This window comes from Salvelinus alpinus, chromosome 21, assembly GCF_045679555.1.
Source record: "Salvelinus alpinus chromosome 21, SLU_Salpinus.1, whole genome shotgun sequence".
NCBI lineage: Eukaryota > Metazoa > Chordata > Actinopteri > Salmoniformes > Salmonidae > Salvelinus > Salvelinus alpinus.
The window spans coordinates 42,698,558-42,986,915 of NC_092106.1; the positions used below are offsets into that span (position 1 = coordinate 42,698,558).

General features: G+C 44.1%; 1 protein-coding gene across 1 annotated transcript; it reads left to right on the forward strand.

Annotated features, from left to right (window-relative positions):
• The first annotated feature begins 71,476 nt into the window (after positions 1-71,476).
• On the forward strand, positions 71,477-208,529 carry nectin1b (nectin cell adhesion molecule 1b). The gene is made up of 6 exons (XM_071357951.1): positions 71,477-72,384; positions 143,925-144,296; positions 157,485-157,784; positions 166,583-166,700; positions 173,192-173,343; positions 203,290-208,529. The coding sequence occupies exons 1-6, from the start codon at positions 72,339-72,341 to the stop codon at positions 203,793-203,795; spliced, it is 1,494 nt and encodes a 497-aa protein (XP_071214052.1). The 5' UTR covers positions 71,477-72,338; the 3' UTR covers positions 203,796-208,529.
• The last annotated feature ends 79,829 nt before the right edge of the window (positions 208,530-288,358 follow it).

Consider the following 288,358-nt stretch of genomic DNA (forward strand, 5'->3'; position numbering starts at 1 on the left):
ACCGGTATCCCCTGTATATAGCCTGCACATTGACTCTGTACTGGTACCCCCTGTATATAGCCTCCACATTGACTCGGTACCGGTACCCCCTGTATATAGCCTCCACATTGACTCGGTACCGGTACCCCCTGTATATAGCCTCCACATTGACTCGGTACCGGTACCCCCTGTATATAGCCTCCTATTGTTATTTACTGGTGCTCTTTAATTATTTGTTATTTTTATCTCTTACTTTTTGGGGGGTATCTTCTAAAAACTGCATTGATGGTTAAGGGCTATATATACAATTTGATTTGATTTGAGAAACATACAGAGACGATTTACTGAAGCTGGAGGTGCTTTCAAATTAACTGCAGACAATAAAAACTTCAGAGGACCTTAGTTAGTCCAAGTCTGTTTCTGTTTTTCCGTTGCATTAAAATACTCCTAATGGTTTTGTTCAGAACAAGCAATGCCTTGACTAGAATAAATGACTTTACCAAACACAATCACATGTTCAGGGGTTGCTGTCTGTTTTGGAGACAGCATACATTCCCAACTACTGCTGATTGCAGACAGATGTGTAGCGGAGTTAAGGTGACTAGTTTACCATCATGTTCTTCATACATATTCATATAAACCTGTCGTTGAGGATAATCAGGAGTAATGTAGGTAGGTCACTGTTAAAATATTCATATGTTGAGCACAAAGACTAAACTGAAGGGCAATGAGGCCAGATGAAAACGTTTTAGTGAGAAGTGAACAAGTTTGTGTTGTTGAAGTGAATAGGATGTGTTGTTGCTGTATGTGTTGCTGTTTACTGTCTCTGTCTGTCTACTTATTGACTCAGCATATGGTTGTAGTCTGTCTGTTTATTGACTCAGCAGATGGTTGTAGTCTGTCTGTTAGATGACTCAGCAGATAGTTGTAGTCTGTCTGTTTAATGACTCAGCAGATAGTTGTAGTCTGTCTGTTTATTGACTCAGCAGATCGTTGTAGTCTGTCTGTTTAATGACTCAGCAGATAGTTGTAGTCTGTCTGTTTAATGACTCAGCAGATAGTTGTAGTCTGTTTGTTTAATGACTCAGCAGATAGTTGTAGTCTGTCTGTTTAATGACTCAGCAGATAGTTGTAATCTGTCTGTTTATTGACTCAGCAGATAGTTGTAGTCTGTCTGTTTATTGACTCAGCAGATAGTTGTAGTCTGTCTGTTTAATGACTCAGCAGATAGTTGTAGTCTGTCTGTTTAATGACTCAGCAGATAGACAGACTAAAACTGTTTATTGACTCAGCAGATAGTTGTAGTCTGTCTGTTTATTGACTCAGCAGATAGTTGTAGTCTGTCTGTTTAATGACTCAGCAGATAGACAGACTAAAACTGTTTATTGACTCAGCAGATAGTTTTAGTCTGTCTGTTTAATGACTCAGCAGATAGTTACAGTCCGTGTAGTGAGCTGTTTACTACCTCTACGGATAGTTACAGTCCGTGTAGTGATGATGATGCAGTGGTAGCCCACAGAACCCAAGCAGCATGTCAATATGATACAGTGGTAGCCCACAGAACCCAAGCAGCATGTCAATATGATACAGTGGTAGCCCACAGAACCCAAGCAGCATGTCAATATGATACAGTGGTAGCCCACAGAACCCAAGCAGCATGTCAATATGATACAGTAGTAGCCCACAGAACCCAAGCAGCATGTCAATATGATACAGTAGTAGCCCACAGAACCCAAGCAGCATGTCAATATGATACAGTGGTAGCCCACAGAACCCAAGCAGCATGTCAATATGATGCAGTGGTAGCCCACAGAAAGAATGCACGTAAGGTAACAAACATAATAGCATGGTAGGCTATTTATACAGCATATAGACAGCGATGATATGTAGGTAGGTCTATATGTATTTTAATCTATAGCTATACCTAGCATATTATAGACCTATAATAAACTCCTCTATGAAGATGTGCTTATTATCACAAATAGCCCTGTATTGTGTAGCCTATTTGAAGGTCAGTGGGCAATGTAATAAACTATAACACGTTGTTCCCTGTTACAAAATGGTACCAGGAGCCCTGCACGGCCTAAATAGTGTAACACTGTATCAGCCCCTTCAAAACACCCTAATTCTTCATGACACCCCTCACACAGGTCCACTGATGTCCGAATATGCCTACATATTCAATCTATGTATTTGCTTTTGTCCGTCGAGTAAAAAACTCGACGGACACTATGAAAGCTTAACCTAGTTTCAGTCATCGCAGAGAATCAATATAGCTGCATTAGACAAAACATGTTTCCACCACCACAAGTATATACAGTGGGGAGAAAAAGTATTTGACACACTGCCGATTTTGCAGGTTTTCCTACTTACATAACATGTAGAGGTCTGTAACTTTTATCATAGGTACACTTCAACTGTGAGAGATGGAATCTAAAACAAAAATCCAGAAAATCACATTGTATGATTTTTAAGTAATTAATTTGCCAGTCTCTATCACCCCTCAGATACTATAGTAATACTGATGTAACAACCAGTCTCTATCACCCCTCAGATACTATAGTATTACTGATGTAACAACCAGTCTCTATCACCCCTCAGATACTATAGTATTACTGATGTAACAACCAGTCTCTATCACCCCTCAGATACTATAGTATTACTGATGTAACAACCAGTCTCTATCACCCCTCAGATACTATAGTAATACTGATGTAACAACCAGTCTCTATCACCCCTCAGATACTATAGTAATACTGATGTAACAACCAGTCTCTATCACCCCTCAGATACTATAGTAATACTGATGTAACAACCAGTCTCTATCACCCCTCAGATACTATAGTATTACTGATGTAACAACCAGTCTCTATCACCCCTCAGATACTATAGTAATACTGATGTAACAACCAGTCTCTATCACCCCTCAGATACTATAGTAATACTGATGTAACAACCAGTCTCTATCACCCCTCAGATACTATAGTAATACTGATGTAACAATCAGTCTCTATCACCCCTCAGATACTATAGTAATACTGATGTAACAACCAGTCTCTATCACCCCTCAGATACTATAGTAATACTGATGTAACAACCAGTCTCTATCACCCCTCAGATACTATAGTAATACTGATGTAACAACCAGTCTCTATCACCCCTCAGATACTATAGTAATACTGATGTAACAACCAGTCTCTATCACCCCTCAGATACTATAGTAATACTGATGTAACAACCAGTCTCTATCACCCCTCAGATACTATAGTAATACTGATGTAACAACCAGTCTCTATCACCCCTCAGATACTATAGTAATACTGATGTAACAACCAGTCTCCATCACCCCTCAGATACTATAGTATTACTGATGTAACAACCAGTCTCTATCACCCCTCAGATACTATAGTATTACTGATGTAACAACCAGTCTCTATCACCCCTCAGATACTATAGTAATACTGATGTAACAACCAGTCTCTATCACTCCTCAGATACTATAGTAATACTGATGTAACAACCAGTCTCTATCCCCCCTCAGATACTATAGTAATACTGATGTAACAACCAGTCTCTATCACCCCTCAGATACTATAGTAATACTGATGTAACAACCAGTCTCTATCACCCCTCAGATACTATAGTAATACTGATGTAACAACCAGTCTCTATCACCCCTCAGATACTATAGTATTACTGATGTAACAACCAGTCTCTATCACCCCTCAGATACTATAGTAATACTGATGTAACAACCAGTCTCTATCACCCCTCAGATACTATAGTATTACTGATGTAACAACCAGTCTCTATCCCCCCTCAGATACTATAGTAATACTGATGTAACAACCAGTCTCTATCCCCCCTCAGATACTATAGTAATACTGATGTAACAACCAGTCTCCATCACCCCTCAGATACTATAGTAATACTGATGTAACAACCAGTCTCTATCACTCCTCAGATACTATAGTAATACTGATGTAACAACCAGTCTCTATCACCCCTCAGATACTATAGTAATACTGATGTAACAACCAGTCTCTATCACTCCTCAGATACTATAGTATTACTGATGTAACAACCAGTCTCTATCACCCCTCAGATACTATAGTAATACTGATGTAACAACCAGTCTCTATCACCCCTCAGATACTATAGTAATACTGATGTAACAACCAGTCTCTATCACCCCTCAGATACTATAGTAATACTGATGTAACAACCAGTCTCTATCACCCCTCAGATACTATAGTATTACTGATGTAACAACCAGTCTCTATCACCCCTTAGATACTATAGTAATACTGATGTAACAACCAGTCTCTATCCCCCCTCAGATACTATAGTAATACTGATGTAACAACCAGTCTCCATCACCCCTCAGATACTATAGTAATACTGATGTAACAACCAGTCTCTATCACTCCTCAGATACTATAGTAATACTGATGTAACAACCAGTCTCTATCACCCCTCAGATACTATAGTAATACTGATGTAACAACCAGTCTCTATCACCCCTCAGATACTATAGTAATACTGATGTAACAACCAGTCTCCATCACCCCTCAGATACTATAGTAATACTGATGTAACAACCAGTCTCTATCACTCCTCAGATACTATAGTAATACTGATGTAACAACCAGTCTCTATCACCCCTCAGATACTATAGTATTACTGATGTAACAACCAGTCTCTATCCCCCCTCAGATACTATAGTAATACTGATGTAACAACCAGTCTCTATCCCCCCTCAGATACTATAGTAATACTGATGTAACAACCAGTCTCCATCACCCCTCAGATACTATAGTAATACTGATGTAACAACCAGTCTCTATCACTCCTCAGATACTATAGTAATACTGATGTAACAACCAGTCTCTATCACCCCTCAGATACTATAGTAATACTGATGTAACAACCAGTCTCTATCACCTCTCAGATACTATAGTATTACTGATGTAACAACCAGTCTCTATCACTCCTCAGATACTATAGTAATACTGATGTAACAACCAGTCTCTATCACTCCTCAGATACTATAGTAATACTGATGTAACAACCAGTCTCTATCACCCCTCAGATACTATAGTAATACTGATGTAACAACCAGTCTCCATCACCCCTCAGATACTATAGTATTACTGATGTAACAACCAGTCTCTATCACCCCTCAGATACTATAGTATTACTGATGTAACAACCAGTCTCTATCACCCCTCAGATACTATAGTAATACTGATGTAACAACCAGTCTCTATCACCCCTCAGATACTATAGTATTACTGATGTAACAACCAGTCTCCATCACCCCTCAGATACTATAGTAATACTGATGTAACAACCAGTCTCTATCCCCCCTCAGATACTATAGTAATACTGATGTAACAACCAGTCTCTATCACCCCTCAGATACTATAGTAATACTGATGTAACAACCAGTCTCTATCACCCCTCAGATACTATAGTAATACTGATGTAACAACCAGTCTCTATCACCCCTCAGATACTATAGTAATACTGATGTAACAACCAGTCTCTATCACCCCTCAGATACTATAGTAATACTGATGTAACAACCAGTCTCTATCCCCCCTCAGATACTATAGTAATACTGATGTAACAACCAGTCTCTATCACCCCTCAGATACTATAGTAATACTGATGTAACAACCAGTCTCTATCACCCCTCAGATACTATAGTAATACTGATGTAACAACCAGTCTCTATCACACCTCAGATACTATAGTAATACTGATGTAACAACCAGTCTCTATCACCCCTCAGATACTATAGTATTACTGATGTAACAACCAGTCTCTATCCCCCCTCAGATACTATAGTAATACTGATGTAACAACCAGTCTCTATCACCCCTCAGATACTATAGTAATACTGATGTAACAACCAGTCTCTATCACCCCTCAGATACTATAGTAATACTGATGTAACAACCAGTCTCTATCACCCCTCAGATACTATAGTAATACTGATGTAACAACCAGTCTCTATCACTCCTCAGATACTATAGTAATACTGATGTAACAACCAGTCTCTATCACCCCTCAGATACTATAGTAATACTGATGTAACAACCAGTCTCCATCACCCCTCAGATACTATAGTATTACTGATGTAACAACCAGTCTCTATCACCCCTCAGATACTATAGTATTACTGATGTAACAACCAGTCTCTATCCCCCCTCAGATACTATAGTAATACTGATGTAACAACCAGTCTCTATCACCCCTCAGATACTATAGTAATACTGATGTAACAACCAGTCTCTATCACCCCTCAGATACTATAGTAATACTGATGTAACAACCAGTCTCTATCACCCCTCAGATACTATAGTAATACTGATGTAACAACCAGTCTCTATCACCCCTCAGATACTATAGTAATACTGATGTAACAACCAGTCTCTATCCCCCCTCAGATACTATAGTAATACTGATGTAACAACCAGTCTCTATCACCCCTCAGATACTATAGTAATACTGATGTAACAACCAGTCTCTATCACCCCTCAGATACTATAGTAATACTGATGTAACAACCAGTCTCTATCACTCCTCAGATACTATAGTAATACTGATGTAACAACCAGTCTCTATCACCCCTCAGATACTATAGTATTACTGATGTAACAACCAGTCTCTATCCCCCCTCAGATACTATAGTAATACTGATGTAACAACCAGTCTCTATCCCCCCTCAGATACTATAGTAATACTGATGTAACAACCAGTCTCTATCACCCCTCAGATACTATAGTAATACTGATGTAACAACCAGTCTCTATCACCCCTCAGATACTATAGTATTACTGATGTAACAACCAGTCTCTATCACCCCTCAGATACTATAGTAATACTGATGTAACAACCAGTCTCTATCACCCCTCAGATACTATAGTATTACTGATGTAACAACCAGTCTCTATCACCCCTCAGATACTATAGTAATACTGATGTAACAACCAGTCTCTATCACCCCTCAGATACTATAGTATTACTGATGTAACAACCAGTCTCTATCCCCCCTCAGATACTATAGTAATACTGATGTAACAACCAGTCTCTATCACCCCTCAGATACTATAGTAATACTGATGTAACAACCAGTCTCTATCACTCCTCAGATACTTTACTGCTGAGTATAACAATGTTACAAGTTTAACCCAGAATCCAACAGTCACAATAATATCACTAGGCCTACTATAGTAGTCCCTCAGACCAATCCACTGTTCATAACCTATATCAATCAACATTGTGTCAGTAGTAGGCTATAGTATCATGTACAATTCTATATTTTTTTATACCATGAATATATCAATTGACATCCATTAATTTTGGTAAAACAACTATTAAACAATGTGCTGCTGTAAGTAGGCATGCTATGTTATTGTCCTTCATCAGCCAGTTATCTTTAACAGGACACATGTCCTACCATTAGAAATGATGGTGTAGGGTACAATGCCCTGCTGAAATATATGAGTTGGGAAACATTCCACTCAATATCAGACTAGAAAGATGATCTGTACTTACAGTCCAATGTTGCAAGGGGCAGAAATTTTTGTTTTTGTTTTCTATGTTTTATATTTCTATGTTTTGGCCGGGTATGGTTCTCAATCAGGGCATGCTGCACCAACACTTGATTACATCAAAATATTTAATTCATACTATGTAATTGATTGAAACACACACTCAGAGCTGTTAGTGCTTAATGCATTTATTTATTAACATCTTTATTTATTTATTTTAGCAGTCCCATTGAGACCAAGGATTATTTTGCAACTCGTTGTCTCTGATTGGGAACCATACTTAGGTAGCCCTTTTCCCTCCTTTCAGGGTGGGAAGTTAACTTTGTTTGTGGCACATAGCCCTTAAGCTTCACGGTTGTTTTGTATTGGTTATTGTTTTTTTTCGGCGTCATTTCTAAATAAAAGGAATATGTACTCTCGCCACGCTGCACTTTTGTCCAGTTCATTCGACGGCCGTGACACATTCCTTAGTAAAGAGGTCCGCAACCAACTGTCTGAGTTTCTGATGATGTCGCCATAGGCTAGGACCGGAAGAAACAGAGGAGAGGAAACATGGGAACAAATGCGCTCAAATGACACATTCCTTCTCCGCTAGCGTGTCATCAGGCAAATTACATTGACCTGGATGGGTTCATAAGGTGAGGGGTTAGGGGTCAACGTCAGGAGACCAGGCTTCTCCCAATGGAGGTGGTGGTGGCCTTCTCCCTCTCCTGCTGGAGAGATCGAGAGAAAGAGGCAGGGGTGGTGACCTTCTCCCTCTTCTGCTGGAGAGAGCGAGAGAAAGAGGCAGAGGTGGAGACCTTCTCCCTCTCCTGCGGGAGAGATCGAGAGAAAGAGGCAGGGTTGGGGGCCTTCTCCCTCTCCTGCGGGAGAGAGCGAGAGAAAGAGGCAGGGGTGGTGACCTTCTCCCTCTCCTGCAGGAGAGATCGAGAGAAAGAGGCAGGGTTGGGGGCCTTCTCCCTCTCCTGCGGGAGAGATCGAGAGAAAGAGGCAGGGTTGGGGGCCTTCTCCCTCTCCTGCGGGAGAGAGCGAGAGAAAGAGGCAGGGGTGGTGACCTTCTCCCTCTCCTGCAGGAGAGATCGAGAGAAAGAGGCAGGGTTGGGGGCCTTCTCCCTCTCCTGCCGGAGAGATCGAGAGAAAGAGGCAGGGTTGGGGGCCTTCTCCCTTTCCTGCTGGAGAGATCGAGAGAAAGAGGCAGGGTTGGGGGCCTTCTCCCTTTCCTGCTGGAGAGATCGAGAGAAAGAGGCAGGGGTGGTGACCTTCTCCCTCTCCTGCAGGAGAGATCGAGAGAAAGAGGCAGGGTTGGGGGCCTTCTCCCTCTCCTGCGGGAGAGATCGAGAGAAAGAGGCAGGGTTGGGGGCCTTCTCCCTCTCCTGCGGGAGAGAGCGAGAGAAAGAGGCAGGGGTGGTGACCTTCTCCCTCTCCTGCTGGAGAGATCGAGAGAAAGAGGCAGGGTTGGGGGCCTTCTCCCTTTCCTGCTGGAGAGATCGAGAGAAAGAGGCAGGGGTGGTGACCTTCTCCCTCTCCTGCTGGAGAGATCGAGAGAAAGAGGCAGGGGTGGTGACCTTCTCCCTCTCCTGCGGGAGAGATCGAGAGAAAGAGGCAGGGTTGGGGGCCTTCTCCCTCTCCTGCTGGAGAGATCGAGAGAAAGAGGCAGGGGTGGTGACCTTCTCCCTCTTCTGCTGGAGAGAGCGAGAGAAAGAGGCAGAGGTGGTGACCTTCTCCCTCTCCTGCGGGAGAGATCGAGAGAAAGAGGCAGGGTTGGGGGCCTTCTCCCTCTCCTGCGGGAGAGAGCGAGAGAAAGAGGCAGGGGTGGTGACCTTCTCCCTCTCCTGCAGGAGAGATCGAGAGAAAGAGGCAGGGTTGGGGGCCTTCTCCCTCTCCTGCGGGAGAGATCGAGAGAAAGAGGCAGGGTTGGGGGCCTTCTCCCTCTCCTGCGGGAGAGAGCGAGAGAAAGAGGCAGGGGTGGTGACCTTCTCCCTCTCCTGCAGGAGAGATCGAGAGAAAGAGGCAGGGTTGGGGGCCTTCTCCCTCTCCTGCGGGAGAGATCGAGAGAAAGAGGCAGGGTTGGGGGCCTTCTCCCTTTCCTGCTGGAGAGATCGAGAGAAAGAGGCAGGGTTGGGGGCCTTCTCCCTTTCCTGCTGGAGAGATCGAGAGAAAGAGGCAGGGGTGGTGACCTTCTCCCTCTCCTGCAGGAGAGATCGAGAGAAAGAGGCAGGGTTGGGGGCCTTCTCCCTCTCCTGCGGGAGAGATCGAGAGAAAGAGGCAGGGTTGGGGGCCTTCTCCCTCTCCTGCGGGAGAGAGCGAGAGAAAGAGGCAGGGGTGGTGACCTTCTCCCTTTCCTGCTGGAGAGATCGAGAGAAAGAGGCAGGGGTGGTGACCTTCTCCCTCTCCTGCAGGAGAGATCGAGAGAAAGAGGCAGGGTTGGGGGCCTTCTCCCTCTCCTGCGGGAGAGATCGAGAGAAAGAGGCAGGGTTGGGGGCCTTCTCCCTCTCCTGCAGGAGAGATCGAGAGAAAGAGGCAGGGGTGGTGACCTTCTCCCTCTCCTGCAGGAGAGATCGAGACCGAGAGAAAGAGGCAGGGGTGGTGACCTTCTCCCTCTCCTGCGGGAGAGATCGAGAGAAAGAGGCAGGGTTGGGGGCCTTCTCCCTCTCCTGCGGGAGAGATCGAGACCGAGAGAAAGAGGCAGGGGTGGTGACCTTCTCCCTCTCCTGCGGGAGAGATCGAGAGAAAGAGGCAGGGTTGGGGGCCTTCTCCCTCTCCTGCGGGAGAGATCGAGAGAAAGAGGCAGGGGTGGTGACCTTCTCCCTCTCCTGCAGGAGAGATCGAGACCGAGAGAAAGAGGCAGGGGTGGTGACCTTCTCCCTCTCCTGCGGGAGAGATCGAGAGAAAGAGGCAGGGTTGGGGGCCTTCTCCCTCTCCTGCGGGAGAGATCGAGACCGAGAGAAAGAGGCAGGGTTGGGGGCCTTCTCCCTCTCCTGCTGGAGAGACCGAGAGAAAGAGGCAGGGTTGGGGGCCTTCTCCCTCTCCTGCTGGAGAGACCGAGAGAAAGAGGCAGGGGTGGTGACCTTCTCCCTCTCCTGCGGGAGAGATCGAGAGAAAGAGGCAGGGTTGGGGGCCTTCTCCCTCTCCTGCGGGAGAGATCGAGAGAAAGAGGCAGGGGTGGTGACCTTCTCCCTCTCCTGCAGGAGAGATCGAGACCGAGAGAAAGAGGCAGGGGTGGTGACCTTCTCCCTCTCCTGCGGGAGAGATCGAGAGAAAGAGGCAGGGTTGGGGGCCTTCTCCCTCTCCTGCGGGAGAGATCGAGACCGAGAGAAAGAGGCAGGGTTGGGGGCCTTCTCCCTCTCCTGCTGGAGAGACCGAGAGAAAGAGGCAGGGTTGGGGGCCTTCTCCCTCTCCTGCTGGAGAGACCGAGAGAAAGAGGCAGGGGTGGTGACCTTCTCCCTCTCCTGCAGGAGAGAGCGAGAGAAAGAGGCAGGGGTGGTGACCTTCTCCCTCTCCTGCAGGAGAGACCGAGAGAAAGAGGCAGGGGTGGTGACCTTCTCCCTCTCCTGCAGGAGAGAGCGAGAGAAAGAGGCAGGGGTGGTGACCTTCTCCCTCTCCTGCAGGAGAGAGCGAGAGAAAGAGGCAGGGGTGGTGACCTTCTCCCTCTCCTGCAGGAGAGAGCGAGAGAAAGAGGCAGGGGTGGTGACCTTCTCCCTCTCCTGCAGGAGAGAGCGAGAGAAAGAGGCAGGGGTGGTGACCTTCTCCCTCTCCTGCAGGAGAGACCGAGAGAAAGAGGCAGGGGTGGTGACCTTCTCCCTCTCCTGCAGGAGAGAGCGAGAGAAAGAGGCAGGGGTGGTGACCTTCTCCCTCTCCTGCAGGAGAGACCGAGAGAAAGAGGCAGGGTTGGTGACCTTCTCCCTCTCCTGCAGGAGAGATCGAGACCGAGAGAAAGAGGCAGGGGTGGTGACCTTCTCCCTCTCCTGCAGGAGAGATCGAGAGAAAGAGGCAGGGTTGGGGGCCTTCTCCCTCTCCTGCGGGAGAGATCGAGAGAAAGAGGCAGGGTTGGGGGCCTTCTCCCTCTCCTGCTGGAGAGACCGAGAGAAAGAGGCAGGGTTGGGGGCCTTCTCCCTCTCCTGCTGGAGAGACCGAGAGAAAGAGGCAGGGGTGGTGACCTTCTCCCTCTCCTGCAGGAGAGAGCGAGAGAAAGAGGCAGGGGTGGTGACCTTCTCCCTCTCCTGCAGGAGAGACCGAGAGAAAGAGGCAGGGGTGGTGACCTTCTCCCTCTCCTGCAGGAGAGAGCGAGAGAAAGAGGCAGGGGTGGTGACCTTCTCCCTCTCCTGCAGGAGAGACCGAGAGAAAGAGGCAGGGTTGGTGACCTTCTCCCTCTCCTGCAGGAGAGATCGAGACCGAGAGAAAGAGGCAGGGGTGGTGACCTTCTCCCTCTCCTGCAGGAGAGACCGAGAGAAAGAGGCAGGGTTGGTGACCTTCTCCCTCTCCTGCAGGAGAGAGCGAGAGAAAGAGGCAGGGGTGGTGACCTTCTCCCTCTCCTGCAGGAGAGATCGAGACCGAGAGAAAGAGGCAGGGGTGGTGACCTTCTCCCTCTCCTGCAGGAGAGATCGAGAGAAAGAGGCAGGGTTGGGGGCCTTCTCCCTCTCCTGCTGGAGAGACCGAGAGAAAGAGGCAGGGTTGGGGGCCTTCTCCCTCTCCTGCTGGAGAGACCGAGAGAAAGAGGCAGGGGTGGTGACCTTCTCCCTCTCCTGCGGGAGAGATCGAGAGAAAGAGGCAGGGTTGGGGGCCTTCTCCCTCTCCTGCGGGAGAGATCGAGACCGAGAGAAAGAGGCAGGGTTGGGGGCCTTCTCCCTCTCCTGCTGGAGAGACCGAGAGAAAGAGGCAGGGTTGGGGGCCTTCTCCCTCTCCTGCTGGAGAGACCGAGAGAAAGAGGCAGGGGTGGTGACGTTCTCCCTCTCCTGCAGGAGAGAGCGAGAGAAAGAGGCAGGGGTGGTGACCTTCTCCCTCTCCTGCAGGAGAGATCGAGAGAAAGAGGCAGGGGTGGTGACCTTCTCCCTCTCCTGCAGGAGAGAGCGAGAGAAAGAGGCAGGGGTGGTGACCTTCTCCCTCTCCTGCAGGAGAGAGCGAGAGAAAGAGGCAGGGGTGGTGACCTTCTCCCTCTCCTGCAGGAGAGATCGAGAGAAAGAGGCAGGGGTGGTGACCTTCTCCCTCTCCTGCAGGAGAGAGCGAGAGAAAGAGGCAGGGGTGGTGTCCTTCTCCCTCTCCTGCAGGAGAGATCGAGAGAAAGAGGCAGGGGTGGTGACCTTCTCCCTCTCCTGCAGGAGAGACCGAGAGAAAGAGGCATGGTTGGTGACCTTCTCCCTCTCCTGCAGGAGAGAGTGAGAGAAAGAGGCAGGGGTGGTGACCTTCTCCCTCTCCTGCAGGAGAGATCGAGACCGAGAGAAAGAGGCAGGGGTGGTGACCTTCTCCCTCTCCTGCAGGAGAGACCGAGAGAAAGAGGCAGGGTTGGTGACCTTCTCCCTCTCCTGCAGGAGAGATCGAGACCGAGAGAAAGAGGCAGGGGTGGTGACCTTCTCCCTCTCCTGCAGGAGAGACCGAGAGAAAGAGGCAGGGTTGGTGACCTTCTCCCTCTCCTGCAGGAGAGAGCGAGAGAAAGAGGCAGGGGTGGTGACCTTCTCCCTCTCCTGCAGGAGAGATCGAGACCGAGAGAAAGAGGCAGGGGTGGTGGCCTTCTCCCTCTCCTGCAGGAGAGATCGAGAGAAAGAGGCAGGGTTGGGGGCCTTCTCCCTCTCCTGCTGGAGAGACCGAGAGAAAGAGGCAGGGTTGGGGGCCTTCTCCCTCTCCTGCTGGAGAGACCGAGAGAAAGAGGCAGGGGTGGTGACCTTCTCCCTCTCCTGCGGGAGAGATCGAGAGAAAGAGGCAGGGTTGGGGGCCTTCTCCCTCTCCTGCGGGAGAGATCGAGACCGAGAGAAAGAGGCAGGGTTGAGGGCCTTCTCCCTCTCCTGCTGGAGAGACCGAGAGAAAGAGGCAGGGTTGGGGGCCTTCTCCCTCTCCTGCTGGAGAGACCGAGAGAAAGAGGCAGGGGTGGTGACGTTCTCCCTCTCCTGCAGGAGAGAGCGAGAGAAAGAGGCAGGGGTGGTGACCTTCTCCCTCTCCTGCAGGAGAGACCGAGAGAAAGAGGCAGGGGTGGTGACCTTCTCCCTCTCCTGCAGGAGAGAGCGAGAGAAAGAGGCAGGGGTGGTGACCTTCTCCCTCTCCTGCAGGAGAGAGCGAGAGAAAGAGGCAGGGGTGGTGACCTTCTCCCTCTCCTGCAGGAGAGATCGAGAGAAAGAGGCAGGGGTGGTGACCTTCTCCCTCTCCTGCAGGAGAGATCGAGAGAAAGAGGCAGGGTTGGGGGCCTTCTCCCTCTCCTGCGGGAGAGATCGAGAGAAAGAGGCAGGGTTGGGGGCCTTCTCCCTCTCCTGCGGGAGAGAGCGAGAGAAAGAGGCAGGGGTGGTGACCTTCTCCCTCTCCTGCTGGAGAGATCGAGAGAAAGAGGCAGGGGTGGTGACCTTCTCCCTCTCCTGCTGGAGAGATCGAGAGAAAGAGGCAGGGGTGGTGACCTTCTCCCTCTCCTGCAGGAGAGATCGAGAGAAAGAGGCAGGGTTGGGGGCCTTCTCCCTCTCCTGCGGGAGAGATCGAGAGAAAGAGGCAGGGTTGGGGGCCTTCTCCCTCTCCTGCAGGAGAGATCGAGAGAAAGAGGCAGGGGTGGTGACCTTCTCCCTCTCCTGCAGGAGAGATCGAGACCGAGAGAAAGAGGCAGGGGTGGTGACCTTCTCCCTCTCCTGCGGGAGAGATCGAGAGAAAGAGGCAGGGTTGGGGGCCTTCTCCCTCTCCTGCGGGAGAGATCGAGACCGAGAGAAAGAGGCAGGGGTGGTGACCTTCTCCCTCTCCTGCGGGAGAGATCGAGAGAAAGAGGCAGGGTTGGGGGCCTTCTCCCTCTCCTGCGGGAGAGATCGAGAGAAAGAGGCAGGGGTGGTGACCTTCTCCCTCTCCTGCAGGAGAGATCGAGACCGAGAGAAAGAGGCAGGGGTGGTGACCTTCTCCCTCTCCTGCGGGAGAGATCGAGAGAAAGAGGCAGGGTTGGGGGCCTTCTCCCTCTCCTGCGGGAGAGATCGAGACCGAGAGAAAGAGGCAGGGTTGGGGGCCTTCTCCCTCTCCTGCTGGAGAGACCGAGAGAAAGAGGCAGGGTTGGGGGCCTTCTCCCTCTCCTGCTGGAGAGACCGAGAGAAAGAGGCAGGGGTGGTGACCTTCTCCCTCTCCTGCGGGAGAGATCGAGAGAAAGAGGCAGGGTTGGGGGCCTTCTCCCTCTCCTGCGGGAGAGATCGAGAGAAAGAGGCAGGGGTGGTGACCTTCTCCCTCTCCTGCGGGAGAGATCGAGAGAAAGAGGCAGGGTTGGGGGCCTTCTCCCTCTCCTGCGGGAGAGATCGAGACCGAGAGAAAGAGGCAGGGTTGGGGGCCTTCTCCCTCTCCTGCTGGAGAGACCGAGAGAAAGAGGCAGGGTTGGGGGCCTTCTCCCTCTCCTGCTGGAGAGACCGAGAGAAAGAGGCAGGGGTGGTGACCTTCTCCCTCTCCTGCGGGAGAGATCGAGAGAAAGAGGCAGGGTTGGGGGCCTTCTCCCTCTCCTGCGGGAGAGATCGAGAGAAAGAGGCAGGGGTGGTGACCTTCTCCCTCTCCTGCAGGAGAGATCGAGACCGAGAGAAAGAGGCAGGGGTGGTGACCTTCTCCCTCTCCTGCGGGAGAGATCGAGAGAAAGAGGCAGGGTTGGGGGCCTTCTCCCTCTCCTGCGGGAGAGATCGAGACCGAGAGAAAGAGGCAGGGTTGGGGGCCTTCTCCCTCTCCTGCTGGAGAGACCGAGAGAAAGAGGCATGGTTGGTGACCTTCTCCCTCTCCTGCAGGAGAGAGTGAGAGAAAGAGGCAGGGGTGGTGACCTTCTCCCTCTCCTGCAGGAGAGATCGAGACCGAGAGAAAGAGGCAGGGGTGGTGACCTTCTCCCTCTCCTGCAGGAGAGACCGAGAGAAAGAGGCATGGTTGGTGACCTTCTCCCTCTCCTGCAGGAGAGAGTGAGAGAAAGAGGCAGGGGTGGTGACCTTCTCCCTCTCCTGCAGGAGAGATCGAGACCGAGAGAAAGAGGCAGGGGTGGTGACCTTCTCCCTCTCCTGCAGGAGAGACCGAGAGAAAGAGGCAGGGGTGGTGACCTTCTCCCTCTCCTGCAGGAGAGAGCGAGAGAAAGAGGCAGGGGTGGTGACCTTCCCCCTTTCCTGCGGGAGAGATCGAGAGAAAGAGGCAGGGTTGGTGACCTTCTCCCTCTCCTGCAGGAGAGAGCGAGAGAAAGAGGCAGGGGTGGTGACCTTTTCCCTCTCCTGCGGGAGAGATCGAGAGAAAGAGGCAGGGTTGGGGGCCTTCTCCCTCTCCTACTGGAGAGATCGAGAGAAAGAGGCAGGGGTGGTGACCTTCTCCCTCTTCTGCTGGAGAGAGCGAGAGAAAGAGGCAGAGGTGGTGACCTTCTCCCTCTCCTGCGGGAGAGATCGAGAGAAAGAGGCAGGGTTGGGGGCCTTCTCCCTCTCCTGCGGGAGAGAGCGAGAGAAAGAGGCAGGGGTGGTGACCTTCTCCCTCTCCTGCAGGAGAGATCGAGAGAAAGAGGCAGGGTTGGGGGCCTTCTCCCTCTCCTGCGGGAGAGACCGAGAGAAAGAGGCAGGGGTGGTGACCTTCTCCCTCTCCTGCAGGAGAGATCGAGAGCGAGAGAAAGAGGCAGGGGTGGTGACCTTCTCCCTCTCCTGCAGGAGAGATCGAGAGCGAGAGAAAGAGGCAGGGGTGGTGACCTTCTCCCTCTCCTGCTGGAGAGATCGAGAGCGAGAGAAAGAGGCAGGGTGGTGACCTTCTCCCTCTCCTGCGGGAGAGATCGAGAGAAAGAGGCAGGGTTGGGGGCCTTCTCCCTCTCCTGCGGGAGAGATCGAGACCGAGAGAAAGAGGCAGGGGTGGTGACCTTCTCCCTCTCCTGCGGGAGAGATCGAGAGAAAGAGGCAGGGTTGGGGGCCTTCTCCCTCTCCTGCGGGAGAGATCGAGACCGAGAGAAAGAGGCAGGGGTGGTGACCTTCTCCCTCTCCTGCAGGAGAGAGCGAGAGAAAGAGGCAGGGGTGGTGACCTTTTCCCTCTCCTGCGGGAGAGATCGAGAGAAAGAGGCAGGGTTGGTGACCTTCTCCCTCTCCTGCAGGAGAGATCGAGACCGAGAGAAAGAGGCAGGGGTGGTGACCTTCTCCCTCTCCTGCGGGAGAGATCGAGAGAAAGAGGCAGGGTTGGTGACCTTCTCCCTCTCCTGCGGGAGAGATCGAGACCGAGAGAAAGAGGCAGGGTTGGGGGCCTTCTCCCTCTCCTGCTGGAGAGACCGAGAGAAAGAGGCAGGGTTGGGGGCCTTCTCCCTCTCCTGCTGGAGAGACCGAGAGAAAGAGGCAGGGGTGGTGACCTTCTCCCTCTCCTGCGGGAGAGATCGAGAGAAAGAGGCAGGGTTGGGGGCCTTCTCCCTCTCCTGCGGGAGAGATCGAGAGAAAGAGGCAGGGGTGGTGACCTTCTCCCTCTCCTGCAGGAGAGATCGAGACCGAGAGAAAGAGGCAGGGGTGGTGACCTTCTCCCTCTCCTGCGGGAGAGATCGAGAGAAAGAGGCAGGGTTGGGGGCCTTCTCCCTCTCCTGCGGGAGAGATCGAGACCGAGAGAAAGAGGCAGGGTTGGGGGCCTTCTCCCTCTCCTGCTGGAGAGACCGAGAGAAAGAGGCATGGTTGGTGACCTTCTCCCTCTCCTGCAGGAGAGAGTGAGAGAAAGAGGCAGGGGTGGTGACCTTCTCCCTCTCCTGCAGGAGAGATCGAGACCGAGAGAAAGAGGCAGGGGTGGTGACCTTCTCCCTCTCCTGCAGGAGAGACCGAGAGAAAGAGGCATGGTTGGTGACCTTCTCCCTCTCCTGCAGGAGAGAGTGAGAGAAAGAGGCAGGGGTGGTGACCTTCTCCCTCTCCTGCAGGAGAGATCGAGACCGAGAGAAAGAGGCAGGGGTGGTGACCTTCTCCCTCTCCTGCAGGAGAGACCGAGAGAAAGAGGCAGGGGTGGTGACCTTCTCCCTCTCCTGCAGGAGAGAGCGAGAGAAAGAGGCAGGGGTGGTGACCTTCCCCCTTTCCTGCGGGAGAGATCGAGAGAAAGAGGCAGGGTTGGTGACCTTCTCCCTCTCCTGCAGGAGAGAGCGAGAGAAAGAGGCAGGGGTGGTGACCTTTTCCCTCTCCTGCGGGAGAGATCGAGAGAAAGAGGCAGGGTTGGGGGCCTTCTCCCTCTCCTACTGGAGAGATCGAGAGAAAGAGGCAGGGGTGGTGACCTTCTCCCTCTTCTGCTGGAGAGAGCGAGAGAAAGAGGCAGAGGTGGTGACCTTCTCCCTCTCCTGCGGGAGAGATCGAGAGAAAGAGGCAGGGTTGGGGGCCTTCTCCCTCTCCTGCGGGAGAGAGCGAGAGAAAGAGGCAGGGGTGGTGACCTTCTCCCTCTCCTGCAGGAGAGATCGAGAGAAAGAGGCAGGGTTGGGGGCCTTCTCCCTCTCCTGCGGGAGAGACCGAGAGAAAGAGGCAGGGGTGGTGACCTTCTCCCTCTCCTGCAGGAGAGATCGAGAGCGAGAGAAAGAGGCAGGGGTGGTGACCTTCTCCCTCTCCTGCAGGAGAGATCGAGAGCGAGAGAAAGAGGCAGGGGTGGTGACCTTCTCCCTCTCCTGCTGGAGAGATCGAGAGCGAGAGAAAGAGGCAGGGTGGTGACCTTCTCCCTCTCCTGCGGGAGAGATCGAGAGAAAGAGGCAGGGTTGGGGGCCTTCTCCCTCTCCTGCGGGAGAGATCGAGACCGAGAGAAAGAGGCAGGGGTGGTGACCTTCTCCCTCTCCTGCGGGAGAGATCGAGAGAAAGAGGCAGGGTTGGGGGCCTTCTCCCTCTCCTGCGGGAGAGATCGAGACCGAGAGAAAGAGGCAGGGGTGGTGACCTTCTCCCTCTCCTGCAGGAGAGAGCGAGAGAAAGAGGCAGGGGTGGTGACCTTTTCCCTCTCCTGCGGGAGAGATCGAGAGAAAGAGGCAGGGTTGGTGACCTTCTCCCTCTCCTGCAGGAGAGATCGAGACCGAGAGAAAGAGGCAGGGGTGGTGACCTTCTCCCTCTCCTGCGGGAGAGATCGAGAGAAAGAGGCAGGGTTGGTGACCTTCTCCCTCTCCTGCAGGAGAGATCGAGAGAAAGAGGCAGGGGTGGTGACCTTCTCCCTCTTCTGCTGGAGAGAGCGAGAGAAAGAGGCAGAGGTGGTGACCTTCTCCCTCTCCTGCGGGAGAGATCGAGAGAAAGAGGCAGGGTTGGGGGCCTTCTCCCTCTCCTGCGGGAGAGAGCGAGAGAAAGAGGCAGGGGTGGTGACCTTCTCCCTCTCCTGCAGGAGAGATCGAGAGAAAGAGGCAGGGTTGGGGGCCTTCTCCCTCTCCTGCGGGAGAGATCGAGACCGAGAGAAAGAGGCAGGGGTGGTGACCTTCTCCCTCTCCTGAGAGAAAGAGGCAGGGGTGGTGACCTTCTCCCTCTCCTGCAGGAGAGATCGAGAGCGAGAGAAAGAGGCAGGGGTGGTGACCTTCTCCCTCTCCTGCAGGAGAGATCGAGAGCGAGAGAAAGAGGCAGGGGTGGTGACCTTCTCCCTCTCCTGCTGGAGAGATCGAGAGCGAGAGAAAGAGGCAGGGTGGTGACCTTCTCCCTCTCCTGAGAGAAAGAGGCAGGGTGGTGACCTTCTCCCTCTCCTGAGAGAAAGAGGCAGGGTGGTGACCTTCTCCCTCTCCTGAGAGAAAGAGGCAGGGTGGTGACCTTCTCCCTCTCCTGAGAGAAAGAGGCAGGGGTGGTGACCTTCTCCCTCTCCTGAGAGAAAGAGGCAGGGTGGTGACCTTCTCCCTCTCCTGAGAGAAAGAGGCAGGGTGGTGACCTTCTCCCTCAGGGGTGGTGTATGATTTCAGAAAACATAGCAGTCGTCGTCTGAGCTCTCAGCAATAGGACATCGATCTTCATCTGAGTTCTCATCTTCATCAAAAATATCCCCTTCTCCCCCAGAATCAGCTTGTGGTAGCTGTTCCTGCTGTTGACTTGGTTTTGTGCCCACTGCATTGCCTAAAAGTCACATATAAAGCAGTAAATTATTTACAATTCCATTACACAAAATAGTGTGGAGGGTATTTGTAAAGCAAGACAAAATGTTCAGTCCAAAAATAGTATAAACCTCAACTTCCTCTGAAATTGCAGCTGTAGGGACAGTGCCTCCAGAGATCCTACTGATCTTTGTAGGCTCCCCCAGTGCCTCTTCACCTCCTGCACCAGGATCCTCTCTTCCTCCTGCACCAGGATCCTCTCTTCCTCCTGCACCAGGATCCCCTCTTCCTCCTGCACCAGGATCCCCTCTTCCTCCTGCACCAGGATCCCCTCTTCCTCCTGCACCAGGATCCTCTCTTCCTCCTGCACCAGGATCCCCTCTTCACCTCATGCACCAGGATCCCCTCTTCACCTCCTGCACCAGGATCCCCTCTTCACCTCCTGCACCAGGATCCCCTCTTCCTCCTGCACCAGGATCTTCTCTTCCTCCTGCACCAGGATCCTCTCTTCCTCCTGCACCAGGATCCCCTCTTCACCTCCTGCACCAGGATCCCCTCTTCACCTCCTGCACCAGGATCCCGTCTTCCTCCTGCACCAGGATCCTCTCTTCCTCCTGCACCAGGATCCTCTCTTCCTCCTGCACCAGGATCCCCTCTTCACCTCCTGCACCAGGATTCCCTCTTCACCTCCTGCACCAGGATCCCCTCTGTCGAAGATTGACTTTTTGATTTACAAAAAAAAATCAAATGTATCCTTTATTTTACTAGGCAACTAAGTAAAGAACACATTCATATTAACAATAACAGCCTACACCGGCAACGCTGGGCCAACTGTGCACCACCCTATGGGACTGCCAATCATGGCCAGTTGTGATACAACTGGATTTGAACCAGGGTCTGTAGTGACACGTCTAGCACTGAGATGCAGTGCCTTCGACCGCTGCGCCACTCGGGAGCCCTGATGGCTGTTGCCTGTGAGATGTAAACTCACAGAGGTATATAACAGAACAACAGCCATGATTGTATCCCATGCTGAAGGTAAACATTCAATCACAATAGATACCTTCTGTAATCATGTACATACTGGTGCCAAGTCTCTCTCATGGCCACAAAAAGTTGTCAGTATTGAGCAGCTCCTCCACTGTCTGCTGCTCGTGAAGTTGAACGATGGCAGCTGTCAAGGCTGCTTTGTCCTCAACCAGTTTTCTCGTAATCTGATGCCTCCTCTTCTTGCCATCTGAATAAAAAGGGGGAATAGACGGACTGTATATTCAGATACTATATTACATGACTATAAGTTATAGAGCTACTATAGAGGCACAAACAAAGAGGGTACAAAGCAATCAACTGATTTCTAAAGCATGTGTTGCCATGCGGTTATAACATTATACAAGGCATACAGAGGTGTGGCTCACAAGATACTGTGCTGTTTATGGTCACGTCATTTCTCATTTAATGAAATGTTTTGCATTAGATCAATTAAAAACATAGGTCATGGATACATTTGATTATAAACATGGTCTGACGTGTATGAATAATGCATTCAGTTTTACTGCTCGATGAATATTGGGCATGTTGTTGTTGGGGCTCTACCTGTCTACTGGTAGAGGAAGTGTTTCCTCCGACACGGAGGTAAAGACCTGTCTGACCTGTCTGACTATCCTGTCTAATGGTAGAGGAAGTGTTTCCTCCGACACTGAGGTAAAAACCTGTCTGACTATCCTGTCTAATGGTAGAGGAAGTGTTTCCTCCTACACTGAGGTAAAGACCTGTCTGACTATCCTGTCTACTGGTAGAGGAAGTGTTTCCTCCTACACGGAGGTAAAGACCTGTCTGACTATCCTGTCTAATGGTAGAGGAAGTGTTTCCTCCTACACTGAGGTAAAGACCTGTCTGACTATCCTGTCTACTGGTAGAGGAATTGTTTCCTCCTACACGGAGGTAAAGACCTGTCTGACTATCCTGTCTAATGGTAGAGGAAGTGTTTCCTCCTACACTGAGGTAAAGACCTGTCTGACTATCCTGTCTAATGGTAGAGGAAGTGTTTCCTCCTACACTGAGGTAAAGACCTGTCTGACTATCCTGTCTAATGGTAGAGGAAGTGTTTCCTCCTACACTGAGGTAAAGACCTGTCTGACTATCCTGTCTAATGGTAGAGGAAGTGTTTCCTCCTACACTGAGGTAAAAACCTGTCTGACTATCCTGTCTAATGGTAGAGGAAGTGTTTCCTCCTACACTGAGGTAAAGACCTGTCTGACTATCCTGTCTAATGGTAGAGGAAGTGTTCCCTCCTACACGGAGGTAAAGACCTGTCTGACTATCCTGTCTAATGGTAGAGAAAGTGTTCCCTTCTACACGGAGGTAAAGACCTGTCTGACTATCCTGTCTACTGGTAGAGGAAGTGTTCCCTCCTACACTGAGGTAAAGACCTGTCTGACTATCCTGTCTACTGGTAGAGGAAGTGTTCCCTCCTACACGGAGGTAAAGACCTGTCTGACTATCCTGTCTACTGGTAGAGGAAGTGTTCCCTCCGACACTGAGGTAAAGACCTGTCTGACTATCCTGTCTAATGGTAGAGGAAGTGTTTCCTCCGACACGGAGGTAAAGACCTGTCTGTCCTGTCTGAATATCCTGTCTAATGGTAGAGGAAGTGTTTCCTCCTACACGGAGGTAAAGACCTGTCTGACTATCCTGTCTAATGGTAGAGGAAGTGTTTCCTCCTACACGGAGGTAAAGACCTGTCTGACTATCCTGTCTAATGGTAGAGGAAGTGTTCCCTCCGACACTGAGGTAAAGACCTGTCTGTCCTGTCTGAATATCCTGTCTAATGGTAGAGGAAGTGTTTCCTCCTACACGGAGGTAAAGACCTGTCTGTCCTGTCTGAATATCCTGTCATATCCTGTTACTTCCTCCCAGTCTCCTGATCTGAGTCTGCTCTTGGGTTCCCCTGTTCCACTCCGCGTAACAGAAAGTTAGTTTTCTGTTGAATCATGTTGCTGAATATGAGTATTTCTAAGGAAGGAGACAAAGGGCAGTTTCAGTTCCTTATAAGGAAGTGGAACCAGGACAATGAGGGATGTGGAACTCAACTCCAGATGAGGTCAGCAGTTGAAGACAGAAGACACTGCTGGGAGGGGGGCCATAGGGGCCCACCCTGATAACCCTCTGACTACAGTCCTATCCCATACACACACTGCTGGGAGGGGGGCCATAGGGGCCCACCCTGAAAACCCACTGACTACAGTCCTATCCCATACACACACTGCTGGGAGGGGGGCCATAGGGGCCCACCCTGAAAACCATCTGTCATTTTTTACTTTACACTTATTTTTCTTAAAATTGCATTGTTGTTTAAGAGCTTGTTAGTAAGCATTTCTACACCTGTTGTATTCTACACCTGTTGTATTCTACACCTGTTGTATTCTACACCTGTTGTATTCTACAGCTGTTGTATTCGGCGCATGTGACATAACATTTGATTGGATTTGACTACAGTCCTATCTCATACACACACTCTTCCACACCCACGAGGGCCCTAGATTTAGGCAGGCCAAGACAATACCAGTGAGAGGAACTTATTGTGCTTCTGCCTAGCAACAGAGACGGAGTGTTTATCTTAGACATGCAAGGTGTCATCTCCTCCTAGTCAGAAGGTATAAATATATGCCTGTGGTAGAATAAACTTTTTTTGGTTGTCCGTTTGAGTTTTAGCTCTATTTGTTCAGAACCTAACATAATGTACCTTCAGGACACTGCTGCACCTCAGCAACCCACTCCTGAAGCACAGCGTCATTGACGTCCACCTCTGCTTTTCTTCAAGGAGGCTGGTCTCCTCCTTCAGTCTTCTGACGTTCTGAAAAGATACAATTTCAGCTAAGGAATAGCATAGGTGAAGGTTCAAATTTTTTACTTTAATGGATACAGTCATCTTCATGTTTTCCTACATCAAAATGACTAATAAAGTAAGAAAAACCTGAGCCAGGATTACAGACAGAAGATCAGACATGTAGAAATAGATAAACAAGAATAAAAAAGCAAATACAGGTAAAAAAAAAAAAAAAAGATTATGAAAGCCCCACTCCAAAAAATACCTTCACATATCTCTTTGTCAACATGCGATCCATGTTGGTGAACTTCCTCTTATTCCAGCCCACTGCCAGTGGTGTGATAATGTCTGTCCCGTACTGTTGGAAAAACATCTTCGGTCAGCTATTCTAATAATGTACTACTGTGTGCCTGACCAATCAACATAAAGACTGCAATCACAGTCATGTGAGATTTAAAAAAATATATAATTAAATCATTGACTTTACATAACATTATTGTAGTATCATCAGTTAAGCCCAAAGAGTAAACGTCCTTCACTGTGAGCTTATTGAATTATGTTGTAATCCTCAACCAGGATTAGTTATGTTATCATAATGCACAGCCTTGGACATGTACTTTGTCGTGACAGCAGCTCTGGATATAAAACTATTCACCTGATCAGTGTAACCGATGTGAAATGGCTAGCTAGTTAGCGGTGGTGCGCGCTAATAGCGTTTCAAATCGGTGACGTCACTCGCTTTGAGACCTTGAAGTAGTGGTTTCCCTTTGCTCTGCAAGGGCCGCGGCTTTTGTGGAGCGATGGGTAACGATGCTTCGTGGGTGACTGTTGTTGATACGTGCAGAGGGTCCCTGGTTCGCGCCCGGGTCGGAGCGAGGGGACGGACTAAAGTTAAACTGTTACATCGACATCTGGTCCGGTTGTGTTGCAGGCACCAGGCTGATTGCTGTCATCATGACAAAATGAACAAATTCAACAAAAAATTATGTTTTACTTCTATTATTAAAAAGAGCATGACAATATCCTTTCTGCATAAAGTCAAGAAGGAAAACAATTGCCTCACAAGACCTTGGCATGCATAGGCACACATGTCTCCTCTGTACATGTTGAGGGCCTTGAGGAGTCCATTACATTAAGCATTACATCTCTCCTCTGTACATGTTGAGGGCCTTGAGGGGTCCATTACATTAGGCATCACATCTCTCCTCTGTACATGTTGAGGGCCTTGAGAAACACGCCGTGTGGGCGAACTGCTATCTCAAGACCCTCCTCATCTACTTTGGTAGATGATTTTCCTGACGTCTCTTTGGTCGCTGTCCACTCTGACATGCCACACACACTCGTTGGCCTGGCTTCTACAAACATGAAAATCACAGTGAAGTGCAGAGATTCACTTTTTGTTAAGAAACAAGTTCTTAACCTGGGTTACATTAATCTATATAATAAAAACGGTGAGAATAATTACATGATTGGTCTATGTATGGACATGTTTGACGAAGGATGACATCGTCTTTCGCCGGGAAGACACCGTCATAGAAGCACGTCTCAACACCACACAGAGTCAGACCGCAAGATTATACATAAAACCAAACTGCCAAGGTGTGGCAAGTAGCCTAGAGAGGTGGGTTGTTGGTTCAAATCCCATACATCTGACAATGTTGCTCCAACCTCTCTGTGTCTGAGTGTCGGAGGGATTTGGATAAAAAACGCAAATCAATGTCCCACAATTTTTCTTCATGGAAAATCACCTTCTAGTTGACAATTAATCTTCTTCTGAGAAGGAGCCCATCTGTAATATAACATCACAGACTTCATAACAAAAAGACCAGCATGCACTTTAAGAAGGTATAATTATACCCTGAACAAAACATCAACACATAAGAAGGTAGTACAAACCCTGAGGCTTTCTGGAAGCGGTGTTGCTTGCGATTCCCATCCAACTGATATGGCATCTCCTGTGAGCAGGCAGGACAATGGAGGAGATCTCTTCCACAAAGCCTGTCTATTTCACACCGCCCGTACGTCCACTCGCGGAATGCCTTCTGGAATGTGTCGCCACATATCTTTCCACTCTAATAACATGCTAAACATACAGAGGTAAAAGTAAGGGACAATTATTATACTAGGGACAAATATTAACCACTAATTAATTCAAATTATAATTTAATTAGTATACACACACTTACTCTGCCAAAGTGCTTTGTTCTTCCGTCAAGCATTCCCACAAAGGCTTGACGGGAGCATCCTGGGGCCAACACCTTCATTTCTTCAAAGGACTTGAAGAGGTCCACTGTGATGATGGTCTGGTGAGTCATGGTGGCTGGCCAGAAGAGGTCCCCTGTGTGGACATGGCTGTGTGGACCCAGAAGAGGTCCCCTGTGTGGACATGGCTGTGTGGACCCAGAAGAGGTCCCCTGTGTGGACATGGCTGTGTGGACCCAGAAGAGGTCCACACAGCCATGGACAAAAGACAAGAACTAGAAACCAACATGTGATACCAAAGAATCACAAATAAATTGTTCTACATATTTGGACTGTAAATACTGATGCATTTTAAATTGTGCAGCATGACTAAAAAAATTGTATTGCAGGAGGTGCTATCAGATTTAATTTGAAACACCAAATAAGGGATCCGTCATCATCCTGATGAATTACGCTGGTTGGGGACAACCTTGGTGCTATGGGTGGCTATGTCACATGATGCACAGAGAAGATGCATAGGAGCATGGGGACTGCAGGAGGATGGGTACTGCAGGAGGATGGGTACTGCAGGAGGATGGGTACTGCAGGAGGATGGGTACTGCAGGAGGATGGGTACTGCAGGAGGATGGGTACTGCAGGAGGATGGGTAATGCAGGAAGATGGGGACTGCAGGAGGATGGGTACTGCAGGAGGATGGGTACTGCAGGAGGATGGGTACTGCAGGAGGATGGGTACTGCAGGAGGATGGGTACTGCAGGAATATGGGGACTGCAGGAGGATGGGTACTGCAGGAGGATGGGTACTGCAGGAGCATGGGTACTGCAGGAGGATGGGGACTGCAGGAGCATGGGTACTGCAGGAGGATGGGTACTGCAGGAGGATGGGTACTGCAGGAGGATGGGTACTGCAGGAGGATGGGGACTGCAGGAGGATGGGTACTGCAGGAGCATGGGTACTGCAGGAGCATGGGTACTGCAGGAGCATGGGTACTGCAGGAGGATGGGTACTGCAGGAGGATGGGTACTGCAGGAGGATGGGTACTGCAGGAGGATGGGTACTGCAGGAGGATGGGTACTGCAGGAATATGGGGACTGCAGGAGGATGGGTACTGCAGGAGGATGGGTACTGCAGGAGCATGGGTACTGCAGGAGGATGGGGACTGCAGGAGCATGGGTACTGCAGGAGGATGGGTACTGCAGGAGGATGGGTACTGCAGGAGGATGGGTACTGCAGGAGGATGGGGACTGCAGGAGGATGGGTACTGCAGGAGGATGGGTACTGCAGGAGCATGGGTACTGCAGGAGCATGGGTACTGCAGGAGGATGGGTACTGCAGGAGGATGGGTACTGCAGGAGGATGGGTACTGCAGGAGCATGGATACTGCAGGAGGATGGGTACTGCAGGAGGATGGGTACTGCAGGAGCAGGGATACTGCAGGAGGAAGGGGACTGCAGGAGGATGGGGACTGCAGGAGGATGGGTACTGCAGGAGGATGGGTACTGCAGGAGGATGGGTACTGCAGGAGCATGGATACTGCAGGAGGATGGGTACTGCAGGAGGATGGGTACTGCAGAAGTATGGATACTGCAGGAGGAAGGGGACTGCAGGAGCATGGGTACTGCAGGAGGATGGGTACTGCAGGAGGATGGGTACTGCAGGAGGATGGGGACTGCAGGAGGATGGGTACTGCAGGAGGATGGGTACTGCAGGAGGATGGGTACTGCAGGAGGATGGGTACTGCAGGAGGATGGGGACTGCAGGAGGATGGGTACTGCAGGAGGATGGGTACTGCAGGAGGATGGGTACTGCAGGACGATGGGTACTGCAGGAGCATGGGTACTGCAGGAGGATGGGTACTGCAGGAGGATGGGTACTGCAGGAGGATGGGGACTGCAGGAGGATGGGTACTGCAGGAGCATGGGTACTGCAGGAGGATGGGTACTGCAGGAGGATGGGGACTGCAGGAGGATGGGTACTGCAGGAGGATGGGTACTGCAGGAGGATGGGTACTGCAGGAGGATGGGTACTGCAGAAGTATGGATACTGCAGGAGGAAGGGGACTGCAGGAGCATGGGTACTGCAGGAGGATGGGTACTGCAGGAGGATGGGTACTGCAGGAGGATGGGGACTGCAGGAGGATGGGTACTGCAGGAGGATGGGTACTGCAGGAGGATGGGTACTGCAGGAGGATGGGGACTGCAGGAGGATGGGTACTGCAGGAGGATGGGTACTGCAGGAGGATGGGTACTGCAGGACGATGGGTACTGCAGGAGCATGGGTACTGCAGGAGGATGGGTACTGCAGGAGGATGGGTACTGCAGGAGGATGGGGACTGCAGGAGGATGGGTACTGCAGGAGGATGGGTACTGCAGGAGCATGGGTACTGCAGGAGGATGGGTACTGCAGGAGGATGGGGACTGCAGGAGGATGGGTACTGCAGGAGGATGGGTACTGCAGGAGGATGGGGACTGCAGGAGGATGGGTACTGCAGGAGGATGGGTACTGCAGGAGCATGGGTACTGCAGGAGGATGGGTACTGCAGGAGGATGGGGACTGCAGGAGCCTGGGTACTGCAGGAGGATGGGTACTGCAGGAGGATGGGTACTGCAGGAGGATGGGTACTGCAGGAGGATGGGTACTGCAGGAGGATGGGTACTGCAGGAGGATGGGTACTGCAGGAGCATGGGTACTGCAGGAGGATGGGTACTGCAGGAGGATGGGGACTACAGGAGCATGGGTACTGCAGGAGGATGGGTACTGCAGGAGGATGGGTACTGCAGGAGGATTGGTACTGCAGGAGCATGGGTACTGCAGGAGGGTGGGTACTGCAGGAGGATGGGTACTGCAGGAGCATGGATACTGCAGGAGGACGGGTACTGCAGGAGCAGGGATACTGCAGGAGGAGGGGGACTGCAGGAGGATGGGGACTGCAGGAGGATGGGTACTGCAGGAGGATGGGTACTGCAGGAGGATGGGTACTGTAGGAGCATGGATACTGCAGGAGGATGGGTACTGCAGGAGGATGGGTACTGCAGGAGTATGGATACTGCAGGAGGAAGGGGACTGCAGGAGGATGGGTACTGCAGGAGGATGGGTACTGCAGGAGGATGGGTACTGCAGGAGGATGGGGACTGCAGGAGGATGGGTACTGCAGGAGCATGGATACTGCAGGAGGATGGGTACTGCAGGAGGATAGGTACTGCAGGAGCATGGATACTGCAGGAGGATGGGGACTGCAGGAGGATGGGTACTGCAGGAGGATGGGTATTGCAGGATGATGGAGACTGCAGGAGGAAGGGGACTGCAGGAGCATGGGTACTGCAGGAGGATGGGTACTGCAGGAGGATGGGTACTGCTGGAGGATGGGTACTGCAAGAGGATGGGTACTGCAGGAGGATGGGTACTGCAGGAGGATGTAGACTGCAGGAGGATGGGTACTGCAGGAGGATGGAGACTGCAGGAGGATGGAGACTGCAGGAGGATGGGTACTGCAGGAGGATGGGTACTGCAGGAGCATGGGTACTGCAGGAGGATGGGTACTGCAGGAGGATGGAGACTGCAGGAGGATGGGTACTGCAGGAGGATGGAGACTGCAGCAGGATGGGTACTGCAGGAGGATGGAGACTGCAGGAGGATGGGTACTGCAGGAGGATGGGTACTGCAGGAGGATGGGTACTGCAGGAGGGTGGAGACTGCAGGAGGATGGGTACTGCAGGAGGATGGAGACTGCAGGAGGATGGGTACTGCAGGAGGATGGAGACTGCAGGAGGATGGGTACTGCAGGAGGATGGGTACTGCAGGAGGATGGGTACTGCAGGAGGATGGGGACTGCAGGAAGATGGGTACTGCAGGAGCATGGGTACTGCAGGAGGATGGGTACTGCAGGAGGATGGGGACTGCAGGAGGATGGGTACTGCAGGAGGATGGGTACTGCAGGAGCATGGGTACTGCAGGAGCATGGGTACTGCAGGAGGATGGGTACTGCAGGAGGATGGGTACTGCAGGAGGATGGGTACTGCAGGAGCATGGATACTGCAGGAGGATGGGTACTGCAGGAGGATGGGTACTGCAGGAGCAGGGATACTGCAGGAGGAAGGGGACTGCAGGAGGATGGGGACTGCAGGAGGATGGGTACTGCAGGAGGATGGGTACTGCAGGAGGATGGGTACTGCAGGAGCATGGATACTGCAGGAGGATGGGTACTGCAGGAGGATGGGTACTGCAGGAGGATGGGGACTGCAGGAGGATGGGTACTGCAGGAGGATGGGTACTGCAGGAGGATGGGTACTGCAGGAGCATGGATACTGCAGGAGGATGGGTACTGCAGGAGGATGGGTACTGCAGAAGTATGGATACTGCAGGAGGAAGGGGACTGCAGGAGCATGGGTACTGCAGGAGGATGGGTACTGCAGGAGGATGGGTACTGCAGGAGGATGGGGACTGCAGGAGGATGGGTACTGCAGGAGGATGGGTACTGCAGGAGGATGGGTACTGCAGGAGGATGGGGACTGCAGGAGGATGGGTACTGCAGGAGGATGGGTACTGCAGGAGGATGGGTACTGCAGGACGATGGGTACTGCAGGAGCATGGGTACTGCAGGAGGATGGGTACTGCAGGAGGATGGGTACTGCAGGAGGATGGGGACTGCAGGAGGATGGGTACTGCAGGAGGATGGGTACTGCAGGAGCATGGGTACTGCAGGAGGATGGGTACTGCAGGAGGATGGGGACTGCAGGAGGATGAGTACTGCAGGAGGATGGGTACTGCAGGAGGATGGGTACTGCAGGAGGATGGGGACTGCAGGAGGATGGGTACTGCAGGAGCAGGGATACTGCAGGAGGAAGGGGACTGCAGGAGGATGGGGACTGCAGGAGGATGGGTACTGCAGGAGGATGGGTACTGCATGAGGATGGGTACTGCAGGAGCATGGATACTGCAGGAGGATGGGTACTGCAGGAGGATGGGTACTGCAGAAGTATGGATACTGCAGGAGGAAGGGGACTGCAGGAGCATGGGTACTGCAGGAGGATGGGTACTGCAGGAGGATGGGTACTGCAGGAGGATGGGGACTGCAGGAGGATGGGTACTGCAGGAGGATGGGTACTGCAGGAGGATGGGTACTGCAGGAGCATGGGTACTGCAGGAGCATGGGTACTGCAGGAGGATGGGTACTGCAGGAGGATGGGGACTGCAGGAGCATGGGTACTGCAGGAGGATGGGTACTGCAGGAGGATGGGTACTGCAGGAGGATGGGTACTGCAGGAGGATGGGTACTGCAGGAGGATGGGTACTGCAGGAGCATGGGTACTGCAGGAGGATGGGTACTGCAGGAGGATGGGGACTACAGGAGCATGGGTACTGCAGGAGGATGGGTACTGCAGGAGGATGGGTACTGCAGGAGCATGGGTACTGCAGGAGGATGGGTACTGCAGGAGGATGGGTACTGCAGGAGCATGGATACTGCAGGAGGACGGGTACTGCAGGAGCAGGGATACTGCAGGAGGAGGGGGACTGCAGGAGGATGGGGACTGCAGGAGGATGGGTACTGCAGGAGGATGGGTACTGCAGGAGGATGGGTACTGTAGGAGCATGGATACTGCAGGAGGATGGGTACTGCAGGAGGATGGGTACTGCAGGAGTATGGATACTGCAGGAGGAAGGGGACTGCAGGAGGATGGGTACTGCAGGAGGATGGGGACTGCAGGAGGATGGGTACTGCAGGAGCATGGATACTGCAGGAGGATGGGTACTGCAGGAGGATGGGTACTGCAGGAGCATGGATACTGCAGGAGGATGGGGACTGCAGGAGGATGGGTACTGCAGGAGGATGGGTATTGCAGGATGATGGAGACTGCAGGAGGAAGGGGACTGCAGGAGCATGGGTACTGCAGGAGGATGGGTACTGCAGGAGGATGGGTACTGCAGGAGGATGGGTACTGCAAGAGGATGGGTACTGCAGGAGGATGGGTACTGCAGGAGGATGTAGACTGCAGGAGGATGGAGACTGCAGGAGGATGGAGACTGCAGGAGGATGGGTACTGCAGGAGGATGGGTACTGCAGGAGCATGGGTACTGCAGGAGGATGGGTACTGCAGGAGGATGGAGACTGCAGGAGGATGGGTACTGCAGGAGGATGGAGACTGCAGCAGGATGGGTACTGCAGGAGGATGGAGACTGCAGGAGGATGGGTACTGCAGGAGGATGGGTACTGCAGGAGGATGGGTACTGCAGGAGGATGGAGACTGCAGGAGGATGGGTACTGCAGGAGGATGGAGACTGCAGGAGGATGGGTACTGCAGGAGGATGGAGACTGCAGGAGGATGGGTACTGCAGGAGGATGGAGACTGCAGGAGGATGGGTACTGCAGGAGGATGGAGACTGCAGGAGGATGGGTACTGCAGGAGGATGGAGACTGCAGGAGGATGGGTACTGCAGGAGGATGGAGACTGCAGGAGGATGGGTACTGGTACTGGAAACAATGTAATTAAAATGGTGTTATATTTCTTCATCAATGCAACTGAAGTATAACTGTGCTAACTGGGTGAAGAGATGGGAATCTACCCTGACAGATATGTCATTAAATTATGATATACTGTACGTCACTATATTAGATATATACGTCATTAAATTATGATATACTGTACGTCACTATATTAGATATACGTCATTAAATTATGATATACTGTACGTCACTATATTAGATATATATGAATGAAATGACGTGCATAACTGTGTGGTTTTAATGTATATTAGCTTTGGTTCTTCTTATTTTGAGAGTAATATAAGATTTTGAATATATGTTAAATACATGCAACCTAAGAGTTCATGCCTGCAAGACAGAGCATTAGGTTACAGTCAATCAGACAGAGGATTAGGTTACAGTCAATCAGAAAGAGGATTAGGTTACAGCCAATCAGACAGAGGATTAGGTTACAGTCAGTCAGACAGAGGATTAGGTTACAGTCAGTCAGACAGAGGATTAGGTTACAGTCAGTCAGACAGAGGATTAGGTTACAGTCAGTCAGACAGAGGATTAGGTTACAGTCAGTCAGACAGAGGATTAGGTTACAGTCAGTCAGACAGAGGATTAGGTTACAGTCAGTCAGACAGAGGATTAGGTTACAGTCAGTCAGACAGAGGATTAGGTTACAGTCAGTCAGACAGAGGATTAGGTTACAGTCAGTCAGACAGAGGATTAGGTTACAGTCAGTCAGACAGAGGATTAGGTTACAGTCAGTCAGACAGAGGATTAGGTTACAGTCAGTCAGACAGAGGATTAGGTTACAGTCAGTCAGACAGAGGATTAGGTTACAGTCAGTCAGACAGAGGATTAGGTTACAGTCAGTCAGACAGAGGATTAGGTTACAGTCAGTCAGACAGAGGATTAGGTTACAGTCAGTCAGACAGAGGATTAGGTTACAGTCAGTCAGACAGAGGATTAGGTTACAGTCAGTCAGACAGAGCATTAGGTTACAGTCAGTCAGACAGAGCATTAGGTTACAGTCAGTCAGACAGAGCATTAGGTTACAGTCAATCAGACAGAGGATTAGGTTACAGTCAATCAGACAGAGGATTAGGTTACAGTCAGTCAGACAGAGCATTAGGTTACAGTCAGTCAGACAGAGGATTAGGTTACAGCCAATCAGACAGAGGATTAGGTTACAGTCACTCAGACAGAGGATTAGGTTACAGTCAATCAGACAGAGGATTAGGTTACAGTCAGTCGGTCAGAGGATTAGGTTACAGTCAGTCAGACAGAGGATTAGGTTACAGTCAATCAGACAGAGGATTAGGTTACAATCAATCAGACAGAGGATTAGGTTACAGTCAGTCAGACAGAGGATTAGGTTACAGTCAGTCAGACAGAGGATTAGGTTACAGTCAATCAGACAGAGGAATAGGTTACAGTCAATCAGACAGAGGATTAGGTTACAGTCAATCAGACAGAGGATTAGGTTACAGTCAGTCGGTCAGAGGATTAGGTTACAGTCAATCAGACAGAGGATTAGGTTACAGTCAGTCAGACAGAGGATTAGGTTACAGTCAGTCAGACAGAGGATTAGGTTACAGTCAATCAGACAGAGGATTAGGTTACAGTCAATCAGACAGAGGATTAGGTTACAGTCAATCAGACAGAGGATTAGGTTACAGTCAATCAGACAGAGGATTAGGTTACAGTCAATCAGACAGAGGATTAGGTTACAGTCAATCAGACAGAGTATTAGGTTACAGTCAATCAGACAGAGTATTAGGTTACAGTCAATCAGACAGAGGATTAGGTTACAGTCAATCAGACAGAGCATTAGGTTACAGTCAATCAGACAGAGGATTAGGTTACAGTCAGTCAGACAGAGGATTAGGTTACAGTCAATCAGACAGAGGATTAGGTTACAGTCAATCAGACAGAGCATTAGGTTACAGTCAATCAGACAGAGGATTAGGTACCAGTCAATCAGACAGAGCATTAGGTTACAGTCAATCAGACAGAGGATTAGGTTACAGTCAATCAGACAGAGGATTAGGTTACAGTCAGTCAGACAGAGGATTAGGTTACAGTCAGTCAGACAGAGGATTAGGTTACAGTCAGTCAGACAGAGGATTAGGTTACAGTCAGTCAGACAGAGGATTAGGTTACAGTCAATCAGACAGAGGATTAGGTTACAGTCAATCAGACAGAGCATTAGGTTACAGTCAATCAGACAGAGGATTAGGTTACAGTCAATCAGACAGAGGATTAGGTTACAGTCAATCAGACAGAGGATTAGGTTACAGTCAATCAGACAGAGCATTAGGTTACAGTCAATCAGACAGAGGATTAGGTTACAGTCAGTCAGACAGAGGATTAGGTTACAGTCAATCAGACAGAGGATTAGGTTACAGTCAGTCAGACAGAGGATTAGGTTACAGTCAGTCAGACAGAGGATTAGGTTACAGTCAGTCAGACAGAGGATTAGGTTACAGTCAGTCAGACAGAGGATTAGGTTACAGTCAGTCAGACAGAGGATTAGGTTACAGTCAATCGGTCAGAGGATTAGGTTACAGTCAATCAGACAGAGGATTAGGTTACAGTCAATCAGACAGAGGATTAGGTTACAGTCAATCAGACAGAGGATTAGGTACCAGTCAATCAGACAGAGCATTAGGTTACAGTCAATCAGACAGAGGATTAGGTTACAGTCAGTCAGACAGAGGATTAGGTTACAGTCAATCAGACAGAGGATTAGGTTATAGTCAATCAGACAGAGGCTTAGGTTACAGTCAATCAGACAGAGGATTAGGTTACAGTCAATCAGACAGAGCATTAGGTTACAGTCAATCAGACAGAGCATTAGGTTACAGTCAATCAGACAGAGCATTAGGTTACAGTCAATCAGACAGAGGATTAGGTTACAGTCAGTCAGACAGAGGATTAGGTTACAGTCAGTCAGACAGAGGATTAGGTTACAGTCAGTCAGACAGAGGATTAGGTTACAGTCAATCAGACAGAGGATTAGGTTACAGTCAATCAGACAGAGGATTAGGTTACAGTCAGTCAGACAGAGGATTAGGTTACAGTCAATCAGACAGAGGATTAGGTTACAGTCAGTCAGACAGAGCATTAGGTTACAGTCAGTCAGACAGAGGATTAAGTTACAGCCAATCAGACAGAGGATTAGGTTACAGTCAGTCAGACAGAGGATTAGGTTACAGTCAATCGGTCAGAGGATTAGGTTACAGTCAATCGGTCAGAGGATTAGGTTACAGTCAATCAGACAGAGGATTAGGTTACAGTCAATCAGACAGAGGATTAGGTTACAGTCAGTCAGACAGAGGATTAGGTTACAGTCAGTCAGACAGAGGATTAGGTTACAGTCAATCAGACAGAGCATTAGGTTACAGTCAATCAGACAGAGGATTAGGTTACAGTCAGTCAGACAGAGGATTAGGTTACAGTCAGTCAGACAGAGGCTTAGGTTACAGTCAATCAGACAGAGCATTAGGTTACAGTCAATCAGACAGAGGATTAGGTTACAGTCAGTCAGACAGAGGATTAGGTTACAGTCAATCAGACAGAGGATTAGGTTACAGTCAATCAGACAGAGCATTAGGTTACAGTCAATCAGACAGAGGATTAGGTACGAGTCAATCAGACAGAGCATTAGGTTACAGTCAATCAGACAGAGGATTAGGTTACAGTCAGTCAGACAGAGGATTAGGTTACAGTCAGTCAGACAGAGGATTAGGTTACAGTCAGTCAGACAGAGGATTAGGTTACAGTCAATCAGACAGAGGATTAGGTTACAGTCAATCAGACAGAGCATTAGGTTACAGTCAATCAGACAGAGGATTAGGTTACATTCAATCAGACAGAGGATTAGGTTACAGTCAATCAGACAGAGGATTAGGTTACAGTCAGTCAGACAGAGGATTAGGTTACAGTCAATCAGACAGAGCATTAGGTTACAGTCAATCAGACAGAGGATTAGGTACCAGTCAATCAGACAGAGCATTAGGTTACAGTCAATCAGACAGAGGATAAGGTTACAGTCAGTCAGACAGAGGATTAGGTTACAGTCAATCAGACAGAGGATTAGGTTACAGTCAATCAGACAGAGGATTAGGTTACAGTCAATCAGACAGAGGATTAGGTTACAGTCAATCAGACAGAGGATTAGGTTACAGTCAGTCAGACAGAGGATTAGGTACCAGTCAATCAGACAGAGGATTAGGTTACAGTCAATCAGACAGAGCATTAGGTTACAGTCAATCAGACAGAGGATTAGGTACCAGTCAATCAGACAGAGGATTAGGTTACAGTCAATCAGACAGAGGATTAGGTTACAGTCAGTCAGACAGAGAATTAGGTTACAGTCAGTCAGACAGAGGATTAGGTTACAGTCAGTCAGACAGAGGATTAGGTTACAGTCAATCAGACAGAGGATTAGGTTACAGTCAATCAGACAGAGGATTAGGTACCAGTCAATCAGACAGAGCATTAGGTTACAGTCAATCAGACAGAGGATTAGGTTACAGTCAGTCAGACAGAGGATTAGGTTACAGTCAATCAGACAGAGGATTAGGTTACAGTCAATCAGACAGAGCATTAGGTTACAGTCAATCAGACAGAGCATTAGGTTACAGTCAATCAGACAGAGCATTAGGTTACAGTCAATCAGACAGAGGATTAGGTTACAGTCAATCAGACAGAGGATTAGGTTACAGTCAATCAGACAGAGGATTAGGTTACAGTCAATCAGGCAGAGGATTAGGTTACAGTCAATCAGACAGAGGATTAGGTTACAGTCAATCAGACAGAGGATTAGGTTACAGTCAATCAGACAGAGGATTAGGTTATAGTCAATCAGACAGAGGATTAGGTTACAGTCAATCAGACAGAGGATTAGGTTACAGTCAATCAGACAGAGCATTAGGTTACAGTCAATCAGACAGAGGATTAGGTACCAGTCAATCAGACAGAGCATTAGGTTACAGTCAATCAGACAGAGGATAAGGTTACAGTCAGTCAGACAGAGGATTAGGTTACAGTCAATCAGACAGAGGATTAGGTTACAGTCAATCAGACAGAGGATTAGGTTACAGTCAATCAGACAGAGGATTAGGTTACAGTCAATCAGACAGAGGATTAGGTTACAGTCAGTCAGACAGAGGATTAGGTACCAGTCAATCAGACAGAGGATTAGGTTACAGTCAATCAGACAGAGCATTAGGTTACAGTCAATCAGACAGAGGATTAGGTACCAGTCAATCAGACAGAGGATTAGGTTACAGTCAATCAGACAGAGGATTAGGTTACAGTCAGTCAGACAGAGAATTAGGTTACAGTCAGTCAGACAGAGGATTAGGTTACAGTCAGTCAGACAGAGGATTAGGTTACAGTCAATCAGACAGAGGATTAGGTTACAGTCAATCAGACAGAGGATTAGGTACCAGTCAATCAGACAGAGCATTAGGTTACAGTCAATCAGACAGAGGATTAGGTTACAGTCAGTCAGACAGAGGATTAGGTTACAGTCAATCAGACAGAGGATTAGGTTACAGTCAATCAGACAGAGCATTAGGTTACAGTCAATCAGACAGAGCATTAGGTTACAGTCAATCAGACAGAGCATTAGGTTACAGTCAATCAGACAGAGGATTAGGTTACAGTCAATCAGACAGAGGATTAGGTTACAGTCAATCAGACAGAGGATTAGGTTACAGTCAATCAGGCAGAGGATTAGGTTACAGTCAATCAGACAGAGGATTAGGTTACAGTCAATCAGACAGAGGATTAGGTTACAGTCAATCAGACAGAGGATTAGGTTATAGTCAATCAGACAGAGGATTAGGTTACAGTCAGTCTGAGGATCTGAACGTTTTATAGCACCACATTGTATTTAAACCCACATTGAAATGAAAGCTAGTGAGCCAGCTATAATTGGTCAGTATATTACAACTGCATTTAGTACTAGTCAGAAATGTCCTAACAGCCTGACCAGCTGAATGACAATAGCCTTGATGAGGCTTACTCTCTGGAGTTGTTGTGGGTAGGGTGATTTCCTTAGGGTCATGTGACCTGGCTTCAAGCCTACCTCAGGTCAAAACCTCCTCCTACCATTTGCTACTCCGATGAGCAGAAGCTGGATAGTGTATGAGGGTCAAAAGCATGTCCTGTTAAGGCGTGAGGGATTTCTGATAGATAAGCACATATTGTGTTTTCTGAACTGAGGGAGTAGTGTGTGTTAAGAAATCCCCCAAGGAAGAACTCACTCCTGGCATCTCCCTTTCGGTTTCTCTAGGACAGGGTTCCCCAAACCTCTCCTCATCTCCCTTGGGGTTTCTCTAGGACAGGGTTCCCCAAACCTCTCCTCATCTCCCTTGGGGTTTCTCTAGGACAGGGTTCCCCAAACCTTTCCTCATCTCCCTTGGGGTTTCTCTAGGACAGGGTTCCCCAAACCTTTCCTCATCTCCCTTGGGGTTTCTCTAGGACAGGGTTCCCCAAACCTTTCCTCATCTCCCTTGGTGTTTCTCTAGGACAGGGTTCCCCAAACCTCTCCTCATCTCCCTTGGGGTTTCTCTAGGACAGGGTTCCCCAAACCTTTCCTCATCTCCCTTGGTGTTTCTCTAGGACAGGGTTCCCCAAACCTTTCCTCATGTCCCTTGGGGTTTCTCTAGGACGGGGTTCCCCAAACCTTTCCTCATCTCCCTTGGGGTTTCTCTAGGACGGGGTTCCCCAAACCTCTCCTCATGTCCCTTGGGGTTTCTCTAGGACAGGGTTCCCCAAACCTTTCCTCATCTCCCTTGGTGTTTCTCTAGGACAGGGTTCCCCAAACCTTTCCTCATCTCCCTTGGGGTTTCTCTAGGACAGGGTTCCCCAAACCTTTCCTCATCTCCCTTGGTGTTTCTCTAGGGCAGGGTTCCCCAAACCTTTCCTCATCTCCCTTGGTGTTTCTCTAGGGCAGGGTCCCACAAACCTCTCCTCATCTCCCTTGGGGTTTCTTTCGGACAGGGTTCCCCAAACCTCTCCTCATGTCCCTTGGTGTTTCTCTAGGGTTTCCCAAACCTCTCCTCATGTCCCTTGGGGTTTCTCTAGGACAGGGTTCCCCAAACCTCTCCTCATGTCCCTTGGGGTTTCTCTAGGACAGGGTTCCCCAAACCTCTCCTCATCTCCCTTGGGGTTTCTCTAGGACAGGGTTCCCCAAACCTCTCCTCATCTCCCTTGGTGTTTCTCTAGGACAGGGTTCCCCAAACCTCTCCTCATCTCCCTTGGTGTTTCTCTAGGACAAGGTTCCCCAAACCTCTCCTCATGTCCCTTGGGGTTTCTCTAGGACAGGGTTCCCCAAACCTCTCCTCATCTCCCTTGGTGTTTCTCTAGGACGGGGTTCCCCAAACCTCTCCTCATCTCCCTTGGTGTTTCTCTAGGACAGGGTTCCCCAAACCTCTCCTCATCTCCCTTGGGGTTTCTCTAGGGTTTCCCAAACCTCTCCTCGGCCCCTCCAGGCGTTTCACATTTTTATTTGAACCCTTAACTCGAATCAAATCAAATTGTATTTGTCACCTTACAGTGAAATGCATACTTACAAGCCCTTAACCAACAATGAATTTTTAAGAAAATATCCAATATATCCAATATCCAATATGCCCCAGGGTCAAGCTCTGAAACCCTGTTTTAGGGTCAGACGCCCCAGGGTCAAGCTCTGAAACCCTGTTTTAGGGTCAGATGCCCCAGGGTCAAGTTCTGAAACCCTGTTTTAGGGTCAGATGCCCCAGGGTCAAGCTCTGAAACCCTGTTTTAGGGTCAGATGCCCCAGGGTCAAGCTCCATTTAAGGCGGTACTCACCCCCCCATCTCCCCACCCCCCCCCCCCCCCCCCACTAGCTGCTATATGGTCACCTGTTCCGGTAAGGTCCATGTCCTCCACTGTGACTGTTGATGACAATAATATACAATTAACATAAGGCAATCAGGACTGGCATATGTTATCTATTTATGGTTACACTTTACATGCGTAAACAAACACACAACTAAGTAGGTACATAGCACTTACCATGGCTTGAGGCCTTCTTAGACCATTTATGATGAAGTCTTTGGGGAATTATGTTGCCTCTGTTGTCCCTCTCTATCCATTGGACAGAGGCAAGGCTAGTGGCAGGCGCAGGTGACTGTCGCTTTGCAGCTCGATCCTTCTGATCCTAAAGGATTTATTCAAATCAAACATAGAATGGGAATCTGTCTGTGAATAAAATTACAACACAACAACATTATGGTATGTACCCACAATTCAACTGCCCTGAAAATATACTGGGGAAATGGGAAGAAATATCACTTACAGCTACATGTTGAAAATGTAATGCTGTGCGATAGGTTTCTGGAAGAGCCTCCTCAAATGCCAACCATGCCACATCCAGCTCTTTGCTCAAGCTCATTTCTCTTGAATATTAATATTAAATATTATTGTATGTTAACGTAGAAAAAAAGTACCCAAAATGTGTGATCGTATACTGTGAGACACAATCAAATATATATAGTAGAGTCACACATAATACAAGTAATTTGGTAGACATTGTGGATGGCGGATTTTCATTATCGTGGGAACTGCGTTATATTGTGCAAAAACAAAAGGCAAAGCCTCCACAGTGAACACTCAAATGTTTTTGTTATTAACTTCTTTGGGCTGCAGGGGCAGTATTGAGTAGCTTGGATGAAAGGTGCCCATTTCAAACGGCCTCGTACTCAATTCTTGCTCGTACAATATGCATATTATTATTACTATTGGATAGAAAACACTCTCTAGTTTCTAAAACCGTTTGAATATTGTCTGTGAGTAAAACAGAACTCATTTTGCAGCAAACTTCCTGACAGGAAGTGGAAAATCTGAAATCGATGCTCTGTTCCAGGGCATCCCTATTAATTTGCTTGATATGTATTAGTATACATGCACTTCATACGCCTTCCACTAGATGTCAACAGGCAGTGAGAGAAGAAATGGAGTGTATAGCTTGATCTGAGGTCGAATAAGAGCTCTTGGCATGACGTGACACCAATTTCCTGTTTTCTGGAAGGCGCGAGAAGGAACCGGGGATTGCCTTCTGAAAAGCTGTCGTTATAGACGGCTACTATCTCCGGCTTTGATTTTATTTGATAAATGTGACAATATCATCGTAAAGTATGTTTTTTCAATATAGTTTTATCATATTATTGAATTTTTTTCGGGAGGTTAGGCGTGTTTCTGGCCTTAGAAAAAATGTATTAGCTACACCATCAAAGCTCTAATTAAAAGGCAAACTAGTTTATTCTGTTATATGTTATGTATTCTATGGAGAGGAATTGTTTATTTTAAGTTGAGTGCGGTATTCAACACAGCCACAGGTATAATAAGAACGAACACAACGGTCAGTTCCGGTGGAAATTATAAAATGTCAGTTCTGGTACTACAGAATCTGTAACACTCGTCTTCCTCCTCTTCTGAGGAGGACTAGTAGGAAGGATCGGAGGACCAATGTGCAGCGTGGTAAGTTTCCATGATTTAATATACACAAAACTATACACAATAAAAAACAACAAACGAACTAACCGTCACAGTCCCGTGTGGCACAAACACTGACACAGGAAACAACCACCCACAAACACTGACACAGGAAACAACCACCCACAAACACTGACACAGGAAACAACCACCCACAAACACTGACACAGGAAACAACCACCCACAAACACTGACACAGGAAACAACCACCCACAAACACTGACACAGGAAACAACCACCCACAAACACTGACACAGGAAACAACCACCCACAAACACTGACACAGGAAACAACCACCCACAAACACTGACACAGGAAACAACCACCCACAAACACTGACACAGGAAACAACCACCCACAAACACTGACACAGGAAACAACCACCCACAAACACTGACACAGAAAACAACCACCCACAAACACTGACACAGGAAACAACGACCCACAAACACTGACACAGAAAACAACCACCCACAAACACTGACACAGGAAACAACCACCCACAAACACTGACACAGGAAACAACCACCCACAAACACTGACACAGAAAACAACCACCCACAAACACTGACACAGAAAACAACCACCCACAAACACTGACACAGAAAACAACCACCCACAAACACTGACACAGGAAACAACCACCCACAAACACTGACACAGAAAACAACCACCCACAAACACTGACACAGGAAACAACCACCCACAAACACTGACACAGGAAACAACCACCCACAAACACTGACACAGGAAACAACCACCCACAAACACTGACACAGGAAACAACCACCCACACATCCCCAACACAAAACAAGCCACCTATATATGATTCTCAATCAGGGACAACGATTGACAGCTGCCTCTGATTGAGAACCATATTAGGCTGAACACAGAAACAGACAAACTAGACACACAACATAGAATGCCCACCCAGCTCACGTCCTGACCAACACTAAAACAAGCAAAACACATAAGAACTATGGTCAGGACGTGACACACCCACAACACACAATGACAAACAGGCTACCTAAATATGGCTCCCAATCAGAGACAACGACTGACACCTGCCTCTGATTGAGAACCATATTAGGCCAAACACATAGAAACAGAATAACATAGAAAAAGGAACATAGACTACCCACCCACCCAACTCACGCCCTGACCATACTAAAACAAAGACATAACAACAAAACTAAGGCCTCTGATTGAGAACCATATTAGGCCGAACACAGAAACAAACAAACTAGACACACAACATAGAATGCCCACCCAGCTCACGTCCTGACCAACACTAAAACAAGCAAAACACATAAGAACTATGGTCAGGACGTGACAGTACCCCCCACTCCGAACGCACCCCTAAAACTCAAGGGGAGGGTCTGGGTGGGCATCTGTCCGCGGTGTCCCCCTCCTTAGCGTCCTTTGAGTGGCGACCCTCGCCCCCGACCTTGGCCTAGGAATCCTCACCAAGGTCCCCACTACCATGAGGAGACAGCTCAGGACAGAGAGGTAGCTCAGGACAGAGAGGTAGCTCAGGACAGAGAGGTAGCTCAAGACATAGAGGTAGCTCAAGACAGAGAGGTAGCTCAGGACAGAGGGGCAGCTCCGGACAGAGAGGCAGCTCTGGACTGAAGGGCAGCTCCGGACTAATGGCAGCTCCGGACTGAGGGGCAGCTCCGGACTGAGGGGCAGCTCCGGGCTGAAGGGCAGCTCATGACTGGAGGGCAGCTCATGACTGGAGGGCAGCTCATGACTGGAGGGCAGCTCATGACTGGCTCTAACGGCTCGGGACAGACGGGCGGCTCTAACGGCTCGGGACAGACGGGCGGCTCTGACGGCTCGGGACAGACGGGCGGCTCTGACGGCTCGGGACAGATACTATACTAAATAATACCAGTATGATATATCTCACTGTATGATGTACTATACTAAATAATACCAGTATGATATATCTCACTGTATGATGTACTATACTAAATAATACCAGTATGATATATCTCACTGTATGATGTACTATACTAACTAATACCAGTATGATGTACTATACTAACTAATACCAGTATGATGTACTATACTAACTAATACCAGTATGATGTACTATACTAACTAATACCAGTATGATGTACTATACTAACTAATACCAGTATGATGTACTATACTAACTAATACCAGTATGATGTACTATACTAACTAATACCAGTATGATGTACTATACTAACTAATACCAGTATGATGTACTATACTAACTAATACCAGTATGATGTACTATACTAACTAATACCAGTATGATGTACTATACTAACTAATACCAGTATGATGTACTATACTAACTAATACCAGTATGATGTACTATACTAACTAATACCAGTATGATGTACTATACTAACTAATACCAGTATGATGTACTATACTAACTAATACCAGTATGATGTACTATACTAACTAATACCAGTATGATGTACTATACTAACTAATACCAGTATGATGTACTATACTAACTAATACCAGTATGATGTACTATACTAACTAATACCAGTATGATGTACTATACTAACTAATACCAGTATGATGTACTATACTAACTAATACCAGTATGATGTACTATACTAACTAATACCAGTATGATGTACTATACTAACTAATACCAGTATGATGTACTATACTAACTAATACCAGTATGATGTACTATACTAACTAATACCAGTATGATGTACTATACTAACTAATACCAGTATGATGTACTATACTAACTAATACCAGTATGATGTACTATACTAACTAATACCAGTATGATGTACTATACTAACTAATACCAGTATGATGTACTATACTAACTAATACCAGTATGATGTACTATACTAACTAATACCAGTATGATGTACTATACTAACTAATACCAGTATGATGTACTATACTAACTAATACCAGTATGATGTACTATACTAACTAATACCAGTATGATGTACTATACTAACTAATACCAGTATGATGTACTATACTAACTAATACCAGTATGATGTACTATACTAACTAATACCAGTATGATGTACTATACTAAATAAATACACAAACAGAAAAAACGGTTGTAGTGAATCTTTGTTTTCATTTCAACAACTTTCTACTTCGTGAGAGTCGAGATGTGCAAGATGTCTTGCTTAAGATTGACGTAAAAAATCCACTGCGGCTGATTTGCTTTATCCTTTCTTGCTGCAGCTTTCTGCCCCCCTGACTGCGGAGTCATTGACACAAATTTTAATCTGACGATTATCTCAGGTGCTATCCCCAGGGCTTGGAAGGTAGCCCCTCTCCACAAAGGTGGTGACCTCAGGTGCTATCCCCAGGGCTTGGAAGGAAGCCCTCTCCACAAAGGTGGTGACCTCAGGTGCTATCCCCAGGGCTTGGAAGGAAGCCCTCTCCACAAAGGTGGTGACCTCAGGTGCTATCCCCAGGGCTTGGAAGGCAGCCCCTCTCCACAAAGGTGGGGACCTCAGGTGCTATCCCCAGGCCTTGGAAGGAAGCCCCTCTCCACAAAGGTGGAGACCTCAGGTGCTATCCCCAGGGCTTGGAAGGAAGCCCCTCTCCACAAAGGTGGTGACCTCAGGTGCTATCCCCAGGGCTTGGAAGGAAGCCCCTCTCCACAAAGGTGGTGACCCCTCCGACCTATCTCGAAATTGTCTTGCCTAGCAAAAATGTTAGAACCATTAATCAACTGTCAGCTTTGATCCTTCCTGGCTACGAGACGTATTCTAAGTGTTCGCCAGTCTTGTTTCAGGCCGGGTCCTAATCCCGTGTCTGCTACAAGCTTGGTGTTAAATGATGTGGTAAAGGGTATGGATGGGTGGACGCAGAGTACTGCCCTGTATAATGACATATCCAAGGCTTTCAATACTGTTGACCACTCTTTATTGATTCAAAGATTTGTCTGCAATCAGTATGGATCAGGGGTCATGTAATTGGTTAGAAAATACTTTGACCGACGGTGTTTTGTGGTGCTGTTAAAGGGGAATGGAAACCCTTTAGTAAGTAAAGCTGAACAAAGAGATGTATTCAATCCACTAATACTAAACATGTGCATTTAACATAAAAACATCTCCATATTTAGTATAGAGTTTTTGAGCAGAGAGTGAATGGAAGAGATTGAGGTGCGGACAACGAATATGGCAGAACAAGTAGTAATTCAAACATGTACTGTATAGCGTCAGGCTGTAGGAATTGACTCCAAAAAAAACATTGGAAAACTACCATCGGCTACCCAAGGACCCACAACTTTTGAAGAAGTGGCTCCATGTCGGAGCCACTTCTTCAAGTGGAGGAAGTCCAGGAAGGACGTGCCAGCTCGAGCTAGAAGGATCTGCAGTCAGCACTCCACGGAGGAAGACTTCGCAATAAAGGGCACTTTTCGATGAAGCAACCGGGAGTTTCCGAAGGGAAAGGAGCCAAAGGCCTACGTTGAAGCCCTCTGCTTGCACCTCCATTTTACATTTCGAGGGTTATGGTGTAGGGGTTACCGAACGACCATCATCAACATCGCTGACTTCTGAGTCAAGCCAAAGCCGGACTGAACAGAGGAGGCGATGCGAGACAATGGAGCCTGAGGTAACGTTAACCATGAGTCATGACTGTTGTTGACTAGGCTAGCCTTAGTCACCGGACAATTTTGTTGCAACTCTAGTTAAAGGTAACTAGCTAACTGCGTCTGAAGTGTTTTGTGTAACACCCCCCAGTAACTAACGTTAGCAAGCAACTCAACTGCAGCTAAAATTGCAACACAGTTTCTCCGTGTAGCCCTGTTATTTGGTAGGTAGCTAGCTTCCACCTCAGATAGTCAAGAAATACATTTTGCTGACAGATTTCTTTTTGGAATGTTTTGTTTAGCGCCACCTCATTTGGCTAGACTGAAGTTGACATAACTAATGTTTGCCGAAAAATAAATGTCCTTGTATTTGCTTTGCTTGGTGTATGTGTGTGTGCGTGTGCGTGTGCGCATGCGTGTGCGTGTGCGCATGCGTGTGCGTGTGCTGACACAGCATCCAGAACAGGTAGGTTGTTAACGCCAACTGATATATTCAGGTTCAGTTGTCTTAACAAACGTTGTTTTCAGGATCACACCGCCAACCCTGAAAAGGTTTCCATCCTGAGGAGACAGGAGGAGGAGGCAGACTGTGCAGGAGGAGGCAGACTGTGCAGGAGGAGCCAGACTGTACAGGAGGAGGCAGACTGTGCAGGAGGAGGCAGACTGTGCAGGAGGAGGCAGACCGTGCAGGAGGAGGCAGACTGTTCAGGAGGAGGAGACTGTTCAGGAGGAGGCAGACTGTGCAGGAGGAGGCAGACTGTGCAGGAGGAGGCAGACTGTGCATGAGGAGGCAGACTGTGCAGGAGGAGGCAGACTGTGCAGGAGGACGCAGACTGTGCAGGAGGAGGCAGACTGTGCAGGAGGAGGCAGACTGTGCAGGAGGAGGCAGACTGTGCAGGAGGAGGAAGACTGTGCAGGAGGACGCAGACTGTACAGGAGGACCCAGACTGTACAGGAGGACGCATACTGTGCAGGAGGAGGCAGACTGTGCAGGAGGACGCATACTGTGCAGGAGGATGCAGACTGTGCAGGAGGAGGCAGACTGTGCAGGAGGAGGCAGACTGTGCATGAGGAGGCAGACTGTGCAGGAGGAGGCAGACTGTTCAGGAGGAGGCAGACTGTTCAGGAGGACGCATACTGTGCAGGAGGAGGCAGACTGTGCAGGAGGAGGCAGACTGTGCAGGAGGAGGCAGACTGTTCAGGAGGAGGCAGACTGTGCAGGAGGAGGTAGACTGTGCAGGAGGAGGCAGACTGTTCAGGAAGAGGCAGACTGTTCAGGAGGAGGCAGACTGTGCAGGAGGAGGCAGACTGTGCAGGAGGAGGCATACTGTGCAGGAGGAGGCATACTGTGCAGGAGGAGGCAAACTATGCAGGAGGAGGCAGACTGTGCAGGAGGAGGCAGACTGTGCAGGAGGAGGTAGACTGTGCAGGAGGAGGCAGACTGTGCAGGAGGAGGCAGACTGTGCAGGAGGAGGCAGACTGTGAAGGAGGAGGCAGACTGTGCAGGAGGATGCAGACTGTGCAGGAGGATGCAGACTGTGCAGGAGGACGCATACTGTTCAGGAGGAGGCAGACTGTGCATAGACTGTGCAGGAGGACGCATACTGTGCAGGAGGAGGCAGACTGTGCAGGAGGAGGCAGACTGTGCAGGAGGAGGCAGACTGTGCAGGAGGACACAGACTGTGCAGGAGGACGCAGACTGTTCAGGAGGACGCAGACTGTGCAGGAGGAGGCAGACTGTGCAGGAGGCAGAGGAGGTACATACATGTTATTGCTAAGGCTATTGTTTATTCCAAGACACAATCTGTCATCCCTGAGGCCATTTTGGATATCAAATGGTCAATATACATTATATGCAGTGATTCTTGAACAATTTAACTATAGCCTAATATGTGCCTTCAATTTATTTCTAGCAGCAGCAAATAATGGTTAGTACTGCTTTCCAAACTGACCCCTGGGTGCCAGAGTGTTCCTGTGCTGCAGTGGAGAAGAGGTCCACCGGAACCCTCACTAAAGAGGTCCACCGGGACCCTCACTAAAGAGGTCCACCGGGACCCTCACTAAAGAGGTCCACCGGGACCATCACTAAAGAGGTCCACCGGTACCCTCACTAAAGAGAACAACCGGGACCCTCACTAAAGAGCTCCACCGGGACCCTCGCTAAAGAGCTCCACCGGGACCCTCGCTAAAGAGGTCCACCGGGACCCTCGCTAAAGAGGTCCACCGGGACCCTCACTAAAGAGACCCACCGGGACCCTCACTAAAGAGGTCCACCGGGACCCTCACTAAAGAGACCCACCGGGACCCTCACTAAAGAGGTCCACCGGGACCCTCACTAAAGAGGTCCACCGGGACCCTCACTAAAGAGGTCCACCGGGACCCTCACTAAAGAGACCCACCGGGACCCTCACTAAAGAGGTCCACCGGGACCCTCACTAAAGAGCTCCACCGGGACCCTCGCTAAAGAGGTCCACCGGGACCCTCACTAAAGAGCTCCACCGGTACCCTCGCTAAAGAGGTCCACCGGGACCCTCACTAAAGAGGTCCACCGGGACCCTCACTAAAGAGACCCACCGGGACCCTCACTAAAGAGGTCCACCGGGACCCTCACTAAAGAGACCCACCGGGACCCTCACTAAAGAGGTCCACCGGGACCCTCACTAAAGAGCTCCACCGGGACCCTCACTAAAGAGGTCCACCGGGACCCTCACTAAAGAGACCCACCGGGACCCTCACTAAAGAGGTCCACCGGGACCCTCACTAAAGAGGTCCACCGGGACCCTCACTAAAGAGGTCCACCGGGACCCTCACTAAAGAGCTCCACCGGGACCCTCACTAAAGAGGTCCACCTGGACCCTCACTAAAGAGGTCCACCTGGACCATCACTAAAGAGCTCGGGGACCAGCTAGATGGCGCTCATGACCATCAGTATTCAATCGAGTCCTGCCCCTATACGCAACAGACGGAGCTGACAGAGAGTGAGATCAGTGAAGACCAGAACTACACCAGACAGGTGAAACAGATCAGGGTGTGACTGGACCATAATCCCCGGGATTCAAAAGAGGAAATGGTGGCGAAAGAGATGCAGGTGAGGCGGCATCCTGACGTGACTACGTCGACGGGCAAATAGACTACAGTTGCCCTCTGTTCTATTGGTGAACGTGCAGTCACTGGAGGACAAACTGGATGAGCTCCGTCAGAGACTATCCTATCGACGGGACATGACAAATGTTTATATTCTATTGTGGCTGAATGAGGACACGGACTCGGGTAAGATGAAGTCATTCAAAATGAGATAGTATCTAATTTGAAGAATTTACTAAGTCGTTCAAACGAGATACTTAGTTCGTTCAAACAAGATATTTCCAAGAGTATTTGGCTTACGTAACTCCCTGTTACAATAAATGTTAAATAAATTAAATGTTCTACGTGTGTTATTATGAACTAAATGCTACCAAAAATGTAAATGTTATATTTAATGTGTTATGCATCAACATACTAGCCAAACTCTACCACAACGTTTTTCCGTAGAAGGTTATGTGAACCAATAGTTAGGCTGCTTAGTCCTTACTCCTTTGGCAAATTCTAACAACATACATGTTCTATGTACAGTATGACATACAGTATCATGCTATTTACATGTGATATAGAATAGATAAGGGGTTATGTGAACCAGTAGGTAGGCTGCTCAGTCCTCTCCCCTTAAGTCAGGATGACATGTTCTCTTTCCTCCTCTCCTCTCCTCTCTTCCACCTCCCTCTCTTCTCCTCTCCTCTCCTCTCTTCCACCTCCCTCTTTCCTCTCTTCTCTTCTCCTCTCCTCTCCTCTCTTCTCCTCTCCTCTCTTCCACCTCCCTCTTCTCTTCTCTTCTCCTCTCCTCTCCTCTCTTCTCCTCTCCTCTCTTCCACCTCCCTCTCTTCTCCTCTCCTCTCCTCTCTTCTCCTCTCCTCTCCTCTCTTCCACCTCCCTCTTCTCCTCTCCTCTCCTCCACCTCCCTCTTTCCTCTTCTCCTCTCCTTCACCTTCCTCATCTCCAGTACCTATTTCTGTCTGACTGTAAGTCACTGTGACATGACATGGCTGGGGGCACCACTTCCTTACTAGCTGTCACTATGGGTCTGTCCCAAAAGCACCCTATTCCCTTTATAATGCACTACTTTAGACCAGCGCTCATAGGGTCCTATGGGATCTAAAGTAGTGCACTATAATGAAATAGGGTGCCATTTGGGTGGCATCAATGTCAAATCAGACCTACGTGTGATGCTGCCCTAGCATGCATGCTGTTCATCATCTAAGGAAGGGAATGGATCTTTTAGGAGTCAGAACACAGAAAGGAGGAAGTGTAAAATAATATGTGAATGAATTAGGAACACACCATTTTGGTGAGGTCATTGTGAAGCAAGGTGAGTCGTGGTGAGGTGCTGACTAAAGAACCAATGAGAGTCATGATGAGGTGCTGACTAAAGAACCAATGAGAGTCATGATGAGGTGCTGACTAAAGAACCAATGAGAGTCATGATGAGGTGCTGACTAAAGAACCAATGAGAGTCATGATGAGGTGCTGACTAAAGAACCAATGAGAGTCATGATGAGGTGCTGACTAAAGAACCAATGAGAGTCATGGTGAGGTGCTGACTAAAGAACCAATGAGAGTCATGATGAGGTGCTGACTAAAGAACCAATGAGAGTCATGGTGAGGTGCTGACTAAAGAACCAATGAGAGTCATGGTGAGGTGCTGACTAAAGAACCAATGAGAGTCATGGTGAGGTGCTGACTAAAGAACCAATGAGAGTCATGATGAGGTGCTGACTAAAGAACCAATGAGAGTCATGGTGAGGTGCTGACTAAAGAACCAATGAGAGTCATGATGAGGTGCTGACTAAAGAACCAATGAGAGTCATGATGAGGTGCTGACTAAAGAACCAATGAGAGTCATGATGAGGTGCTGACTAAAGAACCAATGAGAGTCATGATGAGGTGCTGACTAAAGAACCAATGAGAGTCATGATGAGTTGCTGACTAAAGAACCAATGAGAGTCATGGTGAGGTGCTGACTAAAGAACCGGGCATTGGAGTGGGCTACGGCCATCTGGGAGAGAGGAGAGGAGCAGCTGGCTTTCGTGTCTCTGTTCAGGGGTTCATGTCTCTGTTCAGAGGTATCTTCTATCATCTACAGCAGGATGACCACTACGCGCTCACCTTCCGGACAGTAGCAGCATCCAGCGGCTGGAATGAGCCGGCACTCTGTACGTAGAAGAGGACTGCACAAGGAGGTCCAGACGGAACTTGCATGTCGAGACGACAACGTCTCCTTAGACACACTCATCGCAATGGCCATCAGTCTGGATAACCTACTTCTGGATAACCTAGTGTTGGTACCCTCACCCTCAGGCAGAGTTGCAAAGAAAAAGCCATAACTCAGACTGGCCAAAAAAAAGAAATGATGGGCAAAAAAACACAGACACTGGACAGAGGAACTCGGGCTAGAAGGCCAGCATCCTGGAGTCGCCTCTTCACTGTTGATGTTGAGACTGGTGTTTTACGGTTACTATTTAATGAAGCTGCCAGTTGAGGACTTGTGAGGCATCTGTTTCTCAAACTAGACACTAATGTAATTGTCCTCTCACTCATTTGTGCACCGGAGCCTCCCACTCCTTTTTCTATTCTGGTTAGTGCCAGTTTGCGCTGTTCTGTGAAGGGAGTAGTACACAGCGTTGTATGAAATCTTCAGTTTCTTGGTAATTTCTCACATGGAATAGCCTTCATTTCTCAGAACAAGAATAGACTGACGAGTTTCAGAAGAAAGTTATTTGTTTCTGGCCATTTTGAGCCTGTAATCGAACCCACAAATGCTGATGCTCCAGATACTCAACTAGTCTAAATAAAGCCAGTTTTATTGCTTCTTTAATATGGACAAGTTTTCAGCTGTGCTAACATATTTGCAAAAGGGTTTTCTAATGATCAAATGGCCTTTTAAAATTATAAACTTGGATTAGCTAACACAACATGCCATTGGAGCACAGGAGTGATGGTTGCTGATAATGGGCCTTTGTACGCCTATGTAGATATTCCACAAAAAAATCTGCCGTTTCCAGCTACAATAGTCATTTACAACATTAACAATGTCTACACTGTATTTCTGATTAATTTGATGTTATTTTAATGGACAAACAAATTGCTTTTCTTTAAAAAACAAGGGCATTTCTAAGTGACCCAAACATTTGAGCGGTAGTGTACGTTCCCACGTGGATAAGGGATCGGCTGCTGACTTTGGCACACACAGCTCTCGTTGCTGGACATCCAGGAATCACCCATACTATTCAATCTCTCTCTGAAAAGTATTGGTGGCCCACCTTGGAGCAGGACGTTATTTGTTACGTCAACTCCTGTTCTGTGTGTGCCCAAACAAAATCCCCCCCAGCACACTCCAGCAGGGAAACTCCTTCCCCTTCCCGTGCCTCGGCGTCCCTGGTCTCATCTATCCATTGATTTTGTCACTGGGCTCCCCTCCTCTGATGGTTTAACCACAATCTTGGTCTTTGTGGATAGATTCTCAAATTCCTGTAGTTTTATCCCTCTCTCTGGTCTCCCTACCGCTCTCCAGGTCACTGAGGCACTATTCCAGCAGGTCTTCCAGCATTATGGCCTACCGTAGGACATCGTCTCCGACCGTGGCCCCCAATTCACATCACGGGTATGGAGAGCCTTCACGGAGAAGCTCGGTGTCACTGTCAGCCTCACTACTGGGGATAAGCCTCAGTCTAATGGGCAGGTGAAGAGGATGAACCAGGAGCTGGGGTGGTTCCTGAGGAGCCATTGCCAAGGACCGGCAGGGGGAGTGGGCCCGATTCCTTTTTCGTGGCGGAGTACGCCCAGAATTTGTTACATCCCTCCTCCACCGGTCTGACTCCCTTCCAGTGTGTTCTGGGTTATCAGCCAGCCTGGTCTCTGTGGACCCCGGGCCAGACCGAAGCTCCTGCAGTGGAAAGGGAAAGGGGGATACCGTCAGAATGCATTCAAATGAAATGTGTCTTCTGCCTTAATCGACATCCACGTCTTCAGCGCCAGAGGAACAGTGGGTTAAGGGGCAGAACGACAGATGTTAACCTTGTCAGCTCGGGGATTTGATCCAGGGGTTACTGGCCCAATGCTCTAACCACTAGGCTACCTGTGCCCCATTGGATGAGTGGTTCAGGCATGCAGAAGATGTGTGCCTGTTTAGGGTTAGGGTTAGGGGTTAGGGGTTAGGGTTAGGGATTAGGGGTTAGGGTTACGGTTAGGGTATCCACAATCCTAAGGAGGATGCGGATTGCCACTGCAGGTAGGCTTCCGTGTTTCATCCTGGTGATCAAGTCTTGCTCTCCACCAGGAACCTCCCACTTTGCCTGCCCTGCAAGAAGCTGAGCCCCCAGTTTTTGGGGCCGTTCAAGGTTCTCCGGACAGTCCACGAGGTGAGCTCCCCCAGTGACTACCGTATCTCACCTTCCTTTCATGTCTCCCTTCTCAGGACAATTTGTCCTGGTCCCCTGGCTGAGGCTGTCCCCCATGACACCCCTCCTGGATGTTGAGGGAGGTGCCGCATATGCCATTCAGAGAGGGCTGCCTCGTTTCTTGCTCATGGTAAACTATGCAGTATTTTATTTTTGTATGTATTATTTCTTACATTGTTAGGCCAGAGTTTTAGGTTATTACATACAGCCAGATAGAACTATAGGATATCAGAGAGGTGGCAACTCACCAGCACTACCAGCACTACGACCAGGAATACGACTTTCCCGAAGCGGATCCTTTGTTCACACCCACCAGGGCATTTGAACTGATTCCAGAAGCCGACCCAAAACAACACCGGCGGAGGAGAGGTACTAGGAGCGGTCTTCTAGTCTGACTTAGGAGGCGCGCACACCACCCACCGCTTCCGAGTATATTACTCGCTTATGTTCAGTCTCTGGGCGAGGGTTTCTTTCCAGAGAGACATCAGAGACTGTAACATCCTCTGTTTCACGGACACATGGCTCTCTAGGGATGTACTGTCTGAGTCGGTCCAACCAGTTGGGTTCTCAGTTCATCGCACAGACAGGAATAAATATCTCTCCGGGAAGAAGAAGGGTGGTGGTGAATGTTTCATGATTAACGAGTCGTGGTGTAATCATAACAACATACAGGAACTCAAGTCCTTTTGTTCAACTGACCTAGAATACCTCACAATCAAATGCCGACCATATTATCTCCCAAGATAATTTTCTTCGGTTATTGTCACGGCCGTGTATATCCCCCTCAAGCCAACACCACGACGGCCCTCAAAGAACTTCACTGGACGTTATGCACGTGTGTAACCAAGTCTGTGTTTGATAAGACATTTTTTATATGTTTGAGAGAGGTTGGTGTTGTAGAAATGTCGTTTTAATACTGAACAAAGGGCATTTAAGGATTGCAAACATGTAATAGCACCGGAATTATCTAATTTACAGACATATGCCACTTTGGAGAGGTTTAGGGACACTTGGAAACGTCCTGTGACCACACCTGACACCACTTACTACAACATCTGCCCATTTCTAGTTGTTAGGTCTATCGATCCCCTTTTTCCCCTCATATTGTTCACATGTTGTGGAAGCCATCTGATGTGTTTCCAGCTCTAGACATCAATAATTCACATATAGCTTGTCAATGAAAGATGTCTTTCAAAAATATAAAAAAATAAAATGGTAATTTTGTGTGTGCTTGATCTTGTGTATTCTGAACTATGTAACTCCTATCTATCTATCTTCTAAACATTTCCTCATAATCTCCCAGATGTCTTCTTTCCAAATATACCAAGCCTTAGCATGTCAAAATCGTGTAATTACACATGAATAGCAGTTACTATTGGGTATGTCTATTTAGGCGGAAATCTCCATTTTGCCATTACATTTAAGAGGTTGTTAAGCACTCAGTTCAACCAAGTGTAACAGACGTTGCAAAGATGGGCTGTTCAAAAACAACGCCTGCAAACAAACATCTCTAGGGGAACGCGTAGCGTGGGCATCAGAGGTCAGAGTAAACAGAACAGTTTTGGATAGAACTCATTTCACTGGAAATAATTGCAGCACTAATTCCAAGGAGCAGTAGCTGGTGGAGACAACTCTGCTTGATGTGATATAGTGAATCACTCTGTGAATTGTCTGTCTCTCCCTATGTGTGTGAGGACTGTACTCTATTTAAGGACAGTAGATTGTGCAGATAAATCTCCAACATTTGACGTTTTTGAGAGTAACATCATGGCAACGAGATATTGCAGCTTACTAACGGGAGATGAGAGAGGTAGCTAGTGTTCCAGATATAACCCACAGTACATCTGTGTCCTCGAGAATATCCCTCGCTCTCAGTCTGTGTCCTCGTGAATATCCCTCGCTCTCAGTCTGTGTCCTCGTGAATATCCCTCGCTCTCAGTCTGTGTCCTCGTGAATATCCCTCGCTCTCAGTTCGCTGCTGCCTTGGACCCAGCCTCTCTCTCAGTTCGCTGCTGCCTTGGACCCGGCCTCTCTCTCAGTTCGCTGCTGCCTTGGATCCAGCCTCTCTCTCAGTTCGCTGCTGCCTTGGACCCAGCCTCTCTCTCAGTTCGCTGCTGCCTTGGACCCAGCCTCTCTCTCAGTTCGCTGCTGCCTTGGATCCAGCCTCTCTCTCAGTTCGCTGCTGCCTCGGACCCAGCCTCTCTCTCAGTTCGCTGCTGCCTTGGACCCAGCCTCTCTCTCAGTTCGCTGCTGCCTTGGACCCAGCCTCTCTCTCAGTTCGCTGCTGCCTTGGACCCAGCCTCTCTCTCAGTTCGCTGCTGCCTCGGACCCAGCCTCTCTCTCAGTTCGCTGCTGCCTCGGATCCAGCCTCTCTCTCAGTTCGCTGCTGCCTCGGACCCAGCCTCTCTCTCAGTTCGCTGCTGCCTCGGACCCAGCCTCTCTCTCAGTTCGCTGCTGCCTCGGACCCAGCCTCTCTCTCAGTTCGCTGCTGCCTTGGACCCAGCCTCTCTCTCAGTTCGCTGCTGCCTTGGATCCAGCCTCTCTCTCAGTTCGCGGCTGCCTCGGACCCAGCCTCTCTCGGACCCGGCCTCCTTGCTGGATGTGTGTTGGTAATGGCCGTGCTTCCTCCACAAATGGATTTTTCAGCAAATCAATACGCTACTATGACTATAAAAACAACTTCAGTGATGTTTACGCAAGTATTATCAGCCAATGTAAGGAAAATGGGCTCAGAAATAAAACTGACAGAGAGAACCAAATACACCCCCCCCAACGCAATTTGAGAGAAAATTGCTTTTTCACACTTGTTTAGCCTGAAAAAGCAGTTTTACTATCTTTATTATAATGCAAATTGATAGAGGATATGAGGGACAGGGATGACATGTCAACCACAATCTTTCCCTGAGTAGAAAATCAACACAGAGGATGAGTCCGGAATAGCCCCCTGTTCCCTTATAGTGCACTACTTCTGACTAGAGCCCTATGGGCCACGGAACAAAGTAGTGCACTACTTCTGACTAGAGCCCTATGGGCCACGGAACAAAGTAGTGCACTACTTCTGACTAGAGCCCTATGGGCCACGGCACAAAGTAGTGCACTACTTCTGACTAGAGCCCTATGGGCCACGGAACAAAGTAGTGCACTACTTCTGACTAGAGCCCTATGGGCCACGGAACAAAGTAGTGCACTACTTCTGACTAGAGCCCTATGGGCCACGGCACAAAGTAGTGCACTACTTCTGACTAGAGCCCTATGGGCCACGGAACAAAGTAGTGCACTACTTCTGACTAGAGCCCTATGGGCCACGGAACAAAGTAGTGCACTACTTCTGACTAGAGCCCTATGGGCCACGGAACAAAGTAGTGCACTACTTCTGACTAGAGCCCTATGGGCCACGGAACAAAGTAGTGCACTACTTCTGACTAGAGCCCTATGGGCCACGGAACAAAGTAGTGCACTACTTCTGACTAGAGCCCTATGGGCCACGGCACAAAGTAGTGCACTACTTCTGACTAGAGCCCTATGGGCCACGGAACAAAGTAGTGCACTACAGGGAATAGGGTTCCATTGGGGATGCATTCAGAGCAATAGGAATTGGTCAGAGACCATATACAGTATGGGGATGACATATGCAGTAGGAGTTATTAGAGGGTTGACAGGTGCAGTATGAGTTGTTAGAGGGTTGACAGATGCAGTATGAGTTATTAGAGGGTTGACAGATGCAGTATGAGTTATTAGAGGGTTGACAGGTGCAGTATGAGTTATTAGAGGGTTGACAGATGCAGTATGAGTTATTAGAGGGTTGACAGGTGCAGTATGAGTTGATAGAGGCTTGACAGATGCAGTATGAGTTATAAGAGGTTTGACAGATGCAGTATGAGTTATTAGAGGGTTGACAGGTGCAGTATGAGTTATTAGAGGGTTGACAGATGCAGTATGAGATATTATAGGGTTGGCAGATGAGGTATGAGTTATTAGAGGGTTGACAGATGCAGTATGAGTTATTAGAGGGTTGACAGGTGCAGTATGAGTTATTAGAGGGTTGGCAGGTGCAGTATGAGTTATTATAGGGTTGGCAGGTGCAGTATGAGATGTTAGAGGGTTGACAGGTGCAATATGAGTTATTAGAGGGTTGACAGATGCAGTAGGAGTTATTAGAGGGTTGACAGGTGCAGTATGAGTTATTAGAGGGTTGACAGGTGCAGTATGAGTTATTAGAGGGTTGACAGATGCAGTATGAGTTATTAGAGGGATGACAGATGCAGTAGGAGTTATTAGAGGGTTGACAGATGCAGTATGAGTTATTAGAGGGTTGACAGATGCAGTATGAGATGTTAGAGGGTTGACAAGTGCAATATGAGTTATTAGAGGGTTGACAGATGCAGTATGAGATGTTAGAGGGTTGACAAGTGCAGTATGTGTCACGGCCGTTGAAAAAAGAGGACCAAGCTGCAGCGTGGTGAGCGTACATGTTCCTTTATTTAGACAAGATGCCGAACAAAACAATAAACACTACAAAACAAACCGTGAAGCTAAAGGCTAAGTGCCCTAAAGAAAGTCAACTTCCAACAAAGACAGGTGGAAAAAAGGGCTCCCTAAGTATGGTTCTCAATCAGAGACAACGATAGACAGCTGCCTCTGATTGAGAACCACACCCGGCCAAACACAAAGAAATACATAACATAGAACATAGAATACCCACCCCAACTCACGCCCTGACCAAACCAAAATAGAGACATAAAAAGGATCTCTAAGGTCAGGGCGTGACAGTACCCCCCCCCCCAAAGGTGCGGACTCCGGCCGCAAAACCTGAACCTATAGGGGAGGGTCTGGGTGGGCATCTATCCGCGGTGGCGGCTCAGGTGCGGGGACCCTCGCCGCTGACCTCGGACTGGGGACCCTCGTTGGGTGACCCGGACTGGGCACCCTCGTTGCGGACCCCGGACTGTGCACCCTCGATGGAGGCTCCGGACTGGAGGCCGTCGCTGGTGACTCCGGACTGGAGAACGTCGCTGGAGGCTCCGGACAGGAGGCCGTCGCTGGAGGCTCCGGACTGGAGAACTTCGCTGGAGGCTCCGGACTGGAGAACTTCGCTGGAGGCTCCGGACTGGAGGCCGTCGTTGGAGACTCCGGACTGGAGGCCGTCTCTGGAGTGGAGAGACACACAGGAGGCCTGGCTCTGGGAGCAGGCACAGGACTCACCAGGTTGAGGAGACATACAGGAGGCTTCATCCTTGGCCGAGGCACCGGATACACTGGGCCGTGGAGGCGCACTGGCGGTCTCGAGCGCAGAGCTGGCACAACAGATGCAGTATGAGTTATTAGAGGGTTGACAGGTGCAGTATGAGTTATTAGAGGGATGACAGATGCAGTATGAGTTATTAGAGGGTTGACAAGTGCAGTATGAGATGTTAGAGGGTTGACAGATGCAGTATGAGTTATTAGAGGGTTGACAGATGCAGTATGAGTTGATAGAGGGTTGACAGATGCAGTATGAGTTATTAGAGGGTTGACAGATGCAGTATGAGTTGATAGAGGGTTGACAGATGCAGTATGAGTTATTAGAGGGTTGACAGATGCAGTATGAGTTATTAGAGGGATGACAGATGCAGTATGAGTTATTAGAGGGTTGACAGATGCAGTATGAGTTATTAGAGGGTTGACAAGTGCAGTATGAGATGTTAGAGGGTTGACAGATGCAGTATGAGTTATTAGAGGGTTGACAGATGCAGTATGAGTTGATAGAGGGTTGACAGATGCAGTATGAGTTATTAGAGGGTTGACAGATGCAGTATGAGTTGATAGAGGGTTGACAGATGCAGTATGAGTTATTAGAGGGTTGACAGATGCAGTATGAGTTATTAGAGGGTTGACAGATGCAGTATGAGTTATTAGAGGGTTGACAGGTGCAGTATGAGTTATTAGAGGGTTGACATGTGCAGTATGAGTTATTAGAGGGATGACAGATGCAGTATGAGTTATTAGAGGGTTGACAGATGCAGTATGAGTTATTAGAGGGATGACAGATGCAGTATGAGTTGATAGAGGGTTGACAGATGCAGTATGAGTTATTAGAGGGATGACAGATGCAGTATGAGATGTTAGAGGGTTGACAGATGCAGTATGAGATGTTAGAGGGTTGACAAGTGCAGTATGTGTCACGGCCGTTGAAAAAAGAGGACCAAGCTGCAGCGTGGTGAGCGTACATGTTCCTTTATTTAGACAAGATGCCGAACAAAACAATAAACACTACAAAACAAACCGTGAAGCTAAAGGCTAAGTGCCCTAAAGAAAGTCAACTTCCAACAAACACAGGTGGAAAAAAGGGCTCCCTAAGTATGGTTCTCAATCAGAGACAACGATAGACAGCTGCCTCTGATTGAGAACCACACCCGGCCAAACACAAAGAAATACATAACATAGAACATAGAACATAGAATACCCACCCCAACTCACGCCCTGACCAAACCAAAATAGAGACATAAAAAGGATCTCTAAGGTCAGGGCGTGACAGTACCCCCCCCCCAAAGGTGCGGACTCCGGCCGCAAAACCTGAACCTATAGGGGAGGGTCTGGGTGGGCATCTATCCGCGGTGGCGGCTCAGGTGCGGGACGCAGACCCCGCTCCACCGCTGGCTCACCCCACTTTGGTGGCACCTCTGGTGAGGGGACCCTCGCCGCTGACCTCGGACTGGGGACCCTCGTTGGGTGACCCGGACTGGGGACCCTCGTTGGGTGACCCGGACTGGGGACCCTCGTAGCGGGCCCCGGACTGGGGACCCTCGTTGGGTGACCCAGACTGGGCACCCTCGTTGCGGGGCCCCGGACCGGGCACCCTCGTTGCGGACCCCGGACTGGGCACCCTCGATGGAGGCTCCGGACTGGAGGCCGTCGCTGGTGGCTCCGGACTGGAGAACGTCGCTGGAGGCTCCGGACTGGAGAACGTCGCTGGAGGCTCCGGACTGGAGGCCGTCGCTGGAGGCTCCGGACTGGAGAACTTCGATGGAGGCTCCAGACTGGAGAACGTCGCTGGAGGCTCCGGACTGGAGAACGTCGCTGAAGGCTCCGGACTGGAGAACGTCGCTGGAGGCTCCGGACTGGAGGCCGTCGCTGGAGGCTCCGGACTGGAGAACTTCGCTGGAGGCTCCAGACTGGAGAACTTCGCTGGAGGCTCCGGACTGGAGGCCGTCTCTGGAGTGGAGAGACACACAGGAGGCCTGGCTCTGGGAGCAGGCACAGGACTCACCAGGTTGAGGAGACATACAGGAGGCTTCATCCTTGGCCGAGGCACCGGATACACTGGGCCGTGGAGGCGCACTGGCGGTCTCGAGCGCAGAGCTGGCACAACAGATGCAGTATGAGTTATTAGAGGGTTGACAGATGCAGTATGAGTTGATAGAGGGTTGACAGATGCAGTATGAGTTGATAGAGGGTTGACAGATGCAGTATGAGTTGATAGAGGGTTGACAGATGCAGTATGAGTTATTAGAGGGTTGACAGATGCAGTATGAGTTATTAGAGGGTTGACAGATGCAGTATGAGTTATTAGAGGGTTGACAGATGCAGTATGAGTTATTAGAGGGTTGACAGATGCAGTATGAGTTATTAGAGGGTTGACAGATGCAGTATGAGTTGATAGAGGGTTGACAGATGCAGTATGAGTTATTAGAGGGTTGACAGGTGCAGTATGAGTTATTAGAGGGTTGACAGATGCAGTATGAGTTATTAGAGGGTTGACAGATGCAGTATGAGTTATTAGAGGGTTGACATATGCAGTATGAGTTATTAGAGGGTTGACAGATGCAGTATGAGTTGATAGAGGGTTGACAGATGCAGTATGAGTTATTAGAGGGATGACAGATGCAGTATGAGTTATTTGAGGGTTGACAGATGCAGTATGAGTTGATAGAGGCTTGACAGATGCAGTATGAGTTATTAGAGGGTTGACAGATGCAGTATGAGTTATTAGAGGGTTGACAGATGCAGTATGAGTTATTAGAGGGTTGACAGATGCAGTATGAGTTGATAGAGGGTTGACAGATGCAGTATGAGTTATTAGAGGGTTGACAGATGCAGTATGAGTTATTAGAGGGTTGACAGATGCAGTATGAGTTATTAGAGGGTTGACAGATGCAGTATGAATTATTAGAGGGTTGACAGATGCAGTATGAGTAATTTGTCATGCTCGTCGAAAAGAGTGGACCAAGATGCAGCGTGGTATGTTTCCATCCTTTATTTTGTCATAGAAAACTTTAAAGAACAAAACAACAAAACTAACAAACGAAACGTGAAGCTAATATAATGCTCACAGGCAACTATACATAGATAATATCCCACAAAGCACAATGGGGAAATGGCTACCTAAATATGATCCCCAATCAGAGACAACGATAAACAGCTGCCTCTGATTGGGAACCATACTAGGCCAACATAGAAATATAATTCACCTAGATAACCCACCCTTAATCACACCCCGACCAGAACCAACATAGAGAATAAAAGCTCTCCATGGTATTAGTATTAGAGTATTAGAGGGTTGACAGATGCAGTATGAGTATAGTATATACACCACCTGGTATGGAGGTTCTGGATGGCAGGCAGGTTAGCACCATTAATGTACTGGGCCGTACGCACTACCCTCTGTAGTGCCTTGCGGTCGGAGGCCGAACAGTTGCCATACCATGATGCAACCAGTCAGGATGCTCTCGATGGTGCAGCTGTAGAACTTTTCAGCTGTTCAAGAACTAATCAACGTTGAATATTCAAATCAAATCCTTCCTGTTTGAGTTTCTGCCTATAGGAAGGGAGGAGCAAAATGGAGTCGCGATCTGATTTGCCGAAGGGAGGGCAGGGGGACGGCCTTGTGTTTTTTGTATTTCTTTTTTATTTAACTAGGCAAGTCAGTTAAGAACAAATTCTTATTTACAATGACGGCCTACCCCGGCCAAACCCAGATGACGCTGGGCCAATTGTGCGCTGCCCTATGAGACTCCCAATCACGGCCGGATGTGATACAGCATCCCGGAAAAGAGAATAGCAGTGGTCGAGTGTTTTCCGAGTGAGATTACAGTCAATGTGTTGGTAGAACTTCGGTAGCATTTTCCTCAAATTTCCTTTGTTAAAATCCTCAGCTACAATAAATGCGGCCTGTGGTTTCCAGTTTGCATAAAGTCCAGTGTAGTTCCTTGAGGGCCCTCGTGGTATCGGCTTGAGAGGGAAATACAGGGCTGTGACTATAACCAAAGAGAATTATCTTGGGAGGTAATACGGTCGACATTTCATTGTGAGGTATTCTAGGTCGGGGAACAAAAGGACTTCAGTTTCTGTACGTTATCACAATCACACCATGAGTGGTTAACCATAACACATAAACCACTGCCCTTCTTCTTCGCAGGTATTTTTTAATTCCTGTCTGCGTGATGTACTGAGAACCAAGCTGGCTGTATGGATGGGGACAGTTTATCGGGAGAGAGCCATTATTTAGTGAAACAGAGTATGTTACAGTCCCTGATGTCTCTCTGGAAGGAGATCCTGTTCCTGAGCTCGTCTACTTCTTTGTCCAGAGACTGAACAATAACGATTAATTAATATACTCGGAAGCGGTGGGATGGTTTTTCTCCGCTAGAAGTCCACTCCGAATACCTCTTCTCCACCGGCGGTATCTTGAGCATCCTCTGGGATAATTTCAATTGCCATGGGGGGTGCGAACAAATTATCCAATTCGGTAAAGTCGTATTCCTGGTCGTAATGCTGGTGAGTTACCGCAACTCTGATATGTATGTTATGTATGTTATTGGACACCGGCTGTACGTAATAACACAAAAAACGTTCTGAGCTAATAGTGTAAGAAATAAAACACCAAAAAACTAAATACTGCAATGTTGCTTTGGAATTAGAATCAGAGAGTCTGTCGGCGCCATCTTATCAGATGGTTGTCAAGCCACTAGTCAAAGACCTGTTATGCAATTTTTCAACAAAGCTTTGCTGTCACCCTTTGGTCCACCCACACAGACAGCGTTGTGAAGAAGGCGCAGCAGCGCCTCTTCAACCTCAGGAGGCTGAAGAAATTCGGCTTGTCACCAAAAGCACTCACAAACTTCTACACATGCACAATCGAGAGCATCCTGTCGGGCTGTATCACCGCCTGGTACGGCAACTGCTCCGCCCACAACCGTAAGGCTCTCCAGAGGGTAGTGAGGTCTGCAGAACGCATCACCGGGGGCAAACTACCTGCCCTCCAGGACACCTACACCACCCGATGTCACAGGAAGGCCATAAAGATCATCAAGGACAACAACCACCCAAGCCACTGCCTGTTCACCCCGCTATCATCCAGAAGGCGAGGTCAGTACAGGTGCATCAAAGCAGGGACCGAGAGACTGAAAAACAGCTTCTATCTCAAGGCCATCAGACTGTTAAACAGCCACCACTAACATTTAGCGGCCGCTGCCAACATACTGACTCAACTCCAGCCACTTTAAAAATGGGAATTGATGGAAATTATGTAAAAATGTACCACTAGCCACTTTAAACAATGCCACTTAATATAATGTTTACATACCCTACATTACCCATCTCATATGTATATACTGTACTCTATATCATCTACTGCATCTTGCCATCTTTATGTAATACATGTACCACTAGCCACTTTAAACTATGCCACTTTATGTTTACATACCCTACAGTACTCATCTCATATGTATATACCGTACTCTATACCATCTACTGCATCTGCCATGCCGTTCTGTACCACCACTCATTCATATATCTTTATGTACATATTCTTTATCCCTTTACACTTGTGTGTGTGTGTAAGGTAGTAGTTGTGGAATTGTTAGGTTAGATTACTTGTTGGTTATTACTGCATTGTCGGAACTAGAAGCACAAGCATTTCGCTACACTCGCATTAACATCTGCTAACCATGTGTATGTGACTAATAAAATTTGATTTGATTTGACCTTGTTAATGTAGCTTCTCATTCTTCCACCTTTTCTATGTTCTAGTCCTTCAGCCTGGAGATCCTAATGCATTATCAAACATTCAGTAATTATGACCAATTTGAACTCTCTGATAGGTCTATACATCCACCCTGTCATAGAAACAACTGATCTCTGATAGGCTATACATCCACCTTGTCATAGAAGCAGAGGTGGGAGAGGTGAAAGATGAATAGCAAGATGGCGCCGACAGAGATGGTCGCCTGGCTTCAGGTCCTTAGGAAACTATGCAGTTATTTGTTTTTTGTGTATTATTTCTTACATTGTTAGCCCAGAAAATCTCAAGTGTTCTTACATACAGCCGGGAAGAACTATTGAATTTAAAAGCGATGTCAACTTACCAACATTACGACCAGGAATACGTCTTTCCCGAAGTGGATCCTTTGTTTGGACCTCCACCCTGGACATGGGATCTTATCCCAGAAGCCGACCCAAAACATTGCGTTCGCCGCAGGAGAGGCAGACGGAGCATCCTATTGGTCAGAATCAGAAGGCGAGCACACCATCCACTGCTCCCGAGCATATTACTCACCAATGTCCAATCTCTAGATAACAAAGTGGACGAAATTAGGGCACAAGTGGCCTTCCAGAGAGACATCAGAGATTGTAACATTCTCTGTTTCACGGAAACATGGCTCACTCGGGATATGTTGCATCGCGCCGACAGAAACAAACATCTCTCTGGTAAGAAGAAGGGCGGGGGTGTATGCATTATGATTAACGACTCATGGTGTAATCATAACAACATACAGGAACTTAACTTCTTATGGCTGCATGGGCAGTATTGAGTACCTTGGATGAAAAGGTGCCAAGAGGTGCCCAGAGTAAACTGCCTGCTCCTCAGTCCCAGATGCTAATATATGCATAGTATTAGTAGTATTGGATAGAAAACACTCTGAAGTTTCTAAAACTGTTTGAATGATGTCTGTGAGTATAACAGAACTCATATGGCCGGCAAAAACCTGAGAAAAAAATCCAACAAGGAAGTGGGAAATCTGAGGTTTGTAGGTTTTCAACTCATCACCTATCGAATACACAGTAGGATATGGGTCAGTTTGCACTTCCTACGGCTTCCACTAGATGTCAACAGTCTTTAGAACCTTGTCTGATGCTTCTATCGTGAGGTGGGGCCGAAAGAGAGGGGAATAAGTAAGGTCTGCCATGAGCTGACCATGCTCTGACCATGCGCGTTCACATGAGAGGGAGCTCTGTTCCATCGCACTTCTGAAGACAATGGAATTCTCCGGTTGGAACTTGATAAAATAATTTCAATGTTGAAAGATAATGATGAAATAATTCCACTCTGAATCCTTAGTTGTATGAAATGGATTAGAATCATACAATTATTATTAATGATGTGTGTAGATTTAGTCAGTAAAATTATAATTAATGATGTGTGTAGTTTTAGTCAGAATTAGGGTCAAACAATATATCTGTACAATATATCTTTATAGTATCTTAAACACAGACTGTCTGAGAAAAATTCGGTGCCGACCTAGCTAGGCCTCTGAGAGATTTGGGAGGAGCGGGGAGTACTTCTCACGGTCCCCCTAATCTTTGTCGGCTGGGTAGTGATACAGTATGTGCGTAGGATACCTGCTGTTTGTGTGTGAAGGTATGTGCGTAAGGAGCCAGTATAAAATGGATGGTTTTGTACAACGGACTAGAACGTCCTCGTGAATAAACATTCGACTCTGGACCTCTGGCTGGGCCTCTGTCTGTGTTCATTTCAACCAGTATCTTATAAATTCTGGGTTGCAGACTGAGTAGTTAATTGAAGTTCAGTTTATGAACATTGACAACATAGTTCTCATAAACAGAACATTATTGAAGATTTATGTTAAAAACATCCAAAAGATTGATTCAATACATCGTTTGACATGTTTCTACTGACTGTTACGGAACTTTATGATCTTTCTTCTGCTTTTAGTCAACGCGCTTCGTGACTTTGGATTTGTTTACCAAACGCGCTAACAAAAGTAGCTATTTGGACAAAAATTATGGACATTACCGAACAAAACAAACATTTCTTGTGGAAGTGGGAGTCCTGGGAGTGCATTCCGACGAAGATCAGCAAAGGTAAGTGAAGATTTATAATGCTTTTATGACTTTTGTTGACTTCACAATTTGGCAGGTAACTGTATGGCTTCCTTTTGTGTCTGAACGCTGTTCAGCCACTCTGTACCGGTGCCCCCTGTATTGAATATTGTGCTTTTGCCATAAAGCTTTTTTGAAATCTGACACAGCGGTTGCATTAAGAACAAGTTTATCTTTAATTCCATGTAAAACATGTATCTGTCATCAAAGTTTATAATGAGTATTTATGTTATTTGATGTGGCTCTCTGCAATTTCTCTGGATATTTTGGAGGCATTTCTGAACATGGCGCCAATATAAACGCTGAGCTGTAGGGGCCTCCACATTGACTCTGTACCGGTACCCCCTGTATATGGCCTCCACATTGACTCTGTACCGGTTCCCCCTGTATATAGCCTCCACATTGACTCTGTACCGGTACCCCCTGTATATAGCCTCCACATTGACTCTGTACCGGTACCCCCTGTATATGGCCTCCACATTGACTCTGTACCGGTTCCCCCTGTATATAGCCTCCACATTGACTCTGTACCGGTACCCCCTGTATATAGCCTCCACATTGACTCTGTACCGGTACCCCCTGTATATAGCCTCCACATTGACTCTGTACCGGTACCCCCTGTATATAGCCTCCACATTGACTCTGTACCGTAACACCCTGTATATAGCCTCCACATTGACTCTGTACTGGTACCCCCTGTATATAGTCTCCACATTGACTCTGTACCAGTACCTCCTGTATATAGCCTCCACATTGACTCTGTACCGGTACCCCCTGTATATAGCCTCCACATTGACTCTGTACCGGTACCCCCTGTATATAGCCTCCACATTGACTCTGTACCGGTACCCCCTGTATATAGCCTCCACATTGACTCTGTACCGGTACCCCCTGTATATAGCCTCCACATTGACTCTGTACCGGTACCCCCTGTATATAGCCTCCACATTGACTCTGTACCGGTACCCCCTGTATATAGCCTCCACATTGACTCTGTACTGGTACCCCCTGTATATAGCCTCCACATTGACTCTGTACCGGTACCCCCTGTATATAGCCTCCACATTGACTCTGTACCGTAACACCCTGTATATAGCCTCCACATTGACTCTGTACTGGTACCCCCTGTATATAGTCTCCACATTGACTCTGTACCAGTACCTCCTGTATATAGCCTCCACATTGACTCTGTACCGGTACCCCCTGTATATAGCCTCCACATTGACTCTGTACCGGTACCCCCTGTATATAGCCTCCAAATTGACTCTGTACCGGTACCCCCTGTATATAGCCTCCACATTGACTCTGTACCGGTACCCCCTGTATATAGCCTCCACATTGACTCTGTACCGGTACCCCCTGTATATAGCCTCCACATTGACTCTGTACCGGTACCACCTGTATATAGCCTCCACATTGACTCTGTACCGGTACCCCCTGTATATAGCCTCCACATTGACTCTGTACCGGTACCCCCTGTATATAGCCTCCACATTGACTCTGTACCGGTACCCCCTGTATATAGCCTCCACACTGACTCTGTACCGGTACCCCCTGTATATAGGCTCCACATTGACTCTGTACCGGTACCCCCTGTATACAGCCTCCACATTGACTCTGTATGTATGTAGCCAAATGTAGCTGCTGCTCATTCCGTTTGCTAAATTTTTTTATAAATGGTTTAAAAAAGTAAGGCCCTCGTCCATAGAGACACATACCAGCTCTACTGGTAGTACTGCTACTACCAGCAGTACTACACCTGCACTGTTAAACGACGCATCAGTGACATGGCAGGAGATGATTTGAAACAATTACTGCTTCACATACAAGCCATTGAATTATATGTGTTACAGCTGGATGAGTCAACAGACGCCTGGCACAGCTCCTGGTATATGTCTGTTACGTTTATGGGGGGTCAATTAAGGAAGACATCCTCTTCTGCAAACCACTGGAAACCAGGACAACAGGAGAGGATATTTTTTAAGTACTGGACAGCTTTGTGACATCAAATGGACTTTGGTGGTCAAGATGTGTTGGTATCTGTACTGATGGAGCTAAAGCCATGACAGGGAGACATAGTGGAGTGGTAACGTGCGTGCAAGCAGTTGCTCCCGACGCCACTTGGGTACACTGCAGCATCCACCGAGAGGCTCTTGCTGCCAAGGGAATGCCTGACAGCTTGAAAGACGTTTTTGGACACTACAGTGAAAATTGTTAACTTTGTTAAAGGAAGGCCACTGAACTCTGATGTATTTTCTGCACTATGCAACGATATGGGCAGCAACCATGTAATGCTTTTACAACATACAGAAATGTGCTGGTCATCAAGTGGCAAAGTATTGACACGTTTTTTTCAATTGAGAGACGAGCTTAAAGTTCTCTACTGACCATCATTTTCAGTTGTCTGACCGCTTGCATGATGACGAGTTTGTCACACGACTGGCTTATCTGGGTGATGTTTTCTCTCACACGACTGGCCTATCTGGGTGAAGTTTTTTCTCGCCTGAATGATCTGAATCTAGGATTACAGGGACTCTACGCAACTATATTGAATATGCGGGACAAAATTATGGCTATAATTAAGAAATTGGAGCTCTTCTCTGTCTGCATTAACAAGGACAACACACAGGTCTTTCCATCATTGTATGTTTTTTTGTGTGCAAATTAACTCAAGCTTACGGACAATGTCAAATGTGATATAGCGAAGCACCTGAGTGAGCTGGGTGTGCAATTACACAGGTACTTTCCCGAAACGGATGACACAAACAACTGGATTCGTTATCCCTTTCATGCCCTGCCTCCAGTCCACTTACCGATATCTGAACAAGAGAGCCTCATCAAAATTTCAACAAGCGGTTCTGTGAAAACGTAATTTAATCAGAAGCCACTGCCAGATTTCTGGATCGGGCTGCGCTCAGAGTATCTTGCCTTGGCAAATTGCGCTGTTAAGACACTGATGCCCTTTGTAACCACGTACCTATGTGAGAGTGGATTCTCAGCCCTCACTAGCATGAAAACTAAATACAGGCACAGACTGTGTGTGGAAAATGATTTAAGACTGAGTCTCTCTCCAATACAACCCAACATTGCAGAGTTATGTGCATCCTTTCAAGCACACCCTTCTCATTAACCTGTGGTGAGTTATTCACAATTTTCAATTAACAAATTAGGTTTTATATGTAAGATGGTTAAATAAAGAGCAAAATTATTGATTATTATTATATGATTATTTGTGCCCTGGTCCTATAAGAACTCTTTGTCACATCCCATGAGCTGGATTGTGACAAAAACTCACACTCATTCTAATGTTTAATAAATGTATGGTATAGTGTGTGTTTTGCAGGCTTACAATGATGGCAAAAAACAACATTTGAGAGTGTGCTGACCCTGGTGCTAGAGGGGGTACAGCTGACCCTGGTGCTAGAGGGGGTACAGCTGACCCTGGTGCTAGAGGGGGTACGCTGACCCTGGTGCTAGAGGGGGTACGCAGCTGGTTGAAGGTTTGACGGGGTGCGGAACTATAAAAAGGTTGGGAACCACTGGACTAGACAATTCATGTGTACTTGTTCTGTATGGAGGATAGAGGGAAACGTGTAGGCAAACTGCTTTGTGTTGTCATGTCCATCTTTACTAGTAATGTCAGGGATGCATGGATATTACACATGCTACAAGTCCCACCCCGATGCGTTGTTTGCTGTGCAAGATAGCCTTTGATCCCATTATCTGAAACGTCTCTTAGTTCAAGAATGAGCTCTTTCCTAATTCTTGGCCATAACACCTGCCTTGTTTTTACACCAACTGCAAATAATACAACAATGTACAGGTTTTTGTATGTTTGTTTTCCAAAGCAGTCCTTTCAGGACAAAGTGTTCATCGTTTTTACAACAAGGGAATGAGAGACCGTCTGTTTTATGAGTTGACAGAAAACACAGTACTTGTTATAGATGTAGTCGAGTGATATAATTTTATGATATGCCTGTTGTAATCATTCATTTTGAATTATTCATAAAATGAATGAAGTCATCTAATGAAATGTAGACGGCTTGAATCAGGTTTCATTTTGTGTTTCATGTAAACTCTACACAGTTGCGTTGTGTGACTGTCACAAAGTAGGCTGATACTCCATTTGTGCCACATCCATAGGTTAGGCTGTCCACTGCAATATGAATGTCAATACACACTATAGACTGACTGGAAAGAGGATTTCCCACAGTCAAAGTCCTGCAATAAGAGCTAACATGCTAATACCTCTGTAAACTCTACATAGTTGTGTTCTGTGACTGTCACTGAGTAGTCTGATACCCCATTTAATGGGGGCACAATCCACAGGTTGAAATATACAGTAAGTATGCCCCCCAATGCAATTCTAAAGTCTAATACATCCACAGTGTGATTTAAATTGATTACAATTAACTCATTGTCTTTCGCTGAATTTATATAACAACAGTCAGACCTTGATTAGCATTATCTAGTGCAAACATGGCATGATTCCACTATTTGTATCCGTTTGAATCACTTTCATAGGGGAATTTTATTTTGAAGGCGAACCGCAAATTCCAATATTGTGGCTAATTCTTATTGTGGCTAGCTTCACATAGGTGTCTAACGTCACCGATTCGGATTTGTGCTCGGAGCTTGTCAGCTAGGCTACATTATGCCAGGTCGGGTTGTGGCGTCTATGTGGGGGAAATCCGCATAGAGGGATTGCATGCTGTTTTATGAAAAAATACCTAGTATTTTGTCGAATAAACTACCGGATACAAATCTGCTCTGACTCCTGAGTCCACGGAGGGAGAAAAAACCTACACATCTCCTGATTCCATTGCCGGCAGAAAGAGGGAACTTCGGCTATTGTTTTGTTCTAATAAAAAGTGAAGAAGACCTTTGCAGATCTGTCTGAATATCATCTGAATTCTAACGACGCAAATCATTTTGAACTATCCATTGTGTTTCATGGAACTTGCCATTGAGGTATCGAGCACCTCCCGCCCCTTCGCCTCTATTCCAAAATACTGGAGGCTATAGCAACAGCAGTGACGACCTGCAGCATTGGATGAGACACGGGATTCAAGGTAGACTGGGGATAGTCTGCTGCCTGACTTGACCACAATATAAACCTGTTTTGGACGATATCTATTCCCCCACATCGTTCACCTAACTCCGTTAGATAGGCACGCATCATCTCGTTTGTTCGGTTGTGCGTAAATCTACCGTACGGACACCGATTCGTGGTGCGTAGTTCAAAAGCTACTGACCGTTGGAATAACTACATTCAGTCAATAATTGATGCTTTCCACGTCGGCTCATTAGCTTGAAAGTAGTTCCAAATCGACATCGGTTCTCAAGGTAACGGCGTATTCCCAACATACCTGGTCTAAATCATTTGGAGTGAATTCATCCAGTCCACTAAGGGGAAGCGACACAGAAGTTACGGAGAGTTCAAGCGCCGTGGCGATGTTGGCGAGTGTTTGGATTGTCCTCCTGGCTGTCAACATGGAAGGTAAGCACTCGAAATACAATTCACTTTGTTTTATTCGCAGTTGTCTCTATGGATACGCTAGTTGTGTCATTTCGTATCAATATTTGGCAGAAAGGGTTTAGAATAACATGTCAACAAATACATGTTTTTGTTTCAAATTAGGAGCCAAATGCCTTTCCGATGTTTTAAGAATAAATTAAAACACATTTTCAGTTCACATATTTGCAATGCAAATAATTGGTTATTTTACAAATTGATTTCTAATGCATTTCGTTACAACAATTCCATGTCAGAAGCCTACGTGCAGTGAAATGACCGTGATAACAGGTAGATGGCGATAGTGATGTAGAGGCTCAATACCATAACATGTTCATACAACATAACGTAATGACGAGACGCAGTTCCTATTTATTTAGCCCAGGTGATCACAAGGCTCGCAACCTCCCAGAAATATGCCTAGTTAGATATCAACATACTGTACAAGGAGAGGTCGAGTAGTAGGCTATGTTCTCTTCAGTAACCTTTTGGGTGATTTTAGAGATATTTCTAAGGCTGTAGAAATGATGATAGACTACATCTTTTGGGGGGAAAATGTAACTTATATGAATGCCTTATTCTCTCGTGTTTATAAACATCGCAACAAAATTACAATGCAATACATTGCTGCTATATCAAATCAAATGCTATTGGTCACACACACACACACACACACACACACACACACACACACACACACACACACACACACACACACACACACACACACACACACACACACACACACACACACACATTTAGCAGATGTAATTGTGGGTGTAGCGAAATGATTGTGTTTCTAGCTCCAACAGTGCAGTAGTATCTAACTAAATGCTTGTGTTCCTAGCTCCAACAGTGCAGTAGTATCTAACTAAATGCTTGTGTTCCTAGCTCCAACAGAGCAGTAGTATCTAACTAAATGCTTGTGTTCCTAGCTCCAACAGTGCAGTAGTATCTAACTAAATGCTTGTGTTCCTAGCTCCAACAGTGCAGTAGTATCTAACTAAATGATTGTGTTCCTAGCTCCAACAGTGCAGTAGTATCTAACTAAATGCTTGTGTTCCTAGCTCCAACAGTGCAGTAGTATCTAACTAAATGCTTGTGTTCCTAGCTCCAACAGTGCAGTAGTATCTAACTAAATGATTGTGTTCCTAGCTCCAACAGTGCAGTAGTATCTAACTAAATGATTGTGTTCCTAGCTCCAACAGTGCAGTAGTATCTAACTAAATGCTTGTGTTCCTAGCTCCAACAGTGCAGTAGTATCTAACTAAATGCTTGTGTTCCTAGCTCCAACAGTGCAGTAATATCTAACTAAATGCTTGTGTTCCTAGCTCCAACAGTGCAGTAGTATCTAACTAAATGCTTGTGTTCCTAGCTCCAACAGTGCAGTAGTATCTAACTAAATGCTTGTGTTCCTAGCTCCAACAGTGCAGTAGTATCTAACTAAATGCTTGTGTTCCTAGCTCCAACAGTGCAGTAATATCTAACTAAATGCTTGTGTTCCTAGCTCCAACAGTGCAGTAGTATCTAACAATTATAAACACAAATCTAAAAGTTCCAAAAATGGAATTAAGAAATAAGTAAATGTAACGGATGTGAAATGGCTAGCTAGTTAGCGGGTACGCGCTAATAGCGTTTAAATCGGTGACGTCACTTGCTCTGAGACTTGAAGTAGGGTTTCCCCTTGCTCTGCAAGGGCCGCGGCTTTTGTGGAGCGATGGGTAACGACGCTTCGTGGGTGACTGTTGTTGATGTGTGCAGAGGGTCCCTGGTTCGCGCCCGTGTCGGGGCGAGGGGACGGTCTAAAGTTATACTGTTACATAAATATTAGATGGAGCAGTGTCGGAGTGGCATTGACTAGAATACAGTAGAATAGAATACAGTAGAATAGAATACAGTAGAATAGAATACAGTAGAATAGAATACAGTATATACATATGAGATGTAAACATTATTAGAGTGACTAGTGTTCCATTATTAAAGTGGCCAGTGATTCCAAGTCTATGTATGTGGGGCAGCAGCCTCTAAGGTGCAGGGCTGCGTAACCGGGTGGAAGCCGGCTAGTGATGGCTGTTTAACAGTCTGATGGCCTTGACGTAGAAGTTGTTTTTCAGTCTCTCAGTCCCAGCTTTAATGCACCTGTACTGACCTCGCCTTCTGGATGATAGCGGGGTGAACAGACAGTGGCTTGGGTGGTTGTTGTCCTTGATGATCTTTTTGGCCTTCCTGTGACATCGGGTGGTGTAGGTGTCCTGGAGGGCAGGTAGTTTGCCCCCGGTGATGCGTTGTGCAGACCTCACTACCCTTTGGAGAGCCTTACAGTGGTGGGCGGAGCAGTTGCTGTACCAGGCGGTGATACAGCCAGACAGGATGCTTTCAATTGTGCGTCTGTAAAAGTTTGTGAGGGTCTTAGGTGCCAAGCTGAATTTCTTCAGCCTCCTGAGGTTGAAGAGGCGCTGATGCGCCGCCTTCACCACACTGTCTGTGTGGGTGGACCATTTCAGATTGTATAGTATAAAATGCATCAATGAAACATATTCCTACTATATAATGGGGAATATTATTATGCTAAAAATAAAACAACGTATTTAAAAAGGCCTATGTTTGTTCATAATCTGGTTTTCACACAATCTGAATGGAACAGCTATAGCAGCCTCTACTCAGACACCATCTGAATGGACCAGCTATAGCAGCCTCTACTCAGACACCATCTGAATGGAACAGCTATAGCAGCCTCTACTCAGACACCATCTGAATGGAACAGCTATAGCAGCCTCTACTCAGACACCATCTGAATGGACCAGCTATAGCAGCCTCTACTCAGACACCATCTGAATGGACCAGCTATAGCAGCCTCTACTCAGACACCATCTGAATGGACCAGCTATAGCAGCCTCTACTCAGACACCATCTGAATGGAACAGCTATAGCAGCCTCTACTCAGACACCATCTGAATGGACCAGCTATAGCAGCCTCTACTCAGACACCATCTGAATGGAACAGCTATAGCAGCCTCTACTCAGACACCATCTGAATGGACCAGCTATAGCAGCCTCTACTCAGACACCATCTGAATGGACCAGCTATAGCAGCCTCTACTCAGACACCATCTGCATGGACCAGCTATAGCAGCCTCTACTCAGACACCATCTGAATGGAACAGCTATAGCAGCCTCTACTCAGACACCATCTGAATGGAACAGCAATAGCAGCCTCTACTCAGACACCATCTGGATGGAACAGCTATAGCAGCCTCTACTCAGACACCATCTGAATGGAATAGCTATAGCAGCCTCTACTCAGACACCATCTGAATGGAACAGCTATAGCAGCCTCTACTCAGACACCATCTGAATGGAATAGCTATAGCAGCCTCTACTCAGACACCATCTGAATGGAACAGCTATAGCAGCCTCTACTCAGACACCATCTGAATGGAACAGCTATAGCAGCCTCTACTCAGACACCATCTGAATGGAACAGCTATAGCAGCCTCTACTCAGACACCATCTGAATGGACCAGCTATAGCAGCCTCTACTCAGACACCATCTGAATGGACCAGCTATAGCAGCCTCTACTCAGACACCATCTGAATGGAATAGCTATAGCAGCCTCTACTTGGCCTGATGTGTCCACATCTGTTCTAAGGGATGACATCATCAACCATCAAACTACCAATGTGTTGTTCCTGGTACAAACTGATAATTACACAGTAACGACACATAGTGAAGACATTATTGTTCTAAACTAATCTTGCCAGTCTTATTTCCCCATGGGACAATGAAGTATTTATTCATTATAACGCACTGGTGAGTGATTGATCATTGGAAGAAAAATCAACCATTGAAGTGGCAATTATAATTTTTTGACTGTGGGGGATCTTTGATTGTGAAATACTACTGTAGTTTGAAGAGTGACGTTTAAAACATCTAATATATTTGTGCATATTTACATGAGACAGAGGGCCATCCAATGGGTAGTCATGCATCACTTTCTATAGGGCTTGCATATTTCTGTGGGTGTAGACGTCATAAATCAGGGATTATACACTACGCAGTATAAATACTTCATACGCAGTATTTCTCTATAAAGCTGCAGTGTGTTTGTGAGTACAGAGTTTGCTGTGACCTAAACCCAGGATTAAAGCAAGCAATTTGAATGAATGGTATGGATACCCACCGTGCCCCCCCCCCCAACCCTACCACCTGTTTTCAGCATTGTGACTTAGAGCCTTTCCTTCCTTTCATTACAAACCGTGGATATATCCCAAAGGCCACCCTGTATCCTGTATAGGGTGCTACTCTTCACGAGAGCCCTATGGAAATGGATGCCATTTGAGGCACTCTCCATGTCTGATAGGTCTTCTGTGTCAGTGTAGTGTACCTGCCGGAGGAAACCGCTGACGGAAATAATACCAGGACATTATTAAAATCACTTTAAGCTTCCGCTCTGTAAATTATCTTTGGAAATACAGCCTTTTAAGTGTGAAATGTGTAGTTGTGAGAATTTACTGGTTGATACATGCAGTACTATAGAGGTGTGTAGTACTATGGAGATGTGTGGTACTATAGAGGTGTGTAGTACTATAGAGAGGTGTAGTACTATAAAGAGGTGTGGTACTATAGAGAGTTGTGGTACTATAGAGAGGTGTGGTACTATAGAGAGGTGTAGTACTATAGAGAGGTGTGGTACTATAGAGAGGTGTGGTGCTATAGAGAGGTGTGGTGGTATAGAGAGGTGTGGTGGTATAGAGAGGTGTAGTACTATAGAGAGGTGTAGTACTATAGAGAGGTGTGGTACTATAGAGAGGTGTGGTACTATAGAGAGGTGTGGTACTATAGAGAGTTGTGGTACTATAGAGAGGTGTGGTACTATAGAGAGGTGTGGTACTATAGAGAGGTGTGGTGCTATAGAGAGGTGTGGTGCTATAGAGAGGTGTGGTGCTATAGAGAGGTGTGGTGCTATAGAGAGGTGTGGTGCTATAGAGAGGTGTGGTGCTATAGAGAGGTGTGGTACTATAGAGGTGTGGTGCTATAGAGAGGTGTGGCGCTATAGAGAGGTGTGGTGCTATAGAGAGGTGTGGTGCTATAGAGGTGTGTGGTACTATAGAGGTGTGTGGTACTATAGAGGTGTGTGGTACTATAGAGGTGTGTGGTACTATAGAGGTGTGTGGTACTATAGAGAGCTGTGTGGTGCTATAGAGAGGTGTGGTGCTATAGAGAGGTGTGGTGCTATAGAGAGGTGTGTAGTGCTATAGAGAGGTGTGGTACTATAGAGAGGTGTGGTGCTATAGAGAGGTGTGGTACTATAGAGAGGTGTGGTGCTATAGAGAGGTGTGGTACTATAGAGAGGTGTGGTACTATAGAGAGGTGTGGTGCTATAGAGAGGTGTGGTACTATAGAGAGGTGTGGTGCTATAGAGAGGTGTGGTGCTATAGAGAGGTGTGTGGTGCTATAGAGAGGTGTGGTGCTATAGAGAGGTGTGGTGCTATAGAGAGGTGTGGTGCTATAGAGGTGTGTGGTGCTATAGAGGTGTGTGGTGCTATAGAGGTGTGTGGTACTATAGAGAGGTGTGTGGTACTATAGAGAGGTGTGTGGTACTATAGAGAGGTGTGTGGTACTATAGAGAGGTGTGTGGTACTATAGAGAGGTGTGGTACTATAGAGAGGTGTAGTACTATAGAGAGGTGTGGTACTATAGAGAGGTGTGGTGCTATAGAGAGGTGTGGTGCTATAGAGAGGTGTGGTGCTATAGAGAGGTGTGGTACTATAGAGGTGTGGTGCTATAGAGAGGTGTGGTGCTATAGAGAGGTGTGGTGCTATAGAGAGGTGTGGTACTATAGAGGTGTGTGGTACTATAGAGGTGTGTGGTACTATAGAGGTGTGTGGTACTATAGAGGTGTGTGGTACTATAGAGGTGTGTGGTGCTATAGAGGTGTGTGGTGCTATAGAGGTGTGTGGTGCTATAGAGGTGTGTGGTACTATAGAGGTGTGTGGTACTATAGAGGTGTGTGGTACTATAGAGGTGTGTGGTACTATAGAGAGGTGTGGTACTATAGAGAGGTGTGGTACTATAGAGAGGTGTAGTAGATACATTAAAGATCTGAACTCCTTCCATTTAGCTCCTCCCATCTTGGTAGGCCTGAAATAAACACGGGATGTGTCACAAATGGCACCCTATTCCCTTTATAGTGCACTACTTTATACCAGGACCCATAGGGTAGTGCACTACATGTGACCAGGGCCCATAGGGTAGTGCACTATATGTGACCAGGGCCCATAGGGTAGTGCACTATATGTGACCAGGGCCCATAGGGTAGTGCACTACATGTGACCAGGGCCCATTGGACACTATATAGGGAATAGGGTGCCATTTAGGATGCACCCTGAGGGTCCTAAGATGTTCCTGCTAATGTTCATGTCTTCAGCTGTCTCACACTGCACTGGGCCTTGTGACGTGGCGTGTGAGACTGACTGATGCACTACTGTGATCAAGCGGCCCTGTCTGATGTACATCGAGATAATCACTGTGCTCGTAGAGAAGATCAGGATTAAATGGTGTTCTGGGGAGCGAGGGATTCACGCTGCCAGAGACGGCGTTTGAAGCTGCTCAGTCAAGGTAGGTGGAAAAGGTCCTAGTTCTCTCAATTTGTGTGAAGGAATGTTGGAGAACGTTGGAGTTGGTTTGTTCTAGGTCTCATTGTCCATCCACATCAGACATGATCATGACACGCGGGTTAAAATACCAAAACCAACTATATTAAATTGGAGACGGGTCAAATCACACATGAAACATTCATGGACATGTAGCTAGCTGCTGTTGCTAGTTTGTCCTGGGAGATGAACTATGGGTTGCTATACTACCTGACATGCATGGTCTTCTTTTTAGCTGGTTCTTTGTAATCAACCAAAACCGAGCGTTTCTCTACTCTGACGATGAGTCTACAGATAAAAAGGGAAACCTAGTTAGTTTTTACATCCTATATGACCAATCTTTACTAGCCCCGGGCTACTAGTCCCACAGACATCCTATATGACCAATCTTTACTAGCCCCGGGCTACTAGTCCCACAGACATCCTATATGACCAATCTTTACTAGCCCCGGGCTACTAGTCCCACAGACATCCTATATGAAATTAATAGGGATTCTATATTGAATTCTATGATTACACCCCTAGTCACGTCTAGCTTCACCCCTGGTCACTCACCCCTAGTCACATCTAGCTTCACCCCTGGTCACTCACCCCTAGTCACGTCTAGCTTCACCCCTGGTCACTCACCCCTAGTCACGTCTAGCTTCACCCCTGGTCACTCACCCCTAGTCACGTCTAGCTTCACCCCTGGTCACTCACCCCTAGTCACGTCTAGCTTCACCCCTGGTCACTCACCCATAGTCACGTCTAGCTTCACCCCTGGTCACTCACCCCTAGTCACGTCTAGCTTCACCCCTGGTCACTCACCCCTAGTCACGTCTAGCTTCACCCCTGGTCACTCACCCCTAGTCACGTCTAGCTTCACCCCTGGTCACTCACCCCTAGTCACGTCTAGCTTCACCCCTGGTCACTCACCCCTAGTCACGTCTAGCTTCACCCCTGGTCACTCACCCCTAGTCACGTCTAGCTTCACCCCTGGTCACTCACCTCTAGTCACGTCTAGCTTCACCCCTGGTCACTCGCCCCTAGTCACGTCTAGCTTCACCCCTGGTCACTCGCCCCTAGTCACGTCTAGCTTCACCCCTGGTCACTCGCCCCTAGTCACGTCTAGCTTCACCCCTGGTCACTCGCCCCTAGTCACGTCTAGCTTCACCCCTGGTCACTCGCCCCTAGTCACGTCTAGCTTCACCCCTGGTCACTCGCCCCTAGTCACGTCTAGCTTCACCCCTGGTCACTCGCCCCTAGTCACGTCTAGCTTCACCCCTGGTCACTCGCCCCTAGTCACGTCTAGCTTCACCCCTGGTCACTCGCCCCTAGTCACGTCTAGCTTCACCCCTGGTCACTCGCCCCTAGTCACGTCTAGCTTCACCCCTGGTCACTCGCCTCGAGTCACGTCTAGCTTCACCCCTGGTCACTCGCCCCGAGTCACGTCTAGCTTCACCCCTGGTCACTCGCCCCTAGTCACGTCTAGCTTCACCCCTGGTCACTCACCCCTAGTCACGTCTAGCTTCACCCCTGGTCACTCACCCCTAGTCACGTCTAGCTTCACCCCTGGTCACTCACCCCTAGTCACGTCTAGCTTCACCCCTGGTCACTCACCCCTAGTCACGTCTAGCTTCACCCCTGGTCACTCACCCCTAGTCACGTCTAGCCTCACCCCTGGTCACTCACCCCTAGTCACGTCTAGCTTCACCCCTGGTCACTCACCCCTAGTCACGTCTAGCTTCACCCCTGGTCACTCACCCCTAGTCACGTCTAGCTTCACCCCTGGTCACTCACCCCTAGTCACGTCTAGCTTCACCCCTGGTCACTCACCCCTAGTCACGTCTAGCTTCACCCCTGGTCACTCACCCCTAGTCACGTCTAGCTTCACCCCTGGTCACTCACCCCTAGTCACGTCTAGCTTCACCCCTGGTCACTCACCCCTAGTCACGTCTAGCTTCACCCCTGGTCACTCACCCCTAGTCACGTCTAGCTTCACCCCTGGTCACTCACCCCTAGTCACGTCTAGCTTCACCCCTGGTCACTCACCCCTAGTCACGTCTAGCTTCACCCCTGGTCACTCACCCCTAGTCACGTCTAGCTTCACCCCTGGTCACTCACCCCTAGTCACGTCTAGCTTCACCCCTGGTCACTCACCCCTAGTCACGTCTAGCTTCACCCCTGGTCACTCTACTGAAGCGAAAACACACAGTTTACTTTCAATGTAAAACGCAGGTGAAATGTTTTAAAACAGATTTGTAATGGTCTGTGTTTTGAAAATCCAGATTTCTGAACTGTAACGTGACCCCTTGCAGCTTGATTGAAATGTAAAGACAATGTTCCCGCATTAGCAGAGACTGCATTAATGTTAAACTCTGCAGATATCGTGTCAATAGGAAATGACGATCAGCGATACACATTGAAGTGTGAGCCCTCCGTTATTGAATGTTGTAAGGATAAGGTGACACACTGTATGTTTAAGTCACGTCTAGAGCCACATGCTGGGATTCTTGGGCACTACCCAAATGGTTCCTTGATGAATCACTACAACGTCCTGTTGGCGGAAGAAAATCTCCCTTCAAACCTTTTGTTCCCCCTGTGGTCACAGCTTTTTGACATGCAAAGACCAGAATCCAGGCTTTCACCCCAGGGTTAAAGGGCTCTCCTCATGAATGCCTGCTGTCTTTGAAGCACAAGTGATCTACAACATGTTGAGTTCGGACTCTGACGTCTCTGCCTGCCCAAACACACACACAACAAACTACCCCCAGTCAGGCCTCATTCAGCAATCGAAATGATGCCTGGAATATTATTGAAAGGATTGTAAGGATTATATAATTGGCCTGCCATTAACTTGGAAGTCCTCTTTTGGTGGACTGTGTTCCAGGCTACTATAAGGTAGTGGTGGACTGTGTTCCAGGCTACTATAAGGTAGTGGTGGACTGTGTTCCAGGCTACTATAAGGTAGTGGTGGACTGTGTTCCAGGCTACTATAAGGTAGTGGTGGACTGTGTTCCAGGCTACTATAAGGTAGTGGTAGACTGTGTTCCAGGCTACTATAAGGTAGTGGTGGACTGTGTTCCAGGCTACTATAAGGTAGTGGTGGACTGTGTTCCAGGCTACTATAAGGTAGTGGTAGACTGTGTTCCAGGCTACTATAAGGTAGTGGTAGACTGTGTTCCAGGCTACTATAAGGTAGTGGTAGACTGTGTTCCAGGCTACTATAAGGTAGTGGTGGACTGTGTTCCAGGCTACTATAAGGTAGTGGTGGACTGTGTTCCAGGCTACTATAAGGTAGTAGTGGACTGTGTTCCAGGCTACTATAAGGTAGTGGTGGACTGTGTTCCAGGCTACTATAAGGTAGTGGTGGACTGTGTTCCAGGCTACTATAAGGTAGTGGTAGTGAGTAGCTAATATTTATATTTCAAGTTTAGCCAACTTTGATCTGGGTATAATTTCACATGGTCTGAATTTAGCTAACAAGGCAAAACCGTTGAATTGTTATAAACGCAATCTTCTGTCCGTCTCCAACTGTTGAACAGCGTGCTAGCCTGTCCACTTTGTTCACATGTTGAAATCAAGTGGCCTCCGTTATTTCTCAGAATGAGAACGAGTTGCCAATTCATTATATAATTGTTTTATGTTTATTGCATATTTTATAAAACACAGTCATCCAAACAGCTAGTATAATAATCTTGATTTGACTAAAATGCTGCTAGCGATACGTGATACCGTAATGCGCGACAAACGGACTATTCATTATCCAGAATGAATATTCATTGGTACATCCGTTCTGGGAGTTTCTGCTCAACATGTGAAGAGTTGAAACACAACCTTTCCAAACGTAGCCTGTTTAACTTCTCCTCGTGTACACAGGAAAATAATGTGTTTGTGTGTCCATATGTCCCATTCTGTTGGACCAAAGCTCAAATACAAACCGCGAGTTGAAACCGTTTGTCAGAGAGGAAGAAGAGATCTCTCATCTTTGTTGTTGTGAGGTGTAGGGGGAGGGGTTCAGGAGGAAAAGGCGAAGTGAGAGGTTTCACTCTCGCCGAACATCTGCCCAAAATAAGCACAATGTGTCTCTATGGGGTTATTGTGGACCTACGCTTTTCTCCTGCCTTCCCACCTTTAGGACAACGACTCCCATTGTTAGCGTGGAGACATGAGCATCTTGTCACTATATACAGATCTCTGGTGTAAATGGGACACAGCACAGATGGAGCGAAGGATACGAGACCAAAAAGACACCATGACAACAAGAGGACACAAATACTCATAAAAACAACAAAAATTTGGAATATCACACAAAAACATCCATGCAAATGATTGGAATGAATGTGCTGTATCGCCCAGCCCTACTATAGGGTAGAGCACCTGGTTGTGGCTATTGTGAAGGACGGTTGTCATCTGCCAGTTAGCTAATCCCTCCCTGTCATCTTAATTAAATCCATTAGACATGCGGAAATCAAACCAGCGGTAATAAATGCAATCCAATATTGGATCTTGCTCTACTTAAACGGAATCTGTTCTCTGTGTCCTGTTTCCATTCTGTGAGGTTTATTATTTATTGTGAATGTAAAAGTTTTATATTGTTGGAAAATTTTATTTTCTAGACCTTCTTTCAACAGTCTTAATAAAACTTGACTAAACTGAAGTGAGACTGAGCTAGTGGAGATGCTATATCTGCCTGTCTTCACAGAGCGACTTGACTAAACTGAAGTGAGACTGAGCTAGTGGAGATGCTATATCTGCCTGTCTTCACAGAGAGACTTGACTAAACTGAAGTGAGACTGAGCTAGTGGAGATGCTATATCTGCCTGTCTTCACAGAGAGACTTGACTAAACTGAAGTGAGACTGAGCTAGTGGAGATGCTATATCTGCCTGTCTTCACAGAGAGACTTGACTAAACTGAAGTGAGACTGAGCTAGTGGAGATGCTATATCTGCCTGTCTTCACAGAGAGACTTGACTAAACTGAAGTGAGACCGAGCTAGTGGAGATGCTATATCTGCCTGTCTTCACAGAGAGACTTGACTAAACTATAAGTGAGACTGAGCTAGTGGAGATGCTGTATCTGCCTGTCTTCACAGAGAGACTTGACTAAACTGAAGTGAGACTGAGCTAGTGGAGATGCTATATCTGCCTGTCTTCACAGAGAGACTTGACTAAACTAAAGTGAGACTGAGCTAGTGGAGATGCTATATCTGCCTGTCTTCACAGAGAGACTTGACTAAACTGAAGTGAGACTGTGAGCTAGTGGAGATGCTGTATCTGCCTGTCTTCACAGAGAGACTTGACTAAACTGAAGTGAGACTGAGCTAGTGGAGATGCTATATCTGCCTGTCTTCACAGAGAGACTTGACTAAACTGAAGTGAGACTGAGCTAGTGGAGATGCTATATCTGCCTGTCTTCACAGAGAGACTTGACTAAACTGAAGTGAGACTGAGCTAGTGGAGATGCTATATCTGCCTGTCTTCACAGAGAGACTTGACTAAACTGAAGTGAGACTGAGCTAGTGGAGATGCTATATCTGCCTGTCTTCACAGAGAGACTTGACTAAACTGAAGTGAGACTGAGCTAGTGGAGATGCTGTATCTGCCTGTCTTCACAGAGAGACTTGACTAAACTGAAGTGAGACTGAGCTAGTGGAGATGCTATATCTGCCTGTTTTCACAGAGAGACTTCCTCTTATCTTAGTCATGCAGCATCTCCGTACATGAACAGCTTGAACGATATTAAGAGGAATTATGTTCCCGAGACACTGATCAAATCGCTTTTATCATAACTTTTTCTGAATACCTATTGTAACCCCCCCCAGCTGAATGTCTTGTCTGTCTGCAAGGGAGCAGAGATAACAATATAGTCAAAATATGGTCCCATTCATTGGCTTTGCAGGAAATGTCCACAGTGTGATTAACCGAATGGCATTGGCAAGATGCAGTAGATGGTATAGAGTACAGTATATACATATGAGATGAGTAATGTAGGGTATGTAAACATTATTAAAGTGACATTATTTAAAGTGACTAGTAATACATTTTTTAAGTCAATTTATTAAAGTGGCCAGAGATTTGAGTCAGTATTTTGACAGCAGCCACTCAATGTTAGTGGTGGCTGTTTAACAGTCTGATGGCCTTGAGATAGAAGCTGTTTTTCAGTCGCTCGGACCCTGCTTTGATGCACCTGGATTTTATAAAGTCTTATGTTTTTCCCCAAACACCACTTTCCATCACTTTGTATATCAGACCCTCAGGCCAAATTGAGTCAAACGTTTTTTTGAAATCAACAAAGCATGAGAAGACTTTGCCTTTGTTTTGGTTTGTTTGTTTGTCAATTAGGGTGTGAAGGGTGATTTGACTTTTGCTCAGTACACTGAGGAAATGTACAAGTCTATTGTTAATGATAATGCAGAGGATTTTGCCAAGGTTGCTGTTGACACATATCCCACGGTAGTTATTGGGGTCAAATCTGTCTTCACTTTTGTGGATTGGGGTGATCAGTCCTTGGTTCTAAATTATTTCTCTCTCTCTCACCTCCTCTCTCTACTTCTATCTCTCCCTCTCTCTCTGTCTCTCTCCCGTTCCATTTCTCCATTTCTGTCTCTCTCACCTCTCTCTCTCCCATTCTCTCTGTTCTGTCTCTGTCTAAAGACTATGGAGAAAGCTGTTCTGAGTGGGGCTGATTGGTTAGCTGCCGTATACAAAAGGGGATTTGTTACATCAAATGTTTCCTCTTTTAATGAGTGATGGTGTTTTGCTTATTTAATATTCTGCACTGATATCTCTCCAGGACACTGGGCTTCAAAGAGGGGAGGAGAGGACAGGAGGGGAGAGAGGAGAGGAGGGGAGAGAGGAGAGGAGGGGAGGAGGAGAGGAGAGGAAGGTTAGAAAACACAAAGACAGGTTGATTTGTTCTCCCTGACAGAGATAGAGCTAAACTCCCCAACCTCTGTCTGCTCAAAGCAAAGCTCATCAGTGTCCAAGCCCAGCACGGGCCGACAGACAGACAGACAGACAGACGGACAGAGGTAATGAGGGATGCAGGTCAGGGTGTTATTACAGTTGTCACCTTGTTATAACTGCACATGTTTAGGAAACAATCTAATGGGCCAATCTTCTAATCAGTCAATCTAATCTAAATTCCCCAGGCAGGATGGAGTAGGAGGGGCTGTGTTTGGTAAGGAACAGTTAGCAGAACCAAAGATGAGCAGGTTTCATGCACTGCCTCTCTTCCCCCTCTCCTTCGCTTGATGTGGACACCGAGGAACTAGAAGCTCTCGACCCGCTCCACTACAGCCCCGTCGATATGAACGATGGCGTGCTCGGCCCTCAGTTTCCTGTGGTACGATCAGCTAATTTGTCTTGCTGACGTTGAGGAAAAGGGTGTTGTCCCGGCACCACACGGCCAGGTCTCTGACCTCCTCCCTATAGGCTGTCTCATCGTTGCTGGTGATCAGGCCTACCACCGTCGTGACGTCAGCAATGTTGCAGTTGTGGGCGGCCACAGAGTGACGGCAGGGACTAAGCACGCACCCTTGAGGGGCCCCTATGTTGAGGGTCCCCTATGTTGAGGGTCCCCTATGTTGAGGGGCCCCTATGTTGAGGGTCCCCTATGTTGAGGGTCCCCTATGTTGAGGGTCCCCTATGTTGAGGGTCCCCTATGTTGAGGGTCAGGGTGGCGGATGTGTTTTTGTCTACCCTCATCACCTGTCTCTCTGTCTCTGTGTGTGTGTGTGTACCAGCCTGTCTGCTATTGGAGGTAGCTGTGAACTAGCCTGTCTGCTATTGGAGGTAGCTGTGAACTAGCCTGTCTGCTATTGGAGGTAGCTGTGAACTAGCCTGTCTGTTATTGGAGGTAGCTGTGAACTAGCCTGTCTGCTATTGGAGGTAGCTGTGAACTAACCTGTCTGCTATTGGAGGTAGCTGTGAACTAGCCTGTCTGCTATTGGAGGTAGCTGTGAACTAGCCTGTCTGTTATTGGAGGTAGCTGTGAACTAGCCTGTCTGCTATTGGAGGTAGCTGTGAACTAGCCTGTCTGCTATTGGAGGTAGCTGTGAACTAGCCTGTCTGCTATTGGAGGTAGCTGTGAACTAGCCTGTCTGCTATTGGAGGTAGCTGTGAACTAGCCTGTCTGCTATTGGAGGTAGCTGTGAACTAGCCTGTCTGTTATTGGAGGTAGTTGTGAACTAGCCTGTCTGTTATTGGAGGTAGCTGTGAACTAGCCTGTCTGCTATTGGAGGTAGCTGTGAACTAGCCTGTCTGTTATTGGAGGTAGCTGTGAACTAGCCTGTCTGCTGTTGGAGGTGGCTGTGAACTAGCCTGTCTGCTGTTGGAGGTGGCTGTGAACTAGCCTGTCTGCTATTGGAGGTAGCTGTGAACTAGCCTGTCTGCTATTGGAGGTAGCTGTAAACTAGCCTGTCTGCTATTGGAGGTAGCTGTGAACTAGCCTGTCTGTTATTGGAGGTAGCTGTGAACTAGCCTGTCTGCTATTGGAGGTAGCTGTGAACTAGCCTGTCTGCTATTGGAGGTAGCTGTGAACTAGCCTGTCTGTTATTGGAGGTAGCTGTGAACTAGCCTGTCTGCTATTGGAGGTAGCTGTGAACTAGCCTGTCTGTTATTGGAGGTAGCTGTGAACTAGCCTGTCTGCTATTGGAGGTAGCTGTGAACTAGCCTGTCTGCTATTGGAGGTAGCTGTGAACTAGCCTGTCTGCTATTGGAGGTAGCTGTGAACTAGCCTGTCTGCTATTGGAGGTAGCTGTGAACTAGCCTGTCTGCTATTGGAGGTAGCTGTGAACTAGCCTGTCTGCTATTGGAGGTAGCTGTGAACTAGCCTGTCTGTTATTGGAGGTAGCTGTGAACTAGCCTGTCTGCTATTGGAGGTAGCTGTGAACTAGCCTGTCTGTTATTGGAGGTAGCTGTGAACTAGCCTGTCTGCTATTGGAGGTAGCTGTGAACTAGCCTGTCTGCTATTGGAGGTAGCTGTGAACTAGCCTGTCTGCTATTGGAGGTAGCTGTGAACTAGCCTGTCTGCTATTGGAGGTAAGAGAGAGCGAGATAGGTTATTGTGGAGGGATCTTAAGGGTGTGGGTTGGTGTGTACACAAACTCATATACACACACATATACATACAAACACTCACACATATATATACACACACACATACACACACATATACACACTGTTACACATTCTTACACATACACACTCTTACACACACACTGGCAGCCGGCTGAGAAAAGTGTAGTTTAATACAGACTTTTCTACTTTTTATGTATTTTTTCAGATTTCTTTATGCTTTGTTCCCACCAACAGTAACCATGGTGTGGCTATAGATATGTGTTTCAGATGGAGCCCAGGGTCAGGCAGACATCCCAAATGGAGCCCTACTCCCTATATAGTGCACTACTTTATACCAGAGCCCTATTCCCTATACAGTGCACTACATTAGACCAGAGCCCTATTCCCTATATAGGGCACTACTTTAGACCAGAGCCCTATTCCCTATATAGGGCACTACTTTAGACCAGAGCCCTATTCCCTATATAGTGCACTACTTTAGACCAGAGCCCTATTCCCTATATAGTGCACTACATTAGACCAGAGCCCTATTCCCTATATAGGGCACTACTTTATACCAGAGCCCTATTCCCTATATAGGGCACTACTTTATACCAGAGCCCTATTCCCTATATAGTGCACTACATTAGACCAGAGCCCTATTCCCTATATAGGGCACTACTTTATACCAGAGCCCTATTCCCTATATAGGGCACTACTTTAGACCAGAGCCCTGGGCAATCGGCTTCCATTTGTGACTGGATCTAGTTTGTTCTGGTTTCTTTATCAGCCCTGTTAGAGCTGAATCCTGGAAGGGAAAACATGTTGAAATATGATATCAAGGCCTTTCTGTGTTAGACCTCAAAAAAATACAGTGCTCCTGCTAACCCCCCCCCCCCCCCCCCCCCCACACACACACACACACACTCTCACACAGAAGCACTTCTCGTCCAGTCCCATTCATCCTGCCAGGTTTTGGAGTTAGACCGTAAATCGACCTACTGATTGTGCTTCCTTACTAATTAATGGAAAAAGAATTTGAAGGGGAAGGATGGGCTTAAATGTAAAAGAGTCAGCCAGATGTTGTGCTCTGCGGGGGAGGGAGGGGTTGAGAGGACAGGGCCGGGGGGTGGAGGGGTTGAGAGGACAGGGCCGGGGGGTGGAGGGGTTGAGAGGACAGGGCCGGGGGGTGGAGGGGTTAAGAGGACAGGGCCGGGGGTGGAGGGGTTGAGAGGACAGGGCCGGGGATGGAGGGGTTGAGAGGACAGGGCCGGGGGGTGGAGGGGTTGAGAGGACAGGGCCGGGGGGTGGAGGGGTTGAGAGGACAGGGCCGGGGGGTGGAGGGGTTGAGAGGACAGGGCCGGGGGGTGGAGGGGTTGAGAGGACAGGGCCGGGGGGTGGAGGGGTTGAGAGGACAGGGCCGGGGGGTGGAGGGGTTGAGAGGACAGGGCCGGGGGGTGGAGGGGTTGAGAGGACAGGGCCGGGGGGTGGAGGGGTTGAGAGGACAGGGCCGGGGGGTGGAGGGGTTGAGAGGACAGGGTGGAGGGGTTGAGAGGACAGGGCCGGGGGGTGGAGGGGTTGAGAGGACAGGGCCGGGGGGTGGAGGGGTTGAGAGGACAGGGCCGGGGGGTGGAGGGGTTGAGAGGACAGGGCCGGGGCCGGGGGTGGAGGGGTTGAGAGGACAGGGCCGGGGGGTGGAGGGGTTGAGAGGACAGGGCCGGGGGGTGGAGGGGTTGAGAGGACAGGGCCGGGGGGTGGAGGGGTTGAGAGGACAGGGCGGGGGAGGGAGGGGTTGAGAGGACAGGGCCGGGGATGGAGGGGTTGAGAGGACAGGGCCCGGGGGTGGAGGGGTTGGGAGGGGTTGAGAGGACAGGGCCGGGGGGTGGAGGGGTTGAGAGGACAGGGCCGGGGGATGGAGGGGTTGAGAGGACAGGGCCGGGGGGTGGAGGGGTTGAGAGGACAGGGCCCGGGGGTGGAGGGGTTGAGAGGACAGGGCCGGGGATGGAGGGGTTGAGAGGACAGGGCCGGGGGTGGAGGGGTTGAGAGGACAGGGCCGGGCCGGGGGTGGAGGGGTTGAAAGGACAGGGCCGGGCCGGGGGTGGAGGGGTTGAGAGGACAGGGCCGGGCCGGGGGGTGGAGGGGTTGAGAGGACAGGGCCGGGGATGGAGGGGTTGAGAGGACAGGGCCGGGGGATGGAGGGGTTGAGAAGACAGGGCCGGGGATGGAGGGGTTGAGAGGACAGGGCCGGGGATGGAGGGGTTGAGAGGACAGGGCCGGGGATGGAGGGGTTGAGAGGACAGGGCCGGGGATGGAGGGGTTGAGAGGACAAGGCCGGGGATGGAGGGGTTGAGAGGACAGGGCCGGGGATGGAGGGGTTGAGAGGACAGGGCCGGGCCGGGGGTGGAGGGGTTGAGAGGACAGGGCCGGGGATGGAGGGGTTGAGAGGACAGGGCCGGGGGTGGAGGGGTTGAGAGGACAGGGCCGGGGGTGGAGGGGTTGAGAGGACAGGGCCGGGGATGGAGGGGTTGAGAGGACAGGGCCGGGGGGTGGAGGGGTGGAGAGGACAGGGCCGGGGGGTGGAGGGGTTGAGAGGACAGGGCCGGGGGGTGGAGGGGTTGAGAGGACAGGGCGGGGGAGGGAGGGGTTGAGAGGACAGGGCCGGGGGGTGGAGGGGTTGAGAGGACAGGGCCGGGGGGTGGAGGGGTTGAGAGGACAGGGCGGGGGAGGGAGGGGTTGAGAGGACAGGGCCGGGGGGTGGAGGGGTTGAGAGGACAGGGCCGGGGGGTGGAGGGGTTGAGAGGACAGGGCGGGGGAGGGAGGGGTTGAGAGGACAGGGCCGGGGGGTGGAGGGGTTGAGAGGACAGGGCCGGGGATGGAGGGGTTGAGAGGACAGGGCCGGGGGGTGGAGGGGTTGAGAGGACAGGGCCGGGGGGTGGAGGGGTTGAGAGGACAGGGCGGGGGAGGGAGGTGGAGGGGTTGAGAGGACAGGGCCGGGGCCGGGGATGGAGGGGTTGAGAGGACAGGGCCGGGGATGGAGGGGTTGAGAGGACAGGGCCGGGGGTGGAGGGGTTGAGAGGACAGGGCCGGGCCGGGGGTGGAGGGGTTGAGAGGACAGGGCCGGGCCGGGGGTGGAGGGGTTGAGAGGACAGGGCCGGGCCGGGGGGTGGAGGGGTTGAGAGGACAGGGCCGGGGATGGAGGGGTTGAGAGGACAGGGCCGGGGGATGGAGGGGTTGAGAAGACAGGGCCGGGGATGGAGGGGTTGAGAGGACAGGGCCGGGGATGGAGGGGTTGAGAGGACAGGGCCGGGGATGGAGGGGTTGAGAGGACAGGGCCGGGCCGGGGGTGGAGGGGTTGAGAGGACAGGGCCGGGGATGGAGGGGTTGAGAGGACAAGACCGGGGGGTGGAGGGGTTGAGAGGACAGGGCCGGGGGGTGGAGGGGTTGAGAGGACAGGGCCGGGCCGGGGGTGGAGGGGTTGAGAGGACAGGGCCGTGGATGGAGGGGTTGAGAGGACAGGGCCGGGGGGTGGAGGGTTTGAGAGGACAGGGCCGGGCCGGGGGTGGAGGGGTTGAGAGGACAGGGCCGGGGGTGGAGGGGTTGAGAGGACAGGGCCGGGGGTGGAGGGGTTGAGAGGACAAGGCCGGGGGGTGGAGGGGTTGAGAGGACAGGGCCGGGGATGGAGGGGTTGAGAGGACAGGGCCGGGGGGTGGAGGGGTTGAGAGGACAGGGCCGGGGATGGAGGGGTTGAGAGGACAGGACCGGGCCGGGGGTGGAGGGGTTGAGAGGACAGGGCCGGGGGTGGAGGGGTTGAGAGGACAGGGCCGGGGGATGGAGGGGTTGAGAGGACAGGGCCGGGCCGGGGGTGGAGGGGTTAAGAGGACAGGGCCGGGGGTGGAGGGGTTGAGAGGACAGGGCCGGGGGATGGAGGGGTTGAGAGGACAGGGCCAGGGGATGGAGGGGTTGAGAGGACAGGGCCATGATGTTTTGAATGAGTTCCATCCAGGGGTGTGTGTTCGTTCCAGGGTGACTCCATTACGCCATGAAATTGTATTTCTGACTGCAGCCTCATGTTCCTGCAGTGCACCTTGGGACGTCTGCCTGCATGCCTGGCTGGCTGAATGAAAAGAGCTGTGCAAATAAAGTTGATTAAATATTTTCCCGCCTGTGTTGGAGAACCCCTGAATCTCCACAGGCTCCTAAACCTCCTCTGGTCCCACCATCCACGCTGCCTTCAGAAGCTCATGTGTATTGTGTTGTTTCATGTGTATTGTGTTGTTTCAGTTTCATGTGTAGTGTGTTGTTTCAGTTTCATGTGTAGTGTGTTGTTTCAGTTTCATGTGTATTGTGTTGTTTCAGTTTCATGTGTAGTGTGTTGTTTCAGTTTCATGTGTAGTGTGTTGTTTCAGTTTCATGTGTAGTGTGTTGTTTCAGTTTCATGTGTAGTGTGTTGTTTCAGTTTCATGTGTAGTGTGTTGTTTCAGTTTCATGTGTAGTGTGTTGTTTCATGTGTATTGTGTTGTTTCATGTGTATTGTCTTGTGGAAGAAAATATAACCAAGCCACTGAACACGCATTATCAGTTGCCCTGGTATTATCATATGCTGACTCAGTTTAGTTAAAGACCATTTATATTTTTGGGCTAATTGTGATTTTTTTTTTCAAGGTCCTCAAGTTCCTCCAGATCTTTATTGAACAAGTGGGAATGACAACACCCAGTGGTCACCCTAGGTCCCCCTTGTATTGGAATCTGCCTGGTCCATCCTATCATCCCAGTCTAAAAGGATCAGGTCCTATCATCCCAGTCTAAAAGGATCAGGTCCTATCATCCCAGTCTAAAAGGATCAGGTCCTATCATCCCAGTCTAAAAGGATCAGGTCCTATCGTCCCAGTCTAAAAGGATCAGGTCCTATCGTCCCAGTTTAAATGGATCAGGTCCTATCGTCCCAGTCTAAAAGGATCAGGTCCTATCGTCCCAGTTTAAATGGATCAGGTCCTATCATCCCAGTCTAAAAGGATCAGGTCCTATCGTCCCAGTCTAAAAGGATCAGGTCCTATCATTCCAGCCAGAGATGGGTGAGGGTAGAGGAGGGGTGGGTATTTTTTTTGCTGGGGGATGGGGCGGTTAGCGCTGGAGGAAGGAGGGCAGTGAAGCGTGAACACGTGGCTGTGTAGAGTGGTGTGTGTGTGTGTGTGTGTGTGTGTGTGTGTGTTTATAACTGTGCACGGCCACACACAAACCTGCAGGCAGAGCTAGCTACATGTCCTCTCCCCTCTTCCTCGCTCCTCCTCCTCCCCTCCAGATCCCCTGATCCTGACCCACTTCCCCTCCTCCCCCAGCTCCACTTCCCCTCCTCCCCCAGCTCCACTTTCCCTCCTCCCACTCTCCTCCCTCCCCCTGCTGTATTCTCCCTCTCTTTAATTGCTGCGCTGCACACTGAGGCCATCTGTTCAACTCAGCCCCGGTCATCGTCGTCATGGTGATACCGGGAGGCTTTTTGGATTTGCCGTAGGACTCAACCCAGGGTGAGTCAGAAGACATAGGAGGGATAGAAGACATAGGAGGGATAGAAGACATAGGAGGGATAGAAGACATAGGAGGGATAGAAGACATAGGAGGGATTGAAGAGATAGAGAGAGAATATATAGGAGGGATTGAAGAGATAGAGAGAGAATATATAGGAGGGATTGAAGAGATAGAGAGAGAATATATAGGAGGGATTGAAGAAATAGAGAGAACATATAGGAGGGATTGAAGAAATAGAGAGAGAATATATAGGAGGGATTGAAGAGATAGAGAGAGAATATATAGGAGGGATTGAAGAGATATAGAGAGAATATATAGGAGGGATTGAAGAGATAGAGAGAGAATATATAGGAGGGATTGAAGAGTTAGAGAGAGAATATATAGGAGGGATTGAAGAGATATAGAGAGAATATATAGGACGGATTGAAGAGATATAGAGAGAGAATATATAGGAGGGATTGAAGAGTTAGAGAGAGAATATATAGGAGGGATTGAAGAGTTAGATATACTATATAGGAGGGAAAGAACAGATTGAGATATACTATATAGGAGGGATAGAAGAGAGAATAAATAGGAGGGATAATATAAATAGGAGGGATAAAAGAGAAATACATGTAATATGGTTTCATTTGTGAGGCAGTCTGTCTCCTGCATCACTCTCTCTGACGGAGAAACAATGTGAGGCAGTCTGTCTCCTGCATCACTCTCTCTGACGGAGAAACAATGTGAGGCAGTCTGTCTCCTGCATCACTCTCTCTGACGGAGAAACATTGTGAGGCAGTCTGTCTCCTGCATCACTCTCTCTGACGGAGAAACATTGTGAGGCAGTCTGTCTCCTGCATCACTCTCTCTGACGGAGAAACATTGTGAGGCAGTCTGTCTCCTGCATCACTCTCTCTGACGGAGAAACATTGTGAGGCAGTCTGTCTCCTGCATCACTCTCTCTGACGGAGAAACATTGTGAGGCAGTCTGTCTCCTGCATCACTCTCTCTGACGGAGAAACAATGTGAGGCAGTCTGTCTCCTGCATCACTCTCTCTGACGGAGAAACAATGTGAGGCAGTCTGTCTCCTGCATCACTCTCTCTGACGGAGAAACATTGTGAGGCAGTCTGTCTCCTGCATCACTCTCTCTGACGGAGAAACATTGTGAGGCAGTCTGTCTCCTGCATCACTCTCTCTGACGGAGAAACAATGTGAGGCAGTCTGTCTCCTGCATCACTCTCTCTGACGGAGAAACATTGTGAGGCAGTCTGTCTCCTGCATCACTCTCTCTGACGGAGAAACATTGTGAGGCAGTCTGTCTCCTGCATCACTCTCTCTGACGGAGAAACAATGTGAGGCTGTCTGCCACCTTCATCACTCTCTCTCAGACAGGGAAACACAGGGAGGTTATCAGAAGAAACAAGACACTGCTGTCAAGTTAACCCAGAGAAGAGCAGCTTGATCCTAGAGGTGCCTACATGTACAGTGTCAGAGAGAGGGGGAGGCTGATAACGAGACAGGGTTCCTGTCTGTCTGTCTGTCTGTCTGTCTGTCTAGGGTACCATTTAAGACCAACCTCAAGAGATGCTGGCTTAGCTAGTTGTAGTGATGCTGGCCTAGCTAGTTGTAGTGATGCTGGCCTAGCTAGTTGTAGTGATGCTGGCCTAGCTAGTTGTAGTGATGCTGGCAGGCAGGCTTGTGTGTGTGTGTGTTGCCAGTCATCATTTTGAATGGGGTCCATGTTAAACCAGGTGGTCTTGCTGACAGAGCATCTCTCACTGTGTGATTTGTTTGGTTTGGAAGAACCCCATACTAAAGGACTTCACGGGTCCTACAGACCCTACATGACCAGATCCGACCCAGGACATAAGCGGATCCAGGTCCTAAAGGCGGACCTTTGTCTCGGATATGTGTTGGGTCTGATATAATATCCACAGTTCTCTGGTATGTGCAATTAAAATGGATTTACTGTGTAAATCGTCCTCTGTTAATGTTATGTGTGTGAGGTGATGAGATCTGCGCAAGCTTGTACTCTTTGTCAGCCAATTGCAACTCAATAAAATGTCTATCTTATGTCCAGCTGAAACTGGTTCTGGCTGCTCACCTTACATGTACTGCTGAGGAGAGAGAGAGAGAGAGAAGGGGGCGAGTGAGAGGAGCCTTGGCCTAGGCTGCTGTGGAGAGAGAGAGAGAAGAGGGCGAGTGAGAGGAGCCTTGGCCTAGGCTGCTGTGGAGAGAGAGAGAGAAGAGGGCGAGTGAGAGGAGCCTTGGCCTAGGCTGCTGAGGAGAGAGAGAGAGAAGAGGGCGAGTGAGAGGAGCCTTGGCCTAGGCTGCTGAGGAGAGAGAGAGAGAAGAGGGCGAGTGAGAGGAGCCTTGGCCTAGGCTGCTGAGGAGAGAGAGAGAGAAGAGGGCGAGTGAGAGGAGCCTTGGCCTAGGCTGCTGAGGAGAGAGAGAGAGAAGAGGGCGAGTGAGAGGAGCCTTGGCCTAGGCTGCTGAGGAGAGAGAGAGAGAAGAGGGCGAGTGAGAGGAGCCTTGGCCTAGGCTGCTGAGGACAGAGAGAGAGAAGAGGGCGAGTGAGAGGAGCCTTGGCCTAGGCTGCTGAGGAGAGAGAGAGAGAGAGAAGAGGACGAGTGAGAGGAGCCTTGGCCTAGGCTGCTGAGGAGAGAGAGAGAGAAGAGGGCGAGTGAGAGGAGCCTTGGCCTAGGCTGCTGTGGAGAGAGAGAGAGAAGAGGGCGAGTGAGAGGAGCCTTGGCCTAGGCTGCTGAGGAGAGAGAGAGAGAAGAGGGCGAGTGAGAGGAGCCTTGGCCTAGGCTGCTGAGGAGAGAGAGAGAGAAGAGGGCGAGTGAGAGGAGCCTTGGCCTAGGCTGCTGTGGAGAGAGAGAGAGAAGGGGGCGAGTGAGAGGAGCCTTTGCCTAGGCTGCTGAGGAGAGAGAGAGAGAGAAGAGGGCGAGTGAGAGTAGCCTTGGCCTAGGCTGCTGAGGAGAGAGAGAGAGAAGGCGAGTGAGAGGAGCCTTGGCCTAGGCTGCTGAGGAGAGAGAGAGAGAAGAGGGCGAGTGAGAGGAGCCTTGGCCTAGGCTGCTGAGGAGAGAGAGAGAGAAGAGGGCGAGTGAGAGGAGCCTTGGCCTAGGCTGCTGAGGAGAGAGAGAGAGAAGAGGACGAGTGAGAGGAGCCTTGGCCTAGGCTGCTGAGGAGAGAGAGAGAGAAGAGGGCGAGTGAGAGGAGCCTTGGCCTAGGCTGCTGTGGAGAGAGAGAGAGAGAAGAGGGCGAGTGAGAGGAGCCTTGGCCTAGGCTGCTGAGGAGAGAGAGAGAGAAGAGGGCGAGTGAGAGGAGCATTGGCCTAGGCTGCTGAGGAGAGAGAGAGAGAGAGAAGAGGACGAGTGAGAGGAGCCTTGGCCTAGGCTGCTGTGGAGAGAGAGAGAGAAGAGGGCGAGTGAGAGGAGCCTTGGCCTAGGCTGCTGAGGAGAGAGAGAGAGAAGAGGGCGAGTGAGAGGAGCCTTGGCCTAGGCTGCTGAGGAGAGAGAGAGAGAAGAGGGCGAGTGAGAGGAGCCTTGGCCTAGGCTGCTGAGGAGAGAGAGAGAGAAGAGGGCGAGTGAGAGGAGCCTTGGCCTAGGCTGCTGTGGAGAGAGAGAGAGAAGAGGGCGAGTGAGAGGAGCCTTGGCCTAGGCTGCTGTGGAGAGAGAGAGAGAAGAGGGCGAGTGAGAGGAGCCTTGGCCTAGGCTGCTGTGGAGAGAGAGAGAGAAGAGGGCGAGTGAGAGGAGCCTTGGCCTAGGCTGCTGAGGAGAGAGAGAGAGAAGAGGGCGAGTGAGAGGAGCCTTGGCCTAGGCTGCTGAGGAGAGAGAGAGAGAAGAGGACGAGTGAGAGGAGCCTTGGCCTAGGCTGCTGTGGAGAGAGAGAGAGAAGAGGGCGAGTGAGAGGAGCCTTGGCCTAGGCTGCTGAGGAGAGAGAGAGAGAAGAGGGCGAGTGAGAGGAGCCTTGGCCTAGGCTGCTGAGGAGAGAGAGAGAGAGAAGAGGGCGAGTGAGAGGAGCCTTGGCCTAGGCTGCTGAGGAGAGAGAGAGAGAAGAGGGCGAGTGAGAGGAGCCTTGGCCTAGGCTGCTGAGGAGAGAGAGAGAGAAGAGGGCGAGTGAGAGGAGCCTTGGCCTAGGCTGCTGTGGAGAGAGAGAGAGAAGAGGGCGAGTGAGAGGAGCCTTGGCCTAGGCTGCTGAGGAGAGAGAGAGAGAAGGGGGCGAGTGAGAGGAGCCTTGGCCTAGGCTGCTGAGGAGAGAGAGAGAGAGAGAGAAGAGGGCGAGTGAGAGGAGCCTTGGCCTAGGCTGCTGTGGAGAGAGAGAGAGAAGAGGGCGAGTGAGAGGAGCCTTGGCCTAGGCTGCTGTTAATTGCACAGATGGAGGCCTTTTTAATTGAAGTAAAACAAAAGTTAAACGAGAGTGTCATTTAACCTCTCTAGGGTACGTGAGATGTTAGCGTCCCACCTCTTCAACAGCCAGTGAAACTGCAGGGCGCCAAATTCAAAACAACAGAAATCCCATAATTAAAATTACTCAAACATACATGTATTTTACACCATTTTAAAGATACTTGTTGTAAATCCAGCCACAGTGTCCGATTTCAAAAAGGCTTTACGACGAAAGCAAACCAAACGATTATGTTAGGTGAGTGCCTATTCACAGAATAACACAGCCATTTTTTCAGCCAAAGAGAGGATTCACAAAAAGCTGAAATATAGATAAAATTAATCACTAACCTTTGATGATCTTCATCAGATGACACTCATAGGACTTCATGTTACACAATACATGTATGTTTTGTTCGGTAAAGTTCATATTTATATCCAAAAATTACGTTCAGAAGTTCCAAAACATCCCTTGATTTTGCAGAGAGCCACATCAATTTACAGGAATACTCATAATAAACATTGCTAAAAGATACAACTGTTATGCATGGAATTTTAGATGCACTTCTCCTTAATGCAACCGCTGTGTCAGATTTCAAAAAAGCTTTACGGAAAAAGCAAAAACCATACAATAATCTGAGGTCGGCTCTCAGAGCCCAATCAAGACACAAATATAGCCGCCATATTATGCAGTCAACAAAAGTCATAAAAGCATTATAAATCTTCACTTACCTTTGATGATCTTCGTCGGAATGCACTCCCAGGACTCCCACTTCCACAAGAAATGTTCGTTTTGTACGGTAATGTCCATCATTTATGTCCAAATAGTTACTTTTGTTAGCGCGTTTGGTAAACAAATACAAAGTCACGAAGCGCGTTCACTAAAAGCAGACGAAATGTCAAAAAGTTCCGTTACAGTCCGTAGAAACATGTCAAACGATGTATTGAATCAATCTTTTGGATGTTTTTAACATAATTCTTCAATAATGTTCCAACCGGAGAATTCCTTTGTCTTCAGAAAAGCAAATGGAATGGGAGAAAATTCTCATGTGAACGCGCATGGTCAGCTCGTGGCTGCTGGCAGACCTCTGACTCATTCCTCTTTCCTTCGACCCCACTAAACAGTAGATGCATCAGACAAGGTTCTAAAGACTGTTGACGTCTAGTGGAAGCTTTAGGAAGTGCAACTTTACCAATATCCCACTGTATCTTCAATAGGAGCTGAGTTGAAAATCGACCAACCTCAGATTTCCCACTTCCTGGTTGGATTTTTTCTCACGTTTTTGCCTGCCATATGAGTTCTGTTATGCTCACAGACATCATTCAAACAGTTTTAGAAACGTCAGAGTGTTTTCTATCCAAATCTACTAATACTATGCATATTCTAACTTTTATGGCTTTGTAGCTGGCCGTTTACTCTGGGCATGCTTTTCATCCGGACGTGAAAGTACTGTCCCCTACCCCAAAGAAGTTAACCGAAGCAACAAGGGGGATGTCCTCTGCATTTTTCTAACTTTAATTGATTTAAATATTTATTATCATTTGTTTTATCATAATTGTTATTGTATATTATTATTATAAGCCTATTTAAGAATCTAAACCAGTTCTTTAAATAAGCAAAAACTGTTTTGTTTCCTTTTGTTGAGACATTTTCGTTGGCTGTCTTTTTGATTTTGTGGTCCATATGCTAAAAGGTTAAACGTAGGCCTGTTTTAAAATAAGTAGCAGATAGCCTAGCAGTTAAGAGCTGGCAGTGTCCAGACTGATGTTTATTTATGGGGCTGGCAGTGCCCAGTCTGATGTTTACTGATGGGGCTGGCAGTGTCCAGACTGATGTTTACTGATGGGGCTGGCAGTGCCCAGTCTGATGTTTACTGATGGGGCTGGCAGTGTCCAGACTGATGTTTACTGATGGGGCTGGCAGTGCCCAGTCTGATGTTTACTGATGGGGCTGGCAGTGCCCAGTCTGATGTTTACTGATGGGGCTGGCAGTGCCCAGTCTGATGTTTACTGATGGGGCTGGCAGTGTCCAGACTGATGTTTACTGATGGGGCTGGCAGTGTCCAGACTGATGTTTACTGATGGGGCTGGCAGTGCCCAGTCTGATGTTTACTGATGGGGCTGGCAGTGCCCAGTCTGATGTTTACTGATGGGGCTGGCAGTGCCCAGTCTGATGTTTATTGATGGGGCTGGCAGTGCCCAGTCTGATGTTTACTGATGGGGCTGGCAGTGCCCAGTCTGATGTTTACTGATGGGGCTGGCAGTGCCCAGTCTGATGTTTACTGATGGGGCTGGCAGTGCCCAGTCTGATGTTTACTGATGGGGCTGGCAGTGCCCAGTCTGATGTTTATTTATGGGGCTGGCAGTGCCCAGTCTGATGTTTATTTATGGGGCTGGCAGTGCCCAGTCTGAGGTTTCTTTCTCTCTGATCTGAACCAGCACGGGTCTGTTTGGGTCTGTTTTTCCACAGGACTTTCCAGAACGGGTCTGTTTTTCCACAGGACTTTCCAGAACGAGTCTGTTTTTCCACAGGACTTTCCAGAACGGGTCTGACTGTCGTCAGGTCAATTCAGAACAGTGCATTCATAAAGTATTCAGGTGGGAAAGGGCAGTGTGGAGTGCAATAGAGATTGTGGCATCTTTGGATCTGTTGGGGTGGTATGCAAATTGGAGTGGGTCTAGGATTTCTGGGATAATGGTGTTGATGTGAGACATGACCAGCCTTTCAAAGCACTTCATGGCTGCAGACGTGAGTGCTACGGGTCTGTAGTCATTTAGGCAGGTTACCTTAGTGTTCTTGGGCACAGGGACTATGGCGGTCTGCTTGAAACATGTTGGTATTACAGACACAGACAGGGAGAGGTTGAAAATGTCAGTGAAGACACTTACCAGTTTGTCAGCGCATGCTTCGAGTACTCCTCCTGGTAATCCGTTTGGCCCTGCAGCCTTGCTTCGCCGAGTGTGATCACACTGTCATCCGGGTTCAGTTGGTGCTCCCATGCATGTTTCAGTGTTGCTTTCCTCGAAGTGTGCATAGAAGTAATTTAGCTCGTCTGGTAGGCTTGTGTCACTGGGCAGCTCGCTGCTGGGCATACCTTCGTAGTCCGTAATAGTTTGCAAGCCCTGCCACATCCGACGAGCATCTGAGCCGGTGTAGTAGGATTCAATCTTAGTCCTGTATTTATACTTGGCTGTTTGATGGTTTGTCTGAGGGCATAACAGGATTTCTTAAAAGCATCCGGGTTAGAGTCCCGCTCCTTGAAAGCAGCAGCTCTACCCTTTAGCTCAGTGCGGAGGTTGCCTGGCTTCTAGTTGGGTCACTGTGGGGACAACGCCATCGATGCACTTATTGATGAAACCGTTGCCTGATGTGGTATACTCCTCAATGCTGTCGGATGAGTCCTGGAACATATTCCAGTCTGTGCTAGCAAAACAGTCCTGTAGCTTACCATCTGCTTCATCTGACCACCTCCGCATTAAGCTAGTCACTGGTACTTCCTGCTTTATTTTTTGCTTGTAAGCCGGAATCAGGAGGACAGAATTAATGTCAGATTTGTCAAATGGAGGGAGAGCTTTGTATGCATCTCTGTGTGTGGAGAAAAGGTTGTCCAGAGTTTTTTTTTTCTTTGGTTGCACATGTAACATGCTGGTAGAAATTAGGTTAAACAGATTTACGTTTTCCTGCATTAAAGTCCCCGGCCACTAGGAGCGCCACTTCTGGATGAGCATTTTCTTGTTTCCTTATGGCCTTTTACAGCTCGTTGAGTGCGGTCTTAGTGCCAGCATCGGTTTGTGGTGGTAAATAAATAAAAAATATAGATTCACTCTCTTGGTAGATAGTGTGGTCTACAGCTTGCCATGAGATACTCTACCTCAGGCGAGCAAAACCTCAAGACTTCCTTAATATTAGATTTTGTTCACCAGCTGTTATTGACAAATAGACACAGACAGCCACCCCTTGTCTTAGCAAAGGCAGCTGTTCTGTCTTGCTGATGCACGGAATAACCAGCCAACTTTATATTAGCCATGTATTCGTTCAGCCACGACCCGGTGAAACAGAAGATATTACAGTTTTTAATGTCCCGTTGGCAGGATAGTCTTGAACGTGGCTCATCCAGTTTATTCTCCAATGATTGCACGCTGATAGCCTGCCTACTTCTCCTGATGGATGTAAAGGGCATTCTCTACAGATGGCTGTAAAGTACCTTCTCTACTGTTGGCTGTAAAGTACCTTCTCTACTGTTTGCTGTTAAGGTCCTTCTCTACTGTTGGCTGTAAAGTACCTTCTCTACTGATTGCTGTAAAGTACCTTCTCTACTGATTGCTGTAAAGTACCTTCTCTACTGTTGGCTGTAAAGTACCTTCTCTACTGTTGGCTGTAAAGTACCTTCTCTACTGATTGCTGTAAAGTACCTTCTCTACTGTTGGCTGTAAAGTACCTTCTCTACTGATTGCTGTAAAGTACCTTCTCTACTGTTGGCTGTAAAGTACCTTCTCTACTGATTGCTGTAAAGTACCTTCTCTACTGATTGCTGTAAAGTACCTTCTCTACTGTTGGCTGTAAAGTACCTTCTCTACAGATGGCTGTAAAGTACCTTCTCTACTGTTGGCTGTAAAGTACCTTCTCTACTGATTGCTGTAAAGTACCTTCTCTACCTCTCCCCTCCCTTTCCCCTCCCTCTCTTCCTTTCTCTACCTCTCCCCTCCCTCTCCCCTCCCTCTCTTCCTTTCTCTACCTCTCCCCTCCCTCTCCCCTCCCTCTCTTCCTTTCTCCCCCTCTCCCCTCCCTCTCTCCTCTCTTGGAAAATCCATCATTGAGAGAGAGAGCCCAGCTAGCGAGAGGTCACACGAGACTTCAACTACTTCCCATGCAGATGAAATGATTGTCATCCCTGAGGCCATCCCTGGGGGGAAGCATGCTTGCATTTCATTTGATCTGTAGTTGATAATTGATGTGTTCTATCCTCCAGGTGTAGCATTGCACTTGCAGCGTATGCAGAAAAATAAATACTGTGTGTGTGTGTGTGTGTGTGATGTTTCCCCTCAGGTACACAGGGGAAATAGAGCTGAAAGATCAGCATAGAATGAATGGCCCGGTCCATGTTAGTGCTGCAGTGGGGGAATGGGCCGGTCCATGTTAGTGCTGCAGTGGGGGGAATGGGCCGGGTCCATGTTAATACTGCAGTGGGGGAATGGGCCGGGTCCATGTTAATACTGCAGTGGGGGAATGGGCCCGGTCCATGTTAGTGCTGCAGTGGGGGGAATGGGCCGGGTCCATGTTAATACTGCAGTGGGGGAATGGGCCCGGTCCATGTTAGTGCTGCAGTGGGGGAATGGGCCGGTCCATGTTAGTACTGCAGTGGGGGAATGGCCCGGTCCATGTTAGTGCTGCAGTGGGGGAATGGGCCGGTCCATGTTAGTACTGCAGTGGGGGAATGGCCCGGTCCATGTTAGTGCTGCAGTGGGGGAATGGGCCGGGTCCATGTTAGTGCTGCAGTGGGGGAATGGGCCCGGTCCATGTTAGTGCTGCAGTGGGGGAATGGGCCCGGTCCATGTTAGTGCTGCAGTGGGGGAATGGGCCCGGTCCATGTTAGTGCTGCATTGGGGTAATGGGCCCGGTCCATGTTAGTGCTGCAGTGGGGGAATGGGCCCGGTCCATGTTAGTGCTGCAGTGGGGGAATGGGCCGGTCCATGTTAGTGCTGCAGTGGGGGAATGGGCCCGGTCCATGTTAGTGCTGCAGTGGGGGAATGGGCCCGGTCCATGTTAGTGCTGCAGTGGGGGAATGGGCCCGGTCCATGTTAATACTGCAGTGGAGGAATGGGCCGGTCCATGTTAGTGCTGCAGTGGGGGAATGGGCCCGGTCCATGTTAGTACTGCAGTGGGGGAATGGGCCCGGTCCATGTTAATACTGCAGTGGGGTAATGGGCCCGGTCCATGTTAGTACTGCAGTGGAGGAATGGGCCCGGTCCATGTTAGTGCTGCAGTGGGGGAATGGGCCGGGTCCATGTTAGTGCTGCAGTGGGGGAATGGGCCGGTCCATGTTAGTACTGCAGATGGGGAATGGGCCCGGTCCATGTTAGTGCTGCAGTGGGGGAATGGGCCGGTCCATGTTAGTGCTGCAGTGGGGGGAATGTGCCGGTCCATGTTAGTGCTGCAGTGGGGGAATGGGCCCGGTCCATGTTAATACTGCAGTGGGGGAATGGGCCCGGTCCATGTTAGTGCTGCAGTGGGGGAATGGGCCGGGTCCATGTTAGTGCTGCAGTGGGGGAATGGGCCCGGTCCATGTTAATACTGCAGTGGGGGAATGGGCCCGGTCCATGTTAATACTGCAGTGGGGGAATGGGCCCGGTCCATGTTAATACTGCAGTGGGGGAATGGGCCCGGTCCATGTTAGTGCTGCAGTGGGGGAATGGGCCGGTCCATGTTAGTACTGCAGTGGGGGAATGGGCCGGTCCATGTTAGTGCTGCAGTGGGGGGGGGGAATGGGCCGGGTCCATGTTAGTGCTGCATTGGGGTAATGGGCCCGGTCCATGTTAGTGCTGCAGTGGGGGGGGGGTGGGCCCGGTCCATGTTAGTGCTGCAGTGGGGGGGGGTGGGCCGGGTCCATGTTAGTGCTGCAGTGGGGGGGAATGGGCCCGGTCCATGTTAGTGCTGCAGTGGGGGGGGGATGGGCCGGGTCCATGTTAGTGCTGCAGTGGGGGGGGGATGGGCCGGGTCCATGTTAGTGCTGCAGTGGGGGGGGATGGGCCGGGTCCATGTTAGTGCTGCAGTGGGGGGGGGGATGGGCCGGGTCCATGTTAGTGCTGCAGTGGGGGGGGGATGGGCCGGGTCCATGTTAGTGCTGCAGTGGGGGGGGGGATGGGCCGGGTCCATGTTAGTGCTGCAGATGGGGAATGGGCCCGGTCCGTGTTGCAGTGGGGGAATGGGCCGGTCCATGTTAGTGCTGCAGTGGGGGAATGGGCCGGGTCCATGTTAGTGCTGCAGTGGGGGAATGGGCCGGTCCATGTTAGTGCTGCAGTGGGGGAATGGGCCGGTCCATGTTAGTGCTGCAGTGGGGGGGGGGAAATGGGCCGGGTCCATGTTAGTGCTGCAGTGGGGTAATGGGCCCGGTCCATGTTAGTGCTGCAGTGGGGGGGGATGGGCCGGGTCCATGTTAGTGCTGCAGTGGGGGGGGGGATGGGCCGGGTCCATGTTAGTGCTGCAGTGGGGGGGGGATGGGCCGGGTCCATGTTAGTGCTGCAGTGGGGGGGGGGATGGGCCGGGTCCATGTTAGTGCTGCAGATGGGGAATGGGCCCGGTCCGTGTTGCAGTGGGGGAATGGGCCGGGTCCATGTTAGTGCTGCAGTGGGGGAATGGGCCGGGTCCATGTTAGTGCTGCAGTGGGGGAATGGGCCGGTCCATGTTAGTGCTGCAGTGGGGGAATGGGCCGGTCCATGTTAGTGCTGCAGTGGGGGAATGGGCCCGGTCCATGTTAGTGCTGCAGTGGGGGAATGGGCCGGTCCATGTTAGTGCTGCAGTGGGGGAATGGGCCGGGTCCATGTTAGTGCTGCAGTGGGGGAATGGGCCCGGTCCATGTTAGTGTTGCATTGGGGGAATGGGCCGGGTCCATGTTAGTGCTGCAGTGGGGGAATGGGCCGGGTCCATGTTAGTGCTGCAGTGGGGGGGGGAATGGGCCCGGTCCATGTTAGTGCTGCAGTGGGGGGGGAATGGGCCGGGTCCATGTTAGTGTTGCATTGGGGGAATGGGCCGGGTCCATGTTAGTGTTGCAGTGGGGGGGGGAATGGGCCGGGTCCATGTTAGTGTTGCATTGGGGGAATGGGCCGGGTCCATGTTAGTGTTGCAGTGGGGGGGGGAATGGGCCGGGTCCATGTTAGTGTTGCAGTGGGGGGGGAATGGGCCGGGTCCATGTTAGTGCTGCAGTGGGGGGGGGGTGGGCCGGGTCCATGTTAGTGCTGCAGTGGGGGGGGAATGGGCCGGGTCCATGTTGCAGTGGGGGGGGGGGGGGGTGGGCCGGGTCCATGTTAGTGTTGCAGTGGGGGGGGAATGGGCCGGGTCCATGTTAGTGCTGCAGTGGGGGAATGGGCCGGGTCCATGTTAGTGCTGCAGTGGGGGGGGGGGGGGGGTGGGCCGGGTCCATGTTAGTGCTGCAGTGGGGGAATGGGCCGGGTCCATGTTAGTGCTGCAGTGGGGGAATGGGCCCGGTCCATGTTAGTGCTGCAGTGGGGGGGGGGGGTGGGCCGGGTCCATGTTAGTGCTGCAGTGGGGGGGGAATGGGCCGGGTCCATGTTAGTGCTGCAGTGGGGGGAATGTGCCGGTCCATGTTAGTGTTGCAGTGGAGGAATGGGCCGGGTCCATGTTAGTGTTGCAGTGGGGGAATGGGCCGGGTCCATGTTAGTGCTGCAGTGGGGGGAATGTGCCGGTCCATGTTAGTGCTGCAGTGGGGGAATGGGCCCGGTCCATGTTAATACTGCAGTGGGGGAATGGGCCCGGTCCATGTTAGTGCTGCAGTGGGGGAATGGGCCGGGTCCATGTTAGTGCTGCAGTGGGGGAATGGGCCCGGTCCATGTTAATACTGCAGTGGGGGAATGGGCCCGGTCCATGTTAATACTGCAGTGGGGGAATGGGCCCGGTCCATGTTAATACTGCAGTGGGGGAATGGGCCCGGTCCATGTTAGTGCTGCAGTGGGGGAATGGGCCGGTCCATGTTAGTACTGCAGTGGGGGAATGGGCCGGTCCATGTTAGTGCTGCAGTGGGGGGGGGGAATGGGCCGGGTCCATGTTAGTGCTGCATTGGGGTAATGGGCCCGGTCCATGTTAGTGCTGCAGTGGGGGGGGGATGGGCCGGGTCCATGTTAGTGCTGCAGTGGGGGGGAATGGGCCCGGTCCATGTTAGTGCTGCAGTGGGGGGGGGATGGGCCGGGTCCATGTTAGTGCTGCAGTGGGGGGGGATGGGCCGGGTCCATGTTAGTGCTGCAGTGGGGGGGGATGGGCCGGGTCCATGTTAGTGCTGCAGTGGGGGGGGGATGGGCCGGGTCCATGTTAGTGCTGCAGTGGGGGGGGGATGGGCCGGGTCCATGTTAGTGCTGCAGTGGGGGGGGGGATGGGCCGGGTCCATGTTAGTGCTGCAGATGGGGAATGGGCCCGGTCCGTGTTGCAGTGGGGGAATGGGCCGGTCCATGTTAGTGCTGCAGTGGGGGAATGGGCCGGGTCCATGTTAGTGCTGCAGTGGGGGAATGGGCCGGTCCATGTTAGTGCTGCAGTGGGGGAATGGGCCGGTCCATGTTAGTGCTGCAGTGGGGGGGGGGAATGGGCCGGGTCCATGTTAGTGCTGCAGTGGGGTAATGGGCCCGGTCCATGTTAGTGCTGCAGTGGGGGGGGATGGGCCGGGTCCATGTTAGTGCTGCAGTGGGGGGGGGGATGGGCCGGGTCCATGTTAGTGCTGCAGTGGGGGGGGGATGGGCCGGGTCCATGTTAGTGCTGCAGTGGGGGGGGGGATGGGCCGGGTCCATGTTAGTGCTGCAGATGGGGAATGGGCCCGGTCCGTGTTGCAGTGGGGGAATGGGCCGGGTCCATGTTAGTGCTGCAGTGGGGGAATGGGCCGGGTCCATGTTAGTGCTGCAGTGGGGGAATGGGCCGGTCCATGTTAGTGCTGCAGTGGGGGAATGGGCCGGTCCATGTTAGTGCTGCAGTGGGGGAATGGGCCCGGTCCATGTTAGTGCTGCAGTGGGGGAATGGGCCGGTCCATGTTAGTGCTGCAGTGGGGGAATGGGCCGGGTCCATGTTAGTGCTGCAGTGGGGGAATGGGCCCGGTCCATGTTAGTGTTGCATTGGGGGAATGGGCCGGGTCCATGTTAGTGCTGCAGTGGGGGAATGGGCCGGGTCCATGTTAGTGCTGCAGTGGGGGGGGGGTGGGCCGGGTCCATGTTAGTGTTGCAGTGGGGGGGGGAATGGGCCGGGTCCATGTTAGTGCTGCAGTGGGGGGGGAATGGGCCGGGTCCATGTTAGTGTTGCATTGGGGGAATGGGCCGGGTCCATGTTAGTGCTGCAGTGGGGGGGGGGGGGGTGGGCCGGGTCCATGTTAGTGTTGCAGTGGGGGGGAGGGGGTGGGCCGGGTCCATGTTAGTGCTGCAGTGGGGGGGGGGATGGGCCGGGTCCATGTTAGTGCTGCAGTGGGGGGGGAATGGGCCGGGTCCATGTTGCAGTGGGGGGGGGGGGGGGTGGGCCGGGTCCATGTTAGTGTTGCAGTGGGGGGGGAATGGGCCGGGTCCATGTTAGTGCTGCAGTGGGGGAATGGGCCGGGTCCATGTTAGTGCTGCAGTGGGGGGGGGGGGGGGGGGGGGTGGGCCGGGTCCATGTTAGTGCTGCAGTGGGGGAATGGGCCGGGTCCATGTTAGTGCTGCAGTGGGGGAATGGGCCGGGTCCATGTTAGTGCTGCAGTGGGGGAATGGGCCCGGTCCATGTTAGTGCTGCAGTGGGGGGGGGGGGGTGGGCCGGGTCCATGTTAGTGCTGCAGTGGGGGGGGAATGGGCCGGGTCCATGTTAGTGCTGCAGTGGGGGGGGGGGTGGGCCCGGTCCATGTTAGTGTTGCAGTGGAGGAATGGGCCGGGTCCATGTTAGTGTTGCAGTGGGGGAATGGGCCGGGTCCATGTTAGTGTTGCAGTGGGGGAATGGGCCGGGTCCATGTTAGTGCTGCAGTGGGGGGGGATTGGCTGGCCAGCGATTGGCTCTCACTTTAGGGCCATTTTGGAGAGAGGCCAGATGTTAAGTGAGATTAAAAGAGCAGAGAGAGCTGAAAGAGAGAGAGAGCTGAAAGAGAGAGAGAGCTGAGAGAAAGAGAGAGAGATGGGGGAATCAATCAGGGGGGGTGATGAAGGGATCAACTCTCCTGGATGATGCAAACGTGTTTACAACCAGACAACACTGATTACTGTAATCCAATGTGAAACCCCATCACACGGAACCCAAACCGGCCATCGTGCATAAATGTATTTTGTCCCCCCACACCAAACGTGATCACGACATGCAGGTTAAAATATCAAAACAAACTCTGAAACAATGACATTCATTTGGGGACAGGTCTTAAAGCATTAAACATTTATGGCAATTTAGCTAGTTAGCTTGCACATGCTAGCTAATTTGTCCTATTTAGCTAGCTTGCTGTTGCTAGCTAATTTGTCCTGGGATTTAAACATTGAGTTGTTATTTTACATGAAATGCACAAGGACCTCTACTCTGACAATTAATCCAGACATAAAACGGTGAACCGAATCGTTTCTAGTCATCTCTCCTCCTTCCAGGCTTTTTCTCCTTTGAATTTATATGGTGATCGGCATCTACAGCACTGTACAGCACTTCGAGATATTAGCTGATGTACGAAGGGCTATATAAAATAAACTTGATTTGAACTTGATCTAAACTTTCATAATATTACCACGACAACCGGCAAAACAGTTCGTCTTTCAATCACCCACGTGGGTATAACCAATGAGGAGATGGCATGTGGGTACCTGCTTCTATAAACCAATGAGGAGATGGGAGAGGCAGGACTTGCAGCGCGATCTGCGTCAGAAATAGAAACGACTTCTATTTTAGCCCTTGGCATCGCAGACGCTCAATGGCACGCGCGAGCAGTGTGGGTGTAATAATTGAGTAACATGGATTTCTAAATTTATTTTGCGACGTGTCGGGTCAGCCTGTCAGTGTTTACAACCAGACAACACTGAACACTGTAATCCAATGTGAAACACCAGCAGTGTTGGTTAATTATTGAAGGAATTATGCTCGAGTGGGGAGGAGTTTGGCCAATATACCAGAGCTGCTGTTAGGTGGGGTGCCTGGACACAGCCCTTAGCTGTGGTATATTGGCCATATACTACAAAACCCTGAGGTGCCTTATTGCTAATGTCATACCCCTGATATATGGTCTGATATACCATGGCTGTCAGCCAATCGGCATTCAGGGCTCAAACAACCCAGTTTATAATTAGAGTTTATCCCTGCCAATACCTTCCAATACCGTAGTAAGGACTGAGGAAGTCTTCCATGTGCTCTTATTGACAAGATCCACAATGGATGTGTTACAAATATAACACCGTACACCTGGTCAAACTATAATAAAGACATTTATATTCTGTAATACTAAATAGTGTGTAATATAACACCGTACACCTGGTCAAACTATAATAAAGACATTTATATTCTGTAATACTAAATAGTGTGTAATATAACACCGTACACCTGGTCAAACTATAATAAAGACATTTATATTCTGTAATACTAAATAGTGTGTAATATAACACCGTACACCTGGTCAAACTATAATAAAGACATTTATATTCTGTAATACTAAATAGTGTGTAATATAACACCGTACACCTGGTCAAACTATAATAAAGACATTTATATTCTGTAATACTAAATAGTGTGTAATATAACACCGTACACCTGGTCAAACTATAATAAAGACATTTATATTCTGTAATACTAAATAGTGTGTAATATAACACCGTACAGGGCCCTGGTCAAAGTATAATAAAGACATTTATATTCTGTAATACTAAATAGTGTGTAATATAACAGCGTACAGGGCCCTGGTCAAAGTATAATAAAGACATTTATATTTTGTAATACTAAATAGTGTGTAATATAACAGCGTACAGGGCCCTGGTCAAACTATAATAAAGACATTTATATTCTGTAATACTAAATAGTGTGTAATATAACAGCGTACAGGGCCCTGGTCAAACTATAATAAAGACATTTATATTCTGTAATACTAAATAGTGTGTAATATAACACCGTACACCTGGTCAAACTATAATAAAGACATTTATATTCTGTAATACTAAATAGTGTGTAATATAACACCGTACAGGGCCCAGGTAAAACTATAATAAAGACATTTATATTCTGTAATACTAAATAGTGTGTAATATAACACCGTACAGGGCCCTGGTCAAACTATAATAAAGACATTTATATTCTGTAATACTAAGTAGTGTGTAATATAACAGCGTACACCTGGTCAAACTATAATAAAGACTTTATTAAAGGAATGTGTTGGATGGGTATGATATGGGCCCTGGTCAAACTATAATAAAGACTTTATTAAAGGAATGTGTTGGATGGGTATGATATGGGCCCTGGTCAAACTATAATAAAGACTTTATTAAAGGAATGTGTTGGATGGGTATGATATGGGCCCTGGTCAAACTATAATAAAGACTTTATTAAAGGAATGTGTTGGATGGGTATGATATGGGCCCTGGTCAAACTATAATAAAGACTTTATTAAAGGAATGTGTTGGATGGGTATGATATGGGCCCTGGTCAAACTATAATAAAGACTTTATTAAAGGAATGTGTTGGATGGGTATGATATGCGTGTCGGTGAATGAAGTCCGTCTTTGTGCTGCTGTGGACTCGTCTCTTCTTTCAGATTGAGATAATACTAACAGAAGAGATTTTTATGCGGTGGATTTGAGATCCTCTGCCTGTGTCCTGAATGGCACCCTATGTCCCTATATAGTGCACTGCTTCCCATTGGGCTCTGGACAAAAGTAGTGCACAACATAGTGAATAGGGTGCCATTTTGGATTCCAACTGTGAGGAATAAGGAGAATGAATTCTAAACAGATTGTTCAGGGAGAGAGAATCACATTGGAAATATGGTATTGGAACTGACCCTGTATATACACTGTAACTGACCCTGTATATACACTGTAGCTGACCCTGTATATACACTGTAGCTGACCCTGTAACTGACCCTGTATATACACTGTAACTGACCCTGTATATACACTGTAACTGACCCTGTAACTGACCCTGTATATACACTGTAGCTGACCCTGTGTATACACTGTAGCTGACCCTGTGTATACACTGTAACTGACCCTGGTACTGACCCTGTATATACACTGTAGCTGACCCTGTAACTGACCCTGTATATACACTGTAGCTGACCCTGTAACTGACCCTGTATATACAGTGTAACTGACCCTGTATATACACTGTAACTGACCCTGTAACTGACCCTGTATATACACTGTAGCTGACCCTGTAACTGACCCTGTATATACACTGTAGCTGACCCTGTGTATACACTGTAGCTGACCCTGTAACTGACCCTGTATATACACTGTAGCTGACCCTGTAACTGACCCTGTATATACACTGTAACTGACCCTGTATATACACTGTAACTGACCCTGTATATACACTGTAGCTGACCCTGTAACTGACCCTGTATATACACTGTAACTGACCCTGTATATACACTGTAACTGACCCTGTATATACACTGTAACTGACCCTGTATATACACTGTAGCTGACCCTGTAACTGACCCTGTATATACACTGTAACTGACCCTGTATATACACTGTAGCTGACCCTGTAACTGACCCTGTATATACACTGTAGCTGACCCTGTATATACACTGTAACTGACCCTGTAACTGACCCTGTATATACACTGTAGCTGACCCTGTATATACACTGTAACTGACCCTGTAACTGACCCTGTATATACACTGTAGCTGACCCTGTATATACACTGTAACTGACCCTGTATATACACTGTAGCTGACCCTGTGTATACACTGTAACTGACCCTGTATATACACTGGAACTGACCCTGTATATACACTGTAACTGACCCTGTATATACACTGTAACTGACCCTGTATATACACTGTAGCTGACCCTGTAACTGACCCTGTATATACACTGTAGCTGACCCTGTAACTGACCCTGTATATACACTGTAACTGACCCTGTATATACACTGTAGCTGACCCTGTAACTGACCCTGTATATACACTGTAGCTGACCCTGTATATACACTGTAACTGACCCTGTATATACACTGTAGCTGACCCTGTATATACACTGTAACTGACCCTGTAACTGACCCTGTATATACACTGTAGCTGACCCTGTATATACACTGTAACTGACCCTGTATATACACTGTAGCTGACCCTGTGTATACACTGTAACTGACCCTGTATATACACTGTAGCTGACCCTGTATATACACTGTAGCTGACCCTGTATATACACTGTAGCTGACCCTGTATATACACTGTAGCTGACCCTGTATTTACACTAGCTGACCCTGTATATACACTGTAGCTGACCCTGTATATACACTGTAGCTGACCCTGTATATACACTGTAGCTGACCCTGTATATACACTGTAACTGACCCTGTATATACACTGTAACTGACCCTGTAACTGACCCTGTATATACACTGTAGCTGACCCTGTGTATACACTGTAGCTGACCCTGTAACTGACCCTGTATATACACTGTAGCTGACCCTGTAACTGACCCTGTATATACACTGTAACTGACCCTGTATATACACTGTAGCTGACCCTGTAACTGACCCTGTATATACACTGTAGCTGACCCTGTATATACACTGTAACTGACCCTGTAACTGACCCTGTATATACACTGTAGCTGACCCTGTATATACACTGTAACTGACCCTGTAACTGACCCTGTATATACACTGTAGCTGACCCTGTATATACACTGTAGCTGACCCTGTATATACACTGTAACTGACCCTGTATATACACTGTAGCTGACCCTGTAACTGACCCTGTATATACACTGTAGCTGACCCTGTAACTGACCCTGTATATACACTGTAACTGACCCTGTATATACACTGTAGCTGACCCTGTAACTGACCCTGTATATACACTGTAGCTGACCCTGTATATGCACTGTAACTGACCCTGTAACTGGCCCTGTATATACACTGTAGCTGACCCTGTATATACACTGTAACTGACCCTGTAACTGACCCTGTATATACACTGTAGCTGACCCTGTATATACACTGTAACTGACCCTGTAACTGACCCTGTATATACACTGTAGCTGACCCTGTGTATACACTGTAACTGACCCTGTATATACACTGTAGCTGACCCTGTATATACACTGTAGCTGACCCTGTATTTACACTGTAGCTGACCCTGTATATACACTGTAGCTGACCCTGTATATACACTGTAGCTGACCCTGTATATACACTGTAGCTGACCCTGTATATACACTGTAACTGACCCTGTATATACACTGTAACTGACCCTGTATATACACTGTAGCTGACCCTGTAACTGACCCTGTATATACACTGTAGCTGACCCTGTGTATACACTGTAGCTGACCCTGTAACTGACCCTGTATATACACTGTAGCTGACCCTGTAACTGACCCTGTATATACACTGTAACTGACCCTGTATATACACTGTAGCTGACCCTGTAACTGACCCTGTATATACACTGTAGCTGACCCTGTATATACACTGTAACTGACCCTGTAACTGACCCTGTATATACACTGTAGCTGACCCTGTATATACACTGTAACTGACCCTGTAACTGACCCTGTATATACACTGTAGCTGACCCTGTATATACACTGTAGCTGACCCTGTATATACACTGTAACTGACCCTGTAACTGACCCTGTATATACACTGTAGCTGACCCTGTGTATACACTGTAACTGACCCTGTATATACACTGTAGCTGACCCTGTATATACACTGTAGCTCACCCTGTATATACACTGTAGCTGACCCTGTATATACACTGTAGCTGACCCTGTGTATACACTGTAACTGACCCTGTATATACACTGTAGCTGACCCTGTATATACACTGTAGCTGACCCTGTATATACACTGTAGCTGACCCTGTATATACACTGTAACTGACCCTGTATATACACTGTAGCTGACCCTGTATATACACTGTAGCTCACCCTGTATATACACTGTAGCTGACCCTGTATATACACTGTAGCTGACCCTGTATATACACTGTAGCTGACCCTGTATATACACTGTAGCTGACCCTGTATATACACTGTAACTGACCCTGTATATACACTGTAGCTGACCCTGTATATACACTGTAACTGACCCTGTATATACACTGTAGCTGACCCTGTAACTGACCCTGTATATACACTGTAGCTGCCCCTGTATATACACTGTAACTGACCCTGTATATACACTGTAGCTGACCCTGTAACTGACCCTGTATATACACTGTAGCTGACCCTGTATATACACTGTAACTGACCCTGTAACTGACCCTGTATATACACTGTAGCTGACCATGTAACTGACCCTGTATATACACTGTAACTGACCCTGTAACTGACCCTGTATATACACTGTAACTGACCCTGTAACTGACCCTGTATATACACTGTAGCTGACCCTGTATATACACTGTAGCTGACCCTGTATATACACTGTAACTGACCCTGTAACTGACCCTGTATATACACTGTAGCTGACCCTGTGTATACACTGTAACTGACCCTGTATATACACTGTAGCTGACCCTGTATATACACTGTAACTGACCCTGTATATACACTGTAGCTGACCCTGTATATACACTGTAGCTGACCCTGTATATACACTGTAGCTGACCCTGTATATACACTGTAACTGACCCTGTATATACACTGTAGCTGACCCTGTATATACACTGTAACTGACCCTGTATATACACTGTAGCTGACCCTGTATATACACTGTAGCTGACCCTGTATATACACTGTAGCTGACCCTGTATATACACTGTAGCTGACCCTGTATATACACTGTAACTGACCCTGTATATACACTGTAGCTGACCCTGTATATACACTGTAGCTGACCCTGTATATACACTGTAGCTGACCCTGTATATACACTGTAGCTGACTCTGTATATACACTGTAACTGACTCTGTATATACACTGTAGCTGACCCTGTATATACACTGTAGCTGACCCTGTATATACACTGTAGCTGACCCTGTAACTTACCCTGTATATACACTGTAACTGATCCTGTATATACACTGTAGCTGACCCTGTGTATACACTGTAACTGACCCTGTATATACACTGTAGCTGACCCTGTATATACACTGTAACTGACCCTGTATATACACTGTAGCTGACCCTGTATATACACTGTAGCTGACCCTGTATATACACTGTAGCTGACCCTGTATATACACTGTAACTGACCCTGTATATACACTGTAGCTGACCCTGTAACTGACCCTGTATATACACTGTAGCTGCCCCTGTATATACACTGTAACTGACCCTGTATATACACTGTAGCTGACCCTGTAACTGACCCTGTATATACACTGTAGCTGACCATGTAATTGACCCTGTATATACACCGTAACTGACCCTGTAACTGACCCTGTATATACACTGTAACTGACCCTGTATATACACTGTAGCTGACCCTGTATATACACTGTAGCTGACCCTGTATATACACTGTAGCTGACCCTGTATATACACTGTAGCTGACCCTGTGTATACACTGTAACTGACCCTGTATATACACTGTAGCTGACCCTGTGTATACACTGTAGCTGACCCTGTATATACACTGTAGCTGACCCTGTATATACACTGTAACTGACCCTGTATATACACTGTAGCTGACCCTGTATATACACTGTAGCTGACCCTGTATATACACTGTAGCTGACCCTGTATATACACTGTAGCTGACCCTGTATATACACTGTAGCTGACCCTGTATATACACTGTAACTGACCCTGTATATACACTGTAGCTGACCCTGTATATACACTGTAACTGACCCTGTATATACACTGTAACTGACCCTGTATATACACTGTAGCTGACCCTGTATATGCACTGTAACTGACCCTGTATATACACTGTAGCTGACCCTGTAACTGACCCTGTATATACACTGTAGCTGACCCTGTATATACAATGTAGCTGACCCTGTATATACACTGTAGCTGACCCTGTAACTGACCCTGTATATACACTGTAGCTGACCCTGTAACTGACCCTGTATATACACTGTAACTGACCCTGTAACTGACCCTGTATATACACTGTAACTGACCCTGTATATACACTGTAGCTGACCCTGTAACTGACCCTGTACATACACTGTAGCTGACCCTGTATATACACTGTAACTGACCCTGTATATACACTGTAGCTGACCCTGTAACTGACCCTGTATATACACTGTAGCTGACCCTGTATATACACTGTAACTGACCCTGTATATACACTGTAGCTGACCCTGTATATACACTGTAGCTGACCCTGTATATACACTGTAGCTGACCCTGTATATACACTGTAGCTGACCCTGTATATACACTGTAGCTGACCCTGTATATACACTGTAGCTGACCCTGTATATACACTGTAGCTGACCCTGTATATACACTGTAGCTGACCCTGTATATACACTGTAGCTGACCCTGTATATACACTGTAGCTGACCCTGTAACTGACCCTGTATATACACTGTAACTGACCCTGGTACTGACCCTGTATATACACTAGAGGTCGAACGATTATGATTTTTCAACGCCGATACCGATAGCCAATATATAGGCCTGTGCTACACTGTGTGTTATAGACCCATGCTACTCTGTGTGTTATAGGTCCATGCTACTCTGTGTGTTATAGACCCATGCTACTCTGTGTTATAGACCCATGCTACTCTGTGTGTTATAGACCCATGCTACTCTGTGTGTTATAGACCCATGCTACTCTGTGTGTTATAGACCCATGCTACTCTGTGTGTGTTATAGACCCATGCTACTCTGTGTGTTATAGACCCATGCTACTCTGTGTGTTATAGACCCATGCTACTCTGTGTGTTATAGACCCATGCTACTATGTGTGTTATAGACCCATGCTACTCTGTGTGTTATAGGCCCATGCTACTCTGTGTGTTATAGACCCATGCTACTCTGTGTGTTATAGACCCATGCTACTCTGTGTGTTATAGACCCATGCTACTCTGTGTGTTATAGACCCATGCTACTCTGTGTGTTATAGGTCCATGCTACTCTGTGTGTTATAGACCCATGCTACTCAATCAATCAATCACATTTATTTATAAAGCCCTTTTTACATCAGCCGATGTCACAAAGTGCTGTACAGAAACCCAGCCTAAAACCCCAAACAGCAAGCATTGCAGGTGTAGAAGCACGGTGGCTAGGAACAACTCCCTACTCTGTGGGGTACAACTAAGTCATTTCCCTGTAAAAGTCCCTTCTACTGTTCTCGATGTGACACCGCTCAGTAGAATCTAACCACCAAATTACATCACTGCACCGTGCTTTCTGCCGGTGTCCAAAATGGAACCCTATTCCCTATTTAGTTCAGTACTACTGACCAGAGCCCTAATGGCCCTACTTAGGGAATAGGTTGCCTTGTGGGACTCAACCTGTCTCTGTTTCACTAGCATTGTAAAGGAGTGGTGCTGAGTTTTTCACTGGCACAATTTCTATTTTTATTTTTAGTGATTGGTAGTAAGGCAATCAGGAGGCAAATAGACAGGCAGGATGTCAACCTGTCCGTGTGAGTTGGAGGGAGGAGACACCATAGAGAGAGAGAGGGAGACAGACCTCTGTTTTTAACAGGGTTTGTTGTCGGAGGATTTGTCGGAGGATATATTGGCACGGGTGTTGTTATCACTTTCATACAACGGGTTACCAACATATTCAAATATTGTTTGACATATTTTGATGGATGTTATTTTGATGAATTTATTCATACTATTTCATCCTTCCACGAGATATTGTCCCGACACAAATCTAAGGTTGCTTCCCATGTCTGCTAGTCCCTCATTCTATCAGTTTGGTTTCCAGAGACGCGACCCGGTCGTTAAGTCTTTTGGAGACGCGACCCAGTCGTTAAGTCTTTTGGAGACGCGACCCGGTCGTTAAGTCTTTAGGAGACGCGACCCAGTCGTTAAGTCTTTAGGAGACGCGACCCGGTCGTTAAGTCTTTAGGAGACGCGACCCGGTCGTTAAGTCTTTTGGAGACGCGACCCAGTCGTTAAGTCTTTTGGAGACGCGACCCAGTCGTTAAGTCTTTTGGAGACGCGACCCAGTCGTTAAGTCTTTTGGAGACGCGACCCAGTCGTTAAGTCTTTTGGAGACGCGACCCGGTCGTTAAGTCTTTTGGAGACGCGACCCGGTCGTTAAGTCTTTTGGAGACGCGACCCGGTCGTTAAGTCTTTTGGAGACGCGACCCGGTCGTTAAGTCTTTTGGAGACGCGACCCAGTCGTTAAGTCTTTTGGAGACGCGACCCGGTCGTTAAGTCCTTTTGGAGACGCGGCCCAGTCGTTAAGTCCTTTTGGAGACGCGACCCAGTCGTTAAGTCTTTTGGAGACGCGACCCAGTCGTTAAGTCCTTTTGGAGACGCGACCCAGTCGTTAAGTCTTTTGGAGACGCGGCCCAGTCGTTAAGTCCTTTTGGAGACGCGACCCAGTCGTTAAGTCTTTTGGAGGCGCGGCCCAGTCGTTAAGTCTTTTGGAGACGCGACCCAGTCGTTAAGTCTTTTGGAGGCGCGACCCAGTCGTTAAGTCTTTTGGAGGCGCGGCCCAGTCGTTAAGTCTTTTGGGGACGCGACCCAGTCGTTAAGTCTTTAGGAGACGCGACCCAGTCGTTAAGTCTTTAGGAGACGTGACCCAGTCGTTAAGTCTTTTGGAGGCGCGACCCGGTCGTTAAGTCCTTTTGGAGACGCGGCCCAGTCGTTAAGTCTTTTTGTTCTGTATCAGTGGATTCCGCAGTGAAATGGAACCGAGTAAATAGGCATTTTAACGTCATAGATTTAGCCGGTGGTAACTTGTGGAATAGAAACCGTCTGGAATGCAGATTTAACCAATCAGCATCCAGGATTAGACCCACCTGTTGTATAATACAACACAACTCAAGGAAAAACAGACATTTATTTCAGACATATTCTAGAAGACAGTTCTATTGTTTGCTATAAGAATGGAACAGACAATGAGAGCCAAGGGCAGACAGAACACGATAGGTGATGGAAGCCAGTCAGTGTACGAGCGTAATGTGCCATGTTGTTTACCCATCGCCAAGCTACACTATAGGTCGTCACGCACGCTCACCCCAGCCTACCATTGGTAACCCATTTAATTACTCCTCTGACACTGCTGCTGTTCTACCAGGTATGGATTTGGTGTCAAATGCAGCCATTCACCACCTGTGAAAGAGCTGTTGTTGTTGAATGTAAGGGATGACTTGTATGATCTATATCAGAGATGGCCAGGAAGCCAGCTACAAGTCCAACTGGCATACATTTACTGTGGTTGATGTTCTCCTTTATCCAGCTCTGTGCTGTGAAGGGATAGCAGTATTTAATATTCTCCTTTATCCAGCTCTGTGAAGGGATAGCAGTATTTAATATTCTCCTTTATCCAGCTCTGTGCTGTGAAGGGATAGCAGTATTTAATATTCTCCTTTATCCAGCTCTGTGAAGGGATAGCAGTATTTAATGTTCTCCTTTATCCAGCTCTGTGCTGTGAAGGGATAGCAGTATATAATGTTCACCTTTATCCAGCTCTGCTCTGTGAAGGGATAGCAGTATTTAATATTCTCCTTTATCCAGCTCTGTGCTGTGAAGGGATAGCAGTATTTAATATTCTCCTTTATCCAGCTCTGTGAAGGGATAGCAGTATTTAATATTCTCCTTTATCCAGCTCTGTGAAGGGATAGCAGTATTTAATGTTCTCCTTTATCCAGCTCTGTGCTGTGAAGGGATAGCAGTATTTAATATTCTCCTTTATCCAGCTCTGTGAAGGGATAGCAGTATTTAATATTCTCCTTTATCCAGCTCTGTGAAGGGATAGCAGTATTTAATGTTCTCCTTTATCCAGCTCTGTGCTGTGAAGGGATAGCAGTATTTAATATTCTCCTTTATCCAGCTCTGTGAAGGGATAGCAGTATTTAATGTTCTCCTTTATCCAGCTCTGTGCTGTGAAGGGATAGCAGTATTTAATATTCTCCTTTATCCTGCTCTGTGCTGTGAAGGGATAGCAGTATTTAATATTCTCCTTTATCCAGCTCTGTGAAGGGATAGCAGTATTTAATATTCTCCTTTATCCAGCTCTGTGCTGTGAAGGGATAGCAGTATTTAATATTCTCCTTTATCCTGCTCTGTGCTGTGAAGGGATAGCAGTATTTAATATTCTCCTTTATCCAGCTCTGTGAAGGGATAGCAGTATTTAATATTCTCCTTTATCCAGCTCTGTGCTGTGAAGGGATAGCAGTATTTCCGTGAATCTGGAAAGATTCTGTATGGAGGAATGGCCTAGGATCCTCCCAATGCAACCTCCAATCTCATAAAACATTTTAGAAAAGGGCTCAGTCCTCACAATGGGACGGTGCCAGAGTATTGAAAACAGGTGTGCTAATCATTTTGACACCGATCTTTGAAATAAAATAATTATCCCCTTTTTTGAGCATACAGTATACATACAGTATACATACAGTATAGCTCAGTATACATACAGTATAGCTCAGTATACATACAGTATAGCCCATTATACATGCAGTATACACTCAGTATACATGCAGTATAGCTCAGTATACATACAGTATGCATACAGTATAGCTCAGTATACATACAGTATAGCCCAGTATACCTACAGTATACACACAGTATAGCTCAGTATACACACAGTATAGCTCAGTATACACACAGTATAGCTCAGTATACATACAGTATAGTTCAGTATACACACACAGTATAACTCAGTATACATACAGTATAGCCCAGTATACCTACAGTATACATACAGTATATCTCAGTATATACACAATATAGCTCAGTATACATACAGTATAGCTCAGTATACATACAGTATATCTCAGTATATACACAATATAGCTCAGTATACATACAGTATAGCTCAGTATACACACAATATAGCTCAGTATACATACAGTATACACACACTATAGCTCAGTATACATACAGTATAGCTCAGTATACATACAGTATAGCTCAGTATACATACAGTATAGCTCAGTATACACACAGTATAGCTCAGTATACATACAGTATAGCTCAGTATACACACAGTATAGCTCAGTATACATACAGTGTACATACAGTATAGCTCAGTACACGCACAATATAGCTCCGTATACATACAGTATAGCTCAGTATACACACAGTATAGCTCAGTATACATACAGTATAGCTCAGTATACATACAGTATACATACAGTATAGCTCAGTATACATACAGTATAGCTCAGTATACATACAGTATAGTTCAGTATACATACAGTATAGCTCAGTATAAATACAGTATAGTTCAGTATACATACAGTATACATACAGTATAGCTCAGTATACATACAGTATACATACAGTATAGCTCAGTATACATACAGTAAAGCCCAGTATACATACAGTATAGCTCAGTATACATACAGTATAGCTCAGTATACATACAGTATACACACACTATAGCTCAGTATACATACAGTATAGCTCAGTATACATACATTATAGCTCAGTATACATACAGTATAGCTCAGTATACACACAGTATAGCTCAGTATACATACAGTATAGCTCAGTATACACACAGTATAGCTCAGTATACATACAGTATACATACAGTATAGCTCAGTACACGCACAATATAGCTCCGTATACATACAGTATAGCTCAGTATACACACAGTATAGCTCAGTATACATACAGTATAGCTCAGTATACATACAGTATACATACAGTATAGCTCAGTATACATACAGTATAGCTCAGTATACATACAGTATAGTTCAGTATACATACAGTATAGCTCAGTATAAATACAGTATAGTTCAGTATACATACAGTATACATACAGTATAGCTCAGTATACATACAGTATACATACAGTATAGCTCAGTATACATACAGTATACATACAGTATAGCTCAGTATACATACACTTTACATACGGTATAGCTCAGTGTGTGTATTATTTTATACAGTTGTTTTTGCTCATCTTTATCAAGGGTGTCAATAATGATGGACCTGACTATGTAGGCTGTTATAGTGGTGTGATTAGTGTAGAGGGTGGTACTAGGTTGTTATAGTGTTATAGTGGTGTGATGGGGGGGGGGGGGGGTGAAAGGGCATGGGGGGAGAATAAGGATGGAGCCTCCAAATCCCCTTTTCTGAATGAACACAAGCTGTTTCCTGTGACATGCTCTCCTGAGTGCTTACAGTTGCTATGGGATCACTGCTACGGTTAAGATTACAGGTTTCCATGCACAGACAGATGCCATAGGTGAAAATATTTGGCTTGGTCACTTCTCCTTCCCTGCCTCCATCCCTCCCTCCATCCCTCCCTTCTTGTTGTGATGACAGACTGACACGACAGACTGACACATCAGACTGACACGACAGACTGACACATCAGACTGACACGACAGACTGACACGACAGACTGACACGACAGACTGACACGACAGACTGACACGACAGACTGACACATCAGACTGACACATCAGACTGACACGACAGACTGACACGACAGACTGACACGACAGACTGACACATCAGACTGACACATCAGACTGACACATCAGACTGACACGACAGACTGACACGGCAGACAGACTGACACGATAGACAGACTGACATGACTTACAGACAGACAGACGACAAAAAGGCTTCTCAACAGTTTTTACCCCCAAGCCATAAGACTCCTGAACAGGTAACCAAATGGCTACCCAGACTATTTGCATTGTGTGCCCCCCCCCCCCCCCAACCCCTCTTTTACACTGCTGCTACTCTCTGTTCATCATATATGCATAGTCACTTTAACCATATCTACATGTACATACTCGCTCAATCAGCCTGACTAACCGGTGTCTGTATGTAGCCTCTCTACTTTTATAGCCTTGCTACTGTTTATAACATGTCTTTTTACTGTTGTTTTATTTCTTTACCTACCTATTGTTCATCTAATACCTTTTTTGCACTATTGGTTAGAGCCTGTAAGTAAACATTTCACTGTAAGGTCTACTACACCTGTTGTATTCAGCGTATGTGACAAATAAACTCTGATTTGATTTGACAGACACGACAGTCTTCTAGCCTATCACCATCCCAGCTCAGGTTGTGTCTGTAACTTTCTAGCCTATCACCAGCCCAGCTCAGGTTGTGTCTGTAACTTTCTAGCCTATCACCAGCCCAGCTCAGGTTGTGTCTGTAACTTTCTAGCCTATCACCAGCCCAGCTCAGGTTGTGTCTGTAACTTTCTAGCCTATCACCAGCCCAGCTCAGGTTGTGTCTGTAACTTTCTAGCCTATCACCAGCCCAGCTCAGGTTGTGTCTGTAACTTTCTAGCCTATCACCAGCCCAGCTCAGGTTGTGTCTGTAACTTTCTAGCCTATCACCAGCCCATCTCAGGTTGTGTCTGTAACTTTCTAGCCTATCACCAGCCCAGCTCAGGTTGTGTCTGTAACTTTCTAGCCTATCACCAGCCCAGCTCAGGTTGTGTCTGTAACTTTCTAGCCTATCACCAGCCCAGCTCAGGTTGTGTCTGTAACTTTCTAGCCTATCACCAGCCCAGCTCAGGTTGTGTCTGTAACTTTCTAGCCTATCACCAGCCCAGCTCAGGTTGTGTCTGTAACTTTCTAGCCTATCACCAGCCCAGCTCAGGTTGTGTCTCTGCTCTGTGACATATAATCAACAGTAGGACAGGAAATCAAAGGAAAGGAGGAAAAGGAAGGAAAGTAAGGGAAAGGTTATAAGGAATTGAAAGAATGGAAAGAAGGAAGGAAATGAAAGGAAGGGAAAGGAAATGAAAGAAGGAAGGAAATGAAAGGAAGGGAAAGGAAAGAAGGAAGGGCAAAAGAAGGAAGGGAAATGAAGGAAGTAGGGAAAAGAAAGGAGGGAATGGAATGGAAGGGAAGGAAGGAAGGAAGGAAGGAAGGAAGGAAGGAAGGAAGGAAGGAAGGAAGGAAGGAAGGAAGGAAGGAAGGAAGGAAGGAAGGAAGGAAGGGGAGGAAGGGAAATTAAATGAAAGGAAGGGAAGAAAAGAAAAGGGAAAGGAAGGAAAGATGGAAGGACATGAAAGGAAGGGAAAGGAGGAAGCAAGTAGAGAAAGAATGGAAGGAAGTAGGGAAAGGAAGGAGGGAAGGGAAAGGAAAGATGGGAAAGAAGGAAAAAAGGGAAAGAAGGCAAGGAAGGAAAGAAAGAAGGGAAAGGAAAAAGGAAAGATGGTAGGGAAAGGAGAGAAAGAAGGAAGGAAATGAAAGGGAGGGAATGGAAGGATGGAAAGTAAGGAAGGGAAAGGAAAGGATGAGGGGAAAGGGAACGAAGTAAGGAAGGAAGGAAGGGAAAGGAAAGAAGAGGAAAGGAAAGGATGAGGGGAAAGGGAACGAAGTAAGGAAGGAAGGAAGGGAAGGGAAAGGAAAGCAAGGGAAGGGAAAGGCAGGGAAACGAAAGGAAAGAAGGGAAAGGAAAGAAGGGGAAGGGAAAGGAAAGGTAAGCAAGGGAAGGGAAAGGAAGGGATAGGAAAGGAAAGAAGGGAAAGGAAGGAAGGAAAGGGAAGGGAAGGGAAAGGAAAGGAAAGGAAAGCAAGGGAAGGGAAAGGAAAGGAAAGCAAGGGAAGGGAAAGGAAAGGAAAGAAGGGAAAGCAAGGGAAGGGATAGGGAAGGAAAGAAGGGAAAGGAAAGGAAGGAAATGAAAGGAAGGGAAAGGAAAGGAAAGGAAAGCAAGGGAAGGGTAATGAAGGGAAAGGATACCCTGTGTCCCAGCTGATTGGGTGTAAAAGAGGTTGAGGACCCAGTCTGGTGCAGTTAGTGGAGGAATGCCAGACACTAATGGAACACAGACCTGTTGGCAAGGCTCTGTGGGAGCGTGATGGTGCTGTGGGCGAGAGGGAGGGCAGAGAGTGGAATTTGGGCATTGTAGGGCAGAGCAGAGGGGGCTGTGGGGAGCAGGGGGAGGGAGGTCAAAGGGGTGAGATGACGGAGGCAGTGTTGGCACTGTAGAATTGTGATGGGAGTGTGAGGCATAGTGGAGGGGTAGAGTAGCGGGAGATGGATGTGGGCACTGTAGGGCAGGGAGGGTGATAGAGAGAGGTATCGGTACACTATGGAATGGTGATAGGAGTGTGGAGCGCAGAGGGAGGGTGGTAGAGAGAGGTATCGGTACACTATGGAATGGTGATAGGAGTGTGGAGCGCAGAGGGAGGGTGATAGAGAGAGGTATTGGTACACTATGGAATGGTGATAGGAGTGTGGAGCGCAGAGGGAGGGTGATAGAGAGAGGTATCGGTACACTATGGAATGGTGATAGGAGTGTGGAGCGCAGAGGGAGGGTGGTAGAGAGAGGTATCGGTACACTATGGAATGGTGATAGGAGTGTGGAGCGCAGAGGGAGGGTGATAGAGAGAGGTATCGGTACACTATGGAATGGTGATAGGAGTGTGGAGCGCAGAGGGAGGGTGGTAGAGAGAGGTATCGGTACACTATGGAATGGTGATAGGAGTGTGGAGCGCAGAGGGAGGGTGATAGAGAGAGGTATCGGTACACTATGGAATGGTGATAGGAGTGTGGAGCGCAGAGGGAGGGTGGTAGAGAGAGGTATCGGTACACTATGGAATGGTGATAGGAGTGTGGAGCGCAGAGGGAGGGTGATAGAGAGAGGTATCGGTACACTATGGAATGGTGATAGGAGTGTGGAGCGCAGAGGGAGGGTGGTAGAGGGAGTAAGGCCAGAGAGAGAATTATCATCAGGAGGGGAGAGGGGCATGCAGCGGAATGTATCTACACACACACACACACACACACACACACACACACACACACACACACACACACACACACACACACACACACACACACACACACACACACACACACACACACACACACACACACACACACACACACACACACACACACACAAAATATCCATCTCTTCCCAGGCCAGAAGGGGAAAAACTGCAGGGTTGAAAGTATGACATCAACTACATGTAACTGCCAAAAGAAAGGAAACACCAACATCGTTGCCCCCACGAGCCAGACCACCTTCAACACACCATGGCATAGATTCTACCAGTCTGGATCTCTATTGGAGGAATGTTGGTTGATGGTGGTGGAGAACTGTCTCAGGCTCTGCTCCAGAACCTCTCATAAGTGTTCCATTGGGTTGAGTTCTGGTGACATGCTCATCAAACCATTCAGTGACCACTCGTGGCCTGTGGATGGGGGCTTTGTTGTCATCTGGGGGCATAGCCATGGTAACCAGAGTAATGGCCTGCTCAGAATTGCTATACATAACCTTCAGTATGTTGGGATGTTATTTAACTCAGGATCCACACCTGCTTTCAATATACTTTGTATCCCTCGTTAACTCAAGTGGTTCCTTTATTTTGACAGTTACCTGTAGGCAGAGCTGTTTAACCGGTTCCACGGTGGGAATAACAAACGTGTTTGTGTTCTATACCCGTCCTCAGGTAGACCAGGCCAGACGGGGTTAATCAGCTCTGGTTGGTTAGGGAGGTTTGTGGAGTGGTAGCAGTGTTGGGGGTAACGTGGGGATGACGCGTTGGGGATGACGCGTTGGGGGTGACGTGTTGGGGGTGACGTGTTGGGGGTGACGCGTTGGGGGTAACGTGGGGGTGATGTGTTGGGGGTGATGTGTTGGGGGTGACGTGTTGGGGGTGACGCGTTGGGGGTAACGTGGGGGTGATGTGTTGGGGGTGACGTGGGGGTGATGTGTTGGGGGTGACACGTTGGGGGTAACTTGGGGTAACGCGTTGGCGGTAACGTGGGGGTGACGTGTTGGGGGTAACTCGGGGGTGACGTGTTGGGGGTAACGTGGGGGTGACGTGTTGGGGGTGACGTGGGGGTGACGTGTTGGGGGTAACATGTGGGTGATGTGTTGGGGGTGACGTGTTAGGGGTAACGTGGGGGTGACACGTTGGGGGTAGCGTGGGGGTAACGTGTTGGGGGTGACACGTTGGGGGTAGCGTGGGGGTAACGTGTTGGGGGTGACGTGTTGGGGGTAACGTGTTGGGGGTAACGTGGGGGTGACGTGGTGGGGGTGACGTGTTGGGGGTAACGTGTTGGGGGTAACGTGGGGGTGACGTGTTGGGTGTAACTTGGGGGTGACGTGTTGGGGGTAACGCGTTGGGGGTAACGTGGGGGTGACGTGTTGGGTGTGACGCGTTGGGGTAACGCAATACAAAGTATTAATGGTAACGAGTAATATAATGGGGTTCCAACTGAAGTAATAACACTTACTGATCAAAGATAGGTTGTCACTACTTCTTCACCTCTGTCATCATTCCCTTCCTTCCTAATTTAAATGTCATCCTAGTATAGTTAGGCTTTTGATCCGAATAAATATTTGGGTTGGGTAAGTTACTTTCTAAATGTAATATTTTATAGTTACTATCTAGTTACCTGTCCACAATTGTAATCAGTAACACAACTTTTTGATTACCCAAATTTAGTTACATTATCTGATTACTTTTAGTTACTTTTGGATTACTTTCCCATTTGAGAGGCATTAGAAGACGAGAAAATGGATCCATCAAACACATTTGCTGTGTCATCATAGTGGTCTTTGATTGGTGGTCATCATTTGGTGGGTCATCATAGTGGTCTGATTGGTGGTCATCATTTGGTGTGTCATCATCCTGACCTCTGTAGATGACTGTAGGTCTACCTCATCCTGACCTCTGTAGATGACTGTAGGTCTACCTCATCCTGACCTCTGTAGATGACTGTAGGCCTACCTCATCCTGACCTCTGTAGATGACTGTAGGTCTACCTCATCCTGACCTCTGTAGATGACTGTAGGTCTACCTCATCCTGACCTCTGTAGATGACTGTAGGTCTACCTCATCCTGACCTCTGTAGATGACTGTAGGTCTACCTCATCCTGACCTCTGTAGATGACTGTAGGTCTACCTCATCCTGACCTCTGTAGATGACTGTAGGTCTACCTCATCCTGCGTGCACTACAACTGTGTATGCATTGTTAAGTCAACATTTGTATAATAGTTCACAGCTGCCCTTTAATGGAGTTAATTAAATCCTTTTACTATGTACCCCATCATGCTCTATAAATCACTAGAGTGGTTCCTTAAGGATATCTTCTGCTCCTGTGCTTCCCTAATGCAGATCTAAGCTGTGTGCTCACTGATGAAACTGTGATACTCCTCGACACGCATGGTTCGTTCTCTCTCTCCTCTACTATTCTCTCCTCTCCCTCTCTCCTCCTCTCCTCCTCATCTCCTCTCCTCCTCATATCTCCTCTTTATCTCTCTCCTTTCTCTCCTATCTTTTCTCCCTTCTCTCCTCTCATCTCTCCTCCTCATGTCCTCTCTCCTCATCTCTCTCCTTTTTCTCCTTTCTCCTATCTCTTCTCCCTTCTCTCCTCTCCTATCTGGTCTCTCCTCTCATCTCTCCTCTCCTCTCTCCTCATCTCTCCTCCTCATGTCCTCTCTCCTCCTCGTCTCTCCTCTCTCTTCTCTCTTATATCCTCTCCTCTCCTTTCTCTCCTCTCTCCTCTAGTCTCTAGTATCTCGTCTCTCCTCTAGTATCTCGTCTCTCCTCCTCTCCTCTCCCGTCTCTAGTCCTGTGTAGGTTACTGACTCTAGTCCTGTGCAGGTTAATGACTCTAGTCCTGTGTAGGTTACTGACTCTAGTCCTGTGTAGGTTACTGACTCTAGTCCTGTGTAGGTTACTGACTCTAGTCCTGTGTAGGTTACTGACTCTAGTCCTGTGCAGGTTAATGACTCTAGTCCTGTGTAGGTTACTGACTCTAGTCCTGTGTAGGTTACTGACTCTAGTCCTGTGTAGGTTATTGACTCTAGTCCTGTGTAGGTTACTGACTCTAGTCCTGTGCAGGTTACTGACTCTAGTCCTGTGTAGGTTACTGACTCTAGTCCTGTGTATCACAGGATACTTAAAAATCATACAATGTGATTTTCTGGATTTTTGTTTGATTCCGTCTCTCACAGTTGAAGTGTACCTATGATAAAAATGACAGACGTCTACATGCTTTGTAAGTAGGAAAACCTGCAAAATCGTCAGTGTGTCAAATACTTGTTCTCCCCACTGTACGTTAACATTGCCAAAGCAAGTGAAATAGATTAAATAAACAGTAAACATTACAAAAGATCCAAAATAATAAAGACATTTCAAATGTCATAATATGTGTATATACAGTGATGTAACAATGTGCAAATAGTTAAAGTACCAAAGAGAAAATAATTAAACATAAATATAGGTTGTATTTATAAAGGTATTTGTTCTTCACTGGTTGCCCTTTTCTTGTGGCAACAGGTCACACATCTTGCTGCGGTGATGCACACTGTGGTATTTCACCCAATAGAATTTCTACCCCCAAGCCATAAGACTCCTTAACATCTAATTAAATTGCTACCCAGACTGTTTGCATTGCCCCCCCCACCCCCCCCCACCTCCTCTTTTACGCCACAGCTACTCTCTGTTTATTATCCATGCATAGTCACTTTAATAACTCTACCTACATGTACATATTACCTCAATTACCTCGACTAACCGGTGCCCCCGCGCATTGACTCTGTACCGTTACCCTTTGTATTTAGCCTCGCTATTGTTATTTTACTGCTGCTCTTTAATTACTTGTTCATTTTATTTCTTATTCTTATTCATATATTCTTTCAACTGCATTGTTGTTTAGGGGCTTTGTAAGCATTTCACTGTTGTATTCGGCGCATGTGACTAATACAATTTGATTTGAGTTCAGCAGCCAAGTAAAGTCACGTCAACTGAGCAGTAGGAATCAGAGGTAGGGAGGGAGAGAGAGGCAGAGAGGAGTGTCACCTCCACCTGTCCAGGCCTGCTAACCCTGCAGCACATTAACAAAGCCTCACCCAACCTCCCCCTCTCTCTAGAAAGACGGATCCAGTGCTTTGAAGATACACCCTTCACAGGCCAAATTTGCCAATGACTAGGACATCATCCCTCCCTTTCACTCTGTCTTTCTCTCTCTCTGCTCCTTCTCTCTCTCCCCCTCTCTCTCCTCTTCTCTCTCTCTGTCTCTCCCTTACATTTACATTTTGTCCCCTGGGCCTGTCCCCTGGCCCCCCACCCCCACCATATCCCCCGGCCCTGTCCCCCGGGCCTGTCCCCTGGCCCCCCACCCCCACCATATCCCCCGGCCCTGTCCCCACCCCCACCATATACCCTGACCCTTTCCCCTGACCCTTTGCCCTGTCCCCTGTCCCCCCACCACTGTAACATATAGTAGCAGATCAGATAATGGGGTAATAGTGTTGTCCCCAATGGAACCCTATTGTATACGTAGTGCACTGCCTTTGACCAGGGCCCATAATGCACTATGTAGTTACTAGGCTGCTCTTTTGGACACAAACAGTGTTAATGTAATACTCATATTAGACCATGTAACTGTCACTTTAATAGACGTGGTACATTATATCATGTCTATGGCTTTTCATATTGAAGATGCAGCAGAAAGCTTTGATGTAAAACATCCTTCACTGTCTGTCAGACTGATATCCTCCCTAATCCCACATGTAATCATTGACCAGGCAGCATCCCAAATGGGACCCTATTCTCTCCCTATATAGTAGCACTCATTTTGACCAAAGCTCTTTGGGCCCTGGTCGAGAGTAGTGCACTAAATAGTGAATAGGGCACCATTTGGGATGCATTTCCATGTGGGTGTTTTTACTGTCAACCCCTCCTCCCTTCATCCAGTGTGTTTGGTTAGTGACAGTTGGTCTGTGTGCTATCTCCTATCAGGGTAGGGTGATGTCATCCTGTCATTGGCCAGGTAACGTCAACACTGTTTTGAAGTCTAACCGAAACCAGAGTGAGCGAGAGACCTTGTTTAGTTAAAGCTGCAGGGGGAGAGAGAAGGGAGAGCTTTCTCTGTCCCCCTCTCCCATTCTCTCTCGCTCTCTGTTTTTCTCTCTGTCTCTCTCTCCCCTTCTCTCTCTGTCTCTCCCTCTCTCCCCTTCTCTCTCCCCTTCTCTCTCTCTCTCTCCCCTTGTCTCTCTCTCCCCTTGTCTCTCTCTCTCTCCCCTTGTCTCTCTCTCTCTCCCCTTGTCTCTCTCTCTCTCCCCTTGTCTCTCTCTGTTTTTTCTCTCACCCTCTTTCTCACTCCCTCGCTATCTCTCTCTCTCTTCCTCTCTGTCCCCTTTTCTCTCTCGTTCTCCCTCCCTCCCTCCCTCCCTCTCTTTATATCTAACACTCTCTTTCTCTCTCTCTCTCTCTATTCTATTCAAGGGGCTTTATTGGCATGGGAAACATATGTTAACATTGCCAAAGCAAGTGAAATAGATAATAAACAAAAGTGAGAAGAAACAATAAAAAATGAACAGTAAACATTACACATACAAAAGTTCCAAAATAATAAATACATTGTAAATCTCATATTATTTTTATGTACAGTGTTGTAATGATGTGCAGATAGTATCTCTCTCTGTGATACTGTGTTTAGGTGTGACAGAGACTCTCCTCTCCGGGGCTGTAGTTTTACTTTAACAGTCATTGTCAAGGTCAGAGAGGTCAAATTCCCAGTGTGCATTTCTTCTTTGCCTCTAGTTCAAATTAAACTTAATCAATAATTCAATTGAATAATTGTACTACTCTGTGCCTTCAGAAAGTATTCAACTCCCTTGACTTGTCCCACATTTTGTTGTGTTACAGCCTGAGATGTTGTCACTAATCTACTGACAATATCCCATTATCTTGATTTGAGATTTGTATACAAATTAATAAAATGTGAAAAGCTGAAATGTCTTGAGTCAATAAATATTCAGTCTTTGTTAGGGCAAGCCTAAATAAGTTCAGGAGTAAAAATCACATAATAAGTTGCATGGACTCACTCTGTGTGCAATAATAGTGTTCAGCATTATTTTTGAATTACTACCTCATCTCTGTACCCCACACATACAGTTGTCTGTCAGTCGAGTAGTGCACTTCAAGCACATATTCAACCAATCAAGACCAGGGAGGGAAGATGGGTAAAAATAATAGTGAAGTTATTAATGACACTTTGGATGGTGTGTCGATACACCCAGTCACTACAAAGATACAGGCGTCCTTCATAACTCAGTTGCCGAAGAGGAAGGAAACCGCTTAGGGATTTCACCATGATGATAATGGTGACTTTAAAACAGAGTTTAATGGCTGTGATAAGAGAAAACTGAGGATGGATCAACAACATTGTAGTTACTCCACAATAGTAACCTAAAGGACAGAGTGAAAATAATTAAGCCTGTACAGACTAGAAATATTCCAAAACATGCATCCTGTTTACAACAAGGCACTAAAGCAATACTTCAAATGTCACAAAAAAATTCACTTTTTGTCCTGAATACAAAACATTATCTTTAGGGCAAATCTAACACAACACATCACTATGTATCATGCTTCATATTTTCAAGCATGGTGGTGGCTGCATCATGTTATGGGTATGCTTGTCGTTGGCATGGACTACAGAGTTTTGTAGGATAAAAATAAATGGTATAGAGCTAAGCACACCAAAACCCTAGAGGAAAACCTGGTTCAGTCTGCTTTCCACCAGACACTGGGAGACAAATTCACCTTTCAGCAGGACAATAACCTAAAACACAGGCCAAATCCTAGAGTAAAACCTGGTTCAGTCTGCTTTCCACCAGACACTGGGAGATGAATTCACCTTTCAGCAGGACAATAACCTAAAACACAGGCCAAATCCTAGAGTAAAACCTGGTTCAGTCTGCTTTCCACCAGACACTGGGAGATGAATTCACCTTTCAGCAGGACAATAACCTAAAACACAGGCAAAATCCTAGAGGAAAACCTGGTTCAGTCTGCTTTCCACCAGACACTGGGAGACAAATTCACCTTTCAGCAGGACAATAACCTAAAACACAGGCCAAATCTACACTGGAGTTGCCCACTCAGATGACATTGACTGTTCCTGAGTGGCTGAATTGCAGTTTTGACTTAAATTGGGTTGAAAATCTATGGAAAGAATGGATGTCTATCTAGCAATAATCAACAACCAACTTGACAGACCTTTAATCATTTTTTGAAAGAATAATGGGTAAATATTGCACAATCCAGTTGTGTAAAGCTCTTAGAGACTCACAGCTGTAGTTGCTGCCAAAGGTATTTCTAACATGTATTGATTCAGGGGGTTGAATACGTATAATAATCAAGATATATTAGTGTTTTACTTTTCATTTATTTTAGAAATGTTTGTTTATTATTCCACTTTGACAATACCGAATATTTTGTGTAGTTTGTTGACAAAAATGACAATTGAATCCATGTTAATCCCACTTTGTAAGACAACTAAATGTGGAAAAAGTCAAGGGTGTTGGAAGTAGACGTTGACACAGGAACAGGTCTTGCGGGTCCCGCTGCGTTTCTGGCAGGAATGGGAGTTTTAGATTCAAGTTCGGGACAAGACAGGACTGGATCGACAGTCCACAGGAACCGGTGGTTACTACTTTACCTCAGATTCATGCTGAAACATACTTTACACCTTTTATATATGCATGTGTTCATCCGGTTAGTAGAGGTGCTGCCTTCATTGCCAAAGTCTGGTAATGTGGTTATCAGCTGTGTGTGCAGGCCGCTGTGGAAGTATTGCTGAGCAGCAGCCAAACGGAGAAGTTGCTATGGTTACTCACGTGCTGAGTGGGGACACACAGACAAGCAGTTATTTCTGTTTTCTGCCCGTATAAATGAGCACAGGATGGGAGGGATTTTTATCTGGACGGGACAGGAACGTTCTGGGGTTATAGAACTGTTGAGGAATCAGGACAAGACGGGACAGGAATGAATTTGTACTCCCGTGTCAACCTCTAGTCAGAAGCCTCTACAGTAGTGTAGTGATAACATAAAAACAGTTTGATGTGTAGATATGTGACAGTCTGATGGAGTAGGCTGTACGGCTTCCATGCAACAAGGAATCGTTGTGTGGAGAGGAGAAGAAACTGAAAGAGAGAGGACTGAGCTGCACTTCCTAACTTCCTGCCAAATGTATGACCATAATTGAGACACATATTTTCCTCAGATTACACAGATCCACAAAGAATTAGAAAACAAACCCAATTTTGATAAACTCCCATATCTACTGGGTGAAATACCACAGTGTGCATCACAGCAGCAAGATTTGTGACCTGTTGTCACAAGAAAAGGGCAACCAGTGAAGAACAAACACCATTGTAAATACAACCCATATTTGTGACCGCCCGGTCTTATGTAGCAAAATTTGAAAATGTGTTTTTTATATTGGATAAAAGTAGACTCAGAGCTAGGACATTGTTTATCATTCACTACAGTTGAGAAACAATGAAAGTTATTCTGCTTTAAAAGTTGATGAACTTTTGAGAAAATGTCCCTTGAATGTTTTGGTACACCTACTGGAGAGCTCTTCTTGTCTACACCCATTCAGCATTATTCACACCCTCTTAAGCTTTAGCCCCACCCATCTCTTTAAGGATTCACATGTGAGGCCATGTGCTAAACAGAGTGAGTACAGTAGTGTACTAAACAACCAAAGATGTCAAGACTAAAGGCTGGTTTATAATACAGGTGTGTTTATAAATTCAATCTGGAGTGCCAGAGTGTGCTCTGGGCGTTCGTCAACTCAGAGCGTTGTCAGATTGTCAGTTCGTAAACTCAGAGCGTTGTCAGATTGTCAGTTCGTAAACTCAGAGCGTTGTCAGATTGTCAGTTCGTAAACTCAGAGCGTTGTCAGATTGTCGGTTCGTAAACTCAGAGCGTTGTCAGATTGTCAGTTTGTAAATTCTGAGCGTTTCGCTCTCGGAGCATTCAGAGCTGGACATGCTGAGTAGGGTTGATCTGAGCATTCTGACTTCACAACAGTCAAACACCAAAGTTAACTGACCAACGTTGCAGACACAAATAAGAGAACAGCACTCTGACCATTTTCCTGCCCTAGCAGATCTGGTTAGGCTGTGTTCATGTTATCCAGAGCTGGTTAGGCTGTGTTGATGTTATCCAGAGCTGGTTAGGCTGTGTTCATGTTATCAGGAGCTGGTTAGGCTGTGTTCATGTTATCCAGATCTGGTTAGGCTTTGTTCATGTTATCCAGAGCTGGTTAGGCTGTGTTCATGTTATCCAGATCTGGTAGGCTGTGTTCATGTTATCCAGATCTGGTTAGGCTGTTTTCATGTTATCAGGAGCTGGTTAGGCAGTGTTCATGTTATCCAGAGCTGGTTAGGCTGTGTTGATGTTATCAGGAGCTGGTTAGGCTGTGTTCATGTTATCCAGAGCTGGTTAGGCTGTGTTGATGTTATCAGGAGCTGGTTAGGCTGTGTTCATGTTATCAGGAGCTGGTTAGGCTGTGTTCATGTTATCCAGAGCTGGTTAGGCTGTGTTGATGTTATCAGGAGCTGGTTAGGCTGTGTTCATGTTATCCAGAGCTGGTTAGGCTGTGTTCATGTTATCCAGAGCTGGTAGGCTGTGTTCATGTTATCCAGAGCTGGTTAGGCTGTGTTCATGTTATCCAGAGCTGGTTAGGCTGTGTTGATGTTATCCAGAGCTGGTTAGGCTGTGTTCATGTTATCAGGAGCTGGTTAGGCTGTGTTCATGTTATCCAGATCTGGTTAGGCTTTGTTCATGTTATCCAGAGCTGGTTAGGCTGTGTTCATGTTATCCAGATCTGGTATGCTGTGTTCATGTTATCCAGATCTGGTTAGGCTGTTTTCATGTTATCAGGAGCTGGTTAGGCAGTGTTCATGTTATCCAGAGCTGGTTAGGCTGTGTTGATGTTATCAGGAGCTGGTTAGGCTGTGTTCATGTTATCCAGAGCTGGTTAGGCTGTGTTGATGTTATCAGGAGCTGGTTAGGCTGTGTTCATGTTATCAGGAGCTGGTTAGGCTGTGTTCATGTTATCCAGAGCTGGTTAGGCTGTGTTGATGTTATCAGGAGCTGGTTAGGCTGTGTTCATGTTATCCAGAGCTGGTTAGGCTGTGTTCATGTTATCCAGATCTGGTAGGCTGTGTTCATGTTATCCAGAGCTGGTTAGGCTGTGTTCATGTTATCCAGAGCTGGTTAGGCTGTGTTCATGTTATCCAGATCTGGTAGGCTGTGTTCATGTTATCCAGAGCTGGTTAGGCTGTGTTCATGTTATCCAGAGCTGGTTAGGCTGTGTTCATGTTATCCAGATCTGGTAGGCTGTGTTCATGTTATCCAGAGCTGGTTAGGCTGTGTTCATGTTATCCAGAGCTGGTTAGGCTGTGTTGATGTTATCAGGAGCTGGTTAGGCTGTGTTCATGTTATCCAGAGCTGGTTAGGCTGTGTTCATGTTATCCAGATCTGGTAGGCTGTGTTCATGTTATCCAGATCTGGTAGGCTGTGTTCATGTTATCCAGAGCTGGTTAGGCTGTTTTCATGTTATCCAGAGCTGGTTAGGCTGTTTTCATGTTATCAGGAGCTGGTTAGGCAGTGTTCATGTTATCCAGAGCTGGTTAGGCTGTGTTGATGTTATCAGGAGCTGGTTAGGCTGTGTTCATGTTATCCAGAGCTGGTTAGGCTGTGTTGATGTTATCAGGAGCTGGTTAGGCTGTGTTCATGTTATCAGGAGCTGGTTAGGCTGTGTTCATGTTATCCAGAGCTGGTTAGGCTGTGTTGATGTTATCAGGAGCTGGTTAGGCTGTGTTCATGTTATCCAGAGCTGGTTAGGCTGTGTTCATGTTATCCAGATCTGGTAGGCTGTGTTCATGTTATCCAGAGCTGGTTAGGCTGTGTTCATGTTATCCAGAGCTGGTTAGGCTGTGTTCATGTTATCCAGATCTGGTAGGCTGTGTTCATGTTATCCAGAGCTGGTTAGGCTGTGTTCATGTTATCCAGAGCTGGTTAGGCTGTGTTCATGTTATCCAGATCTGGTAGGCTGTGTTCATGTTATCCAGAGCTGGTTAGGCTGTGTTCATGTTATCCAGAGCTGGTTAGGCTGTGTTGATGTTATCAGGAGCTGGTTAGGCTGTGTTCATGTTATCCAGAGCTGGTTAGGCTGTGTTCATGTTATCCAGAGCTGGTTAGGCTGTGTTCATGTTATCCAGATCTGGTTAGGCTGTGTTCATGTTATCCAGATCTGGTTAGGCTGTGTTCATGTTATCCAGAGCTGGTTAGGCTGTGTTCATGTTATCCAGATCTGGTTAGGCTGTGTTCATGTTATCCAGATCTGGTTAGGCTGTGTTCATGTTATCCAGAGCTGGTTAGGCTGTGTTCATGTTATCCAGAGCGTTGGGGACTGCAACTCTGCTGCTGGCAACAATTTAATTATGATTTGTTTGTCAACATTTACTCGGTGTTGAGCGTTAATAAATGTGTCAGTTATTCTGCGCTACGGTACACTCTGAAATCAAAGTAGATAGCCAGAGTGAATTTACCAGCTATGTCTATCGACGGTTGTCGCGGTGACATAATAAACATTCTATTGAAATAGTTACTTGCATAGTGGAGTCTTTTGTTTATACATGTAGCTAGCTAGCTAAACAATGAACCATATTCCCAACTCATAACGTTACCATGATACTGCAGGTAGCTAACCAACCAGGTTAACTAATTAACATTAGGCTATAAATAGCAATGCAAATGGCTCTGAGATACAAATTATTACTACACAGATCATACACGTAACGTTAGCTTGCTAAGCAAGTCAGCTAACATTATCTAGCTAGCTAAGAGTACACATTCACTTGAAATGAAAATGACTTTCTGACGAAATTAGAAACGTGTAATATCTGAAAATGTAGCTAGCTAGACTCTCTTACCCGTATACCTGGGTGGATTCTTCTCCCTCCCTGTCACGGATGCCATTGCACCCTTTAGTTTGAAGATGTAATCCAGAGACAGGTGTTTTATCCATCTCCGTAGCTATCAGACTCTAATTCCACGGATTTCAAAACTCGGTCCTCCAGAAAGTGGAAAGCAACACTGATGCAGTTCCACTATGTGATGTCTTTCAAACAGGCTAAATTAGAAAGGTTTACCTACACACACTGACCAGCTCATATTATAGACAGGATTACCTACACATACTGACCAGCTCATATTATAGACAGAAGCGTGCCACATGGTAGACCAATCCAAACTCATCTCTCGGCATGTCCAGCCAATCATGGCTAGCGGGAAGGTTGCTGACTTTTTCCGTGGTTAAACCAACTAGCCTCGTAATTTAATTGTATTTGTATTTACAGAAGTCATACAAGTTTGTTATAAAGGAACATGAAAGTTCACATGTGTTCACTTGTTTCATTTTGATTTAAAAAAAACATTTTATGTTCAAATGTCTCTCCTGTGAAGTAGTGACACGCAACATGCGCCTAGTTTCCTGAAACGAGTCACATTTATGTATTTTCCCTTTTATACATTCATTTTTTGCACATCATTACAAAACTGTAAATAGCTATACTATGACATTTGAAATGTCATATTAATTTGGAACTTTGGTGAGTGTAATGTTTACTGCTAATTTTTATATTGTTTATTTCACTTTTGTTTATTATCTATTTCACTGGCTTTGGTAACGCAAACATATGTTTACCATGCCAATAAAGCCTCTTAAATTGAAATTGAGAGAGAACAGAGAGAGCAGAGAGAGAGAGAGGGAGAGAGCAAGAATTTTTGCAGAAGAACTAGGTGCTGCTGTAGGCCCTCCTTGGTTGGGGACAGAAGCACCAGATCATCAGCAAACAGTAGACATTTGACTTCAGAGGCCGGGTGCAGCAGACTGTTCTAGTGCCCTCGCCAATTTGTTGAGTTATATGTTGAAGAGGGTGGGGCTCAACCTGTCTCACCCCACGGCCCTGTGGAAAGAAATGTGTGGTTTTTTGTCAATTTTAATTGCTCACTTGTTGTTTGTGTACATAGTATAATGTAGTATAATGTCATATGTTTTTCACCAAACACCACTTTCCATAAATTTGTATAGCGGACCCTCAGGCCAAATTGAGTCAAAAGCTTTTTGGAAATCAACAGACTTTGCCTTATTTTGGTTTGTTTGTTTGTCAATTGGGGTGTGCGGGATGAATACGTAGTCTGTCGTATGGTAATTTGGTAAAAAGCCTATTTTACATTTGCTTAGTACATTGTTTTCACTGAGGAAATGTACAAGTCTATTGTTAATGATAATGCAGAGGATTTTGCCAATGTTGCTGTTTACGCATATCCCATGGTAGTTATTGGGGTCAAATCTGTCCTTGGTTCCAAATATTGGGGAAGATGCCGGAGCTGAGGATGATGTTAAAGAGTTTTAGTATAGCCAGTTGGAATTTGTGGTCTGTATATTTTATCATTTCATTTAGGATACCATCAACACCACAGGCCTTTTTGGGTTGGAGGGTTTTTATTTTGTCCTGTACTTCATTTTTGGTACTACGTCAATTTTATTCCCCACAATTCCCTCTGGTCGGCATCTGTTTGGGCTGAGAGTCTGAGAGGGTAAAGAGAATGAGGAAGAGGAGGAAGGAGGAGGCCTCTATCTCAGTATTGTTGTTTCAGTGCCGCCACAGCCAATTGTCCAGCTGTAATACCATGAAATGCAGTACCTGAGTCGAGAGCAGGGACACATGGTCTGTATGTAGTAGGAGGGGGAGAGGGTGAGGAGAAGAGGGGGAGAAGAGGAGAAGAGGGGGAGAAGGTGAGACGAGGAGAGGAGAAGAAGATGATGGTATGTAGGGAGAAAGAATGATGGGATAGAGAGAGAGAATGATAGATATTATAATTGTATTTATTTAACCTTTATTTAACTAGGCACATCAGTTAAGAACAAATTCCTATTTACAATGACAGCCTACCGGGGATCAGTGGGTTCAACTGCCTTGTTCAGGGGCAGAACGACAGATTTTTACCTTGTCAGCTCGGGATGGAGATAGAGGGAGGTAGAGAGATATAGAGAGAGAAGGATGGAGAGCGAGGGAGGTAGAGAGAGGAGTGAGGTAGAGAGAGGAGTGAGGTAGAGAGAGGAGTGAGGTAGAGAGAGGAGTGAGGTAGAGAGAGGAGTGAGGTAGAGATAGAGAGAGGTAGAGAGAGGAGGGAGGTAGAGAGAGGAGGGAGGTAGAGATAGAGGGAGGTAGAGATAGAGGGAGGTAGAGATCGAGGGAGGTAGAGAGAGGAGTGAGGTAGAGGTAGAGAGAGGAGAGAGGTAGAGATAGAGGGAGGTAGAGAGAGGAGGGAGGTAGAGAGAGGAGGGAGGTAGAGAGAGGAGTGAGGTAGAGAGAGGAGGGAGGTAGAGAGAGGAGGGAGGTAGAGAGAGGAGGGAGGTAGAGATAGAGGGAGGTAGAGAGAGGAGTGAGGTAGAGAGAGGAGTGAGGTAGAGAGAGGAGTGAGGTAGAGAGAGGAGTGAGGTAGAGAGAGGAGTGAGGTAGAGATAGATAGAGGGAGGTAGAGAGAGAAGGATGGAGAGCGAGGGAGGTAGAGAGAGAAGGATGGAGAGCGAGGGAGGTAGAGAGAGAAGGATGGAGAGGAGGGAGGTAGAGAGAGAAGGATGGAGAGCGAGGGAGGTAGAGAGAGAAGGATGGAGATAGAGGGAGGTAGAGAGAGGAGTGAGGTAGAGATAGATAGAGGGAGGTAGAGAGAGATAGAGAGAGAAGGATGGAGAGCGAGAAGGATGGAGATAGAGGGGTAGAGAGAGGAATGAGGTAGAGATAGATAGAGGGAGGTAGAGAGAGGAGTGAGGTAGAGATAGAGGGAGGTAGAGAGAGGAGTGAGGTAGAGAGAGGAGTGAGGTAGAGAGAGGAGTGAGGTAGAGATCGAGGGAGGTAGAGATAGATAGAGGGAGGTAGAGATCGAGGGAGGTAGAGATCGAGGGAGGTAGAGAGAGGAGTGAGGTAGAGAGGAGTGAGGTAGAGATCGAGGGAGGTAGAGATCGAGGGAGGTAGAGATCGAGGGAGGTAGAGATAGATAGAGGGAGGTAGAGAGGAGTGAGGTAGAGAGGAGTGAGGTAGAGATCGAGGGAGGTAGAGATAGATAGAGGGAGGTAGAGAGAGGAGTGAGGTAGAGATAGAGGGAGTTAGAGCGAGGAGTGAGGTAGAGCGAGGAGTGAGGTAGAGCGAGGAGTGAGGTAGAGCGAGGAGTGAGGTAGAGCGAGGAGTGAGGTAGAGCGAGGAGTGAGGTAGAGCGAGGAGTGAGGTAGAGCGAGGAGTGAGGTAGAGAGAGAAGGATGGAGGTAGAGAGAGGAGTGAGGTAGAGATAGATAGAGGGAGGTAGAGAGAGGAGTGAGGTAGAGAGAGGAGTGAGGTAGAGAGAGGAGTGAGGTAGAGAGAGGAGTGAGGTAGAGAGAGGAGTGAGGTAGAGAGAGGAGTGAGGTAGAGAGAGGAGTGAGGTAGAGAGAGGAGTGAGGTAGAGCGAAGAGTGAGGTAGAGAGAGGAGGGAGGTAGAGAGAGGAGTGAGGTAGAGATAGATAGAGGGAGGTAGAGGGAGGTAGAGAGAGATAGAGAGAGGTAGATATTGATAGAGGGAGGTAGAGAGAGAAGGATGGAGATAGAGGGAGGTAGAGAGAGATAGAGGGAGGTAGCGAGAGAAGGAACGAGATTCTCAGTAAACCATCCTGCCAGGTTAGCACTGTGGTGCCAGCTAGTCTCAGTAAACCATCCTGCCAGGTTAGAACTGTGGTGCCAGCTAGTCTCAGTAAACCATCCTGCCAGGTTAGCACTGTGGTGCCAGCTAGTCTCAGTAAACCATCCTGCCAGGTTAGAACTGTGGTGCCAGCTAGTCTCAGTAAACCATCCTGCCAGGTTAGAACTGTGGTGCCAGCTAGTCTCAGTAAACCATCCTGCCAGGTTAGCACTGTGGTGCCAGCTAGTCTCAGTAAACCATCCTGCCAGGTTAGAACTGTGGTGCCAGCTAGTCTCAGTAAACCATCCTGCCAGGTTAGAACTGTGGTGCCAGCTAGTCTCAGTAAACCATCCTGCCAGGTTAGAACTGTGGTGCCAGCTAGTCTCAGTAAACCATCCTGCCAGGTTAGCACTGTGGTGCCAGCTAGTCTCAGTAAACCATACTGCCAGGTTAGCACTGTGGTGCCAGCTAGTCTCAGTAAACCATCCTGCCAGGTTAGAACTGTGGTGCCAGCTAGTCTCAGTAAACCATCCTGCCAGGTTAGAACTGTGGTGCCAGCTAGTCTCAGTAAACCATCCTGCCAGGTTAGCACTGTGGTGCCAGCTAGTCTCAGTAAACCATCCTGCCAGGTTAGCACTGTGGTGCCAGCTAGTCTCAGTAAACCATCCCGAACTGAGGGTCTACTACAGAACTTCAGACTCAGTCGGACCCGTGAAGACCTGTACTCTGTCTCCTCTTTTGTTCCTCAAGGAGGGAGGCCGATGACATCACAGATTCCCATCCGACCAACTCCTTGAAGTTTACAGTTGTCTTAAATGCACTATTTTGCTCAAAACATATTTTTGGATCTTTTAATGTTGTTTATTGTGTTTATGCTGGGATATCTCTTTTCAACAGGAACAAGCACTGGAGGACGGCGAAGTCTCGAGTTTTAGGGATCCAGTGTTTTGTGGATCTCGGGGTGGGTGGGTCTCTGTGATTAAATATGTGGGGCTTGCAATGAGTGTGTGGATCGATGGTGTGTGTGTGCGTGTGTGTGTGTGTGTGTGTGTGGGTCGGTGGGTGCGCTGGATGGTGCGTGTGTGGATTGATGGTGCGTGTGTGGGTGGGTGGGTGGGTGGGTGGTGTGTGTACACACTGCCAAGCAGGCTGGAATGGACTTGTGGGCCAGCAGATCATAATGAAATGTTGTTTTGTTCTCTCCCCCTCTCTCTCCCCTCCTCCCCCCTCTCTCTCTCTCTCCTCCCTCCCTCCCTCCACCTCTCCCCTCCTCCCCCTCTCTCTCCTCCCTCCCTCCCTCCTCTCTCTCTCCTCCCTCCCTCCACCTCTCCCCTCCTCCCTCCACCTCTCCCCTCCTCCCTCTCTCTCCTTCCCCTCTCTCTCTCTTCTCCCTCTCTCATACCTCCCTCCCCCTCTTCTCTCCCCCTCTCTCCTCCCTTTCTCCTCCCTTTCCCCTCCCCTCCTCCCTTTCCCCTCCCTTTCCCATCCCCTCCTCCTCTCAGCTGGAGATGGACAGAGTGTACAGATGGACCCCATTAAGTCAGGCTTCGTGGGCTCCCAGGTGGAGCTGCGTTGTATCTTCGTTAACTCCAACCCTCCGGTCAAGATCTCTCAGGTGACGTGGCAGAAGTTCCTGAACGGCACCAAACAGAACGTGGCCATCGCCAACCCGTCGCTGGGGGTCTCCGTGCTCGCGCCCTTCAAGGAGAGGGTGACCTTCAAGCAGGCGGCGGTCCGCCACCGCACCCCGTCTCTGGAGGACACCACCGTCATGTTCTCCAACCTCAGGCTGTCTGATGAGGCCGCATACATCTGCGAGTACACCACCTTCCCTGCTGGGAACCGAGAGAACATGGTCAACCTCACCGTGTTTGGTAACAACCCAATATGACACTACAAGACATTCTAGTCAGCCCCCCTCCATTAGAATGACCTGATAACCAAGACATTCTAGTCAGCCCCCCTCCATTAGAATGACCTGACAACCAAGACATTCTAGTCAGCCCCCCTCCATTAGAATGACCTGATAACCAAGACATTCTAGTCAGCCCCCCTCCATTAGAATGACCTGACAACCAAGACATTCTAGTCAGCCCCCCTCCATTAGAATGACCTGATAACCAAGACATTCTAGTCAGCCCCCTCCATTAGAATGACTTGACAACCAAGACATTCTAGTCAGCCCCCTCCATTAGAATGACCTGATAACCAAGACATTCTAGTCAGCCCCCCTCCATTAGAATGACCTGATAACCAAGACATTCTAGTCAGCCCCCCTCACCTGCCCTTCACCTGCCCTAGACCTTCCCTTCACCTGCCCTTGACCTGCCCTAGACTTGCCCTTGACCTGCCCTTGCCCTGCTCTAGAACTGCCGTAGACCTGCCCTTCACCTGCCCTTGACCTGCTCTAGACATGCCCTTGACCTGCCCTTGCCCTGCTCTAGAACTGCCGTAGACCTGCCCTTCACCTTCCCTTGACTTTCCCTTGACCTGCCCTACACCTGTCCTTGAACTACACCTGGCCAACACCTGACCTTGACCTGCCCTTGCCTTGCTTTAGACCTGCCCCTGACCTGCCCTTCACCTGCCCTTGCCCTGCCGTAGACCTGCCCTTCACCTGCCCTTGACTTGCCCTACACCTATCCTTGACCTGCCCTACACCTGCCCAACACCTGACCTTGACCTGCCCTACACCTGCCCTTGACCTGCCCTTGACCTGCCCTACACCTGCCCTTGACCTGCCCTAGACCTTCCCTTGACCTGCCCTACACCTGCCCTACACCTGCCCTTGACCTGCCCTACACCTGCCCTTGACCTTACCTTGACCTGCCCTAGACCTGCCCTACACATGCCCTAGACCTGCCCTACACCTGCCCTAGACCTGCCCTTGACCTGCCCTAGACCTTCCCTTGACCTGCCCTACACCTGCCCTTGACCTTCCCTTGACCTGCCCTTGACCTGCCCTTGACCTGCCCTAGACCTTCCCTTGACCTGCCCTACACCTGCCCTAGACCTGCCCTAGACCTGCCCTTGACCTGCCCTTGACCTGCCCTACACCTGCCCTTGACCTGCCCTACACCTGCCATTGACCTGCCCTACACCAGCCCTACACCTGCCCTTGACCTGCCCTTGACCTGCCCTACACCTGCCCTTGACCTGCCCTTGACATGCCCTTGACCTGCCCTACACCTGCCCTTGACCTGCCCTACATCTGCCCTTGACCTGCCCTTGACCTGCCCTACACCTGCCCTTGACCTGCCCTTGACCTGCCCTTGACCTGCCCTTGACCTGCCCTTGACCTGCCCTACACCTGCCCTTGACCTGCCCTACACCTGCCCTTGACCTGCCCTACACCTGCCATTGACCTGCCCTACACCTGCCCTTGACCTGCCCTACACCTGCCCTTGACCTGCCCTTGACCTGCCCTACACCTGCCCTTGACCTGTCCTACACCTGCCCTTGACTTGCCCTAGACCTGGCATTGACCTGCCCTTGACTTACCCTACACCTGCCCTTGACCTGCCCTTGACCTGTCCTTGACTTGCCATTGACCTGCCCTTGACCTGCCCTAGACCTGCCCTACACCTGCCCATGATCTGACCTTGACCTGCCCTACACCTGCCCTTGACTTGCCCTAGACCTGGCATTGACCTGCCCTTGACTTACCCTACACCTGCCCTTGACCTGCCCTTGACCTGTCCTTGACTTGCTTCCGTGAGGTCAGACACTATAGCCCTGTAACCTTGGACAACCTGTCAGGCCACTCAGCCAGGCTGTGTTTCTGTGAAGGTGTTGGAGATGTGATTCTATTCATATAGATTTCCCCAGAAGGAAGACGCCATCATAAAGCACACAGCCATATTGCTTTCATGTAACCAGAGATGCTGCAGAGTACAGAGAAATAAATAATGTACAGCGCCTTCAGAAACTATTCTCACCCCTTGACTTTTCCCACAGTTGTATGTGTTACAGCCTGAATTTAACATGGATTACATGTTACACATAAAACCCCATAATGTCAAACTGGAATTATGTTTTTAGAAATTTGTACAAAAATGAATTCAAAATGAAAATCTGAAATGTCTCGAGTCAGTAAGTATTCAACCCCTTTGTTAGGTCAAGCCTAAATAAGTTCAGGAGTACAAACGTGCTTAACAAGTCACATAATAAGTTGCATGTACTCACTCTGTGCGCAATAATAGTGTTTAACATGATTTTTGAATGACTACCTCGTCTCTGTACTCCACACATGTAATTATCTGTAAGGTCCCTCAGTCGAGCAGTGAATTTCAAACACACATTCAACCACAAAGACTAGGGAGGTTTTCCATGCCTCGCAAAGCATATGAAAGCCATCTGCAGCTCTTCATATCATAACCATCTGCAGCTCTTCATATCATAGCCATCTGCAGCTCTACATATCTTAGCCATCTGCAGCTCTTCATATCATAGCCATCTGCAGCTCTTCATATCATAGCCATCTGCAGCTCTACATATCATAGCCATCTGCAGCTCTTCATATCATAGCCATCTGCAGCTCTACATATCTTAGCCATCTGCAGCTCTACATATCATAGCCATCTGCAGCTCTACATATCATAGCCATCTGCAGCTCTTCATATCATAGCTATCTGCAGCTCTACATATCTTAGCCATCTGCAGCTCTTCATATCATAGCCATCTGCAGCTCTTCATATCATAGCCATCTGCAGCTCTTCATATCTTAGCCATCTGCAGCTCTACATATCATAGCCATCTGCAGCTCTACATATCTTAGCCATCTGCAGCTCTTCATATCATAGCCATCTGCAGCTCTTCATATCATAACCATCTGCAGCTCTTCATATCATAGCCATCTGCAGCTCTTCATATCATAGCCATCTGCAGCTCTACATATCATAGCCATCTGCAGCTCTACATATCATAGCCATCTGCAGCTCTACATATCATAGCCATCTGCAGCTCTACATATCATAGCCATCTGCAGCTCTTCATATCATAACCATCTGCAGCTCTTCATATCATAGCCATCTGCAGCTCTACATATCATAGCCATCTGCAGCTCTACATATCATAGCCATCTGCAGCTCTTCATATCATAACCATCTGCAGCTCTTCATATCATAGCCATCTGCAGCTCTTCATATCATAACCATCTGCAGCTCTTCATATCATAGCCATCTGCAGCTCTACATATCATAGCCATCTGCAGCTCTACATATCATAGCCATCTGCAGCTCTTCATATCATAACCATCTGCAGCTCTTCATATCATAACCATCTGCAGCTCTACATATCATAGCCATCTGCAGCTCTACATATCATAGCCATCTGCAGCTCTTCATATCATAACCATCTGCAGCTCTTCATATCATAGCCATCTGCAGCTCTTCATATCATAACCATCTGCAGCTCTACATATCATAGCCATCTGCAGCTCTACATATCATAGCCATCTGCAGCTCTTCATATCATAGCCATCTGCAGCTCTTCATATCATAGCCATCTGCAGCTCTTCATATCATAGCCATCTGCAGCTCTTCATATCATAGCCATCTGCAGCTCTTCATATCATAACCATCTGCAGCTCTACATATCATAGCCATCTGCAGCTCTACATATCATAGCCATCTGCAGCTCTTCATATCATAACCATCTGCAGCTCTTCATATCATAACCATCTGCAGCTCTACATATCATAGCCATCTGCAGCTCTACATATCTTAGCCATCTGCAGCTCTTCATATCATAACCATCTGCAGCTCTACATATCATAGCCATCTGCAGCTCTACATATCATAGCCATCTGCAGCTCTTCATATCATAACCATCTGCAGCTCTTCATATCATAGCCATATGCAGCTCTTCATATCATAACCATCTGCAGCTCTACATATCATAGCCATCTGCAGCTCTTCATATCATAGCCATCTGCAGCTCTACATATCATAGCCATCTGCAGCTCTACATATCATAGCCATCTGCAGCTCTTCATATCATAACCATCTGCAGCTCTACATATCATAGCCATCTGCAGCTCTACATATCATAGCCATCTGCAGCTCTTCATATCATAGCCATCTGCAGCTCTTCATATCATAACCATCTGCAGCTCTTCATATCATAGCCATCTGCAGCTCTTCATATCATAGCCATCTGCAGCTCTACATATCATAGCCATCTGCAGCTCTTCATATCATAACCATCTGCAGCTCTACATATCATAGCCATCTGCAGCTCTACATATCATAGCCATCTGCAGCTCTTCATATCATAACCATCTGCAGCTCTTCATATCATAGCCATCTGCAGCTCTTCATATCATAGCCATCTGCAGCTCTACATATCTTAGCCATCTGCAGCTCTACATATCTTAGCCATCTGCAGCTCTACATATCATAGCCATCTGCAGCTCTACATATCTTAGCCATCTGCAGCTCTTCATATCATAGCCATCTGCAGCTCTTCATATCATAGCTATCTGCAGCTCTACATATCTTAGCCATCTGCAGCTCTTCATATCATAGCCATCTGCAGCTCTTCATATCATAGCCATCTGCAGCTCTTCATATCTTAGCCATCTGCAGCTCTACATATCATAGCCATCTGCAGCTCTACATATCTTAGCCATCTGCAGCTCTTCATATCATAGCCATCTGCAGCTCTTCATATCATAACCATCTGCAGCTCTTCATATCATAGCCATCTGCAGCTCTTCATATCATAGCCATCTGCAGCTCTACATATCATAGCCATCTGCAGCTCTACATATCATAGCCATCTGCAGCTCTACATATCATAGCCATCTGCAGCTCTACATATCATAGCCATCTGCAGCTCTTCATATCATAACCATCTGCAGCTCTTCATATCATAGCCATCTGCAGCTCTTCATATCATAGCCATCTGCAGCTCTACATATCATAGCCATCTGCAGCTCTTCATATCATAACCATCTGCAGCTCTACATATCATAGCCATCTGCAGCTCTACATATCATAGCCATCTGCAGCTCTTCATATCATAACCATCTGCAGCTCTTCATATCATAGCCATCTGCAGCTCTTCATATCATAGCCATCTGCAGCTCTTCATATCATAGCCATCTGCAGCTCTTCATATCATAGCCATCTGCAGCTCTACATATCATAGCCATCTGCAGCTCTTCATATCATAGCCATCTGCAGCTCTACATATCATAGCCATCTGCAGCTCTTCATATCATAACCATCTGCAGCTCTTCATATCATAGCCATCTGCAGCTCTTCATATCATAGCCATCTGCAGCTCTACATATCATAGCTATCTGCAGCTCTACATATCATAACCATCTGCAGCTCTTCATATCATAGCCATCTGCAGCTCTACATATCATAGCCATCTGCAGCTCTTCATATCATAACCATCTGCAGCTCTTCATATCATAGCCATCTGCAGCTCTTCATATCATAGCCATCTGCAGCTCTTCATATCATAGCCATCTGCAGCTCTACATATCATAGCCATCTGCAGCTCTTCATATCATAGCCATCTGCAGCTCTTCATATCATAGCCATCTGCAGCTCTACATATCATAGCCATCTGCAGCTCTTCATATCATAGCCATCTGCAGCTCTTCATATCTTAGCCATATGCAGCTCTTCATATCATAACCATCTGCAGCTCTACATATCATAGCCATATGCAGCTCTTCATATCATAACCATCTGCAGCTCTACATATCATAGCCATCTGCAGCTCTTCATATCTTAGCCATCTGCAGCTCTTCATATCATAGCCATCTGCAGCTCTTCATATCATAGCCATCTGCAGCTCTTCATATCATAGCCATCTGCAGCTCTTCATATCTTAGCCATCTGCAGCTCTTCATATCATAGCTATCTGCAGCTCTACATATCATAGCCATCTGCAGCTCTTCATATCATAGCTATCTGCAGCTCTTCATATCATAACCATCTGCAGCTCTACATATCATAGCCATCTGCAGCTCTACATATCATAGCCATCTGCAGCTCTTCATATCATAACCATCTGCAGCTCTTCATATCATAGCCATCTGCAGCTCTTCATATCATAGCCATCTGCAGCTCTACATATCATAGCCATCTGCAGCTCTTCATATCATAACCATCTGCAGCTCTACATATCATAGCCATCTGCAGCTCTACATATCATAGCCATCTGCAGCTCTTCATATCATAACCATCTGCAGCTCTTCATATCATAGCCATCTGCAGCTCTTCATATCATAGCCATCTGCAGCTCTTCATATCATAGCCATCTGCAGCTCTTCATATCATAGCCATCTGCAGCTCTACATATCATAGCCATCTGCAGCTCTTCATATCATAGCCATCTGCAGCTCTACATATCATAGCCATCTGCAGCTCTTCATATCATAACCATCTGCAGCTCTTCATATCATAGCCATCTGCAGCTCTTCATATCATAGCCATCTGCAGCTCTACATATCATAGCTATCTGCAGCTCTTCATATCATAGCCATCTGCAGCTCTACATATCATAGCCATCTGCAGCTCTTCATATCATAGCCATCTGCAGCTCTACATATCATAGCCATCTGCAGCTCTTCATATCATAGCCATCTGCAGCTCTACATATCATAGCCATCTGCAGCTCTACATATCATAGCTATCTGCAGCTCTTCATATCATAGCCATCTGCAGCTCTACATATCATAGCTATCTGCAGCTCTTCATATCATAACCATCTGCAGCTCTACATATCATAGCCATCTGCAGCTCTTCATATCATAGCCATCTGCAGCTCTACATATCATAGCCATCTGCAGCTCTTCATATCTTAGCCATCTGCAGCTCTTCATATCATAGCCATCTGCAGCTCTTCATATCATAGCCATCTGCAGCTCTTCATATCATAGCCATCTGCAGCTCTTCATATCTTAGCCATCTGCAGCTCTTCATATCATAGCTATCTGCAGCTCTACATATCATAGCCATCTGCAGCTCTTCATATCATAGCTATCTGCAGCTCTACATATCATAGCCATATGCAGCTCTTCATATCATAACCATCTGCAGCTCTACATATCATAGCCATCTGCAGCTCTTCATATCATAGCCATCTGCAGCTCTTCATATCATAGCCATCTGCAGCTCTTCATATCATAGCCATCTGCAGCTCTTCATATCATAGCCATCTGCAGCTCTTCATATCATAGCCATCTGCAGCTCTTCATATCATAGCCATCTGCAGCTCTTCATATCATAGCCATCTGCAGCTCTTCATATCATAGCTATCTGCAGCTCTACATATCATAGCCATCTGCAGCTCTTCATATCTTAGCCATCTGCAGCTCTTCATATCATAGCCATCTGCAGCTCTTCATATCATAGCCATCTGCAGCTCTACATATCATAGCCATATGCAGCTCTTCATATCATAACCATCTGCAGCTCTACATATCATAGCTATCTGCAGCTCTTCATATCATAGCCATCTGCAGCTCTACATATCATAGCCATCTGCAGCTCTTCATATCATAGCCATCTGCAGCTCTTCATATCATAGCCATCTGCAGCTCTTCATATCATAGCCATCTGCAGCTCTACATATCATAGCCATCTGCAGCTCTTCATATCATAGCCATCTGCAGCTCTTCATATCATAGCCATCTGCAGCTCTTCATATCATAGCCATCTGCAGCTCTTCATATCATAGCCATCTGCAGCTCTTCATATCATAGCTATCTGCAGCTCTACATATCATAGCCATCTGCAGCTCTTCATATCTTAGCCATCTGCAGCTCTTCATATCATAGCCATCTGCAGCTCTTCATATCATAGCCATCTGCAGCTCTACATATCATAGCCATATGCAGCTCTTCATATCATAACCATCTGCAGCTCTACATATCATAGCCATCTGCAGCTCTACATATCATAGCCATCTGCAGCTCTTCATATCATAGCCATCTGCAGCTCTTCATATCATAGCCATCTGCAGCTCTTCATATCATAGCCATCTGCAGCTCTTCATATCATAGCCATCTGCAGCTCTTCATATCATAGCCATCTGCAGCTCTTCATATCATAGCCATCTGCAGCTCTACATATCATAGCCATCTGCAGCTCTTCATATCATAGCCATCTGCAGCTCTTCATATCATAGCCATCTGCAGCTCTTCATATCATAGCCATCTGCAGCTCTTCATATCATAGCCATCTGCAGCTCTTCATATCATAGCTATCTGCAGCTCTACATATCAAAGCCATCTGCAGCTCTTCATATCTTAGCCATCTGCAGCTCTTCATATCATAGCCATCTGCAGCTCTTCATATCATAGCCATCTGCAGCGCTTCATATCATAGCTATCTGCAGCTCTACATATCAAAGCCATCTGCAGCTCTTCATATCTTAGCCATCTGCAGCTCTTCATATCATAGCCATCTGCAGCTCTTCATATCATAGCCATCTGCAGCTCTACATATCATAGCCATATGCAGCTCTTCATATCATAACCATCTGCAGCTCTACATATCATAGCTATCTGCAGCTCTTCATATCATAGCCATCTGCAGCTCTACATATCATAGCCATCTGCAGCTCTTCATATCATAGCCATCTGCAGCTCTTCATGTCATAGCCATCTGCAGCTCTTCATATCATAGCCATCTGCAGCTCTACATATCATAGCCATCTGCAGCTCTTCATATCATAGCCATCTGCAGCTCTTCATATCATAGCCATCTGCAGCTCTTCATATCATAGCCATCTGCAGCTCTTCATATCATAGCCATCTGCAGCTCTTCATATCATAGCTATCTGCAGCTCTACATATCATAGCCATCTGCAGCTCTTCATATCTTAGCCATCTGCAGCTCTTCATATCATAGCCATCTGCAGCTCTTCATATCATAGCCATCTGCAGCTCTACATATCATAGCCATATGCAGCTCTTCATATCATAACCATCTGCAGCTCTACATATCATAGCTATCTGCAGCTCTTCATATCATAGCCATCTGCAGCTCTTCATATCATAGCCATCTGCAGCTCTACATATCATAGCCATCTGCAGCTCTTCATATCATAGCTATCTGCAGCTCTTCATATCATAGCCATCTGCAGCTCTACATATCATAGCCATCTGCAGCTCTTCATATCATAGCCATCTGCAGCTCTTCATATCATAGCCATCTGCAGCTCTTCATATCATAGCCATCTGCAGCTCTTCATATCATAGCCATCTGCAGCTCTTCATATCATAGCCATCTGCAGCTCTTCATATCATAGCCATCTGCAGCTCTTCATATCATAGCCATCTGCAGCTCTTCATATCATAGCCATCTGCAGCTCTTCATATCATAGCCATCTGCAGCTCTTCATATCATAGCCATCTGCAGCTCTTCATATCATAGCCATCTGCAGCTCTACATATCATAGCCATCTGCAGCTCTTCATATCATAGCCATCTGCAGCTCTTCATATCATAGCCATCTGCAGCTCTACATATCATAGCCATCTGCAGCTCTACATATCTTAGCCATCTGCAGCTCTACATATCATAGCCATCTGCAGCTCTTCATATCATAGCCATCTGCAGCTCTACATATCATAGCCATCTGCAGCTCTACATATCATAGCCATCTGCAGCTCTACATATCATAGCCATCTGCAGCTCTTCATATCATAGCTATCTGCAGTTGGCTATGTTAATCTGAGGCTTAACATTGAAGTGAAGTTGAAATAATTCTAAACGTAGATGGGAATTATATTGAAAGAAAAATCCACACAAACCAAAAAGTAATTTACTTCACAGAAAGCTATTATTTTTGTAATGAAGGGCATCGGCATTCAAAACAAACTAATTGGACCAGTATAAACTATTTCATTGTATTTTTCCTTCACTTTTGATAAAAACCCTTTCCACCCTTTAATCACTTTGCTTATTTGATTTAAATCAAGAAAGAGCCTTGTCTTAAGACTAGTCCCTGTACCTCCAGCCTTGTCTTAAGACTAGTCCCTGTAACTCCAGCCTTGTCTTAAGACTAGTCCCTGTACCTCCAGCCTTGTCTTAAGACTAGTCCCTGTAACTCCAGCCTTGTCTTAAGACTAGTCTCTGTAACTCCAGCCGTGTCTTAAGACTAGTCCCTGTAACTCCAGCCGTGTCTTAAGACTAGTCCCTGTAACTCCAGCCGTGTCTTAAGACTAGTCCCTGTACCTCCAGCCTTGTCTTAAGACTAGTCCCTGTAACTCCAGCCTTGTCTTAAGACTAGTCCCTGTAACTCCAGCCTTGTCTTAAGACTAGTCCCTGTAACTCCAGCCGTGTCTTAAGACTAGTCCCTGTAACTCCAGCCGTGTCTTAAGACTAGTCCCTGTGTCTCCAGCCTTGTCTTAAGACTAGTCCCTGTAACTCCAGCCTTGTCTTAAGACTAGTCCCTGTAACTCCAGCCTTGTCTTAAGACTAGTCCCTGTGTCTCCAGCCTTGTCTTACGACTAGTCCCTGTACCTCCAGCCTTGTCTTAAGACTAGTCCCTGTACCTCCAGCCTTGTCTTAAGACTAGTCCCTGTAACTCCAGCCGTGTTTTAAGACTAGTCTCTGTAACTCCAGCCTTGTCTTAAGACTAGTCCCTGTACCTCCAGCCTTGTCTTAAGACTAGTCCCTGTAACTCCAGCCTTGTCTTAAGACTAGTCCCTGTAACTCCAGCCTTGTCTTAAGACTAGTCCCTGTAACTCCAGCCTTGTCTTAAGACTAGTCCCTGTAACTCTAGCCTTGTCTTAAGACTAGTCCCTGTAACTCCAGCCGTGTCTTAAGACTAGTCCCTGTGTCTCCAGCCTTTTCTTAAGACTAGTCCCTGTAACTCCAGCCTTGTCTTAAGACTAGTCCCTGTAACTCCAGCCTTGTCTTAAGACTAGTCCCTGTGTCTCCAGCCTTGTCTTACGACTAGTCCCTGTGTCTCCAGCCTTGTCTTAAGACTAGTCCCTGTAACTCCAGCCTTGTCTTAAGACTAGTCCCTGTAACTCCAGCCTTGTCTTAAGACTAGTCCCTGTAACTCCAGCCGTGTTTTAAGACTAGTCCCTGTACCTCCAGCCTTGTCTTAAGACTAGTCCCTGTACCTCCAGCCTTGTCTTAAGACTAGTCCCTGTAACTCCAGCCTTGTCTTAAGACTAGTCCCTGTAACTCCAGCCTTGTCTTAAGACTAGTCTCTGTAACTCCAGCCGTGTCTTAAGACTAGTCCCTGTAACTCCAGCCGTGTCTTAAGACTAGTCCCTGTAACTCCAGCCGTGTCTTAAGACTAGTCCCTGTACCTCCAGCCTTGTCTTAAGACTAGTCCCTGTAACTCCAGCCTTGTCTTAAGACTAGTCCCTGTAACTCCAGCCTTGTCTTAAGACTAGTCCCTGTAACTCCAGCCGTGTCTTAAGACTAGTCCCTGTAACTCCAGCCGTGTCTTAAGACTAGTCCCTGTGTCTCCAGCCTTGTCTTAAGACTAGTCCCTGTAACTCCAGCCTTGTCTTAAGACTAGTCCCTGTAACTCCAGCCTTGTCTTAAGACTAGTCCCTGTGTCTCCAGCCTTGTCTTACGACTAGTCCCTGTACCTCCAGCCTTGTCTTAAGACTAGTCCCTGTACCTCCAGCCTTGTCTTAAGACTAGTCCCTGTAACTCCAGCCGTGTTTTAAGACTAGTCTCTGTAACTCCAGCCTTGTCTTAAGACTAGTCCCTGTACCTCCAGCCTTGTCTTAAGACTAGTCCCTGTAACTCCAGCCTTGTCTTAAGACTAGTCCCTGTAACTCTAGCCTTGTCTTAAGACTAGTCCCTGTAACTCCAGCCGTGTCTTAAGACTAGTCCCTGTGTCTCCAGCCTTTTCTTAAGACTAGTCCCTGTAACTCCAGCCTTGTCTTAAGACTAGTCCCTGTAACTCCAGCCTTGTCTTAAGACTAGTCCCTGTGTCTCCAGCCTTGTCTTACGACTAGTCCCTGTGTCTCCAGCCTTGTCTTAAGACTAGTCCCTGTAACTCCAGCCTTGTCTTAAGACTAGTCCCTGTAACTCCAGCCTTGTCTTAAGACTAGTCCCTGTAACTCCAGCCGTGTTTTAAGACTAGTCCCTGTACCTCCAGCCTTGTCTTAAGACTAGTCCCTGTACCTCCAGCCTTGTCTTAAGACTAGTCCCTGTAACTCCAGCCTTGTCTTAAGACTAGTCCCTGTAACTCCAGCCTTGTCTTAAGACTAGTCCCTGTAACTCCAGAAGCCGTGTCTTAAGACTAGTCCCTGTAACTCCAGAAGCCGTGTCTTAAGACTAGTCCCTGTAACTCCAGCCTTGTCTTAAGACTAGTCCCTGTACCTCCAGCCTTGTCTTAAGACTAGTCCCTGTGTCTCCAGCCTTGTCTTAAGACTAGTCCCTGTACCTCCAGCCTTGTCTTAAGACTAGTCCCTGTAACTCCAGCCTTGTCTTAAGACTAGTCCCTGTAACTCCAGCCTTGTCTTAAGACTAGTCTCTGTAACTCCAGCCGTGTCTTAAGACTAGTCCCTGTAACTCCAGCCGTGTCTTAAGACTAGTCCCTGTATCTCCAGCCTTGTTTTAAGACTAGTCCCTGTAACTCCAGCCTTGTTTTAAGACTAGTCCCTGTAACTCCAGCCTTGTCTTAAGACTAGTCCCTCTGTCTCCAGCCTTGTCTTAAGACTAGTCCCTGTACCTCCAGCCTTGTCTTAAGACTAGTCCCTGTAACTCCAGCCTTGTCTTAAGACTAGTCCCTGTAACTCCAGCCTTGTCTTAAGACTAGTCCCTGTACCTCCAGCCTTGTCTTAAGACTAGTCCCTGTACCTCCAGCCTTGTCTTAAGACTAGTCCCTGTAACTCCAGCCTTGTCTTAAGACTAGTCCCTTTAACTCCAGCCTTGTTTTAAGACTAGTCCCTGTAACTCCAGCCGTGTCTTAAGATTAGTCCCTGTGTGATGTTTTGATAGGAAATACGTTTGTATTTTGCTATGATTGTTGCTTTTCAATAGTTTCTTCTTGGTGTCAAAATGAGGGTTAATCACTTTGTTTGTTTTGTTCACGTTTATTCTCCCTCTTTCCTTTCAGCTCGACCTCAGACCCGAATGACCTTGACCACGCCCACCATCGTGGCCCGCCCCCAGAAGCGGAACATGACCGTGGCGACCTGCCTCTCGGCGAATGGAAAGCCTCAGAGTGTGATCAAGTGGGACACGAGGCTGAAGGGCCAAGCCACGTTCCAAGAGACGCAGAATGCCAACGGCACGGTGACCGTTAGGAGCAACTATGTGGTCGTGCCGAGCAGAGAGACACACAAACAGAAACTCACCTGCATCGTAACCTACAACAACGAGAGGATTACAGACAGTGTCGTGCTCAACGTGCAATGTGAGTTATCACAGTTCTTTTTATGTCAATCAATCAACCAATCAATCAAATTTCCTCAAAGGGAAATGTGGTTTCTGGGCAGGATTTACATGATAAATACACTATATCATACAAAACACACTAGTCACAAAAACACCTTTATTTAACATGTACTTAACCTAACAGGCTGACTACACCGCTCGCGTCGCAACCTAACAGGCTGACTACACCGCTCGCGTCGCAACCTAACAGGCTGACTACACCGCTCGCGTCGCAACCTAACAGGCTGACTACACCGCTCGCGTCGCAACCTAACAGGCTGACTACACCGTTCGCGTCGCAACCTAACATGCTGACTACACCGCTCGCGTCGCAACCTAACAGGCTGACTACACCGCTCGCGTCGCAACCTAACAGGCTGACTACACCGCTCGCGTCGCAACCTAACAGGCTGACTACACCGCTCGCGTCGCAACCTAACAGGCTGACTACACCGCTCGCGTCGCAACCTAACAGGCTGACTACACCGCTCGCGTCGCAACCTAACAGGCTGACTACACCGCTCGCGTCGCAACCTAACAGGCTGACTACACCGCTCGCGTCGCAACCTAACAGGCTGACTACACCGCTCGCGTCGCAACCTAACAGGCTGACTACACCGCTCGCGTCGCAACCTAACAGGCTGACTACACCGCTCGCGTCGCAACCTAACAGGCTGACTACACCGCTCGCGTCGCATCAGTTCTATTTGTGACGCAGATCGCGCTGCAAGGCCTGCCTCTCCCATCTCCTCATTGATTTATAGAAGCAGGTACCCACGTGCCATCTCCTCATTGGTTAAACCCACGTGGGTGACTGAAAGACGAACGAGGTCGGTGACGGTAATGCACCTAATTTATGAAAGTTGCCAATCGCAATATAATGTCCAGAGAAGAAAAAGCCTGGAAGGAGGAGAGATGACTAGAAACGATTCGGTTGACCGTTTTATGGGTGTATTAATTGTCGGAGTAGAGAACCTTGTGCATTTCAGGTAAAATAACAACTCAAGGTTTATATCCCAGGACAAATTAGCGAGCAACAGCAAGCTAGCTAAATAGGACAAATTAGCTAGCATGTGCAAGCTAACTAGCTAAATTGCCATACGTGTTTAATGCTTTTCGACCTGTCCCCAAATTAATGTCATTGTTTCAGAGTTTGTTTTGATATTTTAACCTGCTGTCGTGATCGCGTTTGGTGTGGGGGGGAAAAATACATTTATGCACGATGGCGCACGCGCGCAGCCGGTTTGGGTTCCGTGTAAGAGAAACACAGTGTTAAGAGTCTCTTACTGGGGCATCTGAAATAGAACCCTAAACCTCAGTGTTAAGAGTATCTTACTGGAGCATCTGAAATAGAACCCTAAACCTCAGTGTTAAGAGTCTCTTACTGGGGCATCTGAAATAGAACCCTAAACCTCAGTGTTAAGAGTCTCTTACTGGGGCATCTGAAATAGAACCCTAAACCTCAGTGTTAAGAGTCTCTTACTGGAGCATCTGAAATAGAACCCTAAACCTCAGTGTTAAGAGTCTCTTACTGGGGCATCTGAAATAGAACCCTAAACCTCAGTGTTAAGAGTCTCTTACTGGAGCATCTGAAATAGAACCCTAAACCTCGGTGTTAAGAGTCTCTGACTGGGGCATCTGAAATAGAACCCTAAACCTCAGTGTTAAGAGTCTCTTACTGGAGCATCTGAAATAGAACCCTAAACCTCAGTGTTAAGAGTCTCTTACTGGAGCATCTGAAATAGAACCCTAAACCTCAGTGTTAAGAGTCTCTGACTGGGGCATCTGAAATAGAACCCTAAACCTCAGTGTTAAGAGTCTCTTACTGGAGCATCTGAAATAGAACCCTACACCTCAGTGTTAAGAGTCTCTTACTGGAGCATCTGAAATAGAACCCTAAACCGCAGTGTTAAGAGTCTCTTACTGGGGCATCTGAAATAGAACCCTACACCTCAGTGTTAAGAGTCTCTTACTGGGGCATCTGAAATAGAACCCTAAACCTCAGTGTTAAGAGTCTCTTACTGGGGCATCTGAAATAGAACCCTAAACCTCAGTGTTAAGAGTCTCTTACTGGGGCATCTGAAATAGAACCCTAAACCTCAGTGTTAAGAGTCTCTTACTGGGGCATCTGAAATAGAACCCTAAACCTCAGTGTTAAGAGTCTCTTACTGGGGCATCTGAAATAGAACCCTAAACCTCAGTGTTACGAGTCTCTTACTGGAGCATCTGAAATAGAACCCTAAACCTCAGTGTTAAGAGTCTCTTACTGGAGCATCTGAAATAGAACCCTAAACCTCAGTGTTAAGAGTCTCTTACTGGAGCATCTGAAATAGAACCCTAAACCTCAGTGTTAAGAGTCTCTTACTGGAGCATCTGAAATAGAACCCTAAACCTCAGTGTTAAGAGTCTCTTACTGGAGCATCTGAAATAGAACCCTAAACCTCAGTGTTAAGAGTCTCTTACTGGAGCATCTGAAATAGAACCCTAAACCTCAGTGTTAAGAGTCTCTTACTGGAGCATCTGAAATAGAACCCTAAACCTCAGTGTTAAGAGTCTCTTACTGGAGCATCTGAAATAGAACCCTAAACCTCAGTGTTAAGAGTCTCTTACTGGGGCATCTGAAATAGAACCCTAAACCTCAGTGTTAAGAGTCTCTGACTGGGGCATCTGAAATAGAACCCTAAACCTCAGTGTTAAGAGTCTCTTACTGGGGCATCTGAAATAGAACCCTAAACCTCAGTGTTAAGAGTCTCTTACTGGGGCATCTGAAATAGAACCCTAAACCTCAGTGTTAAGAGTCTCTTACTGGGGCATCTGAAATAGAACCCTAAACCTCAGTGTTACGAGTCTCTTACTGGAGCATCTGAAATAGAACCCTAAACCTCAGTGTTAAGAGTCTCTTACTGGAGCATCTGAAATAGAACCCTAAACCTCAGTGTTAAGAGTCTCTTACTGGAGCATCTGAAATAGAACCCTAAACCTCAGTGTTAAGAGTCTCTTACTGGGGCATCTGAAATAGAACCCTAAACCTCAGTGTTAAGAGTCTCTTACTGGGGCATCTGAAATAGAACCCTAAACCTCAGTGTTAAGAGTCTCTTACTGGAGCATCTGAAATAGAACCCTAAACCTCAGTGTTAAGAGTCTCTTACTGGAGCATCTGAAATAGAACCCTAAACCTCAGTGTTAAGAGTCTCTGACTGGGGCATCTGAAATAGAACCCTACACCTCAGTGTTAAGAGTCTCTTACTGGAGCATCTGAAATAGAACCCTAAACCTCAGTGTTAAGAGTCTCTTACTGGGACATCTGCAAAGGTTCCCTATTGTACTGCATTACTTTTGACCAATGCACTATGTCAGAGCCTATGGCTTTGTTGTCAAAATAATTGTAGTTAAACTATAGGGAGGTTCTATGTAGGGCACTATGTAGGGAATAGTGTGTCATTTCCTAGGTCAGCCAAGGTCTGTCTGCTTCAATCAACAGCAGGAAGAGCTAGTCTACAGGATTCATATAGTCTTAGAGAGAAAATACAGGATTCATATAGTCTTATAGAGGAGATACAGGATTTATATAGTTTTAGAGATGAAATACAGTATTCATATAGTCTTAGAGAGAAAATACAGGATTCATATAGTCTTATAGAGGAGATACAGGATTTATATAGTTTTAGAGATGAAATACAGTAATCATATAGTCTTAGAGAGGAAATACTGGATTCATATAGTCTTAGAGAGGAAATACAGGATTTATATTGTCTTAGAGAGGAAATACTGTATTTATATAGTCTTAGAGAGGTAATACAGTAATCATATAGTCTTAGAGAGGAAATACTGGATTTATATAGTCTTAGAGAGGAAATATAGCAGTAGGGCTGAAAGCAGATGATAGCTGTGGTGCTTCAACATGTAGAATCATCAGGACAGAAAATTAAGATATTCTGGTCAGGGAATTCAGGTCAGAGGCAATAGGACGGCCACCCACTGGTTTTAACTGTTCATCGTTCTATTCTGCTCTAACCTATTCTGTTCTGCTCTGTTCTGCTCTGTTCTATTCTCCTCTGTTCTGCTCTGTTCTGCTCTATTCTGTTCTGCTCTATTCTGTTCTGCTCTATTCTATTCTCCTCTGTTCTCCTCTGTTCTGCTCTATTCTGTTCTGCTCTATTCTGTTCTGCTCTGTTCTATTCTCCTCTGTTCTGCTCTGTTCTGCTCTATTCTGTTCTGCTCTATTCTGTTCTGCTCTGTTCTATTCTCCTCTGTTCTGCTCTGTTCTGCTCTATTCTGTTCTGCTCTATTCTGTTCTGCTCTATTCTGTTCTGTTCTATTCTCCTATGTTCTGCTCTGTTCTGCTCTATTCTGTTCTGCTCTGCTCTGTTCTATTCTCCTCTGTTCTGCTCTATTCTGTTCTGCTCTGTTCTATTCTCCTCTGTTCTGCTCTGTTCTGCTCTATTCTGTTCTGCTCTGTTCTGCTCTATTCTGTTCTGCTCTGTTCTGCTCTGTTCTGCTCTGTTCTATTCTGCTCTATTCTATTCTGCTATGTTCTATTCTGCTCTGCTCTGTTCTATTCTGCTCTGCTCTGTTCTGTTCTGCTCTGTTCTATTCTGCTATGTTCTATTCTGCTCTGCTCTGTTCTATTCTGCTCTGCTCTGTTCTATTCTGCTCTGCTCTGTTCTGTTCTGCTCTGTTCTATTCTGCTCTATTCTATTCTGCTATGTTCTATTCTGCTCTGCTCTGTTCTATTCTGCTCTGTTCTGTTCTGCTCTGTTCTATTCTGCTCTATTCTATTCTGCTATGTTCTATTCTGCTCTGCTCTGTTCTATTCTGCTCTGTTCTGTTCTGCTCTGTTCTATTCTGCTCTATTCTATTCTGCTATGTTCTATTCTGCTCTGCTCTGTTCTATTCTGCTCTGTTCTGTTCTGCTCTGTTCTATTCTGCTCTGTTCTGTTCTGCTCTGTTCTGTTCTGTTCTGCTATGTTCTATTCTGCTATATTCTGTTCTGCTCTGTTCTATTCTGCTCTGTTCTGTTCTGCTCCATTCTATTCTGCTATATTCTGTTCTGCTCTGTTCTATTCTGCTCTATTCTATTCTGCTCTGTTCTGTTCTGTTCTGCTATGTTCTATTCTGCTATATTCTGTTCTGCTCCATTCTGTTCTGCTATGTTCTATTCTGCTATATTCTGTTCTGCTCTGTTCTATTCTGCTCTGTTCTGTTCTATTCTGCTCTGTTCTGTACTATTCTGCTCTTTTCTGTTCTATTCTGCTCTGTTCTGTACTATTCTGTTCTATTCTGCTCTGTTCTGCTATATTCTGTTCTGCTATGTTCTATTCTGCTCTTTTCTGTTCTTTTCTGTTCTATTCTGTTCTATTCTGCTCTGTTCTGTACTATTCTGTTCTATTCTGCTCTGTTCTGCTCCATTCTGTTATATTATGCTCCTGTTCTGCTCTATTCTGTTCTGCTCTATTCTGTTCTGCTCTGTAGGTGGTATAGTAACATTGATATATCAAATGAATTAATTTGTTTTAGGCCATATCACCCAGCCCTAGTTATAGGACATCCTTCTATTCACTGTTCTGCTCTGTTCTGCAGGTAGTATAGTAACATGCTGTTCTAGTAACATCCTGTTATTCACTGAGGTCCTGTCATAAAATACATACTAAAATACATACTAAAACACATACTAACTCTGTGAATGTGGTGCTTCATAGATTATAATTCTGGTGTTGTGTTGAAAAACTGTCTTTTAGATGCTGGCTGGTATTTTTACCAAAGCTTCCTGTTCACACTCAAACTGAAAAATGATAGAATGAACAGTGGTAGGTGGTCCTGAGGCTGGAACAGCTGTGGCTACTGCTGACGATCCCTATGTGGTGATCTCTAGAGGGTAGTGTGGTGATCTCTAGAGGGTAGTGTGGTGATCTCTAGAGGGTAGTGTGGTGATCTCTAGAGGGTAGTGTGGTGATCTCTAGAGGGTAGTGTGGTGATCTCTAGAGGGTAGTGTGGTGATATCTAGAGGGTAGTGTGGTGATATCTAGAGGGTAGTGTGGTGATCTCTAGAGGGTAGTGTGGTGATCTCTAGAGGGTCGTGTGGTGATCTCTAGAGGGTAGTGTGGTGATCTCTAGAGGGTAGTGTGGTGATCTCTAGAGGGTAGTGTGGTGATATCTAGAGGGTAGTGTGGTGATCTCTAGAGGGTAGTGTGGTGATCTCTAGAGGGTAGTGTGGTGATCTCTAGAGGGTAGTGTGGTGATTCTCTAGAGGGTAGTGTGGTGATCTCTAGAGGGTAGTGTGGTGATCTCTAGAGGGTAGTGTGGTGATCTCTAGAGGGTAGTGTGGTGATCTCTAGAGGGTAGTGTGGTGATCTCTAGAGGGTAGTGTGGTGATCCTCTAGAGGGTAGTGTGGTGATCCTCTAGAGGGCAGTGTGGTGATCCTCTAGAGGGTAGTGTGGTGATCCTCTAGAGCAGGGGTGTCAAACTCATTTCGCATCGTGGGCCACATACGGCCTAGGGAGATGTCAAGTGGGCCGGACCATTAAAATTATACCATACTCTGCTATAAATAACCAAAATATCATGTCTTTCCTTTGTTTTGGTGTAAAGAAGCACAAGAACATTAGGAAAATATTGAAATTTAATGAACTATCCTTTTGAAAGTGGAAAAAATGAGTGACTGCTGTTTCCTCAGACCCGCCAGCAATTCGTTAATCTTATCTCTTCTCAGTTGTCCTTGCAAGCCGTCATATTTTTCGCTGTGATGAGTCTCGTAGTGGCGTCGAATATTATATTCCTTCAATACCGAAACTTGTTGCAAACACACCAAGCACGAAGGTTTTCCGTGCATCTCTGTAAATAAATAGGACGTGGTCCATTTTTCTTTGAAAATTCTACACTCCTTATCTACTTTTCTCCGTTTGGATAACGACATTTTGGCTAATGAGGGTGTAGCGGAGAGGTAGAGACCAAGGTATTAACAACGTCGTAACAAGCAGCAGATGGCGCATTGATACCGTCTGCTGTTTTCAGTCTGTCTCAGTGATGCAGCTTGTCTTCTACTCTGATGGAAAGAGTGCGCCCCTTAGCGGATAATCCATGAATTGCAGCGAATTAAAAATATTAATTCCATGTCTTTTATGCATTTTTTCCACTTTCAAATTATCCTGCGGGCCTGATCGAACCTCCTTGGGGGCCGGTTCCGGCCCGCGGGCCGTATGTTTGACACCCCTGCTCTAGAGGGTAGTGTGGTGATCCTCTAGAGGGTAGTGTGGTGATCTCTAGAGGGTAGTGTGGTGATCCTCTAGAGGGTCGTGTGGTGATCCTCTAGAGGGTAGTGTGGTGATCTCTAGAGGGTAGTGTGGTGATCCTCTAGAGGGTAGTGTGGTGATCCTCTAGAGGGTAGTGTGGTGATCCTCTAGAGGGTAGTGTGGTGATCTCTAGAGGGTAGTGTGGTGATCTCTAGAGGGTAGTGTGGTGATCTCTAGAGGGTAGTGTGGTGATATCTAGAAGGTAGTGTGGTGATCTCTAGAGGGTCGTGTGGTGATCTCTAGAGGGTCGTGTGGTGATCTCTAGAGGGTAGTGTGGTGATCCTCTAGAGGGTAGTGTGGTGATCCTCTAGAGGGTCGTGTGGTGATCCTCTAGAGGGTCGTGTGGTGATATCTAGAGGGTAGTGTGGTGATCTCTAGAGGGTAGTGTGGTGATATCTAGAAGGTAGTGTGGTGATCTCTAGAGGGTAGTGTGGTGATCTCTAGGGGGTAGTGTGATGATCTCTAGAGGGTAGTGTGGTGATCCTCTAGAGCAGGGGTGTCAAACTCATTCCACGGAGGGCCTAGTGTCTGCAGGTTTTTGGTTTTTCCTTTCAATAAAGCCCTAGACAACCAGGTGTGGGGAGTTCCTAACTAATTAGTGATGTTAATTCATCAATCAAGTACAAGGGAGGAGCGAAAACCCGCAGACACTCGGCCCCCCGTGGAATGAGTTTGACACCTGTGCTCTAGAGGGTAGTGTGGTGATCTCTAGAGGGTAGTGTGGTGATCTCTAGAGGGTCGTGTGGTGATCTCTAGAGGGTAGTGTGGTGATCTCTAGAGGGTAGTGTGGTGATCTCTAGAGGGTAGTGTGGTGATCTCTAGAGGGTAGTGTGGTGATCTCTAGAGGGTAGTGTGGTGATCTCTAGAGGGTAGTGTGGTGATCTCTAGAGGGTAGTGTGGTGATCTCTAGAGGGTAGTGTGGTGATCTCTAGAGGGTAGTGTGGTGATCTCTAGAGGGTCGTGTGGTGATCTCTAGAGGGTCGTGTGGTGATCTCTAGAGGGTCGTGTGGTGATCTCTAGAGGGTAGTGTGGTGATCTCTAGAGGGTAGTGTGGTGATCTCTAGAGGGTAGTGTGGTGATCTCTAGAGGGTAGTGTGGTGATCCTCTAGAGGGTAGTGTGGTGATCCTCTAGAGGGTAGTGTGGTGATCTCTAGAGGGTAGTGTGGTGATCTCTAGAGGGTAGTGTGATGATCTCTAGAGGGTAGTGTGGTGATCTCTAGAGAAAATAAAGAAAATGTATATATGTGTACAATATGGTTCAGGTCGTGTGAATCAGACAATACTGTACTATTCTGACACCATCTCTCTGTCCCTTAGTGTTGGAAACACAGTCGGTATGAGGCTGAGTGATTGAGAGACCGTCTGTACTATTCTATTGTCATTGTCCGTTCCAGCAACATGGTGAATAGGTAACCAGGCTCGACTCAGCAGTGTGGAATGAGAAACATACTGTACTCTTCTGACACCATCTCTCTCTCTCTCTGACAGATGAACCGGAGGTGAAGATCGAGGGCTTCGATGGTAACTGGTACCTGGACCGTCAGGATGTCAGCCTCACCTGCAGAGCTGACGCTAACCCTCCTGTCACCGTCTACCAGTGGAAAGTGTAAGTCTTCTTTCGACCTTCTGTTCACAGGTTCAGGTTGTCTGTTTGAAATGGGTAGGGGGTACAAAGAAAGCTTGAAGTGTAGGTAACATACATTCTAAAAAAACGTGTTCAAGACTTAAAGACTTAATGCACATTATTGTATGAAATCTATTTGTTTCATAAACAGTACCAGTCAAGAGTTTGGACACACCTACTCATTCAAGTTTTTTTCAAGTTTTTTTTTTACTATTGTAGAATAATAGTGACGACATCAAAATTATGAAATAACACATATGGAATCATGTAGTAACCAATTTGTGGAATATCTTTGATTGGCGTTTGAGCCAATCAGTTGTGTTGTGACAAGGTTGAGGTGGTATACAGAAGATAGCCCTATTTAGTAAAATACCAAGTCCATTTTATGGCAAGATCAGCTCAAATAAGCAAAGAGAAACAACAGTCCATCATTACTTTAAGACATGAAGGTCAGTCAATCCGGAAAATTTCAAGAACTTTGAAAGTTTCTTCAAGTGCAGTCACAAAAACCATCAAGCCCTATGATGAAATTGACTCTCATGAGGACCGCCACAGGAAAGGAAGACCTAGAGTTACCTCTGCTGCAGAGGATACGTTCATTAGTGTTACCAGACTCAGAAATCGGCAATTAACTGCACCTCAAATTGCAGCCCAAATATATGCTTTACAGAGTTCAAGTAACAGACACGTCTCGACATCAACTGTTCAGAGGAGACTGCTTGAATCAGGCCTTCATGGTCAAATTGCTGCAAAGAAACCAATACTAAAGGACACCAATAAGAAGAAGAGACTTGTTTGGGCCAAGAAACACGAACAATGGACATTAGACCGGTGGAAATCTGTTCTTTGGTCTGATGAGTCCAAATTTGAGATATTTGGTTCCAACTGCTATATCTTTGTGAGACTCGGAGTAGGTGAATGGATGATCTCCACATGTGTGGTTCCCACCGTGAAGCATGGAGGAGGAGGTGTGATGGTGTGGGGGTGCTTTGTTGGTGACACTGTCTGTGTCACCAACAAAGCACCCCCCCACCACACTTAACCAGCATGGCTACCACAGCATTCTGCAGCGATACACCATCCCATCTGGTTTGGGCTTAGTGGGACTATCATTTGTTTTTCAACAGGACAATGACCCAACACACCTCCAGTCTGTGTAAGAGCTATTTGACCAAGGAGAGGGATGCAGTGCTTTATTAGATGACCTGGCCTCCACAATCTCCTGACCTCAACCCAATTGAGATGGTTTGGGATGAGTTGAACTGCAGTGAAGGAAAAGCAGCCAACAAGTGCTCAGCATATGTGGGATCTCCTTCAAGACTGTTGGAAAAGGATACCAGGTTAAGCTGGTTGAGAGAATGCCAAGAGTGTGCAAAGCTGTCATCAAGGCAAAGGGTGGCTACTTTGAAGAATCTAAAATATATTTTGATTTGTTTAACACTTTTTTGTTTAATGCATAATTACATGTGTTATTTCATAGTTTTGATGTCTTCATTATTATTCTACAATGTAGAAAATAGTAAAAGAGAAAGAGAAACCCTGGAAGGTGCTCTAAAGCTTTTGACTGGTCCTGTATAGAAACGGGCCCACGGTTTGGAACTCATGATAATTGAACAAGTGGTCTGAAATGAATGGATTTATTAATTCTGTGTTTTAAAAGCATAAGACTCAAAAACCCTGTTCAAGACTTAAACACTTAATGCACTTTACCGCTGCAATGAAACTGACGCAACTTAATTGTGTTATATGAGAGGTCTGGTGAACCTCATTTATTTTAAAAACATAAAGCAATAAGATGTATTTTCCCCCTCTTGCACTCTTTCGATCAGTGTTTCATTCATTCATCTCAGTTTGTTTATACATCAATATAATTATGATTTGGCTTGGAGATGGAGGCACAATGAGACTAAAAAACAACACACACATTATTATCTACAGCAAGCATGGGCAACACGGTGACAGTTAGACTAGTAGATTACACACGGTGAGAGTCTCTTATCTACAGTATCTAGTCTATTTTATCTATAGTCTCTAGTCTATTGTATCTACAATATCTAATTTATTTTCAATATATAGTCTTTTATCTACTGTATATAGTCTATTTTATCGACAGTATCTAGTCTCTTATCTACAGTTTCTAGTCTATTTTATCTACAGTATCTAGTCTATTTTATCTACAGTATCTAGTCTATTTTATCTACAGTATCTAGTCTCTTATCTACAGTATCTAATCTATTATCTGCAGTATCTAGTCTATTTTATCTACAGTATCTAGTCTCTTATCTACAGTATCTAGTCTATTTTATCTACAGTCTACAGTATCTGACTTCCGACAGTGGTTTCCAGAGATGGCCGCCTCGCTTCGCGTTCCTAAGAAACTATGCAGTATTTAGTTTTTTTACTTGTTATTTCTTACATCGTTACCCCAGGTAATCTTAGGTTTCATTACATACAGTCGGGAGGAACTATTGGATATAAGAGCAACGTCAACTCACCAACATTACGACCAGGAATACGACTTTCCCGAAGCGGATCCTCTGTTTTGCCCACCACCCAGGACAATGGATCGGATCCCAGCCGGCAAACCAAAACAACGACGCTGTAAAAGAGGCAGACGAAGCGGTCTTCTGGTCAGACGCCTCTTCAACCTCAGGAGGCTGAAGAAATTCGGCTTGTCACCGAAAGCACTCACAAACTTTTACAGAGGCACAATCGAGAGCATCCTGTCGGGCTGTATCACCGCCTGGTACGGCAACTGCTCCGCCCACAACCGTAAGGCTCTCCAGAGGGTAGTGAGGTCTGCACAACGCATCACCGTGGGCAAACTACCTGTCCTCCAGGACACCTACACCATAGCAGGATTTCTTATAAGCGTCCGGATTAGTCTCCCGCTCCTTGAAAGCGGCAGCTCTAGCCTTTAGCTCGATGCAGATGTTGCCTTTAATCCATGGCTTCTGGTTGGGGTACGTACCAGTCACTGTGGGGACGACTTCATCGATGCACTTATTGATGAAGCCGATGACTGAGGTGGTGAATTCCTCAATGCCATTGGATGAATCCCGGAACATATTCCACTCTAGCAAAACAGTCTTGTAGCATCTGTGTCATCTGACCACTTCCATATTGAGCGAGTCACTGGTACTTCCTGCTTTAGTTTTTCCTTGTAAGCAGATATCAGGAGGGTGAGGGAGAGCTTTGTATGCATCTGTGTGTGTGGAGTAAAGGTGGTTTGTACATAATGTTTCTGCCACCATCTCTTATGACCGAAAATAGCTTCTGGATATCAGAACATCAATTAATCACCTCAACTGGACAAAGATGTTTTTCTTAACGAGTTGGACTCAAAGCATTTACTTTGCTTTGTATACATATCTGTTTGTGGAGTAAAGGTGTCCTAGGATTTATTTTCACCCTGGTTGCACTTGTGACATGCTGGTCAAAATTTGGTAAAACTGATTTAAGTTTGCCTGCATTAAAGTCCCCGGCCACAAGGAGCGCCGCTTCTGGGTGAGCTTTTTCTTCTTTGCTTATGACCTTATAGAGTTGGTTGAGTTGCGGTCTTAGTGCCAGTATCAGCTTGTGGTGGTAAATAGACGGCTACGAATAATACAGATGAGAACTCTCTTGGTAGATAGTGTGGTCTACAGCTTATCATGATGCACTCTACCTCAGGCGAGCAATACCTCATGACTTCTTTAATATTAGACACACCAGTTGTTATTGACGAGGAGACACACCCCCACCCCTCGTCTTACCAGACGTAGTCTCTGTTCTGCTGGTGGAAAATCCAGCCCTATATTGTCCGTATCTTCGTTCAGCCACTTCTCGGTGAAACATAAGATATTACAGTTTTTAATGTCCCGTTGGTTGGATAATCTTAATTGTAGGTCATCAATTTATTTTCCCAATGATTGCATGTTAGCCAAAAAAATGGAAGGCAGTGGGAGTTTACTCGCTCGCCTCTGGATTCTCAGAAGGCAGCCTGATCTGCGGGCCCTTTTCCGGTGTCTTTTCTTCACGCAAAATGCGGGGATCTGGGCCTGTTCCACTGAAAGCAGGATATCCTTCTCGTCGGACTCGTTAAAGGAAAAAGTTTCTTCCAGTCCGCGGTGAGTAGTCGCTTTTCTGATGTCCAGAAGTTATTTTCGGCCACAAGAGACGGTAGCAGCAACATTATGTACAAAATAAGTTCAAAAATAAGTTCAAAATGGCACAATTGGTTGGGAGATTGAAAAAACGTCAGCCATGTTCCTTGGTGCCATTTTTAGAGCGGATCGTAAAAGCTTTTTCATCTTTAGCAGGGAGCGAGAGAGAGAGGAGTTTTAGCTTCAGTTGAAGTGGTGGAGCCATAGATTAGGACGACATACCTAAGAGTTGACCTCAGTACGTTGCCTTTCAAATGATCAGTGCTGCAGAATATATACACAGACAGCAGTATGTTGAGATGAGAAAGGAGAAATGTTCATGTTTTTTTTCCAGGCCCTAAGTGCTCCTCTCAGTAAACAATGCTAGGTTTGATCCACACTAACAAATCATGCATAGGGTGGCTATGTGAGCATAAACAAAAAATCTAACCACAGTCCAAATATCAAGCCATGTGACATATCAAGCCAGTACAACACTTCTGACAACAGAACCAGAACCATCTATATCTGGGTGAAAAGCAGAGAATTATAGAGTGAAATTGAGAGATAAACGTAGTAATTGTTCACTGAAGGCTGGGTAAGGGACAGTGTCAACGTATTAATAGACCATTGTGTTCAAACTCACTGTAGCCCTGCCACGACTGGCTATTAATGAGAGAGGGATGGAGGAAGAGAGAGGGAGGGTGGGGGAGAGATATATAGAAAGAGAGGTTTCTTTACAGGGGAAGAGGAGACTGGAGAGGGTAGAAGAGAGAGAGAGATGGTGAAGACAGAGGAAAGAGAGAGAGAGATGATATCATAGGATAGGATAGGGAGGATGAGGAGATGGATGATGATGATGATGATGATGATGGAGAAAGAGGGATGGGGTGAGGAGGAGGAGGAGAGAGAGAGATTTATGTGTACAGACGAAGGGGCAGGCTGGGTGACAGATAGGAGGACATTGCTGTGGTGGAACAAGACTCCAAACGTGTGGTGAAGTTTCCCCCGGGCTGCTAGAGGAGCTCCACACAGACGCACGCACGCACACACACACAGCCAGACCAGGATATAGGCATGCTCATAGCTATAGAAACACACACACAGCCAGGTCAAACGTTTTTGGTAGCCTTCCACAAGCTTCCCACAATAATTTGGGTGAATTTGGGCCCATTCCTCCTGACAGAGCTGGTGTAACTGAGTCAGGTTTGTAGGCCTCCTTGCTCACACACGCTTTTTCAGTTCTGCCCACAAATGTTCTATAGGATTGAGGTCTGGGCTTTGTGATGGCCACTCCAATACCTTGACTTTGTTGTCCTTAAGCCATTTTGCCACAACTTTGGAAGTATGCTTGGGGTCATTGTTCATTTGGAAGACCCATTTGCGACCAAGCTTTAACTTCCTGACTGATGTCTTGAGATGTCGCTTCAATATATCCACATAATTTTCCTTCCACATGATGCCATCTCTTTTGTGAAGTGCACCAGTCCGCCCTGCAGCAAAGCACCCCCACAACATGATGCTGCCACCCCTGTGCTTCACGGTTGGGATAGTGTTCTTCGGCTTGCAAGTCTCACACTTTTTCCTCCAAACATAGCAATGGTCATTTTGGCCTAACAGTTCTATTTAAACTCAGTGCCTCTTTGCCTCTAGGGTGTTAATGAGATGTGACCACTAGGGTGTTAATGAGATGTGACCACTAGGGTGTTAAAGAGATGTGACCACTAGGGTGTTAAAGAGGTTTGATAAGAGGTGTGACCACTAGGGTGTTAAAGAGATGTGACCCACTAGGGTGTTAAAGAGATGTGACCCACTAGGGTGTTAAAGAGATGTGACCACTAGGGTGTTAAAGAGGTTTGATAAGAGGTGTGACCACTAGGGTGTTAATGAGATGTGACCACTAGGGTGTTAAAGAGATGTGACCACTAGGGTGTTAAAGAGGTTTGATACGAGGTGTGACCACTAGGGTGTTAAAGAGATGTGACCACTAGGGTGTGATAAGAGGTGTGGCCAGTAGGGTGTAAAAGAGGTGTGGCCACTAGGGTGTAAAAGAGGTGTGATAGGAGGTGTGGCCACTAGGGCGTAAAATAGGTGTGATAGGAATTGTGGTCACTAGGGTGATAAGAGGTGTGGCCAGTAGGGTGTAAAAGAGGTGTGATAGGAATTGTGACCACTAGGGTATTAAAGAGGTTTGAACACTAGGATCTTTAACACCCTATCTTGCTCCTCTCTTCTACAGGGTGATAAGAGGTGTGGCCAGTAGGGTGATAAGAGGTGTGGCCACTAGGGTATTAAAGAGGTGTGAACACTAGGATCTTTAACACCCTATCTTGCTCCTCTCTTCTACAGGGTAAATGGATCTCTTCCCAGCACCGTGGAGATTCGTAACAACTCTCTGATCTTCAAGGGCGCGGTGACCTATGAGCTAGCTGGGACGTACGTGTGTGCTGCCACCAATGGGATCGGGACTCGTACTGGTCTGGTCCAGGTTAATGTTACTGGTAGGTGACCCACTGGTACAAGCTTCTTCTCTGCTCTGGGATTCTGGTTTCTCTGCTCTGGGCTTCTGGTTTCTCTGCTCTGGGCTTCTGGTTTCTCTCTGCTCTGGGCTTCTGGTTTCTCTGCTCTGGGCTTCTGGTTTCTCTCTGCTCTGGGCTGCTGGTTTCTCTGCTCTGGGCTGCTGGTTTCTCTCTGCTCTGGGCTTCTGGTTTCTCTGCTCTGGGATTCTGGTTTCTCTGCTCTGGGCTTCTGGTTTCTCTGCTCTGGGCTTCTGGTTTCTCTGCTCTGGGCTTCTGGTTTCTCTCTGCTCTGGGATTCTGGTTTCTCTCTGCTCTGGGCTTTTGGTTTCTCTGCTCTGGGCTTCTGGTTTCTCTCTGCTCTGGGCTTCTGGTTTCTCTCTGCTCTGGGCTTCTGGTTTCTCTCTGCTCTGGGCTTCTGGTTTCTCTCTGCTCTGGGCTGCTGGTTTCTCTGCTCTGGGCTTCTGGTTTCTCACTACTCTGGGCTTCTGGTTTCTATGCTCTGGGCTTCTGGTTTCTATGCTCTGGGCTTCTGGTTTCTATGCTCTGGGCTTCTGGTTTCTATGCTCTGGGCTTCTGGTTTCTCACTACTCTGGGCTTCTGGTTTCTCTGCTCTGGGCTTTTGGTTTCTCTCTGCTCTGGGCTTTTGGTTTCTCTCTGCTCTGGGCTTCTGGTTTCTCTGCTCTGGGATTCTGGTTTCTCTGCTCTGGGCTTCTGGTTTCTCTGCTCTGGGCTTCTGGTTTCTCTGCTCTGGGCTTCTGGTTTCTCTGCTCTGGGCTTCTGGTTTCTCTCTGCTCTGGGCTTCTGGTTTTTCTCTGCTCTGTATTGCCAGTAACCTACTTGGTTATCTCACATAGTGAGAATGTATGGTCAGCAGTAGGCCTAAATGCAAATAGACCATTGCCATATATGGATCTGTGCCATTTAATTTGAACTGGACTGTGTTTAGAGCATGAGTGGTCGTGAGTAGATGCACTTGTTTTGAGATCAAAGCGAGAGCTGCATGTAGCTACGTGTGCATATTTGGTAATATAATTTGCCAGTTAGTGAGTTATTAGCCCAGTTATAGATCATTTGTAGTCAGCAATAAGGGAGTGATTGCTTTCTACAAGAGCACAAGACGTGTACATTTCTAGACATCTTTGAAAAGCAAGTCAGGTAAAGAGCTTTTTTCTGTCTTAAAGGGGCAGTGTTGTATTTTGAGACGGGCTTGAATAAGCTCAGTAGCCAATAGACAGAGGGTAGCAATATTTGTCTGATTCTCTGTAATAATGGTATGGGAATAATAATGCATTTTATTTTGTCAAATGGTTTCTTGCATAAAACAACACAACATTTTCAGTTACCTCCTTGTCTGAGGGTTATTGTCAAGCCCTGCATGATTTTTTCCCCTCAAAAGTATCATGCAATGTAGGCCTCCATTGAACACCACACACTGGCTGCTACTGTAGGCTTAATGATATAACAGATATTTCCATGTTCAAGTGTTATGGGATGCATTTTCTCATTCATGATACGGCATAGGCAGAACATCACACATTCACAGACAGAACATCACACATTCACAGACAGAACATCACACATTCATGAAAAAAATATACAAGAATGACAGCTTAATGACTCTGACCCCTCTCTTCCACATGACATAACTGTCCCTCCTCTACTGAATGTTACACATCCCTTAATGTCTCTGACCCCTCTCTTCCACATGACATAACTGTCCCTCCTCTACTGAATGTTACACATCCCTTAATGTCTCTGACCCCTCTCTTCCACATGACATAACTGTCCCTCTACTGAATGTTACACATCCCTTAATGACTCTGACCCCTCTCTTCCACATGACATAACTGTCCCTCTACTGAATGTTACACATCCCTTAATGACTCTGACCCCTCTCTTCCACATGACATAACTGTCCCTCTACTGAATGTTACACATCCCTTAATGTCTCTGACCCCTCTCTTCCACATGACATAACTGTCCCTCCTCTACTGAATGTTACACATCCCTTAATGTCTCTGACCCCTCTCTTCCACATGACATAACTGTCCCTCCTCTACTGAATGTTACACATCCCTTAATGTCTCTGACCCCTCTCTTCCACATGACATAACTGTCCCTCCTCTACTGAATGTTACACATCCCTTAATGTCTCTGACCCCTCTCTTCCACATGACATAACTGTCCCTCCTCTACTGAATGTTACACATCCCTTAATGTCTCTGACCCCTCTCTTCCACATGACATAACTGTCCCTCCTCTACTGAATGTTACACATCCCTTAATGACTCTAAACCCTCTCTTCCACATGACATAACTGTCCCTCTACTGAATGTTAAACATCCCTTAATGACTCTGACCCCTCTCTTCCACATGACATAACTGTCCCTCTACTGAATGTTACACATCCCTTAATGTCTCTGACCCCTCTCTTCCACATGACATAACTGTCCCTCCTCTACTGAATGTTACACATCCCTTAATGACTCTGACCCCTCTCTTCCACATGACATAACTGTCCCTCCTCTACTGAATGTTACACATCCCCTTAATGACTCTGACCCCTCTCTTCCACATGACATAACTGTCCCTCCTCTACTGAATGTTACACATCCCTTAATGACTCTGACCCGTCTCTTCCACATGACATAACTGTCCCTCCTCTACTGAATGTTACACATCCCCTTAATGTCTCTGACCCCTCTCTTCCACATGACATAACTGTCCCTCTACTGAATGTTACACATCCCCTTAATGTCTCTGACCCCTCTCTTCCACATGACATAACTGTCCCTCTACTGAATGTTACACATCCCTTAATGTCTCTGACCCCTCTCTTCCACATGACATAACCTTCACAGTACTAACCTTTACAGTACGAACCTTCACTGTAATAACCTTTACATTACTAACCTTTACATTACTAACCTTTACATTACTAACCTTTACATTACTAACCTTTACAGTACTAACCTTCACAGTACTAACCTTTACAGTACGAACCTTCACTGTAATAACCTTTACATTACTAACCTTTACATTACTAACCTTTACATTACTAACCTTTACATTACTAACCTTTACAGTACTAACCTTCACAGTACTTGTTCAAAGCTTGGGTAGTTATTTTTAGCGGCTTGTGTCTTTTTTTTCAAGGAATGTTTCACTTTCTCTGGTCATAGGAGTAACAACATGAATTGGTGCATGAGGCAGAAATAATGCATTCTGACTTAGCTAGAAGACTGTCTCCCCTTTTCTCCCCGTAGGGAGGGAGAGAGAGAGGAGGGAGGGAGAGAGGAGGGAGGGAGAGAGGAGGGAGGGAGAGAGAAGGGAGGGAGGGAGGAGGGAGGGGGGGAGGGAGAGAGGAGGGAGGGAGGGAGGGAGGGAGAGAGGGGGGGAGGGAGAGAGGAGGGAGGGAGGGAGGGAGAGAGGAGGGAGGGAGAGAGGAGGGAGGGAGGAGGGAGAGAGGAGGGAGAGAGGAGGGAGGGAGGGAGGGAGGGAGAGGGGAGGGAGGGAGAGAGGAGGGAGAGAGGAGGGAGGGAGAGAGGAGGGAGGGAGGAGGGAGGGAGAGAGGAGGGAGGGAGGGAGGGAGGGAGAGAGAGAGGAGGGAGGGAGGGAGGGAGGAAGGAGGGAGGGAGGAGGGAGGGAGAGAGAGAGGAGGGAGGGAGGAGGGAGGGAGAGAGAGAGGAGGGAGGGAGGGAGGAGGGAGGGAGAGAGAGAGGAGGGAGGGAGAGAGGAGGGAGGGAGAGAGGAGGGAGGGAGAGATGCACAGCCTCACTGCTGCTCCCTCCCTACAGACTGACCATCAGATGCTCCCTCCCTACAGACTGACCTCCCTACAGACTGACCATCAGATGCTCCCTCCCTACAGACTGACCATCACACTCCCCACAGTGTGATTTCATACCCACATTTTTTTACATGATTACAAAATTGTCTGAGAAGAACAACATTGTCAGGGCAATTTAAGCATAACCAATATGATAATGCATTGGGCATGTAGTCTACTGCATAAACCCCAGTGATAATGCATTGGACCTGTAGTCTACTGCATAAACCCCAGTGATAATGCATTGGGCATGTAGTCTACTGCATAAACCCCAGTGATAATGCATTGGACCTGTAGTCTACTGCATAAACCCCAGTGATAATGCATTGGGCCTATAGTCTACTGCATAACCAATATGATAATGCATTGGGCCTATAGTCTACTGCATAAACCCCAGTGATAATGCATTGGACCTGTAGTCTACTGCATAACCAATATGATAATGCATTGGGCCTGTAGTCTACTGCATAACCAATATGATAATGCATTGGGCCTATAGTCTACTGCATAAACCCCAGTGATAATGCATTGGGCCTGTAGTCTACTGCATAACCAATATGATAATGCATTGGGCATGTAGTCTACTGCACAAACCTCAGTGATAATGCATTGGACCTGTAGTCTACTGCATAAACCCCAGTGATAATGCATTGGGCCTATAGTCTACTGCATAACCAATATGATAATGCATTGGGCCTATAGTCTACTGCATAAACCCCAGTGATAATGCACTGGACCTGTAGTCTACTGCATAACCAATATGATAATGCATTGGGCCTATAGTCTACTGCATAAACCCCAGTGATAATGCATTGGGCCTGTAGTCTACTGCATAACCAATATGATAATGCATTGGGCCTGTAGTCTACTGCATAACCAATATGATAATGCATTGGGCCTGTAGTCTACTGCATAACCAATATGATAATGCATTGGGCCTATAGTCTACTGCACAACATAGTTCAGTCTGTGCATGTAAGGGCCTAGAACAGAGAGTTTTCTCTCTCTCTCGCTCTCTCTCTCTCTCTGTCTCTCTCTGTCTCTCTGTCTGTCTCTCTCTCTCTCTCTCTCTCTCTCTCTCTCTCTCTCTCTCTCTCTCTCTCTCTGTCTCTCTCTGTCTGTCTCTCTGTCTGTCTCTCTGTCTCTCTCTCTCTCTCTCTATCTCTCTCTCTGTCTCTCTCTCTCTCCCCCACTCTCTCTCTCTCTCTGTCTCTGTCTCTCCCTCTCTGTCTCTCTCTCTCATTCTCTCCCTATCTCTCCCCCACTCTCTCCCTCTCTCTCTCTCTGTCTCTCCTGCTCTCTCTCTCTCTCTCTCTCTCTCTCTCTCTCTCTCCCCCTCTCTTTGTCTCTCTCTGTCTCAATTCAATTTCAATTTAAGGGGCTTTATTGGCATGGGAAACATATGTTAACATTGTCAAAGCAAGTGATGTAGATAATAAACACATGTGAAATAAACAATACAAATCTACAGTAAACATTACACTCACAGATGATCCAAAATTATGAAGACATTTTTCCCAATATATATATGGGAGTTTATCAAAATTGGGTTTTGTTTTCAAATTCTTTGTGGTTACAGAGATTGCACAGCTCGTCTGTGTTTTTCCTAATGAAGAGGTCTGGTTTGACTCGCTCAGGGTGGGGGAGTCTTTCTCAGGAGAGAGCTTCTCCTGGCTCAGGGTGGGGGAGTCTTTCTCAGGAGAGAGCTTCTCCTGGCTCAGGGTGGGGGAGTCTTTCTCAGGAGAGAGCTTCTCCTGGCTCAGGGTGGGGGAGTCTTTCTCAGGAGAGAGCTTCTCCTGGCTCAGGGTGGGGGAGTCTTTCTCAGGAGAGAGCTTCTCCTGGCTCAGGGTGGGGGAGTCTTTCTCAGGAGAGAGCTTCTCCTGGCTCAGGGTGGGGGAGTCTTTCTCAGGAGAGAGCTTCTCCTGGCTCAGGGTGGGGGAGTCTTTCTCAGGAGAGAGCTTCTCCTGGCTCAGGGTGGGGGAGTCTTTCTCAGGAGAGAGCTTCTCCTGGCTCAGGGTGGGGGAGTCTTTCTCAGGAGAGAGCTTCTCCTGGCTCAGGGTGGGGGAGTCTTTCTCAGGAGAGAGCTTCTCCTGGCTCAGGGTGGGGGAGTCTTTCTCAGGAGAGAGCTTCTCCTGGCTCAGGGTGGGGGAGTCTTTCTCAGGAGAGAGCTTCTCCTGGCTCAGGGTGGGGGAGTCTTTCTCAGGAGAGAGCTTCTCCTGGCTCAGGGTGGGGGAGTCTTTCTCAGGAGAGAGCTTCTCCTGGCTCAGGGTGGGGGAGTCTTTCTCAGGAGAGAGCTTCTCCTGGCTCAGGGTGGGGGAGTCTTTCTCAGGAGAGAGCTTCTCCTGGCTCAGGGTGGGGGAGTCTTTCTCAGGAGAGAGCTTCTCCTGGCTCAGGGTGGGGGAGTCTTTCTCAGGAGAGAGCTTCTCCTGGCTCAGGGTGGGGGATTCTTTCTCAGGAGAGAGCTTCTCCTGGCTCAGGGTGGGGGAGTCTTTCTCAGGAGAGAGCTTCTCCTGGCGCATTCCCTCTTTCTACCGTTACTGTTCCAGACAGGCGTGGCCAAACGTTTTGAGAATGACACAAATATTCATTTTCACAAAGTCTGCTGTCTCAGTTTGTATGATGGCAATTTGCATATACTCCAGAATGTTATGAAGAGTGATCAGATGAATTGCAATTAATTGCAAAGTCCCTCTTTGCCATGCAAATGAACTGAATCCCCCCCCCCCCTCAAAAATGTCCACTGCATTTCATCCCTGCCACAAAAGGACCAGCTGACATCATGTCAGTGATTCTCTCGTTAACACAGGTGTGAGTGTTGACGAGGACAAGGCTGGAGATCACTCTGGCATGCTGATTGAGTTTGAATCACAGACTGGAAGCTTCAAAAGGAGGGTGGTGCTTGGAATCATTGTTCTTCCTCTGTCAACCATGGTTACCTGCAAGGAAACACGTGCTGTCATCATTGCTTTGCACAAAAGGGCTTCACAGGCTGCCAGTAAGATTGCACCTAAATCAACCATGTATTGGATCATGAAGAACTTCAAGGAGAGTGGTTCAACTGTTGTGAAGAAGGCTTCAGGGCGCCCAAAAAAGTCCAGCAAGCGCCAGGACCGTCTCCTAAAGTTGATTCAGCTGCAGGATCGGGGCACCACCAGTAGAGAGCTTGCTCAGGAATGGCAGCAGGCAGGTGTGAGTGCATCTGCACGCACAGTGAGGCGAAGACTTTTGGAAATTAGTATATGTGTCATTCTCAAAACGTTTGGCCACGACTGTTCAGGTTGACATTGACTCAGAGTCCTCATTGTCTAGTATCCTAGGTTTCCACCCATCACTAACACCCCCCCCCCCCCTTAACAGAGGGGCAGTGTGTTAATATAGCACTGGTATTTGCGGAAGATTAAGTTGCTTACATTCACATTTTTTAATAGGAAGCAAAAAGTGTCTCTGGAGTGTTCACAATTACCTTTTTTTGTACTCTTTTCCTGACTTCCCATTTTTTACATCCAGGGGGTACTGTGTTGTAATGACCTCTGTACAGAGGGAGGGGGCTTCAAAGGCCTCTGCATTTGGGTGGGGGAGGCTGTGAAACTCTCCTGCCTTCGTTGGGCTCAAGGGCTTTGACACCTCTCACTTCACACGTGAATGCTAATTGAAGTTGCAGTCAGATCTGTTCTGTCTTAGGAAGCTTGGTAGCTTTAACTTAGCATTCAGTCCTTAGAAAGTAAAATAGGATTATTGTAATTTATTTTTCGTCTTGGCTTTAAAAGTAGCTTCAGACTTAACATTACTCCCTCAGTTCCAGGTTGGATGGTGTTTTCAGGTTTCTGTTGTGCTTCTTTTGCTGGTGGTGGGTTTGCCAGAGCATTTGCTCTATAGTCGTTGGGAATAAGAATCTTTGGTAGTGGGAATCCTTCCAGGTCATTTTGTTCAAAATCAGGTTGTAGAGGGGGTTTGTCAAGGGGACATGTTGTAGAGGGGATTTGTCAAGGGGACATGTTGTAGAGGGGGTTTGTCAAGGGGACATGTTGTAGAGGGGGTTTGTCAAGGGGACATGTTGTAGAGGGGGTTTGTCAAGGGGACATGTTGTAGAAGGGGTTTGTCAAGGGGACATGTTGTAGAGGGGGTTTGTCAAGGGGACATGTTGTAGAGGGGGTTTGTCAAGGGGACATGTTGTAGAAGGGGTTTGTCAATGGGACATGTTGTAGAGGGGGTTTGTCAAGGGGACATGTTGTAGAGGGGGTTTGTCAAGGGGACATGTTGTAGAGGAGGTTTGTCAAGGGGACATGTTGTAGAGGGGGTTTATCAAGGGGACATGTTGTAGAGGGGGTTTGTCAAGGGGACATGTTGTAGAGGGGGTTTGTCAAGGGGACATGTTGTAGAAGGGGTTTGTCAATGGGACATGTTGTAGAGGAGGTTTGTCAAGGGGACATGTTGTAGAGGGGGTTTGTCAAGGTGACATGTTGTAGAGGGGGTTTGTCAAGGGGACATGTTGTAGAAGGGGTTTGTCAAGGGGACATGTTGTAGAAGGGGTTTGTCAAGGCGGCATGTTGTAGAGGGGGTTTGTCAAGGGGACATGTTGTAGAGGGGGTTTGTCAAGGGGACATGTTGTAAAGGGGGGTGTCAAGAGGACATGTTGTAGAGGGGGTTTGTCAAGGGGACATGTTGTAGAGGGGGTTTGTCAAGGGGACATGTTGTAGAGGGGGTTTGTCAAGGGGACATGTAGAGGGGGTTTGTCAAGGGGACATGTTGTAGAAGGGGTTTGTCAAGGGGACATGTTGTAGAGGGGGTTTGTCAAGGGGACATGTTGTAGAGGGGTTTGTCAAGGAGACATGTTGTAGAGGGGTTTGTCAAGGGGACATGTTGTAGAGGGGGTTTGTCAAGGGGACATGTTGTAGAGGGGGTTTGTCAAGGGGACATGTTGTAGAGGGGGTTTGTCAAGGGGACATGTTGTAGAGGGGGTTTGTCAAGGGGACATGTTGTAGAGGGGGTTTGTCAAGGGGACATGTTGTAGAGGACGTTTGTCAAGGGGACATGTTGTAGAGGGGGTTTGTCAAGGGGACATGTTGTAGAGGAGGTTTGTCAAGGGGACATGTTGTAGAGGAGGTTTGTCAAGGGGACATGTTGTAGAGGGGGTTTGTCAAGGGGACATGTTGTAGAGGGGGTTTGTCAAGGGGACATGTTGTAGAGGGGGTTTGTCAAGGGGACATGTTGTAGGGGAGGTTTGTCAAGGGGACATGTTGTAGAGGGGGTTTGTCAAGGGGACATGTTGTAGAGGGGGTTTGTCAAGGGGACATGTTGTAGAAGGGGTTTGTCAAGGGGACATGTTGTAGAGGGGGTTTGTCAAGGGGACATGTTGTAGAGGGGGTTTGTCAAGGGGACATGTTGTAGAAGGGGTTTGTCAATGGGACATGTTGTAGAGGGGGTTTGTCAAGGGGACATGTTGTAGAGGGGGTTTGTCAAGGGGACATGTTGTAGAGGAGGTTTGTCAAGGGGACATGTTGTAGAGGGGGTTTATCAAGGGGACATGTTGTAGAGGGGGTTTGTCAAGGGGACATGTTGTAGAGGGGGTTTGTCAAGGGGACATGTTGTAGAAGGGGTTTGTCAATGGGACATGTTGTAGAGGAGGTTTGTCAAGGGGACATGTTGTAGAGGGGGTTTGTCAAGGTGACATGTTGTAGAGGGGGTTTGTCAAGGGGACATGTTGTAGAAGGGGTTTGTCAAGGGGACATGTTGTAGAAGGGGTTTGTCAAGGCGGCATGTTGTAGAGGGGGTTTGTCAAGGGGACATGTTGTAGAGGGGGTTTGTCAAGGGGACATGTTGTAAAGGGGGGTGTCAAGAGGACATGTTGTAGAGGGGGTTTGTCAAGGGGACATGTTGTAGAGGGGGTTTGTCAAGGGGACATGTTGTAGAGGGGGTTTGTCAAGGGGACATGTAGAGGGGGTTTGTCAAGGGGACATGTTGTAGAAGGGGTTTGTCAAGGGGACATGTTGTAGAGGGGGTTTGTCAAGGGGACATGTTGTAGAGGGGTTTGTCAAGGAGACATGTTGTAGAGGGGTTTGTCAAGGGGACATGTTGTAGAGGGGGTTTGTCAAGGGGACATGTTGTAGAGGGGGTTTGTCAAGGGGACATGTTGTAGAGGGGGTTTGTCAAGGGGACATGTTGTAGAGGGGGTTTGTCAAGGGGACATGTTGTAGAAGGGGTTTGTCAATGGGACATGTTGTAGAGGACGTTTGTCAAGGGGACATGTTGTAGAGGGGGTTTGTCAAGGTGACATGTTGTAGAGGAGGTTTGTCAAGGGGACATGTTGTAGAGGAGGTTTGTCAAGGGGACATGTTGTAGAGGGGGTTTGTCAAGGGGACATGTTGTAGAGGGGGTTTGTCAAGGGGACATGTTGTAGAGGGGGTTTGTCAAGGGGACATGTTGTAGGGGAGGTTTGTCAAGGGGACATGTTGTAGAGGGGGTTTGTCAAGGGGACATGTTGTAGAGGAGGTTTGTCAAGGGGACATGTTGTAGAGGGGGTTTGTCAAGGGGACATGTTGTAGAGGGGGTTTGTCAAGGGGTCATGTTGTAGAGGAGGTTTGTCAAGGGGACATGTTGTAGAGGGGGTTTGTCAAGGGGACATGTTGTAGAGGGGGTTTGTCCAGGGGACATGTTGTAGAGGGGGTTTGTCCAGGGGACATGTTGTAGAGGGGGTTTGTCCAGGGGACATGTTGTAGAGGGGGTTTGTCAAGGGGACATGTTGTAGAGGGGGTTTGTCAAGGGGACATGTTGTAGAGGGGGTTTGTCAAGGGGACATGTTGTAGAGGGGGTTTGTCAAGGGGACATGTTGTAGAGGGGGTTTGTCAGGGGGACATGTTGTAGAGGGGGTTTGTCAAGGGGACCTGTTGTAGGGGAGGTTTGTCAAGGGGACATGTTGTAGAGGGGGTTTGTCAAGGGGACATGTTGTAGAGGGGGTTTGTCAAGGGGACATGTTGTAGAGGGGGTTTGTCAAGGGGACATGTTGTAGAGGAGGTTTGTCAAGGGGACATGTTGTAGAGGGGGTTTGTCAAGGGGACATGTTGTAGAGGGGGTTTGTCAAGGGGACATGCTGTAGAGGGGTTTGTCAAGGGGACATGTTGTAGAGGGGTTTGTCAAGGGGACATGGTGTAGAGGGGGTTTGTCAAGGGGACATGTTGTAGAGGGGGTTTGTCAAGGGGACATGTTGTAGAGGAGGTTTGTCAAGGGGACATGTTGTAGAGGGGGTTTATCAAGGGGACATGTTGTAGAGGGGGTTTGTCAAGGGGACATGTTGTAGAGGAGGTTTGTCAAGGGGACATGTTGTAGAGAGGGTTTGTCAAGGGGACATGTTGTAGGGGAGGTTTGTCAAGGGGACATGTTGTAGAGGGGGTTTGTCAAGGGGACATGTTGTAGAGGGGTTTGTCAAGGGGACATGTTGTAGAGGAGGTTTGTCAAGGGGACATGTTGTAGAGGGGGTTTATCAAGGGGACATGTTGTAGAGGGGTTTGTTAAGGGGACATTTTGTCAAGGGGACATGTTGTAGAGGGGTTTGTCAAGGGGACATGTTGTAGATTGGGTTTGTCAAGGGGACATGCTGTAGAGGGGTTTGTCAAGGGGACATGTTGTAGAGGGGTTTGTCAAGGGGACATGGTGTAGAGGGGGTTTGTCAAGGGGACATGTTGTAGAGGGGGTTTGTCAAGGGGACATGTTGTAGGGGAGGTTTGTCAAGGGGACATGTTGTAGAGGGGGTTTGTCAAGGGGACATGTTGTAGAGGGGTTTGTCAAGGGGACATGTTGTAGAGGAGGTTTGTCAAGGGGACATGTTGTAGAGGGGGTTTATCAAGGGGACATGTTGTAGAGGGGTTTGTCAAGGGGACATTTTGTCAAGGGGACATGTTGTAGAGGGGTTTGTCAAGGGAACATGTTGTAGAGGGGGTTTGTCAAGGGGACATGTTGTAGAGGGGTTTGTCAAGGGGACATGTTGTAGAGGGGGTTTGTCAAGGGGACATGTTGTAGAGGGGGTTTGTCAAGGGGACATGTTGTAGAGGGGGTTTGTCAAGGGGACATGTTGTAGGGGAGGTTTGTCAAGGGGACATGTTGTAGGGGAGGTTTGTCAAGGGGACATGTTGTAGAGGGGGTTTGTCAAGGGGACATGTTGTAGAGGGGTTTGTCAAGGGGACATGTTGTAGAGGAGGTTTGTCAAGGGGACATGTTGTAGAGGGGGTTTATCAAGGGGACATGTTGTAGAGGGGTTTGTCAAGGGGACATGTTGTAGAGGGGTTTGTCAAGGGAACATGTTGTAGAGGGGGTTTGTTAAGGGGACATGTTGTAGAGGGGTTTGTCAAGGGGACATGTTGTAGAGGGGGTTTGTCAAGGGGACATGTTGTAGAGGGGGTTTGTCAAGGGGACATGTTGTAGAGGGGTTTGTCAAGGGGACATGTTGTAGAGGGGGTTTGTCAAGGGGACATGTTGTAGAGGGGGTTTGTCAAGGGGACATGTTGTAGAGGGGTTTGTCAATGGGACATGTTGTAGAGGAGGTTTGTCAAGGGGACATGTTGTAGAGGGGTTTGTCAAGAGGACATGTTGTAGAGGGGGTTTGTCAAGGGGACATGTTGTAGAGGAGGTTTGTCAAGGGGACATGTTGTAGAGGAGGTTTGTCAAGGGGACATGTTGTAGAGGGGGTTTCGTCAAGGGGACATGTTGTAGAGGGGGATTGTCAAGGGGACATGTTGTAGAGGGGTTTGTCAAGGGGACATGTTGTAGAGGAGGTTTGTCAAGGGGACATGTTGTAGAGGGGGTTTGTCAAGGGGACATGTTGTAGAGGGGGTTTGTCAAGGGGACATTTTGTAGGGGAGGTTTGTCAAGGGGACATGTTGTAGAGGGGTTTGTCAAGGGGACATGTTGTAGAGGAGGTTTGTCAAGGGGACATGTTGTAGAGGGGGTTTGTTACATTGTATTTTAGATTCTCAGATTGACATGGCGATGTAACCTGCCAGTTGTAGAAACATAAAGGATGATCAAATGTTACTCTGTATTAGAAGAGATGTAAAGAAGGAGGCTAGAGACAGAAAGAGAGGGAGAGAGAGGGAGAGAAAGACAGAAAGAGACAGAGGGAGAGAAAGAGTGAGAGAGGGAGAGAGAGAAAGAGATACACAGAAAGATATAGAGGGAGAGAAAGAGAGGCAAAGAGAGAAAGAGGGAGAGACAGACAGACAGAGAGTGAGAGACAGACACAGAGGGAGAGACAGACACAGAGGGAGAGACAGACACAGAGGGAGAGACAGACACAGAGGGAGAGACAGACACAGAGGGAGAGACAGACACAGAGGGAGAGACAGACACAGAGGGAGAGACAGACACAGAGGGAGAGACAGACACAGAGGGAGAGACAGACACAGAGGGAGAGACAGACACAGAGGGAGAGACAGACACAGAGGGAGAGACAGACACAGAGGGAGAGACAGACACAGAGGGAGAGACAGACACAGAGGGAGAGACAGACAGAGAGGGAGAGACAGACAGAGAGGGAGAGACACAGACAGAGAGGGAGAGACACAGACAGAGAGGGAGAGAAAGGGGAGTGTCAGAGAGATACAGAAAGAGAGGGAGAGAGAGAAAGAAAGAGAGGGAGAGAAAGAGAGGCAAAGAGAGAGAGACAAGCAGAAAGGGAGAAAGGGGAGTGTCAGAGAGAGAGAGAGAGAGAGAAAGAGAGACACAGAAAGAGAGGGAGAGAGAGAAAGAAAGAGAGGGAGAGAGAGAGAGAAAGAGAGGCAAAGAGAGAGACAGAGGAAGAGAGAGATAGAGGGAGACACAGAAAGAGAGGGATATACGTACAGAGGGAGAGAAAGAGACAGAGGGAGAGACACAGAAAGAGGGAGTGAGAGAGAGAGAGGCAAAGAGAGAAAGAGAGACAGACAGAGGAAGAGAGGGAGACACAGAAAGAGAGGGATATACGTACAGAGGGAGAGAAAGAGACAGAGATATGGAGGGAGAGACACAGAAAGAGGGAGTGAGAGAGGGAGGGAGGGAGAGAGGGAGAGAGGGTGAGAGAAAGATAGAGGATGTGGCAGATGTGTCGTCTAATGGGTAACAGATAGCGTTATTCTCTTTTCTCTTCGACTCCCATCCAGCCTCGGGGAGCCTCAGAGAAGTGTAGTGAAGAAGTACCAACGTAACGCTTTCAGCTCATTAAGAACCGAGACTAAAGGTCATTCTAAAGAATAGAGTCAATTAAATAAATGACCCACTTTACACTAACAGCTATTTTTTTTTGTAAATCATTTATTGTTGAGTTTTACTGTCGACTTCAGATGGGGATCAGCAGACAAACATAATTTTAAATATATATAAAATTACATAATTTTGATGTATAGAATGAGAACCGTGATGTTGACCGATTAAACTCTCTGATGCATTAGAATATAATGGACGGCCCTGTGATTGTGTTATATACGGTATAGAGAGACTGACGTAGAGAAGTGTTGTTAACCTCTAGAGATTATTCACACTGAATAGGGTGATATCTCTCTAATCAAGTTCATTAAAGGTTTCTCTCATGACGGTGTTGTTTTGCGGCAACAAACCATCCACCCGTCGACTCTGCTGATCTGAAGGCTTCATCCGGTCATTAACAAACCATCCACCCGTCGACTCTGCTGATCTGAAGGCTTCATCCGGTCATTAACAAACCATCGACCCGTCGACTCTGCTGATCTGAAGCTTCATCCGGTCATTAACAAACCATCGACCCGTCGACTCTGCTGATCTGAAGCTTCATCCGGTCATTAACAAACCATCGACCCGTCGACTCTGCTGATCTGAAGCTTCATCCGGTCATTAACAAACCATCGACCCGTCGACTCTGCTGATCTGAAGCTTCATCCGGTCATTAACAAACCATCGACCCGTCGACTCTGCTGATCTGAAGCTTCATCCGGTCATTAACAAACCATCGACCCGTCGACTCTGCTGATCTGAAGGCTTCATCCGGTCATTAACAAACCATCGACCCGTCGACTCTGCTGATCTGAAAGCTTCCTCCGGTCATTAACAAACCATCGACCCGTCAACTCTGCTGATCTGAAGCTTCATCCGGTCATTAACAAACCATCGACCCGTCGACTCTGCTGATCTGAAAGCTTCCTCCGGTCATTAACGTTCGCCATGAATGATGGGTTTGGAAAATATGTGGTGCTCTGCTATTCACCCTCTGAGACACCAACCCAGTGTGGTTCTCTGCTATTCACCCTCTGAGACACCAACCCAGTGTGGTTCTCTGCTATTCACCCTCTGATACACCAACCCAGTGTGGTTCTCTGCTATTCACCCTCTGAGACACCAACCCAGTGTGGTTCTCTCTGTCTCTCTCTCTCTTCCTCTCATGCATACTCTCTCTCATTTTATCTCTCTCTCCCTTTCTCTCTCTCCTTCCATCCATCTCGCCATACTCAGTGATGTGTCTCAGCTGTGGTGGGACGATGTCTTGCCAAAGAGAAACCAAATGGTTTGAATGAGGAGTTAATTAGTTTACCCCTCTCATCAGGGTCAGATCGTTATTTCCCCACAATAGAGCGTGTTGATATCTAAGCATCTTTGAGTAACCCTTTAACCCCTGTATGATGTGGGCTGGACTGACTCCAGGGCCGCATTCCAACTGGCACACGTTTCCTAGTCCCTTGATTGTGCACTACTATCACTGGATGGTGATTTGGTCATCTGACTGCTGGAAAGGGGTTTAAAGTAGGTAGGGGCTGTGTTGTATGTTGTTAAATGAGATAGGGGCAATGTTATATGTTGTTAAAGGAGATATGGGCTGTGTTGTATGTTGTTAAATGAGATAGGGGCAATGTTATATGTTGTTAAAGGAGATATGGGCTGTGTTGTATGTTGTTAAATGAGATAGGGGCAATGTTATATGTTGTTAAAGGAGATATGGGCTGTGTTGTATGTTGTTAAATGAGATAGGGGCAATGTTATATGTTGTTAAAGGAGATATGGGCTGTGTTGTATGTTGTTAAATGAGATAGGGGCAATGTTATATGTTGTTAAAGGAGATATGGGCTGTGTTGTATGTTGTTAAATGAGATAGGGGCAATGTTATATGTTGTTAAATGAGATATGGGCTGTGTTATGTTGTTAAATGAGATAGGGGCAATGTTATGTTGTTAATTAAAGGATATATGGGCTGTGTTATATATTGTTAAATAAGATAGGGGCAATGTTATGTTGTTAAAGGAGATATGGGCTGTGTTATGTATTGTTAAATGAGATATGGGCTGTGTTATATATTGTTAAATGAGATAGGGGCAATGTTATATGTTGTTAAAAGAGATATGGGATGTGTTATACGTTGTTAAAGGATATATGGGCTGTGTTTATATATTGTTAAATGAGATATGGGCTGTGTTAAATATTGTTAAATGAGATAGGGGTAATGTTATATGTTGTTAAATGAGATAGGGGCAGTGTTATATGTTGTTAAAAGAGATATGGGCTGTGTTATTTGTTGTTAAATGAGATAGGGGCAGTGTTATACGTTGTTAAAGGATATATGGGCTGTGGTATACGTTGTTAAAGGATATATGGGCTGTGGTATATGTTGTAAAATTAGATAAGGGCGATGTTTTAAATCAAATCAAACTTCTTTTGTCACATGCGCCGAATACAAGTGTAGACCTTACCGTGAAATGCTGACTTACAAGCCCTTAACCAACAGCGCAGTTCACGAAGAGTTGAGAAAATATTTACCAAATAAACTAAAGTTTAAAAAAAATTAAGTAACACAATAAAATAACAATAAAGAGGCTATATACAGGGGGTACCGGTACCGAGTCAGTGTGGAGACTATATACAGAGGGTACCAGTACAGAGTCAATGTGGAGACTATATACAGGGGGTACCGGTACAGAGTCAATGTGGAGGCTATATACAGAGGGTACCAGTACAGAGTCAATGTGGAGGCTATATACAGGGGGTACCAGTACAGAGTCAATGTGGAGGCTATATACAGGGGGTACCGGTACAGAGTCAATGTGGAGGCTATATACAGGGGGTACCGGTACAGAGTCAATGTGGAGGCTATATACAGGGGGTACCGGTACAGCGTCAATGTGGAGGCTATATACAGGGGGTACCAGTACAGAGTCAATGTGGAGGCTATATACAGGGGGTACCGGTACAGAGTCAATGTGGAGGCTATATACAGGGGGTACCGGTACAGCGTCAATGTGGAGGCTATATACAGGGGGTACCGGTACAGAGTCAGTGTGGAGGCTATATACAGAGGGTACCAGTACAGAGTCAATGTGGAGGCTATATACAGGGGGTACCAGTACAGAGTCAATGTGGAGGCTATATACAGGGGTACCGGTACAGAGTCAATGTGGAGGCTATATACAGGGGGTACCAGTACAGAGTCAATGTGGAGGCTATATACAGGGGGTACCAGTACCGAGTCAATGTGGAGGCTATATACAGGGGATACCGGTACCGAGTCAATGTGCGGGGGTACAGGTTAGAGGTAATTTGTACATGTAGGTAGGGGTGAAGTGACTATGCATAGATAATAAATAGTGAGTAGCAGCAGTGTAAAAACAAAAGGGGGGAGGGGGTGTCAATGTAAATAGTCCGGTGGCCATTTGATTAGTTGTTCAGCAGTCTTATGGCTTGGGGGTAGAAGCTGTTGAGGAGCCTTTTGGTCCTAGACTTGGCACTCCAGTACCACTTGCCGTGCGGTAGCAGAGAAAACAGTCTATGACTTGGTTGACTAGAGTCTCTGACAATTTTATGGGCTTTCCTCCGATACCGCCTTTTTTATAGGTCCTGGGTGGCAGGACCCCCCCCCCCCCCCCCCCCCCCCGCCCTCACTCCCTCTCTTTTGCACCGCTGCTACTCTCTGTTGTTATCATCTATGCATTGTCACTTTAATAACCCTACCTTCATGTACATATTATCTCAACTAACCGGTGCCTCCGCACATTGACTCTGTACTGGTACCCCCCTGTATATAGTCTCATTACTAACCGGTGCCTCTGCACATTGACTCTGTACTGGTACCCCCCTGTATATAGTCTCATTACTAACCGGTGCCTCCGCACATTGACTCTGTACTGGTACCCCCCTGTATATAGTCTCATTACTAACCGGTGCCTCCGCACATTGACTCTGTACTGGTACCCCCCTGTATATAGTCTCATTACTAACCGGTGCCTCCGCACATTGACTCTGTACTGGTACCCCCCTGTATATAGTCTCATTACTAACCGGTGCCCTGCACATTGACACTGTACTGGTACCCCCCTGTATATAGTCTCATTACTAACCGGTGCCCAGGACATTGACTCTGTACCGGTACCCCCTGTATATAGTCTCCACACTGACTCTGTACTTCTACCCCCTGTATATAGCCTCCACATTGACTCTGTACCGGTACCCCCTGTATATAGCCTCCACATTGACCCGGTACCCCCTGTATATAGCCTTCACATTGACTCTGTACTGGTACCACCTGTATATAGCCTCCACATTGACTCTGTACTGGTACCCCCTGTATATAGCCTCCACATTGACTCTGTACTGGTACCCCCTGTATATAGCCTCCACATTGACTCTGTACTTGTACCCCCTGTATATAGCCTCCACATTGACTCTGTACTGGTACCCCCTGTATATAGCCTACACATTGACTCTGTACTGGTACCCCCCTGTATATAGCCTCCACATTGACTCTGTACTGGTACCCCCTGTATATAGCCTCCACATTGACTCTGTATTGGTACCCCCCTGTATATAGTCTCGCTATTGTTGTTTTGCTGCTACTCTTTAATTACTTGTTACTTTTATTCCTTTTTCTTATCTGTTTTTTTAAACTGCATTGTTGGTTAGGTAAGTAAGTAAGTCTACTACACCTGTTGTATTCAGCATTTCACTGTAAGGTCTACCTACACCTGTTGTATTCAGCATTTCACTGTAAGGTCTACTACACCTGTTGTATTCAGCATTTCACTGTAAGGTATTCCTACACCTGTTGTAATCGGCGCATGTGACTAATACAATTTGATTTGATTTGAAGTTTGGCCCCAGGTATGTACTGGGCCGTTCGCACTACCCTCTGTAGCGCCTTACGGTCAGATGCCGGGCAGTTGCCATACCAGGTGGTGATGCAATCGGTCAGGATGCTCTCGATGGTGCAGCTGTAACTTTTTGAGGATCTGGTGACCCATGCCAAATCTTTTCAGTCTCCTGAGGGGGAAAGGTTTTGTCGTGCCCTCTTCACGACTGTCTTGGTGTGTTTGGACCATGATAGATCGTTGGCGATGTGGACACCAAGGAACTTGAAACTCTCGACCCACTCCACTACAGCCCCGTCAATGTTAAATTAATGATGGTGTTGGAGTTGTGTTTGGCCACGCAGTCGTGGGTGAACAAGGAGTACAGGAGGGGACTAAGTACACACCCCTGAGGGGCCCCAGTGTTGAGGATCAGCGTGGCAGACGTGTTGTTGCCTACCCTTACCATCTGAGGGGCGGCCCGTCAGGAAGTCCAGGATCCAGTTGCAGAGGGAGGTTTTTAGTCCCAGAGTCCTTAGCTTAGTGATGAGCTTTGAGGACATTATGGTATTGAACGCTGAGCTGTAGTCAATGAACAGCATTCTCACATAGGTGTTCCTTTTGTACAGGTGTGAAAGGGCAGTGTGGAGTGCAATTGACATTGCGTCATCTGTGGATCTGTTGGTGCGGTATGTAAATTGGAGTGGGTCTAGGATATCCGGGAGGATGCTGTTGATGTGAGCCATGACCAGCCTTTCAAAGCACTTCATGGCTACCGACGTGAGTGCTACGAGTCGGTAATCATTTAGTCAGGTTACCTTCGCTCCCTTGGGCACAGGGACTATGCTTGAAACATGTAGGTAATACAGACTGGGCCAGGGAGAGGTTGAAAATGGCAGTGAAGACACTTGACAGTTGGTCCACGCATGCTTTGAGTACACGTCCTGGTAATCCGTCTGGCCCCACGGCTTTGTGAATGTTGACCTGTTTAAAGGTCTTGCTCACATCGGCTACCGAGAGCGTTATCACACAGTCATCCAGAACAGCTGGTGCTCTCGTGCATGCTTCAGTGTTGTATGCCTCGAAGCAAGCATAAAAGACATTTAGCTCGTCTGGTAAGCTCACGTCACTGGGCAGCTCACTTCTGGGTTTCCCTTTGTAGTCCATAATAGTTTTCAAGCCCTGCCACATCCAACGAGCGTCAGAGCCGGTGTAGTAGGAGTCAATCTTAATCCTGTATTGACGCTTTGCTTGTTTGATGGTTTGTCTGAGGGCATAGCGGGATTACGTATAAGCTGCCGCTCCTTGAAAGCGGCAGCTCTAGCCTTTAGCTCGATGCAGATGTTGCCTGGAATCCATGGCTTCTGGTTGGGATATGTACGTACAGTCACTGTGGGGACGACATCGTCGATGCACTTATTGATGAAACCAATGACTGAGGTGGTGAATTCCTCAATGCCGTTGGATGAATCCCGGAACATATTCCACTCTGCTAGCAAAACAGTCTTGTAGCATCTGTGTCATCTGACCACTTCCATATTGAGCGAGTCACTGGTACTTCCTGCTTTAGTTTTTCCTTGTAAGCAGATATCAGGAGGATAGAATTATGGTCAGATTTGCCAAATGGAGGGTGAGGGAGAGCTTTGTATGCATCTGTGTGTGTGGAGTAAAGGTGGCCTATAGTTTTTCAGCTACAGTGTATATACAGGGTCAGTACCAGGGTCAGTTACAGGGTCAATTTCAGTGTATATACAGGGTCAGCTACAGGGTCAGTACCAGGGTCAGTTACAGTGTATATATAGGGTCAGTTACAGTGTATATACAGGGTCAGTTACACGGTCAGTACCAGGGTGAGCTACAGTGTATATACAGGGTCAGTTCCAGTGTATATACAGGGTCAGTTCCAGTGTATATACAGGGTCAGTACCAGGGTCAGCTACAGTGTATATACAGGGTCAGTTCCAGGGTCAGTTACAGTGTATATACAGGGTCAGTTCCAGGGTCAGTTACAGTGTATATACAGGGTCAGTACCAGGGTCAGTTCCAGTGTATATACAGGGTCAGTGAGGAAGCGAGATATATAGTGAGGAGAGAGTGAGAGAGATGGGGAAATGAAATGGGGGGGAGAGGGATAAAGTGGGGGGAGAGAGAGATGAGATAGTGAGGAAAGAGAGCGATGGGGAGATAAAGTAGGGGGAGAGAGAGGAATAAGGATTTAAAGTGGAGGGAGAGAGAGAGAGAGAGGGATAGGGAGATAGTGGGGGTAGAGAGAGGGATAGTGGGATGAGAGAGAGGGATAGGGAGATAGTGGGATGAGAGAGAGAGGGATAGGGAGATAGTGGGATGACAGAGAGGGATAGGGAGATAGTGGGATGACAGAGAGGGATAGGGAGATAGTGGGGGTAGAGAGAGGGATAGTGGGATGAGAGAGAGGGATAGGGAGATAGTGGGATGACAGAGAGGGATAGGGAGATAGTGGGATGAGAGAGAGAGAGAGCTGGCATGGTGAGAACAGAGACTAGAGTGATTCCTCTAACACAGATGTAACAATCTTCACCTATCTTTCCTTCCACTGATCTAAGGAGTTGATACCAGTATGGGAGTTCCTGCCTTATTAATAGAATGTATTTTACCTATCCGGTGCTTTGAGGTCAAGGTCCTTTATCCTCCTTCTGACATTACATTACCTCCTCCTCATCCCCTCCCTCCCCCCTCATCCCCTCCCCCCTCATCCCCTCCCTCCCGCCTCATCCCCTCCCTCCCGCCTCATCCCCTCCCTCCCGCCTCATCCCGTCCCTCCCGCCTCATCCCCTATCCCAAGTCCAGAACACCACAGAGACGTAGAACGTCACCTAGATGTAGTTGCTGATGCATATATGGTTGAATCATCAGCGTACATGGACACACATGCTCTGTTTAATGCCAGTGGCAGGTCATTGGTAAAAATAGAAAAGAGGGCCGAGAGGGATGAGGGATCGCAGCAGAGGAGAGTAGTGAAGGGTAGAGGATTAACAGACCAGCTCTCCCTTTCCTCTCTTCTTCTTCTCCCACTCCATCCCCTTCAAGCCTGTGGATTCCACCCCCCTCTGGAGGCTGGATGCCGAGGTGAGGGAAGTAGGACGGTGGTTAGTGTGGCTGGATGACGAGGTGGTGCAGGGAAGTAGGACGGTGGTTAGTGTGGCTGGATGCCGAGGTGGTGCAGGGAAGTAGGACGGTGGTTAGTGTGGCTGGATGCCGAGGTGGTGCAGGGAAGTAGGACGGTGGTTAGTGTGGCTGGATGACGAGGTGGTGCAGGGAAGTAGGACGGTGGTTAGTGTGGCTGGATGCCGAGGTGAGGGAAGTAGGACGGTGGTTAGTGTGGCTGGATGCCGAGGTGGTGCAGGGAAGTAGGACGGTGGTTAGTGTGGCTGGATGACGAGGTGGTGCAGGGAAGTAGGATGGTGGTTAGTGTGGCTGGATGCCGAGGTGAGGGAAGTAGGACGGTGGTTAGTGTGGCTGCTGGAGGTGACCTAGCGTTGCTCTCTCTCATTCACGTGTGTAAGAAAGTCAGAATAATCCCATTAGAGGGTCAGATTAAAACCTGGGACCTCTGAAAGGCTTGAGAGCTGATACGCAGCCCTGAATGGGTTCACATAGTAGTCAACATCGATCAAATCCTGCTTGAGAGTGCATTATATAGGCAGGATTTGCAGTTTTGCAACTTTAGCATTGGTTCCACTGCGCCAGGCAAGCTACATCATAGTCTTGTGGCAAGCAAAAGACCTGAGTTTGTACCCAGTCGGTGACACAGAGATGGATACAAAGGGAAAGATGGATGGATAGAAGGGGAGAAGATAGAGAGAGGGACCGGAGGGACTGTTTTGGTGGTTGTGAGGTCTTTATGATGCATTTATATTTGGGTTGGTAATTAAGGGTGAGAGTAAAGCCTCGTTCACACTGCAGGCCTTAATGCTCAAATTAGTTCTGGAATACTGACTGTCCAAACAGCAAGTTACCAAATCGGATTGGTTTTCAGACGTCATTTTCTGATATGGTTACGCTAGTTGTCATAGTAACGACAGTGCACAGTGATGTATGCTGATTGGTGGTGGTGCTCGTGCTTCCTGTCACTCAGAAGTTACAACGATGCCTGCCCTGGACGTTTCCCAGTGGCTTTGAATGTTCACAATCATAGTATCAGAACACTTTTAAAGCCTCAAAGGATAAAATGATACAACTTTCAAAATAAGTATTTTTGTCTAGTCACAGCAGTCAAATACAGTATATACAGTAGCTAGGTAGCCACAGCAGTCAAATACAGTATATACAGTAGATAGGTAGCCACAGCAGTCAAATACAGTAACTAGGTAGCCACAGCAGTCAAATACAGTATAGACAGTAGCTAGGTAGCCACAGCAGTCAAATACAGTATAGACAGTAGCTAGGTAGCCATAGCAGTCAAATACAGTAAATACAGTAACTAGGTAGCCACACCAGTCAAATACAGTAGATAGGTAGCCACAGCAGTCAAATACAGTAGATAGGTAGCCACAGCAGTCAAATACAGTATAGACAGTAGCTAGGTAGCTAGGTAGCCACAGCAGTCAAATACAGTATAGACAGTAGCTAGGTAGCCATAGCAGTCAAATACAGTAAATACAGTAACTAGGTAGCCACACCAGTCAAATACAGTAGATAGGTAGCCACAGCAGTCAAATACAGTAGATAGGTAACCCCTGTTAATGAACATGTGTCATCCCCTGTTAATGAACATGTATCATCCCCTGTTAATGAACATGTGTCATCCCCTGTTAATGAACATGCATCATCCCCTGCTAATGAACATGTATCATCCCCTGTTAATGAACATGTATCATCCCCTGTTAATGAACATGTATCATCCCCTGTTAATGAACATGTATCATCCCCTGCTAATGAAAATGTATCATCCCCTGCTAATGAACATGTATCATCCCCTGTTAATGAACATGTATCATCCCATGTTAATGAACATGTATCATCCCCTGTTAATGAACATGTATCATCCCCTGCTAATGAACATGTATCATCCCATGTTAATGAACATGTATCATCCCTTGTTAATGAACATGTATCATTCCCTGCTAATGAACATGTATCATCCCCTGTTAATGAACATGTATCATCCCCTGTTAATGAACATGTATCATCCCCTGTTAATGAACATTTTCATCCCCTGTTAATGAACATGTGTCATCCCCTGTTAATGAACATGTATCATCCCCTGTTAATGAACATGTATCATCCCTTGTTAATGAACATGTATCATCCCCTGCTAATGAACATGTATCATCCCCTGTTAATGAACATGTATCATCCCCTGTTAATGAACATGTATCATCCCCTGTTAATGAACATGTGTCATCCCCTGTTAATGAACATGTATCATCCCCTGTTAATGAACATGTATCATCCCCTGTTAATGAACATGTATCATCCCCTGCTAATGAACATGTATCATCCCCTGCTAATGAACATGTATCATCCCCTGTTAATGAACATGTATCATCCCCTGTTAATGAACATGTATCATCCCTTGTTAATGAACATGTATCATCCCCTGTTAATGAACATGTATCATCCCCTGTTAATGAACATGTATCATCCCTTGTTAATGAACATGTATCATCCCCTGTTAATGAACATGTATCATCCCCTGCTAATGAACATGTATCATCCCCTGCTAATGAACATGTATCATCCCCTGCTAATGAACATGTGTCATCCCCTGTTAATGAACATGTATCATCCCCTGTTAATGAACATGTATCATCCCTTGTTAATGAACATGTATCATCCCCTGCTAATGAACCTGTATCATCCCCTGCTAATGAACATGTATCATCCCCTGCTAATGAACATGTATCATCCCTTGTTAATGAACATGTATCATCCCCTGTTAATGAACATGTATCATCCCCTGCTAATGAACATGTATCATCCCCTGTTAATGAAAATGTATCATCCCATGTTAATGAACATGTATCATCCCCTGCTAATGAACATGTATCATCCCCTGCTAATGAACATGTATCATCCCCTGTTAATGAACATGTATCATCCCCTGTTAATGAACATGTATCATCCCCTGTTAATGAACATGTATCATCCCCTGTTAATGAACATGTATCATCCCCTGTTAATGAACATGTATCATCCCCTGTTAATGAACATGTATCATCCCCTGTTAATGAACATGTATCATCCCCTGTTAATGAAAATGTATCATCCCATGTTAATGAACATGTATCATCCCCTGCTAATGAGCCTACTGTGCTAATTGAATGTAACGTCTTCAGCTGTGGAGTTGAGACCAAAACAAATCCATTTTAAAATACTAATTATGACTAAAGATATAAGAGCAATTTTCTCCTCTTCTATTGTCCTATATGACCATGAAATAACACTACCAGGCAAGTGCTTTGTTGCATTGAATCATTCAATAGCCGTGTGAGAGAGGGGGTTTAGAGAGGCAACATTACATGATATAAATAGGAGTCAAGGCTGAATTATTTAATACAATGTACATGGTTGGTATTGCTGGCAGAAGCAGTCTTCTGTCACTCTACAATAGGGCTGCCCAACCCTCTTCCTGGAGATATACTGTCCTGTGGGTTTTCAGTTTTCAACCCTAATTTAACACACCTGGTTCTATTTATTAGCTACTCAACAAGACCTTAACTAGCTGAATCAGATATGCTAAATTAGTAAGGGGAAAAAAAGTAAGGGACCATTCCTGATTCTGCCATTAGAGTCTTCCATTAAAGAACTCCCTCTGTGTTCTGTTAGATCATTTAACTCTTTATCCACATTATAGCAGGGGGTGTAAAGCCATAACACATTATAGCAGGGGGTGTAAAGCCATAACACATACGTTTTTCCAGCAGCAGACAATGATCGATAAATGTAAAAAGCCGCACTGAAGTCTAACAAAACAGCCCCCACAATCTTTTTATCATCAATTTCTCTCAGCCAATCATCAGTTAATTTGTGTAAGTGCTGTGCTTGTTGAGTGTCCTTCCCTATAAGCTGAAATTCTGTTGTCAATTTGTTTACTGTGAAATAGCACTGTATCTGGTCAAACACCATTTTTTCCAGAAGTTTACTAAGGGTTGGTAACAGGCTGATTGGTCAGCTATTTGAGCCAGTAAAGGGGGCTTTACTATTCATGGGTAGAGGAATGACTTTAGCTTCCCTCCAGGCCTGAGGGCACACACTTTTTAGTAGGCTTAAAGATACGGCAAATAGGAGTGGCAATATCGTCTGCTATTATCCTCAAGAATTGTCCATCTAGATTGTCAAACCTCGGTGGCTTGTCATTGTTGATAGACAACAATACTTTTTTCACCTCTTCCACGCTGACTTTACAGAATTCAAAAGTACAGTTCTTGTATTTCATAATTTGGTCAGATATACTTGGATGTGTAGTGTCAGCGTTCGTTGCTGGCATGTCATCTCTAAGTTTGCTTATCTTGCCACCAATGAAAAAGTCATTAAAGTAGTTGGTAATATCAGTTGGTTTTCTAGTGAATGAGCCGTCTGAGTTAATGAATGATGGAGATGAGATTACCCTTGTTCTGAACATTTTATTTAAGATGCTCCAAAGCTTTTTACTGTCATTATTTATGTCATTTGTCTTTGTTTCATAGTGTAGTTTCTTCTTTTTATTCAGTTTAGTCACGTGATTTCTTAATTTGCAGTACGTTTACCAAACGGTTGTGCAGACAGACTTATTTGCCATTCCTTTTGCCTCATCCCTCTCAACCATACAATGTTTCAATTCCTCATCAATCCACAGGGATTTAACCGTTTTTACAGTCCTTTTCTTAATGGGTGCTTATTAGTAACTGGAATAAGTAGTTTCATAAATGCATCAAGTGCAGCGTCTGGTTGTTCCTCATTACACACCACAGACCAACAAATGTTCTTTCATCAATATATGAATCACTACAAAACGTATTGTATGACCTCTTATACACTATATTAGTCCCAGCCTTTGGAACTGTGGTTTTCCTAGATATGGCTACTATATTATGATCACTACATCTGATGAATCTGGATACTGCTTTAAAGCAAATTTCTGCAGCATTAGTAAAGTTGTGATCAATACATTTTGATGATTTCATTCCTGTGCTGTTTTTAAATACCTTGGTAGGTTGACTGATAACCTGAACCAGGTTCCAGGCACTGGTTACAGTTTGAAGCTTTTTCTTGAGTGGGCAGCTTGATGAAAGCCAGTCAATATTTAAATCACCCAGAAAATATACCTCTCTGTTGATATCACATACATTATCAAGCATTTCACACATTATCCAGATACTGACTGTTAGCACTTGGTGGTCTATAGCAGCTTCCCACCAGAATGGGCTTTAGGTGAGGCAGACGAACCTGTAGCCATATTACTTCAACAGTATTTAACATGAGATCCTCTCTAAGCTTTACAGGAATGTGGTTCTGAATATAAACAGCAACACCTCCACCTTTGGCATTTGTCTTTTCGGTTATTTATATTAGCGCAGGGTGAGCTGCACACAGTGGTCTTCCTACTAGGACACACCACCTCAGTGTTAACAGTGGTCTTCCTACTAGGACACACCACCTCAGTGTTAACAGTGGTCTTCCTACTAGGACACACCACCTCAGTGTTAACAGTGGTCTTCCTACTAGGACACACCACCTCAGTGTTAACAGTGGTCTTCCTACTAGGACACACCGCCTCAGTGTTAACAGTGGTCTTCCTAATAGGACCCACCACCTCAGTGTTAACAGTGGTCTTCCTACTAGGACCCACCACCTCAGTGTTAACAGTGGTCTTCCTACTAGGACACACCACCTCAGTGTTAACAGTGGTCTTCCTACTAGGACACACCACCTCAGTGTTAACAGTGGTCTTCCTACTAGGACACACCACCTCAGTGTTAACAGTGGTCTTCCTACTAGGACCCACCACCTCAGTGTTAACAGTGGTCTTCCTACTAGGACACACCACCTCAGTGTTAACAGTGGTCTTCCTACTAGGACACACCACCTCAGTGTTAACAGTGGTCTTCCTACTAGGACCCACCACCTCAGTGTTAACAGTGGTCTTCCTACTAGGACACACCACCTCAGTGTTAACAGTGGTCTTCCTACTAGGACCCACCACCTCAGTGTTAACAGTGGTCTTCCTACTAGGACCCACCACCTCAGTGTTAACAGTGGTCTTCCTACTAGGACACACCACCTCAGTGTTAACAGTGGTCTTCCTACTAGGACACACCACCTCAGTGTTAACAGTGGTCTTCCTACTAGGACCCACCACCTCAGTGTTAACAGTATCGGTATGCAGTTTTTATTATGCAGTAGTATCATTATGCAGTATCACTATGCAGTAGTATCATTATGCAGTAGTATCATTATGCAGTTTTGTTATACAGTAGTATTGTTATCCAGTAGTATCATTATGCAGTTTTGTTGTGCAGTAGTATCGCTGTGCAGTAGTATTGTTATGCAGTATCATTATGCAGTGCCGTTATGCAGTAGTATCATTATGCATTTTCGTTATGCAGTAGTATTGTTATGCAGTATCATTATGTAGTGGCATTATGCAGTAGTATCATTATGCATTATCGTTATGCAGTAGTATTGTTATGCAGTAGTATTGTTATGCAGTATCATTATGCAGTAGTATTGTTATGCATTATCATTATGTCGTAGTATCGTTATGCAGTAGTATTGTTATGCAGTATCATTATGTAGTGGCATTATGCAGTAGTATCATTATGCATAATCGTTATGCAGTAGTATTGTTATGGAGTACCATTATGCAGTATCGTTATGCAGTAGTATTGTTATGCAGTAGTATTGTTATGCAGTATCATTATGCGGTGTCGTTATGCATTAGTAGTGTTATGCATTATCATTATGTCGTAGTATCGTTATGCAGTAGTGTTATGTGGTAATATTATGCATTATCGTTGTGCGGTATCGTTATACATTATCATTGTGCAGTGGTAACGTTGTACATTATCATTATGCATTATTGGTATGTGGTATCAATGTGCATTATGCATTATCATTATTATGCAGTAGCATTATGCAGTTTCTTTATGCAGTATCGTTCTGCAGTAGTATCATTATGCAGTATCATCCTGCAGTTGTATCGTTATGCAGTATCATTATGCAGTAGTATCATTATGCAGTAGTATCATTATGCAGTAGTATCATTATGCAGTATCATTATGCACTGTCGTTATGCAGTATCGGTATGCAGTACCATTATGCAGTATCATTGTGCATTATCATTATGCAGTAGTATCGGTATGCAGTATCATTCTGCAGTTTATTTATGCAGTAGTATAATTATGCAGTATCTTTTCAAATTTGTTGCATGACCTGCTTTCGGTACTTCAGGTATGATTCAAACCCTCTCTGCATTATCTTTAAATATACATCTAATTGTACAATCTTTTCAAAGTTGTTGCGTGACCTGATCTCATATTTCTGTACTTTAGGGATGATTCCTATTAATTGTTCCAGTTGCTGAATGATTCATTCTCTGCATGGCCGTTTGTCTCACACTGCTGAAAACAATAACCTTCAGATTTCCTGGAAGAGAATTTCATTATACACACTAAACTGATGACAATCATGATTTCATTTAAGCTTGAAAAGTAAAAGCATTCTTTGCAAAACCCCAGGGAATACTCATATCCTGTTCAAGACTGTAGGATTTCAGTTTGCATTGGTGTCTGTCTCCAACATGTTTGTCTCTTTGGGGACGGTGTGTGATGGACAGACAGACTGGCTGTGTGTTTCTTTCTCTCTTTCCTCTGCATGTGGCTGGCGATGACTAGAGTTTGCTTTGTAGCGGGGGGTTTAAAGCCGCCTTTGGGGGGGGCGTCCACGGGCTCCTCCTCCTTCCTCCGTCCTTTCTTCTCCCTTTGCTTATCCCTCCCTGTCTTCCTTCCCTCTTTCCTCACCTGCACACCAAGCACACTCCCTCCTATTCCCACCTGAGCACTGACACACCCCTTCCATCTGTCTTTTCCTACCCAGAATTCCCTAACAACCCGCCACCTGGGGGCCCTGAGATCCCGCAGGAGCAGCACAATGCGGGTGCCGTCATCGGGGGCATCGTAGGCGGGGTCGTCCTGTTAGCTGCGGCCGCCACCCTGCTCTTTGTATTCCTGCGCCGCCGCCAACGCACCTTCAAGGGCGACTACAGCACCAACAAACAGGTGTTTGGGAATGGCTACAGCAAGGCCGGGGGCCTGCCAGCCCACCCTCCCATCCCCAACAACCTGCAGTACCCAGACGACTCAGATGACGAGAAGAAGCCTGCCCAGATCGCTGTGACCGGAGGGTTCGAGGCAAGCGAGCGTGATTTTGACGGAGACGCGGAGGACTTGAAGAGGCCCTATTTCACGGTGGACGAAGGAGAGAGCAGAGATTACGACGAACGGACTCTTGCTTTCCAGTACAACCCCGGGACGGAGATAGCCGATGATATGGTGTCCCAAACCGATGGCTCTGTCATTTCAAAGAAAGAGTGGTATGTGTAGGGGCAACAAACAACCAAACCAACCGACCGACCTCCCGTCCCACCCACCTACCATCCCCCTACCATCCCCCTACCACCCTCCTACCACCCTCCTACTACCCCCTACCACCCCTACTACCAACCCCTACCATCCCCCTACCACCACTACTACCATCCCCCTACCATCCCCCTACCATCCCCCTACCACCCTCCTACCACCCCCCTACCACCCTCCTACTACCCCCTACCACCCCTACTACCAACCCCTACCATCCCCCTACCACCACTACTACCATCCCCCTACCATCCTCCTACCATCCACCTACATCCCCTACCACCACTACTACCATCCCCCTACCACCACTACTACCATCCCCCTACCACCCTCCTACCACCACTACTACCATCCCCCTACCATCCCCCTACCACCACTACTACCATCCCCCTACCATCCCCCTACCATCCCCCTACCACCACTACTACCATCCCCCTACCATCCCCCTAACACCCCCTACCACCCTCCTACCAACCCCTACCATCCCACTACCACCACTACTACCATCCCACTACCACCACTACTACCATCCCCCTACCACCCTCCTACCACCACTACTACCATCCCCCTACCATCCCCCTACCACCACTACTACCATCCCCCTACCATCCCCCTACCATCCCCCTACCACCACTACTACCATCCCCCTACCATCCCCCTAACACCCCCTACCACCCTCCTACCAACCCCTACCATCCCACTACCACCACTACTACCATCCCACTACCACCACTACTACCATCCCCCTACCATCCTCCTACCATCCCCCTACCACCCCCCTACCACCCCCCTACCACCACTACTACCATCCCACTACCACCACTACTACCATCCCCCTACCATCCTCCTACCATCCCCCTACCATCCCCCTACCACCCCCTCACCTCCATTAGTCAACCCCATCCTGCCTTTCATCTCAGACATTCAGTCCAGTGCCCCCCGAACCCCCAACCCCATCAGAACCCAGTCAATTAAAACCACGTTAAAAAAAGCACTAAGGAGCATGCAACAACACATCAACAACATCAACATGTCAACAACATTACATCAACATGTCAACAACAACATTACATCATGGTGTATCGAAATTCCATTAGATGAAACTGCAAATTATACTAAACACAGTCTGTCATTGGACTCATGTGCAACCACCATTGACTTTCAAGGCCAGACAGACAGAGTGATCTGGTCGCTTGGAAAATACAGGTGGATTATTGTTGTGTGTTTTTCCATGATATTCTAAATGTATTCCATGTAAAGAGACTTGGGAGAGATGAGGTATTTGCTGAGCACATTGTGAAAGTCCAACACTGGATGTATGATACATTGTATTATTATTATTCTCATCACCAATGCCTTTTCTGCTATTGTTTTTTTTTTATAACTTGTTTATGTACATTATGGGTTCAACTAGGGTAATTAGAGGGTACAGTAACTAGAGGGTACAGTAACTAGAGGGTACAGTAACTAGAGGGTACAGTAACTAGAGGGTACAGTAACTAGAGGGTACAGTAACTAGAGGGTACAGTAACTAGAGGGTACAGTAACTAGAGGGTACAGTAACTAGAGGGTACAGTAACATGTCAATCAAAACAACAGGTTTATATACTGTAGATATGAGTTATCTGATTGTGTTGTTTTAAGAGAATGAGATGTATGCCCCTTCTCTCCCTGGCTTCTTATTGACTAGCAACACTACACAACAATACAAGACTGGGTTTAACCCAATGATGTATATAAACCCTGGGTTGCTGATGCATTGTATTGGCCAATGAGAAGCTTTGAAGCCAACGGTCGACTATATTGGCACTCCCCAGAATAAGTACTCTATAAGAATTAAAGGAATTCTACAGTATTTCAATTAAATGTTTCAAGGACAAAATTACATCTATTTAAGTATTTTTGTTGTTGTAGTGGGGACAGTAACGTACGTTTTTAGATGACCTGACCAAATTCACATAGAAATGTGTGTTATAGATCTGTCATTCTCATTGAAAGCAAGTCTAAGAAGCGGAAGATCTGTTCTATGTGCCCTATTTCTGTGCTTCCCGTTCTTATGTTTCGTTTTTTTGCGTCTTTTCCTTTCAGTTTTGTACATCAGCTTCAAACAGCTGGAAATACAAGCTTTTTTTGTTCTGAAAAAGATGTTTCGCAGCGGTTTAGATGATACAATGATTCTCAACCAGGAAATGGTAGAGCGATTGCTGCATAGTGCATATTTTTTGTTGTTGTGATATCCAATTGGCAGTTACATGCTTGTCCCATCGCTGCCTCTCCCCTACGGACTCGGGAGAGGCAAAGGTCGAGAGCCATGCGTCCTCCGAAAAACGACCCTGCCAGCCGCACCAATGTGTCGGATAAAACACCATCCAGCTGGCGCCCGTAGTCAGTGTGCAGGCGCCCGTAGTCAGCGCGCAGGCGCCCGTAGTCAGCGTGCAGGCGCCCGTAGTCAGTGTGCAGGCGCCCGTAGTCAGCGTGCAGGCGCCCGTAGTCAGCGTGCAGGCGCCCGTAGTCAGTGTGCAGGGGCCCGTAGTCAGTGTGCAGGCGCCCGTAGTCAGTGTGCAGGCGCCCGTAGTCAGCGTGCAGGGGCCCGTAGTCAACGTGCAGGCGCCCGTAGTCAGCGTGCAGGTGCCCGTAGTCAGCGTGCAGGCGCCCGTAGTCAGTGTGCAGGCGCCCGTAGTCAGCGTGCAGGCGCCCGTAGTCAGCGTGCAGGCGCCCGTAGTCAGTGTGCAGGGGCCCGTAGTCAGTGTGCAGGCGCCCGTAGTCAGTGTGCAGGCGCCCGTAGTCAGCGTGCAGGGGCCCGTAGTCAACGTGCAGGCGCCCGTAGTCAGCGTGCAGGTGCCCGTAGTCAGCGTGCAGGCGCCCGTAGTCAGCGTGCAGGCGCCCGTAGTCAGCGTGCAGGCGCCCGAAGTCAGCGTGCAGGCGCCCGTAGTCAGCGTGCAGGGGCCCGTAGTCAGTGTGCAGGCGCCCGTAGTCAGCGTGCAGGCGCCCGTAGTCAGCGTGCAGGCGCCCGTAGTCAGTGTGCAGGCGCCCGTAGTCAGCGTGCAGGCGCCCGTAGTCAGCGTGCAGGCGCCCGTAGTCAGTGTGCAGGCGCCCGTAGTCAGTGTGCAGGCGCCCGTAGTCAGCGTGTAGGCGCCCGGCCCTCCACAAGGAGTTGCTAGAATGCGATGGGACAAGGAAATCCCGGCCAGCCTCATGGGTCTCCGGTCACGGCCGGCTGTGACACAGCCTGGGATCGAACCCAGGTTCGTAGTGACACTTCGCGATGCAGTGTCTTAGACCGCTACGCCACTCGGGAGGCCTGCATAGTGCATCTTTAAAGGAAATATTTTTCCTTTTTTATTTTTATGTTTAGCTCACATAATATAATCAGAAAGTCTGCATTAAGGTGTCTGTTATAGAATAGATGTTGAAAAACTAATGTAGACATTAATAAATGCATTTTTATAGCTTCCTACATATTTTCTACAACAGTGGGGGAGTGGCAAGGCGCGGTGGCTTCAAAACAGAACCCCCTGTATGTAATCTAGTGTATATATAAATCATTGGTTTAACAATGTATTACAGCCCCCTGTATAGTATACTATAAGAGTACTACAGAGTGTAGTACAGAGTATACTATAAGAGTACTACAGAGTGTAGTACAGAGTATACTATGTATTTTGGCCATGTATGTTCTAGCTGTTTTCCAAAGACATGCCTGGTGTTTATTACTCTTCAGGGTACTGAGACCTGCGGCACATGTCAACACAACAAGCCATATGGACATGGCAGTAATACATACAGGCCTAGAGGAGATGCCAGTAGATGTAGAAGGACAATGTGCCGGAATGTGCCCTAGTTTTAGTTTCAGATGCTGAGTTGTTTTGGCGCCATCTTAGTTTGGCGGCCATTTTAGCTCCCAGTGAGAAAACGGGTGAGAAGGGAGAAGGTCCTGCTGTCCTGAAGCACCCCTGTGATATATTCCCTTGTTATGGGTTGTAGCGGCGTCATGTGTTTTCAACATACAGAACAGTCATGCTTCAATTATGCTCTGAGAAATGCCATTTCATAATCTGTATCTTAAACTTGAAAGGGTTTACCTAAAGAGTTTACCTACAGGGTTTACCTAAAGAGTTTACCTACAGGGTTTACCTATTGTTTAATGACCCTCATTGTGTTATCATTGCTCTATTTTTCTTTATTCTTATTTCTGTGTGTATTAGAGAGTTTGCATTACCTTGTGATTTCCACAGAAAGTTTGTTCCATAGTGACTTTGAGTCTGTGGTGACTGTCTGACTGGGTAGAATTGGCCCTAAGGTACTATACCTCCACTCACACCACCTTCTAACAGGAGCCTCCAATGGACACAATGGACACGAGGACAATGTTAAATGTGGGTGTGCATCTCTGCCTATAGAGACATTTTTTAAAAGCAAAGGGAAATATGATGATACATGTTGTCTAACTGAATTTAGCCACAGATGTTTTTTCTTTCTGTTTAAATATATATATATATATATAAATATATATCTCAACAGTCTGGATAAGAGTCGGTCACAGTCTAGTCCAGTTGCGGCCAATATAAAATATATTTGATTTGTTTAACACTTTTTTGGTTACTACATGATTCCATATGTGTTATTTCATAGTTTTGATGTCTTCACTATTATTCTACAATGTTTGAAAATAGTAAAAATAAAGAAAAACCCTTGAATGAGTAGGTGTGTCCACACTTTTGACTGGTAGTGTATCTACATTGCAACATCTCTATATGGATTCAAATCAAACAATAGATTCCTCTACAGCAGAACTGACTCCTTTAGAGAGGATTGTATTAGTTGGCTTTTAAACCCACAATATCTGCTGCCAGTAGCTGCGGTCCACAGCAGAACTTTATCCTCACTTTTGATGTGCAACTTTTAAGCCACTAACAGAATATTATTATTGTGAAAAAATCTATGCAACATCTGTAACCAAGTACGAGTGGGAAATCTGTCCAGCGATGGACATCAACACATAGAGAAGCCATTCTGGCTGACTTTAAACTGGGTGACATCTTAAGCCGTATTTTATGTGAGGGTGGGTGGGAGTAGAAGTATGGATGTTTTTAGTGGTTCTCTTTTGTACAGAGAGCTAGTCTGTGTTCACACATCAGCTCAGAGGGGAGGAGAACTCTTTGCTAGTGTCTGTAGGGAGGAGGGGTGTGGTGTGGTGGGCAGTCAGTAATTGACAAAAGTATTTCATTATGTAGAGACAAAAGACCATCTGCATCCTAAATGGCTCCCTATCATGTATAGTGCACTACTTAGAATCAGTGTACTATATAGATAATAGGGTGGACTATATAGAGAATAGGGTGCACTACTTAGAACCAGTGCACTGTATAGAGAATAGGGGGCACTACTTAGAACCAGTGGACTATATAGAGAATAGGGTGCACTACTTAGAACCAGTGGACTATATAGAGAATAGGGGGCACTACTTAGAACCAGTGGACTATATAGAGAATAGGGTGCACTACTTAGAACCAGTGCACTGTATAGAGAATAGGGGGCACTACTTAGAACCAGTGGACTATATAGAGAATAGGGTGCACTACTTAGAACCAGTGGACTATATAGAGAATAGGGGGCACTACTTAGAACCAGTGGACTATATAGAGAATAGGGTGCACTATATAGAGAATAGGGTGCACTACTTAGAACCAGTGGACTATATAGAGAATAGGGTGCAGTATATAGAGAATAGGGTGGACTATATAGAGAATAGGGGTCACTACTTCGAATCAGTGGACTATATAGAGAATAGGGGGCACTATATAGAGAATAGGGTGCACTACTTAGAACCAGTGGACTATATAGAGAATAGGGTGCACTACTTAGAACCAGTGGACTATATAGAGAATAGGGTGCACTACTTAGAACCGGTGCACTACTTAGATCCACTATATAGAGAATAGGGTGCACTACTTAGAACCAGTGGACTATATAGAGAATAGGGGGCACTACTTCGAATCAGTGGACTATATAGAGAATAGGGTGCACTATATAGAGAATAGGGTGCACTACTTAGAATCAGTGGACTATATAGAGAATAGGGTGCACTACTTAGAACCAGTGGACTATATAGAGAATAGGGTGCACTACTTAGAACCAGTGGACTATATAGAGAATAGGGTGCACTACTTAGAACCAGTGGACTATATAGAGAATAGGGGGCACTACTTAGAACCAGTGGACTATATAGAGAATAGGGTGCACTACTTAGAACCAGTGGACTATATAGAGAATAGGGGGCACTACTTAGAACCAGTGGACTATATAGAGAATAGGGTGCACTATATAGAGAATAGGGTGCACTACTTAGAACCAGTGGACTATATAGAGAATAGGGTGCAGTATATAGAGAATAGGGTGGACTATATAGAGAATAGGGGGCACTACTTCGAATCAGTGGACTATATAGAGAATAGGGGGCACTATATAGAGAATAGGGTGCACTACTTAGAACCAGTGGACTATATAGAGAATAGGGTGCACTACTTCGAATCAGTGGACTATATAGAGAATAGGGTGCACTATATAGAGAATAGGGTGCACTACTTAGAACCAGTGGACTATATAGAGAATAGGGTGCACTACTTAGAACCAGTGGACTATATAGAGAATAGGGTGCACTACTTAGAACCGGTGCACTACTTAGATCCACTATATAGAGAATAGGGTGCACTACTTAGAACCAGTGGACTATATAGAGAATAGGGGGCACTACTTCGAATCAGTGGACTATATAGAGAATAGGTTGCACTATATAGAGAATAGGGTGCACTACTTAGAATCAGTGGACTATATAGAGAATAGGGTGCACTACTTAGAACCAGTGGACTATATAGAGAATAGGGTGCACTACTTAGAACCAGTGGACTATATAGAGAATAGGGTGCACTACTTAGAACCAGTGGACTATATAGAGAATAGGGGGCACTACTTAGAACCAGTGGACTATATAGAGAATGGGGTGCACTATTAGAGAATAGGGCACATCTTAGAACCAGTGGACTAGAGAATAGAGTGCACTACTTGGAACCAGTGCACTATATAGAGAATAGGGTGCACTATATAGAGAATAGGGGGCACTACTTAGAACCAGTGGACTATATAGAGAATAGGGTGCACTACTTAGAACCAGTGGACTATATAGAGAATAGGGGGCACTACTTCGAATCAGTGGACTATATAGAGAATAGGGTGCACTACTTAGAACCAGTGGACTATATAGAGAATACGGGGCACTACTTAGAACCAGTGGACTATATAGAGAATAGGGGGCACTACTTAGAACCAAATGGACTATATAGAGAATAGGGTGCACTACTTAGAACCAGTGCACTGTATAGAGAATAGGGGGCAGTACTTAGAACCAGTGGACTATATAGAGAATAGGGTGCACTACTTAGAACCAGTGGACTATATAGAGAATAGGGTGCAGTATATAGAGAATAGGGTGGACTATATAGAGAATAGGGGGCACTACTTCGAATCAGTGGACTATATAGAGAATAGGGGGCACTATATAGAGAATAGGGTGCACTACTTAGAACCAGTGGACTATATAGAGAATAGGGTGCACTACTTCGAATCAGTGGACTATATAGAGAATAGGGTGCACTATATAGAGAATAGGGTGCACTACTTAGAACCAGTGGACTATATAGAGAATAGGGTGCACTACTTAGAACCAGTGGACTATATAGAGAATAGGGGGCACTACTTAGAACCAGTGGACTATATAGAGAATAGGGTGCACTACTTAGAACCAGTGGACTATATAGAGAATAGGGTGCACTACTTAGAACCAGTGGACTATATAGAGAATAGGGGGCACTACTTAGAACCAGTGGACTATATAGAGAATAGGGTGCACTATATAGAGAATAGGGTGCACTACTTAGAACCAGTGGACTATATAGAGAATAGGGTGCAGTATATAGAGAATAGGGTGGACTATATAGAGAATAGGGGGCACTACTTCGAATCAGTGGACTATATAGAGAATAGGGGGCACTATATAGATAATAGGGTGCACTACTTAGAACCAGTGGACTATATAGAGAATAGGGTGCACTACTTCGAATCAGTGGACTATATAGAGAATAGGGTGCACTATATAGAGAATAGGGTGCACTACTTAGAACCAGTGGACTATATAGAGAATAGGGTGCGCTACTTAGAACCAGTGGACTATATAGAGAATAGGGTGCACTACTTAGAACCGGTGCACTACTTAGATCCACTATATAGAGAATAGGGTGCACTACTTAGAACCAGTGGACTATATAGAGAATAGGGGGCACTACTTCGAATCAGTGGACTATATAGAGAATAGGGTGCACTATATACAGAATAGGGTGCACTACTTAGAATCAGTGGACTATATAGAGAATAGGGTGCACTACTTAGAACCAGTGGACTATATAGAGAATAGGGTGCACTACTTAGAACCAGTGGACTATATAGAGAATAGGGTGCACTACTTAGAACCAGTGGACTATATAGAGAATAGGGGGCACTACTTAGAACCAGTGGACTATATAGAGAATGGGGTGCACTATTAGAGAATAGGGCACATCTTAGAACCAGTGGACTAGAGAATAGAGTGCACTACTTGGAACCAGTGCACTATATAGAGAATAGGGTGCACTACTTAGAACCAGTGGACTATATAGAGAATAGGGTGCACTACTTAGAACCAGTGGACTATATAGAGAATAGGGGGCACTACTTAGAACCAGTGGACTATATAGAGAATAGGGTGCACTACTTAGAACCAGTGGACTATATAGAGAATAGGGTGCACTACTTAGAACCAGTGGACTATATAGAGAATAGGGGGCACTACTTAGAACCAGTGGACTATATAGAGAATAGGGTGCACTATATAGAGAATAGGGTGCACTACTTAGAACCAGTGGACTATATAGAGAATAGGGTGCAGTATATAGAGAATAGGGTGGACTATATAGAGAATAGGGGGCACTACTTCGAATCAGTGGACTATATAGAGAATAGGGGGCACTATATAGAGAATAGGGTGCACTACTTAGAACCAGTGGACTATATAGAGAATAGGGTGCACTACTTAGAACCAGTGGACTATATAGAGAATAGGGTGCACTACTTAGAACCGGTGCACTACTTAGATCCACTATATAGAGAATAGGGTGCACTACTTCGAACCAGTGGACTATATAGAGAATAGGGGGCACTACTTCGAATCAGTGGACTATATAGAGAATAGGGTGCACTATATAGAGAATAGGGTGCACTACTTAGAATCAGTGGACTATATAGAGAATAGGGTGCACTACTTAGAACCAGTGGACTATATAGAGAATAGGGTGCACTACTTAGAACCAGTGGACTATATAGAGAATAGGGTGCACTACTTAGAACCAGTGGACTATATAGAGAATAGGGGGCACTACTTAGAACCAGTGGACTATATAGAGAATGGGGTGCACTATTAGAGAATAGGGCACATCTTAGAACCAGTGGACTAGAGAATAGAGTGCACTACTTGGAACCAGTGCACTATATAGAGAATAGGGTGCACTATATAGAGAATAGGGGGCACTACTTAGAACCAGTGGACTATATAGAGAATAGGGTGCACTACTTAGAACCAGTGGACTATATAGAGAATAGGGGGCACTACTTCGAATCAGTGGACTATATAGAGAATAGGGTGCACTACTTAGAACCAGTGGACTATATAGAGAATAGGGGGCACTACTTAGAACCAGTGGACTATATAGAGAATAGGGGGCACTACTTAGAACCAGTGGACTATATAGAGAATAGGGTGCACTACTTAGAACCAGTGCACTGTATAGAGAATAGGGGGCACTACTTAGAACCAGTGGACTATATAGAGAATAGGGTGCACTACTTAGAACCAGTGGACTATATAGAGAATAGGGTGCAGTATATAGAGAATAGGGTGGACTATATAGAGAATAGGGGGCACTACTTCGAATCAGTGGACTATATAGAGAATAGGGGGCACTATATAGAGAATAGGGTGCACTACTTAGAACCAGTGGACTATATAGAGAATAGGGTGCACTACTTCGAATCAGTGGACTATATAGAGAATAGGGTGCACTATATAGAGAATAGGGTGCACTACTTAGAACCAGTGGACTATATAGAGAATAGGGGGCACTACTTAGAACCAGTGGACTATATAGAGAATAGGGGGCACTACTTAGAACCAGTGGACTATATAGAGAATAGGGTGCACTACTTAGAACCAGTGCACTGTATAGAGAATAGGGGGCACTACTTAGAACCAGTGGACTATATAGAGAATAGGGTGCACTACTTAGAACCACTATATAGAGAATAGGGTGCACTACTTAGAACCAGTGCACTGTATAGAGAATAGGGTGCACTACTTAGAACCAGTGGACTATATAGAGAATAGGGTGCACTACTTAGAACCAGTGCACTGTATAGAGAATAGGGTGCACTACTTAGAACCAGTGCACTGTATAGAGAATAGGGGGCACTACTTAGAACCAGTGGACTATATAGAGAATAGGGTGCACTACTTAGAATCAGTGGACTATATAGAGAATAGGGTGCACTACTTAGAACCAGTGGACTATATAGAGAATAGGGGGCACTACTTAGAACCAGTGGACTATATAGAGAATAGGGGGCACTACTTAGAACCAGTGGACTATATAGAGAATAGGGTGCACTACTTAGAACCACTATATAGAGAATACGGTGCACTACTTAGAACCAGTGCACTGTATAGAGAATAGGGTGCACTACTTAGAAACAGTGGACTATATAGAGAATAGGGTGCACTACTTAGAACCAGTGGACTATATAGAGAATAGGGGGCACTACTTCGAACCAGTGCACTGTATAGAGAATAGGGGGCACTACTTAGAACCAGTGGACTATATAGAGAATAGGGTGCACTACTTAGAACCAGTGGACTATATAGAGAATAGGGGGCACTACTTAGAACCAGTGGACTATATAGAGAATAGGGGGCACTACTTAGAACCAGTGGACTATATAGAGAATAGGGGGCACTACTTAGAACCAGTGGACTATATAGAGAATAGGGGGCACTACTTAGAACCAGTGGACTATATAGAGAATAGGGGGCACTACTTAGAACCAGTGGACTATATAGAGAATAGGGTGCACTACTTAGAACCAGTGGAATATATAGAGAATAGGGGGCACTACTTAGAACCAGTGGACTATATAGAGAATAGGGGGCACTACTTAGAACCAGTGGACTATATAGAGAATAGGGGGCACTACTTAGAACCAGTGGATTATATATAGAATAGGGGGCACTACTTAGAACCAGTGGACTATATAGAGAATAGGGGGCACTACTTAGAACCAGTGGACTATATAGAGAATAGGGTGCACTACTTAGAACCAGTGGACTATATAGAGAATAGGGGGCACTACTTAGAACCAGTGGACTATATAGAGAATAGGGTGCACTACTTAGAACCAGTGGACTATATAGAGAATAGGGTGCACTACTTAGAACCAGTGGACTATATAGAGAATAGGGTGCACTACTTAGAACCAGTGGACTATATAGAGAATAGGGGGCACTACTTAGAACCAGTGGACTATATAGAGAATAGGGTGCACTACTTAGAACCAGTGGACTATATAGAGAATAGGGTGCACTACTTAGATCCACTATATAGAGAATAGGGTGCACTACTTAGAACCAGTGGACTATATAGAGAATAGGGTGGACTATATAGAGAATAGGGTGCACTACTTAGAACCAGTGGACTATATAGAGAATAGGGGGCACTACTTAGAACCAGTGGACTATATAGAGAATAGGGTGCACTACTTAGAACCAGTGCACTGTATAGAGAATAGGGGGCACTACTTAGAACCAGTGCACTGTATAGAGAATAGGGTGCACTACTTAGAACCAGTGGACTATATAGAGAATAGGGTGCACTACTTAGAACCAGTGCACTGTATAGAGAATAGGGGGCACTACTTAGAACCAGTGGACTATATAGAGAATAGGGTGCACTACTTAGAACCAGTGGACTATATAGAGAATAGGGTGCACTACTTAGAACCAGTGGACTATATAGAGAATAGGGTGCACTACTTAGAACCAGTGGACTATATAGAGAATAGGGTGCACTACTTAGAACCGGTGCACTACTTAGATCCACTATATAGAGAATAGGGTGCACTACTTAGAATCAGTGGACTATATAGAGAATAGGGTGCACTACTTAGAACCAGTGGACTATATAGAGAATAGGGTGCACTACTTAGAACCATTGGACTATATAGAGAATAGGGTGCACTACTTAGAACCAGTGGACTATATAGAGAATAGGGTGCACTACTTAGAACCAGTGGACTATATAGAGAATGGGGTGCACTATTAGAGAATAGGGCACATCTTTAAACCAGTGGACTAGAGAATAGAGTGCACTACTTGGAACCAGTGCACTATATAGAGAATAGGGTGCACTACTTAGAACCAGTGGACTAGAGAATAGGGTGCACCACTTAGAACCAGTGCACTATATAGAGAATAGGGTGCACTACTTAGAACCGGTGCACTACTTAGATCCACTATATAGAGAATAGGGTGCACATCTTAGAACCAGTGGACTATATAGAGAATAGGGTGCACTACTTAGAACAAGTGGACTATATAGAGAATAGGGTGCACTACTTAGAACCGGTGCACTACTTAGATCCACTATATAGAGAATAGGGTGCACTACTTAGAACAAGTGGACTATATAGAGAATAGGGTGCCATTTGGAATGTAACCAACTCTTAGTTTTGCATGTTTCTTGGCAGCCAGCAACAATGACATGGGCTGAGTATCTGACAGTCCAGTCTCTCTGTGTTTGAATAAACATGTTGGTTATGAACCACCAGTATTATGTGTTGACCTTAAAATACGTCAACACAAATATAACCACATGGAATTGAAGCTGTCCTATAATTAAGCTTTTTTATTTTACATTTTATTATATATTTTATTTTACACTATTTTAATTGCAATGATTTTAATAACCACATACAAATGTCGTTATGAAAGGGATCATCAATATATGTAACCTTCAAAATCCAGAAATGTCCCGTATGATGCAATTTGCGTAATTTGAGACAAAATGCATAATACGGAACATATTTCTGGATTGTGAAAGCTACATATCTTGAAAACTTGATTGCTGACATGAAAAAATGTTGGGACTATATCAACAATGGACTAAAGAAACACATAGCAAAATATTGTTTTGGGGTGGAGTTTTCCTTTTAATAGAGGTCTTGTGGTTTCATTTTCAGGGACCACGTGACTCTAAAACAGCTTGGGAGAATGAGAGACGTAGGCAAATAAAATATTGTCTTCTTTTTGATTGTCCATATGGTGAGGGTGTTTTTATATAATTGAATGTGATTTAATTCCCTCATTCTTCAGCTCTTTTGTAAACAATAGCTTTAGGTCTATAGACTTCAGGTCAACATTCCATTGTAGTTAATGTATATATGTAATATTGAGGTTGAGATTATAGATTTTTTTTTTAGGGATAACTGCAATAAGGACCCTGCTCATTCTACAATGTACCTATTTTGACTGTGAAATACTAGAAAAAGAACAACAATGATTAGGGTTAAAAGAACAAGAAGGATTAGGGTTAAAAGAACAACACGGATTAGGGTTTAAAGAACAAGAAGGATTAGGGTTTAAAGAACAAGAAGGATTAGGGTTAAAAGAAAAAGAAGGATTAGGGTTTTAAAGAACAACACGGATTAGGGTTAAAATAACAACACGGTGTCACGTTGCTGACCTGTTTTCCTTGTTTTTGTATGTGTTTAGTTGGTCAGGGCGTGAGTTGGGGTGGGCATTCTATGTTATGTGTTTCTATGTTGGGTTAAATGTGTTGCCTGATATGGTTCTCAATTAGAGGCAGGTGTTTGACGTTTCCTCTGATTGAGAACCATATTAAGGTAGGCTGTTCTCACTGTTTGTTTGTGGGTGATTGTTCCTGTGTCTGTGTCTGTCGCACCACACGGGACTGTTTCGTGTTCGTTCGTTTGGTTAGTCTGTTCCTGTTCTTCGTGTTATATTGTAAATTCTCAAGTTCAGGTCTGTCTACGTCGTTTTTGTTGTTTTGTAATTTTCCAAGTGTTTTTTCGTGTTCGTCTTGTCTTTAATTAAATTCATTCATGTATTCATCTAACGCTGCGTTTTGGTCCGATCCCTACTCCTTCTCCTCATCCGAGGAGGAGGAATTAGACAGCCGTTACAGAATCACCCACCTACCAAGGACCAAGCGGCGTGGGAGAAAGCAAGCAGCCATTCGCAGGACTTCTGGACATGGAGGAAATATTGGACAGTAAAGGTCCATGGGCACAGCCAGGAGAATATCGCCGCCCCAAGGCTGAGCTGGAGGCAGCGAAAGCAGCTGACCTGTTTTCCTTGTTTTTGTATGTGTTTAGTTGGTCAGGGCGTGAGTTGGGGTGGGCATTCTATGTTATGTGTTTCTATGTTGGGTTAAATGTGTTGCCTGATATGGTTCTCAATTAGAGGCAGGTGTTTGACGTTTCCTCTGATTGAGAACCATATTAAGGTAGGCTGTTCTCACTGTTTGTTTGTGGGTGATTGTTCCTGTGTCTGTGTCTGTCGCACCACACGGGACTGTTTCGTGTTCGTTCGTTTGGTTAGTCTGTTCCTGTTCTTCGTGTTATATTGTAAATTCTCAAGTTCAGGTCTGTCTACGTCGTTTTGTTATGTAATTTTCCAAGTGTTTTTTCGTGTTCGTCTTGTCTTTAATTAAATTCATTCATGTATTCATCTAACGCTGCGTTTTGGTCCGATCCCTACTCCTTCTCCTCATCCGAGGAGGAGGAATTAGACAGCCGTTACAGAATCACCCACCTACCAAGGACCAAGCGGCGTGGGAGAAAGCAACAGCGATCGCAGGATTTCTGGACATGGGAGGAAATATTGGACAGTAAAGGTCCATGGGCACAGCCAGGAGAATATCGCCGCCCCAAAGCTGAGCTGGAGGCAGCGAAAGCAGAGAGGCGGCGTTTTGAGGAGCTAGCCCGGAAGCAGGAGAAGGATCTGGGCTACACTACGTGGGAGGAGATTGACAGGTGGGCGCCGGAGCCCGCCTGGGATTCTCTGGAGGAGGAATTAGACAGCCGTTACACACGGATTAGGGTTAAAATAACAACACGGATTAGTGTTAAAAGAACAACAATGATTAGGGTTAAAATAACACCACGGATTAGGGTTAAAAGAACACCACGGATAAGGGTTAAAATAACAACACGGATTAGGGTTAAAAAAACAACAAGGATTAGGGTTAAAAGAACAAGAAGGATTAGGGTTAAAATAACACCACGGATTAGGGTTAAAAGAACAGCACGGATTAGGGTTAAAAGAACAACACGGATTAGGGTTAAAAGAACGACACGGATTAGGGTTAAAAGAACAGCACGGATTAGGGTTAAAATAACAACACGGATTAGGGTTAGAAGAACAAGAAGGATTAGGGTTAAAAGAACAAGAAGGATTAGGGTTAAAATAACAAGAAGGATTAGGGTTAAAATAACAACACGGATTAGGGTTAAAAGAACAACACGGATTAGGGTTAAAAGAACAACACGGATTAGGGTTAAAAGAACAAGAAGGATTAGGGTTAAAATAACAACACGGATTAGGGTTAAAAGAACAAGAAGGATTAGTGTTAAAATAACATCACGGATTAGGGTTAAAAGAACAAGAAGGATTAGGGTTAGAAGAACAATAAGGATTAGGGTTAAAATAACAAGAAGGATTAGGGTTAAAATAACAACAAGGATTAGGGTTAAAAGAAGGAGAAGGATTAGGGTTAAAATAACAACACGGATTAGTGTTAAAAGAACAACAATGATTAGGGTTAAAATAACACCACGGATTAGGGTTAAAAGAACACCACGGATAAGGGTTAAAATAACAACACTAATTAGGGTTAAAAAAACAACAAGGATTAGGGTTAAAAGAACAAGAAGGATTAGGGTTAAAATAACACCACGGATTAGGGTTAAAAGAACAGCACGGATTAGGGTTAAAAGAACGACACGGATTAGGGTTAAAAGAACAGCACGGATTAGGGTTAAAAGAACAACACGGATTAGGGTTAAAAGAACGAGAAGGATTAGGGTTAAAATAACAACACGGATTAGGGTTAAAAGAACAACACGGATTAGGGTTAAAAGAACAACACGGATTAGGGTTAAAAGAACAACACGGATTAAGGTTAAAATAACGAGAAGGATTAGGGTTAAAATAACACCACGGATTAGGGTTAAAAGAACAAGAAGGATTAGGGTTAAAATAACACCACGGATTAGGGTTAAAAGAACAGCACGGATTAGGGTTAAAAGAACAACACGGATTAGGGTTAAAAGAACAGCACGGATTAGGGTTAAAAGAACAACACGGATTAGGGTTAAAAGAACGACACGGATTAGGGTTAAGAGAACAGCACGGATTAGGGTTAAAATAACAACACGGATTAGGGTTAGAAGAACAAGAAGGATTAGGGTTAAAATAACAAGACGGATTAAGGTTAAAAGAACAAGAAGGATTATGGTTAAAATAACAACATGGATTAGGGTTAGAAGAACAAGAAGGATTAGGGTTAGAAGAACAAGAAGGATTAGGGTTAAAATAACAACACGGATTAGGGTTAAAATATCAACACGGATTAGGTTTAAAAGAACAAGAAGGATTAGGGTTAAAATAACACCACGGATTAGGGTTAAAATAACAACACGGATTAGGGTTAGAAGAACAAGAAGGATTAGGGTTAAAAGAACAAGAAGGATTAGGGTTAAAATAACAAGAAGGATTAGGGTTAAAATAACAACACGGATTAGGGTTAAAAGAACAACACGGATTAGGGTTAAAAGAACAACACGGATTAGGGTTAAAAGAACGAGAAGGATTAGGGTTAAAATAACAACACGGATTAGGGTTAAAAGAACAACACGGATTAGGGTTAAAAGAACAAGAAGGATTAAGGTTAAAATAACGAGAAGGATTAGGGTTAAAATAACACCACGGATTAGGGTTAAAAGAACAAGAAGGATTAGGGTTAAAATAACAACACGGATTAGGGTTAAAAGAACAAGAAGGATTAGGGTTAAAATAACAACACGGATTAGGGTTAAAATAACGAGAAGGATTAGGGTTAAAAGAACAACACGGATTAGGGTTAAAATAACACCATGGATTAGGGTTAAAATAACACCACGGATTAGGGTTAAAATAACACCACGGATTAGGGTTAAAAAAACACCAACGATAAGGGTTAAAATAACAACACGGATTAGGGTTAAAAGAACGAGAAGGATTAGGGTTAAAACAACACCACTGATTAGGGTTAAAATGACAACACGGATTAGGGTTAAAAGAACAACGCGGATTAGGGTAAAAAGAGCGACACGGATTAGGGTTAAAAGAACAGCACGGATTAGGGTTAAAATAAGAACACAGACTAGGGTTAGAAGAACAAGAAGGATTAGGGTTAGAATAACAACACGGATTAGGGTTAGAAGAACAAGAAGGATTAGGGTTAGAAGAACAATAAGGATTAGGGTTAAAATAACAACACGGATTAGGGTTAAAATAACAACACGGATTACGGTTAAAAGAACAAGAACAATTAGGGTTAAAATAACACCACGGATTAGGGTTAGAAGAACAAGAAGGATTAGGGTTAAAATAACGACACGGATTAGGGTTAGAAGAACAAGAAGGATTAGGGTTAAAATAACAACACGGATTAGGGTTAGAAGAACAAGAAGGATTAGGGTTAAAATAACAACACGGATTAGGGTTAAAAGAACAAGAAGGATTAGGGTTAAAAGAATGACACGGATTAGGGTTAAAAGAACAGCACGGATTAGGGTTAAAATAACAACACGGATTAGGGTTAAAAGAATGACACGGATTAGGGTTAAAAGAACAGCACGGATTAGGGTTAAAATAACAACACGGATTAGGGTTAGAAGAACAAGAAGGATTAGGGTTAAAATAACAACACGGATTAGGGTTAGAAGATAAAGAAGGATTAGGGTTAGAAGAACAATAAGGATTAGGGTTAAAATAACAAGAAGGGTTAGGGTTAAAATAACAACAAGGATTAGGGTTAAAAGAATGAGAAGGATTAGGGTTAAAATAACAACACGGATTAGTGTTAAAATAACAACACGGATTAGGGTTAAAAGAACAACAATGATTAGGGTAAAAATAACACCACGGATTAGGGTTAGAAGAACAAGAAGGATTAGGGTTAAAATAACGACACGGATTAGGGTTAGAAGAACAAGAAGGATTAGGGTTAAAATAACGACACGGATTAGGGTTAGAAGAACAAGAAGGATTAGGGTTAAAATAACAACACGGATTAGGGTTAAAAGAACAAGAAGGATTAGGGTTAAAAGAATGACACGGATTAGGGTTAAAATAACAACACGGATTAGGGTTAAAAGAATGACACGGATTAGGGTTAAAAGAACAGCACGGATTAGGGTTAAAATAACAACACGGATTAGGGTTAGAAGAACAAGAAGGATTAGGGTTAAAATAACAACACGGATTAGGGTTAGAAGATAAAGAAGGATTAGGGTTAGAAGAACAATAAGGATTAGGGTTAAAATAACAAGAAGGATTAGGGTTAAAATAACAACAAGGATTAGGGTTAAAAGAACGAGAAGGATTAGGGTTAAAATAACAACACGGATTAGTGTTAAAATAACAACACGGATTAGGGTTAAAAGAACAACAATGATTAGGGTTAAAATAACACCACGGATTAGGGTTAAAAGAACACCACGGATAAGGGTTAAAATAACAACACGGATTAGGGTTAAAAATACAACACGGATTAGGGTTAAAAATACAACACGGATTAGGGTTAAAAGAACAAGAAGGATTAGGGTTAAAAGAACAAGAAGGATTAGGGTTAAAATAACACCACGGATTAGGGTTAAAAGAACAACACGGATTAGGGTTAAAAGAACGACACGGATTAGGGTTAAAAGAACAACAATGATTAGGGTTAAAATAACACCACGGAATAGGGTTAAAAGAACACCACGGATAAGGGTTAAAATAACAACATGGATTAGGGTTAAAAAAACAACAAGGATTAGGGTTAAAAGAACAAGAAAGATTAGGGTTAAAAGAACAGCACGGATTAGGGTTAAAAGAACAGCACGGATTAGGGTTAGAAGAACAAGAAGGATTAGGGTTAAAATAACAACACGGATTAAGGTTAAAAGAACAAGAAGGATTATGGTTAAAATAACAACACGGATTAGGGTTAGAAGAACAAGAAGGATTAGGGTTAGAAGAACAATAAGGATTAGGGTTAAAATAACACCACGGATTAGGGTTAAAATAACAACACGGATTAGTTTTAAAAGAACAAGAAGGATTAGGGTTAAAATAACACCACGGATTAGGGTTAAAATAACAACACGGATTAGGGTTAGAAGAACAAGAAGGATTAGGGTTAAAAGAACAAGAAGGATTAGGGTTAAAATAACAAGAAGGATTAGGGTTAAAAGAACAACACGGATTAGGGTTAAAAGAACAACACGGATTAGGGTTAAAAGAACAACACGGATTAGGGTTAAAATAACAACACGGATTAGGGTTAAAATAACAAGAAGGATTAGGGTTAAAATAACGAGAAGGATTAGGGTTAAAATAACACCACTGATTAGGGTTAAAATAACAACACGGATTAGGGTTAAAAGAACAAGAAGGATTAGGGTTAAAATAACAACACGGATTAGGGTTAAAAGAACGAGAAGGATTAGGGTTAAAAGAACAACACGGATTAGGGTTAAAATAACACCACGGATTAGGGTTAAAAGAACACCACGGATAAGGGTTAAAATAACAACACGGATTAGGGTTAAAAAAACTACACGGATTAGGGTTAAAAGAACAAGAAGGATTAGGATTAAAATAACACCACTGATTAGGGTTAAAATAACAACACGGATTAGGGTTAAAAGAACAACACGGATTAGGGTTAAAAGAACAAGAAGGATTAAGGTTAAAATAACGAGAAGGATTAGGGTTAAAATAACACCACGGATTAGGGTTAAAAGAACAAGAAGGATTAGGGTTAAAATAACAACACGGATTAGGGTTAAAAGAACAAGAAGGATTAGGGTTAAAATAACAACACGGATTAGGGTTAAAAGAACGAGAAGGATTAGGGTTAAAAGAACAACACGGATTAGGGTTAGAAGAACAAGAAGGATTAGGGTTAAAAGAACAAGAAGGATTAGGGTTTAAATAACAAGAAGGATTTGGGTTAAAAGAACAACACGGATTAGGGTTAAAAGAACAAGAAGGATTAGGGTTAAAATAACGACACGGATTAGGGTTAAAAGAACAAGAAGGATTAGGGTTAAAAGAACAAGAAGGATTAGTGTTAAAATAACAAGAAGGATTAGGGTTAAAAGAACAAGAAGGATTAGGGTTAAAATAACAACACGGATTAGGGTTAAAAGAACAAGAAGGATTAGGGTTAAAATAACATCACGGATTAGGGTTAAAAGAACAAGAAGGATTAGGGTTAAAAGGACGACACGGATTAGGGTTAAAATTACACCACCGATTAGGGTTAAAATAACAACACGGATTAGGGTTAAAATAACAACAATGATTAGGGTTAAAATAACACCACGGATTAGGGTTAAAAGAACACCACGGATAAGGGTTAAAATAACAACACGGATTAGGGTTAAAAAAACAACAAGGATTAGGGTTAAAAGAACGAGAAGGATTAGGGTTAAAATAACACCACGGATTAGGGTTAAAAGAACAGCACGGATTAGGGTTAAAATAACAACACGGATTAGGGTTAAAAGAACAACAATGATTAGGGTTAAAATAACACCACGGATTAGGGTTAAAAGAACACCACGGATAAGGGTTAAAATAACAAGAAGGATTAGGGTTAAAATAACAAGAAGGATTAGGGTTAAAAGAACAACACGGATTAGGGTTAAAAGAACAACACGGATTAGGGTTAAAAATACAACACGGATTAGGGTTAAAAGAACAAGAAGGATTAGGGTTAAAAGAACGAGAAGGATTAGGGTTAAAATAACACCACGGATTAGGGTTAAAAGAACAACACGGATTAGGGTTAAAAGAACGACACGGATTAGGGTTAAAAGAACAGCACGGATTAGGGTTAAAATAACAACACGGATTAGGGTTAGAAGAACAATAAGGATTAGGGTTAAAAGAACAAGAAGGATTAGGGTTAAAATAACAAGAAGGATTAGGGTTAAAAGAACAACACGGATTAGGGTTAAAAGAACAACACGGATTAGGGTTAAAAGAACAGCACGGATTAGGGTTAAAATAACAACACGGATTAGGGTTAGAAGAACAAGAAGGATTAGGGTTAAAAGAACAAGAAGGATTAGGGTTAAAATAACAAGAAGGATTAGGGTTAAAAGAACAACACGGATTAGGGTTAAAAGAACAACACGGATTAGGGTTAAAATAACAACACGGATTAGGGTTAAAATAACAAGAAGGATTAGGGTTAAAATAACGAGAAGGATTAGGGTTAAAATAACACCACGGATTAGGGTTAAAATAACAACACGGATTAGGGTTAAAAGAACAAGAAGGATTAGGGTTAAAATAACAACACGGATTAGGGTTAAAAGAACGAGAAGGATTAGGGTTAAAAGAACAACACGGATTAGGGTTAAAATAACACCACGGATTAGGGTTAAAAGAACACCACGGATAAGGGTTAAAATAACAACACGGATTAGGGTTAAAAAAACTACACGGATTAGGGTTAAAAGAACAAGAAGGATTAGGATTAAAATAACACCACTGATTAGGGTTAAAATAACAACACGGATTAGGGTTAAAAGAACAACACGGATTAGGGTTAAAAGAACAAGAAGGATTAAGGTTAAAATAACGAGAAGGATTAGGGTTAAAATAACACCACGGATTAGGGTTAAAAGAACAAGAAGGATTAGGGTTAAAATAACAACACGGATTAGGGTTAAAAGAACAAGAAGGATTAGGGTTAAAATAACAACACGGATTAGGGTTAAAAGAACGAGAAGGATTAGGGTTAAAAGAACAACACGGATTAGGGTTAGAAGAACAAGAAGGATTAGGGTTAAAAGAACAAGAAGGATTAGGGTTTAAATAACGACACGGATTAGGGTTAAAAGAACAAGAAGGATTAGGGTTAAAATAACGACACGGATTAGGGTTAAAAGAACAAGAAGGATTAGGGTTAAAAGAACAAGAAGGATTAGTGTTAAAATAACAAGAAGGATTAGGGTTAAAAGAACAAGAAGGATTAGGGTTAAAATAACAACACGGATTAGGGTTAAAAGAACAAGAAGGATTAGGGTCAAAATAACATCACGGATTAGGGTTAAAAGAACAAGAAGGATTAGGGTTAAAAGGACGACACGGATTAGGGTTAAAATTACACCACCGATTAGGGTTAAAATAACAACACGGATTAGGGTTAAAATAACAACAATGATTAGGGTTAAAATAACACCACGGATTAGGGTTAAAAGAACACCACGGATAGGGGTTAAAATAACAACACGGATTAGGGTTAAAAAAACAACAAGGATTAGGGTTAAAAGAACGAGAAGGATTAGGGTTAAAATAACACCACGGATTAGGGTTAAAAGAACAGCACGGATTAGGGTTAAAATAACAACACGGATTAGGGTTAAAAGAACAACAATGATTAGGGTTAAAATAACACCACGGATTAGGGTTAAAAGAACACCACGGATAAGGGTTAAAATAACAACACGGATTAGGGTTAAAAATACAACACGGATTAGGGTTAAAAATACAACACGGATTAGGGTTAAAAGAACAAGAAGGATTAGGGTTAAAAGAACAAGAAGGATTAGGGTTAAAATAACACCACGGATTAGGGTTAAAAGAACAACACGGATTAGGGTTAAAAGAACGACACGGATTAGGGTTAAAAGAACAGCACGGATTAGGGTTAAAATAACAACACGGATTAGGGTTAGAAGAACAATAAGGATTAGGGTTAAAAAACAACACGGATTAGGGTTAAAATAACAACACGGATTAGGGTTAGAAGAACAAAAAGGATTAGGGTTAAAATAACAACAAGGATTAGGGTTAAAAGAACGAGAAGGATTAGGGTTAAAATAACAACACGGATTAGTGTTAAAATAACAACACGGATTAGGGTTAAAATAACAACACGGATTAGGGTTAAAAGAACAACAATGATTAGGGTTAAAAGAACGAGAAGGATTAGGGTTAAAATAACACCACGGATTAGGGTTAAAAGAACAGCACGGATTAGGGTTAAAAGAACAACACGGATTAGGGTTAAAAGAACGACACGGATTAGGGTTAAGAGAACAGCACGGATTAGGGTTAAAATAACAACACGGATTAGGGTTAGAAGAACAAGAAGGATTAGGGTTAAAATAACAAGACGGATTAAGGTTAAAAGAACAAGAAGGATTATGGTTAAAATAACAACATGGATTAGGGTTAGAAGAACAAGAAGGATTAGGGTTAGAAGAACAAGAAGGATTAGGGTTAAAATAACAACACGGATTAGGGTTAAAATAACAACACGGATTAGGGTTAGAAGAACAAGAAGGATTAGGGTTAAAAGAACAAGAAGGATTAGGGTTAAAATAACAAGAAGGATTAGGGTTAAAATAACAACACGGATTAGGGTTAAAAGAACAACACGGATTAGGGTTAAAAGAACAACACGGATTAGGGTTAAAAGAACGAGAAGGATTAGGGTTAAAATAACAACACGGATTAGGGTTAAAAGAACAACACGGATTAGGGTTAAAAGAACAAGAAGGATTAAGGTTAAAATAACGAGAAGGATTAGGGTTAAAATAACACCACGGATTAGGGTTAAAAGAACAAGAAGGATTAGGGTTAAAATAACAACACGGATTAGGGTTAAAAGAACAAGAAGGATTAGGGTTAAAATAACAACACGGATTAGGGTTAAAAGAACGAGAAGGATTAGGGTTAAAAGAACAACACGGATTAGGGTTAAAATAACACCATGGATTAGGGTTAAAATAACACCACGGATTAGGGTTAAAAGAACGAGAAGGATTAGGGTTAAAATAACACCACTGATTAGGGTTAAAATAACAACACGGATTAGGGTTAAAAGAACAACGCGGATTAGGGTAAAAAGAGCGACACGGATTAGGGTTAAAAGAACAGCACGGATTAGGGTTAAAATAAGAACACAGACTAGGGTTAGAAGAACAAGAAGGATTAGGGTTAGAATAACAACACGGATTAGGGTTAGAAGAACAAGACGGATTAGGGTTAGAAGAACAATAAGGATTAGGGTTAGAAGAACAATAAGGATTAGGGTTAAAATAACAACACGGATTAGGGTTAAAATAACAACACGGATTAGGGTTAAAAGAACAAGAACAAGAACAATTAGGGATAAAATAACACCACGGATTAGGGTTAGAAGAACAAGAAAGATTAGGGTTAAAAGAACAGCACGGATTAGGGTTAAAAGAACAGCACGGATTAGGGTTAGAAGAACAAGAAGGATTAGGGTTAAAATAACAACACGGATTAAGGTTAAAAGAACAAGAAGGATTATGGTTAAAATAACAACACGGATTAGGGTTAGAAGAACAAGAAGGATTAGGGTTAGAAGAACAATAAGGATTAGGGTTAAAATAACACCACGGATTAGGGTTAAAATAACAACACGGATTAGGTTTAAAAGAACAAGAAGGATTAGGGTTAAAATAACACCACGGATTAGGGTTAAAATAACAACACGGATTAGGGTTAGAAGAACAAGAAGGATTAGGGTTAAAAGAACAAGAAGGATTAGGGTTAAAATAACAAGAAGGATTAGGGTTAAAAGAACAACACGGATTAGGGTTAAAAGAACAACACGGATTAGGGTTAAAAGAACAACACGGATTAGGGTTAAAATAACAACACGGATTAGGGTTAAAATAACAAGAAGGATTAGGGTTAAAATAACGAGAAGGATTAGGGTTAAAATAACACCACTGATTAGGGTTAAAATAACAACACGGATTAGGGTTAAAAGAACAAGAAGGATTAGGGTTAAAATAACAACACGGATTAGGGTTAAAAGAACGAGAAGGATTAGGGTTAAAAGAACAACACGGATTAGGGTTAAAATAACACCACGGATTAGGGTTAAAAGAACACCACGGATAAGGGTTAAAATAACAACACGGATTAGGGTTAAAAAAACTACACGGATTAGGGTTAAAAGAACAAGAAGGATTAGGATTAAAATAACACCACTGATTAGGGTTAAAATAACAACACGGATTAGGGTTAAAAGAACAACACGGATTAGGGTTAAAAGAACAAGAAGGATTAAGGTTAAAATAACGAGAAGGATTAGGGTTAAAATAACACCACGGATTAGGGTTAAAAGAACAAGAAGGATTAGGGTTAAAATAACAACACGGATTAGGGTTAAAAGAACAAGAAGGATTAGGGTTAAAATAACAACACGGATTAGGGTTAAAAGAACGAGAAGGATTAGGGTTAAAAGAACAACACGGATTAGGGTTAGAAGAACAAGAAGGATTAGGGTTAAAAGAACAAGAAGGATTAGGGTTTAAATAACAAGAAGGATTTGGGTTAAAAGAACAACACGGATTAGGGTTAAAAGAACAAGAAGGATTAGGGTTAAAATAACGACACGGATTAGGGTTAAAAGAACAAGAAGGATTAGGGTTAAAAGAACAAGAAGGATTAGTGTTAAAATAACAAGAAGGATTAGGGTTAAAAGAACAAGAAGGATTAGGGTTAAAATAACAACACGGATTAGGGTTAAAAGAACAAGAAGGATTAGGGTTAAAATAACATCACGGATTAGGGTTAAAAGAACAAGAAGGATTAGGGTTAAAAGGACGACACGGATTAGGGTTAAAATTACACCACCGATTAGGGTTAAAATAACAACACGGATTAGGGTTAAAATAACAACAATGATTAGGGTTAAAATAACACCACGGATTAGGGTTAAAAGAACACCACGGATAAGGGTTAAAATAACAACACGGATTAGGGTTAAAAAAACAACAAGGATTAGGGTTAAAAGAACGAGAAGGATTAGGGTTAAAATAACACCACGGATTAGGGTTAAAAGAACAGCACGGATTAGGGTTAAAATAACAACACGGATTAGGGTTAAAAGAACAACAATGATTAGGGTTAAAATAACACCACGGATTAGGGTTAAAAGAACACCACGGATAAGGGTTAAAATAACAAGAAGGATTAGGGTTAAAATAACAAGAAGGATTAGGGTTAAAAGAACAACACGGATTAGGGTTAAAAGAACAACACGGATTAGGGTTAAAAATACAACACGGATTAGGGTTAAAAGAACAAGAAGGATTAGGGTTAAAAGAACGAGAAGGATTAGGGTTAAAATAACACCACGGATTAGGGTTAAAAGAACAACACGGATTAGGGTTAAAAGAACGACACGGATTAGGGTTAAAAGAACAGCACGGATTAGGGTTAAAATAACAACACGGATTAGGGTTAGAAGAACAATAAGGATTAGGGTTAAAAGAACAAGAAGGATTAGGGTTAAAATAACAAGAAGGATTAGGGTTAAAAGAACAACACGGATTAGGGTTAAAAGAACAACACGGATTAGGGTTAAAAGAACAGCACGGATTAGGGTTAAAATAACAACACGGATTAGGGTTAGAAGAACAAGAAGGATTAGGGTTAAAAGAACAAGAAGGATTAGGGTTAAAATAACAAGAAGGATTAGGGTTAAAAGAACAACACGGATTAGGGTTAAAAGAACAACACGGATTAGGGTTAAAAGAACAACACGGATTAGGGTTAAAATAACAACACGGATTAGGGTTAAAATAACAAGAAGGATTAGGGTTAAAATAACGAGAAGGATTAGGGTTAAAATAACACCACGGATTAGGGTTAAAATAACAACACGGATTAGGGTTAAAAGAACAAGAAGGATTAGGGTTAAAATAACAACACGGATTAGGGTTAAAAGAACGAGAAGGATTTAGGGTTAAAAGAACAACACGGATTAGGGTTAAAATAACACCACGGATTAGGGTTAAAAGAACACCACGGATAAGGGTTAAAATAACAACACGGATTAGGGTTAAAAAAACTACACGGATTAGGGTTAAAAGAACAAGAAGGATTAGGATTAAAATAACACCACTGATTAGGGTTAAAATAACAACACGGATTAGGGTTAAAAGAACAACACGGATTAGGGTTAAAAGAACAAGAAGGATTAAGGTTAAAATAACGAGAAGGATTAGGGTTAAAATAACACCACGGATTAGGGTTAAAAGAACAAGAAGGATTAGGGTTAAAATAACAACACGGATTAGGGTTAAAAGAACAAGAAGGATTAGGGTTAAAATAACAACACGGATTAGGGTTAAAAGAACGAGAAGGATTAGGGTTAAAAGAACAACACGGATTAGGGTTAGAAGAACAAGAAGGATTAGGGTTAAAAGAACAAGAAGGATTAGGGTTTAAATAACGACACGGATTAGGGTTAAAAGAACAAGAAGGATTAGGGTTAAAATAACGACACGGATTAGGGTTAAAAGAACAAGAAGGATTAGGGTTAAAAGAACAAGAAGGATTAGTGTTAAAATAACAAGAAGGATTAGGGTTAAAAGAACAAGAAGGATTAGGGTTAAAATAACAACACGGATTAGGGTTAAAAGAACAAGAAGGATTAGGGTTAAAATAACATCACGGATTAGGGTTAAAAGAACAAGAAGGATTAGGGTTAAAAGGACGACACGGATTAGGGTTAAAATTACACCACCGATTAGGGTTAAAATAACAACACGGATTAGGGTTAAAATAACAACAATGATTAGGGTTAAAATAACACCACGGATTAGGGTTAAAAGAACACCACGGATAAGGGTTAAAATAACAACACGGATTAGGGTTAAAAAAACAACAAGGATTAGGGTTAAAAGAACGAGAAGGATTAGGGTTAAAATAACACCACGGATTAGGGTTAAAAGAACCGCACGGATTAGGGTTAAAATAACAACACGGATTAGGGTTAAAAGAACAACAATGATTAGGGTTAAAATAACACCACGGATTAGGGTTAAAAGAACACCACGGATAAGGGTTAAAATAACAACACGGATTAGGGTTAAAAATACAACACGGATTAGGGTTACAAATACAACACGGATTAGGGTTAAAAGAACAAGAAGGATTAGGGTTAAAAGAACAAGAAGGATTAGGGTTAAAATAACACCACGGATTAGGGTTAAAAGAACAACACGGATTAGGGTTAAAAGAACGACACGGATTAGGGTTAAAAGAACAGCACGGATTAGGGTTAAAATAACAACACGGATTAGGGTTAGAAGAACAATAAGGATTAGGGTTAAAAAACAACACGGATTAGGGTTAAAATAACAACACGGATTAGGGTTAGAAGAACAAAAAGGATTAGGGTTAAAATAACAACAAGGATTAGGGTTAAAAGAACGAGAAGGATTAGGGTTAAAATAACAACACGGATTAGTGTTAAAATAACAACACGGATTAGGGTTAAAATAACAACACGGATTAGGGTTAAAAGAACAACAATGATTAGGGTTAAAAGAACGAGAAGGATTAGGGTTAAAATAACACCACGGATTAGGGTTAAAAGAACAGCACGGATTAGGGTTAAAAGAACAACAGGGATTAGGGTTAAAAGAACGACACGGATTAGGGTTAAGAGAACAGCACGGATTAGGGTTAAAATAACAACACGGATTAGGGTTAGAAGAACAAGAAGGATTAGGGTTAAAATAACAAGACGGATTAAGGTTAAAAGAACAAGAAGGATTATGGTTAAAATAACAACATGGATTAGGGTTAGAAGAACAAGAAGGATTAGGGTTAGAAGAACAAGAAGGATTAGGGTTAAAATAACAACACGGATTAGGGTTAAAATAGCAACACGGATTAGGTTTAAAAGAACAAGAAGGATTAGGGTTAAAATAACACCACGGATTAGGGTTAAAATAACAACACGGATTAGGGTTAGAAGAACAAGAAGGATTAGGGTTAAAAGAACAAGAAGGATTAGGGTTAAAATAACAAGAAGGATTAGGGTTAAAATAACAACACGGATTAGGGTTAAAAGAACAACACGGATTAGGGTTAAAAGAACAACACGGATTAGGGTTAAAATAACGAGAAGGATTAGGGTTAAAATAACACCACGGATTAGGGTTAAAATAACAACACGGATTAGGGTTAAAAGAACAAGAAGGATTAGGGTTAAAATAACAACACGGATTAGGGTTAAAAGAACGAGAAGGATTAGGGTTAAAAGAACAACACGGATTAGGGTTAAAATAACACCACGGATTAGGGTTAAAAGAACACCACGGATAAGGGTTAAAATAACAACACGGATTAGGGTTAAAAAAACTACACGGATTAGGGTTAAAAGAACAAGAAGGATTAGGATTAAAATAACACCACTGATTAGGGTTAAAATAACAACACGGATTAGGGTTAAAAGAACAACACGGATTAGGGTTAAAAGAACAAGAAGGATTAAGGTTAAAATAACGAGAAGGATTAGGGTTAAAATAACACCACGGATTAGGGTTAAAAGAACAAGAAGGATTAGGGTTAAAATAACAACACGGATTAGGGTTAAAAGAACAAGAAGGATTAGGGTTAAAATAACAACACGGATTAGGGTTAAAAGAACGAGAAGGATTAGGGTTAAAAGAACAACACGGATTAGGGTTAGAAGAACAAGAAGGATTAGGGTTAAAAGAACAAGAAGGATTAGGGTTTAAATAACGACACGGATTAGGGTTAAAAGAACAAGAAGGATTAGGGTTAAAATAACGACACGGATTAGGGTTAAAAGAACAAGAAGGATTAGGGTTAAAAGAACAAGAAGGATTAGTGTTAAAATAACAAGAAGGATTAGGGTTAAAAGAACAAGAAGGATTAGGGTTAAAATAACAACACGGATTAGGGTTAAAAGAACAAGAAGGATTAGGGTTAAAATAACATCACGGATTAGGGTTAAAAGAACAAGAAGGATTAGGGTTAAAAGGACGACACGGATTAGGGTTAAAATTACACCACCGATTAGGGTTAAAATAACAACACGGATTAGGGTTAAAATAACAACAATGATTAGGGTTAAAATAACACCACGGATTAGGGTTAAAAGAACACCACGGATAAGGGTTAAAATAACAACACGGATTAGGGTTAAAAAAACAACAAGGATTAGGGTTAAAAGAACGAGAAGGATTAGGGTTAAAATAACACCACGGATTAGGGTTAAAAGAACCGCACGGATTAGGGTTAAAATAACAACACGGATTAGGGTTAAAAGAACAACAATGATTAGGGTTAAAATAACACCACGGATTAGGGTTAAAAGAACACCACGGATAAGGGTTAAAATAACAACACGGATTAGGGTTAAAAATACAACACGGATTAGGGTTACAAATACAACACGGATTAGGGTTAAAAGAACAAGAAGGATTAGGGTTAAAAGAACAAGAAGGATTAGGGTTAAAATAACACCACGGATTAGGGTTAAAAGAACAACACGGATTAGGGTTAAAAGAACGACACGGATTAGGGTTAAAAGAACAGCACGGATTAGGGTTAAAATAACAACACGGATTAGGGTTAGAAGAACAATAAGGATTAGGGTTAAAAAACAACACGGATTAGGGTTAAAATAACAACACGGATTAGGGTTAGAAGAACAAAAAGGATTAGGGTTAAAATAACAACAAGGATTAGGGTTAAAAGAACGAGAAGGATTAGGGTTAAAATAACAACACGGATTAGTGTTAAAATAACAACACGGATTAGGGTTAAAATAACAACACGGATTAGGGTTAAAAGAACAACAATGATTAGGGTTAAAAGAACGAGAAGGATTAGGGTTAAAATAACACCACGGATTAGGGTTAAAAGAACAGCACGGATTAGGGTTAAAAGAACAACAGGGATTAGGGTTAAAAGAACGACACGGATTAGGGTTAAGAGAACAGCACGGATTAGGGTTAAAATAACAACACGGATTAGGGTTAGAAGAACAAGAAGGATTAGGGTTAAAATAACAAGACGGATTAAGGTTAAAAGAACAAGAAGGATTATGGTTAAAATAACAACATGGATTAGGGTTAGAAGAACAAGAAGGATTAGGGTTAGAAGAACAAGAAGGATTAGGGTTAAAATAACAACACGGATTAGGGTTAAAATAGCAACACGGATTAGGTTTAAAAGAACAAGAAGGATTAGGGTTAAAATAACACCACGGATTAGGGTTAAAATAACAACACGGATTAGGGTTAGAAGAACAAGAAGGATTAGGGTTAAAAGAACAAGAAGGATTAGGGTTAAAATAACAAGAAGGATTAGGGTTAAAATAACAACACGGATTAGGGTTAAAAGAACAACACGGATTAGGGTTAAAAGAACAACACGGATTAGGGTTAAAAGAACGAGAAGGATTAGGGTTAAAATAACAACACGGATTAGGGTTAAAAGAACAACACGGATTAGGGTTAAAAGAACAAGAAGGATTAAGGTTAAAATAACGAGAAGGATTAGGGTTAAAATAACACCACGGATTAGGGTTAAAAGAACAAGAAGGATTAGGGTTAAAATAACAACACGGATTAGGGTTAAAAGAACAAGAAGGATTAGGGTTAAAATAACAACACGGATTAGGGTTAAAAGAACGAGAAGGATTAGGGTTAAAAGAACAACACGGATTAGGGTTAAAATAACACCATGGATTAGGGTTAAAATAACACCACGGATTAGGGTTAAAATAACACCACGGATTAGGGTTAAAAAAACACCAACGATAAGGGTTAAAATAACAACACGGATTAGGGTTAAAAGAACGAGAAGGATTAGGGTTAAAATAACACCACTGATTAGGGTTAAAATAACAACACGGATTAGGGTTAAAAGAACAACGCGGATTAGGGTAAAAAGAGCGACACGGATTAGGGTTAAAAGAACAGCACGGATTAGGGTTAAAATAAGAACACAGACTAGGGTTAGAAGAACAAGAAGGATTAGGGTTAGAATAACAACACGGATTAGGGTTAGAAGAACAAGAAGGATTAGGGTTAGAAGAACAATAAGGATTAGGGTTAAAATAACAACACGGATTAGGGTTAAAATAACAACACGGATTAGGGTTAAAAGAACAAGAACAATTAGGGATAAAATAACACCACGGATTAGGGTTAGAAGAACAAGAAGGATTAGGGTTAAAATAACGACACGGATTAGGGTTAGAAGAACAAGAAGGATTAGGGTTAAAATAACGACACGGATTAGGGTTAGAAGAACAAGAAGGATTAGGGTTAAAATAACAACACGGATTAGGGTTAAAAGAACAAGAAGGATTAGGGTTAAAAGAATGACACGGATTAGGGTTAAAAGAACAGCACGGATTAGGGTTAAAATAACAACACGGATTAGGGTTAAAAGAATGACACGGATTAGGGTTAAGAGAACAGCACGGATTAGGGTTAAAATAACAACACGGATTAGGGTTAGAAGAACAAGAAGGATTAGGGTTAAAATAACAACACGGATTAGGGTTAGAAGATAAAGAAGGATTAGGGTTAGAAGAACAATAAGGATTAGGGTTAAAATAACAAGAAGGATTAGGGTTAAAATAACAACAAGGATTAGGGTTAAAAGAACGAGAAGGATTAGGGTTAAAATAACAACACGGATTAGTGTTAAAATAACAACACGAATTAGGGTTAAAAGAACAACAATGATTAGGGTTAAAATAACACCACGGATTAGGGTTAGAAGAACAAGAAGGATTAGGGTTAAAATAACGACACGGATTAGGGTTAGAAGAACAAGAAGGATTAGGGTTAAAATAACGACACGGATTAGGGTTAGAAGAACAAGAAGGATTAGGGTTAAAATAACAACACGGATTAGGGTTAAAATAACAACACGGATTAGGGTTAGAAGAACAAGAAGGATTAGGGTTAAAATAACAAGACGGATTAAGGTTAAAAGAACAAGAAGGATTATGGTTAAAATAACAACATGGATTAGGGTTAGAAGAACAACAAGGATTAGGGTTAGAAGAACAAGAAGGATTAGGGTTAAAATAACAACACGGATTAGGGTTAAAATAGCAACACGGATTAGGTTTAAAAGAACAAGAAGGATTAGGGTTAAAATAACACCACGGATTAGGGTTAAAATAACAACACGGATTAGGGTTAGAAGAACAAGAAGGATTAGGGTTAAAAGAAGAAGAAGGATTAGGGTTAAAATAACAAGAAGGATTAGGGTTAAAATAACAACACGGATTAGGGTTAAAAGAACAACACGGATTAGGGTTAAAAGAACGAGAAGGATTAGGGTTAAAATAACAACACGGATTAGGGTTAAAAGAACAACACGGATTAGGGTTAAAAGAACAAGAAGGATTAAGGTTAAAATAACGAGAAGGATTAGGGTTAAAATAACACCACGGATTAGGGTTAAAAGAACAAGAAGGATTAGGGTTAAAATAACAACACGGATTAGGGTAAAAAGAACAAGAAGGATTAGGGTTAAAATAACAACACGGATTAGGGTTAAAAGAACGAGAAGGATTAGGGTTAAAAGAACAACACGGATTAGGGTTAAAATAACACCATGGATTAGGGTTAAAATAACACCACGGATTAGGGTTAAAATAACACCACTGATTAGGGTTAAAAGAACACCAACGATAAGGGTTAAAATAACAACACGGATTAGGGTTAAAAGAACGAGAAGGATTAGGGTTAAAATAACACCACTGATTAGGGTTAAAATAACAACACGGATTAGGGTTAAAAGAACAACGCGGATTAGGGTAAAAAGAGCGACACGGATTAGGGTTAAAAGAACAGCACGGATTAGGGTTAAAATAAGAACACAGACTAGGGTTAGAAGAACAAGAAGGATTAGGGTTAGAATAACAACACGGATTAGGGTTAGAAGAACAAGAAGGATTAGGGTTAGAAGAACAATAAGGATTAGGGTTAAAATAACAACACGGATTAGGGTTAAAATAACAACACGGATTAGGGTTAAAAGAACAAGAACAATTAGGGATAAAATAACACCACGGATTAGGGTTAGAAGAACAAGAAGGATTAGGGTTAAAATAACGACACGGATTAGGGTTAGAAGAACAAGAAGGATTAGGGTTAAAATAACGACACGGATTAGGGTTAGAAGAACAAGAAGGATTAGGGTTAAAATAACAACACGGATTAGGGTTAAAAGAACAAGAAGGATTAGGGTTAAAAGAATGACACGGATTAGGGTTAAAAGAACAGCACGGATTAGGGTTAAAATAACAACACGGATTAGGGTTAAAAGAATGACACGGATTAGGGTTAAAAGAACAGCACGGATTAGGGTTAAAATAACAACACGGATTAGGGTTAGAAGAACAAGAAGGATTAGGGTTAAAATAACAACACGGATTAGGGTTAGAAGATAAAGAAGGATTAGGGTTAGAAGAACAATAAGGATTAGGGTTAAAATAACAAGAAGGATTAGGGTTAAAATAACAACAAGGATTAGGGTTAAAAGAACGAGAAGGATTAGGGTTAAAATAACAACACGGATTAGTGTTAAAATAACAACACGGATTAGGGTTAAAAGAACAACAATGATTAGGGTTAAAATAACACCACGGATTAGGGTTAGAAGAACAAGAAGGATTAGGGTTAAAATAACGACACGGATTAGGGTTAGAAGAACAAGAAGGATTAGGGTTAAAATAACGACACGGATTAGGGTTAGAAGAACAAGAAGGATTAGGGTTAAAATAACAACACGGATTAGGGTTAAAAGAACAAGAAGGATTAGGGTTAAAAGAATGACACGGATTAGGGTTAAAAGAACAGCACGGATTAGGGTTAAAATAACAACACGGATTAGGGTTAAAAGAATGACACGGATTAGGGTTAAAAGAACAGCACGGATTAGGGTTAAAATAACAACACGGATTAGGGTTAGAAGAACAAGAAGGATTAGGGTTAAAATAACAACACGGATTAGGGTTAGAAGATAAAGAAGGATTAGGGTTAGAAGAACAATAAGGATTAGGGTTAAAATAACAAGAAGGATTAGGGTTAAAATAACAACAAGGATTAGGGTTAAAAGAACGAGAAGGATTAGGGTTAAAATAACAACACGGATTAGTGTTAAAATAACAACACGGATTAGGGTTAAAAGAACAACAATGATTAGGGTTAAAATAACACCACGGATTAGGGTTAAAAGAACACCACGGAGAAGGGTTAAAATAACAACACGGATTAGGGTTAAAAATACAACACGGATTAGGGTTAAAAATACAACACGGATTAGGGTTAAAAGAACAAGAAGGATTAGGGTTAAAAGAACAAGAAGGATTAGGGTTAAAATAACACCACGGATTAGGGTTAAAAGAACAACACGGATTAGGGTTAAAAGAACGACACGGATTAGGGTTAAAAGAACAGCACGGATTAGGGTTAAAATAACAACACGGATTAGGGTTAAAAGAACAATAAGGGTTAGGGTTAAAAAACAACACGGATTAGGGTTAAAATAACAACACGGATTAGGGTTAGAAGAACAAAAAGGATTAGGGTTAAAATAACAACAAGGATTAGGGTTAAAAGAACGAGAAGGATTAGGGTTAAAATAACAACACGGATTAGTGTTAAAATAACAACACGGATTAGGGTTAAAATAACAACACGGATTAGGGTTAAAAGAATGACACGGATTAGGGTTAAAAGAACAGCACGGATTAGGGTTAAAATAACAACACGGATTAGGGTTAAAAGAATGACACGGATTAGGGTTAAAAGAACAGCACGGATTAGGGTTAAAATAACAACACGGATTAGGGTTAGAAGAACAAGAAGGATTAGGGTTAAAATAACAACACGGATTAGGGTTAGAAGATAAAGAAGGATTAGGGTTAGAAGAACAATAAGGATTAGGGTTAAAATAACAAGAAGGATTAGGGTTAAAATAACAACAAGGATTAGGGTTAAAAGAACGAGAAGGATTAGGGTTAAAATAACAACACGGATTAGTGTTAAAATAACAACACGGATTAGGGTTAAAAGAACAACAATGATTAGGGTTAAAATAACACCACGGATTAGGGTTAGAAGAACAAGAAGGATTAGGGTTAAAATAACGACACGGATTAGGGTTAGAAGAACAAGAAGGATTAGGGTTAAAATAACGACACGGATTAGGGTTAGAAGAACAAGAAGGATTAGGGTTAAAATAACAACACGGATTAGGGTTAAAAGAACAAGAAGGATTAGGGTTAAAAGAATGACACGGATTAGGGTTAAAAGAACAGCACGGATTAGGGTTAAAATAACAACACGGATTAGGGTTAAAAGAATGACACGGATTAGGGTTAAAAGAACAGCACGGATTAGGGTTAAAATAACAACACGGATTAGGGTTAGAAGAACAAGAAGGATTAGGGTTAAAATAACAACACGGATAAGGGTTAGAAGATAAAGAAGGATTAGGGTTAGAAGAACAAGAAGGATTAGGGTTAAAAGAACAAGAAGGATTAGGGTTAAAATAACACCACGGATTAGGGTTAAAAGAACAACACGGATTAGGGTTAAAAGAACGACACGGATTAGGGTTAAAAGAACAGCACGGATTAGGGTTAAAATAACAACACGGATTAGGGTTAGAAGAACAATAAGGATTAGGGTTAAAAAACAACACGGATTAGGGTTAAAATAACAACACGGATTAGGGTTAGAAGAACAAAAAGGATTAGGGTTAAAATAAAAACACGGATTAAGGTTAAAAGAACAAGAAGGATTATGGTTAAAATAACAACACGGATTAGGGTTAGAAGAACAATAAGGATTAGGGTTAAAATAACAACACGGATTAGGGTTAAAATAACAACACGGATTAGGGTTAAAAGAACAAGAAGGATTAGGGTTAAAATAACACCACGGATTAGGGTTAGAAGAACAAGAGGGATTAGGGTTAAAATAACAACACGGATTAGGGTTAGAAGAACAAGAAGGATTAGGGTTAAAATAACAACACGGATTAGGGTTAAAAGAACAAGAAGGATTAGGGTTAAAAGAATGACACGGATTAGGGTTAAAAGAACAGCACGGATTAGGGTTAAAATAACAACACGGATTAGGGTTAAAAGAATGACACGGATTAGGGTTAAAAGAACAGCACGGATTAGGGTTAAAATAACAACACGGATTAGGGTTAGAAGAACAAGAAGGATTAGGGTTAAAATAACAACACGGATTAGGGTTAGAAGATAAAGAAGGATTAGGGTTAGAAGAACAATAAGGATTAGGGTTAAAATAACAAGAAGGATTAGGGTTAAAATAACAACAAGGATTAGGGTTAAAAGAACGAGAAGGATTAGGGTTAAAATAACAACACGGATTAGTGTTAAAATAACAACACGGATTAGGGTTAAAAGAACAACAATGATTAGGGTTAAAATAACACCACGGATTAGGGTTAGAAGAACAAGAAGGATTAGGGTTAAAATAACGACACGGATTAGGGTTAGAAGAACAAGAAGGATTAGGGTTAAAATAACGACACGGATTAGGGTTAGAAGAACAACAATGATTAGGGTTAAAATAACAACAAGGATTAGGGTTAAAAGAACGAGAAGGATTAGTGTTAAAATAACAACACGGATTAGTGTTAAAATAACAACACGGATTAGGGTTAAAATAACAACACGGATTAGGGTTAAAAGAATGACACGGATTAGGGTTAAAAGAACAGCACGGATTAGGGTTAAAATAACAACACGGATTAGGGTTAAAAGAATGACACGGATTAGGGTTAAAAGAACAGCACGGATTAGGGTTAAAATAACAACACGGATTAGGGTTAGAAGAACAAGAAGGATTAGGGTTAAAATAACAACAAGGATTAGGGTTAAAAGAACGAGAAGGATTAGGGTTAAAATAACAACACGGATTAGTGTTAAAATAACAACACGGATTAGGGTTAAAAGAACAACAATGATTAGGGTTAAAATAACACCACGGATTAGGGTTAGAAGAACAAGAAGGATTAGGGTTAAAAGAATGACACGGATTAGGTTTAAAAGAACAGCACGGATTAGGGTTAAAATAACAACACGGATTAGGGTTAAAAGAATGACACGGATTAGGGTTAAAAGAACAGCACGGATTAGGGTTAAAATAACAACACGGATTAGGGTTAGAAGAACAAGAAGGATTAGGGTTAAAATAACAACACGGATAAGGGTTAGAAGATAAAGAAGGATTAGGGTTAGAAGAACAATAAGGATTAGGGTTAAAATAACAAGAAGGATTAGGGTTAAAATAACAACAAGGATTAGGGTTAAAAGAACGAGAAGGATTAGGGTTAAAATAACAACACGGATTAGTGTTAAAATAACAACACGGATTAGGGTTAAAAGAACAACAATGATTAGGGTTAAAATAACACCACGGATTAGGGTTAAAAGAACACCACGGATAAGGGTTAAAATAACAACACGGATTAGGGTTAAAAATACAACACGGATTAGGGTTAAAAATACAACACGGATTAGGGTTAAAAGAACAAGAAGGATTAGGGTTAAAAGAACAAGAAGGATTAGGGTTAAAATAACACCACGGATTAGGGTTAAAAGAACAACACGGATTAAGGTTAAAAGAACGACACGGATTAGGGTTAAAAGAACAGCACGGATTAGGGTTAAAATAACAACACGGATTAGGGTTAGAAGAACAATAAGGATTAGGGTTAAAAAACAACACGGATTAGGGTTAAAATAACAACACGGATTAGGGTTAGAAGAACAAGAAGGATTAGGGTTAAAATAACAACACGGATTAGGGTTACAAGATAAAGAAGGATTAGGGTTAGAAGAACAATAAGGATTAGGGTTAAAATAACAAGAAGGATTAGGGTTAAAATAACAACAAGGATTAGGGTTAAAAGAACGAGAAGGATTAGGGTTAAAATAACAACACGGATTAGTGTTAAAATAACAACACGGATTAGGGTTAAAAGAACAACAATGATTAGGGTTAAAATAACACCACGGATTAGGGTTAGAAGAACAAGAAGGATTAGGGTTAAAAGAATGACACGGATTAGGGTTAAAAGAACAGCACGGATTAGGGTTAAAATAACAACACGGATTAGGGTTAAAAGAATGACACGGATTAGGGTTAAAAGAACAGCACGGATTAGGGTTAAAATAACAACACGGATTAGGGTTAGAAGAACAAGAAGGATTAGGGTTAAAATAACAACACGGATAAGGGTTAGAAGATAAAGAAGGATTAGGGTTAGAAGAACAATAAGGATTAGGGTTAAAATAACAAGAAGGATTAGGGTTAAAATAACAACAAGGATTAGGGTTAAAAGAACGAGAAGGATTAGGGTTAAAATAACAACACGGATTAGTGTTAAAATAACAACACGGATTAGGGTTAAAAGAACAACAATGATTAGGGTTAAAATAACACCACGGATTAGGGTTAAAAGAACACCACGGATAAGGGTTAAAATAACAACACGGATTAGGGTTAAAAATACAACACGGATTAGGGTTAAAAATACAACACGGATTAGGGTTAAAAGAACAAGAAGGATTAGGGTTAAAAGAACAAGAAGGATTAGGGTTAAAATAACACCACGGATTAGGGTTAAAAGAACAACACGGATTAAGGTTAAAAGAACGACACGGATTAGGGTTAAAAGAACAGCACGGATTAGGGTTAAAATAACAACACGGATTAGGGTTAGAAGAACAATAAGGATTAGGGTTAAAAAACAACACGGATTAGGGTTAAAATAACAACACGGATTAGGGTTAGAAGAACAAGAAGGATTAGGGTTAAAATAACAACACGGATTAGGGTTAGAAGATAAAGAAGGATTAGGGTTAGAAGAACAATAAGGATTAGGGTTAAAATAACAAGAAGGATTAGGGTTAAAATAACAACAAGGATTAGGGTTAAAAGAACGAGAAGGATTAGGGTTAAAATAACAACACGGATTAGTGTTAAAATAACAACACGGATTAGGGTTAAAAGAACAACAATGATTAGGGTTAAAATAACACCACGGATTAGGGTTAGAAGAACAAGAAGGATTAGGGTTAAAAGAATGACACGGATTAGGGTTAAAAGAACAGCACGGATTAGGGTTAAAATAACAACACGGATTAGGGTTAAAAGAATGACACGGATTAGGGTTAAAAGAACAGCACGGATTAGGGTTAAAATAACAACACGGATTAGGGTTAGAAGAACAAGAAGGATTAGGGTTAAAATAACAACACGGATAAGGGTTAGAAGATAAAGAAGGATTAGGGTTAGAAGAACAATAAGGATTAGGGTTAAAATAACAAGAAGGATTAGGGTTAAAATAACAACAAGGATTAGGGTTAAAAGAACGAGAAGGATTAGGGTTAAAATAACAACACGGATTAGTGTTAAAATAACAACACGGATTAGGGTTAAAAGAACAACAATGATTAGGGTTAAAATAACACCACGGATTAGGGTTAAAAGAACACCACGGATAAGGGTTAAAATAACAACACGGATTAGGGTTAAAAATACAACACGGATTAGGGTTAAAAATACAACACGGATTAGGGTTAAAAGAACAAGAAGGATTAGGGTTAAAAGAACAAGAAGGATTAGGGTTAAAATAACACCACGGATTAGGGTTAAAAGAACAACACGGATTAGGGTTAAAAGAACGACACGGATTAGGGTTAAAAGAACAGCACGGATTAGGGTTAAAATAACAACACGGATTAGGGTTAGAAGAACAATAAGGATTAGGGTTAAAAAACAACACGGATTAGGGTTAAAATAACAACACGGATTAGGGTTAGAAGAACAAAAAGGATTAGGGTTAAAATAACAACAAGGATTAGGGTTAAAAGAACGAGAAGGATTAGGGTTAAAATAACAACACGGATTAGTGTTAAAATAACAACACGGATTAGGGTTAAAATAACAACACGGATTAGGGTTAAAAGAATGACACGGATTAGGGTTAAAAGAACAGCACGGATTAGGGTTAAAATAACAACACGGATTAGGGTTAAAAGAATGACACGGATTAGGGTTAAAAGAACAGCACGGATTAGGGTTAAAATAACAACACGGATTAGGGTTAGAAGAACAAGAAGGATTAGGGTTAAAATAACAACACGGATTAGGGTTAGAAGATAAAGAAGGATTAGGGTTAGAAGAACAATAAGGATTAGGGTTAAAATAACAAGAAGGATTAGGGTTAAAATAACAACAAGGATTAGGGTTAAAAGAACGAGAAGGATTAGGGTTAAAATAACAACACGGATTAGTGTTAAAATAACAACACGGATTAGGGTTAAAAGAACAACAATGATTAGGGTTAAAATAACACCACGGATTAGGGTTAGAAGAACAAGAAGGATTAGGGTTAAAATAACGACACGGATTAGGGTTAGAAGAACAAGAAGGATTAGGGTTAAAATAACGACACGGATTAGGGTTAGAAGAACAAGAAGGATTAGGGTTAAAATAACAACACGGATTAGGGTTAAAAGAACAAGAAGGATTAGGGTTAAAAGAATGACACGGATTAGGGTTAAAAGAACAGCACGGATTAGGGTTAAAATAACAACACGGATTAGGGTTAAAAGAATGACACGGATTAGGGTTAAAAGAACAGCACGGATTAGGGTTAAAATAACAACACGGACTAGGGTTAGAAGAACAAGAAGGATTAGGGTTAAAATAACAACACGGATTAGGGTTAGAAGATAAAGAAGGATTAGGGTTAGAAGAACAATAAGGATTAGGGTTAAAATAACAAGAAGGATTAGGGTTAAAATAACAACAAGGATTAGGGTTAAAAGAACGAGAAGGATTAGGGTTAAAATAACAACACGGATTAGTGTTAAAATAACAACACGGATTAGGGTTAAAAGAACAACAATGATTAGGGTTAAAAGAACACCACGGATAAGGGTTAAAATAACAACACGGATTAGGGTTAAAAATACAACACGGATTAGGGTTAAAAATACAACACGGATTAGGGTTAAAAGAACAAGAAGGATTAGGGTTAAAAGAACAAGAAGGATTAGGGTTAAAATAACACCACGGATTAGGGTTAAAAGAACAACACGGATTAGGGTTAAAAGAACGACACGGATTAGGGTTAAAAGAACAGCACGGATTAGGGTTAAAATAACAACACGGATTAGGGTTAAAAGAACAATAAGGGTTAGGGTTAAAAAACAACACGGATTAGGGTTAAAATAACAACACGGATTAGGGTTAGAAGAACAAAAAGGATTAGGGTTAAAATAACAACAAGGATTAGGGTTAAAAGAACGAGAAGGATTAGGGTTAAAATAACAACACGGATTAGTGTTAAAATAACAACACGGATTAGGGTTAAAATAACAACACGGATTAGGGTTAAAAGAATGACACGGATTAGGGTTAAAAGAACAGCACGGATTAGGGTTAAAATAACAACACGGATTAGGGTTAAAAGAATGACACGGATTAGGGTTAAAAGAACAGCACGGATTAGGGTTAAAATAACAACACGGATTAGGGTTAGAAGAACAAGAAGGATTAGGGTTAAAATAACAACACGGATTAGGGTTAGAAGATAAAGAAGGATTAGGGTTAGAAGAACAATAAGGATTAGGGTTAAAATAACAAGAAGGATTAGGGTTAAAATAACAACAAGGATTAGGGTTAAAAGAACGAGAAGGATTAGGGTTAAAATAACAACACGGATTAGTGTTAAAATAACAACACGGATTAGGGTTAAAAGAACAACAATGATTAGGGTTAAAATAACACCACGGATTAGGGTTAGAAGAACAAGAAGGATTAGGGTTAAAATAACGACACGGATTAGGGTTAGAAGAACAAGAAGGATTAGGGTTAAAATAACGACACGGATTAGGGTTAGAAGAACAAGAAGGATTAGGGTTAAAATAACAACACGGATTAGGGTTAAAAGAACAAGAAGGATTAGGGTTAAAAGAATGACACGGATTAGGGTTAAAAGAACAGCACGGATTAGGGTTAAAATAACAACACGGATTAGGGTTAAAAGAATGACACGGATTAGGGTTAAAAGAACAGCACGGATTAGGGTTAAAATAACAACACGGATTAGGGTTAGAAGAACAAGAAGGATTAGGGTTAAAATAACAACACGGATAAGGGTTAGAAGATAAAGAAGGATTAGGGTTAGAAGAACAAGAAGGATTAGGGTTAAAAGAACAAGAAGGATTAGGGTTAAAATAACACCACGGATTAGGGTTAAAAGAACAACACGGATTAGGGTTAAAAGAACGACACGGATTAGGGTTAAAAGAACAGCACGGATTAGGGTTAAAATAACAACACGGATTAGGGTTAGAAGAACAATAAGGATTAGGGTTAAAAAACAACACGGATTAGGGTTAAAATAACAACACGGATTAGGGTTAGAAGAACAAAAAGGATTAGGGTTAAAATAAAAACACGGATTAAGGTTAAAAGAACAAGAAGGATTATGGTTAAAATAACAACACGGATTAGGGTTAGAAGAACAATAAGGATTAGGGTTAAAATAACAACACGGATTAGGGTTAAAATAACAACACGGATTAGGGTTAAAAGAACAAGAAGGATTAGGGTTAAAATAACACCACGGATTAGGGTTAGAAGAACAAGAGGGATTAGGGTTAAAATAACAACACGGATTAGGGTTAGAAGAACAAGAAGGATTAGGGTTAAAATAACAACACGGATTAGGGTTAAAAGAACAAGAAGGATTAGGGTTAAAAGAATGACACGGATTAGGGTTAAAAGAACAGCACGGATTAGGGTTAAAATAACAACACGGATTAGGGTTAAAAGAATGACACGGATTAGGGTTAAAAGAACAGCACGGATTAGGGTTAAAATAACAACACGGATTAGGGTTAGAAGAACAAGAAGGATTAGGGTTAAAATAACAACACGGATTAGGGTTAGAAGATAAAGAAGGATTAGGGTTAGAAGAACAATAAGGATTAGGGTTAAAATAACAAGAAGGATTAGGGTTAAAATAACAACAAGGATTAGGGTTAAAAGAACGAGAAGGATTAGGGTTAAAATAACAACACGGATTAGTGTTAAAATAACAACACGGATTAGGGTTAAAAGAACAACAATGATTAGGGTTAAAATAACACCACGGATTAGGGTTAGAAGAACAAGAAGGATTAGGGTTAAAATAACGACACGGATTAGGGTTAGAAGAACAAGAAGGATTAGGGTTAAAATAACGACACGGATTAGGGTTAGAAGAACAAGAAGGATTAGGGTTAAAATAACAACACGGATTAGGGTTAAAAGAACAAGAAGGATTAGGGTTAAAAGAATGACACGGATTAGGGTTAAAAGAACAGCACGGATTAGGGTTAAAATAACAACACGGATTAGGGTTAAAAGAATGACACGGATTAGGGTTAAAAGAACAGCACGGATTAGGGTTAAAATAACAACACGGATTAGGGTTAGAAGAACAAGAAGGATTAGGGTTAAAATAACAACACGGATAAGGGTTAGAAGATAAAGAAGGATTAGGGTTAGAAGAACAATAAGGATTAGGGTTAAAATAACAAGAAGGATTAGGGTTAAAATAACAACAAGGATTAGGGTTAAAAGAACGAGAAGGATTAGGGTTAAAATAACAACACGGATTAGTGTTAAAATAACAACACGGATTAGGGTTAAAAGAACAACAATGATTAGGGTTAAAATAACACCACGGATTAGGGTTAAAAGAACACCACGGATAAGGGTTAAAATAACAACACGGATTAGGGTTAAAAATACAACACGGATTAGGGTTAAAAATACAACACGGATTAGGGTTAAAAGAACAAGAAGGATTAGGGTTAAAAGAACAAGAAGGATTAGGGTTAAAATAACACCACGGATTAGGGTTAAAAGAACAACACGGATTAGGGTTAAAAGAACGACACGGATTAGGGTTAAAAGAACAGCACGGATTAGGGTTAAAATAACAACACGGATTAGGGTTAGAAGAACAATAAGGATTAGGGTTAAAAAACAACACGGATTAGGGTTAAAATAACAACACGGATTAGGGTTAGAAGAACAAAAAGGATTAGGGTTAAAATAACAACAAGGATTAGGGTTAAAAGAACGAGAAGGATTAGTGTTAAAATAACAACACGGATTAGTGTTAAAATAACAACACGGATTAGGGTTAAAATAACAACACGGATTAGGGTTAAAAGAATGACACGGATTAGGGTTAAAAGAACAGCACGGATTAGGGTTAAAATAACAACACGGATTAGGGTTAAAAGAATGACACGGATTAGGGTTAAAAGAACAGCACGGATTAGGGTTAAAATAACAACACGGATTAGGGTTAGAAGAACAAGAAGGATTAGGGTTAAAATAACAACAAGGATTAGGGTTAAAAGAACGAGAAGGATTAGGGTTAAAATAACAACACGGATTAGTGTTAAAATAACAACACGGATTAGGGTTAAAAGAACAACAATGATTAGGGTTAAAATAACACCACGGATTAGGGTTAGAAGAACAAGAAGGATTAGGGTTAAAAGAATGACACGGATTAGGGTTAAAAGAACAGCACGGATTAGGGTTAAAATAACAACACGGATTAGGGTTAAAAGAATGACACGGATTAGGGTTAAAAGAACAGCACGGATTAGGGTTAAAATAACAACACGGATTAGGGTTAGAAGAACAAGAAGGATTAGGGTTAAAATAACAACACGGATAAGGGTTAGAAGATAAAGAAGGATTAGGGTTAGAAGAACAATAAGGATTAGGGTTAAAATAACAAGAAGGATTAGGGTTAAAATAACAACAAGGATTAGGGTTAAAAGAACGAGAAGGATTAGGGTTAAAATAACAACACGGATTAGTGTTAAAATAACAACACGGATTAGGGTTAAAAGAACAACAATGATTAGGGTTAAAATAACACCACGGATTAGGGTTAAAAGAACACCACGGATAAGGGTTAAAATAACAACACGGATTAGGGTTAAAAATACAACACGGATTAGGGTTAAAAATACAACACGGATTAGGGTTAAAAGAACAAGAAGGATTAGGGTTAAAAGAACAAGAAGGATTAGGGTTAAAATAACACCACGGATTAGGGTTAAAAGAACAACACGGATTAAGGTTAAAAGAACGACACGGATTAGGGTTAAAAGAACAGCACGGATTAGGGTTAAAATAACAACACGGATTAGGGTTAGAAGAACAATAAGGATTAGGGTTAAAAAACAACACGGATTAGGGTTAAAATAACAACACGGATTAGGGTTAGAAGAACAAGAAGGATTAGGGTTAAAATAACAACACGGATTAGGGTTAGAAGATAAAGAAGGATTAGGGTTAGAAGAACAATAAGGATTAGGGTTAAAATAACAAGAAGGATTAGGGTTAAAATAACAACAAGGATTAGGGTTAAAAGAACGAGAAGGATTAGGGTTAAAATAACAACACGGATTAGTGTTAAAATAACAACACGGATTAGGGTTAAAAGAACAACAATGATTAGGGTTAAAATAACACCACGGATTAGGGTTAGAAGAACAAGAAGGATTAGGGTTAAAAGAATGACACGGATTAGGGTTAAAAGAACAGCACGGATTAGGGTTAAAATAACAACACGGATTAGGGTTAAAAGAATGACACGGATTAGGGTTAAAAGAACAGCACGGATTAGGGTTAAAATAACAACACGGATTAGGGTTAGAAGAACAAGAAGGATTAGGGTTAAAATAACAACACGGATAAGGGTTAGAAGATAAAGAAGGATTAGGGTTAGAAGAACAATAAGGATTAGGGTTAAAATAACAAGAAGGATTAGGGTTAAAATAACAACAAGGATTAGGGTTAAAAGAACGAGAAGGATTAGGGTTAAAATAACAACACGGATTAGTGTTAAAATAACAACACGGATTAGGGTTAAAAGAACAACAATGATTAGGGTTAAAATAACACCACGGATTAGGGTTAAAAGAACACCACGGATAAGGGTTAAAATAACAACACGGATTAGGGTTAAAAATACAACACGGATTAGGGTTAAAAATACAACACGGATTAGGGTTAAAAGAACAAGAAGGATTAGGGTTAAAAGAACAAGAAGGATTAGGGTTAAAATAACACCACGGATTAGGGTTAAAAGAACAACACGGATTAGGGTTAAAAGAACGACACGGATTAGGGTTAAAAGAACAGCACGGATTAGGGTTAAAATAACAACACGGATTAGGGTTAGAAGAACAATAAGGATTAGGGTTAAAAAACAACACGGATTAGGGTTAAAATAACACGGATTAGGGTTAGAAGAACAAAAAGGATTAGGGTTAAAATAACAACAAGGATTAGGGTTAAAAGAACGAGAAGGATTAGGGTTAAAATAACAACACGGATTAGTGTTAAAATAACAACACGGATTAGGGTTAAAATAACAACACGGATTAGGGTTAAAAGAATGACACGGATTAGGGTTAAAAGAACAGCACGGATTAGGGTTAAAATAACAACACGGATTAGGGTTAAAAGAATGACACGGATTAGGGTTAAAAGAACAGCACGGATTAGGGTTAAAATAACAACACGGATTAGGGTTAGAAGAACAAGAAGGATTAGGGTTAAAATAACAACACGGATTAGGGTTAGAAGATAAAGAAGGATTAGGGTTAGAAGAACAATAAGGATTAGGGTTAAAATAACAAGAAGGATTAGGGTTAAAATAACAACAAGGATTAGGGTTAAAAGAACGAGAAGGATTAGGGTTAAAATAACAACACGGATTAGTGTTAAAATAACAACACGGATTAGGGTTAAAAGAACAACAATGATTAGGGTTAAAATAACACCACGGATTAGGGTTAGAAGAACAAGAAGGATTAGGGTTAAAATAACGACACGGATTAGGGTTAGAAGAACAAGAAGGATTAGGGTTAAAATAACGACACGGATTAGGGTTAGAAGAACAAGAAGGATTAGGGTTAAAATAACAACACGGATTAGGGTTAAAAGAACAAGAAGGATTAGGGTTAAAAGAATGACACGGATTAGGGTTAAAAGAACAGCACGGATTAGGGTTAAAATAACAACACGGATTAGGGTTAAAAGAATGACACGGATTAGGGTTAAAAGAACAGCACGGATTAGGGTTAAAATAACAACACGGATTAGGGTTAGAAGAACAAGAAGGATTAGGGTTAAAATAACAACACGGATACAAGAAGGATTAGGGTTAAAAGAATGACACGGATTAGGGTTAAAAGAACAGCACGGATTAGGGTTAAAATAACAACACGGATTAGGGTTAAAAGAATGACACGGATTAGGGTTAAAAGAACAGCACGGATTAGGGTTAAAATAACAACACGGATTAGGGTTAGAAGAACAAGAAGGATTAGGGTTAAAATAACAACACGGATAAGGGTTAGAAGATAAAGAAGGATTAGGGTTAGAAGAACAATAAGGATTAGGGTTAAAATAACAAGAAGGATTAGGGTTAAAATAACAACAAGGATTAGGGTTAAAAGAACGAGAAGGATTAGGGTTAAAATAACAACACGGATTAGTGTTAAAATAACAACACGGATTAGGGTTAAAAGAACAACAATGATTAGGGTTAAAATAACACCACGGATTAGGGTTAAAAGAACACCACGGATAAGGGTTAAAATAACAACACGGATTAGGGTTAAAAATACAACACGGATTAGGGTTAAAAATACAACACGGATTAGGGTTAAAAGAACAAGAAGGATTAGGGTTAAAAGAACAAGAAGGATTAGGGTTAAAATAACACCACGGATTAGGGTTAAAAGAACAACACGGATTAGGGTTAAAAGAACGACACGGATTAGGGTTAAAAGAACAGCACGGATTAGGGTTAAAATAACAACACGGATTAGGGTTAGAAGAACAATAAGGATTAGGGTTAAAAAACAACACGGATTAGGGTTAAAATAACAACACGGATTAGGGTTAGAAGAACAAAAAGGATTAGGGTTAAAATAACAACAAGGATTAGGGTTAAAAGAACGAGAAGGATTAGGGTTAAAATAACAACACGGATTAGTGTTAAAATAACAACACGGATTAGGGTTAAAATAACAACACGGATTAGGGTTAAAAGAATGACACGGATTAGGGTTAAAAGAACAGCACGGATTAGGGTTAAAATAACAACACGGATTAGGGTTAGAAGAACAAGAAGGATTAGGGTTAAAATAACAACAAGGATTAGGGTTAAAAGAACGAGAAGGATTAGGGTTAAAATAACAACACGGATTAGTGTTAAAATAACAACACGGATTAGGGTTAAAAGAACAACAATGATTAGGGTTAAAATAACACCACGGATTAGGGTTAGAAGAACAAGAAGGATTAGGGTTAAAAGAATGACACGGATTAGGGTTAAAAGAACAGCACGGATTAGGGTTAAAATAACAACACGGATTAGGGTTAAAAGAATGACACGGATTAGGGTTAAAAGAACAGCACGGATTAGGGTTAAAATAACAACACGGATTAGGGTTAGAAGAACAAGAAGGATTAGGGTTAAAATAACAACACGGATAAGGGTTAGAAGATAAAGAAGGATTAGGGTTAGAAGAACAATAAGGATTAGGGTTAAAATAACAAGAAGGATTAGGGTTAAAATAACAACAAGGATTAGGGTTAAAAGAACGAGAAGGATTAGGGTTAAAATAACAACACGGATTAGTGTTAAAATAACAACACGGATTAGGGTTAAAAGAACAACAATGATTAGGGTTAAAATAACACCACGGATTAGGGTTAAAAGAACACCACGGATAAGGGTTAAAATAACAACACGGATTAGGGTTAAAAATACAACACGGATTAGGGTTAAAAATACAACACGGATTAGGGTTAAAAGAACAAGAAGGATTAGGGTTAAAAGAACAAGAAGGATTAGGGTTAAAATAACACCACGGATTAGGGTTAAAAGAACAACACGGATTAAGGTTAAAAGAACGACACGGATTAGGGTTAAAAGAACAGCACGGATTAGGGTTAAAATAACAACACGGATTAGGGTTAGAAGAACAATAAGGATTAGGGTTAAAAAACAACACGGATTAGGGTTAAAATAACAACACGGATTAGGGTTAGAAGAACAAGAAGGATTAGGGTTAAAATAACAACACGGATTAGGGTTAGAAGATAAAGAAGGATTAGGGTTAGAAGAACAATAAGGATTAGGGTTAAAATAACAAGAAGGATTAGGGTTAAAATAACAACAAGGATTAGGGTTAAAAGAACGAGAAGGATTAGGGTTAAAATAACAACACGGATTAGTGTTAAAATAACAACACGGATTAGGGTTAAAAGAACAACAATGATTAGGGTTAAAATAACACCACGGATTAGGGTTAGAAGAACAAGAAGGATTAGGGTTAAAAGAATGACACGGATTAGGGTTAAAAGAACAGCACGGATTAGGGTTAAAATAACAACACGGATTAGGGTTAAAAGAATGACACGGATTAGGGTTAAAAGAACAGCACGGATTAGGGTTAAAATAACAACACGGATTAGGGTTAGAAGAACAAGAAGGATTAGGGTTAAAATAACAACACGGATAAGGGTTAGAAGATAAAGAAGGATTAGGGTTAGAAGAACAATAAGGATTAGGGTTAAAATAACAAGAAGGATTAGGGTTAAAATAACAACAAGGATTAGGGTTAAAAGAACGAGAAGGATTAGGGTTAAAATAACAACACGGATTAGTGTTAAAATAACAACACGGATTAGGGTTAAAAGAACAACAATGATTAGGGTTAAAATAACACCACGGATTAGGGTTAAAAGAACACCACGGATAAGGGTTAAAATAACAACACGGATTAGGGTTAAAAATACAACACGGATTAGGGTTAAAAATACAACACGGATTAGGGTTAAAAGAACAAGAAGGATTAGGGTTAAAAGAACAAGAAGGATTAGGGTTAAAATAACACCACGGATTAGGGTTAAAAGAACAACACGGATTAGGGTTAAAAGAACGACACGGATTAGGGTTAAAAGAACAGCACGGATTAGGGTTAAAATAACAACACGGATTAGGGTTAGAAGAACAATAAGGATTAGGGTTAAAAAACAACACGGATTAGGGTTAAAATAACACGGATTAGGGTTAGAAGAACAAAAAGGATTAGGGTTAAAATAACAACAAGGATTAGGGTTAAAAGAACGAGAAGGATTAGGGTTAAAATAACAACACGGATTAGTGTTAAAATAACAACACGGATTAGGGTTAAAATAACAACACGGATTAGGGTTAAAAGAATGACACGGATTAGGGTTAAAAGAACAGCACGGATTAGGGTTAAAATAACAACACGGATTAGGGTTAAAAGAATGACACGGATTAGGGTTAAAAGAACAGCACGGATTAGGGTTAAAATAACAACACGGATTAGGGTTAGAAGAACAAGAAGGATTAGGGTTAAAATAACAACACGGATTAGGGTTAGAAGATAAAGAAGGATTAGGGTTAGAAGAACAATAAGGATTAGGGTTAAAATAACAAGAAGGATTAGGGTTAAAATAACAACAAGGATTAGGGTTAAAAGAACGAGAAGGATTAGGGTTAAAATAACAACACGGATTAGTGTTAAAATAACAACACGGATTAGGGTTAAAAGAACAACAATGATTAGGGTTAAAATAACACCACGGATTAGGGTTAGAAGAACAAGAAGGATTAGGGTTAAAATAACGACACGGATTAGGGTTAGAAGAACAAGAAGGATTAGGGTTAAAATAACGACACGGATTAGGGTTAGAAGAACAAGAAGGATTAGGGTTAAAATAACAACACGGATTAGGGTTAAAAGAACAAGAAGGATTAGGGTTAAAAGAATGACACGGATTAGGGTTAAAAGAACAGCACGGATTAGGGTTAAAATAACAACACGGATTAGGGTTAAAAGAATGACACGGATTAGGGTTAAAAGAACAGCACGGATTAGGGTTAAAATAACAACACGGATTAGGGTTAGAAGAACAAGAAGGATTAGGGTTAAAATAACAACACGGATTAGGGTTAGAAGATAAAGAAGGATTAGGGTTAGAAGAACAATAAGGATTAGGGTTAAAATAACAAGAAGGATTAGGGTTAAAATAACAACAAGGATTAGGGTTAAAAGAACGAGAAGGATTAGGGTTAAAATAACAACACGGATTAGTGTTAAAATAACAACACGGATTAGGGTTAAAAGAACAACAATGATTAGGGTTAAAATAACACCACGGATTAGGGTTAAAAGAACACCACGGATAAGGGTTAAAATAACAACACGGATTAGGGTTAAAAATACAACACGGATTAGGGTTAAAAATACAACACGGATTAGGGTTAAAAGAACAAGAAGGATTAGGGTTAAAAGAACAAGAAGGATTAGGGTTAAAATAACACCACGGATTAGGGTTAAAAGAACAACACGGATTAGGGTTAAAAGAACGACACGGATTAGGGTTAAAAGAACAGCACGGATTAGGGTTAAAATAACAACACGGATTAGGGTTAGAAGAACAATAAGGATTAGGGTTAAAAAACAACACGGATTAGGGTTAAAATAACAACACGGATTAGGGTTAGAAGAACAAAAAGGATTAGGGTTAAAATAACAACAAGGATTAGGGTTAAAAGAACGAGAAGGATTAGGGTTAAAATAACAACACGGATTAGTGTTAAAATAACAACACGGATTAGGGTTAAAATAACAACACGGATTAGGGTTAAAAGAACAACAATGATTAGGGTTAAAATAACACCACGGATTAGGGTTAAAAGAACACCACGGATAAGGGTTAAAATAACAACACGGATTAGGGTTAAAAATACAACACGGATTAGGGTTAAAAATACAACACGGATTAGGGTTAAAAGAACAAGAAGGATTAGGGTTAAAATAACACCACGGATTAAGGTTAAAAGAACAACACGGATTAGGGTTAAAAGAACGACACGGATTAGGGTTAAAAGAACAGCACGGATTAGGGTAAAAATAACAACACGGATTAGGGTTAGAAGAACAATAAGGATTAGGGTTAAAAAACAACACGGATTAGGGTTAAAATAACAACACGGATTAGGGTTAGAAGAACAAAAAGGATTAGGGTTAAAATAAAAACACGGATTAAGGTTAAAAGAACAAGAAGGATTATGGTTAAAATAACAACACGGATTAGGGTTAGAAGAACAATAAGGATTAGGGTTAAAATAACAAGAAGGATTAGGGTTAAAATAACAACAAGGATTAGGGTTAAAAGAACGAGAAGGATTAGGGTTAAAATAACAACACGGATTAGTGTTAAAATAACAACACGGATTAGGGTTAAAAGAACAACAATGATTAGGGTTAAAATAACACCACGGATTAGGGTTAAAAGAACACCACGGATAAGGGTTAAAATAACAACACGGATTAGGGTTAAAAATACAACACGGATTAGGGTTAAAAATACAACACGGATTAGGGTTAAAAGAACAAGAAGGATTAGGGTTAAAAGAACAAGAAGGATTAGGGTTAAAATAACACCACGGATTAGGGTTAAAAGAACAACACGGATTAGGGTAAAAAGAGCGACACGGATTAGGGTTAAAAGAACAGCACGGATTAGGGTTAAAATAAGAACACAGAATAGGGTTAGAAGAACAAGAAGGATTAGGGTTAGAATAACAACACGGATTAGGGTTAGAAGAACAAGAAGGATTAGGGTTAGAAGAACAATAAGGATTAGGGTTAAAATAACAACACGGATTAGGGTTAAAATATCAACACGGATTAGGGTTAAAAGAACAAGAACAATTAGGGATAAAATAACACCACGGATTAGGGTTAGAAGAACAAGAAGGATTAGGGTTAAAATAACGACACGGATTAGGGTTAGAAGAACAAGAAGGATTAGGGTTAAAATAACGACACGGATTAGGGTTAGAAGAACAAGAAGGATTAGGGTTAAAATAACAACACGGATTAGGGTTAAAAGAACAAGAAGGATTAGGGTTAAAATAACAACACGGATTAGGGTTAAAATAACAACACGGATTAGGGTTAAAAGAACAAGAACAATTAGGGATAAAATAACACCACGGATTAGGGTTAGAAGAACAAGAAGGATTAGGGTTAAAATAACGACACGGATTAGGGTTAAAATAACACCACGTATTAGGGTTAGAAGAACAAGAAGGATTAGGGTTAAAAGAATGACACGGATTAGGGTTAAAAGAACAGCACGGATTAGGGTTAAAATAACAACACGGATTAGGGTTAAAAGAATGACACGGATTAGGGTTAAAAGAACAGCACGGATTAGGGTTAAAATAACAACACGGATTAGGGTTAGAAGAACAAGAAGGATTAGGGTTAAAATAACAACACGGATAAGGGTTAGAAGATAAAGAAGGATTAGGGTTAGAAGAACAATAAGGATTAGGGTTAAAATAACAAGAAGGATTAGGGTTAAAATAACAACAAGGATTAGGGTTAAAAGAACGAGAAGGATTAGGGTTAAAATAACAACACGGATTAGTGTTAAAATAACAACACGGATTAGGGTTAAAAGAACAACAATGATTAGGGTTAAAATAACACCACGGATTAGGGTTAAAAGAACACCACGGATAAGGGTTAAAATAACAACACGGATTAGGGTTAAAAATACAACACGGATTAGGGTTAAAAATACAACACGGATTAGGGTTAAAAGAACAAGAAGGATTAGGGTTAAAAGAACAAGAAGGATTAGGGTTAAAATAACACCACGGATTAGGGTTAAAAGAACAACACGGATTAGGGTTAAAAGAACGACACGGATTAGGGTTAAAAGAACAGCACGGATTAGGGTTAAAATAACAACACGGATTAGGGTTAGAAGAACAATAAGGATTAGGGTTAAAAAACAACACGGATTAGGGTTAAAATAACAACACGGATTAGGGTTAGAAGAACAAAAAGGATTAGGGTTAAAATAACAACAAGGATTAGGGTTAAAAGAACGAGAAGGATTAGTGTTAAAATAACAACACGGATTAGTGTTAAAATAACAACACGGATTAGGGTTAAAATAACAACACGGATTAGGGTTAAAAGAATGACACGGATTAGGGTTAAAAGAACAGCACGGATTAGGGTTAAAATAACAACACGGATTAGGGTTAAAAGAATGACACGGATTAGGGTTAAAAGAACAGCACGGATTAGGGTTAAAATAACAACACGGATTAGGGTTAGAAGAACAAGAAGGATTAGGGTTAAAATAACAACACGGATTAGGGTTAGAAGATAAAGAAGGATTAGGGTTAGAAGAACAATAAGGATTAGGGTTAAAATAACAAGAAGGATTAGGGTTAAAATAACAACAAGGATTAGGGTTAAAAGAACGAGAAGGATTAGGGTTAAAATAACAACACGGATTAGTGTTAAAATAACAACACGGATTAGGGTTAAAAGAACAACAATGATTAGGGTTAAAATAACACCACGGATTAGGGTTAGAAGAACAAGAAGGATTAGGGTTAAAAGAATGACACGGATTAGGGTTAAAAGAACAGCACGGATTAGGGTTAAAATAACAACACGGATTAGGGTTAAAAGAATGACACGGATTAGGGTTAAAAGAACAGCACGGATTAGGGTTAAAATAACAACACGGATTAGGGTTAGAAGAACAAGAAGGATTAGGGTTAAAATAACAACACGGATAAGGGTTAGAAGATAAAGAAGGATTAGGGTTAGAAGAACAATAAGGATTAGGGTTAAAATAACAAGAAGGATTAGGGTTAAAATAACAACAAGGATTAGGGTTAAAAGAACGAGAAGGATTAGGGTTAAAATAACAACACGGATTAGTGTTAAAATAACAACACGGATTAGGGTTAAAATAACAACACGGATTAGGGTTAAAAGAATGACACGGATTAGGGTTAAAAGAACAGCATTGATTAGGGTTAAAATAACAACACGGATTAGGGTTAAAAGAATGACACGGATTAGGGTTAAAAGAACAGCACGGATTAGGGTTAAAATAACAACACGGATTAGGGTTAGAAGAACAAGAAGGATTAGGGTTAAAATAACAACACGGATTAGGGTTAGAAGATAAAGAAGGATTAGGGTTAGAAGAACAATAAGGATTAGGGTTAAAATAACAAGAAGGATTAGGGTTAAAATAACAACAAGGATTAGGGTTAAAAGAACGAGAAGGATTAGGGTTAAAATAACAACACGGATTAGTGTTAAAATAACAACACGGATTAGGGTTAAAAGAACAACAATGATTAGGGTTAAAATAACACCACGGATTAGGGTTAGAAGAACAAGAAGGATTAGGGTTAAAATAACGACACGGATTAGGGTTAGAAGAACAAGAAGGATTAGGGTTAAAATAACGACACGGATTAGGGTTAGAAGAACAAGAAGGATTAGGGTTAAAATAACAACACGGATTAGGGTTAAAAGAACAAGAAGGATTAGGGTTAAAAGAATGACACGGATTAGGGTTAAAAGAACAGCACGGATTAGGGTTAAAATAACAACACGGATTAGGGTTAAAAGAATGACACGGATTAGGGTTAAAAGAACAGCACGGATTAGGGTTAAAATAACAACACGGATTAGGGTTAGAAGAACAAGAAGGATTAGGGTTAAAATAACAACACGGATTAGGGTTAGAAGATAAAGAAGGATTAGGGTTAGAAGAACAATAAGGATTAGGGTTAAAATAACAAGAAGGATTAGGGTTAAAATAACAACAAGGATTAGGGTTAAAAGAACGAGAAGGATTAGGGTTAAAATAACAACACGGATTAGTGTTAAAATAACAACACGGATTAGGGTTAAAAGAACAACAATGATTAGGGTTAAAATAACACCACGGATTAGGGTTAAAAGAACACCACGGATAAGGGTTAAAATAACAACACGGATTAGGGTTAAAAATACAACACGGATTAGGGTTAAAAATACAACACGGATTAGGGTTAAAAGAACAAGAAGGATTAGGGTTAAAAGAACAAGAAGGATTAGGGTTAAAATAACACCACGGATTAGGGTTAAAAGAACAACACGGATTAGGGTTAAAAGAACGACACGGATTAGGGTTAAAAGAACAGCACGGATTAGGGTTAAAATAACAACACGGATTAGGGTTAGAAGAACAATAAGGATTAGGGTTAAAAAACAACACGGATTAGGGTTAAAATAACAACACGGATTAGGGTTAGAAGAACAAAAAGGATTAGGGTTAAAATAACAACAAGGATTAGGGTTAAAAGAACGAGAAGGATTAGGGTTAAAATAACAACACGGATTAGTGTTAAAACAACAACACGGATTAGGGTTAAAATAACAACACGGATTAGGGTTAAAAGAACAACAATGATTAGGGTTAAAATAACACCACGGATTAGGGTTAAAAGAACACCACGGATAAGGGTTAAAATAACAACACGGATTAGGGTTAAAAATACAACACGGATTAGGGTTAAAAATACAACACGGATTAGGGTTAAAAGAACAAGAAGGATTAGGGTTAAAATAACACCACGGATTAAGGTTAAAAGAACAACACGGATTAGGGTTAAAAGAACGACACGGATTAGGGTTAAAAGAACAGCACGGATTAGGGTAAAAATAACAACACGGATTAGGGTTAGAAGAACAATAAGGATTAGGGTTAAAAAACAACACGGATTAGGGTTAAAATAACAACACGGATTAGGGTTAGAAGAACAAAAAGGATTAGGGTTAAAATAAAAACACGGATTAAGGTTAAAAGAACAAGAAGGATTATGGTTAAAATAACAACACGGATTAGGGTTAGAAGAACAATAAGGATTAGGGTTAAAATAACAAGAAGGATTAGGGTTAAAATAACAACAAGGATTAGGGTTAAAAGAACGAGAAGGATTAGGGTTAAAATAACAACACGGATTAGTGTTAAAATAACAACACGGATTAGGGTTAAAAGAACAACAATGATTAGGGTTAAAATAACACCACGGATTAGGGTTAAAAGAACACCACGGATAAGGGTTAAAATAACAACACGGATTAGGGTTAAAAATACAACACGGATTAGGGTTAAAAGAACAGCACGGATTAGGGTTAAAATAAGAACACAGACTAGGGTTAGAAGAACAAGAAGGATTAGGGTTAGAATAACAACACGGATTAGGGTTAGAAGAACAAGAAGGATTAGGGTTAGAAGAACAATAAGGATTAGGGTTAAAATAACAACACGGATTAGGGTTAAAATATCAACACGGATTAGGGTTAAAAGAACAAGAACAATTAGGGATAAAATAACACCACGGATTAGGGTTAGAAGAACAAGAAGGATTAGGGTTAAAATAACGACACGGATTAGGGTTAGAAGAACAAGAAGGATTAGGGTTAAAATAACGACACGGATTAGGGTTAGAAGAACAAGAAGGATTAGGGTTAAAATAACAACACGGATTAGGGTTAAAAGAACAAGAAGGATTAGGGTTAAAATAACAACACGGATTAGGGTTAAAATATCAACACGGATTAGGGTTAAAAGAACAAGAACAATTAGGGATAAAATAACACCACGGATTAGGGTTAGAAGAACAAGAAGGATTAGGGTTAAAATAACGACACGGATTAGGGTTAGAAGAACAAGAAGGATTAGGGTTAAAATAACGACACGGATTAGGGTTAGAAGAACAAGAAGGATTAGGGTTAAAATAACACCACGGATTAGGGTTAAAAGAACAAGAAGGATTAGGGTTAAAAGAATGACACGGATTAGGGTTAAAAGAACAGCACGGATTAGGGTTAAAATAACAACACGGATTAGGGTTAAAAGAATGACACGGATTAGGGTTAAAAGAACAGCACGGATTAGGGTTAAAATAACAACACGGATTAGGGTTAGAAGAACAAGAAGGATTAGGGTTAAAATAACAACACGGATTAGGGTTAGAAGATAAAGAAGGATTAGGGTTAGAAGAACAATAAGGATTAGGGTTAAAATAACAAGAAGGATTAGGGTTAAAATAACAACAAGGATTAGGGTTAAAAGAACGAGAAGGATTAGGGTTAAAATAACAACACGGATTAGTGTTAAAATAACAACACGGATTAGGGTTAAAAGAACAACAATGATTAGGGTTAAAATAACACCACGGATTAGGGTTAGAAGAACAAGAAGGATTAGGGTTAAAAGAATGACACGAATTAGGGTTAAAAGAATAGCACGGATTAGGGTTAAAATAACAACACGGATTAGGGTTAAAAGAATGACACGGATTAGGGTTAAAAGAACAGCACGGATTAGGGTTAAAATAACAACACGGATTAGGGTTAGAAGAACAAGAAGGATTAGGGTTAAAATAACAACACGGATAAGGGTTAGAAGATAAAGAAGGATTAGGGTTAGAAGAACAATAAGGATTAGGGTTAAAATAACAAGAAGGATTAGGGTTAAAATAACAACAAGGATTAGGGTTAAAAGAACGAGAAGGGTTAGGGTTAAAATAACAACACGGATTAGTGTTAAAATAACAACACGGATTAGGGTTAAAAGAACAACAATGATTAGGGTTAAAATAACACCACGGATTAGGGTTAAAAGAACACCACGGATAAGGGTTAAAATAACAACACGGATTAGGGTTAAAAATACAACACGGATTAGGGTTAAAAATACAACACGGATTAGGGTTAAAAGAACAAGAAGGATTAGGGTTAAAAGAACAAGAAGGATTAGGGTTAAAATAACACCACGGATTAGGGTTAAAAGAACAACACGGATTAGGGTTAAAAGAACGACACGGATTAGGGTTAAAAGAACAGCACGGATTAGGGTTAAAATAACAACACGGATTAGGGTTAGAAGAACAATAAGGATTAGGGTTAAAAAACAACACGGATTAGGGTTAAAATAACAACACGGATTAGGGTTAGAAGAACAAAAAGGATTAGGGTTAAAATAACAACAAGGATTAGGGTTAAAAGAACGAGAAGGATTAGGGTTAAAATAACAACACGGATTAGTGTTAAAATAACAACACGGATTAGGGTTAAAATAACAACACGGATTAGGGTTAAAAGAATGACACGGATTAGGGTTAAAAGAACAGCACGGATTAGGGTTAAAATAACAACACGGATTAGGGTTAAAAGAATGACACGGATTAGGGTTAAAAGAACAGCACGGATTAGGGTTAAAATAACAACACGGATTAGGGTTAGAAGAACAAGAAGGATTAGGGTTAAAATAACAACACGGATTAGGGTTAGAAGATAAAGAAGGATTAGGGTTAGAAGAACAATAAGGATTAGGGTTAAAATAACAAGAAGGATTAGGGTTAAAATAACAACAAGGATTAGGGTTAAAAGAACGAGAAGGATTAGGGTTAAAATAACAACACGGATTAGTGTTAAAATAACAACACGGATTAGGGTTAAAAGAACAACAATGATTAGGGTTAAAATAACACCACGGATTAGGGTTAGAAGAACAAGAAGGATTAGGGTTAAAATAACGACACGGATTAGGGTTAGAAGAACAAGAAGGATTAGGGTTAAAATAACGACACGGATTAGGGTTAGAAGAACAAGAAGGATTAGGGTTAAAATAACAACACGGATTAGGGTTAAAAGAACAAGAAGGATTAGGGTTAAAAGAATGACACGGATTAGGGTTAAAAGAACAGCACGGATTAGGGTTAAAATAACAACACGGATTAGGGTTAAAAGAATGACACGGATTAGGGTTAAAAGAACAGCACGGATTAGGGTTAAAATAACAACACGGATTAGGGTTAGAAGAACAAGAAGGATTAGGGTTAAAATAACAACACGGATTAGGGTTAGAAGATAAAGAAGGATTAGGGTTAGAAGAACAATAAGGATTAGGGTTAAAATAACAAGAAGGATTAGGGTTAAAATAACAACAAGGATTAGGGTTAAAAGAACGAGAAGGATTAGGGTTAAAATAACAACACGGATTAGTGTTAAAATAACAACACGGATTAGGGTTAAAAGAACAACAATGATTAGGGTTAAAATAACACCACGGATTAGGGTTAAAAGAACACCACGGATAAGGGTTAAAATAACAACACGGATTAGGGTTAAAAATACAACACGGATTAGGGTTAAAAATACAACACGGATTAGGGTTAAAAGAACAAGAAGGATTAGGGTTAAAAGAACAAGAAGGATTAGGGTTAAAATAACACCACGGATTAGGGTTAAAAGAACAACACGGATTAGGGTTAAAAGAACGACACGGATTAGGGTTAAAAGAACAGCACGGATTAGGGTTAAAATAACAACACGGATTAGGGTTAGAAGAACAATAAGGATTAGGGTTAAAAAACAACACGGATTAGGGTTAAAATAACAACACGGATTAGGGTTAGAAGAACAAAAAGGATTAGGGTTAAAATAACAACAAGGATTAGGGTTAAAAGAACGAGAAGGATTAGGGTTAAAATAACAACACGGATTAGTGTTAAAATAACAACACGGATTAGGGTTAAAATAACAACACGGATTAGGGTTAAAAGAACAACAATGATTAGGGTTAAAATAACACCACGGATTAGGGTTAAAAGAACACCACGGATAAGGGTTAAAATAACAACACGGATTAGGGTTAAAAATACAACACGGATTAGGGTTAAAAATACAACACGGATTAGGGTTAAAAGAACAAGAAGGATTAGGGTTAAAATAACACCACGGATTAAGGTTAAAAGAACAACACGGATTAGGGTTAAAAGAACGACACGGATTAGGGTTAAAAGAACAGCACGGATTAGGGTAAAAATAACAACACGGATTAGGGTTAGAAGAACAATAAGGATTAGGGTTAAAAAACAACACGGATTAGGGTTAAAATAACAACACGGATTAGGGTTAGAAGAACAAAAAGGATTAGGGTTAAAATAAAAACACGGATTAAGGTTAAAAGAACAAGAAGGATTATGGTTAAAATAACAACACGGATTAGGGTTAGAAGAACAATAAGGATTAGGGTTAAAATAACAAGAAGGATTAGGGTTAAAATAACAACAAGGATTAGGGTTAAAAGAACGAGAAGGATTAGGGTTAAAATAACAACACGGATTAGTGTTAAAATAACAACACGGATTAGGGTTAAAAGAACAACAATGATTAGGGTTAAAATAACACCACGGATTAGGGTTAAAAGAACACCACGGATAAGGGTTAAAATAACAACACGGATTAGGGTTAAAAATACAACACGGATTAGGGTTAAAAATACAACACGGATTAGGGTTAAAAGAACAAGAAGGATTAGGGTTAAAAGAACAAGAAGGATTAGGGTTAAAATAACACCACGGATTAGGGTTAAAAGAACAACACGGATTAGGGTAAAAAGAGCGACACGGATTAGGGTTAAAAGAACAGCACGGATTAGGGTTAAAATAAGAACACAGACTAGGGTTAGAAGAACAAGAAGGATTAGGGTTAGAATAACAACACGGATTAGGGTTAGAAGAACAAGAAGGATTAGGGTTAGAAGAACAATAAGGATTAGGGTTAAAATAACAACACGGATTAGGGTTAAAATATCAACACGGATTAGGGTTAAAAGAACAAGAACAATTAGGGATAAAATAACACCACGGATTAGGGTTAGAAGAACAAGAAGGATTAGGGTTAAAATAACGACACGGATTAGGGTTAGAAGAACAAGAAGGATTAGGGTTAAAATAACGACACGGATTAGGGTTAGAAGAACAAGAAGGATTAGGGTTAAAATAACAACACGGATTAGGGTTAAAAGAACAAGAAGGATTAGGGTTAAAATAACAACACGGATTAGGGTTAAAATAACAACACGGATTAGGGTTAAAAGAACAAGAACAATTAGGGATAAAATAACACCACGGATTAGGGTTAGAAGAACAAGAAGGATTAGGGTTAAAATAACGACACGGATTAGGGTTAGAAGAACAAGAAGGATTAGGGTTAAAATAACGACACGGATTAGGGTTAGAAGAACAAGAAGGATTAGGGTTAAAATAACACCACGGATTAGGGTTAAAAGAACAAGAAGGATTAGGGTTAAAAGAATGACACGGATTAGGGTTAAAAGAACAGCACGGATTAGGGTTAAAATAACAACACGGATTAGGGTTAAAAGAATGACACGGATTAGGGTTAAAAGAACAGCACGGATTAGGGTTAAAATAACAACACGGATTAGGGTTAGAAGAACAAGAAGGATTAGGGTTAAAATAACAACACGGATTAGGGTTAGAAGATAAAGAAGGATTAGGGTTAGAAGAACAATAAGGATTAGGGTTAAAATAACAAGAAGGATTAGGGTTAAAATAACAACAAGGATTAGGGTTAAAAGAACGAGAAGGATTAGGGTTAAAATAACAACACGGATTAGTGTTAAAATAACAACACGGATTAGGGTTAGAAGAACAAGAAGGATTAGGGTTAGAAGAACAATAAGGATTAGGGTTAAAATAACAACACGGATTAGGGTTAAAATATCAACACGGATTAGGGTTAAAAGAACAAGAACAATTAGGGATAAAATAACACCACGGATTAGGGTTAGAAGAACAAGAAGGATTAGGGTTAAAATAACGACACGGATTAGGGTTAGAAGAACAAGAAGGATTAGGGTTAAAATAACGACACGGATTAGGGTTAGAAGAACAAGAAGGATTAGGGTTAAAATAACAACACGGATTAGGGTTAAAAGAACAAGAAGGATTAGGGTTAAAATAACAACACGGATTAGGGTTAAAATAACAACACGGATTAGGGTTAAAAGAACAGCACGGATTAGGGTAAAAATAACAACACGGATTAGGGTTAGAAGAACAATAAGGATTAGGGTTAAAAAACAACACGGATTAGGGTTAAAATAACAACACGGATTAGGGTTAGAAGAACAAAAAGGATTAGGGTTAAAATAAAAACACGGATTAAGGTTAAAAGAACAAGAAGGATTATGGTTAAAATAACAACACGGATTAGGGTTAGAAGAACAATAAGGATTAGGGTTAAAATAACAAGAAGGATTAGGGTTAAAATAACAACAAGGATTAGGGTTAAAAGAACGAGAAGGATTAGGGTTAAAATAACAACACGGATTAGTGTTAAAATAACAACACGGATTAGGGTTAAAAGAACAACAATGATTAGGGTTAAAATAACACCACGGATTAGGGTTAAAAGAACACCACGGATAAGGGTTAAAATAACAACACGGATTAGGGTTAAAAATACAACACGGATTAGGGTTAAAAATACAACACGGATTAGGGTTAAAAGAACAAGAAGGATTAGGGTTAAAAGAACAAGAAGGATTAGGGTTAAAATAACACCACGGATTAGGGTTAAAAGAACAACACGGATTAGGGTAAAAAGAGCGACACGGATTAGGGTTAAAAGAACAGCACGGATTAGGGTTAAAATAAGAACACAGACTAGGGTTAGAAGAACAAGAAGGATTAGGGTTAGAATAACAACACGGATTAGGGGTAGAAGAACAAGAAGGATTAGGGTTAGAAGAACAATAAGGATTAGGGTTAAAATAACAACACGGATTAGGGTTAAAATATCAACACGGATTAGGGTTAAAAGAACAAGAACAATTAGGGATAAAATAACACCACGGATTAGGGTTAGAAGAACAAGAAGGATTAGGGTTAAAATAACGACACGGATTAGGGTTAGAAGAACAAGAAGGATTAGGGTTAAAATAACGACACGGATTAGGGTTAGAAGAACAAGAAGGATTAGGGTTAAAATAACAACACGGATTAGGGTTAAAAGAACAAGAAGGATTAGGGTTAAAATAACAACACGGATTAGGGTTAAAATAACAACACGGATTAGGGTTAAAAGAACAAGAACAATTAGGGATAAAATAACACCACGGATTAGGGTTAGAAGAACAAGAAGGATTAGGGTTAAAATAACGACACGGATTAGGGTTAGAAGAACAAGAAGGATTAGGGTTAAAATAACGACACGGATTAGGGTTAGAAGAACAAGAAGGATTAGGGTTAAAATAACACCATGGATTAGGGTTAAAAGAACAAGAAGGATTAGGGTTAAAAGAATGACACGGATTAGGGTTAAAAGAACAGCACGGATTAGGGTTAAAATAACAACACGGATTAGGGTTAAAAGAATGACACGGATTAGGGTTAAAAGAACAGCACGGATTAGGGTTAAAATAACAACACGGATTAGGGTTAGAAGAACAAGAAGGATTAGGGTTAAAATAACAACACGGATTAGGGTTAGAAGATAAAGAAGGATTAGGGTTAGAAGAACAATAAGGATTAGGGTTAAAATAACAAGAAGGATTAGGGTTAAAATAACAACAAGGATTAGGGTTAAAAGAACGAGAAGGATTAGGGTTAAAATAACAACACGGATTAGTGTTAAAATAACAACACGGATTAGGGTTAGAAGAACAAGAAGGATTAGGGTTAGAAGAACAATAAGGATTAGGGTTAAAATAACAACACGGATTAGGGTTAAAATATCAACACGGATTAGGGTTAAAAGAACAAGAACAATTAGGGATAAAATAACACCACGGATTAGGGTTAGAAGAACAAGAAGGATTAGGGTTAAAATAACGACACGGATTAGGGTTAGAAGAACAAGAAGGATTAGGGATAAAATAACGACACGGATTAGGGTTAGAAGAACAAGAAGGATTAGGGTTAAAATAACAACACGGATTAGGGTTAAAAGAACAAGAAGGATTAGGGTTAAAATAACAACACGGATTAGGGTTAAAATAACAACACGGATTAGGGTTAAAAGAACAAGAACAATTAGGGATAAAATAACACCACGGATTAGGGTTAGAAGAACAAGAAGGATTAGGGTTAAAATAACGACACGGATTAGGGTTAGAAGAACAAGAAGGATTAGGGTTAAAATAACGACACGGATTAGGGTTAGAAGAACAAGAAGGATTAGGGTTAAAATAACACCACGGATTAGGGTTAAAAGAACAAGAAGGATTAGGGTTAAAAGAATGACACGGATTAGGGTTAAAAGAACAGCACGGATTAGGGTTAAAATAACAACACGGATTAGGGTTAAAAGAATGACACGGATTAGGGTTAAAAGAACAGCACGGATTAGGGTTAAAATAACACGGATTAGGGTTAGAAGAACAAGAAGGATTAGGGTTAAAATAACAACACGGATTAGGGTTAGAAGATAAAGAAGGATTAGGGTTAGAAGAACAATAAGGATTAGGGTTAAAATAACAAGAAGGATTAGGGTTAAAATAACAACAAGGATTAGGGTTAAAAGAACGAGAAGGATTAGGGTTAAAATAACAACACGGATTAGTGTTAAAATAACAACACGGATTAGGGTTAAAAGAACAACAATGATTAGGGTTAAAATAACACCACGGATTAGGGTTAGAAGAACAAGAAGGATTAGGGTTAAAATAACGACACGGATTAGGGTTAGAAGAACAAGAAGGATTAGGGTTAAAATAACGACACGGATTAGGGTTAGAAGAACAAGAAGGATTAGGGTTAAAATAACAACACGGATTAGGGTTAAAAGAACAAGAAGGATTAGGGTTAAAAAAATGACACGGATTAGGGTTAAAAGAACAGCACGGATTAGGGTTAAAATAACAACACGGATTAGGGTTAAAAGAATGACACGGATTAGGGTTAAAAGAACAGCACGGATTAGGGTTAAAATAACAACACGGATTAGGGTTAGAAGATAAAGAAGGATTAGGGTTAGAAGAACAATAAGGATTAGGGTTAAAATAACAAGAAGGATTAGGGTTAAAATAACAACAAGGATTAGGGTTAAAAGAACGAGAAGGATTAGGGTTAAAATAACAACACGGATTAGTGTTAAAATAACAACACGGATTAGGGTTAAAAGAACAACAATGATTAGGGTTAAAATAACACCACGGATTAGGGTTAAAAGAACACCACGGATAAGGGTTAAAATAACAACACGGATTAGGGTTAAAAATACAACACGGATTAGGGTTAAAAATACAACACGGATTAGGGTTAAAAGAACAAGAAGGATTAGGGTTAAAAGAACAAGAAGGATTAGGGTTAAAATAACACCACGGATTAGGGTTAAAAGAACAACACGGATTAGGGTTAAAAGAACGACACGGATTAGGGTTTAAAGAACAGCACGGATTAGGGTTAAAATAACAACACGGATTAGGGTTAGAAGAACAATAAGGATTAGGGTTAAAAAACAACACGGATTAGGGTTAAAATAACAACACGGATTAGGGTTAGAAGAACAAAAAGGATTAGGGTTAAAATAACAACAAGGATTAGGGTTAAAAGAACGAGAAGGATTAGGGTTAAAATAACAACACGGATTAGTGTTAAAATAACAACACGGATTAGGGTTAAAATAACAACACGGATTAGGGTTAAAAGAACAACAATGATTAGGGTTAAAATAACACCACGGATTAGGGTTAAAAGAACACCACGGATAAGGGTTAAAATAACAACACGGATTAGGGTTAAAAATACAACACGGATTAGGGTTAAAAATACAACACTGATTAGGGTTAAAAGAACAAGAAGGATTAGGGTTAAAATAACACCACGGATTAAGATTAAAAGAACAACACGGATTAGGGTTAAAAGAACTACACGGATTAGGGTTAAAAGAACAGCACGGATTAGGGTTAAAATAACAACACGGATTAGGGTTAGAAGAACAATAAGGATTAGGGTTAAAAAACAACACGGATTAGGGTTAAAATAACAACACGGATTAGGGTTAGAAGAACAAAAAGGATTAGGGTTAAAATAAAAACACGGATTAAGGTTAAAAGAACAAGAAGAATTATGGTTAAAATAACAACACGGATTAGGGTTAGAAGAACAATAAGGATTAGGGTTAAAATAACACCATGGATTAGGGTTAAAATAACACCACGGATTAGGGTTAAAATAACACCACGGATTAGGGTTAAAAAAACACCAACGATAAGGGTTAAAATAACACCACGGATTAGGGTTAAAAAAACACCAACGATAAGGGTTAAAATAACAACACGGATTAGGGTTAAAAGAACGAGAAGGATTAGGGTTAAAATAACACCACTGATTAGGGTTAAAATAACAACACGGATTAGGGTTAAAAGAACAACGCGGATTAGGGTAAAAAGAGCGACACGGATTAGGGTTAAAAGAACAGCACGGATTAGGGTTAAAATAAGAACACAGACTAGGGTTAGAAGAACAAGAAGGATTAGGGTTAGAATAACAACACGGATTAGGGTTAGAAGAACAAGAAGGATTAGGGTTAGAAGAACAATAAGGATTAGGGTTAAAATAACAACACGGATTAGGGTTAAAATAACAACACGGATTAGGGTTAAAAGAACAAGAACAATTAGGGATAAAATAACACCACGGATTAGGGTTAGAAGAACAAGAAGGATTAGGGTTAAAATAACGACACGGATTAGGGTTAGAAGAACAAGAAGGATTAGGGTTAAAATAACAACACGGATTAGGGTTAGAAGATAAAGAAGGATTAGGGTTAGAAGAACAATAAGGATTAGGGTTAAAATAACAAGAAGGATTAGGGTTAAAATAACAACAAGGATTAGGGTTAAAAGAACGAGAAGGATTAGGGTTAAAATAACAACACGGATTAGTGTTAAAATAACAACACGGATTAGGGTTAAAAGAACAACAATGATTAGGGTTAAAATAACACCACGGATTAGGGTTAGAAGAACAAGAAGGATTAGGGTTAAAATAACGACACGGATTAGGGTTAGAAGAACAAGAAGGATTAGGGTTAAAATAACGACACGGATTAGGGTTAGAAGAACAAGAAGGATTAGGGTTAAAATAACAACACGGATTAGGGTTAAAAGAACAAGAAGGATTAGGGTTAAAAAAATGACACGGATTAGGGTTAAAAGAACAGCACGGATTAGGGTTAAAATAACAACACGGATTAGGGTTAAAAGAATGACACGGATTAGGGTTAAAAGAACAGCACGGATTAGGGTTAAAATAACAACACGGATTAGGGTTAGAAGATAAAGAAGGATTAGGGTTAGAAGAACAATAAGGATTAGGGTTAAAATAACAAGAAGGATTAGGGTTAAAATAACAACAAGGATTAGGGTTAAAAGAACGAGAAGGATTAGGGTTAAAATAACAACACGGATTAGTGTTAAAATAACAACACGGATTAGGGTTAAAAGAACAACAATGATTAGGGTTAAAATAACACCACGGATTAGGGTTAAAAGAACACCACGGATAAGGGTTAAAATAACAACACGGATTAGGGTTAAAAATACAACACGGATTAGGGTTAAAAATACAACACGGATTAGGGTTAAAAGAACAAGAAGGATTAGGGTTAAAAGAACAAGAAGGATTAGGGTTAAAATAACACCACGGATTAGGGTTAAAAGAACAACACGGATTAGGGTTAAAAGAACGACACGGATTAGGGTTTAAAGAACAGCACGGATTAGGGTTAAAATAACAACACGGATTAGGGTTAGAAGAACAATAAGGATTAGGGTTAAAAAACAACACGGATTAGGGTTAAAATAACAACACGGATTAGGGTTAGAAGAACAAAAAGGATTAGGGTTAAAATAACAACAAGGATTAGGGTTAAAAGAACGAGAAGGATTAGGGTTAAAATAACAACACGGATTAGTGTTAAAATAACAACACGGATTAGGGTTAAAATAACAACACGGATTAGGGTTAAAAGAACAACAATGATTAGGGTTAAAATAACACCACGGATTAGGGTTAAAAGAACACCACGGATAAGGGTTAAAATAACAACACGGATTAGGGTTAAAAATACAACACGGATTAGGGTTAAAAACACAACACGGATTAGGGTTAAAAGAACAAGAAGGATTAGGGTTAAAATAACACCACGGATTAAGATTAAAAGAACAACACGGATTAGGGTTAAAAGAACGACACGGATTAGGGTTAAAAGAACAGCACGGATTAGGGTTAAAATAACAACACGGATTAGGGTTAGAAGAACAATAAGGATTAGGGTTAAAAAACAACACGGATTAGGGTTAAAATAACAACACGGATTAGGGTTAGAAGAACAAAAAGGATTAGGGTTAAAATAAAAACACGGATTAAGGTTAAAAGAACAAGAAGAATTATGGTTAAAATAACAACACGGATTAGGGTTAGAAGAACAATAAGGATTAGGGTTAAAATAACACCATGGATTAGGGTTAAAATAACACCACGGATTAGGGTTAAAATAACACCACGGATTAGGGTTAAAAAAACACCAACGATAAGGGTTAAAATAACACCACGGATTAGGGTTAAAAAAACACCAACGATAAGGGTTAAAATAACAACACGGATTAGGGTTAAAAGAACGAGAAGGATTAGGGTTAAAATAACACCACTGATTAGGGTTAAAATAACAACACGGATTAGGGTTAAAAGAACAACGCGGATTAGGGTAAAAAGAGCGACACGGATTAGGGTTAAAAGAACAGCACGGATTAGGGTTAAAATAAGAACACAGACTAGGGTTAGAAGAACAAGAAGGATTAGGGTTAGAATAACAACACGGATTAGGGTTAGAAGAACAAGAAGGATTAGGGTTAGAAGAACAATAAGGATTAGGGTTAAAATAACAACACGGATTAGGGTTAAAATAACAACACGGATTAGGGTTAGAAGAACAAGAAGGATTAGGGTTAAAATAACGACACGGATTAGGGTTAGAAGAACAAGAAGGATTAGGGTTAAAATAACAAGAAGGATTAGGGTTAAAAGAACAAGAAGGATTAGGGTTAAAATAACAAGAAGGATTAGGGTAAAAAGAACAACACGGATTAGGGTTAAAAGAACAACACGGATTAGGGTTAAAAGAACAACACGGATTAGGGTTAAAATAACAACACGGATTAGGGTTAAAATAACAAGAAGGATTAGGGTTAAAATAACGAGAAGGATTAGGGTTAAAATAACACCACGGATTAGGGTTAAAATAACAACACGGATTAGGGTTAAAAGAACAAGAAGGATTAGGGTTAAAATAACAACACGGATTAGGGTTAAAAGAACGAGAAGGATTAGGGTTAAAATAACGAGAAGGATTAGGGTTAAAATAACAACACGGATTAGGGTTAAAATAACACCACGGATTAGGGTTAAAAGAACACCACGGATAAGGGTTAAAATAACAACACGGATTAGGGTTAAAAAAACTACACGGATTAGGGTTAAAAGAACAAGAAGGATTAGGATTAAAATAACACCACTGATTAGGGTTAAAATAACAACACGGATTAGGGTTAAAAGAACAACACGGATTAGGGTTAAAAGAACAAGAAGGATTAAGGTTAAAATAACGAGAAGGATTAGGGTTAAAATAACACCACGGATTAGGGTTAAAAGAACAAGAAGGATTAGGGTTAAAATAACAACACGGATTAGGGTTAAAAGAACAAGAAGGATTAGGGTTAAAATAACAACACGGATTAGGGTTAAAAGAACGAGAAGGATTAGGGTTAAAAGAACAACACGGATTAGGGTTAGAAGAACAAGAGGGATTAGGGTAAAAATAACAACATGGATTAGGGTTAGAAGAACAAGAAGGATTAGGGTTAAAAGAACAAGAAGGATTAGGGTTTAAATAACAAGAAGGATTTGGGTTAAAAGAACAACACGGATTAGGGTTAAAAGAACAAGAAGGATTAGGGTTAAAATAACGACACGGATTAGGGTTAAAAGAACAAGAAGGATTAGGGTTAAAAGAACAAGAAGGATTAGTGTTAAAATGACAAGAAGGATTAGGGTTAAAAGAACAAGAAGGATTAGGGTTAAAATAACAACACGGATTAGGGTTAAAAGAACAAGAAGGATTAGGGTTAAAATAACAACACGGATTAGGGTTAAAAGAACAAGAAGGATTAGGGTTAAAATAACATCACGGATTAGGGTTAAAAGAACAAGAAGGATTAGGGTTAAAAGGACGACACGGATTAGGGTTAAAATTACACCACCGATTAGGGTTAAAATAACAACACGGATTAGGGTTAAAAGAACAAGAAGGATTAGGGTTAAAATAACAACAAGGATTAGGGTTAAAAGAACGAGAAGGATTAGGGTTAAAATAACAACACGGATTAGTGTTAAAATAACAACACGGATTAGGGTTAAAAGAACAACGCGGATTAGGGTTAAAAGAACACCACGGATAAGGGTTAAAATAACAACACGGATTAGGGTTAAAAATACAACACGGATTAGGGTTAAAAATACAACACGGATTAGGGTTAAAAGAACAAGAAGGATTAGGGTTAAAAGAACAAGAAGGATTAGGGTTAAAATAACACCACGGATTAGGGTTAAAAGAACAACACGGATTAGGGTTAAAAGAACGACACGGATTAGGGTTTAAAGAACAGCACGGATTAGGGTTAAAATAACAACACGGATTAGGGTTAGAAGAACAATAAGGATTAGGGTTAAAAAACAACACGGATTAGGGTTAAAATAACAACACGGATTAGGGTTAGAAGAACAAAAAGGATTAGGGTTAAAATAACAACAAGGATTAGGGTTAAAAGAACGAGAAGGATTAGGGTTAAAATAACAACACGGATTAGTGTTAAAATAACAACACGGATTAGGGTTAAAATAACAACACGGATTAGGGTTAAAAGAACAACAATGATTAGGGTTAAAATAACACCACGGTTTAGGGTTAAAAGAACACCACGGATAAGGGTTAAAATAACAACACGGATTAGGGTTAAAAATACAACACGGATTAGGGTTAAAAATACAACACGGATTAGGGTTAAAAGAACAAGAAGGATTAGGGTTAAAATAACACCACGGATTAAGGTTAAAAGAACAACACGGATTAGGGTTAAAAGAACGACACGGATTAGGGTTAAAAGAACAGCACGGATTAGGGTTAAAATAACAACACGGATTAGGGTTAGAAGAACAATAAGGATTAGGGTTAAAAAACAACACGGATTAGGGTTAAAATAACAACACGGATTAGGGTTAGAAGAACAAAAAGGATTAGGGTTAAAATAAAAACACGGATTAAGGTTAAAAGAACAAGAAGAATTATGGTTAAAATAACAACACGGATTAGGGTTAGAAGAACACCATGGATTAGGGTTAAAATAACACCACGGATTAGGGTTAAAAGAACACCACGGATTAGGGTTAAAAAAACACCATGGATTAGGGTTAAAATAACACCACGGATTAGGGTTAAAATAACACCACGGATTAGGGTTAAAAAAACACCAACGATAAAGGTTAAAATAACAACACGGATTAGGGTTAAAATAACGAGAAGGATTAGGGTTAAAATAACACCACTGATTAGGGTTAAAATAACAACACGGATTAGGGTTAAAAGAACAACGCGGATTAGGGTAAAAAGAGCGACACGGATTAGGGTTAAAAGAACAGCACGGATTAGGGTTAAAATAAGAACACAGACTAGGGTTAGAAGAACAAGAAGGATTAGGGTTAGAATAACAACACGGATTAGGGTTAGAAGAACAAGAAGGATTAGGGTTAGAAGAACAATAAGGATTAGGGTTAAAATAACAACACCGATTAGGGTTAAAATAACAACACGGATTAGGGTTAAAAGAACAAGAACAATTAGGGATAAAATAACACCACGGATTAGGGTTAGAAGAACAAGAAGGATTAGGGTTAAAATAACGACACGGATTAGGGTTAGAAGAACAAGAAGGATTAGGGTTAAAATAACAAGAAGGATTAGGGTTAAAATAACAAGAAGGATTAGGGTTAAAATAACAAGAAGGATTAGGGTTAAAAGAACAACACCGATTAGGGTTAAAAGAACAACACGGATTAGGGTTCAAAGAACAACACGGATTAGGGTTAAAATAACAACACGGATTAGGGTTAAAATAACAAGAAGGATTAGGGTTAAAATAACGAGAAGGATTAGGGTTAAAATAACACCACGGATTAGGGTTAAAATAACAACACGGATTAGGGTTAAAAGAACAAGAAGGATTAGGGTTAAAATAACAACACGGATTAGGGTTAAAAGAACGAGAAGGATTAGGGTTAAAAGAACAACACGGATTAGGGTTAAAATAACACCACGGATTAGGGTTAAAAGAACACCACGGATAAGGGTTAAAATAACAACACGGATTAGGGTTAAAAAAACTACACGGATTAGGGTTAAAAGAACAAGAAGGATTAGGATTAAAATAACACCACTGATTAGGGTTAAAATAACAACACGGATTAGGGTTAAAAGAACAACACGGATTAGGGTTAAAAGAACAAGAAGGATTAAGGTTAAAATAACGAGAAGGATTAGGGTTAAAATAACACCACGGATTAGGGTTAAAAGAACAAGAAGGATTAGGGTTAAAATAACAACACGGATTAGGGTTAAAAGAACAAGAAGGATTAGGGTTAAAATAACAACACGGATTAGGGTTAAAAGAACGAGAAGGATTAGGGTTAAAAGAACAACACGGATTAGGGTTAGAAGAACAAGAGGGATTAGGGTAAAAATAACAACACGGATTAGGGTTAGAAGAACAAGAAGGATTAGGGTTAAAAGAACAAGAAGGATTAGGGTTTAAATAACAAGAAGGATTTGGGTTAAAAGAACAACACGGATTAGGGTTAAAAGAACAAGAAGGATTAGGGTTAAAATAACGACACGGATTAGGGTTAAAAGAACAAGAAGGATTAGGGTTAAAAGAACAAGAAGGATTAGTGTTAAAATAACAAGAAGGATTAGGGTTAAAAGAACAAGAAGGATTAGGGTTAAAATAACAACACGGATTAGGGTTAAAAGAACAAGAAGGAGTGTTAAAATAACAAGAAGGATTAGGGTTAAAATAACAACACGGATTAGGGTTAAAAGAACAAGAAGGATTAGGGTTAAAATAACATCACGGATTAGGGTTAAAAGAACAAGAAGGATTAGGGTTAAAAGGACGACACGGATTAGGGTTAAAATTACACCACCGATTAGGGTTAAAATAACAACACGGATTAGGGTTAAAATAACAACAATGATTAGGGTTAAAATAACACCACGGATTAGGGTTAAAAGAACACCACGGATAAGGGTTAAAAAAAACAACAAGGATTAGGGTTAAAAGAACGAGAAGGATTAGGGTTAAAATAACACCACGGATTAGGGTTAAAAGAACACCACGGATAAGGGTTAAAAAAAACAACAAGGATTAGGGTTAAAAGAACGAGAAGGATTAGGGTTAAAATAACACCACGGATTAGGGTTAAAAGAACAGCACGGATTAGGGTTAAAAGAACGACACGGATTAGGGTTAAGAGAACAGCACGGATTAGGGTTAAAATAACAACACGGATTAGGGTTAGAAGAACAAGAAGGATTAGGGTTAAAATAACAACACGGATTAAGGTTAAAAGAACGAGAAGGATTATGGTTAAAATAACAACACGGATTAGGGTTAGAAGAACAAGAAGGATTAGGGTTAGAAGATCAAGAAGGATTAGGGTTAAAATAACAACACGGATTAGGTTTAAAAGAACAAGAAGGATTAGGGTTAAAATAACAAGAAGGATTAGGGTTAAAATAACACCACGGATTGGGGTTAGAAGAACAAGAAGGATTAGGGTTAAAAGAACAAGAAGGATTAGGGTTAAAATAACAAGAAGGATTAGGGTTAAAATAACAACACGGATTAGGGTTAAAAGAACAACACGGATTAGGGTTAAAAGAACAACACGGATTAGGGTTAAAAGAACGAGAAGGATTAGGGTTAAAATAACAACACGGATTAGGGTTAAAAGAACAACACGGATTAGGGTTAAAAGAACAAGAAGGATTAAGGTTAAAATAACGAGAAGGATTAGGGTTAAAATAACACCACGGATTAGGGTTAAAAGAACAAGAAGGATTAGGGTTAAAATAACAACACGGATTAGGGTTAAACGAACAAGAAGGATTAGGGTTAAAATAACAATAAGGATTAGGGTTAAAATAACAACACGGATTAGGGTTAAAATAACAACACGGATTAGGGTTAAAAGAACAAGAACAATTAGGGATAAAATAACACCACGGATTAGGGTTAGAAGAACAAGAAGGATTAGGGTTAAAATAACGACACGGATTAGGGTTAGAAGAACAAGAAGGATTAGGGTTAAAATAACAAGAAGGATTAGGGTTAAAAGAACAAGAAGGATTAGGGTTAAAATAACAAGAAGGATTAGGGTTAAAAGAACAACACCGATTAGGGTTAAAAGAACAACACGGATTAGGGTTCAAAGAACAACACGGATTAGGGTTAAAATAACAACACGGATTAGGGTTAAAATAACAAGAAGGATTAGGGTTAAAATAACGAGAAGGATTAGGGTTAAAATAACACCACGGATTAGGGTTAAAATAACAACACGGATTAGGGTTAAAAGAACAAGAAGGATTAGGGTTAAAATAACAACACGGATTAGGGTTAAAAGAACGAGAAGGATTAGGGTTAAAAGAACAACACGGATTAGGGTTAAAATAACACCACGGATTAGGGTTAAAAGAACACCACGGATAAGGGTTAAAATAACAACACGGATTAGGGTTAAAAAAACTACACGGATTAGGGTTAAAAGAACAAGAAGGATTAGGATTAAAATAACACCACTGATTAGGGTTAAAATAACAACACGGATTAGGGTTAAAAGAACAACACGGATTAGGGTTAAAAGAACAAGAAGGATTAAGGTTAAAATAACGAGAAGGATTAGGGTTAAAATAACACCACGGATTAGGGTTAAAAGAACAAGAAGGATTAGGGTTAAAATAACAACACGGATTAGGGTTAAAAGAACAAGAAGGATTAGGGTTAAAATAACAACACGGATTAGGGTTAAAAGAACGAGAAGGATTAGGGTTAAAAGAACAACACGGATTAGGGTTAGAAGAACAAGAGGGATTAGGGTAAAAATAACAACACGGATTAGGGTTAGAAGAACAAGAAGGATTAGGGTTAAAAGAACAAGAAGGATTAGGGTTTAAATAACAAGAAGGATTTGGGTTAAAAGAACAACACGGATTAGGGTTAAAAGAACAAGAAGGATTAGGGTTAAAATAACGACACGGATTAGGGTTAAAAGAACAAGAAGGATTAGGGTTAAAAGAACAAGAAGGATTAGTGTTAAAATAACAAGAAGGATTAGGGTTAAAAGAACAAGAAGGATTAGGGTTAAAATAACAACACGGATTAGGGTTAAAAGAACAAGAAGGATTAGGGTTAAAATAACAACACGGATTAGGGTTAAAAGAACAAGAAGGATTAGGGTTAAAATAACATCACGGATTAGGGTTAAAAGAACAAGAAGGATTAGGGTTAAAAGGACGACACGGATTAGGGTTAAAATTACACCACCGATTAGGGTTAAAATTACAACACGGATTAGGGTTAAAATAACAACAATGATTAGGGTTAAAATAACACCACGGATTAGGGTTAAAAGAACACCACGGATAAGGGTTAAAAAAAACAACAAGGATTAGGGTTAAAAGAACGAGAAGGATTAGGGTTAAAATAACACCACGGATTAGGGTTAAAAGAACAGCACGGATTAGGGTTAAAAGAACGACACGGATTAGGGTTAAGAGAACAGCACGGATTAGGGTTAAAATAACAACACGGATTAGGGTTAGAAGAACAAGAAGGATTAGGGTTAAAATAACAACACGGATTAAGGTTAAAAGAACGAGAAGGATTATGGTTAAAATAACAACACGGATTAGGGTTAGAAGAACAAGAAGGATTAGGGTTAGAAGAACAAGAAGGATTAGGGTTAAAATAACAACACGGATTAGGTTTAAAAGAACAAGAAGGATTAGGGTTAAAATAACAAGAAGGATTAGGGTTAAAATAACACCACGGATTGGGGTTAGAAGAACAAGAAGGATTAGGGTTAAAAGAACAAGAAGGATTAGGGTTAAAATAACAAGAAGGATTAGGGTTAAAATAACAACACGGATTAGGGTTAAAAGAACAACACGGATTAGGGTTAAAAGAACAACACGGATTAGGGTTAAAAGAACGAGAAGGATTAGGGTTAAAATAACAACACGGATTAGGGTTAAAAGAACAACACGGATTAGGGTTAAAAGAACAAGAAGGATTAAGGTTAAAATAACGAGAAGGATTAGGGTTAAAATAACACCACGGATTAGGGTTAAAAGAACAAGAAGGATTAGGGTTAAAATAACAACACGGATTAGGGTTAAAAGAACAAGAAGGATTAGGGTTAAAATAACAACACAGATTAGGGTTAAAAGAACGAGAAGGATTAGGGTTAAAAGAACAACACGGATTTGGGTTAAAAGAACAAGAAGGATTAGGGTTAAAATAACAACACGGATTAGGGTTAAAAGAACAACACGGATTAGGGTTAAAATAACACCACGGATTAGGGTTAAAATAACACCACGGATTAGGGTTAGAATAACAACACGGATTAGGGTTAGAAGAACAAGAAGGATTAGGGTTAGAAGAACAATAAGGATTAGGGTTAAAATAACAACACGGATTAGGGTTAAAAGAACGAGAAGGATTAGGGTTAAAATAACACCACTGATTAGGGTTAAAATAACAACACGGATTAGGGTTAAAAGAACAACGCGGATTAGGGTAAAAAGAGCGACACGGATTAGGGTTAAAAGGACAGCACGAATTAGGGTTAAAATAAGAACACAGACTAGGGTTAGAAGAACAAGAAGGATTAGGGTTAGAATAACAACACGGATTAGGGTTAGAAGAACAAGAAGGATTAGGGTTAGAAGAACAATAAGGATTAGGGTTAAAATAACAACACGGATTAGGGTTAAAATAACAACACGGATTAGGGTTAAAAGAACAAGAACAATTAGGGATAAAATAACACCACGGATTAGGGTTAGAAGAACAAGAAGGATTAGGGTTAAAATAACGACACGGATTAGGGTTAGAAGAACAAGAAGGATTAGGGTTAAAATAACGACACGGATTAGGGTTAGAAGAACAAGAAGGATTAGGGTTAGAAGAACAAGAAGGATTAGGGTTAAAATAACAACACGGATTAGGTTTAAAAGAACAAGAAGGATTAGGGTTAAAATAACAAGAAGGATTAGGGTTAAAATAACACCACGGATTGGGGTTAGAAGAACAAGAAGGATTAGGGTTAAAAGAACAAGAAGGATTAGGGTTAAAATAACAAGAAGGATTAGGGTTAAAATAACAACACGGATTAGGGTTAAAAGAACAACACGGATTAGGGTTAAAAGAACAACACGGATTAGGGTTAAAAGAACGAGAAGGATTAGGGTTAAAATAACAACACGGATTAGGGTTAAAAGAACAACACGGATTAGGGTTAAAAGAACAAGAAGGATTAAGGTTAAAATAACGAGAAGGATTAGGGTTAAAATAACACCACGGATTAGGGTTAAAAGAACAAGAAGGATTAGGGTTAAAATAACAACACGGATTAGGGTTAAAAGAACAAGAAGGATTAGGGTTAAAATAACAACACAGATTAGGGTTAAAAGAACGAGAAGGATTAGGGTTAAAAGAACAACACGGATTTGGGTTAAAAGAACAAGAAGGATTAGGGTTAAAATAACAACACGGATTAGGGTTAAAAGAACAACACGGATTAGGGTTAAAATAACACCACGGATTAGGGTTAAAATAACACCACGGATTAGGGTTAGAATAACAACACGGATTAGGGTTAGAAGAACAAGAAGGATTAGGGTTAGAAGAACAATAAGGATTAGGGTTAAAATAACAACACGGATTAGGGTTAAAAGAACGAGAAGGATTAGGGTTAAAATAACACCACTGATTAGGGTTAAAATAACAACACGGATTAGGGTTAAAAGAACAACGCGGATTAGGGTAAAAAGAGCGACACGGATTAGGGTTAAAAGAACAGCACGAATTAGGGTTAAAATAAGAACACAGACTAGGGTTAGAAGAACAAGAAGGATTAGGGTTAGAATAACAACACGGATTAGGGTTAGAAGAACAAGAAGGATTAGGGTTAGAAGAACAATAAGGATTAGGGTTAAAATAACAACACGGATTAGGGTTAAAATAACAACACGGATTAGGGTTAAAAGAACAAGAACAATTAGGGATAAAATAACACCACGGATTAGGGTTAGAAGAACAAGAAGGATTAGGGTTAAAATAACGACACGGATTAGGGTTAGAAGAACAAGAAGGATTAGGGTTAAAATAACGACACGGATTAGGGTTAGAAGAACAAGAAGGATTAGGGTTAAAATAACAACACGGATTAGGGTTAAAAGAACAAGAAGGATTAGGGTTAAAATAACAACACGGATTAGGGTTAAAATAACAACACGGATTAGGGTTAAAAGAACAAGAACAATTAGGGATAAAATAACACCACGGATTAGGGTTAGAAGAACAAGAAGGATTAGGGTTAAAATAACGACACGGATTAGGGTTAGAAGAACAAGAAGGATTAGGGTTAAAATAACGACACGGATTAGGGTTAGAAGAACAAGAAGGATTAGGGTTAAAATAACAACACGGATTAGGGTTAAAAGAACAAGAAGGATTAGGGTTAAAAGAATGACACGGATTAGGGTTAAAAGAACAGCACAGATTAGGGTTAAAATAACAACACGGATTAGGGTTAAAAGAATGACACGGATTAGGGTTAAAAGAACAGCACGGATTAGGGTTAAAATAACAACACGGATTAGGGTTAGAAGAACAAGAAGGATTAGGGTTAAAATAACAACACGGATTAGGGTTAGAAGATAAAGAAGGATTAGGGTTAGAAGAACAATAAGGATTAGGGTTAAAATAACAAGAAGGATTAGGGTTAAAATAACAACAAGGATTAGGGTTAAAAGAACGAGAAGGATTAGGGTTAAAATAACAACACGGATTAGTGTTAAAATAACAACACGGATTAGGGTTAAAAGAACAACAATGATTAGGGTTAAAATAACACCACGGATTAGGGTTAGAAGAACAAGAAGGATTAGGGTTAAAATAACGACACGGATTAGGGTTAGAAGAACAAGAAGGATTAGGGTTAAAATAACAACACGGATTAGGGTTAAAAGAACAAGAAGGATTAGGGTTAAAAGAATGACACGGATTAGGGTTAAAAGAACAGCACGGATTAGGGTTAAAATAACAACACGGATTAGGGTTAAAAGAATGACACGGATTAGGGTTAAAAGAACAGCACGGATTAGGGTTAAAATAACAACACGGATTAGGGTTAGAAGAACAAGAAGGATTAGGGTTAAAATAACAACACGGATTAGGGTTAGAAGATAAAGAAGGATTAGGGTTAAAATAACGACACGGATTAGGGTTAGAAGATAAAGAAGGATTAGGGTTAAAATAACGACACGGATTAGGGTTAAAAGAACAAGAAGGATTAGGGTTAAAAGAACAAGAAGGATTAGTGTTAAAATAACAAGAAGGATTAGGGTTAAAAGAACAAGAAGGATTAGGGTTAAAATAACAACACGGATTAGGGTTAAAAGAACAAGAAGGATTAGGGTTAAAATAACAACACGGATTAGGGTTAAAAGAACAAGAAGGATTAGGGTTAAAAGAACAAGAAGGATTAGGGTTAAAAGAACAAGAAGGATTAGTGTTAAAATAACAAGAAGGATTAGGGTTAAAAGAACAAGAAGGATTAGGGTTAAAATAACATCACGGATTAGGGTTAAAAGAACAAGAAGGATTAGGGTTAAAAGGACGACACGGATTAGGGTTAAAATTACACCACCGATTAGGGTTAAAATAACAACACGGATTAGGGTTAAAATAACAACAATGATTAGGGTTAAAATAACACCACGGATTAGGGTTAAAAGAACACCACGGATAAGGGTTAAAAAAAACAACAAGGATTAGGGTTAAAAGAACGAGAAGGATTAGGGTTAAAATAACACCACGGATTAGGGTTAAAAGAACAGCACGGATTAGGGTTAAAAGAACGACACGGATTAGGGTTAAGAGAACAGCACGGATTAGGGTTAAAATAACAACACGGATTAGGGTTAGAAGAACAAGAAGGATTAGGGTTAAAATAACAACACGGATTAAGGTTAAAAGAACGAGAAGGATTATGGTTAAAAGAACAACACGGATTAGGGTTAGAAGAACAAGAAGGATTAGGGTTAGAAGAACAAGAAGGATTAGGGTTAAAATAACAACACGGATTAGGTTTAAAAGAACAAGAAGGATTAGGGTTAAAATAACAAGAAGGATTAGGGTTAAAAGAACACGACGGATTGGGGTTAAAAGAACAAGAAGGATTAGGGTTAAAAGAACAAGAAGGATTAGTGTTAAAATAACAAGAAGGATTAGGGTTAAAAGAACAAGAAGGATTAGGGTTAAAATAACATCACGGATTAGGGTTAAAAGAACAAGAAGGATTAGGGTTAAAAGGACGACACGGATTAGGGTTAAAATTACACCACCGATTAGGGTTAAAATAACAACACGGATTAGGGTTAAAATAACAACAATGATTAGGGTTAAAATAACACCACGGATTAGGGTTAAAAGAACACCACGGATTAGGGTTAAAAAGAACAACAAGGATTAGGGTTAAAAGAACGAGAAGGATTAGGGTTAAAATAACACCACGGATTAGGGTTAAAAGAACAAGCACGGATTAGGGTTAAAAGAACAACACGGATTAGGGTTAAGAGAACAAGCACGGATTAGGGTTAAAATAACAACACGGATTAGGGTTAAAAGAACAAGAAGGATTAGGGTTAAAATAACAACACGGATTAGGGTTAGAAGATACAAGAAGGATTAGGGTTAAAATAACAACACGGATTAGGGTTAGAAGATACAAGAAGGATTAGGGTTAAAATAACGACACGGATTAGGGTTAAAAGAACAAGAAGGATTAGGGTTAAAAGAACAAGAAGGATTAGTGTTAAAATAACAAGAAGGATTAGGGTTAAAAGAACAAGAAGGATTAGGGTTAAAATAACAACACGGATTAGGGTTAAAAGAACAAGAAGGATTAGGGTTAAAATAACAACACGGATTAGGGTTAAAAGAACAAGAAGGATTAGGGTTAAAAGAACGAGAAGGATTAGGGTTAAAATAACACCACTGATTAGGGTTAAAATAACAACACGGATTAGGGTTAAAAGAACAACGCGGATTAGGGTAAAAAGAGCGACACGGAATAGGGTTAAAAGGACAGCACGAATTAGGGTTAAAATAAGAACACAGACTAGGGTTAGAAGAACAAGAAGGATTAGGGTTAGAATAACAACACGGATTAGGGTTAGAAGAACAAGAAGGATTAGGGTTAGAAGAACAATAAGGATTAGGGTTAAAATAACAACACGGATTAGGGTTAAAATAACAACACGGATTAGGGTTAAAAGAACAAGAACAATTAGGGATAAAATAACACCACGGATTAGGGTTAGAAGAACAAGAAGGATTAGGGTTAAAATAACGACACGGATTAGGGTTAGAAGAACAAGAAGGATTAGGGTTAAAATAACGACACGGATTAGGGTTAGAAGAACAAGAAGGATTAGGGTTAGAAGAACAAGAAGGATTAGGGTTAAAATAACAACACGGATTAGGTTTAAAAGAACAAGAAGGATTAGGGTTAAAATAACAAGAAGGATTAGGGTTAAAATAACACCACGGATTGGGGTTAGAAGAACAAGAAGGATTAGGGTTAAAAGAACAAGAAGGATTAGGGTTAAAATAACAAGAAGGATTAGGGTTAAAATAACAACACGGATTAGGGTTAAAAGAACAACACGGATTAGGGTTAAAAGAACAACACGGATTAGGGTTAAAAGAACGAGAAGGATTAGGGTTAAAATAACAACACGGATTAGGGTTAAAAGAACAACACGGATTAGGGTTAAAAGAACAAGAAGGATTAAGGTTAAAATAACGAGAAGGATTAGGGTTAAAATAACACCACGGATTAGGGTTAAAAGAACAAGAAGGATTAGGGTTAAAATAACAACACGGATTAGGGTTAAAAGAACAAGAAGGATTAGGGTTAAAATAACAACACAGATTAGGGTTAAAAGAACGAGAAGGATTAGGGTTAA

Excerpts from the sequence above, each read along its gene's own strand:
- nectin1b (XM_071357951.1), top strand. The coding sequence starts at position 72,339 with ATGTTGGCGAGTGTTTGGATTGTCCTCCTGGCTGTCAACATGGAAG. Across the intron at positions 72,385-143,924 it reads CCTGGCTGTCAACATGGAAG|CTGGAGATGGACAGAGTGTA; the intron begins GTAAGCACTCGA and ends TCCTCCTCTCAG. Across the intron at positions 157,785-166,582 it reads TGTCGTGCTCAACGTGCAAT|ATGAACCGGAGGTGAAGATC; the intron begins GTGAGTTATCAC and ends TCTCTCTGACAG.